The sequence below is a fragment of the Bos taurus genome, chromosome 6 (genome assembly GCF_002263795.3).
Source record: "Bos taurus isolate L1 Dominette 01449 registration number 42190680 breed Hereford chromosome 6, ARS-UCD2.0, whole genome shotgun sequence".
Lineage (NCBI taxonomy): Eukaryota > Metazoa > Chordata > Mammalia > Artiodactyla > Bovidae > Bos > Bos taurus.
The window spans coordinates 88116637-88404994 of NC_037333.1; the positions used below are offsets into that span (position 1 = coordinate 88116637).

The following is a 288358-nucleotide window of genomic DNA, read 5'->3' on the forward strand; positions in this document are numbered from 1 at the left end:
ACATTTTCTAAAAAAAAAAAATAAACTTTCCCTTATTCTTTCCTGTCCCTTAAGCTAATAACCTCTCTTTGTCATCCTCACAGCCAAACTTAGCAAAGGAGGGAGAGCTCTCATATTATACAAGCCCCCCTCCTCTCCCCAGCCCATCCCACTTACCCATACACATCAATTTCATCCTGACTCTGCTGCAATTAAGCTTCTTCTACCATCTTTTAGCACTCATTGAAACCTCTCCTGGCAAAATTACTAATGCCTTCCAGACCTCTAAAAACCAAAGGAGTGTTTCCATGAACGAGTCCTATTTGGATGCTCTAAGGCTCTGGACATCTTTGACTGACTTGTCTTTATTGACTTCAGGATTATCACTCTCTGGATTCTCCCTCTGACTTTTCAGATTATTCCCTGGACTACTTTTTGAACTGCACTACTATTCCTCTGCTCCCCTTCAAGTGGAGGAAAACCATGGGATATTTATTCCTGGTTCTCTTCTCATACCCATTGCCAAGTCTTCTGTTAGTACTTACAAAGTGAAGACTGCAATCTCTCTAACTCTTGCCTCTATCCTGAGTGCCAGACCTAATTTCCAGTAGCATACTTGACATTTTCAGCTGACTGCCCAACAGCATCTCAAATTCATGGTATCCAAAATACAAGTACTCTTCTTTTTCTTGCAAACTTTCTCTTTCTTTTATATTCCCTATATAAGTGCCATTGTCATTCACTGTTCAAATTTAAAACAGACTAATTCTCTACTCCAGTGTTGTCCAACAGAACTTTCTGTGATGATGGGAATGTCCTGTGTCTATTCTGTTCAAGATGGTAGTAATAACCACTTGTGGCTACAGAGCACATGAAACATGTCTAGTAGGACTGAGGAAATGGGTTTCTATTGCACTTAATGTTAATTTAAATTTAAATAGTCACATTGTTTTTCAGTCGCTAAGTCACGTCCAACTCTTTGTGACCCCACGAACTGCAGCATGCCAGGCTTCCCTGTCCTTCACTGTCTCCAGGAGTTTACTCAAACTCATGTCCATTGAGTCAGTGATGCCATCCAATCATCTCTTCCTCTGTTGCCCCCTTCTTTTCCTGCCCTCAATCTTTCCCAGCATCAGGGTCTTTTCCAGTGAGTCAGCTTTTCACACCAGGTGGCCAAAGAACTGGAGCTTCAGCTTCAGCATCAGTCCTTTAAATGAATATGCAGGGTTTATTTCCTTTAGGATTGACTAGTTTGGTCTCCTTGCAGTCCAAGGAGACTTCTTCTCCAGCACCATAATTCAGAAGCATCAGTTCTTCAATGCTCATTTTGTTCAACTCTCACATCCATACATGACTACTGGAAAAACCATAGCTTTGACTAGATGGACTTTTGTTGGCAAAGTAATGTCTCGCCTTTTTAATACTCTGTCTAGGTTGGTCATAGCTTTTCTTCCAAGGAGCAAGCATCATTTAATTTCATGGCTGCAGTCACCATCTACAGTGGTTTTGGAGTCATGTCACTGTTAAGCCACATGTGGTTGTCGAATGGGAAAGCACAACTTTAGTCCTTCATATCACCTAAATCACTTTTGCCATGAGGTCCCATAGATTCTATCCCCTAAATTTATCTTGAAAAGATGCTCCTCAAAGCAATTCCCCTTTCCTATCTTCAGCTCTACCATTTGAAAACACCAACACGATTATGTCTTTTTCCTGTCCCGAACATTTTAATTAACCTCACATTTTATTATTTCTTGTAAGATAATGTCTGAACTTCTAGTCGTAACCTATAAAGACTTCCACGGTCTGGCCGCCCACCCACTCTCACCACCACCACTTTCCCATCGCCTCTGTGACAAGAATGTTCAACTCTGTTCTTTACCTACATGCCCAGTAATACTTTCAAGCTCATTTACACTCTGAACGTCTACCTAGTGTCTACCTTCTCTCTTCTCTCAGTTTCATGAATTTTCACTCAGACTAAAGGGATGGGGTTGAGGGGCTTCCTGGGTGGCCCTAGTGGTGAAGAATCTGCCTGCCAATGCAGCAGACACAAGTGACACAAGTTCAATCCCTGGGTTGGGAGGATCCTCTGGAGGAGAGCATGGAAACCCACTCCGGTATTCTTGCCTGGAGAATGGACTGCAGAGCCTGGAGGGCTACAGTCCGTAGGGTCACAAAGAGTCAGACACAACTGAAGTGACTTAGCACACACACAAAGGGACCAGATCAAATGCCAGTTCCTTCCTGTGTTTGCTATAGCTCTTTCATTTTCCTCCAGAGTAAGGACAATGTTCTATGGAACATTCTCACTCTCATATGTGAAAGAGTAAATGAATGAATGAATGAATAGTAAAATTCTAAACAATTCCTTCTGTAATTAAAGGCCAAAAGTGTATCACCTAAAAAACTGGAGTGCTCCCTTTTTTTTAAAGATAACTGAAATTATAAACCTAGTTTTTCTTATCTCTATAAGTCATCTATTCTCATATGTATGAAAACAGAGCTTTCTTTATTTTTTCCTAGCTGAATTTAGGCAACTCACATTGCATCTCTAGATTTATCACCTATTATCTCTATAACACAATCCCTCTAAGTTCCAACTGTCTTACCTGAAAAATGGGGATAACTGTGTGGTAGCAGGAAATGGTGGAAAAGAGAAAGAAAGAAAGGTGAGAGGGAGGGAGGGAGGGAGGAAGCACGCAGTAAATTTTCAAGTGGAGATACTTTCCCAGGCCTCCCCAAGAATCAGGGGAATACACAGATGCCAATGATACTACTCATTTTAGTTCAGTTCAGTTCAGTTGCTCAGTCGTGTCCGACTCTTTGCAACCCCATGAATCGCAACACGCCAGGCCTCCCTGTCCAACACCAACTCCCGGAGTTCACCCAGACTCACGTCCATCGAGTCAGTGATGCCATCCAGCCATCTCATCCTCTGTCGTCCCCTTCTCCTCCTGCCCCCAATCCCTCCCAGCATCAGAATCTTTTCCAATGAGTCAACTCTTCGCATGAGGTTAGAGAGAGTCTAAAAAGCACCCAATTGTTTAATTCCCTCTGTGAAGAAAGGTGAGTTATAGGTCAATTCCCAGACAACCCTGGGTGTTCGATCTGAGCTATTCTGAGGCATATCTGAAAATCAGCTCCCCTATCTGTGCCTGACTACACTCCTATATGGATGGTTCTAATTCTGAATCTGGTCTGCAGACCCTAATTATAAATTCATTTCCTTGCAGTAGCTGATAGGATTTTCATGAGGATTCAATGAGATATTAATGTGCTAATCCTTCAGTGCCTTACCCACAAAAGGGCTCAAATGTGATAGTTAAGATTATCACTTATGGGATTCAATGATTCTACATGCTCAGAAACTGCACCAATTTTGGGGGGGGGGGGCGGGGAGGGAGCATGCAACATGCAGGATCTTAGATCCCTGACCAGGGTTCGAATCTGTACCTCCTGCAGTGGAAGCAGAGTCTTAACCACGGAACCCTGATGGAAGTCCTCTGAAACTCAAATTTTATAATTTTGCATGTCAAATTATAAATTTATTCTGCTCAAGTGCTGAAAAGTCAGACTGGAAAGGAACTAGTAGCTAATATACATGTGCAGCACTTACCAAAGTTGTATTTCTGATTGTGTGATTATTTGATTCATATCAGTCTCCTTCACTAGACTGTAATCTCCGATTGCAACTGAGCCTTGTCAATTTTGGGTTGCCCTTGGATTCCCAGCACTTAACCAGATGCCTGCCCCATGGGAAGCACTGGATAAATATTCGCTGAAATAAATTGTTCACTTATTTGGAAACATTCCAGATACTAAGTTAGGAATTAGGGAGAAAAAATGTCTCAGAGAATGTCTTCTGCCATCAATGAACTCTAATCTAGTTAGCAAGTCCCTAAATCAAACTAGTGATTGTAATGGAACAAAGTATGAGAATCATTCACATGGAGTGTTGTGGAAACATGAAACAGGGGCATCTAACCAGTCAGGAGACAGGGGGAGTTAGGAAAAGGTTTCCAAAGGAGGTGAGGTTGAGATATTTTCATAATAGTCCAGAAGCACAGAAATGAGAAGGCTAGAGGAAAGGCCAGTTTTTCTTTTTAATTGGAGAAGGATCTACAAGAAAACAGTGGCAAGAAAGAAGATGGAGAAGTAGGGAGAAATTGGAACATGGATTGTGAACCATGTTAAGAACTTTGAAGTGAATTACAAAGGCAATCTAGGGATGCTGGGGAATTTGAAACAGAAAGATATGGCAACTTGAAAAGTTTGAGTGGAGTGGACCAGATCTCTAAAGTGTCTTCCAGTTGTAGAAGTCTGTGATTCAAGCATTTTGATTGCTAAATTTAATACTAAAATACAATAACTGTATATATTGGGTTGATCAAAAGTTCGTTTGGGTTTTCCTGTAATATCTTATGGAGTGAATGAACTTTTGGGCCAACCCAACTAGATAGCATATTAAAAAGCAGAAACATTACTTTGCCAACAAAGGTCCGTCTAGTCAAGGCTATGGTTTTTCCAGTGGTCATGTATGAATGTGAGAGTTGGATGGTGAAGAAAGCTGAGCGCTGAAGAATTGATGCTTTTGAACTGTGGTATAGGAGAAGACTCTTGAGAGTCCCTTGGACTGCAAGGAGATCCAAACAGTCCATTCTAAAGGATACCAGTCCTGGGTGGTTCATTGGAAGGACTGATGCTGAAGCTGAAACTCCAATACTTTGGCCACCTCATGAGAAGAGTTGACTCATTGGAAAAGACCCTGATGCTGAGAGGGATTGGGAGCAGGAGGAGAAGGGGACGACAGAGGATGAGATGGCTGGATGGCATCACCGACTCGATGGACATGAGTTCGGGTGAACTCCAGGAGTTGGTGATGGACAGGGAGGCCTGGCATGCTGTGATTCATGTGGTCGCAAAGAGTTGGACAGGGCTAAGGGACTGAACTGAACTGAGCTGAATATTAGCATAAACCTCTATAACAAGCAGACCCAAAATGTACTAAGAGCAGAGGTTCGTTACATGCTCAGATAGCAGGCAAGGGCAGGTGCTCTTGATTACTTTGGGGAGGAAAGAAAGGATAAGTTTCTAACCATAATGCTAGGCTAACAAACCTCTGCCATGTTCAGTGTATGACTTCCAAGCTCACTCTGGTCTTCATGTCGTCATTTCATCCTTTATGAATGAGCTATGGCATGAGAAGCACCCTATGAAAGTCGCTCAGTCATTTCTCCAGGCCAGAATACTGGAGTGGGTAGCTGTTCCCTTCTCCAGGGGATCTTCCCAACCTGGGGATTGAACCAGGGTCTCCTGCATTGCGGGCGGATTCTTTACCAACTGAGTTAGTTGGTAAAGGGAAGCCCCTGTAGGAAGAAGCTTTATGAGTCAGGTCTGCAACTGGCACAGACCACATCCATCTGGTCAGACTCATTGGTTAGAACCAAGTCATATGGCTACTCTAACTGCAAAGAAGGCTGGGAACTGTAGTCTAGCTCTTTGCTAGGGCAATCTCCACCACACTATTCTAGGTTAGAATTTGGGGTATATTTGTGTTCTCTTTTCCATAAATAGTTCTGTTTTCTATTTTAATCATCTTAGAGTTTGTGAATTTCATTGTAAGTTGTCTAAGAATTCAGAGTAAAAATTAGAGATAAAGCAAAAATCATATAATTGCTGAATGTCAACAACAAGAGTGTATAATATTTTATAATTCATAAAGGCCTTTCACACTCTTTAGTTTGTTTTTTAAAGAAACCCTTTTAAATAATCAGGAAACTGTTGTTACCATCATTTTTAAAACGTAAGTATTATTCAGAGAGGTAAATGACTTACCTGAGGTTGTCCAACTTCACTCATTCTAACAGTTATTTACATGCAGGAAGTGTTTAGCCGTCCTTGAAATCCATCTAAAAATACAAAAGTTTTTTTTTCAAATATTTTTAAGAACTATCAAAAATAAAGGACGTATTCATCCAGAGCTCATATTGAGGTCTATTCTGAAATACTTCGATTCACATAACTCAACAATGCTCACCTCAACCACATAGGCAGAAATGGCAAAGAAACAAAACTACTGGTAATGATATTGCAAAGACTCCATCTGTGAGCTAGGTATTAATATCTTCCTGCCAGAGAGAAATGTTTGTGAAAGAGACAAAGAGGGGACTTCTTTGGTGGTCTGGTGGTTAAGAATCTGCCTTGCAGTGGAGGGGACATGGATTTGATCCCTGATTAGGGAACTGAGATCCCATATGCCGCAGAGCAACTAAGCCTGTGAACCGCAACTACTGAAGCTCTTGCGCTCTGGAGTCTGTGTGTCACAACTAGAGAGTCCACATGCCCCTGGGAAAGATCCCGTGTGCCACAAGTAAGACCCAATGCGGTCAAATAAATTCAATAAATAAATATTTTTTTAAAAGAGAGAAGGCCCGTGAAGCACAGACCCTGGTTCTCACTTTGCTAAAGGGTTTGGAGTGTGTATTAGCTTCCCAGGGATGTCACAACAAAGTACCACAAAATGAATGGCTTAAAAACAGATTTACTGCCCCACAGTTTGGAGGCTAGACGTTGTAGATCAAGGTGTCAGCAGGGCCACACTCCCTCCAAAGCTGCTAGAGAAGAATCTGTTCCAAGCCCCTCTCCCAGCTTCTGCTAGTTCCTTGGCTTATGGCAGCATAACCTCAATTTTCACAGAACTATGAGACCATAAATTCTCATTTGTTCACCTTTGGCTTGGATTTAGTCAATGAGACAAAGGCCTACATATTAGGAAATTAACAGCCTACGAGAAAATTGAAGAGAGCTTTCCTATGCCCAAGAAGGAGTTGGAAAATGAAGCAATAGAAAGAAACCAACCTAAAATTCCCAATGCTCAGGCCATGCAAGGTTTGCCCTTGAGAACATTTTACCAGCACTGGCCTGCTTCTGCCACCAGGCCTCCCCTGGAAAGTGAACAATGTGTCAATCTCCCACATCTGTGTAAGTTTCCCACTTGTCTCCACTGAGCAACATTCTTCCCATGAGGTCATGTACAGCTCGTATGGTTATTCCAAATGACTTTTCAATCCTTTTGGCACCTAACTGGTATGTATTTAAACTATGAGCCCATGAAAAGTAAACCAAACACAAGATATGGTCCAAAGACCTCAGCCATTCTACAGAAAAACACTTGCGCAGTTCTTCTTCCTTTTTTCCAGTCCAACCCAACTTTCCCACCCAACCCTCTTCTAACAACCCCCCTCCAAAAAAAGGAGGATTGGGAGTAAAACATTTTCACTGTTCACCAGGCACTGGGAAAGCACTGCCTCCTTTAAAGCTCACGCCCCAGTACCTGGCACACTGAATTCTCGGCTGCTGTTTCATTTTTCTGACTGCCTTAATCATACTTGCCAGGCAAACATCTGTGGATTGCAAGACACAATTAGAGGAGATGGAGAGTGCATGTTAAAGAAGGAGGGAGAGGATAAAAAAGGAGAAGGATGGGGAAAAGAAAAAGAAGCAATAATCTTTTTTCAGAGAAAAACACCATCTTCAGAGAAAATATCTGATAGGACTTGTATCCTTAAACTTCCACCCACTCATTCACCACTCCAGGATTCTTTCCCTTAAATTTAACCCAAGATGGAATCACCTCTAGTCCAGATTGAGGCAAGTTTGGCAGCTTTAGAGGTTGTGTGGTGAAAATTTAGTAACAATCTGCTTTTCTCTGCAAATTGCTAAGGCCAATAGTGTTCCTTGGCCAATTCAAAAATCAAGTGATGCCCAAATAAACTGCAGCACATTCTTGTCTAGGGCTTTCATCCAATAGCCAGAGCAAGGTGCTGCCAGAGCTGCTGATCCTGCCTGAGTCTCCTACTGAAAACAGCCCTACTGTGAGCCTGGCTTTCTGGGGCCATTTCTTCTATAAAGGCATGGGAGTTGGAGTGAAAAATGGTACGCTTATAGGATGAAAGGAAGAGGACAAAGACAAGGAGATAAGGTAATTGTACAGAATGGTGCTACCACGTACGTAGTTATGATAGAGGCCAAATTGGGCATCAGTTTTACAGGATTATCACACCTAGATGTGATCAGGCTGAATTCAGTGTTAATCTGCAAAGATCTTCCCTGTGATTTTTATTTCAATTCACTTTCTAGTCCCTCTCTTTTGTTGAACAATACCACAAATAAATTGTTTTAGCCCCCAAACCAGGGTGGGCTTCCCAGATGGTGCTAGTGGTAAAGAATCTGTCTGCCAATGCAGGAGACAAGACATGTGGATTTGATCCCTGGGTGGAGAAGATTCCCCTGGAGGAGGGCATGGCTATCCACTCCAGTATTCTTGGCTGGAGAATCCCATGGACAGAGGAACCTGGCTGGCTACAGTCCATAGGGTCACAAAAAGTTGGACACAACTGAGCACCTGAGCATGCACACCCCAAACCGGGGTATGGTTTCTCAGCTTCCATAGTCTATCACACCTCTTGTCAATGAGAACTCCGAGAAAGATATCTTTCAGACACATCTGTTTTTCTGCATAGACACTGCCATTAGTATAGCTCAAGTCCTCACCATCTTCTTTGCCTGGATTAATGGCAATGGACCCTTATCTCTCCCCCACATATACTCTTGTCTTTTCAGTCTATCCTAAAATCAGGATGATCTTTAAATGCAAACACAAACATGTCACCCCACTGCTTAAAACTCCTCATGGCTCCCTGCTGCTTTTATATTAAAGTTCAAACCTGCATCATGATTTTCAACACCCTGTTTTTATGGTTTCTGCCCAACTCTCTAGATTCTCCTTTTTCCCCCATAGTACTATGTTCCATCTCTACCAAACTCTCTGTGGTTCCTCTAATGCACCCTCTTTTCCCCACTGTGACCCTCCTTGCCTCCCACCCAATGTTTACACTCTCTTCTGGCAGCTTGAGATCTTCCCATGCTCCCCTCTTGCTCCTCCTCCCCCACTCCTCTTCCTTTTCTTCATCTGCTAATTTCTACTTACCCTACAATCTTCAACTGTGATTTCACTTCATCTGAGTTAGGTACTCTTCCCCTAAGCTTTCTCAGAACCATCACTTCTCCCTCAATAAAGTGTGACAACCTATATTATAACTGCTTGGTCACTCTTCTCTCTTCTGTTCTCTCCAACTGCTCATGAGAATGTTTTAATTTCTTTTAGAAGCAGAGAGAAAATAAACTTATAGATCAGAAAATATTTTAAAATGTAATATTTGTCTTTATTGTTGTTTAGTTGCTAAGTCATGTCAGACTCTTCTGCAACCCCATGGACTATAGCTCTTCAGGCTCCTCTGTCCATGGGATTTCCCAGGCAACAATACTGGAGTGGGGTTGCTATTTACCTCTCCAGGGGATCTTCCTGTCCCAGGGATCAAATCCACATCTCCTGTATTTGTAGATGGATTCTTTACCACTGAGCCACCAGGGAAGCCTTAATATTAATCTTTGTGTGCTAGATGTGTATGCATGCTAAGACACTTCATACCAACATAAAACATAATTCTCAATACTTTTTTGGAGGAAGGAGATAAATTAAATCAATTTTGCCAGATGCCCATGAAAATCATAATGTCTGTCCTGCTAAGTGGCTGGAAAAATATACACACATAGAGAACAAGGCTAAAGAACTGAAATCATCTCACTGTCTTGGAGCCTTGATGAAGCCCTTTGTTCTGGTGAGAAAGCTGAACACTATGGAAGATTTGAGGATTGCTTCTGTGCCTCTGACCTGTATGATCAGCAAACTGATGCTTCTCTCACCCTTTTTTAAAAATTTTTTACAGCTACTGTAGATAGTCCACCAAAGGAAACTAAAATATGTTGCCCCCATATATGCAATGCAAAAATTCTGTTTTCAAAATTTGGAAAGTACTTGGCAAGAATAAAATACACCTAAGGACAACATTGGAGAAGGCAATGGCAACCCACTCCAGTACTCTTGCCTGGAAAATCCCATGGACGGAGGAGCCTGGTAGGCTGAAGTCCACGGGATCACTAGGAGTCAGACACGACTGAGAGACTTCACTTTCACTTTTCACTTTCATGCATTGGAGAAGGAAATGGCAACCCACTCCAGTATTCTTGCCTGGAGAATCCCAGAGATGGGAAAGCCAGGTGGGCTGCCGTCTCTGGGGTTGCACAGAGTCGGACACGACTGAAGCAACTTAGCAGCAGCAGTAGCAGCAAGGACAACATTAAAAACAAAGCTAGCTAGGACTTTCCTGGTGGCACAGTGGATAAGAACCCACCTGCCAATGTAGTTTGATCCCTGGAGATTCCACTTGCCATGGGGCAATTAAGCCCATGTGCCACGAATACTGAACTCACATACCTAGGGTCTGTGCCTCGAAACAAGAGAAGCCATCACAATGAGAAGCCTGCACACTTCAACCAAGTAGTCCTAACTCACTGCAACTAGAGAAAACACATCCAAAGCAACAAAGACCCAGCACAGCCAAAATTGTGGCTCAGTTGGTAAAGAATCTTCCTGCAATGCAGGAGACCTGGGTTCAATCCCTGGATTAGGAAGATCCCCTGGAGAAGGATAAGGCAACCCACTCCAATGTTCTGGCCTGGAGAATTCCATGGACAGTCCATGGGATCGCAAAGAGTCAGACACTACTGAGTAACTTTCACTTCCACTTCCAAAAATTAAAAATAACAACAAAAACAAAATAAATTCACAGAAAATATGGGGAAAGTTGTTCTGACTCCTTCTTGACCCTTTCAGGCAAATGAGAATTTCCTAAGGAACATTAAGAGCAGGCAGAGCAATCCACACAACAGATGGCTCCAATACAAGCCAGTTTACACAGGTCACAGTTTTCCAATCCAGTGCTTTTTCTGGATTATGGTGGAAGAGAGAATGTAGATATGCAATCATATGATTTACTATCTACCTGCCTTCAGCAAAAGTCAGGAAAGAAATTTTGCTATATGGAGTGCTATGCCCAGGAGCTTTAAGGCTTAGGGCATACTTAATTTTTTTTTCTTTTTAGTTTTTAATTGAAATTATTTCAATTAAACTTTAGTTTAATTATTTCAATTAATTATTTCAATTAATTATTTCAAATAAACTTTAGTAAACTATTAAGCTTTAGTAAACAAAAAAGCTTTAGTAAACTATTCCCCTAACTTTCCCATAAGTAGAAGTTGACATGAACACATATTTCTCTATCCCCAATTCTTACTTCACTCACCCTATAATATTGCTAATATGGGAAGGGGGCCCTGTTGCCAGGGCAACCAGGAGGGCATAAGGTCAGCCTCAGTTGGATCTTCTAACTGATCAAATTCCAACTATGCTGTTGACTCATCTCAATTTTATAGACGTAAGATGGTAAAACATTTCATAGTTCTTCTGACTTACATGTTTTGTCTATATCTTCATAAGTTCCTGCTGACCTGTCTTTTCTCCTAAATTCACTAATTTAATTCACTTATTTCTACTAACTAGAGATGATACTCAAAGTATTTGGAACAGGCATGACATGAAAAATACATCAGAATGGATGTATTCGCCAAATCAGAATGTACACCAGCTGTAAACAGGAAGTAAATCAGAGCATACTGATCACCAACTAGTCTAGTCTGTAGCTACCTTGATACCTTTCCTTCCTACTATCAAATAGACTTCTCCCCTGACTAGTTATTACATACTTAATGTCCTAATTGCCCATCACCTTATACAACTGAATGATAATTAGATTTTGATATGAAATTTATCTGTGCCTTTCATGTCAGCTCACAGTTACTAAGATTTGTTTTTAATTATTTTCGATATCCCCTTCCTAGGAAGAAAGACACTGTGTTAGAAAGTGGAGAAAAATATTAAAGACTATATGTAGGAAGGGAAAATGGGATCTCAGAAAGTACAAAATTGTTTCCTAGTTGAGGTAGGAGTGGTCCCACATGATGGTCAGCAGTATTGTTCCTGAAATGCTTCTAGTCCTTCTCCTTCCTGGTATATGGAACGATTGTACTTCCCATTCTGCTTGGGCAGGGCCAAATAACTAGTTCTAATAGAAGAGCTGGGGGAAGAAGTGATGTATGTCACTTCCAGGAAGAATGTTGCATTATTGCTGAGACCCCCCAAGAGCAACTAGCAACCTTCCACATTCTAGCTGCTATTCCAGCTTTGATCCCAGAGTGAGGGTAACTTGAATCAGAGACCTCCAGCTGACACACAATGAAAATGAAGTATGAGTAAAAAATTAACTTTTTAGTCTTAGGCCAATGAAATTTTCAGCTTTGTTTCTTACTGAAACATCCTCTAACCTATCCTCACTGATATATATAGAGAGACAGAGACTTCTGTCTAGTGTCTCCTCATTATGAGACACCTACCTCAATAGTTTTTAAGATCCACAAACTCCCTCATGTTGTAAACAAAATTTAGGAAGCTGGAGAAGAAGGCCCAGAGTGCTTATTACATTCTCCAAAAGGTGTGTGTGTATATTGTTTAAAAAATATTTCCCTACATCAAGATCAGAAACGTATTAAAGGGAAAATGAGAAGAGTGTTAAATTCCAGCTGAGCTTGGTACTTAACTGGTTGGGAAGTTTCAGATAGGTAAACAATCTCAGTTCAGTTGCTCAGTCATGTCCGACTCTTTGCAACCCCATGGACTGCAGCATGCCAGGCTTCCCTGTCCATCACAAACTTCTGGAGCTTGCACAAACTCATGTCCATCGAGTCGGTGATGCCATCCAACCATCTCACCCTCTGGCATCCCCTTCTCCTCCTGTCTTAAATCTTTCCCAGCATCAAGGTCTTTTCCAATGACCTTGCATCATTGGAATTCCTTGTGTCATTGCATTCTTTGCATCAGGTAGCCGAAGTATTGGAGTTTCAGCTTCAGCATCAGTTCTTCCACTGAATATTCACAACCAATTTCCTTTAGGATTTACTGGTTTGATCTCCCCGCAGTCCAAGGAACTCTCGAGAGTCTTCTCCAACATCACAGTTCAAAAGCATCAATTCTTGAGTGCTCAGCTTTCTTTATAGTCCAACTCTCACATCCATACCTGACTACTGGAAAAACTATAGCTTTGACTAGATGGACCTTTCCATGAAGTTATGGGACCAGACGTCATGATCTTAGTTTTCTGAATGTTGAGTTTTAAGTCAACTTTTTCACTCTCCTCTTTCACTTTCATCAAGAGGCTCTTTAGTTCTTATTCACTTTCAATCTCAGTGGAATCTAAATTTCATAAACAAAGCAGTGAACTTTTATATGTGAGTCATAATGTGTATGAATTGGCACAGAAATTAAGAAGGCATTTAAATGATTCTTTCAATGTTTAAACTTTGAATGAAAATGAAGAATGATAATGAAATAACTAATTCTTCAGTATAGTATAAGACAGCATATATAAATAATAGCTAATTAAAGTAGTGTTAACGATTGTGGCTATCCTGCCTTTCATTTTCTAATGATATTTCACATTTCAAAAAAACTGTTTTGAATCTTAAAATATTTGTGTACTAAAGCAATCTTTTTCTTGAGCTGAAGGAAGCAATTTAATGGGGACAGAAATTGGTTCGAGAAGAGTACACAATTTAAATTACTGACTCCAAAAAGTAATTATTGGTTGTTTCCTAAGAGAGCTGACACAGAGGAGAAAAGCCTAAGTGTTGAAAATAAAAATGTATTTGGGACTCCTTAAACAAAAAAGGATCATAAATTTATTCTCCTATGTTATCTTCTAGGAGTTTATAGATTGTGAAAACTTTTTTATATGCAGTTATGATCAAACTCAGATAAATCTTATTCAGTTCTCAAGGTTTCTGTGTGAAATTGTATGCAGCTGGAAAATCTGTGGCTCTTCTAGAACCACAACTTTTCTCCTCAAAAGGATCCAGTACTTGAAGTCAGGAGCACGTAACTCCATGGGTTCACACACTTAACTACCTGGCCGTTACCCTGAAGAGAATAGGGGAACCTGGGCAACGACGTCTCCAGACCATGCCTGTGGGGCGATATCTAAAACACCCTCTGAAGCTAACTGGAAAACACAGAATACTCTGTCATAGCACATGACGGGTCCCACACCTCCATCACGGAAGGGCGGAGGATGTAAACTTTAAAACACATGCTTTCTCCTGTTATCAAACATACAAGGGAGTCATTGCATACATGGAGAAAGCTTTCATCTGGGAAAACTGATTAAAATGTAAAGGTTCAAAGATCCATCTAGAAGAAATAGAATCAGTAAGTTACAAAATGTGCAAATATGACTTCATTGGAAGATGAGATACTAAAATCGGCACTCTGTAAATGTACATCCAGGCTGATATTTGGACTGACTGGGTCACAAGCAGTCAGTCAATCAGAATGCAGAAATCTCCTGACCACTTGAAATCCTACAAAGAGAAAATTGTTTGTTTACTAAGTAAGCTGTAGCAGCCTCTATTTTGTATTCTGTAGGCAACAGATACCAGATAAAACTTTGAATTTATTCTTGATTGTGTGTGTGTAGTCGCTCAGTCGTGTCCAACTCTGCGACCCCGTAGACTGGAGCCCTCCAGGCTCCTCTGTCCATGGGGATTCTCCAGGCAAGAATACTGGACTGGGTTTGCCATGCCCTCCTCCAGGGGATCTTCCCAACCCAGGGATCAGACCCAGGTATACTGCTTTGCAGGAGGATTCTCTATGGACTGAGCCACTAGGGAAGCCCTATGTATGATTGGAGACTACTAATAACACCATTATAAATATTACAAAAATGTCTGACAGCAAAAGAGGGTTAGAACAGAAGAAAATAGATGGAGCGAAATTCCGAAATCCTTACTTCCTTCAGAATGAAAGCCAGGATCTTCACAATGGCCTACACCTCCACTGTCAACTGGCCCTGTTTATCCCTCTGAGCTCATCTCCCCTCCCTCTTTGCTCCAGGCGCTGACCTCCCCGCTCCTCAAATATGCCATGCATGATCCTGCCTCAGGGCCTTTGCAGCGAGCGCTCCTACTGTCTGGAAGCCTCTTCATCAAGATATACGCAGGGTTACTCCCTCATCTCCTTCCAGTCTTTGTTCTAAAGTCACCTTCTCAAGGAGAGCTACCCTAAAAACATAAGCCACATAATGTACTACTCTTAGTGTTTATTGTCTATCTCCCTCTGCTAGAGCCAAGGTCAAAGATAGGGACTTTTTCCAGTTGGTTCATAGATTATTCCTAGTACAGGGCCTGATACATAGAAACGCTAGATGATTATTTTTTGCATGATAGAAAAAGAAAATTTAATTTACCCATACAAAGAGAACAAAGTGAGTAATTCTGGAAACATTCAAGCAATATTGATGTGATTTAATAACATTTTCAAGTGACCAAAAAATTAAATACATCTGATTAACACTTCAACAGGAGAAAGCTGCTTTTCCAAACTGACATATCAGAGAACTTCAGAAAGAGATGGTATATATGGAGAAGGATTAGCTCATTGGCTACTGAATATAGTGAACTTAATCTGACTTAAAAATAATTGTGTTATAGATTAGCACCTCAATATGTGTTAAAATTATAATTAGAATCTTATTTTTAAAGAAATAATCATGGGTTTGTTTGTTTGTTTTGTAATGTTGTATTTTATGGTGTGGTTTTCATTCAGGGACTCTCCAGCTGCAGAGTTAGTGAAAAAGTCTGGCCCAGCACCTGACATTTCCTCTTCACATCCCCAGTCATAGAGATCTTTCTGCCACAGATCAATTTAGGAAATGAAAAATCACCACATTTAGTTAAGAAGGATGCAGGTATATAAGCTGATAGAGGCTAATTTTGCTGAGCTGAAAAGATGTAACCTCAACCTTTAAGAACCTATTTAACCACACTACTCCAAAGAAGCTTTTGGATATTACAGTTAAATGTTATGCTCTCCTTTGTGTCTGGGAGAAGCCATCCAACAACTTCTAGAAAAGCAGACTGGTGGTTGGAAGGCTTCAGTTATAAGAAACAATTTTCTTATTACTGCACTTCCTCAAATAAAATAATTCTCAAATCCCTGCTTTACAAGAAGGAATTCTTCCTCTGCCTGGAAAGGACAAAGCTCTCATTAGGTAGGTTCAACCACAGCAGGCAGAAAAATGAAAGGGCTGCCCAAATCCAACAAAAGCTGTACAAGAGCGGTTATTCATACGTCACGTGTGTGTAAAGTTGCTTCATGAGGGAAACAACTATGTCTTCTTTATCCCCACATGTTACATATACGTGGTTGAAGTGAAGTGAAAGTCGCTAAGTCATATCCAATTCTTTGTGACCCCGTGGACTGTAGCCGGCCAGGCTTCTCTGTCCATGGAATTCTCCAGGCAATAATTCTAGAGTAGCTATCCATTCCGTTCTCCAGGGGCTCTTCCTGACCCAGGGATCGAACCAGGGTCTCCTACACTGCAGGTGGATTCTTTACTAAATGAGCCACCAGAGTATCCTATATACATGGTTGGCTTTCATTAAATGGCTATTGAATGAATGAATGGTTTAAAAACAAAAGAACCAATCACTGCTTCCTAGGATTAGGATGCTAAGTGATGAGCATCTATTTCTTATCATTCTAAGCACACACATTTTACTTTTTCTTTTATTTTTTCTTCTTCTTTATTAAACCCCATAAATGTTTCTTATTTTCAGAACTGCTTACTTTTGTCTTTTTGTATAACTTAATTCTTTCACCTTTTCATTCATTCAACAAATATTTGTTCATCCTGAACAAAACTTCATACTTCAGAGATAATGAAAGAGCAAAAGCCTTGGAAACACCCATGTGGACCTATACTTATTCCATCAATATTCTCTAACTATCCTCAAGCAAGCTGCCTAATCTCTCCTAGCTTCAGCAACTGCATATATAATCTAGAATAATACCCATTGAAGTAGCTTGTTTGAGGGCTCATTGAGATCATAATGGGTTTCCCAGATGGTACTAGTGGTAAAGAACCCGCCTGCCAACGCAGGAGATTTAAGAGATGTGGGTTCGAACCCTGGATTGGGAAGATCCCCTGGAGGAGGGCATGGCAATCCACTCCAGTATTCTTGCCTGTAGAATCCCATGGACAGAGGAGCCTAGCAGGCAACAGTGCATAGGGTTGCAAAGAGTCAGACATGACTGAAGCAACCTGGCACATATGTGCTCAGGTATGCAGTAGGCAACTGATGTGTTCCTTGTCATCCATGCATTCATTTCCTACTAAATGGTGGGAAACTTAATGACTGATAATCAAACCCATTTGAAGCTCCCAGAAATTAGAAAATGTCATCCTGAGAGTTTCCTTCCAATGGCATGGACTATGATGTACATCACTGAGGCTCAACTTTGTTTTCCTCTGTGAACACAGAAAGACTGCAATAATCAGATCTCCTTTCAGTCAGTGGGTCATGTGACCATTAGAATGTAGAAGAAGTGACATTCATTACTTTCAAACCTACTGACTGAAAAACTCTTCCAGGCTTGGCCTCTAACTGAAGCCCAGATGCAGAGAATCCAAGGAAGGACTTCAAGACTTTGCATGATACAGAGGCATAGAACATATTGCATATTCCTTCCATAGAAGGAATCCAGGGCTCTAAATTACTGCATGGACTAGATCCTTCACTCACCACGCCCCCCTCCCCCCCAATGACCTGTAACAAACTGTGACATGTAAGTTGCTCAGTTTGGGAATTGTTTTGTTTTTACAGCAATTAGCCTATCTTGAATAATTCATTACACAAACCACCACTCAGTCCTAGGACTAAAAATCTGGAAACGGATTAATAGTTTATCAGTTCTCTCGATGAATTTCTTCAGAGCTGAGACTAGGTCTTAACATGTACCCTACTTGTCACTTAGCACAATACCCTAAATAAACAAGTTGCTTAATATCTATGTGTGAAGTAAGTAATGCCATAAGAGAGGATTAAATATTGTCGCTGCTGTTTAGTAGCTAAGTTGTGTCTGACTCTTTTGCAACCCCGTGGACTGTAGCCCACCTCTGTCCATGGTTTATACTTTCATACATACATGTTTTAAATGAAGTCCATCCTCTACACTCAAGCTATTTTAAAATGTAAACCTTATTTCCTGAACTCATTCCCATTTAAGAAACAATCAAGATATGATGACAATTAAAATAGCAATTAAAATATAACCCTGTTTCCCCAAGTCACTTATAAGGAGCAGGGTTAGGGTGGAGAGGAGGAAATTATAGGGACAATTAAATGTGTAGGTGTGAATCTTAGTTGTATTTGAATATTAAGCTCTGAGGTTCAAATCCTTAACACTTCCCTGTATCACTGAGTCCTGGAGAGGTCAGGGGTCATTTTCTCCTTGGATTAAAATCTCCAATCAGTTTTGTTATTGCTTTCGTTTCCATTCTTCTAGAAGTCTTGCTTGCATCACTGCTGGACCACTTCTTAACAAATTCTCATATCTCATCTTTGATAAATTTCTCTTTCTGATTCTCAAGCATCCATCTGCAACTGTACAAGTATATGTTTGACAACTAAAATACAGACTGCTAGTTCAATATTTGTGGCCCCCTCCCTGATAGAAGGTGGGACACACTCCCCTGGAGCTATGATGAAGAGTGTTTTTTTTTTTTAAGTGATAGTCTCAAAACATTTCTCCCCCAGAACAATCAAACAGTATCCCAAGTTCTAGGGCCAGTTGTTGGCTATCTCCAGGTGAATTGCCTACCTGGAGGTGATATTTTTCACTAGAAACCAGCATCAGTATTTCTCTCTTTACTGTTTAAATCCCAGTGTCCTGGGTAGCTGCCAATCCCCAAATACTCTTCCCACTATTTCTTTTTTGTTTTCTTGTGTTCTGTTCCCTTTTTTCAAATTTACTTATTTTTAATTGGAGGGTATTGGTTTACAATATTGTGTTGGTTTCTGCCGTACATCAACATGAATCAGCCATAGGTATATGTATATCCCCTCCTTCTTAAAACACCCTCCTATTCACTATTTCTTAATGTAAATTTTGTTAAGTGTATTGTATATTTAGAAGGCTACACACAGCACAAGCGTCCAGTTCAGTGAATCTCTCTTTGCTGTTGTTAGTAGGCCAGTTAGCTGAGAAGGCAGCGGCAACCCACTCCAGTACTCTTGCCTGGAAAATCCCATGGACGGAGGAGCCTGGTAGGCTGCAAGTCCATGGGGTCGTGAAGAGTCAGACACGACTGGGCGACATCACTTTCACTTTTCACTTTCATGCATTGGAGAAGGAAATGGCAACCCACTCCAGTGTTCTTGCCTGGAGAATCCCAGGGACGGGGGAGCCTGGTGGGCTGCCGTCTATGGGGTCGCACAGAGTCGGACACGACTGAAGCGACTTAGCAGCAGCAGCGGCAGGAGGCCAGTTAGAGAGCCAATTAGTTAGCTTTTCTCAGAAGTCTTAGAGAACCTCTTGCAAAAAAGGAATTTTGATAAGGGTTCCTGATATCCTAACATCTTTATGTGAGCAGAAACACCTTCCCACCCTCCTCTACTGCACTCACACTTTTTTTTAAATTAATTTATTTGAAGGCTAATTGCTTCTGCTACATAAATAATGAATTAGAGTTAGCACTGGTGATTATGTCAGGAAAAAAGTTTGAAGGTTTGATATTTAGTCTATACCCTGGCATCTATTGATTTTGATAAAGCAGCACTTATAATTTACACAGAAGCAGCTCAGAGATGGAACACACATTGACACTGTGAACAGGGCTCTGAAGAAGAGACATGTGCTTCACTAGAACTCTAGAAAACTCTAGAAAAGGTGAGGGCAGGGGAGGAGTGGAGAAACTGGCCTCAGAGCAGAGCAAGAAATCCTTTTGTCTCTATCCATATACTCGCCACATGCTGTGCTCTCTCTCACCACTGGCTTCAGAAATCAACAGATAAAGATAATGGATTTATAGCTGGATATAGACTTCCATATAACCAAATCTTTCATGTATTCTCAAGCATATCCAAAATATGTTCTTATTTAACATGGCATTTTAAAAAATGAAAAGTATTTCAGGGATTCAGGGACTTCCCTGGTGATCCAGTGGCTAAGACTCTGCGCTCCCAATGCAGGGGGCTTAGGTTCCATCTCTGGTCAGGGAACCAGATCCAACATGCTCCAACTAAGACCCAACACAGCAAAAAATATATATAAATAATGGAATGTATTTCAAAAGGTGGCATTCCAATGTTTTAAGAAGGCAACTGTTCAGTTCAGTTCAGTTCAGTCGCTCAGTTGTGTCTGACTCTTCACAACCCCATGGACCACAGCACGCCAGGCCTCCCAGTCCATCACCAACTCCCAGAGTCTACTCAAACTCATCTCCATTTAGTCAATGATGCCATCCAACCATCTCATCCTCTGTCATCCCTTTCTCCTCCTGCCTTCAATCTTTCCCAGCATCAGGGTCTTTTCCAATGAGTCAGTCCTTCGCATGAGGTGGCCAAAGTATTAGAGTTTCAGATTTAACATCAGTCCTTCCAGTGAACACCCAGGACTGATCTCCTTTAGGACGGACTGGTTTGATCTCCTTGCAGTCCAAGGGACTCTCAAGAGTCTTCTCCAACACCACAGTTCAAAGCATCAATTTTTCAGCACTCAGCTTTCTTTATAGTCCAACTCTCACATCCATACACGACTACTGGAAAAACCACAGCCTTGACGAGATGGATCTTTGTTGACAAAGTAATGTCTTTACTTTTGAATATGCTATCTAGGTTGGTCATAACTTTCCTTCCAAGGAGTAAGCATCTTTTAATTTCATGGCTGCAACCACCATCTGCAGTGATTTTGGAGCCCCAAAAAATGAATTCTGCCACTGTTATCACCATTTCCCCATCTATTTGCCATGAAGTGAGGGGACCAGATGCCATGATCTTAGTTTTCTGAATGTTGAGCTTTAAGCCAACTTTTTCACTCTCCACTTTCACTTTCATCAAGAGGCTCTTTAGTTCTTCACTTTCTGCCATGAGGGTGGTGTCATCTGCATATCTGAGGTTATTGATATCTCTCCTGGCAATCTTGATTCTGGCTTGTGCTTCATCCAGCCCAGCATTTCTCATGATGTACTATGCATATAAGTTAAATAAGTAGGGTGACAATATACAGCCTTGACGTACTCCTTTTCCTATTTGGAACCAGACTGTTGTTCCATGTCCAGTTCTAACTGTTGCTTCCTGACCTGCATACAGGTTTCTCAAGAGACAGGTCAGGTGGTCTGGTATTCCCATCTCTTTCAAAATTTTCCACAGTTTGTGGTGATCCACACAGTCAAAGGCTTTGGCATAGTCAATAAAGCAGAAATAGATGTTTTTCTGGAACTCTCTTGCTTTTTTGATGATCCAGCAGATGTTGGCAATTTGATCTCTGGTTCCTCTGCCTTTTCTAAAACCAGCTTGAACATCTGGAAGTTCACGGTTCACGTATTGCTGAAGCCTGGGTTGGAGAATTTTGAGCCTTACTTTACTAGCATGTGAGATGAGTGCAATTGTGCAGTAGTTTGAGCATTCTTTGGCATTGCCTTTCTTTGGGATTGGAATGAAAACTGACCTTTTCCAGTCCTGTGGCCACTGCTGAGTTTTCCAAATTTGCTGGCATATTGAGTGCAGCGCTTCCACAGCATCATCTTTTAGGATTTGAAAGAGCTCAACTGGAATTCCATCACCTCCACTAGCTTTGTTCATAGTGATGCTTTCTAAGGCCCACTTGACTTCACATTCCAGGATGTCTGGCTCTAGGTGAGTGAGCACACCATCATGATTATCTCAGTCATGAAGATCTTTTTGTATAGCTCTTCTGTGTATTCTTGCCACCTCTTAATAACTTCTGCTTCAGTTAGGTCCATATCATGTCTGGCCTTCATTGAGCCCATCTTTGCATGAAATGTTCCCTTGGTATCTGTAATTTTCTTGAAGAGATCTCTAGTCTTTCCCATTTTATTGTATTCCTCTATTTCTTTGCATTGATCACTGAGGAAGGCTTTCTTATCTCTCCTTGCTATTCTTTGGAACTCTACATTCAGATGCTTATATCTTTCCTTTTCTCCTTTGCTTTTCACTTCTCTTCTGTTCACAACTATTTGTAAGGCCTCCTTAGACAGCCATTTTGCTTTTTTCGCATTTCTTTTCTTGGGGATGGTCTTGATCCCTGTCTCCTGTACAATGTCACAAACCTCCCTCCATAGTTCATCAGGCACTATGTTTATCAGATCTAGTCCCTTAAATCTATTTCTCACTTCCACTGTATAATCATAAGGGATTTGATTTAGGTCATATCTGAATGGTTTCTTCAATTTAAATCTGAATTTGGCAATAAGGAGTTCATGATCTGAGCCACAGTGAGCTCCTGGTCTTGTTTTTGCTGACTGTATAGAGTTTCTCCATCTTTGGCTGCAAAGAATATAATCAATCTGATTTCGGTGTTGGCCATGTTGTGAAGTCCATGTGTAGAGTCTTTTCTTGTATTGTTGGAAGAGGGTGTTAGATATGACTAGTGCGTTCTCTTGGCAAAACTCTATTAGCCTTTGCCCTACTTCATTCTGTACTCCAAGGCCAAATCTGACTGTTATTCCAGGGGTTTTTTGACTTTTGCATTCCAGTCCCCTATATTGAAGAGGACATCTTTTTTGGGTGTTAGTCCTAAAAGGTCTTGTAGGTCTTCATAGGGCCATTCAACTTCAGCTTCTTCAGCGTTACTGGTTGGGGCATAGACTAGGATTACTGTGATATTGAATGGTTTGCCTTGGAAATGAACAGAGGCCATTCTGTCGTTTTTGAGATTGCATCCAAGTACTGCATTTCGGACTCTTTTGTTGACTATGATGGTTACTCCGTTTCTTCTAAGGGATTCTTGCCCACAGTAGTAGATATAATGCTCATTAAATTTGCCCATTCCAGTCCATTTTAGTTCGCTGATTCCTAGAATGTCAACGTTCATTCTTGCCATCTTCTGTTCTACCACTTCCAATTTGCCTTCATTCCTGGGTCCTATGCAATATTGCTCTTTACAGCATCGGACCTTGCTTCTATCACCACTCACATCCACAACTGGGTGTTGTTTTGCTTTGGCTCCATCTTTTCATTCTTTCGGGGGTTATTTCTCCACTGATCTCCGTTAGCATATTGGGCATCTACTGACCTGGGGAGTTCATCTTTCAGTGTCCTTTTTGCCTTTTCCCACTGTTAATGGGGTTCTCAAGAAAGAATACTGAAGTGGTTTACCATTGCCTTCTCCAGTGGACCACATTCTGTCAGACCTCTCCAACAAGACCCATCCGTCTTGGGTGGCCCTACATAGCATGGCCTAGTTTCATTGAGTTAGTCAAGGCTGTGGTCTATGTGATTAGATTGGTTAGTTTCTATGATTGTGGTTTCAGTCTGTCTGCCCTCTGATGCCCTCTCTCAGCACCTACCGTCTTACTGGGGTTTCTCTTACATGGGGTATCTCTTCACGGCTGCTCCAGCAAAGTGCAGCTGCTGCTCCTTACTTGGGCATGGGGTATTTCCTCATGGCTGCTGCTACTGACTTTGGACATAGGGTATCTCCTCTCCTCTGCTCACTGCTACAGCTGTGCACTGCTGGAGTGGTGAGCAGTGGCTCCGCAGCAAGGCAACTCTGCCCACATTTAATTCACAGGGAGTGAGGGTAATGGACAAAATAAAAAGCATTCTAAGGATTATTCTTTCATCCCATAAAACACCACCAGTTATTTCCTCTTTTTAAATATTCTAATTTTGGATTTTATTAAAATACCAGTCTTTCCTTTTCTAAGACTGTCCATGAACTTGGGCTTTCTCTCTTGTCTAAAATCCTGTAACTATCCACCGATCTTCAGACAGAACTAGAACTATTTAAAGAATGCTATGAAAATTCCTTTTGAACCCATTCCATTTGAACCCATAACTAAACCCATGCACCACCCGACTGCAGCCGCTTTGCAGCTGGATGTGCTGGGATTTCTTAGCTCGTTCACTCTGCCGTCATAGGGTCTGAAAGGACAGTGATATGAGCACTCGAGGCTCTAAATGACTCCCCTCTTTCACCAGCAAGACAGATATGCTGAAATTATTTAGAGGTCCCTAGCACGTTTATTTGGAGAAGGCAATGGCACCCCACTCCAGTACTCTTGCCTAGAAAATTCCATGGATGGAGGAGCCTGGTAGGCTGCAGTCCATGGGGTCGCTAAGAGTCGGACATGACTGAGCGACTTCCTTTCCCTTTTCACTTTCATGCATTGGAGAAGGAAATGGCAACCCACTCCAGTGTTCTTGCCTGGAGAATCCCTGGGACGGGGGAGCCTGGTGGGCTGCTGTCTATGGGGTCGCACAGAGTCGGACACAACTGAAGCGACTTAGCAGCAGCAGCATGTTTATTTCACTGCTCTTATATGGAGTTAAGTGGAGCCTCTTCCCCGCCCCCCCCATAATTTATTGCAAATTTTCATGAAAAAAAAGGAATTGTCTCCTGACACAAATCTCTCCATTGTTTAGGTCTGATGATGAAACATGCCCACTGGGTGTAGAGTAATCTAGTAAAAGGCCAGATGACAGGAAATGATGGTGGTATGCCCTGTGAGTAAGCAGGAAATCTGAATCTTTAAGCCAGAATCAGGACTCTTAAAACATACTGCTGGGGACTTCCCTGGCAGTCTAGTGGTTGACACTGCACTCTCACTGCAGGGGGCGCAAGTTTGATCCCTAGTTGGGAAACTAAGATTCTGCATGCCATTAAATGCAGCCAAAAAATAAAAAACTCAGAAAACAAAAAACAAGCTGCCTAATTTAATTCTAATTTTTACATACATGTATCATATGTATATCACATGTTTCTTTAAAAATGTAATTGATTATCAAAATTTTTTACAAAGTGCAGAGGATTTTTAGTGCTGTGAAACCATTCTGAAAGGCACAGTAATGGTGGATATATGACATCACACATTTGTCCAAACCCCTGGAAGATACAACACCAAGACTGAACCTTAATATGAAGCAGGGACTCTGGGTGAAGATAATGCCTTAATGTAGGTTGATCAGTTTAACAAATGTACCACTCTGGTGCAGGATGTTGGTAGCTGAGGAGTTTGCCTATTGAGGGTTAGGGGATATGTCTTTTTTTTTAAGTTTCTTACCTATATATTTTTCTTTTAATATTAAATCATGCAGAATAAATAAATAAATGCATAATATGAATATACCTTCTCTATGTTCTCTCATTCCTCTCTCTTGGCTAAAAGATAATATTGTAACTGCTTCTAATATATCTACAACATCAGACAAATCATTTTCTGAATTTCTTCTTTTAAAGAGTTTTTAGGACTTCCCAGTGGTCCAGCGGTTAAGAGTATGCCTGCCAAAGCAAGGCCACGGGCCCCTCCCAGGTTCAGAAAGATTCCACACACCGAGGAGCAGCTGAGCCAGTGCACCACAACTGCAGAGCCCACGCGGCCTACAGCCCGTGCTGCGCTCTGCAGCAAGAGAAGCCACAGCAACAGGAAGCCCACACGCTGCACTGGAGAGTGGCCCAGCACACCGCAACTAGAGAAAGCCCGAGCACAGCAAAGACTCAGCGCAGCCAATAATAAAAATAAAAAAATTAAAGAGCTTTTTATTCTTTCCTTATACAGTTCCTAGACCTGCCACTCTCTCATTACATGCAACTTTCTATCCCCAAGAGGTCAAGCTCGGCACTTTCCCACATTCACCCACTGGGGGTCCTTTGCACTCTTCCTTCCACAATGCCTTTTCCCTTTTTCTGCCTGGAAAAAAAGGTTTATACATCCTTGAATTTAAACTTATCTTTGTAGTGAAACCCTCCTTAATATCCCAAGATAAGATCAATGAACACAATCCCTCTTCTGGTTTACATCACTAGCATAAAATTTGTTAATTATATTATACTCTGGTTAATTATTCACAAAGTTGTCTTTTCACTGGATTGTAAGAAACTTGAGGCTCAAATGACCTTTGTCATCTTTGTATTCCCGACTTTCACCTGAGATGGATGAACGCATTCACTTAGTAAATACCCGTAAGTAGTTCATCTGACCAAAGAGAGGAACCAGAATTCTCCAGTTTGACCAATGAGAGGAAGCAGCAAAGTTCTTTTCTTATTTCTGTTTGATTGATTAGATTATGTACATTTTTCTTCTATTACAGTCTTTCAATGGACGCACGTTACCTATCTCTACTCTTCGATTAGGTTTAAAATAGCAAATCCCTCCACACCTTTCATGAAAATGGCAATTTAAATTTGAGTGATGATCATCCACAAAGATTTATCTATTCAGCCACTCAAATATATTTTCTATCTTCCATAGGGGACAAATTAAGTTCTTTTTCTCCATGGATTTCATCTGGGAGAGAAAGAACAAGACTGTTTATATCAAGCTCACAAGCAGAGTACAAAATGTCTCTGAAAATTCAAAATCCCATGAAAATTTTGACTTCAGCAAGATCTAACTCTCATGGGTTCCACAAGAATCAGCTCCTACAGCACCCACCAAATGATGTTTTCCTCCAGCAGCCTGAAGCCTGAACCGGACTAATGGGCTTCAGGAAAGAGTTGTGGTTTCAGAGAATGGGAAAATATGATGATCTACTGTTGGAAGCTACCCACCACTGCTGCCACTACTGCCTCTCACCCTTCATTTATCCACTCTCTCTCTCTCTCTCCCCCCCCACCCCCCCCCCCACAGACACATCCCCACTACTCCCCTTTGGAGATAGGCTGCTATGAGACACATATATAGCACATATATAGATGTACACTACTCTTACAGTGCTTTTCTAGGTTTACTTACTTTTACTTACAGGTTAAATGGGGTCAGTCAGGTTCCAGATTTTCCCGACTTCCAGAAACTCTAATTTCCAGGAACCCATGTGGAAAAGACATCAGGTAGAAACATCTGTCAGAGTTTGATGGGAAACCCACTGGGCTGGAAGGCACTAGTCCTCAGTTCTCTGCTGATTCTACCATGATCTTAAGCAAATCTCCTTACATTTCATGGTGTCAGTTCATTCATTTACTATAGGATACATTGTGTATATATATATATATATATAGTCTATATTTTAATATTGGACATGTGCTAAATGGTACATAAAGGGGAAGGGTAGGGACCATTATACTCATTGGTAAGTAATTTAAAATACTTCTTTTAATAGAAAATAAGTAAATATATAATTGGAGGATGGACCTAGAGATTTTCATACTCAGTGAAGTAAGTCAGACAGGTAATGAGAAATATTGTGTGACATCTCTTATGTGCGGAATCTAAAAAGAAATTATACAAAGGAACTTGCTTACAAAACAGAAAAAGACTCACAGACTTAGAGGACGAAATTATAGTTGCCTGTATACCCTACTGTATTTAAAATGAATAACCAACAAGGACCTATTATATAGCCATGGAACTCTGCTCAATGTTATGTGACAGCCTGGATGGGAGGGGAGTTTGAGGGACAATCATACATGTGTATGTATGACTGAGCCCCTTCGCTGTCCACCTGAAACCATCATAACATTGTTTGAATCAGCTGTACCACAAAACAAAACTTAAAAACAAAATTTTTGAAAAATACAACTTGGAGTCAATTTTGAAGTTGTAGGATTTTTAAAAGATAAAATAGGAAACTTCAAAGACATATGATGCTCGTTCTGAGTGGAACTATCTCTATTCCTCCAGACATCTGATGAATAGGCTCTTTTTCTTCTGTAATAGAAATCCCTTAGTGGAAAATGATTGCAAAATACTGACAAACACTCCCCAAAGTCCCTTCTATATTTTGCATCCTATGAATCTGTATATTAAACGGCAAACATGCTGTTTGCCAGTTTGATTAAAACCCCAGGTATAAATCACTATTGAAATCTAATGCTTTACGTAAGAGTCAAAATTCCAGATTAAAGTATGTCACAATCCTAAGTCAAATGTCCTTTCTTCATGGTAGGGGAAGGAGAAAATAGAGTTATAATGAGAGAAGATTTTGACAAATGGACACCTGATTCTCTATAGATGAGGGATAAAAGCAAGAGTGAGAAGTAAAGGGAATACATAGAAACTACCTGGAAATGGAGCTGAGACAAAACGGAACTGTCCCAAGGAGAAGGCGCAGAGAAAGTTTGCTTTTTCAAGGTGGAAAAAAGGAACTTCTCCCTGCAGGAATGTTGTAAAAACTAGACTCCAGTAAATACAGTCTAGGTAGCTTTACTACTTTGGTTCTGGACATCTCTGAGAAGTCATGAAGATTAAATTGTACCATTCCCATTCTCCATATTTTATGTACATAGATTAACTGTAAATCTTGCTGTAACACACATAGTCTTCATTTTATTACTTCCTGTTGAATATGGTGCATTTGAATACTGTAACTAACCACACACAGTATATCCAGCCACTCTACAATGGCCCTGAAACCAAGAACATCAATGCCCACAGATAAATACATAAATTCAGATATTTTATCTTGACAATATCTATCAACAAGGAAGAATATGCCCCATTGTTATTCAACAGAGCTTTTATAAAATAGGAACTTGTTAGAAGAAACATATCTATGTCAAGATCCACAAAATAAACACAAGATGTACTCTTGGGAAGACACATTCATGGGAAAATATTTTCTTGTACTTTAATTTCTGATAAGGTTGTGATAACAGAGTTTGAGTCATAAGTACTAAAGGAATCAGTTCAAAGACTACACTATATAAGGGATCACTACTGTAGATCAAATCTCTACAGACACAACTGCAATTCAGCTGTGTGTGCATCTGGCAATGTGGTCATTTGTATTTATTTTTTAAAGTGTGAAAAAAATGATATGCTGAATAAATTATCCATGATTTATGAAAGGGAGGAATCATTATCTGAGACCAAAAGTACAAGTTCAGCATATTCTGTGTGTCTTATGGCTTCACATATTTAATCAAGTAAAGATGAGAAAGGGAAAACGGAAGATGCTAATTTTCTTTATGGCAGAGATATATGTTGTAAAGTAGCTGGTAAAATAATTAGAAAAGGTAAATTTGCAAGCAAAGTTCAAAATTCTATCTCGTCTGCATGGCTCTAATGTACCTGGAGAATAAAACATTTCAAAGTCTAGGCTATAGTGGAGAACAATAAAGTTCTGTTTTCTGTGGAGAACAATAAAGTTCTGAAACCTTCACTGGGCTCTCCAAACAATTCAGGGTGTTGCCTTTGATCATCAAAGCCTCAGTATCATTTGAGTTCAGGTTTCCATAGAAACTACCTTTACGTAGTAGCATACTTGTTTCAGCTGGCCAAAGAACAGCTGCCAACAGGCCTTAGGTGTGAATACCAAGGGTTGGAAGCAACACATTTTCCATGGAGAGATTCCATCTTTGGAATTCATCTTTTTCAGTTGGTTTCACCAAGTTCAGAAATATTGGCCTGCAGACCATAGAATAAAACCCAATTACCTGATACTTCTGGGAATATTTAGCAGTAAAATAAACATCAAGTCACAACATTATTAAGATGGCATAAGTATCTTGGCTTACATTCTCAAAATTTTTTTACTTCCTTCTGAATTGTTCCAAGCATGCCAATGTGTGTTGAAACTATAATTAAGTCCTCCTACTTCTCCATGAAAAAAAAAAATCAAGTCTGCCTAAATAATAAAGGTTCCTGTGCAAATGCAAAGGATTTCAGAACTATCAGCAATGAATTATTTTAACAAATAAAGCCCTCAGAACTAGAACATTTATTTGTATTGCATATCTGGAGAGCTCAAGTAGAGACACAGAAATGTCCATCAAATGCATTCGTTTATGGAGATCACCAGGGAAGGATTGATCCCCTTCTCCAACCTATGGAATGAGAATCTACAATTCAGCCTGAGAACAGCCCACCATGTTTAGGAAGCATTTATTTAACCATTGTCAAGTCATAAGTCAAATGTCACCTCCTCAGAGGGCTTCCATATGTACCAGAGATAAAGTAACACCACCTTGAACATTACTCTCTGCTGCTCCTTCATAGCAGAACTGGAAGAAAAAGAATCAGAAAACAGGTCAATTGAGATTATCTAGGTTAAGTAATGGAGAAGGCAATGGCCACCAACTCCAGTACTCTTGCCTGGAAAATCCCATGGACAGAGGAGCCTGGTGGGCTGCAGTCCATGGGGTCGCAAAGAGTCGGACACGACTGAGCGACCTCACTTTGACTTTTCCCTTTCATGCATTGGAGAAGGAAATGGCAATCCACTCCAGTGTTCTTGCCTGGAGAATCCCAGGGATGGCAGAGCCTGGTGGGCTGCTGTCTATGGGGTCGCACAGAGTTGGACACAACTGAAGTGACTTAGCAGCAGGTTAAGTAAACGGAGAAGGCAATGGCAACCCCCTCCAGTACTCCTGCCTGGAAAATCCCATGGACGGAGGAGCCTGGTAGGCTGCAGTCCATGGGGTCGCTAAGAGTCAGGCACGACTGAGCGACTTCACTTTCACTTTTCACTTTCATGCATTGGAGAAGGAAATGGCAACCTGCTCCACTGTTCTTGCCTGGAGAATCCCAGGGACAGAGGAGCCTAGTGGGCTGCCGTCTATGGGGTGACACAGAGTCGGACACGACTGAAACGACAGCAGCAGCAGCAGGTTAAGTAAAAGAAAGAAAAACTAATGAAAATGAAAAGAGTTTCATATACCTATGAGAAACCATCAAGCTGTCAAAATATGCACAGTGAAAGTCATGGAAGTACAGAATAAAGAGAAAGTGGCAGGAAAAAATGTGAATAAACAGTTAACAACTTTTCAGACTTGGTATAAAAAATTAATCTAACAGTTAACTAATATTTGACAAGGGAGCCAAAGAATACTTATGTGGGGAAAGGATAATTTCTTCAATAAATGTTGTTAGAAAAACGAAATAATCACATACCAAAAAAAGAAAAAGAAGAAAAATTGGATCTTTATCTCTAACCACCCCACCCCCGTCAATTAACTTAAAATAGGTTAAAAACATAAATGGAGTGCCTGAAATTGTAGAATTCCTAGAAGAAAACATAGAAGAAAATCTCTGACACAAAAAACACAAGTAACAAGCAAAAATAAGCAAGTGGGACTGCTGCTGCTGCTGCTAACTCGATTCAGTCGTGTCAGACTCTTCGACCCCATAGACAGCAGCCCACCAGGCTCCTCTGTCCCTGGGATTCTCCAGGCAAGAACACTGGAGTGGGTTGCCATTTCCTTCTCCAACACATGAAAGTGAAGAGTGAAAGTGAAGTCACTCAGTCGTGTCCAACTTTTAGCGACCCCATGGACTGCAGCCTACCAGGCTCCTCGGTCCCTGGGATTTTCCAGGCAAGAGTACTGGAGTGGGGTGCCATTGCCTTACCCTAAAATAGTACCTAACAAATAGAAGTCTTTCAGCAAATATTTGTTGACTCATTCAGTAAATTAATCTTTATTTCAAAAACGAGAAGCCTGAAGCACATAGAAGCAGAATAATTTTCCCAAAGTCAAACAGCTAGTAAGGCATGGAGTTTGGTTTTAAATCCAGACTGACAACAGAACTCAATCTTAAGTTTGCTAGCGTACATTAAGTCCAGCCCCTGAGGTGCTGAAGTGTTCAAATCTATATCTTCTATCTGAAACCCATGTAACATAATTAGCCATCTTCTACTGCCTCCCTCTGCTTCCATCTGAAGGACTTGACATTTCTATAATATCACGGCTCAAATCTTTAAAGACGGTGAGGTATCGAGGAAAGAAAGTGAACTTTGGTGTCATACACACCTTGGTTTGGATCTCTAATTAGGCTCTACCAAAGCCCATGGACTGAGGAGGCTGGTGGGCTACAGTCCACAGGGTCACAAAGAGTCAGACACGACTGAGCGACCTCACTTTCACTTTCCAAAGCTTGTCACCTTAGCTAGGTAGTTTGATGTGCTTTCCAATTTTCATGCCTTGGTAGGCATAGAGAATTATAATATTTCTATAGAACACTGGGGAGAGGTAGCACTTAGTCAAAGGTAATTGGTCTGGAAATCCAAGTGTTTCATGCTCTTCCTACCCATCTCCTGGAGAAGGCAATGGCACCCCACTCCAACACTCTTGCCTGGAAAATCCCATGGATGGAGGAGCCTGGTAGGTTGTAGTCCATGGGGTCACTAAGAGTCGGACACAACTGAGCGACTTCACTTTCACTTTTCACTTTCATGCATTGGAGAAGGAAATGACAACCCACTCCAGTGTTCTTGCCTGGAGAATCCCAGGGACGGGGGAGCCTGGTGGGCTGCCGTCTATGGGGTTGCACAGAGTCGGACACGCCTGAAGTGACTTAGCAGCAGCAACCCATCTCCAGGGCTAAGAGGATCATGTGGGCATTCCTACAATCGATCTGCATACACAACCCTTGGTGGTGTTGTGCAATCACTCAGCCATGTCCGACTCTTTGCAACCCCATGGATTTCAGCTCGTCAGGCTCCCCTGTCCTTCACCATCTTCCAGAGTTTTCTCAAACTCATGTTCATTGAGCCAGTGATTCTATCCAACCAGTTCATCCTCTGTCGTCCCCTTCTCCTCATGCCTTCAGTCTTTCCCAGGATCAGAGTCTTTTCTTATGAGTCGGCCCTTTGCATCGGGTGGCCAAAGTATTGGAGCTTCAGCTTCAGCATCAGGCCTTCCAATGAATATTCAGGATTGATTTCCTTTAGGATTGACTGGTTTGATCTCCTGGCAGTCCAAGGGACTATCAAGAGTCCAGTTTCCTTATTTTAACTATAGGGTACCAGTTCATAAAATCGGGCAAATGATGTCTCATTCACAGAGCACTTGTGAACTATAAATAAAACATCATGGACAAAATGCTTGCTATAGACAGTCAATATGTAGGGGCTCAGTTGATGGTAGTTATCATCAGGGTTACTACGATTAGTATTGTTTAAAAAGAAATAACAAGCACCAAATGGAGTCACTTATGCTGAGTCCCATGTCAGCAAGCCAAGACTTAATTACAGTTTCAGTATTTCCCAAGAGTGTGACCTTTAACTAGTCAATCTGGGGAATTACCTGATTAGTACTGGTGAGGTAATCTGCAAGGCAGACCCCACTCTTCCCACAAAGGAAGGTGATTTTACTGGGGAAAAAAGAAATTATTTCGTTTATAACTTCCTTGTCCCACCTCCTTTCTGCCTTTAAAAAATTTCATTTTTGTACACCTGCTGGGAGCTCCTTTCTCTTTGTTAGGTGAAATGCTGCCCAACTCATGAATCACTGAATAAAGGCAATATGATCTTTAAATTACTCAGCTGAATTTTGTTTTTCTTTTTAACATTATTAACATCAGCATAGTATTTGTTTATAGTTTCCATGGTCTCTCCAAACCCAAGAAACAGCCTAAGCCAGATTCCATCATGCATGTTTCTCTGCTTCCTATAACTCTGAAGTATTATTGCAGATTACTTTTAGTTTATTAATTTTGACTTCCTGCTCACTCGATGATAAGGCACTTAACTGTGCACTGTGGGAGATTCCAAGAGCATAACCATAGACTCCCAGAACAGGATGAGACTACTACCCAGTTGAATTGCTTCCCTCAAAGGCTTGAGTCCCTTCTGAAACATTCACTGAATGAGTATTTGGTCAATTTTCAGATACCTCCAATGATGAGAATATAACCATCCAAAGAAGCCCATCCTAGCTTGGGACACGATGTATTAAAAATTCTTCTTTACACTGATTCCGAGTCCAACTTCGTATATCTTCTGTCTACTGATAATTTTTCAGTTTGGAGCCACATTGAAGAGCTCCAGTATACATCATATAGACGTCATCTTGAAAGATCACATCCTAGGACTCAGACATACCTGGGATTGTCTGAAAAAAAGGGAACCTGAATTCAGTCTAGAGTATTATTTGTAGGAGGAATTGGATAGCTTCCTGGAAAAGAAGTCATTCATTCTAATAAAAATCTGGCTGTGGAATGGTACATAGGAATCACAGTCTACAAATACAGGAGAACAAACAAATAGCTTCTTTTCTATAATAATTTAATTTTTGACAAATAGAATAACATACCTCAAATCATGTATGGCTCACAGATGATGAGAGAAGAGCAAATAAGTCAAGCTCAATCTCAGTTTCTGAGACATTCTCCCAGTCCTGCTCCTATGTACTCATGCTTAAGTCCCAGGGACAGGAAGGGAGGGCCTTACAGTGAAAAGAGAGATGGGATTTTTCTGAAATTAAATAATTACAATCTACAAGCCTGTGCTGATAAACTCCAAAATCTCCACAAAATAAAAGGTTGACAGGAAACATATATATATATATATAATAAAAACTAAGTCAAGAAAAATGTCAAACAAAAAAAATAGATAAAGTTGAAAGGAATTGAATGTTATCAACTAATTACCTCTAATGAAAGATTTTAGGACCAGACAACTTTATTGGCAGGTAATTCAGTTCATTTTATTAAGCTAGCACAACCAAAATAGCAGAGGTGACCAAGGAGGGTCTAAAATACAAAAATCTGTAAATCTCACTCATGTGGGTTTGAAAGGTCAAAATAAAGTAAGAGCAAATTTTGTAAATTGGAAACATTTAAAAGATGGCTTTTTATTAAGGATATGGGTATACAAAGAGTGAAAGTGAAAATGTCAGTTACTCAGTTTCCCAGGCCAGAATACTGGAGTGGGTTGCCATGCCCTCCTCCAAGGGATCTTTCCAGCCCAGGGATTGAACCCGGGTCTCCTGCATTGCAGGGGCCACCGGTACTAAGCACTAAAATACCTACTTTTCTAAGATTTCTGTGATGATGCAAGTTTATACTGTATTGAGTTATGCTTCATAACATAGCACAAGCGAGGGTTATAACTACCCGCCCCCTTCAGATCTCCTTTGTAGCACAGAGGCCTGGGCAGGGAGGCCAAAGGGACCTCATCTGCTGAAGAAGTCAGCAAGAAGGCCTGCTTGGTGGGCAGCCGGGGTAGTGTTGCAGAGCTGGCATGAACCACCCACGCAGCTGGGACTCCAGGTGTCACTGCAGGAGGGAAGAAAGAGCGTGCACCCCTGAAAGCCACTCCAACTGACTGAGAAACACACAGAAGAAAGTCTAGGCAGACTCTAAGCAGAACTAGTTTGGAAGAATCTGGGGGAGCTGGGATTCTCACAAAATGAGTAATTTATGGAGAGCACAGTTTCATCCTTATACCATTATGGCCTGGGGAGAAAGTTTTCAATTGTTTATTCTCCAGGAGTCCTCGACTTGGTGGAGGAAAGAAACACTTGAGAAGTTAATGATATTAGACAAGACAGGACTAAGTGGAGACTTTGACACCGAAATACTTCAGAAGGAAGTTCTCTGATAACCAAGGGGCCAGGAAAAAAATTCATCAAAGAGAAAGGAATTTAAGTTTTGACTGTACAGGACAGGCTGGCATGGAATGGGAAAACTGGAAACGGGAGCCTGAAGGCATTCGAGTGGCATGTTCATCCTGCAGAATCGTCTTGATGGAATGTTCTAGAAAGTTTGTCCTAGGACGCAATCTCAAGGTAAAGGTTAACACTTCATATATAGTATATAATCTAACCTCATAAAAGGACTATTTATTTTACATGAAATCTTATTAGAGCATCAGAAGTCAAGACACATTAAAGAATAAAGTGTCTGCCTAGTGAACTTTTTCTGAAAATGTAAGAATGGACAGAAAGAAAAGACATAATTACAGAAAAACTGTGGTGCTATAATTTTACTGGAGAGAGGACCACTGCAATCTGACAGTGTCAAACGCCCTCTGGTGGTCATGTAGGGAGACTGGTTGCCCTGGGGATTTTCATTCATTTTTCTTAAATTGGAAATGGTTCCAAAAGATGAAATGACATTGATGAATCTTCAACCCTTCCTCTTTCATTAATCTGCACACAAATTCAGCTCATCACAATTTATTTCCCTCCCCAAATTCTACTGTTTGGTGCTTCTAAAAAGCCTCTCCTTTGACGACAGCTATAGTAAAAGAACTAGAGAGAATTTGTATACATATATAGACGATAATACGGTTAATTCCATTGGCAAGAAGATATTGTTTTGCACTTCTAAAGAAAATATCAAACATCATGAAAATCAGTGGTGTGGAAAACTTAGGCTTTTAATGTCATTCATAAAGATTTCACTCTTTCCTGTGAGATAAGCAAAAATGACACAAGTATGCAAAACAACTCACAAAGTGCCTGCCATAAAGCATGTATTCAGTAAACATTATTTCTTTCCCCAGAATAACTAATGATCGATACCTAACTAGGGTTCAGAAACAAAATAGGCCTTTCACACACATACACTAATGGTGTCTATGGGAATAGATGGATATGTTAATTATCTTGATCATGGTAAGAATTTCACATTGTATTAGCCTATCAAATCATCAGGTTGTTCACCTTAAGAATATGCAATTTTATTTTTTAATTATAAACCTGGGGGGAAATAAAAACAAAACAGTAAAAAAGGAAAAAAAAAAGAAAGAAAATGGATTTGACAGAAAATCAAACTGCCATAATGACACAGGATTGAAATTTTCATTATGAGACCTACTATCTGCCTGCCATATACTGATTCTTCTTTGCTAACCCTTCGTTTAGCAACAGCTGAAAAGAGTGGGAAAAAACCATCCATATTCCTAACTACTGAAACGAAAAAGGAAAACTCAGTTCTCTGCTACTCATTGGATATACAACCTCAAACATATCACTTAATTTATTGGGGCCTCAGTTTCTCCATTTGAAGAAAGGGAGAGATTGTCATAGATCAGTGACTCTCTAATACAGCCCTTGGGACACCAACAAAGAAGAGTTCATTTGCTCTAGGTGAAATGAACAACGTAGAAATCATGTAAGAAATTTAATTTCTTACATGAAATTAAATTACTAAAGTAAAAGATTGCCATTTGTTCTGAGAACAAATCTTCTTACCCATTTGGTGTTAAAACAGTCCTCCTTCTACGAAGCAATAATGACCTGATCTTAGGGGTGGCTTGAATGTTCTTTTTAAGGAAAACATCGCCAACCCAAAACTGACCCCTAATCTGGGGCCTATGATATCATTGGAAATCTACTGAAAAAATTTTTTTTCTGAAAGAGTGTGTATGGCAAAAAGACAGTTCAATCCGGAGACTGGCTGACCCAGGCTTTAACCTGTGTGTGTGTGCATGCTCAGTTGCTAACTTTGCAACTGCATGGATGGTAGCCCACCAGGCTCCTCAGTGCATGGGATTCTCCAGACAAGAAGACTGAAATGGGTTGCCATTTCCTTCTCCAGGAAATCTTCCTGAGCCAGGGATTGAACCTGCCTCTCCTGCATTGCAGGCAAATTCTTTACAGCTGAGCCACCAGGAAAGCCCCAGAATATATTAATTACAGATTATGTGACCAAGATGTGATTAAACCCTCTCCACTTGAAAGGGTTGTTGATCTAATAAACCAAAGATCTGAAAACTTGGTTCCTTGCTGATTTCTAAAGGTCCTTCCAGTTCTGCTTTCTAAGCTAATTACATGGAAGTCAACTGGAAAAATACACTCTAGTGATAAAATTAACACCGATGAGCTGAAAACAATGGATATTCTATTGATTCGGACTGAAATGCAAAGGAAGAGGAAAAGACAGTCTGCACATGAACATCACTGAGAAAGATTAGAATTCAAACAGAATGCCTTCTGTATATGCTTGTCACACAAATATTATACGCTAATGTACACATGAAAGTATAATTTCCTCACTCCTAAAAACAGAAAATTTTAGTTATGAGATTTTAAAATTCCAAATTTTCTTCTTGAACTTCATAGTCTTCAGTTCAGTTCAGTTCAGTTGCTCAGTCGTGTCCGACTCCTTGAGACCCCATGAATCGCAGCACGCCAGGCCTCCCCGTCCATCACCAACTCCCGGAGTTCACCCAAACTCATGTCCATTGAGTCGGTGATGCCATCCAGCCATCTCATCCTCTGTTGTCCCCTTCTCCTCCTGCCTTCAATCTTTCCCAGCATCAGAGTCTTTTCCAATGAGTCAACTCTTTGCATGAGGTGGACAAAGTATTGGAGTTTCAGCTTCAACATCAGTCCCTCCAATGAACACCCAGGACTGATCTCCTTCAGAATGGACTGTTTGGGTCTCCTTGCAGTCCAAGGGACTCTCAAGAGTCTTCTCCAACACCACAGTTCAAAAGCATCAATTCTTTGGCGCGCAGCTTTCTTCACAGTCCAACTCTCACATTCATACATGACCACTGGAAAAACCATAGCCTTGACTAGACGGACCTTTGTTGGCAAAGTAACATCTCTACTTTTCAATATGCTATCTAGATTGGTCATAACTTTCCTTCCAAGGAGTAAGCGTCTTTTAATTTCATGGCTGCAATCATTATCTGAAGTGATTTTGGAGCCCCAAAAATATAAAGTCTGACATTGCTTCCACTGTTTCCCCATCTATTTCCCATGAAGTGATGGGACCGGATGCCATGATCTTAGTTTTCTGAATGTTGAGCTTTAAGCCAGCTTTTTCATTCTCCACTTTCATTTTCATCAAGAGGCTCTTTAGTTCTTCTTCACTTTCTGCCATAAGGGTGGTGTCATCTGCGTATCTGAGGTTATTGATATTTCTCCTGGCAATCTTGATTCCAGCTTGTGTTTCTTCCAGCCCAGCGTTTCTCATGATGTACTCTGCATAGAAGTTAAATAAGCAGGGTGACAATATACAGCCTTTATGTACTCCTTTTCCTATTTGGAACCAGTCTGTTGTTCCATGTCCAGTTCTAACTGTTGCTTCCTGACCTGCATATAGGTTTCTCAAGAGGCAGGTGAGGTGGTCTGATATCCCCATCTCTTTCAGAATTTTCCACAGTTTATTGTGATCCATACAGTCAAAGGCTTTGGCATAGTCAATAAAGCAGAAATAGATGTTTTTCTGGAACTCTTTCACTTTTTTGATGATCCAGGGGATGTTGGCAATTTGATCTCTGGTTCCTCTGCCTTTTCTAAAACCAGCTTGAACATCTGGAAGTTCACGGTTCACGTATTGCTTAAGCCTGGCTTGGAGAATTTTGAGCATTACTTTGCTAGTGTGTGAGATGAGTGCAATTGTATGGTAGTTTGAGCATAGTCTTATTTGCATCAATTTTGTGAACTCTGGTTCTAAAAAGGAAGAAAACAAAAGGAATTGGGAAAATGAGAACTCCAACTATATAGGGTCCCCAGGCTCCTTTGGGTCTTTCACACTGTCTCCCCACAGAGCTTGGAGAGGAGAAAATACACACAGAGGCATGCAGGCACCCGCAAAAGTCCCTTCCCCCTCCCCCACAGTGTTTTTCCTCGGCTTCTGACAAAGCTGCCAGATCCAAATGTAGGTCACAGGCACCACCTAGAGGCATTAATCCTCCATCTTCTTACTGCTGTGAACTGATTGAAGTCAGTTCAAAATCCAGATGAGTTCTTCCTCTAGTCACAGACTTGAAAATTAATCAAGTAAGGTGTTCCCATCTCTAAAGGCTGTCAGGAGAAGTGACTTAGACTAAATGAAGAGATGTGCAAACAGACCCACCCTGTCAAATGGTTGGCTTATCTGTCTCCATCTCATTCATTAATTAGCATGTTTGGTTTCCCCTGCTGCCTATTCCACAAGAAAGATGTACAACACAAAGCCCACAATTCCACCTTTGGGGGGGATCAGGAGATAATGAAACCATTAGCACAATAATTGCACACAAGCCTTAACTCAAGAAATAGCGTGCCCTTTTAAAACAATGAAAATGTGTCTGCAATAAATTATGTTATTAATAGATCCTCCAGTTACCATTGCTATGAGGGACAAGGATTCCATTTCCCTTAACACAAAAGTTAATCTTTCGTGTGCTGGCTTTATCTAATCAGCAATAACAAGATATCTGGGTATCATTTTAAATTGATCATCTGCACATCTTATCTAACTGGAATACATAAACAGAGTCCCCAGTATTCAAAGGCTAATCTACACCCAAGGTATTACAAATCACCAAAGTTAAGAGACAGTTTAAATAAGGGACTTTGGGCTTCCTGGGCCCAGGTTATACCAGTAGTAAAGAACCCACCTGTCAATGCAGGAGACATAAGAGACAAGGGTTCAAACCCTGGGTCGGGAAGATCCCCTGGAGCAGGGCATGGCAACCCACTCCAGCATTCTGGCCTCGTAAGTTCCATGGACAGAAGAGCCTGGCGGGCTACAGTCCATAGAGTCATAGAGTTGGACATGACTGAAGCCACTTAGCCTTCACAAGCATGGGCTTCCTATGATTTATTAACTGAGCCTACAACCCAGGACTGAGTTTTACAAATACCTCAAACTTTTTTTTTTAACTTTTAGGAGCTCAGCTTGGCAGAAATAATGTTGGCTATAGACACTGAAGTCCCAGGTTCTAGCCTCTATATCACTACCTAGTTTTGGAATCTATGGCTACTCATTTAACTTTTCAGTTTCTCATCTGTAAAATAAAGAGGCTGTTTCTTATGAATTATAAAGTTCTAAGGCATACAAATATTTCCTGATAATTTGAAAGTCCTCTGTGGAATAAAAGCCTATTAAAACATCTGGTCTTTATTAGAACTGATTCTTTCTAAAAACCACTAGTGGGCAGTGTTGGGCTATCTGGTTAAGATAAACTACCTGTAGGGTGGGCAAAGCGAATTCCTGCAGCTTCTCAGAACCGTCAGCAGCCCTCCTGCCCGTTGCTCTAACAGTACTATCTCACCTGTGCTATAATACCCACCAACCACGAAGATCAAGAAAAGTCTAAAGAATTAAGTCTCAGCATTAGATTTCATTTCATTTTCACCAGAAGTTAATCATTAGGCTCCACTCTGGTATTTTTAGCTCAAGCTTTAATTAATCACTTCAATTATCATATTAACTCATTAAAATTATAATATGCACCTGGATGACCCAGAGGGATGGTATGGGGAGGGAGGTGGGAGGAGGGTTCAGGATGGGGAACAGTGTATACCCGTGGCGGATTCATGTTGATGTATGGCAAAACCAACACAATATTGTAAAGCAATTAGCCTCCAATTAAAATAAATAAATTTAATTAAAAAAAAAAACAAAAAAAGACTTAAGATCTTAATGAAAACAATTATATAAATTTATATAATAATACAAATCTTTGCTTTATCCAAATGTTTCTGAAAAGACATGTATAACTACCTTTTTTATGATGGCAAATGTTTCACTATTTTTAACTTTAGAAATTGTTCAGAAAAATCACAGAAAAACAAGAAGCCCTTTAACAGTTTGAAAATATCACTTTATATTTTGTGGCTTTTCTTTGGTGTAACAACTTTTGCTTTTTTAAATTTATTTTTCATTGAGGTGTAATTGATATATAATACAAGTTTCAGGTGTACAACATAGTGATTCACAATTTTTAAAAATTATACCCCATTTATACATATAAAATATTGGTTATATTCCCTGTGCTGTACAATCTATCCTTCAAGCTTATTTGTTTCATATATAATAGTTTGTACTTCCTGATTCCCTGTACTTATATTGCCCCTCCCTTCTCACCTCTCCCTACTGGTAATCACTACTAATTTGTCCTCTATATGTGTGAGTCTGTTTTGTTATATTCACTACTTTTAGTTTTTAAATTCCACCTAAATGATAACAGTATTTTTTTTTTGACTTTTTTCCACTAAGTGTAATACCTGCCTCTTGAGAAATCCGTATGCAGGTCAGGAAGCAACAGTTAGAACTGGACATGGATCCAGCACCGTGCATCGAACCTGGACTGGCGACTCGCCTCATATATGATATTATGGATGCTTGGGGCTGGTGCACTGAGACGACCCGGAGGGATGGTACGGGGAGGGAGGAGCGTGGAGGGTTCACGGTGGGGAGCACGTGTATACCTGTGGCAGATTCATGTTGATGTATGGCAAAGCCAATACAATATTGTAAAGTTAAAAAATAAAATAAAATACATTTAAAAAAAAAGAAAACAAACAAACAAAAAAAAGAACTGGACATGGAACAACAGACTGGTTCCAAATAGGAAAAGGAGTACATCAAGGCTGTATATTGTCACTCTGCTTATTTAACTTATATGCAGAACACATCATGAGAAACGCTGGGCTGGAGGAAGCACAAGCTGGAATCAAGATTGCCGGGAGAGGTATCAATAACCTCAGATATGCAGATGACACCACCCTTATGGCAGAAAGTGAAGAGGAACTAAAAAGCCTCTTGATGAGAGTGAAAGAGGAGAGTGAAAAAGCTGGCTTAAAGCTCAACATTCAGAAAACTAAGATCATGGCATCTGGTCCCATCACTTCATGGCATATAGATGGGGAAACAGTGGAAACAGTGGCTGACTTTATTTTTCTGGGCTCCAAAGTCACTGCAGATGGTGATCGCAGCCAGGAAATTAAAAGACACTTACTCCTTAGAAGGAAAGTTATGACCAGCATATTAAATGAATATGGACAGCATGTTAAAAAGCAGAGACATTACTTTGTCAACAAAGGTCCATCTAGTCAAGGCTATGGTTCTTCCAGTAGTCATGTATGGATGTGAGAGTTGGACTATAAGGAAAGCTGAGGCCCGAAGAATATGCTTTTGAACTGTGGTGTTGGAGAAGACCCTTGCGAGTCCCTTGGACTGCAAGGAGATCCAACCAATCCATCCCAAAGCAGATCAGTCCTGGGTGTTCATTGGAAGGACTGATGCTGAAGCTGAAACTCCAATACTTTGGGCACCTGATGTGAAGTGCTGACTCATATGAAAAGACCCTGATACTGGGAAAGATTGAAGGCAGGAGGAGAAGGGGACGACAGAGGATGAGATGGTTGGATAGCATCACCAACTCAATGGACATCGGTTTGGGTAAACTCCAGGAGTTGGTGATGGACAGGGAGACCTGGTGTGCTGTGGTTCATGGGGTCGCAAAGAGTTGGACATGACTGAGCGACTGAACTGAACTGAAATGTCAAATGACCCTTCCCACAAGCTTCTGTACAATTTTACCTTCCTCCCCTAAGTCAGAATGTTCTTAGGTCAGTATTTTAGAGCAAAGTTTCATTCTAATGTTGCTCTGGGTGATTACTGTCTACAACAGAAGAGAAGGGGAACCAACCCCTTTCCCTTCAATATACTGCATGAGGTGAGAAACGTTGCACCCCACTCCAGTACTCTTGACTGGAAAATCCCATGGATGAAGGAGCCTGGTCGCTGCAGTCCATGGGGTCGCTAAGAGTCAGACACGACTGAGCAACTTCACTTTCACTTTTCACTTTCATGCATTGGAGAAGGAAATGGCAACCCACTCCAGTGTTCTTGCCTGGAGAATCCCAGGGACGGGGGAGCCTGGCGGGCTGCCGTCTATGGGGTCGCACAGAGTCGAACACAACTGAAGCGACTTAGCAGCAGCAGCAGGTCCACAATTTCTTTCCCAAAACAGCAGGAAAGAATCTTTCCCTTCAGAGCCAGGAAAGTCTTGGTTGATGGTGGCAGACTTGCAGTCTGACCCCTTAGACCAACTGAACAGATACCATTTTAAACCCATTTGAAGACCCCTGCCCCCAGACAGAGGCTAGTGGGTACATAATATCTGACTATACCTGGGAATAAAGGGAAGAAAAATCTTGTAGACAAGTCAATAGCCGTCTAATGGGGGAGAAAAAGGAAAATTAAGATAAAATAAAGGAAACGTCTAGCTTAGAGGGAAAAAATAATTAATTCCACATTTTAGAGAACAAAACACTAAGTCTTGGGGACCCCAACCACCTTTCAGCACCTGATCTGGAGAAAGTGCTTGGGAATGCATAGTCCTTGGACACAATGGTGCATCAAGACAATCTCATTGTGTTTGGAAGAACAAGATACTTCAAAGCAGTGGACAGCTTTAGAGAAACACATCTGAAACTTCCCTGTGGAGCTCGTCTAATGTACTGCAACCATGTTAAATATGTGTGTACTTGTTATTTCAGCCAAAGGCAAACACAACTGCTTGGAATACTTGCTCAAACACTGGCCCTGGCCCTCTCCCATCCACTGTAGAGAACTAGAAACATTATACCTGGGAGTTACAGGCGGGCTGTTGTTTGTAAGGATCTGGATTTCCAATTCTTCTCACCATTTTCACTTGAGGTTACACTTTTGCTAGGGAACCACCTTGTTTTCTCTCTCCTCTGATGACCCCCGGCAGCCTTGGGCACTGCAAGAGGGGTGGGGCCATTCTATCCTGGTACTGACGAAGAAGCATTCTGTATGTTGAGCATTCTGTATGTAACTCAGTGTCGCTGCACCAATACTGGACCTACACAGGACACCCTCACATCTGTGTGGAAGGCTTGGGTGCATGCGTGCTAAGTCACTTCAGTCATGTCCTACTCTTTGCCACCCCATGGATCGTAGCCTGCCAGATTCCTCTGTCCGTGGGATTCTCCAGGCAAGAACACTGGAGTGGGTTGCCATGCCCTCCTCCAGGGGATCTTCTAGACCCAGGGATTGAACCCACATATCTAATGTCTCTTGTATTGGCAGGTGGGTTCTTTACTTCTGCTGCCACAGAGGAAGTCCCAGAAGGCTTGGGGGTCTGTGTAATACAATTCCAGAGAAGAAAAGAATAGGAACAGTTTGTTGCTTTTGCTAGTTGAAGGTATATGGAATTACAGAGCTTTCTATCCCACTTATAAATCTGATTTTTTAGGGAATTCCCTGATGGTCCAGTGGTTGGGACTCTCTATTTCCATTGTTGTGGTCCTAGATTCAATCCCTGGTCAGGGAACTAAGATCCCACGAGCTGAGTAGTGTGGCCAAAAAAAAAAAAAAAAAGTAGAAACTTTAGAACTGGAGTGGGCTATTAGATATAAATTGATGGAATGATTTCAAGCATGGGCTCATCATTACTCCCTTATCTTTTTAGTTTGTATAAACTGGACATGTCCCAGGACTACTGTAAGATGGTATTCTCAAACTATAACTTCAGCATCTATTTTCCGTCTGGGGTAACCATGGAGATTTAGGTGTCCACCAGCAAGATCATCAGAACAGTATGGAATACTGGAGCAGAGAGAAAGTGGTGAGTAGATGGGTCCCCCACAATCCATGCCTCTCTACCTGGGCATGTGAAGGTGAAAGTGAAAGTCGCTCAGTCATGTCCGACTCTTTGTGACCCCATGGACTATACAGTCCATGGAATTCTCCAGGCCAGAACACTGGAGTGGATAGCCTGTTGCTTCTCCAGGGGATCTCCCCAACCCAGGGATCAAACCCAGGTCTTCTGAATTGCAGGCGGACTTTTTACCACCAGAGCCACAAGGGAAGTCCAAGAATACTGGAGTGGGTAGCCTTTCCCTTCTGCAGTGGATCTTCCTGACCCAGGAATCACACCCAAGTCTCCTGCATTGTGGGCAGATTCTTTACTGACTGAGCTATCAGGGAAGCCCTGGGCGCATATGAAGTCCTAAATTATTTAATCCTAACCCTACTGTCTGTATCTCAGATAGACCTTGAGAACTGGTAAAACTTTATCTAAAACATCTGAAGCTTCAGACATGGGTGAAGGGGAGAACTGGGCCCTTACTTGTGAGGATGAAATGGAAATAAAAGCTTTCTTAAAAAAAAAAAAAAAAATGGCTGTGGGTACAGTTGCCACCTCCTGAGAAATGCTGCCCATGGGAGGCTGAGGTTGTACATCTTACCTCTAGACACTTGGGGAGCACCTCGAGAGCTCTTGCAGAAATATTTCTTCAGGACAAAGAGAGCGGAGTGTCTTGTCTGATAATGTGACTCTGGTGGCCAGTGCATTCATTTGAGCATACATTACCCACCACAGCAGGCTTCCCTGGCTAATTTTAACAAACTCATAGAATTCACGTCCATGAAGCTTTTTCATAACATCAAAGAGTAAAACCTATATACACACTTCTGTTGATGGATCACTTTCCTCCCTACACTTATGAAGGCCAAATTCTAGCTTAAATATCATGGAGAAAAATATCTTTGCTTTACTTTGTGTGGCCAATAGGGAAAGACTGAGAGGTGGCTACTAAAGAAATGTATCATTTGGCAGGGTTTTCTTATTTAAAAAAGGTCTATTCCCCATGTATATGTATGACTGAATGCCTTTGTTGTCCACCTGAATCTATCACATTTTTAATTGGCTGTACTCCAATACAAAATTTAAAAGTTTAATAAAAAAAGATACTAGTGATGATATTTTTCCAATTAAAATTATTTTCAAAGGAAAAAAAGTCTATCCCCAATCTCAGAAAAATCCCAGTCTTGAGAATTTTAATAGAATCTCATTGACAATGTGAGCAACTTTGCACATAGAAGAAAAACAACAGCAGGGCCAGTGTGTGAGTTGCCATACCTACAAAGCCAGGAGGAATTACCAGCTGCATGACTGCCTCACCTTTTTTGATCTCTGTGTGCCCTGATTCCATTAAACAATTTTAGAGTAAGTGACAAGGTGTCAGGTTAAGCTGGGGCTGAGTTGGGAGAATGCACATCTTACTTTCTGGGGAGTTCAGCACATCACTGATATACAGAAAAGACAAAGTTACTCAGGGGCAGCAACAGGAATAGCAAACCAGGTATTGGGTCCAGAAATGTCACATGTGCATTTTGGACGTACAAACGACTGACTACTGGAAGCTTACCACATGTAGTGGTGGACAGGGTAGGACCCCTGAGATGGATGAGCCAGAGACCATGGTCAGGACCATCCTGGTAAGGTATTTTAATAAACTCCTGCCTCCAGGAAGATGGAAAGGAGAAAACGCACCCTGCCCAAGGCACTGGGCAGGACACAAATCGGAGAGGTTCCTCTAAAGAGCATCAGAAAACGACTCTGCTCTCCCTACCTCCATCTTCGCAGACTACAGATAGGAAGAAAAAGGGGGGAGATTATGGGAGATGGAGTGACTCCTTGGATCTAGACACAGTAATGGCAACACGGACATTGGAGGAGTGCATTCATCCCCACTGCTCTTAATCTACAAGCACTAGGGCTTGGACCTGAGAAACAAGGCCAAAGACATGCCTAAATTAAGGATCCTGAGATGGGAAGCTTATCCTGAATTATCAGAAAAGAAAGATGGTACTAAATCATGTCTGACTCTTGCCATCCCATGAACTGTAGCCTGCCAGGCTCCTCTGTCCACGGAGTTCTCCAGGCAAGAATAAGTGGAGTAGGTTGCCATTTCCTTCTCCAGGGTGAATTATCAGAGTGGCCCAATAAAAGCACCGGCGTCCTTAAAAGAGGCAGGCAGGAGGGTCACAGTGAAAGAAAGAGATGTGACAATAGAAAGAGACCTGGGGGGATGGGGCAGAGATCATAAGCCAAGGAACTTGAGCAGCCTCCAGAAGCTGAAAAAGACAAGAACTATTCTCTCCGAGAGCTTCCAGAAAGAATGCAGCCCTGGGGACCCATTGCAGACATCTGCCCTCCAGAGTTGTACGACAGCAAATGTAGGTTGTTTTAAGGACTTCCCCAATGGCTCAGCAGGTAAAGAATTCATCTGCACTGCTAGAGACACAGGAGATGTGGGTTTGATCCATGGGGCGGGAAGATCTCCTTGAGAAGGGAATGGCTAACCATTCCAGTATTCTTGCCTGGAGAATTCCATGGACAGAGGAGCCTGGCGGACTACAGGCCATGGGGTCGCAAAGAGTCGAACAGGACTGAGTGACTTAAGCACACACTAAGTCATTAAGTTTGTGGTAATTCACTATAGCAGCAATAGGAAAATAGTATGTGATGAGAACTTCAAAATTTGGAATTGTGTCTAACTGCTCCATCTCTTAAGCGGGTGGAAACTCTGAGATGGCTCAATCTCAGCTTCCTTTTGTAAGATGGTATAATTTTGCCTCCCCTCTTATCATATAGGCTTTCTTCTGCTACCCCTGCCTGCTTTGCAACATCCTAGCTTTATCATCATGTGGGCTTGGGCTGTGGATGGCTGGTCTAGCATTCACGTGCATGAATCTGTTCCCCAGCCGACTTGGTCTCCTTGCCATGCTAAGTCACTTCAATCATGTCCAACTCTTTCTGACCCTGTGGACTATAGTCAGGCTCCTCTGTCCATTGGATTCTCCAGGCAAGAATACTGGAGTTGATTGCTATGCTTTCCTCTAGGGGATCTTCCCAACCCAGGGATCGAACCCACATCTGTTGCATCTCCTGCATTGCACGTGGATTCTTTACCACTAGCACCACCTGGTAAGCCCTTGGTCTCCTTGAAAGTGTTAGTCACTCAATTATGTCCTATTCTTTGTGACATGGACTGTAGTCCATCAGGCTCCTCTGTCCATGGGATGCTCCAGGCAAGAATACAAGAGTGGGTTGCCATTTCCTTCTCCAGGGAATCTTCCTGACCCAGGGATCAAACCCAGGTCCCTAGCATTGCAGGTGGTTTCTTTACTGACTGAGCCACCAGGGAAGTCCTGATCTCCTTATCTGAATTCAAATTTCCAAGAGAGATTTAATCAGTCCAGCTTGGGCTACTTGAACAACCCTGACCCAGTCATCTATGGCCTGCAATGGAATGAATTGTCAATGGGTTATAAAACAAAAAATCTTACTCCTGAAGGGTGGAGGGGAAATTACAAACATATCAGACAGCTAGAACAACTGAGTGGCAAAGTTGTCTGATGGAACCTCTGTTTAGCTACCAAAGTCACCCAGTGCGATGACAGGAGTGAGGACATAGAGGAAGCCATTAAAAAGAGGGGTGACGAGGCAGTCAGTAGATGTCAGGAAAAATGGAGGGTAGGTAGTGCTATACCCAGTTGGCATGTGTATCAAGAAAAAGTTATTTTTCTTGGGGAAAAGTAAGGGAAATAGTAATCTATGAGTAAAAGTTAAGAGGTCCCTCACCATTCACCATCCTCATCACTAGGGAAATGAAAAAAGAGCTGAAAGGGATGTGAACACTCTGAGGAGTTCTGTTTATCATGGAAATAAGACAGATAAGCAGAGTGGAGATGTTTGGGAGAGTAGGAGTACAGTGGGAGGCTTAGTTAAGAGAAGGGAAACCTAGATCAGAATGACAGTTTCAGAGAGAACAGATAACAGAAAATGATCACGCACAATGGATTTAGCCAACCATGTGTTTTCCCAAATAATGAGCTTTAGCTGTGCAGGGGTTGGGGTCTGCTCAGAGGCACCTTCTGAGGCCTGGAAGGGCTGTGTTTCTGGGACATCCCTAGTGGTCAGGTGGCTAAGATTCTGTACTCCCAGCGCAGTGGGCCTGGGTTCAACTCTGGTCAGGGAACTAGATCCCATAGGCCACAACTAAAGGTCCTGAGTGCCACAGCTAAGACCCAGTGCAGCCAAATAAGTACGTCAACAAATTAAACAACAACAAAAAAGAGTTGTGTTTCTGAGCTTGTCCTAGCTCGTAAGAGCAGGCCAGTGCTGAAATCTGGTCCCAGGGACCAATCCCAGTAGGCCAGCCACTCTAGTTTTCTTTTACTACTATTGGAAAAGTTCTTAAAATATTTCTTAAAAACACCAATTCACAGAACATCTTGATGACAATGTCTTTTCAAAAGCTCTTTTTTTTTTTTTTCTCACCATAACAATAGTTTGGGGACAGTGGGTTTTAAAAGAAACAAATGAAACAGTTCATTGCAGCACTGTTTATAATAGCCAGGACATGGAAGCAACCTAGATGTCCATCAGCAGACGGATGGATAAGAAAACTGTGGTACATATACACAATGGAGTATTACTCAGCCATTAAAAAGAATACATTTGAATCAGTTCTAATGAGGTGGATGAAACTGGAGCCTATTATACAGAGTGAAGTAAGCCAGAAGGAAAAACATAAATACAGTATACTAACACATATATATGGAATTTAGAGAGATGGTAACAATAACCCAGTGTACGAGACAGCAAAAGAGACACTGATGTATAGAACAGTCTTATGGACTCTGTGGGAGAGGGAGAGGGTGGGAAGATTTGGGAGAATGACATTGAAACATGTAAAATATCATGTAAGAAATGAATTGCCAGTCCAGGTTCGATGCACGATACTGGATGCTTGGGGCTAGTGCACTGGGACGACCCAGAGGGATGGTATGGGGAGGGAGGAGGGAGGAGGGTTCAGGATGGGGAACACATGTATACCTGTGGGGGATTCATTTCGATATTTGGCAAAACTAATACAATTATGTAAAGTTTAAAAAAAAAAAACTTCTTTAATATAATTTGGACCATTTGAATCATGGCAGCACTGTCCTGGAGAGCTGATGGAGGCTCCTAGGGGAAGAGTGGGAAACAGAAGAATCTTTTTTTTTTTTTTTGCTTCAATAATTTTTTTTAATTGAACTATAGTTTATGTGTGAGGCTTCATTGGTGGCTCAGTGGTAAATAATCCACCTACCAATGCGGGAGATAGAGACTTGACCCCTGGGTTGGAAAAATCCCCTGGAGAAGGAAAGGTAACCCGCTCCAGTGTTCTTGCCTGGGAAATCCCATAGACAGAGGAGCCTGATGGTCTACAGTCCATGTGGTTGCAAAAGGGTCAGACATGATTAAGCAACTAAAAAATAACAGTTCATGTATGATATTATATGTTATGGGTATACGACATAGTGCTCCACAATTTTTAAAGGTTATATTCCATTTATAGTTACTATAAAATATTGACTATAAAAAAATAAATAAAAGAAACAAATGAGTCAATCTGGCTCTCTTTCACGAGTTTGATAGGGGTGACTATTAGTTATTCCTGCATCTTACTTTCCAATTTCCCTAGCAAATTAAAATGAAAGGAAGTCTCAGACTAACTTCTACCACATATACATTTATGAAACAAGAAAAAAATTAGCAAGTGATTAGCAAGTAGACATAAAAAGTGCAGCTCTGTGCTCTGAGCTCTATGAAATCCCAGTCTCTTTCAGGTGACCTCATCACATCTGACATGAAGACTCACTACAGGCAGGGTTCTGCTATTCTAGAAAGGAAATCAGAACTACTCACACAGATTAAGCCTTAGGACCGTCACTGAGGTTGTAGGTACAGATGGTTACATACCATCACAGACTCAAGGGATATGAATTTGAGAAAACTCTGGGGGACAGTGGAGGACAGAGGAGCCTGGAGTGCTGCAGTCCATGGGATCACAGAGTCAGACACAAAGAGTCAGATTGCAAAGAGTCAGTTGTTCAGCAAATGAACAACATTCATTCAAATGTACGATGGTCTCTAAACTATCTCAACCAATCCAAATGCCTTCATGCAACTAATGTGATCAATGAGAACCCATTTCAAATATCAATTGTGGTGATTAAAAAGCCACTAATTTCATCAACTAAAACTCTGTGATACTGTAATATATATGAAAAAGATGTATTTGGCCTTGATTCCTGGCACACAGCTCCTAAAACACTTGTAATTTCCTAGGTGAAAAGAACAACAGAAGGATCTTTACTTATACTATTTGGTCTTTTATGCTTCTGAAACTGTTCCTAAAGGAGCTGTGAGTTTGTTATTCATAACAAGGCCTTGCAAACACAGCTGAGTTTATGGTAACAAGGTAATTTTCAGAAATCCTCTCCTAGATAACCAAAGATGGAGGCTGAATATTACAAGAGAAACCAATCACAATATTACAGGGTTGAAATTTTCAGCCCCATCCCTTAACCTCCCATCTGAGGACAGGGGCTGGAGACTGAATTCAATCACCACTGACCAATGCTGTATTCACTCACATCTACATAATGAAGCCTCCAAAGCACGGGAGTTCTGTGTTCTCAGCCCTACACACACTGATCCATGCAGTCCTTCCAAATAGCTGTTCTTGAATTGCATCCTTTAATATAGACAGATATTAGACAGTAAAATGCTCTCCTGAGTTTTGTGAGCTGTCCTAGCAAATTATCACACCCAAGGAAGGGGTTATGGGAACCGCAGATTTGCAACCTAGTCAGGCAGAAGTTGTAGGTAGTACCTGAGATTGGTGCTCAAGTGAGGGAAGGGGCAATCTTGTGGGTCTGTGTCATCTGTACTGACTCTGCAAGCAGATATGGTAGGGGGTGACCCAGGCAAAGCTGTCCCAACATAAGAGAAGCCATTTTTGGCCTAAGCCGTTCTGTGATCTAAGCCTGCCTATAGTGCTTGCCCTTGAACAGGTCATCAACTATCATAAGGAAATGCAGGAACAAAGGAAAAGCAGTCAAGAATCAAACAGTTCAAAGATAAGAGAGAGTCCCAGTTCTTCCTCAAGGGACATACAATAACCATCTGATACATACCTTTGAAGTCCTGAAGGAACTAAGGCCCTCACCCAGCTGAAAGAGGTAACTACACATCAATTAGGTGAGAACTAGACCCCAGATCCTGTTCCCAAACTATGGTAGGGGTAATGACAGTAATGAAGCCAAAGGCAAAGGAGAAAAGGAAAGATATACCCATTTGAACAAAGCTAGTGGAGGTGATGGAATTCCAGTTGAGCTCTTTCAAATCCTGAAAGATGATGCTGTGAAAGTGCTGCACTCAATATGCCAGCAAATTTGGAAAACTCAGCAGAGGTCACAGGACTGGAAAAGGTCAGTTTTCATTCCAATCCCAAAGAAAGGCAATGCCAAAGAATGCTCAAACTACCACTCAATTGCACTCATCTCACAGGCTGGTAAAGTAATGCTCAAAATTCTCCAAGCCAGGCTTCAGCAATACGTGAACTGTGAACTTCCAGTTGTTGAAGCTGGTTTTAGAAAAGGCAGAGGAACCAGAGACCAAATTGCCAACATCTGCTGGATCATCGAGAAAGCAAGAGAATTCCAGAAAAATATCTATTTCCACTTTATTGACTATGCCAAAGCCTTTGACTGTGTGGATCACAATAAACTGTGGAAAATTCTGAAAGAGATGGGAATACCAGTCCACCTGACCTGCCTCTTGAGAAATCTGTATGTAGGTCAGGAAGCAACAGTTAGAACTGGACATGGAACAGACTGGTTCCAAATCGGGAAGGGAGTACGTCAAGACTGTATATTGTCACCCTGTTTATTTAACTTACATGCAGAGTACATCATGAGAAATGTTGGACTGGATGAAAGACAAGCCAGAATCAAGATGCTGGGAGAAATATCAATAACCTCAGACACACTTCCTTGGTGGCTCAGATATTAAAGCATCTTCCTGCAATGCAGGAGACCTGGGTTCGATCCCCGGGTTGGGAAGATACCCTGGAGAAGGAAATGGCAACCCACTCCAGTACTCTTGCATGGAAAATCCCATGGATGGAGGAGTCTCGTAGGCTACAGTCCATGGGGTCACAAACAGTCTGACAGGACTGTGCAACTTCACTTTCACACAGATAACACCACCCTTATGGCAGAAAGTGAAGAACTAAAGAGCCTCTTGATGAAAGTGAAAGAGGAGAGTGAAAAAGTAGGCTTAAAATGCAACATTCAGAAAACTAATATCATGGCATCTGGTTTCATCACTTCATGGCAAATAGATGGGGAAATACTGGAAACACTGAGAGACTTTATTTTTTGGGGCTCCAAAATCACTGCAGATGGTGACTGCAGCCATGAAATTAAAGATGCTTGCTCCTTGGAAGAAAAGCTATGACCAACCTAGACAGCATATTAAAAAGCATAGCCATCACTTGGCCGACAAAGGTCTTTCTAGTCAAAGCTATGGTTTTTCCAGTTGTCATTTTTGGATGTGAGAGTTGGACCATAAAGCTTAACACTGAAGAATTGATGCTTTTGAACTGTGATATTGGAGAAGACTCCTGAGAGTCCTAGGATTGCAAGGAGATCCAACCAGTCAATCCTAAAGGAAAACAGTCCTGAATATTGATTGGAAGGACTATTGCTGAAGGTGAAGCTCCAATACTTTGGCATTTGATGCAAAGAACTGACTCATTGGAAAAGACCCTTATACTGGGAAAGATTGAAGGCAGGAGAAGGGGATGACAGAGGATGAGATGGTTGGATGGCATCACCGATTCGAAGGACAGGAGTTTGAGCATGCTCCAGGAGCTGGTGAAGGACAGGGAAGCCTGGCATGCTGTAGTCCATGGGGTCGCGAAGAGTTGAGAAAACTGAGTGACTCAATAACAAACAACAAAGATAAGGGAGAACAATTTCAAAATCTCTACTTGGTTGTGACTTTTATCTTATTTTGGCCATCATGCAGCATATGGAATCTTAGTTCCCCAACCTGGGACTGAACCCACTCCCTCTGCATCCCCAGAATCTTAATCACTAGACTGCTAGGGAAGTCCTGTAATTTTTTTTTTACAAGCACTCATTACCTTTTACTAGGACTTGACATTTAAACCGTGACTGTAATTTTACATGGGAATTTCTAGTTTTTATCTGGATCCCCAAGTGAAACATCTGTATTTGAAGCTTCATACAAGCATAACTGAAGCTTCTACAATGGAACTTCACAGTTTTCCCAAGTGTAGCAACGCATGGGATACATTTTGAAGAGCATGAAATAAGAGGCTGTTAATTCTTACATAGATACAGAATTGGTATTTTAAATACTCTTTACCCTCAGAAAATCCAGGAAGTTTGAGGTTATAATTAGAAGAAATTCCTCAAGTTATTCATTATACCACTGTTGAAACATGCAGAAATGCAGCTGCAATGGAAGGGATATAGTTCAGTCTATTTTATACTCCAGTTTTAAGTTTTCCTGGAGAGCTACAACTTAGGCAGAAGACAAAAACCAAAGCTAAATATAATGCTGCCTTCTCAACTACGGAAAAACAAATATAATCGCCTTATCAGGGATACAAGAGGAGAAGTATGCCCACTGAAATTTCCTTAAAATGGTCCCTAGAGGCTTGTCATGTAGTGCTTGGCCCTCTGGGGTCCAGTAGGGATCTTCAAGGACAGAAACTTTGTTGTTGCCTTAGAACAACTCAATAAGACTGGGTGCTTTCCTGAAGCCTTTACTTTTATTTTAGGTCTTGCCATCAATGTTTTTGTTCTCAAACACCCCGGAGTCCTCATTTTACAGAACAAAATCAGCAGTATAGGCCTAATCAATTAGACGATCTTGCAAAAGTTATGTAAAAACTGGGTAGTCAAGAGGTAGTCAGTGGTAGAGTTCAAAGGAACAAGGATTTGTTATATATTCCTTTGGGACAGTTGTATATTTCTCTCATGTTCGAGTTACAGAAAAGCAAAAAGTTACTGTTTTAAGAACTAGGCAAGGCTTCTTTATAAAAGAGCTCCCTCTATTTAATCTTTTGCTGCCATTCCTCAACTGGTAATTTTTCTTTCTTGTGGTAACTGCTAGGTCTTGCAGTTCCTATGGACAGGAAATCAACCAGGATTAAAATGCTTTAATACAGCTTTGCCAACAGAAAAAATTAACAGTCTAAGAAAAAAGATGGAAAATTTTATTCAAGCCGATTTGAGGATTATAATCTGGGAGACAGTCAGAAAGCTCTAGGGGCTGTGCTGCCAATTAGAGGTCAAAGCACGAAAGTTTTGGAGACAAAGATGAGGATTGGTGGTGCGTAATCAGTCGCTCAGTTGAGTTTGATTCTGTGAGCTCATGGACTGTAGCCTGCCAGGCTTCTCTGTCCATGGGATTTCCAAGGCAAGGAATACTGGAGTGGGTTGTATCCCCTGTACCGTAGGGGATCTTTCCAAACCCAGGGATCAAACCTGTGTCTCCTGCGTTGGCAGGTGGATTCTTTACCACTGAACCACTGGGAAAGCCTTTTGGGTTTATGTCAAATGATAGTATGACACTGATCGTTTATGCTATTTAGAGTTTACACAATCCAGACCCACAGGAATAGTGGGTCACAGGTCATCACAGTTCCTTACGAGGAGGAGTATGGGAGGATCTGTTTGTGTGTGGGCTTTTTGATTGAGTACTAATAACCAAAACAAAAAAAAAAAAAAAGAAGGAAGTGTATCTCCTTGTGTCCACTGATGAGATTAAGATGGAATGTCATCTCCTAAGGAGCTCTGGTTTATGCAGATGAACTAAAGGGGAGGGAGGAAGCCCAAAGGGGTGAAGAAAAACTGTTAGCTTTTATTTTGCTATAAAACAATAATTTTATCAATTCTTAACTGAGTTATGGGAAGTCTTAGGTGAAACAGACATGAAGGCTAGGCTTTCTGAGTATAGCAGTGGTGAACTGTGGGGAGGACCCTCTTGTAGGACCTATATCTTTCTCAAGGGCAATCCCTAAATGTACCCCTTAAAAGAAAAATTTGATAGAGATATATAATATCCAATTTATTCAACAGCATCTTCCTCTTGGTGCATAAGCAGCATGAAGATTTTGTTAACAGCATCCACAGAAAACAAATATACCAGTAAATATCATTTTACTTTATCTGAGAATAAGAGTTCCAAAACAGAAACACAATACTCACAAGGGCCATACAATTACCAAATAAAGTTCAAAGATTTTTAATAGTCCTTTTTATTTTTAGACTGTATTCCACAAATGATGGCAGGCCAGTTATTATGTACAGGAATCATGGAATCATTTCCTCCCCATGGCTATGTAAGTTCTCAGTTAATGAAGTTTGATCCAGCTGTTTGTTGGGATTCCAGCTGCTGACAGTTTAAAGCTCTTAGTGGTTGTGGCTTTGGGACCACAAAAGAGAAGGGTCTACTGTACTCTGAGATTACAGAAAAGACTCAACTCCATCTCCAGAATTCTACAAAACAATCCTATTTCACAATCATGTGATCAACGATTACATCTCTAATGACTGAAGACATGCTGTTCATATGCATGCTTTCTGGCTGAATAAGCTGATTCTTCACGTACTGTTTAATTTCTAGTAACACTGAAACTAATGTATTTTCATGTATTCAGTAATTATTAAAACTTGATAAATACTATCCTGATCATTCAAGCTTTTAAAATTTGGCTCTTTTTTAAGCTATGTAATTATGAATTAGGTAATATATGATATTCTCAGACCAACTTAATGTTATGTATTATCACATCAAGACGAACAGGTATAAAGAAATCTCCGACTAGCATTATCTTGACCCTAATACAAAATTTTTACTTACTTAACAGGTTATCAGAGATACTGAGTTCCTTCATATTCTCTTATGATTAGCTTAAGATTTTCTACTTTGGGTTCCAGCAGTACTCAGTGCTATACCCTGTATTGCAGACTTCTTAAATTAGAAAGAAAGGAATGTACACTTTTTATATTCTTTCAGAGCACAGCTGAAAAGCAACACCACCTACCATGTTATGTACTTTCTTACATGTGTGGACTACTCCACAGCATGTATCTCAAGTCCCTTTCATTTTAAAATCATACATTAACTTGTTCCATTAGAATAATTTATTAACCAGGAATTACCAGAAGGCCTTCAGGAGTTGGGAGAGGGGCTCAAAAAAGGCCTCCATTTGTATTTCAAGGACTTTTCTGAAGAGAAAACCAGGGCTTTATTAAAAGATTAAACAGGTCTATGATCCTCCACATCCTACAAATTTTAGAAATCATCCCATTGGATTCTCTTATTTTATAAACTTTTCTAGTCCTGTTCTCCAAAGTTCTGGAATCTCTAGCAAGTTGTAATTTTATAAACAGGGCCTGACACTTTGATTCCACTTTTACAGTCTTAGCATACAATTAAATATACTACACGCTTAGCACTGAAAAGATTTTAAGTATTGTTATATATATCTGGATTATATCTTAATCCACAGTACTTCACAGAGTTCATGATTTTAAACAAAAGCAAATTAAATCATACCTGAAGTTCTAAATCTTCTAAATACATTAGCAGTGAAACCTGTAATTGTTTCAAAAATTACTAGAAAGTACGTGATTTTCTTGAAATGAACTTGGAGTGAAAGGCAGCCAAGAGGTCCTTATAAGGAGTGTCTGAATCTAACTTGGTCAACGGGATCCTGCAAAGTTGGCGAAACCCAGGAGAACGGAGCAGCAAGTTCTGTGAAAGGCCCATGAAGCTGGAGCACAACCAGTAGAGGACAATTGACTGCAACGAGAAGAAAGGACATGAACGTTAGCATCTCTCCATTCTCCAAGGTCTAGAGACAGGCAGGCAATAAAAAAGAAAATTCACAATCTCTGTAAACAGAGCACCAGGACTGAAAGAGACCTTCAGGAGCTAATAGATACCTGGGTCAGATCTAACAGATAGGTAAAAAAGTTGAAAAGACGACCCCCAAACAAAAAGAAACCAAATGGAGAGGTACTGGTGACAGAAAGTGGATGGCAGAGAACGGCTCCCAGGCAGGGGTCCAAGAGAGATCCCATTTCCTTCTTTGGCAATTAAGCATACTGCTTCCCCACCGAGAGTCTCGACAAACTGCTACACAGCAGGCAGGCTACTGGAGGCATGGCCATTCACGATGGCAAACTTAGCTTCCCTACACCTATACAGAGTCACCTATCTTCCAAATTTTCCCAGGAACTAGTTTCTAAGTGTAGTCAGGAATAGATTATCTTTGCCTTTTCCTGAGACAAAGCATCTCAGCCCAACCCTCTTTTTTTTTTTTTTTACCACCACTGAGATTCAGTTATTTAGGTCAAAGAGCTGTCTTTCTCATGTCTTCACAGAGCTTTTACATTAAGTTGCCTAATTCTGACTTTCCTATATATGAAAGAATCCACTTTGGATATTTAAGACGTTTTTTTGGTCTCTGTTACTCACTTGGAACCCAGCTTTTCATTAGAACTTTACTGTTACTTTACTTGATCTAGGGGTTTCCTCAGTTATAATTGGTAGTCTTTTAGTCTGCAGCCTCTTGAAACATCCCCATATATACATACAAACATACATCTTTTCTAAACTTTTCTTTGGCATCAGAAGGTAAGCAGGCCCTAGAGGCAAGACCATGTCCTGGCTGAGTCCAGTCCTGGGATCAAACTGCCTGAGTTTGAAATCTATTTATTAGCTTTTGGCAAGTTATTTTTTTTTCTTGTTTCAGTTTTCTCTTCTATAAAATGAGGGACAGACTGTACCCAGGGATGCTGTGAAGAATAAATGAGAAAATTCATGTAGTGTGGTAAGCACAGTAAGTGGCTCATATTAAGCATTTATTTGTTCCAGAACAAGTTTTTAAGGGAAGTAATGAAATCTTAAAGGCAGATTATTAGTACAGTAGCTAAAGAGTAAGAGCCAAAATACCTGGATGTGTGTGAAGACTCTGCCACTGAACAGATGAGTGACCATGAGTTACTTAACCTCTCTGTGCCTCAGGGTTAAATTGGAGATTATAATAGCACCTACTTCAGTGCACTGTTGGGAGAAATACATGTACTAATACATATGTGTGTGTGTGTATGTACACAAATGACTTAAAACAGGGCCTGGCACGAAGTTCATGTTGAATAAATATTAGCTAGCATCATCATCAAACTCATCTATGAAGCAAACAGTTCCCTGGGCCCAACTACTTCAGACTACAAACTGCCTACTAAGTATCACTCATCTTCGTTAGTAATAAAATCCTAATTTTCAGCAAAGTATATTGCTATCTGGAAAAAAAAAGACTATACTTTTCATCCTCTTTTGCAGTTCGGTATGACCACATATTTAAGATGTAAGCACAAGTGTTTGGTAGGGCATCTGGCAAGGGTCCTTAAGTGGTTGACTGTAGTTGAAGCATCTGACTGTAGCTGAAGCACCCTTTTACTATTCTTGCAAGATAACAAGCTTCAGTGGCCATCACGACTACCCTGCGGCTTTTAAGACAAGAATGACAAGTTGTGGACGATGCAGCATTGAGAGGGAACTAGGCAGTCTTTCTCATGTCTTCACAGAGCTGCCACATCAGCTCTACACTAAATGCCTAATTCTGACTTTCCTATATATAAAAAGGTCTCTGTTACTCACTTGGAACCCAACTTCTCATTAGAACTTTACTGCTATTTTACTTGATCTGTGGTTTTCCTCAGTTATAATTGGTATTATTTCTCCTTAGAAATGTAGTGAATTTGCATTATTCTGTTTTTATAGAGTATTTTATAACATTATTATTATATGAGAAGTACTATAACAGGCACTTATTATTTCATTAATTTTCATAGACATTATGGTGTCTCTTTTAGAAATGAGGAAACTTATTTTACACACGATTAATGACAGTATTATGACTAAGTGACACATGAATAGTATTTAACAGACATTTCTGATGCTGAAAACATACTATTTCAGATTTTTAAGACAAGTCCTATGAAGTACTTTTATACAAGGGACAGAACTTGAACTACCAGCAACAAATGACAACTACTTTATGGTCTCTGTGTTGATTCTGAGCAAAGACAGATACACTGACAGCTGTACTCAACTGAGCACTAAAGTATCCATGAAAAAATGCAAAAGGCTAAAAAAATGAAATAACTGCAAATATAACATTATTTTTCTATTTCTATAGAAGTTTAATTACATATAAATGGGGACAAGTATACCTATCTCATAAAATTTCTATGAGATCAAATAATATTACATATGAACCCATGTGGATCCTTGGTGGGGAAAATTTTTGTTTCTTTTTTAAATGCTAAATTCCTTGGATCCCTCTGTGAAGACAAAAAGAATTCAATACATCAACTAATCAAACAGAGCAAATGCTACATTCATAGTACTGTTCATAGTACTCTGCAATATTAAAAAAAAAAAAAAAAGGAAAATGGAGGGTTAAGACACATTCACGTAAAGGAAGATTAACCAATCCCAAGAAATATTCAGGTGTCACTTGGTGATAGAGTCAGTAGATTTGTTATTACAGAAATAAGAAACCAGTAAAGGATCAAGTAGTCAGAGGAAGCACGACAGAAGAGGCACAATGTCAGTCAGTCTAAGCTAAAAACAGAGAGGATTTACACTTAGCTCATGCTTCACACAATGCTGGTGCTTACTCACTGAAGGCACTGTTGCCGCTACTGGGATCATCAACACCGAGACTGCACGAACAAAGTGTGTAATGTACGTCTGAAAACGAGACTTTCCAAGTTTTTGCAGGGCAAAAATCTGAAAGGGTAAAATAAACACACACATGCTGATTATCTAAATACACATTAAATGAGACAAGCTTTAAAATGCAAAGTGATTTTTGATTGGCCTCTACCTATATTTTAACAAAAGCAATAAAAATTAAAAAACAAAACACTGATTTGTTGATTAACTATCACTGGTTGATCAACTCTTTAATTCTTAAATGGAACTAAGTAACAGCAATAAAGAGATTCATCTATATTAAATAGGATCAAAGCATAATTTTTATAGGTCAGTGTTTTTTAAAGATTGTAAAACTGAAGTCCCTTCAAGATAGGTATTATGTATGAATCATTACCTTTTTTTTTTTTTTGGCACCTAAATACAGGGCCTGGCACAGAGAAAGAACTTAACAGGTATCTGAAAGGTTTGTGATCTGGTTACATGGATGACAGAAAAGAACTAAGAAGGCTAGGAAGAGGAGTTATGGTTTATGAATTACTTACAAGGCAGCTTAGCTTAATGATTATGAGCACAGATTCTGCAATTGCACACTCAAATTACGAGATTCACATGGCAGCCCTGCATTTAGTGGTTATGTGACTTTGGGCAAGTTACTTCACCTTTCCGTGCCTCCCATTCTCCACCTTAAGACTGGGATAATAACAGCACCTACATCATAGGACTATTGTTAAGAATTAAATGAGTTAATTCATGTGAATTGCTTACAATAGTGCCTGGTACACAGTAAATGTTAAGCAAGAATAGGCTTTTATTAAATTGATGCATGCTGGGTTGTTAGATGGAATAAAGGAAAGATGAGAGGACTGACGTCAATTCACTGGGACCTTGTGTCATCACTTCCTTCTTCCTAAGAAATACTAATTACTAACCAAGGTCACAGAACTATGCTAGATGCTCTTAGGGTAAAACACTTAAGACTACACATAGCGTCTTTCCTCAGGAAACCTTCACCTAAGACCTGAGAATCTTTATATTTCTCATCTGAAAAAGTAAGTGATGTATTAGATTTCCCAAACAGCAATCAGCAGATATGAGGTCTGTGAAATCTCAACTGCATTAGATCTTTCCTCCAAAATCACTGCAGATGGTGACTGCAGCCATGAAATTAAAAGATGCTTACTCCTTGGAAGGAAAGTTATGACCAACCTAGATAGCATATTCAAAAGCAGAGACATTACTTTGCCAACAAAGGTTCGTCTAGTCAAGGCTATGGTTTTTCCTGTGGTCATATATGGATGTGAGAGTTGGACTGTGAAGAAGGCTGAGCGCCGAAGAATTGATGCTTTTGAACTGTGGTGTTGGAGAAGACTCTTGAGAGTCCCTTGGACTGCAAGGAGATCCAACCAGTCCATTCTGAAGGAGATCAGCCCTGGGATTTCTTTGGAAGGAATGATGCTAAAGCTGAAACTCCAGTACTTTGGCCACCTCATGCGAAGAGCTGACTCGTTGGAAAAGACTCTGATGCTGGGAGGGATTGGGGGCAGGAGGAGAAGGGGATGACAGAGGATGAGATGGCTGGATGGCATCACTGACTTGATGGACATGAGTCTGAGTGAACTCCGGGAGTTGGTGATGGACAGGGAGGCCTGGCGTGCTGCGATTCATGGGGTCGCAGAGTCGGACATGACTGAGCGACTGAACTGAACTGAAGATTTCTTCTAGTTAAAGGGTCTATGTTCTTTTCAAGAGTCTAAGAACAATTCTTTATGGAACTAAAGACAAGTTTCCCCTAAACTCAAGTTGAGTAAAGTAGCATGAGCTAATGGTAAGATATGGCTAAGAGATTGTATTTTATACATATGTTTCTCCATTTCATTTTATAAAGAAATTCTATAACTAAAAATGGCAGTCAGGTATGTTTAATTGACATATTAAACATATAAACAAAACATCAACATATTGTGGGAATAAGACCAGACTGACATCTTAATTGCTGCCTTTACCAAAAAGCAAATCAAAGAACTGTTATGTACTAGCATCGTACCATTTTACAGTTGAAGGAGATTTTGGAACTGTTCCAATTCAGCTCTCTTATTTTAAATTATGATCCCCAGAGAGGTTAAGGAACTGGCCCCAGAAAATTAATCAACAACTGATCTGCGACCAAAACCAAGGGGTCTCATGACTAGCTAAGACTCTGCACCCACAATGCAGGCAGCCCAGGTTCGATCCCTGGTCAGGGAAGTAGACCCAATATGCCACAACTCAAAGTTCCTACACGTCACAACTAAGACCCAGTACAGTCAAATAAATAACCAAATATATATTAAAAAAACAAAAAACAAGGAATCTCAATGTTAGCTCAGAGCTATCACCAGTAACTCAAATTCATTTCTATCTGATGTCAGGACAGCAACAGAATCTCAATGATTTAAACGGCAAACAAATCTTATTTAAAACCACTGACCTCCACTATTAATAAATTGATGACACCAACGGAGACAGGCAGAATCCAAGTGGAATCCAGAGCAGTGAGGTCATGAAACCACAGGACCCCACCAGCAGTTAACTGCTCCTGAACAGAAAAACCTGCTGAAACATTTTTATAAATGAAACAGAAGAATTTCTAAAAACAGCACAGGGAAGTGATTCCAATAAGGTGTTCCTCACACTGAAGACTTGCATTTTTTATTCAGGTTATTTTCACTCCACAACATAAGCTAGTTCTTATACTGAGAAAGAGGTAAGAAGTTTCTGGAGCAAACGGATGTGGAGACACTAAAGATGTGTAGCAGTAACCTTTACAGACTGAAATTTTAAAACTTGTCTATAGGCTGCTTTCTTTCAAGTCAATTTAGATTACTTTATGGTTAGAAATGCCTTTAAATGAAAGTAAAAACAAGCCCCTTAGTTTGTAACCTTTCATATTAATATTTATACTTATAACTGTGAAAGTTCTTCTGGCTTCTCCAATTCATAAATAGAAAAAATTCATGGCCCTGAAACCATATTATGGAATTATAACACTAATTTTATTAAACTTCCAAGAAGTAGTACTAGTGACATCCTTCCTAAACTGATTTATATTCTCAATACAGCTAGTTTGGTTACACTTAATATTTGAAATTCTATACTTGTGTAAGGGAGATGATTAAAGTGTATTCCAGTTACAGAAAGTATGGATGTTTTTTATTATTATTTTTTTTTTTTGCTTTTTCTTTAGAATACAAGACAGTGTTAGAGAACTTGCTTGGGGGAATTACTTTCAATAGTAACTACCTTCTGAATGTGCTGCCCCTGTGCTAAAGTTTCGGAGAGCGACAGACATGAAGATCCACATTGGAAGCTGAATCCAGACCAGCACAGTGGCTTTGAAGGGGTGGCAGTTATCCCGAACATAGAGCTCTGAAACAAGCCTCCGCATAGTCTTTAGGTAAGTGAGCCTAGTTTGAGGGAAGAGGGAAAAAGGGAAAGGAGAAAACATCATTTGGATACTAGCTGTGCTTCATCCCTACAGGATAAACACACCTATACTATGGTTACTGGCTAAAGGATTTATGCAGGATTTTTGACTGTCAGAAGCTATACCAAAGTGAAGTGAAAGTCGCTCAGTAGTGTCTGACTCTTTGCAACCCCATGGACTACATACTCCATGGAATTTTCCAGGCCAGAATACTGGAGTGGGTAGCCCTTCCCATCTCCAGGAGATCTTCCCAACCAAGGGACAGAACCCAGGTCTCCCGTATTGCAGATGGATTCTTTACCAGCTGAGCCACCAGGGAAGCCCAAGAATATTGGAATGAGTAGCCTAGCCCTTCTCCAGCAGATCTTCCTGACCCATGAATTGAACCGGCATCTCCTGCATTGCAGACTGATTCTTTATCAACTGAGCTAAAAGGGAAGCCCCTAAGCTACACCAAGTGGTTGCCGAAAAAAAAGGAAAATAAAACCTTTTACTCAAAGTTTGTTCACAATGTAAGCAAATTACATAACAATTTGAGAAATCCGCCACTGTCAAACTTCAGGCTTTATTTCTGGAGGTCTTAGGCAAACTAGGCTTTAACAAAGGAAATTTCACTACTAACATGGTATGACCAAAATTTGAATCAGAAATACTAGAGGTTAAAGCACATTTTACTCAAATTTCTCCACTCCAGCCAAATTCAATCACCTGATCCCTGAACATACCTTTCAGAGCAATGTGGTTTTGTACCATGTATGCTCCTGACCTGTCTAAACAATCTCCATTCTTCAATCAACTCTTTCATAAAGATTTTCTTACTGCTTCTCTGTTAACCATATTAGTTACTCCTCTGTTGTTTTTGTTGCTGTTTTCAACTCCTGTTCTTACGTCCCACTTGCTAGACTACAATATTGGATGGGTCTTCATCTTTAAATCTCTTGTGGCATGTTTTGTACAAGGTAGGTTTTCAATAGGTTTGCAGAATTTAATCAAATTATAATGCACTGAATTAAGACAGTACACAGAGACATTCCAGGCTCCTTGTAATTCAGTCTTCGCCCACTCTTTCAACATTATTTCCTGTTACTCTTTTTCTTGTCCCTTGAATGACCTGGGTCATCCAACAACTCAGACTTTCACATCAGCATGCCCTGGAAGTTATTACATCATCTTTGAAGACTGTCCACTTTCCTGGCTGTTTGTTCACCTGACAAACTCCTTTTCATTCTTCAAAACCCAGTTAAACTGACAATACAGGAAACCCGCAGATAATGTCTTCCTCTAGAAAGTCATTCATCTGTGTAAGGATGTGTCCGGACAATCATCCTGCCAGGGATGCATAAGTACGGTAGCACAGTCTTACCTAGGCTGTATTTATAACCATGTGAGCAGCTACTAATGTGTTCTTCTGGTCTAGAGCTGTAGCCCTTAGACTTCCTTGATCAGTAGAACTTCAAAACTATAGGTTTACCAACTTTTTATCAAGTAAAGACATTAAGCTATAAGAATGATTTTTTTAAAATGGCAGGTCTTTTTAACACTAAAGAGGGACTCAATTTCATATTGTAGATAGGTGGCAAATTTATACCTATATAGATAAAAATATATGGATAGGGCCTTCCCTGGTGGCTCAAATGGTAAAGAATCTGCCTGTAATGTGGGAGACTTGGGTGTGATCCCTGGGTGGGGAAGATACCCTGGAGAAGGAACTGGCAATCCACTCCAGTATTCTTACCTGGAGAATTCCAGAGACAGAGGAGCCTGGCAGGCTAGAGTCTCTGGGGTCATAAAGAGTTGGACATGACTGACTAATACACACATATACCCATATATATACACATTACATATTCATACTAAAACACCCTTATTTTTCTCATTGCTGTGAGATGCTGAACACTTTGTCAGCATCTCACAAAAATTCTTAGTGGATGGCTGCCCACATGGAACTACAACATGGTCAAGCACCCTTAGGCAAGGGCTCTCAAAGAGCTCAGGGAGACAGCAACACAGGATAACTACAGCAGAGTAACAACTCCTGGCCTACCCAGTTGCTTTTACCATGGCATTTATATTTTCTGTCTCCTCATTCTTTTGGGCAGCTACCTGCTCTATGCTGTCAAAAGGTTAAGTTTGTAAATAACTTGTATCTTTTGTTGACTAAAATCTCAACAAAGTGGCACAGTATCTGTATCCTGTGAAGCCTTCCCTAACTTTCCATGATGACCTAACTCCTTGTACATAATCTTTTTTAGTTACTTAATCCAGTCATTATTTGTTTACACATCTGTCTTTTTCAGTAGTCTGGAGTCCTTTAAGATCAAGGAACTCTGCTTTGTCTCTTTTTTTGCTTTCAGTCCAGTATATAAACCTATCACGCCACAAAAACTTTTTAAAATATTAAAAAGTAAAAAGAACAACTTTGCTGCTAAAGCTACAGAATACCACACCCTGTAAAAAAGACATGCTGCTGCTGCTGCTGCTGCTAAGTAGCTTCAGTCGTGTCCGACTCTTTGCGACCCCATAGATGGCCTCCTACCAGGCTCTTCTGTCTCTGGGATTCTCCAGGCAAGAACACTGGAGTGGATTGCCATTTCCTTCTCCAATGCATGAAAGTGAAAAGTGAAAGTGAAGTTGCTCAGTCGTGTCAGACTCTTAGCAACCTCATGGACTGCAGCCTACCAGGCTCCTCCGTCCATGGGATTTTCCAGGCAAGAGTACTGGAGTGGGGTGACATTGCCTTCTCCTGTAATAAAGACATACATACATACATATTTTTTTCATGGTCTTATATGCAGAGAATTAGCTTACCTGGCAACTCTCTTGGACCATCCCAACTGATGTGCACGAACTGCAACTTCTTGGTTAAGATGTCGTGCAATGTTTTTTATTTCTGGCTGCAAATTTTCCACCTAGCTAAAGAAAAAGTAGACTTTGTTATGAGCACATTAAAGATCTGTATTCATAACCATTCATAAGTTTACTCTCTATTCCCTAAACTCATTTAAAAACATGTGGTTTACTGGTTGTGTCAAGAAACTCGAAGATTTCTCACAAGATGTTAATTTATGATATCCTCAATTGCAATCAAATTAAAATTCCAACTTATACACTTAGCAGTGTGATGTTGGGCAAATTATTCAACCTCTAAAGTCTTGTTCCCTCTTATATAAAATGTATAACAGCACCTACTTCACAGGGTTATTTTAAGGATTAAATAAGCCCTACACTCCACACTTTTAATGTTTCAATCCGTGGGTTTTCCAGTAATATAAACTGAAGAAACGGTAGTCTATTAAGTGTCTTTAATATGCTCTTTGTAGCTACAGAGCCATAAGAGAATCTGCATTTACTTCTGCCTGTGTTAATTCCTTTTTGTAAGCTTACTGCCTTAGAGGTGCTGATGATTAACAGTAAGTACTCCGGAAGTATCTGGGGATCTTAAGCCCCAGGTGAGACTTTGACCCTCCTCACCACGGAAGTGGGTACACACGGTCCACGCGCGGCTCGGCACCCCTCACCTTGGCCAGGATGTAGTGCTGGTAGGCAGCCAGGGGTAGTGTGACGGCCCCGCGCAGGACCACGGTGGTGAGGAGAATGCTGCCCCACCAGGGCAGGCCCGAGGCGGTGTGGGCGAAGAGCAGCACGTCCTCTGCGCCCTGCACCGGCGCCGAGGTAGCCAAGGCCTCGTACCAGCCTCCCGCGCCGCTCAGGCCAACTGCGGAGACCGATGCCACCGCCCACACTGGCAGAGCAGAGCTCTTGGCGCCGCCTGCTGGGGCCCGTGCGAGCAATGGGTCCAGGACACGGACCTGCAGGGCAGGCCGGGGCCGCAGCCACCTAACGCTGAGCCGGCACAGCATCTCCGCGCCAGAGTTGGGTCCGAAACGCCGGCCTCACAGACCACGCGCGCTCGCACCGCTCCGCCTAGGCCGCTACGCGCATGCGCCGGCAACCCCGGCGTAAAGTGGGCGTGAGTTCGCGGGTGGCCACAATTGACCTTCCCGGTCAAGCCAGTGACGTATTGAGTCGCACTAGAGATGACGCACGAGGCAGAAATGTCCCACCTTTCTCACGCGGCCCCTAGCAAGCCTACTGCGCAGACACGAAACTTTCGCGCTGCTGTGGTGGAGCTCCTCGAGCCTAGACCGGAATTGTAGTGTTGCGGGTGGGACTTGGTGCCCGGAGCCCGGCGAGGCGTTCTCTAGGAAGCTCTCGTCCTGTAAATTCTGTCTTCGGCATATACCTTTCCGTTCTTTTTGACTTAATCATGTCATGGTTTAAACTTTGTGGGTGCTTTTTGTGATCAGAAGGTAGCCCCCCACGTTTTTATGTGCACCCCGATTGCTTCCGCTAGGGATTGAGATAGATTATACTCAATCTATCTTGAACGCGTTGCTGAAATGCCAGTTTGGAGAGGCGTGAGTTTCTGTGTTGTTAAAATCAAGTCTTTATGCTCTAAGCATACTTTAGTCTGTGGTATAAATTATTTAATTGCCTCATCTGTCCTAATAAGCATTTTCAGAACCAGTTTTAGTGTTTCATCTTTCATTATAAAGGGCAGTAAAGTTTATTAAGAATAAAGAACCATCTCCTGAGTTAAGGGGAGTTATCACTGGCAGCACGGTGACTTCTTTATTGGGGCTTAACATCGTGTATAAACTTTCAGGAGCCTGAACAGCAACATCAGCTGTCTTCTGTTTAAAAGGAGCAGGCTAAAATGTACATGGACTAGTTTTTAGCTTTGTGTTCCTGGGAACACAATGGGATGACATGGAGTTTCTTAACATAATGATCATCCCTAGACCTAAAGGCCAAATTGTGTTGAGGAACAAAATCATTGATTAAAACGAAGGTGCCAGCCAATATTGGGGTAATGTCAAACTGGAGCTACTGTTCTTGCTTCACTGTGCACCTACCCAGGGGTACCAGATGTTTTCTCTGGGTTCAGGAAGTGATCTTCCTTCAAATTACATGATTAAATCCATTCATGAAATTTTATATGTTAACACACACATCCCAACATATGTTATAGAATTTCTTTTCCTCAAGTAAAAGCCTGTATCACTGTCTCCCTATCTGTTTGTCAAGTTAAAACAAGCAACCTATTGGTACCGACTACTGGTTTAAAGTGGAAAAGAATTTTACATGGAATTATCTTGGCCTGAAGGTTGAGGGAGCAAAGGAACAACTTCTATGCTGCTGCACTCCTCTCGTTGCAGAGACCTGATAACATTAGGAGTTGGACTTTCCACAGCGTCATTTAAGCCTAAGGACTGTGACCTTTTGATATGTAGGAGAAAAGGAGTTGATGAAAGGAAAAAGATCCTAAAATGAAAACTCCACGTTTATGCATTCACTATTCAGATAATTTAAATCAAGAATTTTTAAGCTATTCATCAAATTCCTAAGACTTCCTTCTGTGGATTTGTATTCAGGAGTCAGGGCTGGAACTTCTTCAATGAGTGTAGGCTCACCTTTTGTGCTACATTTTGGGGTCACAGATTATAGTCTCATTTAAAAATGTTCCACTGCTTTAAGTTTGACTATTGTGATCTAAATACAATTTATGAATATTTAACCTAATTTCATATACTTAAAACATACTGATTACAATTTGGTTAATGGAGATGATCAGGACTGGCTATCTACTTGGTATAGAATGTAGGGAGAAGTATTTGTCAATTACAAAGCCCAATGCAAATACAAAGTGTATATGTATGTACTGGTAACAAACATTGTGATACTCTGAGTATTTTGAGTGGAAAAGTATACTACAGAGTGACTATACAAATATTGGGCAAACCAGCTGAAATGATGCCAACCCTAATACTTTGCAAATGGATATATTATGTTTAAAAAGTTCATTTAAAAAACATTTTTAACATTTCTAAAAAGTTCAACTACTTATTAGCTCATTCCTTTTTATTCATACTACATCACATAGCTAACTTTTTTCTTAATTTTATTTAAAGCTCCTGAAAAACAAAGACTATATATTTACTGTCAGAAGTTTCTGAAATTCTTATTCATCACTGTGCTGAACACAGGAATGGAGGTCAAATGTGAATATAGGCTATTATATATATATATATATAGACTGTCTATATGTACAGTCATTTAAATTTCTCTCTTCCCAAATACACCTTCTCAAGTGTTTACCAAAAGAAACTTTAAAGGATATTTTCATGAGCAACTTAAAGTGATCCCTTGGAATCACATTTCTTTTTCCTATTAATGCACTGCTTTTAAAATCAAAGTTACCTAATGTAGTATTAGCTTTTTTTCTCATTAAAAAAAAATTCTCTTGAATTATCATTGACTTTTAAGTACTAAGTATACGATATTGGCTTTTACTTTCAAAAGTGGGAACTGATTTCAAGGTAGAAGTCTAATATGAAACCTCTTATGACCCATGTATTAGTCCTATATTTTTACTGTCACATAAAGAAATTCTTATTTATGTCAAAGCCACAGTAACACATTTTTCTCTGTATTCACTTATCCAAAATATAAGTGATGGTGTTTTTGCAATCAAGGTGTATACCACGGTAGATTAAATATTAGAGCATTAATGATGCTCTCATCCTAAATCCCAATCATTTGCAATTAACAGTTAGTTAATTCAGTTAACTGAGTGTTGTGACTTGCTTAATCTGGGATATATTTCCAAAAAGATTCAGGAGCATCTAGAATTTACAAATTATAAATATCCCAAACATTAATATTAAAAGACATCTGAATAGATACATTTATCTAAAGTAAAAATACAGAGTATTGGTATACTCAATCTCCATGTTAGTAATGGAAAACAGTGAAATGGTTTTCCTTTGATATTTTGAATCATTCTGAAATAATCCTGAGTTAAAACTTTATTTGAAAGTTCTAGCATTCTTAAATGTCATGCCAGATTTATCTGTTTAATCTAACACTTTGTATTGTTTTTAAAAATAAAGTGTGCAAAAATATTTATGAAATGTATAATTAGGTCATTTTAATCAATAGAAAAATAGAATAATATTTTCATGATAAACAAGACAGGAACTATTAGTAAACTATTTACCTCCTTTTTCCTGAGAAGAAAAATGACTGTAAGATAAGTATAGTTATTACCCCAAAAAAAGTAATTTTCAATTACTAATAGATTGATTTAACTTTGTAGTAAGAGGAAACAGAAGGGAAAAATACCTTTCACATAGTAAAATCACTTTTTTGAATATACTGGTATATGCTGAAATATATGTTGAAAAGGCATACCATGGGAATTCTCTTGGCACCAGTACACAAAATCATTTCAAAAATGGAATGATTGGTATAAACAGATTACACAATAATTGGGATATTAATTCTTTTGGGATTTAAAGTGTGAACTAACCTAACTGTTAAATCTAAGAGTTAAGCTACTTCTTAAAAGGATAAGAGAAAAGAAATACCTTATGTAGTCTGCAATTATACATACCACATACTTTCCAAAAAGGGGGAAAAAAAAGACCTGCATGGTCTCAAAAGATGATTTTTTTATTATTCAAATAAAAGTGCACTGCATTACATCTGAAATATAAAAAATGTATCTGAAAAATGTTCCCAGTACAGACTTCTAAAACCATGGTATTATATTTAACAAGCCTGACCCCAAAAACTAAATTAGGAGCATTCCAATCAATAGTCCCCTGTCCCATAGCTTTGAAGTAAAAAAAAAAAAAAATAGTTTTTCTCTCTGTTTTTTAGCAAGACACCCTATCTTAAGAAACCCACTGTTGTGAGTCAACACAAGGTCATGTGTTGTGATAAATACTGGGTGGTATCTGTTATCTAGCAGGATTATTTTAATTAGAAAATAACCCTAGTAAACACAGAAAAGAAACTAAGCAAAAAGTTATAGGATAGTGGCAAAAGTCATACATAAAATACTCTGTTAAATAGCATTATACCCCTTTCTTAGTAAAGTGCAATAATTTTATGTCATAGCTACATTTATTTGTAGGATATCATTTAGCTTTTCCTTGAAATATGGTTGTATCAATCACAGACAGGGAGAAAAACAAATTTATGTATTTTAAGACCACCTTCTAAATTAAAAGATACAAATGTGTTTATAAATTTCTGGATATGTTTGAGAAATCTTTTTACTCTTTACTTAGGTAACCAGAGTAAAAGAAATCATTTCATTTTCTTGAGACAGTCAAGGAACCATATTAATATTGTTAACCTGGGTGATCTATCTGAATTTTAGTTAATGTTTATGTTTCACCAATGAGGAATTATGTCTATTATTTTTTAAAGACATTACTTCACTTTTATGTTTACTTTCTATTTCAACCATATAATTTATTATATCACATGAGACAGGGTAGGACACATATTCTTCTTGGAATATGTTACTGTTTATTTTTTCAAGTGAAATGAATAGATAAATCCCACTGAGTAGTTTAGTGTGGCCCTGTGTCTTACATAAACAGGTTAAACAGGAGGCTTTATTTTGTAACCTGTGTATTCATGTCTACCATAAGTTGTCTTAATGACAAACGCCAAATTTATTACTTGCCCCAAGTTAGCTGTTGATCCCTTTCACTGATAATATACAAACAAGTGTAGAAATTAAGAAGGCTTTAAAATATGGGGGGAAAAAACCTTTAAATTATTGAAAACTGGAATTTTTATGTTGATTCCTGATGACTCCAAACCCAATGTTAAGAATCAATATTATCCAATATAAAATGGTACACTGAATTGTTTAATAATAAACAGTATATAAGAGCTTGTATATGCTGACTGGGAACCAGTGGTGGCTTTTTAAATTCTCAGAAAGACTGAATGTTTTATGATTAGAAGAAACCACAGGTGATGATGCAGATTCTCCATCTCTCTGTAGCAGCCATTAGAGTAAAAATCTTTATAGAATTATTTCACGATCAGAAAGAAAATTTTACTGGTATTAGTGGCAAGGGTGAGGAGAGAAACAAAAGAGTGAAGAGAGAAGTGTGTATTAGTTTTTAAAAGTGTGACAAGGTAATAAAAAGACATGAAAAAGTGTTAAAATTTCTTACTCTATATGTGCCTTGCTGCAAACAAACTCAAAAGGAGAGCAGCACGGGTATTTTAAAAGCCAGCGTCGGGAAACATTCACTGATAATGCCCATTGTTTTACTTTATACTTAAATTACACAAGCAGAAAAGTTATACTTATTAATAGTTTAATGTATGAAGGAAACATCCAGATTTCTGAATATGAAGGTACATATCTCACATTAATTTAAGTCTACGTAAAGTAGAGCCTCTATACTGACATATTGAAATTTACTTTCTGCTTAGCCTTTTCTGTTATGTAAACAATTGTACATTTATTTGCCATTCTAAAACTTCAGGATCAAGTTTACATAATTTTGCTAAATTTCCGTGTTTGCTCAGAAGCAGTTTACAGTACTAAAACCAACCAGCCAAAGAACAGCTTCAACAGAAAGTTATGTCCAAAGGGGAAGAGGGAAAAGAAAAAAAGAAAAATGATAAGAAAAAGGCTAACTAAGGTAAAACGGATGATGATGGGGAATGGGCAGTCACAAATGTTCACAGAAAATAGGTCAGTTAGTAAGTTCTTCTGCAAAAAGCCTACACACTTCAGTCAAGCACATCAGTAGAATGATTTGGGAGCATAAATTTTTTTTTCGGCCACTTGTGATTTCCTCTGAATGAAAAGGAATCTGCAGGCTAACAAGCTGATCCTCATCAGCCAAGCTGGTTCATATGCACACTGTTCATGTGAGGTGCCCAGGGTCCAGTCCACACCTATGAATATAAAGCACACGTTTTATTAAATATGTATTTAACATATACTTGATTAAAATAAAACTCTTAAACACTAAGGAATATTTATGAGCTAAACCAGCTAAGTTTCTCAGTTAACTGGCAACATACTGGGAAACAATAAAGAAAAGCAGTGATAAACCACTATTATCTGTTGTTTTCCTGCCTCTACTCTTATCCCTCGAACAGGATCTGAATTACCATCATTTTTAAAAAACCATTATCTGAGTACATACAGGTTGATGATTGTGGAATGAAAATCAGGTATTAAATATATACCACAATAAGTTAAAATATACAACCATCTCTAAGCATTTTCACAGTCACATACTATTTTGACATTTATAATACTTTTAATAAATAACCTCTAGATGGACCTTTTTGCACAACTAAATTTTGATACATAAAATTACAAAACTTTACAACTTAAAATTTTTTACCTACCACCTGCTACTCAATGGAATATATTATGTCTTTCCTAATTTTGGCCCCAAACCACTACCTTTGGTACCCTTTTCCATATCCCTCTGCTATATTTCAGCTATAATAAATTTCCCTCAATTTCCCCAACTGCCCATATTCACCAAACTCTCTCACAACCATGATTTATCTCTATTACATTTGTCTTGGCAGCTAGGTGCTATGCTTAGTTGCTCAGTCGTGTCCGACGCTCTGCGACCCCATGGACTGTAGCTCATCAGGCTCCTCTGTCCATGGAATTCTCCAGGTCAGAATACTGGAGTGCGTTGCCATGCGCTCCTCCAGGGGATCTTCCCAACCCAGAGATCAAACTCAGGTCTCCCGCATTGCAGCTGGATTCTTTACTGTCTGAGCCACCAGGGAAGCCCCTTGGAAGCTCATAATCATTAAATAAATGTTCATGGAATGATCAGCCTTACCGTTTGAGGGCCATTATTTTCTGTGGAGCTTGAAACCATCTTTATCAGGGAATTCCAAGAGGGGTCCGCAGCATGAGGGCCGTTAAATATGGGTCCTCCAGCACCATCAGGAAGTGGTGCTACTGGAGGAATCATTGCATTCCCATACACAGAAAAAGGCATACCCTTAAAAAAGAAAACAAGGATTATGCACATTGAAGTCACTGGTTATTATTTTTCCCAGTATAATCAATACCCTAAAATTGTATTTGAAACTTCACCTCATTTTGGAACATGTAAGCTAGCTAAGTGATTTAAAAATTATTTTCCAATATGATTTCTTCCAGCATTAGACAGAAGACAGTGTAAGCCTAGTATATAAAATCTTTTGTCAAAAAACATTTCTCTAAACAACTCAGACAAAATCAGGATTTATAAATATTTATATTTTAGCTAGATTTTCACCTATAATTTTCACCTATAATTTCAAGCCAAAGCTCCAGCACCATTTCACAAATGCTTATACATGGGAAGTAAAATAAGGCTAATAATCAGAAAATCATTTAGAACTAATGAACATGCTTTTAAATCACCATTACCCCAACTTTAGGAAAGTCCATGTATCCTGCAGGAACATGCTGATGGAATGTACCAGAAGGAGTTACAATTCCTGTACTCTCTCGCTCCATTGCTTGATGCTGTGAAAACACTCCTGGATCAGACATTGGCCTATGAATCATAGGATTTCCCATCCCAGGGTTACACCAGTCTACTTTGTCTGAGGGAAGATGAAGAGGCAGAAAAAAATAATTGGGAGATATTTAAAATCAGAAAACAGCAAAAAAAAAACTTTATATATGTCTAATATTTTCTACATTGGATGTGAATTCCTTCAGAATAATGACCTACTTTTATATCTTTACCACAATATTTCCATGTTTGTAGGTAGTGAAACAATAGCCTCGTAATGTAACCTAAACACTTTGTGTTACAAAACAAAAAAAAAGCTAAGATAAAACTAAAGAGCCCCAAAGGAAATATTAATATTTCCTTAATATGATGAAATGAAGAAAATAATATGCTTGCATTAAACTATACTCAGCAATGATTAACTCAGTGAGAGATCACAGGTGAACAAAAAAAGTTTCAAACTCTTAAATAAATTGATTAGTCAAAATGAAGAGATATGAACACATATTTTCTTAAAAGAATGTTTATGATAATTAAATACTGCTTTTTAAATTAAAATTATTTAAATATTTTAATATTTTGGTTAAATATATAAACTTAACTTCCAATAAGCAGAATAGCATACCATACCTTGATTGCCAGCAATCCCTTCAAAGGACCAGATGCCACTGTGTCCTACTGATGTGGACAAATTACTCCCAATAACAGATGGAGCTGAAGTTCCAGTTTGCCTGATACGTGCAGAACGTTCCGTCCCAATAGGGACTGGAACTTTTCTATCCTGAGAGACGTTGCTGGGCTTTTCTGACCCTAAAGGTACTGATGATGGGGCAGGAGAAGGTGCACGAACTCCAGAGGATACTGACTGTGCAGGAGAATCTAGAGAAAAGATATTGGGAAATAATATACACTGTCTCTATAGAGCCTGTAATTTTGTAAACAAAATTTTAGAAATATGAGTATAATGCTTACATAATAAATTATGTATATTAAAATCTGGTTAAAGTTCTGTGACTTTGCAGTCATTTTTTAATTTGGCTCACAATTTTCCTATTTAGTTTTGGGATAGTAGAATGCGAAATGTGAATGCTGCCTGCACACTAATTAATATTTAAATTAATTTGCCCTTGACCATAAGTAAAATATAACACCAGAGCAATGAGAAGACAACATTTAAATTAAAAAGAAACAACAATGACAACAAAATGGAGGTGGGGAAAATCACTGATTGTATTGGCAATTTTCAAACTATTTTCCTTGGGAATATTTGTCCCTTGGTTGTATGTTAAAAAAAAATAAGTAAGTTTCTTTAAATCAGGACTTCACAGAACTTTAATATGCTGATAAAATACCAACAGAAGGCTATGTTTCATAACCCAACTGATTCACTGTACCTTGTGGATATTCCACAGAACACACTCTTAGAAGTGGCAATTTAAGTTTTACTTATCACAACAAGGCTAGTTCTTAATACACACAATTTGGGAATATTCTTTAGTGATTTAGTCTCTTTATACACTATAGTGAAGAAAGTGAAAGAAAGTGAAAGTCGATCAGTCGTGTCCAACTCTTTGTGACCCCATGGATTATACACACAGTTCATGGATTTCTCCAGGCCAGAATACTGGAGTGGGTTGCCTTTCCCTTCTCCAGGGGAATCTTCCCAACCCAGGGATCGAACCCAGGTCTCCTGCACTGCAGGCAGATTCCTTATCAGCTGAACCACAAGGGAAGCCCAAAACAATAACAACCTTCTTTGGAGTAGAACTTGGGATATATTTCAAGCTCTTTTACTTTTTTAATACATGCTCAGATGCTCAGTAGTGTCTGACTCTTTGTGACCCCATGGACTGTAGTCCACCAGGCTCCTCTGTCCACAGAATTTTCCAGGCAAGAATTCTGGAGTGGATTGCCATTTCCTTCTCCAGGGGATTTTCCCCACCCAGGGATCAAATCTGGATCTCCTGCATTGCAGAAGGATTCTTTACCAACTGAGTCACCAGGGAAGCCACCACAGTGAAGAAGGAAAACCAAAACCAATCATACTTTTCTTATTAAAGTCTAAATACAAAGCATATTTAAAATTAAATAGAGGCTAAACTGTAGAGGAACTTGAAGCTTAGGAAGTCAAAACAGTTACCTGCATAGTGCATAGCTACAATTTATTTGAAAACAGAAAAACTGGTTTAAATATGAACTGAATCTTTGAGGGCTACATACAAGATGAGATTATGAAGAAGCCTATATGTAAAGAGAGTCAGTAGTAAGAGGACTGACAAGAAACAGACTACGAGTGAGAGACCATAAATCCTCTAAAGAGAGACAGAGAGGTAATAGCTGTCTCAAATCTTAGATGGTTTCAAAGATCACCCTGCATAGCCTTGAGGTAAGCACCACTTTCCTTGAGATCCCCCGGTCTACAGTCCTTGCTACGAAAAGAGCCTAATTATAATTTTTGTTCTTATCCCTAATTATTATAATTTCTTTAATTAGAATAAACAAGAAAAATCTAATTCAGAGTCATGTTCTTAAATATGCTAACTTATAGAGAAAAAACAGATTTTATAGGTTTTGATGGAATACAATCTTGGGAATCTGTTTTAGGGAAAAAAAAAAAATACAAGTACAAAACTCGGTACAGGACCTTGGCAGGGCCCCTTGCAAATGAGATACCCTGAAACTTAAGTTTCAGTAAATCCACTTCAGTTCTGAATTCAAATTGGAAGAGCAATGTGACTTACAAATGGAAAAAGTGCTCCTGCAGGAAAACTGCACTGCATTGTCACGCCTCAGTTCAGTGTTAACTGAACTACAGTAGATCATGAGATGACTGTGGTTAGTTATGAGTAACAAAAATTTTTTTTCAAGGTTAAAGAAAACAGAAGAGAAAATAACAGCATGAAAAAAAAAAACAGCAGCATGAACATATACTGTAAGGATGTAAGTACTGTTTTATAGATATATTTCAGTCACACAGGTATATGCATACTGAGTCATGATGTAAAATTAATTTTTTCCTTAAAAAGAACTGTCATTATTATTATTTTTACTGCTTTTGGATACAAAAGAGCCTTATAAGATTGAAATGTCAAAGTGACCCATTGACTAGATTTGCCAAAGCCTGAAACTCACAGAGCACCAGTGATCAGTACTCAAAGCATGGACGGGTTGAGCACTGACAGGATAGACCTTAGCAGTCTGAGTGGGATACGGGCTCAGGGGATCTCTGCCTAGCCTGTATGCAGAAGGATCTTGGATATCACCAGCCTGTTGTTTTGCAGCCTCAGGAAGGTTTTCTGCTTTCTTTTTTTAACTTTTTTATTTGGAAGTAAGGGACCCATGTCCCACATATCCTAGTTTAATTTGCCAGAGTCCTAATATCATGTCCTGACATTCTATAGAGGAGAAGGGAAAAAAAAGAAGTGGAATGCACGGAGAAATGTTGATAAAAGCTGTTCAAATACCTAAAACCAGATAAATACATTGTGAAGAATAAGTAATGCTTCTTGGGTTAGTTTTCCAACAGCATGCAGAATGGCAATTTTTATGAAAAATATATAGATAAATATGAAAAACAAAATTTTGAAAGACTACCATAAATAAACAAAGCTATGAAATGACATTTATGTGAACAGATAACTTAAAGAATAATCAGAAGTCAGGTAAAACAAACTAAATGGTCATTAAAAAGTATTAAGATTTTTATTAGTAGTAGTAGTACTGTTAGTCGCTCAGTTGTGTCCAACCCTTGGTGACCCCATGTACTGTAGCCCACCAGGCTCCTCTGTCCATGGAATTCTCCAGGCAAGAATACTGGAGTGGGTTGCCATTCCCTTCTCCAGGAGATCTTCTCAACCCAGGGATCGAACCTGGGTAGGTAATGAAATGCAAACTAGTTAAAAGTTCAGTAATAAAGGGAAAAGTCTGAGAATCTTGGCTGATCAACCAGTCTAACAGTTGCAAAATGATGACTCAAATTGTAATTCCTTTTACATTTATGAGTTGTCATTATACTGTAATGACATTGTAAGTCCCCCGTCTGCATTGTAAAATTTTATTTATAACCATTACGTACTCCATGGATTCTTGTTTTATCCAGTGAGCTGACATTATTCATTTTGATGGTTAAATTGTCCTGAATTTGGCTAGTGGGAGCTCCTTCAAGCTATATGCTGCATTCCTCTGACATGCCCCAACCATCTAAACACTTAATTACTTTCTGACACTACAAGACTTTTTGCAGACTTCTCTTATACTCTCCCTGCCCCAGCTCTCAAATCAGCTATTTCCCCAACAAGCCCTAGTTTCTTTTAGTGGATTAAAACATTTAACAGACAGATCTGGATGCTGAATGTGCTTACTGCTACTGAAGATCCATGGCTTCTAGGCCCTTTTCAGTAGATAGTTCTGGGGGGAAAATGGCAACTTTATGTGATTCAATCCGAAACATAACATCATTTTAAAATCATGAGTTCATATTGATCCTCTAATTCCAATACAATTTCATAGCATTCTTCCTTGCCTCACTCTACATTCTTCTCTTCCTACAATCAGAGCCCTGGATTACATCATTTTCAATATTCTTATTTATTCATTTGCTCAGCCCTATAATATAACCCATGTAGGTTTAAAATCACTCATCCATAACATAAAATACAAATGTCCTAAGTAGAAGTGAAGATTTTGTCTGTAGTCTGTTTGTCTTTTGGGTTTACTAAATACCAATGTCTTCAAAAGTTTTTAGATTGTTTCTTTTTCATTTAGTAGGTTTATGTTAGTAATTTAAAATGCAGATAGGTTTACTTGTTTTTATTTATTTTCAATTTTAGTGTTTTTCCCTTCATCAAGGTTGGTTCTGTTTTAAATTTGTGAATATTAACATGGTTACAAAAACAAAACTATTATTTCTACTGAGAAAAGTTCTCCTTCTTCCCTATTTCCTTACATTCTACCTCAAAGTCTGATGAGGAATAAAAGCAGTTTCAAAGTAAGTGCCCACAGATTACTTTACAAATTACAAAGGGAAAAGTGATAATTTGATAGTGTAGAAACCTATGAAACCAAGTGATCAAAGTAAACAGCACAAACTGATATTTTATATTTTCTAATGTAATACCGTGAGAAGGCTGAAACACTAATAGGGATGCTCCTGTCAAAAATAAATAACTTAAACTTAAAAATGAAGAAATATCAGAAAAACAAATTGAACCATTTTACCAAACAACTGATCTGTAACCTTAAAAAAAAAAAAAGCTTTCTTTGAAAGATTCATAAAGTCTAAGCAAACACTTCCAGGTTATTTGAAACTAAAAAGACATGGGAATTACATGCAGTCTGTGACACTGATTTTAATCTTGAAAAAGAGGAGATATTAAAGGCATTATTGGGATAACTGGTGAAATATGAGTATGGACTATATATTAGATTATAATGTATCAAAGTAAAATTTGCAGAAGGTGATTAACTGCATTGCAGTTTTGAAAGAGAAAGTTCTTGTGATTCTAAAATATTATAATCTGGAGTATTTAGGGGAAATCAGTCTGTATCTGCAACTAACTGTAAAATGGTACAGTAAGAAACCCCTGCAGATGATGACTGCAGCCATGAAATTAAAAGACATTTACTCCTTGGAAGAAAAGTTATGACCAACCTGCATAGCATATTGAAAAGCAGAGACATTACTTTGCCAACAAAGGTCCATCTAGTCAAGGCTATGGTTTTTCCAGTGGTCATGTATGGATGTGAGAGTTGGACTGTGAAGAAAGCTGAGTGCCGAAGAATTGATGCTTTCGAACTGTGGTGTTGGAGAAGACTCTTGAGAGTCCCTTGGACTGCAAGGAAATCCAACCAGTCCATTCTGAAGGAGATCAGCCCTGGGATTTCTTTGGAAGGAATGATGCTAAAGCTGAAACTCCAGTACTTTGGCCACCTCATGGGAAGAGTTGACTCACTGGAAAAGACTCTGATGCTGGGAGGGATTGAGGGCAGGAGGAGAAGGGGACGACAGAGGATGAGATGGCTGGATGGCATCACTGACTCGATGGACGTGAGTCTGAGTGAACTCTGGGAATTGGTGATGGACAGGGAGGCCTGGCGTGCTGCGATTCATGGGGTTGCAAAAATTTGGACACGACTGAGCGACTGAACTGAACTGAACTGAAGAAAACCCTACAATCCCTACACACACATATTTCACACACACACACACACACACACACACACACACACACACACTTTCTTTCTCTCTCTCCTCTTACACACACACAGATACACAGCAGGGAAAGGGAGGAATGTGGTAACATGTTAACAAGTAGTGAATGGGCGTGGGGAAATATACAAGGGTTCTTTATGCTATCTTAAAGGACCCTAGAGATATAAACAAATACAACATGTTTACCTTAAAAAGAAAACACAACACATTTACCTTAAGTGGTTCATGGTTCAAAAGCAGAAAAGACCTATAAAAATGTTTTAGGACAACTGTGTGTGTGTGTTCTTAGTTGTGTCCGACTCTTTGTGACCCCATGGATTGTAGCCTGCCAGACTTCTCTGACCGTTGGATTCTCCAGGTAAGAATACTGGCGTGGGATGCCATCACCTCCTCCAGGGGATCTTCCTGACTCAGGGACCCAGCCTGCATGTCTTATGTTTTTTGCATTGGCAGGTGGGTTCTTCACCACTAGTGCCACCTGGGAAGCCCCATCGATCTTCCTTGTAATGAACTAAATAAATAAATACCCATATTCCTCCAGTACACAAATTTATGTTGTACTGAATACAGCTTTAAATAACTGAGGCTGTAACTTTTTATTATAAGCCAGATAGTTAAGACTAAAATGTCATAATCAGTTATTCCTTATAGTTATATTTACTTTCAATGTTCTATTAATAGTTTAAGTTTAGATAAACCAGGCTAAATAGCTATGTTATACTATATTCACTTTATCTCAATTATGATTCTTAAGAAACTTTCTTCAGCTTTTTCAAAGATAGGTAAAGTATCCTCAACAGGAATCGCTATGAACTTCTCTCCTTTTTTCTTGGTACCTTATTTGCATACTTATTACATTATTTCTGGCATGATTTTGTCATAGTCATCTTATTTATTTATTCTTTCTTAAACCATTTATTTTAACTTAGGGACACCGGTACAAGGATAGGAGAAGGCAATGGCAACCCACTCCAGTACTCTTGCTTGGAAAATCCCATGGACAGAGGAGCCTGGTGGGCTGCTGTCTATGGGGTCACATAGAGTCAGACACGACTGAGCGACTTCACTTTCACTTTTCATGCATTGGAGAAGGAAATGGCAACCCACTCCAGTGTTCTTGCCTGGAGAATCCCAGGGAGGGCGGAGCCTGGTGGGCTGCCATCTATGGGGTCGCACAGAGTCGGACACGACTGAAGCGCCTTAGCAGTACAAGGATATGTAATATTCCATGTGACAGTCTTTGTTATTTGATAAACACAAGAAAAACTATACAATATGTAAATTCACTATATATGTTCAAGCTTTCACTGGCAGACATGCAAATCTCTCAAATATGAATTTTTTTTTTAATTCTTTCACTCAGTTAACCAGTCTCTATTAACTGAGCTCTAATGTTGTTAGAAGAAATTGTTAAAACTTAAAAAAAAACAAAAAAGGATTCTTATTAAAATTTCCTCAAAGTGAAAGCAATTTGATGTCTTTATCCTCACTAAATAAATAAATAACCACAAATACAAAAAAACCCACTACCCTTATTACAGAATTCTCTTAATGTGCTGAATTCTCTGTTTACGTAGCAGATGAGATTTAAAGTAGACAAAAAAGTAGCCTTATACTATAAGGCTACAAATCCTTCTTCATGGAAGCTACATTCTCAAATCTAAAAGTAAATGTAAATCAACAGGCGATAAAACAAGACTTTTGATTCTCAAAAAATGATCCATCTTAGAAATAAACCTCAAAAACACAATATTCTAGATTTGATAGAACTGAAGTTGATTCTAATACTTTAAAAACCTGGAGACTCTATTTAAATTCCTCCTAATTTCAGATTGCCAAGAACATAAATTACACTTTTATAGTATTTATTTATTTATTGAGATATAGGATTTACAACTTTTTGTTAGTTTCTGGTGTATAATACACACTCTTCTTCTTTTGCCTTCAATCTTTCCCTATACACACACACACACACACACACACACACACACACACACAGGTACATGTATGTATATACTACTTTCCATATTCTTTTTAATTATGGTTTATTGTGTGCTAGTATGCCAGCAAATCTGGAAAACTCAGCAGTGCCACTGGACTGGAAAAGGTCAGTTTTCATTCCAATCCCTAAGAAAGGCAATACCAAAGAATGCTTAAACTACTGTACAATTGCACTCATCTCACACTCTAGTAATGCTTAAAATTCTCCAAGCCAGGCTTCAGCAATATGTGGACATGAACTTCCAGATGTTCAAGCGGGTTTTAGAAAAGGCAGAGGAACCAGAGGTCAAATTGCCAACATCCGCTGGATCAACAAAAAAGCAAGAGAGTTCCAGAAAAACATCTATTTCTGCTTTATTGACTATGCCAAAGCCTTTGACTGTGGGGATCACAATAGACTGGAAAATTCTGAAAGAGATGTGAATACCAGACCACCTCACCTGCCTCTTGAGCAATCTATATGCATGTCAGGAAGCAACAGTTAGAACTGGACATGGAACAACAGACTGGTTCCAAATAGGAAAAGGAGTATGTCAAGGCTGTATATTGTCACCCTGCTTATTTAACTTCTATGCAGAGTACATCATGAGAAACACTGGGCTGGAGGAAGCACAAGCTGGAATCAAGACTGCCGGGAGAAATTCAATAGCCTCAGATATGCAGATGACGCCACCCTTATGGCAGAAAGTGAAGAGGAACTAAAAAGCCTCTTGATGAAAGTGAAAGAGGAGAGTGAAAAAGTTGGCTTAAAGCTCAACATTTAGAAAACAAAGATCATGGCATTTGGTCCCATCACTTCATGGCAAATAGATGGGGAAGCAGTGGAAACAGTGTCAGACTTTATATTTTTGGGCTCCAAAATCAATGCAGATGGTGATTACAGCCATGAAATTAAAAGACGCTTACTCCTTGGAAGGAAAGTTATGACCAACCTACATAGCACATTGAAAAGAAGAGACACTACTTTGCCAACAAAGGTCCATCTAGTCAAGGCTATGGTTTTTCCAGTGGTCATGTATGGATATGAGAGTTGGACTGTGAAGAAAGCTGAGTGCCGAAGAATTGATGCTTTTGAACTATGGTATTGGAGAAGACTCTTGAGAGTCCCTTAGACTGCAAGGAGATTCAGTAGTCCACTCTAAAGGGGATCAGTCCTGGGTGTTCATTGGAAGGACTGATGTTAAAGCTGAAACTCCAATACTTTGGCCACCTCATGCCAAGAGCTGACTCATTGGAAAAGACTCTGATGCTGGGAGGGATTGAGGGCAGGAGGAGAAGGGGACCACAGAGGATGAGATGGCTAGATGGCATCACTGACTCAAAGGACATGAGTTTGAGTGAACTCCAGGAGTTGGTGATGGGCAGGGAGGCCCGGTGTGCTGCGATTCATGGTGTTGCAAAGAGTTGGACACAACTGAGCTACTGAATTGAACTGAACTGAAGGGACTTCAGTCCCATTCCACTCTTTGTGACCCCATGGACTATAGCCCACCAGGTTCCTCTGTCCATGGGATTCTCCAGGCAAGAATAATGGAGTGGGCTGCCATTCCCTTCTCCAGGTATAGTATTTAACTTATTAAGAGGTTTAAAACTTAAAAACTCCAAACTTTGAAAAACTTTAAAATTTTTAAGGGAACATAAAGGCAAACTCTTCCTCTAGAATTACTGTGTATTACTCACCATTTGATGCTGATGAACATGGAGTCAACAAACTAAGTGGGGAAAAATGTTGTCTGTTAAAGTTAGCAGCTGTGGGTGCTCCTCCAAGGGGTGCCCCAGGTCCATACATTTGACCTCCTGAAAGGTTTGAGGCAAAGTTTCCCAAATGTGTAGAGGAAGGTGTTACAGAACCATATGGCGAGTCCATATTGACAATACCTACAATGTAGAAGATAAATCATAATTTATAATAGTTATCCTTAAGATATATAACTAAACTAGAAAAACCTAAAATTCCAAGAGGTTCCTAATAAATGCAAATATATTTTGGATTATTAAAAAAATTTCTCCTTGTTTACTTCTTCCAGTTCACTGACTCATTACCTCCCCCTTTATTTTATAAAGATAGCTATAAAAAGGAAATTAACATGAAAAATATTTTATATTTAATGTTAATTTTGACAGATTATTATTTATTATAGAAACATGGAGATTTAATATAACACTAGAATTTACATAGGTTTGGTGGGCAAGGAGTTGGATCAAATTTTATCTTTAAAAAAACTTACAGAAATCAATCAATTAAAAATAAATAAACATTAAAAAAAAAAACACTTAAGGGGAGGGAGGGATGAGTAGGCAAATCACAGAGGATATTTAAGATACTGAAAATACTCTGGATGATAGAATGATGGTGAATACACATCACTAGACTTTTGTTCAAATTCACAGAATGTACAGCATTACAAGAGTGAACCCTCATGTAAACTATAGACTTTGATAAGGATGTGTGAATGTACATTCATCAATTGTAACAAAAGTACTACTCTAGAGTGGGATGTTGGTAATAAAAGAAGCTAGGCCTGTATGGAGGCAGATGGTATGGGAAATCGTTGTACTTTTCTCTCAATTTTGCTGTGAACTTAAGAGTGCTACTTAAAAAAAAAAAAAAAAAACTTCAAAAAATGAAATAAAAAAGCTACAGAAAAAAAGGACTGTAGATATACTCTTGTAATAAAGAGATCTGATGATCAGCACCTTAACTAAAGTGACCATGCTTTCCATAGCTAATTGAGACAGTCTGTTACTGAGTACCTCCTGATATGATGCAGTGTGAGATTCAAACATTACCTATCTGATGTTCCTGCTAGAAATGTTTAATCAAAATGTAACCATGGATTGAGAAAACAGGCAAATCTGAAATGTAGGACATTCTTCAAAGGATTCAATGTGGATAAGAACAAAAGAAGGTGGTGAGATGTTTTTGACTGGAGGAGATCAAAGAGACATAGTAGCCAAAAGCAATGTGTGAACCTTGATGGCTGCATCAAAAAGATAAAATAGAATGTATAGGCATAAAGGATATATCTGGCATGATGGTTCTACATATTGAGTGCTATTACTGCATTAATTTTCCCTTTCTAGGGTGTACAAATAGTGGTAGAAATAGCTGTGAAGGCAAACGTGCCTGTCTTGACCTGAATCTAATACTTCCCTCTGATGGACTCTCAAGTTGAACTTCATGGCTAATTTTGGCTCTAATCACTGTATACCCCTTAAAACTTCACCTCCCTATGACTGTGTCCTTCTCCTATACTTTTCAAAAAAAAACCGGTATTTCCTTTTTCTCTAAATCTTAATTTTAGTATGTTTTTAACATTTAGTAGTATTATTCATAGTTTTACAGTATTAGTAAAAATAATGGTCATTATACATAAATATAAAATGGAAGTTGATGGAAAATCCCAAGTCTTCCTGGTTAATTCCCACCCCTACCGCCCCCCAAAAAACTAGCTAGTATATGGCAAATATCCTTTCACATGTTATCTTTAGGCATATATTCATTTTGTGGTGGTGGGTGGTTTAGTTGCTAAGTCGTGTCTGACTCTTGCGACCCCATGGACTGCAGCTCACCAGGCTCCTCTGTCCAGGGATTTCACAGGCAAGAGTACTGGAGTGGATTGCCATTTTCTTCTCCAAATTTTAGTCTTTCTTAACATATTTCTAACAAAATGTGGTCTACTGGAGAAGGGAATGGCGAACCACTTCAGTATTCTACCTTGAAAACGCCCATGAATAGTATGAAAAGGCAAAAGATAGGACACTGAAAGAGGAACTCTCCAGATCAGTAGGTGCCCAATATGCTGCTGGAGATTAGTGGAAAAATAACTCCAGAAGGAATGAAGAGATGGAGCCAAAGCAAAAACAACACCCAGTTGTGGATGTGACTGGTGATAGAAGCAAGGTCTGATGCTGTAAAGAGCAATACTGCATAGGAACCTGGAATGTTAGGTCCATGAATCAAGGTAAATTGGAAGTGATCAAACAGGAGATGGCAAGAGTGAATGTCGACATTTTAGGAATCAGCAAACTAAAATGGACTGGAATGGGTGAATTTAAATCAGATGACCATTATATCTATGACTGTGGGCAAGAAGCCCTTAGAAGAAATGGAGTAGCCATCATAGTGTTAACAAATGAATCCAAAATGCAGTACTTGGATGCAATCTCAAAGATGACAGAATGATCTCTGTTCATTTCCAAGGCAAACCATTCAATACCACAGTAATTCAAGTCTATGCCCTGACTAGTAACACTGAAGAAGCTGAAGTTGAACGGTTCTATGAAGACCTACAAGACCTTTTAGAACTAACACCCAAAAGGGATGTCCTTTTCATTATAGGGGACTGGAATGCAAAAGTAGGAACTCAAGAGAAACCTGAAGTATCAGGCAGATTTGGCCTTGGAGTACAGGATGAAGCAGGGCAAAGGCTAATAGAGTTTTGCCAAGAGAATGCACTGGTCATAGCAAACACCCTCTTCCAACAACACAAGAGAAGATTCTACACATGGACATCACAAGATGGCCAACACTGAAATCAGATTGATTACATTCTTTGCAGCCAAATATGGAGAAGCTCTATACAGTCAGCAAAAACAAGACCGGGAGCTGATTATGGCTCAGATCATGAACTCCTTATTGCCAAATTCAGACTTAAATTGAATAAAGTAAGGAAAAGCACTAGACCATTCAGGTATGACCTAAATCAAATCCCTTACAATTATACAGTAGAAGTGAGAAATAGATTTAAGGGACTAGATCTGATGAACTATGGTCGGAGGTTCATGACATTGTACAGGAGACAGGGATCAAGACCATCCCTATGGAAAAGAAATGCAAAAAAGAAAATGGCCATCTGAGGAGGCCTTACAAATAGCTGTGAAAAGAAGTGAAAAGCAAAGGAGAAAAGGAACAATATATACATTTGAATGCAGGGTTCCAAAGAACAGCAAGGAGAGATAAAAAAGCCTTCCTCAGTGATCAGTGCAAGTAAATAGAGGAAACAATAGAATGGGAAAGACTAGAGATCTCTTCAAGAAAATGAGAGATACCGAGAGGACATTTCATGCAAAGATGGGCTCAGTACAGGACAGAAACGGTATGGACCTAACAGAAGCAGAAGATACTAAGAAGAGGTGGCCACACAGGAGAACTATACAAAAAAGATCTTCATGACCTAGATAATCGTAATGGTGTGATCACTCACCTAGAGCCAGACATCCTGGAATGTGAAGAGTCAAGTGGGCCTTAGGAAGCATCACTACGAACAAAGCTAGTGGAGGTGATGGAATTCCAGTCAAGCTATTTCACATCCTAAAAGATGATGCTGTGAAAGTGCTGCACTCAACATGCCAGCAAATTTGGAAAACTCAGCAGTGGCCCCAGGACTGGAAAAGGTCAGTTTGCATTCCAATCCCAAAGAAAGGCAATGCCAAAGAATGCTCAAACTACCGCACAATTGCACTCTTCTCACATGCTACCAAAGTAATGCTCAAAATTCTCCAAGCCAGGCCTCAGCAATATGTGAACCATGAACTTCCAGATATTCAAGCTGATTTTAGAAAAGGCAGAGGAACCAGAGGTCAAATTGCCAACTGCTGGATCATCGAAAAAAACAAGAGAGTTCCAGAAAAACATCTATTTGTGCTTTATTGAGTTTGCCAAAGCCTTTGTGTGTGTGGATCACAATAAACTGTGGGGAATTCTGAAAGAGATGGGAATACCAGACCACCTGACCTGCCTCTTGAGAAACCTGTGTATGCAGGTCAGGAAGCAACAGTTAGAACTGGACATGGAACAACAGACTGGTTCCAAATAGGAAAAGTAGTACATCAAAGCTGTATATTGTCCCCCTGCTTATTCAACTTATATGCAGAGTACATCATGAGAAATGCTGGACTGGATGAAGCCCAAGCTGGAGTCAAGACTGGCAGGAGAAATATCAGTAACCTCAGATATGCAGATGATACCACCCTTATGGCAGAAAGAAGAACTAAAGAGCCTCTTGATGAAAGTGAAAGAGGAGAGTGAAAAAGTATGCTTAAAGCTCAACATTCAGAAAACTAGGATCATGGCATCCAGTCCTATCACTTCATGGCAAATAGATGGGGAAACAGTGCAAACAGTAGCTGACTATTTTTTGGGGCTCCAAAATCACTGCAGATGGTGATTGCAGCCAGGAAATTAAAAGATGCTTTTCTTGGAAGGAAAGTTATGACCAACCTAGATAGCATATTAAAAAGCAGATACATTACTTTGTCAACAAAGATCTGTTTCTTCAAGGCTATGGTTTTTCCAGTGGTCATGTATGGATGTGAGAGTTGGATTATAAAGAAAGCTGAGTGCCAAAGATTTGATGCTTTTGAACTGTGGTGTTGGAGAAGACTCTTGAGAGTCCCTTGGACTGCAAGGAGATCCAACCAGTCCATACTAAAGGAAATCAGTCCTCAGTGTTCACTGGAAGGACTAATGTTGAAGCTGAAACTCCAATACTTTGGCCACCTGATGTGAAGAGCTGATTCATTTGAAAAGACCGTGATGCTGGGACAGGTTGAAGGCAGGAAAAGGGGATGACAGAGGATGAGATGGCTGGATGGCATCACCGACTCAATGGACACGAGTTTGGTTAAACTCTGGGAGTTGGTGATGGACAGGGAGGCCTGGCGTCCTGTGGTCATGGGGTCGCATAGTCGGATATGACTGAGCAACTTAACTGAACTGAACATGTTACCTAGATGTTACATTTTTTGAAAAGTGAAGTATTTTCACTAAATTCCAACTTTAAAAAATTAAATAACAGACATTTCTCTAAGCAGACATACAGATGGCTAAAAAGCATATGAAAAGATGCTCAACATCACTAATTATTAGAGAAACACAAATCAGAACTACACGAGGTATCACCTTATACTGGTCAGAATGGCCACCATCAAAAAGCCCATAAACAATAAATGCTGGAGGGAGTATGGAGAAAAGGGTACCCTCTTACACTATCGGTAAGCATGTAAATTCATATAGCCACTATGGAGAACAGTATGGAGGTTCCTTAGAAAACTAAAAACAGCTACTATGTGATCCCTGGTCTCTGACTCAGAGGTAAAAGAATCTGCCTGCAATGTGGGAGACCTGGGTTCGATCCCTAGGTCGGGAAGATCTCCTGGAGAAGGAAATGGCAAGCTACTCTAGTATTCTTGCCTGGAAAATGCCATGGACAGGGGAACCTGGCAGGCTACAGTCCATGGGGTTGCAAACAGTTGGACACGACTGAGCGATTAACATAGTATGTGACCCAGCAATCCCACTCCTGGGCATATACCATAATTTGAAAAGATATGTTCACCTCAATGTTCACTGCAGCACTATTTATAATAGCAAGGACATATAAGCAATCCAAATGTCCATTAACAGAGGAATGGATAAAGAAGATGCGGTACATTATGTACAATGAAATATTACTCGGCCGTAAAAAAGAATGAAATAATGCCATTTGTAGTAACATGGATGGCCCTAGAATTGTCATACTGAGTGAAGTCAGACAGAGAAAGACAGATATATGATATAGTTTGTATATGGAATCCAAGAAAAGAGTATAAATAAAAAAAACTTATCTACAAAACAAAAATAAAGTTACAGATGTAGCTCTGTACATATGTACATAACATACATAACAAAACTTATGGGTACCAGGGGGTAAGGGACCAACTGGGAGATTAGGATTGACATATATACACTGCTGTATATAAAATAAATCATAAGAACCTACTGTACAACACAGGGAACTCTACCTACTCCTCTGTAATGGCCTATATGGGGAGACAATCTTAAAAAGAGTGGATATATGTATGTATATAACTAATTCATTTTGTTGTACACTTGAAACTAACACAACATTGTAAATCAAATATACTCCAATAAAATTTAAAAAAAAAAGCATTACAATGTATTAGCATATGAAGCTTTACAATAAATTATATCGATTCTATTGTTTTAGGACTCAAGAGAAACTGCTTTTGAAAATTCATAAAAAATGTTTCAATCAACTCCCAGCAAAGAAATATTTACTGATCATGTTCATTACATTTATGTGCTAATAGGTAAACATAACAATCAGTTCCCATTAGTCCCAGAATGTCATCTCTTCAATAACACACATTAAGTTGGCAACCTTTCTGTAAAGGCATAAATAATATTTTTAGACATCAGTAAAGCATGGAAATAGAAAAAGAACATTATTGGAAAATTGTGGAGTATGAATAAAGTCTCTAGTCTAGTTAGTTATAGTGTTCCAATATTAATTTCTTTGTTTTAATAAATATATCATGTTTATGTAAGATGTTTACACTAGGGGAAGTTGGGATAATTATAGAAGTTATAGAAGAACACTTCTATAAAAAAAATTTCAAAGTAAAAAGTTAAAAAAGAAAAAGCAACCACTCAAAACCAGATCTTTAGATCTTCTTTAAATATCAGCACTGCCCAATAGAACTTTTTACGTTAACAGATGTGTTCAACATCTGCACTGTACAATATGGCAGCTACCAGCTACATCTGCTCATTAAGTAAGCACTTGAAATATGATCAGCCTACAGACACTATGGAAAACAGTGTCTTGGAAAACAGGAGGATCTTCTTAAGAACTGAAAATGGAACTACCACAACGATCCTGAAATTCCTCTTCTGGAAATATATTCAGAAGAAACAAAAATATTAACTTGAAAATATACCTACGCTCCCATGTTCATAATAGCATTATTTATAATTGCTAAGACATGGGAAAAAACCTAAGTATCCATTCATGGATGGGAAAAGCAGTTGTGGCCCACATACACTTTTTTTTTTTAATATGGATATTCCACTGTGTGTGTGTGTGGCATATAAACACACACAGTGGGATGTTATTCAGCCATATATATATTAAAAAAGAAGGAAATTCTGCCATTTCTGATAAATGGATGTGCCATGAGGGCATCAAACTAAGTAAAACAAGTCAGACAGAGAAAGACAAGTTTATATTTTCATTTATATGTAGAATTTAAAGCAAACAAACTCACTGAAAAAGATCAGATTTGTGGATATCAGAGGTGGGTGGGGGGTGCAGATTGAAGGTAGAGTTGACTGTAAAGCGGAAGTAAAATAAAATTTTAAAAATATGTGGTAGTTTTTATTTGAAAAAGCAAACTTTTGATGGCATTTCTTATTAATTTAAAATATGAGAGATTGTTTTTTTTACTTTGAGAGAGAAAAATGTATCTGATGAAGAAATTTACTTATGGTAAATTTAAGGTAAAATCTATTGCAGTTTCTAAAAAGATTAAAAAAAAATAATAATGCCATACTAAATACACTCAATACTCACAACAGCATTTGATTTAGTAAAACAGTTTGTCCATCTGGCCTAGTCAGAGTAAAAGTACTAGAAAATAACCAGAGCTTTTGCATCATCTGTGTAAATGAGCAGGTGAAGAATGTCAGAAAATACCACCTACCTGAGGGACTTGGAGCAGGTCTCTGTAATGGTGGTCTGAAACCTGGAGCTTTAGAAGTATCAGATTGATGTAAGGGATCTGAATTTGGCAAATATGAGGATTTTCCTGATAGCATAGATTCTGGTGTTGACTGAGATGAAACAACAGATCCTCCCCAGAAGGCATGAGCAGAAGTCGGGCTATTTTCAAACAATGTGCTAAAGGGCCCAAATGGTAAGGGGGCACTGAAATTGGGAGCAATAGGTTTATTTGCTGGATGTACTGAATTTTGACAAGCACTTTGTGTACTTAAGGTCGAAGGTAGCTGGACAGAGGAGGGAACACTGTGAGGTCTTTTAATGTGATTGACACTGAGGACTGCAACAGATGAATTTTGCACTGGAGCTGGATTCTTGTGAGGGGCAGTTGTGCCATGAGAGGGTGGTCTAATAGCAGGTGGTTCCATTTTAGGAGGAGGCTGGGAGCATCCCATTTGTGTCTGAGGCATAGGGTAAGTCACTGGGGCAGTAGAAGGCACCGCCACTGGAGCAGAACTTGTGGTTGCTAAAGGAGTAACAGTCATTCTGACTTCCGGGGGAGGAACCTGAGACTGCTGAAGAGGTGGTCTTGGCTCCTGAGAAGCAGATCCCGGAGGCTGTTGCTGAGTAGAATGAACTGATGAACTCCCAGAAGAACTGCTGCTGTTTGGAGGTCTACCGTTTGTTGTTTCTACTACTGGTGGACTACCTGCTTCCGGTTCAGAGGAAGATGCCCCTTTATTTGGAGATGCTGTTCCACAATCCAAAGGGCTGTTTCTAGAAACTCCTCCTGGCTGGGCTGGTGGTGACGGGGAAGATGGGGATGATACTGGGTAGTGTTCTTTGGCAGTAGGCATAGGATATGTGGCATTTGTGGGTGCAGTGCTGTTGTTGCTTGCTGTGGTTGTGACCGTTGTGGTGGTGGCATTGGATGTCTTCACAACTGTGACAAAAAGCTGCCTTCTAACAGAAGGTGAACTCGGACTGCCATTTGTAGATGTACCAGGCACCGTTGAAGCTGATGAACTGGTTGTAGTTGTTGGACTTGAAGTTAAAGAACCTGCTGAATTCACCTGAGAACCACTGCTATTCTGATTGCTATGGCGAGGCACCATGTGAGGCTTAGGCGAGTTAGTAGCTCTGGCAGGGCTCAAAGGCCTGACAGGAAAAGGACCCCAAGTGGATTGAGCTGGTGGAAAAGTACCTCCAAAGTGGGTCATGGGCAACCTTGGTGGACGGATCTGCTGGAAAGTCTGAGCAGCAAGCAAAGCATGTGCAAACTGTGGAGGAGGATATGCTAATGGAAGAGAAACTGGAAAACCAGGCCTCACATTATTCACTGGATTCTTAATGGTTTTGTGAGTAGATGCAGAAGAAATTGCAGGCACAGTAAGTGCTGTGGCAGTTTGAGATGTTGATGACAGAGCTACAGTCGTCATTTTAATTCCCATTAAGGAACTGTTAGCAGCAGTGGTGGTAGGTGCTGATGACCCTATTTTGGAATTTGCTGAGGAGCTTTTCAAACGATTCTTTGGAATGAGTTCATCAATTTCTTTGTCTGGATCCTTGATCAGAGCATTGATCAACTGAGTTGCCTGTCTTGTTGATTCAGTGCCACCCCTACAAGTTGATCAAAAAAAAAAAAAAATTAGGTCCAATTTCCCCTTTTTAAGATATATAAGGCCTAAATTCATTTGTGTGTGCACTGCATATGTATGCACATATATACAGAGAACAGATTAAAAGGTAAGCAGCAAGTTTTCTATTTTTGAGGTATTTTGCAAGCAAAGCGATAAACTGTCCAACACACCACTATATTTTTCAAGGGAGAAACATTACTTCTTTCCAAAAAATTTAATTTCACTATTGTTTCCTCAGGCTAAGCAATCATTTTCCTACTGTGAAATACATTCTAGATCGAAAAATCACTGCACTTAAAATCCTACATAATGCATACTGTTACCATTAAGTTAAACAATTGATCAACATTAAAAACAGTACAATTAAGCAAGAACAATAATATCACTGAGTAAGAAAACAGTCTTTTAAATTCAGGTATGTAAAATGACTCTATTTACAGCATGTTTACTACTGGTTTCTTTATAAGTAGAGTGATTATTTTAACTATTTTGGACAGATGTCTCAAAATGAGAGAAGAATCCTGATAATGCCAACAATGACCATAATAAGGTCAAAACCCAGTCTTCAATGTTTAGGAGTATATGTGATTGACAGGAAAACCTTATGGAAACCCCGAGGTGGAGGGTTTCTGCTTTCCCTCTTCTCTGGATAAGGCAAGTGTGACCACACCTACCCAAGAAGAGGCATAAAAAAGATAGGAGAGGAGAATAAGTATAAAGCAGAGTGAGTTAACTGCCTTCTTCCTGTTGAAGCAAGTTATTAAACTATCAGCCCCTCTATTACTATGAAGGGCACCAGTCTATCACAACCAAATTTATGATTTCTTACAATATCATCTTTATTTTAAGGATATTACAGCTTAGAAATACTCAAATATTAATTCAAAACAAATATCTACTTTAGATTTAAATCTATTACTGAGCTCATACTCTAAGTATACAATCTGAGAATAATAAATCTCAAATGCTAATTTAAGAGAAAGATGGAAAACTACTAAAATGTGTTAGAAATCCATTCCTTCTAAAAAATTCTCAGAATAAGTTTTAAGAATGCCTTATTAAATGTTTATATAAGGAAAAATTATTCAAATCTTTGTCATACACACAAAAAAGAAAAATTCTTTTAAAGTCCTTTGAAATACTTCATAAGAACATATAAATTAGAAAAACAAATTTTAAGAGTTATTTTCTCTAAAATGAATCAAATTCTCATTTAAAAGTAGGCTATTAAATACAAAGTTCCATTGAAAACTCAAATGCTTGTCTATAATTTTTAAGCTCTAATGCAATAAATATAAAGGGAAAAAAAAAAAGAGACAAAATTTTGCCTTATAGTTATTATCCGGTCTCCCGTCTTGTCCTTCTGCTTATCAATATCTATGTGTGCACCAGTGAACTCCCGAATCGCATTAATATTACAGCCTCCTCTTCCAATCACTCTGGATATCACAGTTGATGGAACAGATACTTTCTTTGACCTGTTTAATGGTTAGAAAAATAAATTAAGATAAATCATAAATATCAATGGTTGTAATTAAGACAGTTATACTAATTTTATAATAAAAAATGCAGAACATTGTTGAATAAGCCTCTTCTACCTAGTCTCATCCTAAATGATACAAGGCAACTAAGAGCCACAGAAAAAAAGAGAGTTAGTTTACCAAAAACTGTTTGCTTTTTTGACTTTTATCCTTCATTATGATCTACAAAGCACATCCATGTAGACATACACTGTGTAAACGCAACTACTAATGGCAAATAAGACAGACGGGTTCCCACCCACATATACTGACTATGCAGAAACCAAGTAAGAAACATAACACGATGTCGTAAGTGCTCTAACAGGGTATCATAGAGACACACTGATGGGGTGTCTAATCTAGCCCAAGGAGTTAACAAGGTTTCTTGTGAGTGCCTTTAGGTGTCTGACTTGCACCTTATATTCTTGTTTTTATTACCCAATATTTAACTGAAAGGATGATACTGAAAATTCATGTTTTCCTGCATTCTTCTAGAGGCCTTCAAATGATTATCCACAAATATGGACACTTGCTAAGGTATGTTTAGTTGTGTGAGGAAACAGAAAAGCCTGTTGGAATTCCAAAAAGCAAAACCCACCTAACACAAAATTACTCAGATTCAGCAAAGGTAGATATAAATTTCTTACAAGTCTAAACTAAAGAATACTTCTAAAAGAAAAACAGTTTAACTCCCAATAAAAAGAATGAGCCAATTAGGCTTCAATGAATAAGTAAATTATTTATTCACAATAGATTAAATATTAAATTAGAATTTTTTAAAAAACCTTGCCTCTCTGCCCTTTTATATATATAACTAAGTCACCTGATAATTCCTTTTCCCTTAAATAACATAACTCAGGGATCATTATTTTAAATTAGTTAAGAATTTGTTTGTATACTATAATGTAAGATGCATGCAGGGACTTCCCTTGGTGGTCTAATGTTTGGGAATCTGCCTTCCAAAGGAGGGGATGGAAATTTGTTCCCTGGTTGGGGAACTAAGATTCCCACATGCCCTGGGGCAACTAAGCCCAGGCACCCACAATTAGAGCGCCTGAGTGCTCCACAGTCTGTTTGCTATAACAAGTGAAGCCCACAAACCACAAGAGGAGCCTAAGTGCTGCAACAGGAGATGCCCGCAACAGCAATGAAGACCTGGTACCGCCAAAAATAAATAAAACTGCATGCAAAAACCAGAATTATCTTTTTATATGAGAGCATGGATAATGGAACCTGGTGAGTCCCAGTCCATGGGGCTGCAAAGAGTCGGACATGACTGAGTGACTAACAGTGAGAATGAACTCTGGTGTTACGATTTTAATTAGTTTAATAGCCATGACAGACAGAGATGAAGACAGAGATGGAGGTTGAGGGGAAGTCTTGGCCGAAAACAGGAAAAGAAACGAACATTATACTTTTTTTGGATCACATCCTTTCTGGGTAGGTGGTATCTTACCACCTTTCAGTTTCTGGGATACTGTTTTACTTTTTAACACACATTATTTTAAAAATCCCAAGCAAAATACAGTAAAATATTTTAGTTCTAAAACTCTTGAAGTAGAAATATTCTATGATTTGAAGACAAGAATAGTTTAAAACCAATATTTATTTATTCTCCATATATTTATAAGCATGTGATAGACACTACCTACTGGGCTTCAAGGTTACAAGGAAGAATAAGACAATCTATTACCTTAAAGAAATTAGTTCACTACCAAAAGCCAGTATCTATGCAGGTGAAGCAGACACACAATGACCTAACTTTTTATGTAAAATCTCCCAGCTTTGAAAGTATTAACATATATTTTTTTCCATATAAAATATAGTATAGGTTGTCTCCATTGGCAGCCCTGGACCACCAGTTTGTTTGCAGCATTTGGAACAGCTGGGGAATTTAATCGCAATGTAGACTATACTTCTTTTTGAAATAGAGCACGTATAAAAAGAATGAGAAAAACAAAGAAATAATCAGTTACCTCCTTACAACCTCTTTCCATCCTTCTTCCCTCTTCTGTCCACGCTTGGGACTTGCTACTGTTAATTTCCCATTTGGAGAGGAAAGGGGAGATGGACCAGATTTTGTGCAAGTGGAGAGAGAATTACTGGTCACTTCACTGATAGTCTCTGACAATCTTTAACAAAGAGGAACAACACACATTAAATATAGAACAACAACAACAACATCAAATATAGAACAGATGAAGAATTTTTTAATGATAACAGCAAACTAACACATGATTTTATTCTTTATTTTCTGAATATTATGAATAAATGAGAAATTTATTTTTCATTTTCCAATACTAGGCATAATATGAAGGGGCAATTTTAAAAAGATATTATCTAGAAGTCAAATATAGCGGAACTGAAATACAATAACAATCTCTGAAAAATCATAACTGATACTTCATGGGTTAACAACCCAAATGAAGAAATTACACAGTAATTCTTTAAAGAAGTGTGCCTTCTTTAGAACAAAGATTAACACTTACTTTGTCTTTTTCATTTGACTGCTTTACTAAAAAATTCAGCAACAAAGTGTTTCATAACGATACTGTAAATTGTGAAAATAAAAATTGGAACTCACTTTATTGAAGTTTTGCCAGAAACAGATTTTCTCTCCTCCTTTGGAAATGTAACCAGAACTGATGGCTGTTTCTTGCTGGTCACAGTGGTAGTGACCACAGCAGGTGAATGATTGTCACTCTTTCGGCTGCTGTTGCTGTTACTACTTTCATCACTGCAACTGGAAATTCTCATGTTATCACTATCTCCACTCTCGCTGGTACTGCTGCTCTTGGACTCTCCGTTCACCTTCTCTGGCTGACTGTATGAGATTGGTAGTGGATCATCAAATATAATTTGAACGTTTTCTGGAGGAATTTTATTTTTCCTGTTTTTCCTCTTTGAACTGGTTGTAGTTATGGTATTATTTCTTTTACCATGGGAACCTGCCAAAGTGGTCCAGGTTGCAGATATACCTATGGTAGTAGTGGTTGTGGCACTTGGAGGCTCTGTCAAGACTTCAGGTTCATCTGTAGAAGCAGTAATACCGAATTAGCAAGTTCTAGTGTTCTGGCCATACATTTAGCTTTAAGCACTTGACAAAAATAAACCGAGAGGCTACTTTACTACTACTACTTTTAGATATAAAGTCATCAGTCATTCCATCATTCACTAGTAATGAGATGGATATGATTTATCTATTCTCCTCTCTGTTCCTAAGTTCTAAATAACATATACTAGGAAGTTATAAAAAAATATTTCAGGGGACCTTCTTGATAGTCCAGTGGCTAAGACACTATACTCTCAATGCAGGGGACCCACGTTTGATTACTGGTCAGGGAACTAGATCCATCATGCCACAGATAAAATCTTACATACTGCAAGTAAAGACTCTATATGCCGCAACTAAAAAAGAATCCTGTGTCCTGCAACTAAGACCTGGTGCAGACAAATATATAAACATTTTTTAAAAATTTGGAATTATTTTAGGAATGAATACGTTACTATATATTACATATTATTCATTATTATTAAATTTCTCAATTGTAATAATGTTATTGTTGTGTACAGTATATATAAGACTATTCAAAAAAAAAAAAGAGGAAAAATATAAACGTGCCACAATGTTATATGAATCTAGGTGACTTGCAGGTATTCATCATACTAACTCTTAAAATTTTCTGTAGCTTGAAATTTTTCAAAATAAAAGACTGGAAGAGAGGGAAATACACACATACACACCATACATATATGGTGGTTTAATGACAATGGTTCTTTCTAACGTTATCCTTACCTCAAATGATTTTTAGTTAGAAAGTAATTAAAAGTGATTTCCTCATTTAAGAAAAAATCTGAACATGGTCTTGACTGTAGATGAAATTATGGAAGTACTGATAATTTTTTTTTTTATGATTTTATGTATTTATTCCAGGTGCAATGTCAGAAATCAGCAATTTATTTTCAGATAGCTTAAGGAAAAAAATATGTATATACACTTAGAGAAAAAGATAAAGCAAATATAGTAAAATGTTTGTTTTTAAATTAGGTGAAGGGTATTCAAGTGTTTGTTTTGTCATTCTTTCAACTTGTGTATAGGTTTGGAATTGTTTACAATGGAAAGTTGGGATGAATTCAATAAATAAAAAGGGCACAGAAATACTTTTGGGTTTAATAATATAAAAGATCTACTGTTATCTTGACTCATTGATATTTAATGTTATCTTAAGTTATTTATATTTAATGAAATATAATTTTGAATAGAAAGCATTATATGAAAGAAATTAGACGATTTAGAGAAAATACCTTCAACTTTATGTTTTTCTTTTTCTTGAGCAGCTTGGAGTTCAAAGTTTTCTTTATTTTTGGCTTCAATTTCTTCTAGTTTTCTTCTTTGTTCTTCCTTTTTCTTTCGTCTCTTCTCCTTTCTCTTTTCTCGTTTGGCAGCCAAAGCCAGCCTTCGACTTTCTTCCCTTAACTGTTAAAGAATCAATAAAACAGAATTATAACACTGGAATTTTCATTGGAAAAATGTTGTCACATAATGTCATTCATCATAAAGGTACTGGGATACCATAAAATTCAAAGTTATCTTCGTTCAACTCACTGATCAAAATCATACTCAAGTCACTGTAAAGAGAAGATACTATTTTTAAATGTCAAGATCAAATTAATGATAAAAGACAACCTAATTTCAAAATGGATGATTGATAAAGATATATATAACTCCATAGTCACTAAGGAAATGTAGATTATAAGAGGTATCAGATAGCAAAAGTTTGGGAAAATGAATTCTTTCCTACACTGCCATTGGTATAAATATCAGAGTTTTTGGAAAGGTAATTTGAAAGCCTTCTATGAAAATTACAAACTGCTTATCCTAAGAATATATTCTATAAAATGTCTACCTCTGGTAGAAAAATACAGGTTTAATACTTTCCATTGCAAAAGTTGATTACTATGGTAGTAAAAGGAAACAGGCAAATTCATGTGGTGAGATCCAGGGTGGGGATAAATTAACAACAGTATACATTTACAGAACGCTGAGCTGTGCTCACATGCCCAGTTATGTTGGACTCTTTGCAACCCCAGGGACTGAGCCCACCAGGCTCCTCTGTCCATGGGATTCTCCAGGCAAGATATACTGGAGTGGATTGCCATTTTCACCTCCAGAGAATCTTCTTGACCCAGAGATCGAACCCACCTCTCCTGCATCTCCTGCACTGGCAGGCAAATTCTTTACTACTGGTGTCACCTGGGAAGCTATCTATATATTTTATGTGCATTTTAAATATATGTCAAAACAGTGATACTCAGTTTACGGAAAATGTCACAATAGCCTAACTAATGAAACCAGTGCTTAGAGACAAGCTGATAAGCCAAATCAGACTTAAGTTTCTTGAGAAACAGTCTGATTTCATTTTTTTAGTCTCCAGCCTTTGTTAGTCACTCCTCCTCCCTTTTGAAATAATCCCTGTTCAGGGTGACTGAAAGGTTTTGCCACGTTGAAAGTTTTCACATCCAGAGGCAATGCACCATAATTACATTCTCTTGGATAAGAGATAAGATTTTTGTTTTTGGAAAGATAAATAATTAAGGAGAATCTATAGAAAATCAGAGATACTTTCTCAAGCCGATGGATTTCAGGAAAAAACACAAATGGAAACTGGAGATATAGAATTTGTTTGCATAGTATCTGCCCCCTAGAAACTTTTGCTGATCTTTCAAAAGTACCTAAGTTTCCTCTCAGTTCAGATCAGTTCAGTCGCTCTGTTGGGTCTGACTCTTTGCGACTCCATGGACTGCAGCATGCCAGGCTTCCCTGTCCATCACGAACTCCCAGAGCCTGCTCAAACTTATGTCCATCGAGTCAGTGATGCCATCCAACCATCTCATCTTCTGATGTCCTCTTCTCCTCTTGCCTTCTATCTTTCCCAGCATCAGGGTCACTTCTTTGCATCAGGTGGCCAAAGGATTGGAGCTACAGCTTCAGCATCAGTTCTTCCAATGAATATTCAGGACTGATTTCCTTTCCTTTAGGATTGACTAGTTGGATCTCCTTGCAGTCCAAGACACTCTCAAGAATCTTCTCCAACACCACAGTTCAAAAGCATCAATTCTTTGGCACCTGGCTTCCTTCACAGTCCAACTCTCACATCCATACATGACCACTGGAAAAACCATAGCCTTACTAGACGAACCTTTGTTGGCAAAGTAATGTCTCTGCTTTTCAATATGCTATCTAGGTTGGTCATAACTTTCCTTCCAAGGAGTAAGTGTCTTTTAATTTCATGGATGCAGTCACCATCTGCAGTGATTTTGAAGCCCCCCAAAAATAAAGTCTGACACTGTTTCCACTGTTTCCCCATCTATTTGCCATGAAGTGATGGGACTGGATGCCATGATCTTAGTTTTTTGAATCTTGAGTTTTAAGCCAGCTTTTTCACTCTCCTCTTTCACTTTCATCAAGAGGCTCTTTAGTTCTTCTTCCATTTCTGCCATAAGGGTGGTGTCATCTGCATATCCGAGGTTATTGATATTTCTCCTGGCAATCTTGATTCCATCTTGTGCTTCATCCACTCCAGCATTTCACATGATGTACTTTGCATGTAAGTTAAATATGCAGGGTGACAATATACAGTCTTAACATGCTCCTTTCCCATTCTGGAACCAGTCTGTTGTTCCATGTCCAGTACTAACTGTTGCTTCTTGAACTGCACAAAGATTTCTCAGGAGGCAGGTAAGGTGGTCTGATATTCCCATCTCTTTCAGAATTTTCCACAGTTTGTTGTGATCTACACAGTCAAAGGCTTTGGCGTAATCAATATTGCAGAAATAGATGTTTTTCTGGAATTCTCTTGCTTTTTCTGATCCAACGGATGTTAGCAATTTGATCTCTGGTTCCTCTGCCTTTTCTAAATCCAGCTTGAACATCTTGAAGTTCACGGTTCACGTACTGTTGAAGCCTGGCTTGGAGAATTTGAGCATTACTTTACTAGCATGTGAGATGAGTGCAATTGTGTGGTAGTTTTGAACATTCTTTGGCATGTTTATGTAGGCCAGTTTGATTGAGAATAGTAGAAAATCACTTTCAGATAGCATATCAGTGGTCTTGATTACCTAAGGTCCAACAGGGCATTTAAAGACTTTTATCTTTTACTCTGCTGGAAATGACACTGTAGTTGTTCTTGTTGTTCAGTTGCTCAGTCATGTCTAACTCTTTGTGACCAGATGGACTGAAGCATACCAGGCTTCCCTGTCCTTCACTGTCACTGGGAATGTCGCAAACTTATGTCCATTGAGTTGATAATGCTATCCAACCATCTCATCCTCTGTGGCCTCCTACTCTTCTGCCCTCAATCTTTCTCAGCTTCAGGCTCTTTTCCAAACAGTTGGTTCTCTGAATCAGGTGGTCAAAGCGTTGGACCTTCAGCTTTAGTACCAGTCCTTCCAATGAATATTCAGGACTGATTTCCTATAGGATTGAGTGGTTTGATCTCCTTGCTGTCCAAAGGATTCTCAAGAATCTTCTCAAGCACCACAGTCCAAAAGCATCAATTCTTTGGTGCTCAGCCTTCTTAATGTCCAATTCTCACATGTGTACATAACAACTGGAAAAACCATAGTTTTGACTATATGGACCTCTGTCAGAAAAGTGATGTCCCTGATTTTTAGTATGCTGTCTAGGCTGTCACAGCTTTTGTTTCAAGGAGCAAGCATTTTTTAATTTCATGGCTGCAGTCACCATCTGCAGGTGATTTTGGAGCCCAAGAAAAGAAAGTCTGTCACTGTTTCTATTGTTCCCCATCTTATCTTCCATGAAGTGATGGGACCAGATGCCATGATCTTAAGGTTTTTGCACGTTGAGTTTTAAGCCAGCTTTTTCTCTCTCCTCTTTCACCTTCACTAAGAGGCTCTTTGGTTCCTCTTGGCTTTCTGCCATTAGGGTGGTATCATCTGCATATCTGAGGTTATTGATACTGCTTCTAGCAATCTTGATTCCAGTTTGTGATTCATCCAACCTGGCAATTTGCATGACGTACTCTGCATATAAGTTAAATAAGGAGGGTAACAATATGCAGCCTTGAGGTACTCCTTTATCAGTTTTGAACCATTCCATAACAGTCCATTGTTCCATGTCCGGTTCTAACCTGCTTCTTGACATGCGTACATATTTCTCAGGAGACAGGTAAGGTGGTCTGGTATTCCCATCTCTTTAAGAATTTTCCACAGTTTTTTGTGATTCACACAGTCAAAGGTGTTAGTGTATTAATGAAGCAGAAGTAGATGTTTTTCTGGAACTTTCTTGCTTTTTCTATGATCCAACAGATGTTGGCAATCTGATCTCTAGTTCCTTGGCTTTTCTAAATCCAGCTTGTATACCTGGAATTTATCGGTTCACATATTGTTGAAGCCTAGGCTGAAGGATTTTGAGCATTACCTTGCTAGCATGTGAGATGAGCACAATTGTGTGGTAGTTTCAACATTCTTTGGCATTGCCCTTCTTTAGGATAGAAAGAGAAAACCTGTTCCAGTCCTGTGGCTACTGGTGAGTTTTCCAAATTTGCTGGCATGAGTGCAGAACTTTAATAGCATCATTGTTTAGGATTTGAAACAGCTCAGCTGAAATTCCATCACCTCCACTAGCTTTGTTTGTAGTAATGCTTCCTAAGGCCAACTTGAGTTGACACTATAGGATGTCTGCCGTTAGATGAGTGACCACACCACTGTGGTAATCTGGGTCATTAAGATCTTTTTTGTACAGTTCGTCTGTATATCTTGCTACCTCTGTTTCTCTGCATTATTCACTTAAGAAGGCTTTCTTTCTTGTCTCTCCTTGCTGTTCTTCAGAACTCTGCATTCAGTTGGATATAACTTTCACTTTTGCCTTTCGCTTCTCTTAAAAATATAAATATATATATACACACTGGGTCTTAGCTGTGGCATGTGGGATCTAGTTCCCTAACCAGGAATCAAACCCAGGCCCCCTGCATTGAGAGTTCAGAGTCTTAGACACTGGGCCACCAGGGAAGTCTCTCATTTCTCTTTTCTCAGTTATTTGTAAGGCCTCCTCAGACAACAATTCTGCCTGTTGCATTTTTTTTTTCCCTTGGGCATGGTTTTTGTCACCATCTCCTGTACAATGTTAACCTACATCCATAGTTCTTCAGGCCCTCTAACAGATCTAATCACTCGAATCTATTTGTCACGTCCACTGTATAATCATAAGGGACATGATTTAGGTTATACCTGAATGGCCTAGTGGTTTTCCCTACTTTCTTCAATTTAAGTATGAATTTGGCAATAAGGAGTTCATGATCTGAGCCACACTCAGCTCCAAATCTTGTTTTCACTGACTGTATATAGTTTTTCTAACTTTGGCTGCAAAGAATATAACCAGTCTGATTTTGGTATTGACCATCTGGTGATCTCCACATGTACAGTCGTCTCTTGTGTTTCTGGAAAAGGATGTTTGCTATGGCCAGTATGTTCTCTTGGCAAAACTCCATTAGTCTTTGCCCTGCTTCATTTTGTACTCCACGGCCAAACTTGCCTATTACTCCAGGTATCTCTTGACTTCCTACTTTTACCTTCCAGTTTCCCATGATGAAAAGGAAATCTTTTTTGTGGTGTTAGTTCTGGAAGGTCTTGTAGGTCTTCAAAGAACCGGTCAACTTCAGCTTCTTCAGCATTAGTGGTTAGGGCATAGACTTAGATTACTGTGATGCTGAATGGTTTGCCTTGGAAACGAACAGAGATCATTCTGTCATCTTTGAGATTGCATCCAAGTACTGCATTTTGGACTCTTTTGTTGACCATGATGGCTACTCCATTTCTTCTGAGGGATTCCTGCCCGCAGTAGTAGATATAATGGTCATCTGAGTTAAATTCACCCATTCCAGTCCATTTTTAGTTCACTGATTCACTCTTGCCATCTCCTGTCAGACCACATCCTATTTACCTTGATTAATGAACCTAACATTCTATGTTCCCATACAATACTGCTCTTTACAGCATCAGACTTTACTTTCACCACCAGACACATCCCAAAAGGGATTTTTAAAACTTTTATCTTTTACTCTGAGTGAAATGGTACTGTGGGGTTTTGGGCAAAAGAGTGATCTGGTCTAAGTGATACAAGATGATCACTTTAAGTGTTAAACAGAGAACAGATTGCAGAGCAGTGATGGAATCAGGGAGATTAGTTAAATGACTACTGTGGAAATAAAGGTAAGAGATGATATTAGTGACTTGAACCAGAGTGAGAAGAGATGAATAGAGACTAGGATTTCAGATAGAGATCCAAGGCAAAGGTCACTCAATTTTGCAACACAGTGGAGAAAAAATCAAAGATCATATCAAGATTTTTAGCCTGGGCAATTATAGAGTTGTGGGTTTGGAGTAGGCAAAGATCAGGAGTTCATATTTGGACATTAAGTATGAGATGATTAATTAGGTTTCCAGAAGGACATGTTGAGTAGCTAGCTGGATATAAGAGACTAGAGTGTAGGGAAGAGGTCTGGGCTAAAGATATAGATTTTGGATCAGCTATTATATAAAGGTAAGAAGCAGGATGAGATGATCAATGGATAAAGAAGATCCTGTAAAAAGCTAAATGGCTTACCAATTAAGAGAAGAGATGAGGAGGAACTAGAGACACAAGAAGGAATACTCAGAAAGATTAAGAGAAAAACCAAGAGTGTGCAATGTAATGGAGGCTAAGTAAAGACAGTATGTCACGTGTTACTAGGTTTAGTAAGATAAGGATAGAGAAGTAATCATTGGATTTAGCTACATGAGAGTCCCTGGAGACCATAAAAACATAGTTTGGTAGAGCTGAGGGAGTGACAACCTAGCAGGAGTAGACTCAAGAAAAAAGGAATTGGAAATTACCAAAGTAGACAAGGAGTTCTGCTGCAAATGGGAGCACAGAAATGGGCTTGCAGCCAAAGAAACAGGGGCAGGAGAGAGGTACTGGAGAAATCAAAAGCTTTCTTAAGACTGGATAAAGAAATGTGCATGTTGATGAGGATGATTCAGGAAAGAGAGCAAAATGATATAGAAGAAAAGACAATTGCTACAACAATGTTTTTGAGTAAGCCATAGCAGACAGAAAATATGATCTAGCTCACAATTGGAGGGATTGGTTACAATAAGTTTATCCAGTAAATAGTAGGAGGTATATGGGTACAGGGGGGATGTCTCTGGCAGTTTTCTTCTGGTGCTTCGGTTTTCTCACTGATTGGAGTAGGATGCAAGATCATCAACTGAGGTTGAAAAAAGAGGATATACTAGATGTCACAGGATAAAGGAGAAAGAAACAGTGGTCTAGATGAGAGGCAGAATAAACTAGGGAAATATATAGTATGACTACTGGGCAGCATTAAAGGGTTCACTGTCACACATTTAAAGTAAAATTAGTCATCAAGATTGATGCTTTTTTTCCCCCCTCTTAGAAACTTAGTTACTAGGCTTGAGGTAAGAATAAGGAAAAAGAAGAGTCAGGCCAGTGAAGGGTGGCATTATAAATGGATCTGACTATTTACTGGTAGACAGAATGTTTTCAGGATTGTTGGAGGCAGCTTTACTCTAGAGGGAGTAAAGCTGAAAAGAGGTGATAATCAGAGAATGAAATGTATAGAACTGTGATTGTGAGGTGGGCATATGAATCAGTTCAAAAACGGACAAAAAAGAAAACATCCATTAGAAATATTTTAAAAATATACCCTACATAATTCCCTAAAAGATTAATGAAAGTTTACAAAGGGGAGAAATAAGAAGTGATAAAGTACAGGGGTAAAAACATTAAAAATGCAGACCAATAACATCCACCATGGATTCTAACAGCCCAAAGCATAACCTAGTTGTTAATGTCCTAAGAGATCAAGCAACTAACTGCGAGTATTCCAAAGTTAGACCAGAGGAACTGCTCCAGAGCATGAACTCTTGCACATAGTAAATAGTCAGTGAATCAAATGTTTGCTGCATAAGCATAAGGTAATCTGATAAATATAACAAGCCGTATTGAGCAGCAATTTTCACAAACCTATTAACCAACATTTTCAAATTAGAAAGGTTGATCAAAGTAATAAGTTATCCATGTAGAACATCCAAGTTAAACTAAATAAGACCAACTTCAGTGATGTTTCTAAATCAGAAATGGTGGAGCCAGAATGTACCAAGTCTCAAATGGCAAAAAGGTGTATTTTTCTAGATGTAAATCATAAGCAAAAAATTGTGAACCAAATCGTAACACATCTCAATCTGATAATTTACCAAATACACTAGAAAGAAGCTGCAGTTCAGGCAGAATAGTCTCCTCCATAATCTAAAATTCTATCTATATACCACCCTCATTCAAAACTGCTTATAAAGTATCAATGCATATGGAATAATTTACATCTAATTAATTTATGATTAAGAATTAATATTATGGGGAAATATGCAATGACACTGAAGGAAGTTCCTATCGAATTGCTTTAAATCTGAGGCTCTGAAAACATTAACATCAAGGTTAAGAAAGGCTGGCAAGAATTCAAGGAAACAACACTTATGTACTGCTGATGGTATTAGGGAAATATTCTGGAAGTATCAAATCTAAAATATACTGACTCATGTGAAGAAAGAAACTTATTCCATAAAAATAAAAGTGCCAAAATATAGCAAAATATGTATAATAATGTTTATTGCAACATTATGTGTAGTGACAATACTGGAAACTTACTATGTAGTATATTACGCAGTTATAAATCACTATCAACTGAAAATATTTTTCAGTTATTGAGAGTGGGAAAAGCAAGTATTAGAGTATTATGTTCACATCATTCTTTTATTTTTCAAGTATACTATCTTAACATACATGAATATTTATGTGTTCAACAAATGTTTACTAACATGCCAGGCATCATTTTGTGGTTCATACACTCTAGTGGTAGAGAGACAAACAAGTAAACTGTAGTATTTAGAATATCAGAACATGAAAATAAAGAAGGGAAGAAGAGTAGAAAGATGTGAAAGGGAGACTAAAATATGAGTCAACTTTGCAGAGTTCACAGTTTACATTGCACATATTGTAACAAAGAAAAACCCATTCACGTTAAGAATAGACATGCGCAACTGGACATATGCCTAAATGCTGTTTGACTTTGTAATCCACAGGCTTGCAGTATATTCCTAAATGTATTTCATGTAACGTATAAACAACAAAGGGATGAAACAAAAATTTTATTTAAAAACAGACATCTATGTCTCAGCTAAAAAAAAGGATGCTTTCTACAACTGTGTTTTTGTTTAGTTGCTAAGTCGTGCCCCACTCCTTTGTGACCCCAAGGACTGTAGCCTTCTAGGCTCCTCTATCCATTGGATTTCCCAGGCAAGAATACTGGAGTGGCTTGCCATTTCCTTCTCCAGGGGATCTTCCTGACCCATGGATCAAATTTGTGTCCTTTGCATTGGCAGGAGGGTTCTTTACCACTGAGCCACCAAGGAAGCCCTTCTGAGATTTATAACAATGCAAAAAGAAACAGTATCATTAAATAATACTTAGAGAATCTAACATTTAAAAATGAGAGAGTAATACAAAAACAGGACATTATAATACTGTAAGGAGGAAGCACTAAAACGCAGGTGGACTTCAATTAAGGGGAGCAAGGAAACCAGGGAACTTAGAATAAAAAAGTAGATTTAAATCCTATCCTAGATTAGGTAAATTACTTATTATCCCATAGATTTAGTTTCTCCATCTGTAATATGAGGGTAATAACACTTTTATAGAGAAGACTCAAATAATTTACATTCTCTCCTATAATTTGGCCCTATATATCGCCTGGTATTTTAGTAAACATTAAATAAATACTAGATGGAACTGGTCATATTTCACTAGCTGGTTATGCCTTGGTCGTGTATGTCTTCCTAGTGCATTTGGTACTTCTGATAAATCTGTTGGCAACAAATTACAAGGTTCAGGATCAATGTAGTACAGATTTGGATGAGGATTAAGAAAACATTATTTGAGACAACTGAGCATTATAGAGGCTAGGCTCTCTAACTTCCAGACAAGTAAAGTAATCGTTACGGTGATTATAACAAATTGTTCTCAGGATATTATAATACTATAATACTGTATTATAATAGCCTGTAACAATCACTATAACAATCGTTACAGTGATTATAACAATATGTTCATATTCAATTAAAACCTCAAAGTGGCCAAGAAAAAGCTAATATTTATTTGATCAAAATATAAACTAGAAAAAATTTTTAAATGAAAAACCTTAATATTAAATATATTTTTCAGAAAATAGAGTATTTTTACATTGACTTTAGAAAAAAATGTTTAAAATAATTTTATTTTCTTCATGCAAGATGAAATGTGTAGCTTAATATAGTAAGTCTAAACAAAAAGAATGTACCTGACTCTAATGAAAAATATTCTAATATACAAATAACTTGTGAACAACATGGGCTTCAACAGGCCCATTGCATGCGAACTCCTTAAAATAAGTAAGTACTACAATACTACACAAATTGCAGTTGGTTGAAATCCATGGACTTGAAACGGCAGATACGTAGAGCCCAATTCTAAAGTTACATGTGGATTTTCAGCTGCGTGGGGGAGGGGCCAGTGCTCCAGCCCCACTATCACTGCATATTTAAAACTTCATGTTAAACTTTAGAGCATTTTTAACCTTTTTAAAAAAGAAAAAACATGGAAGAATATATATTCTATAATATTCAATACCAACCAATTCTTTTCCTTCTATGATTACTATTTCTATAATATTACATTCTAGAGGACAGTTAGTGATAGAACAGAGAGTAAAGAAGCAGCTATGGGTCTGTCCAAACTATACAATGTTTGGAGTATTTTACTCCCTGCAGGAATAATGGGGATGATGCTGTAGTATGCCTGAAAGAGATTTGGATGGGGATTAACAGAACATTTGTTAAGATAACTGAGCACTAGAGGCCAGGCTCTTTCACTTCCAGATCAATGCAATTCCTACAATAACATTTTGTTAATTTAACCATAAAGAAAACTACTTTAATGATATAACAATATTTAAAATACTCAATTCTACCAGTTGAGCCAAACTTGGAGAGAAAACCATGAACATAATTTAAAGCAAAAGCAAAACAAAGCAAAAAACCACAGATTACAAATAAGGAGGAAGAAAAGCAGAAAGGAAAAAAGTAGATAATATTTTTCATATGTAAAGGTTATCATATGGAAAGGTTACCTTTTCCAAGTCTAACTCCTCTAATAAAATGCTGGCATTTTTGTTTGCTTCAGCAGCCTGTCTATCTTTGGCTTGTACTATTGATTCCATACAAAGGTGACACTTCTTCAGCATCTCCTAAAACAAAAAAATTAAGATGTTTCTAACCTCAAAATAATTAACATTTAGAGAGATTCCTGAAAACATGAAAATATTAAATAAGGTACTCGAATGAACATAAGCAGTAAAGATCAATAGTAGGGCAAAAAGGGTACACATAAAAACATAATTTAAATGGCATGTTTTTTAAAACACATAAGCAAAGAGCCTCTACTGTTCTTCAAAATAATATCCATTTGATTGGTACTAAAATTATTTAGTCCTATAATTTTAAAAATGAGAAATCATACTGCAAATAGACCTGCAGTAATCTGTTAGGTCGTTAACAGGCTAAAGGAAAGGCAATGTCAACAAAAGAGAACGGGTTTAAAAACTTTTTAAATACTTATTTGGCAAGAACTGTTCTCAAATACTTTGTTTATGTAACTTCTTATGCTGAATCATTCATAAAAAACAATATTTATAGACTTTTCTCTTATTTCATTTTCAGAACACACTTTTTGACAGGAAAGGGATATTTCCATACTAAGACAAAGCCTTATTTTCAATTTCTGTCCCCCTACATAGATATCTAGGAATACTAATTCTCATGAAAAAATCTAGAGGCAGGCAAGACAGTGGATTAGCTATGTTAAATCAAAAATTAATGAGAAAAGTTGCTGTCACATAATAACTGAGAAAATGAAAGACATTTTCACATTTTTCAGAGGCATGTCTTAGGATTTCATTCCAATATTTTGATTTCAATTAGAATTCTAAGGGGATTTATTTTATGTTCTCTTCCTTTCCTGCAAAAATATCCTAGCAAATTCATTCTTAAGCTGACAGTCTGATTTTTATATTATGTTGAACATGTTAAGAGTTTTCTTGACCATAAGTAAAAGTACTATGCTAATTTTTGCTTAAGTATAAAAAAAATTCACTGACTTGTTCCTCTCAGAAGAGTTATCAGTCTGGTTAGATTATATCACTAATGAATAGTAACAATAACTTGCTTTAGGTTGTTTATCATCAACATTAAAATTAAATTAGCTTAAGTACTATCTAAAAAGCTAAAGTAATTCTATCATAGAAAATATTTTATTACTTCATTCAGTTCATTTCAGTCGTGTCTGACTCTTTGCAACCCCATGAATCGCAGCACGCCAGGCCTCCCTGTCCATCACCAACTCCCGGAGTTCACTCAGATTCACGTCCATCAAGTCAGTGATGCCATCCAGCCATCTCATGTTCTGTCGTCCCCTTTTTCTCCTGCCCCCAATCCGTCCCAGCATCAGAGTCTTTTCCAATGAGTCAACTCTTCGCATCAGGTGGCCAAAGTACTGGAGTTTCAGCTTTAGCATCATTCCTTCCAAAGAACACCTAGGGCTGATCTCCTTTAGAATGGACTGGTTGGATCTCCTTGCAGTCCAAGGGAGTCTCCTCCAACACCACAGTTCAAAAGCATCAATTCTTTGGCACTCAGCTTTCTTCACAGTCCAACTCTCACATCTATCCATATGGAAAAACCATAGCCTTGACTAGACGGACCTTTGTTGGCAAAGTATTATCTCTGCTTTTCAATATGGTATCTAGGTTGGTCATAACTTTTCTTCCAAGGAGGAAGCGTCTTTTAATTTCATGGCTGCAGTCACCATCTGCAGTGATTTTGGAGAACAAAAATATAAAGTCTGACACTGTTTCCACTGTTTCCCCATCTATTTCCCATGAAGTGATGGGACCAGATGCCATGATCTTCGTTTTCTGAATATTGAGCTTGAAGCCAACTTTTTCACTCTCCTCTTTCACTTTCATCAGGAGGCTTTTTAGTTCCTCTTCACTTTCTGCCATAAGGGTGGCATCATCTGCATATCTGAGGTTATTGATATTTCTCCCGGCAATCTTGATTCCAGCTTGTGCTTCTTCCAGTCCAGCGTTTCTCATGATGTACTCTGCATAGAAGTTAAATAAGCAGGGTGAGGATATACAGCCTTGACGTACTCCTTTTCCTATTTGGAACCAGTGTGCTGTTCCATGTCCAGTTCTAACTGTTGCTTCCTGACCTGCTTATAGGTTTCTCAAGAGGCAGGTCAGGTGGTCTGGTATTCCCGTCTCTTTCAGAATTTTCCACAGTTTATTGTGATCCACACAGTCAAAGGCTTTGGCATGGTCAATAAAGCAGAAATAGATGTTTTTCTGGAACTCTCTTGCTTTTTTGATGATCCAGCGGATGTTGGCAATTTGATCTCTGGTTCTTCTGCCTTTTCTAAAACGAGCTTGAACATCTGGAAGTTCACGGTTCACGTATTGCTGAAGCCTGGCTTGGAGAATTTTGAGCATTACTTTACTAGCGTGTGAGATGAGTGCAATTGTGCGGTAGTTTGAGCGTTCTTTGGCACTGCCTTTCTTTGGGATTGGAATGAAAACACCTTTTCCAGTCCTGTGGCCATTGCTGAGTTTTCCAAATCTGCTGGCATATTGAGTGCAGCACTTTCACAGCATCATCTTTCAGGATCTGAAATAGCTCAAGTGGAATTCCATCACCTCCACTAGCTTTGTTCGTAGTGATGCTTTCTAAGGCCCATTTGACTTCATATTCTTCATTAGGTAAGTAAATACTCTGAAGAGTTTCTTAAACAGCATACTTCATTCCCAAATACTACATAAATGAAAATAGTTATATGCCACACATTATTGCTCAAACTAAGGCTTCTTTTCTTAATGTGGAATATACAAATATAAAAAAGCCAAATGGGATCCCAAGTTCATACAGTGGGGATGAATTTAATCAGTGTATTACCTTATCAGTGATCGTTGCTATGTATCTCATACATTCAGAGTCTGATGGAAACTGATTGACTTCTTTGACTAAGTAGCGCACCACTTTCACATGACCCTAAAAAACAGATACCAGTGTCAGACTGAAAACAAACTCTATCAGAATTCAGTAAATCTAGTCTGTCTGAACAACGATTTCATTGGCATTCGTGCCACAAAATAAAGAGTTAAGTTGGGTATTATTGGCATTTCAAATAAAAAAGTGAAATAGGAAATGGCAACCCACTCCCTTATTCTTGCCTAGAAAATTCCATGGACAGAAGAGCCAGGCAGGCTACAGTCCATGGGGTCGCAAAGGGTCAGACATGACTGAGCGACTGAGCACACAAACAAAAAAAGAGACAGGCTTTGGTTTTAATGAATTAGATAAATCTACACCGTTCACTTTCATTCCAACTCCTGAAAAGATATAGAATAATTTGAGCTAAAATTCTAGTCAGTCAGTCAGTGTTAGTCTAAACCATTCTGAATTTTTAAAAAGATAACCAAAAGTCAGTATGAAGAAATACATGATATGTGTGAAAGAAAAACCTCACCTTCCCCTCCAGCCCCAGCTAACTCATTAGATCTTAGCATCCTATTTCCATTTTAAGCATCAAAAGAGTAGAAATAACAATTTTGTTCTTTTTTTCAGGTGAAAACTGAACAGATAGTACTGTTATTAGATATTAAAAGAAAATAAGATACACTTGCCTAAAGCTTGAACAATGGTTATATTATTTACTATTAACAAAATTCTCTATGTTAAAAATCTTTAGACCCTATTCAAGAGACTCTCTACTTTCTCTAATCTATACTATTATTGACACAACACCTCTAAACAGATGGATAAACATGTTTATAGTCAGTACATTTCCTCTGTTGCCTTTATTTTTTACCTTCTCATCTACATCTTTTAAAATTACCTGTACCTTTTAACTAAACAGACATTTCTCCGAAGACATACAGATGGCTAATAGACACATGAAAAGATGCTCAGCATTATTCACTATTTCAGAAATGTAAATCAAAACCACAAAGAGGTAACATCTCACGTGGGTCAGAATGGCCACCATCAAAGTCTACAAACAATAAATGCTGGAGAGGGTGTGGAGAAAAAGGAACCCTCTTACACTGTTGGTGGGAATGCAAACTGGTACAGCCACTATGGAGAACAGTGTGGAGATTCCTTAAAAAACTGGAAATAGAACTGCCATATGACCCAGCAATTCCACTGCTGAGTATACACCCCAGGGAAACCAGAAGTGAAAGAGACACATGTACCCCAATGTTCACTGCAGCACTGTTTACAATAGCTAAGGCATGGAAGCAACATAGATGTCCATTGGCAGGCAAAGGATAAGGAAGTTGTGGTAATATACGGAATGGAATATTACTCAGCTATAAAAAAGAATGTATTTGAGTCAGGTCTAATGAGGTGGATGAAACTGGAGCCTATTATACAGAGTGAAGCAAGTTAGAAAGAGAAACACCAATACAGTATATTAATGCAAATAATGGAATTTAGAAAGATAGTAACGACTACCTTATATGCAAGACAGCAAAAGAGACACAGATGTAAAGAACAAACTTTTAGACTATGTGGGAGAAGGCGAGGGTGGGATGATTTGAGAGAATAGCACTGAAACATGTATATTACCATATGTAAAACAGATGACTAGTTCAAGTTCAATGCATGATGCTGGGCACTCAAAGCCGGTGCTCTAAGACAACACAGAAGGATGGGGTGGGGAGGGAGGTGGGAGAGGGATTCAGGATGAAGGGATACGTGCACCCATGGCTGATTCATGTTGATGTATGGCAAAAACCACCACAATACTGTAAAGTAATTATCCTCCAATTAAAATAAATTAATTAATTTTTAAAAACTACCTGTATCTTTTAATGAATACCTTAAATGGCATTTGCACCTTTGCTTGATGCCTCATTAACACTTCTACAGTATTTAAAAATATTTATATGGGACAATTCAGTTACCTAATTTGGCCTGTGGATCTATGATTATTACATTTTGTACAAAATGCAACACTTGGAATCTGTACAATTGTACACAGTAGGTAATAAGAAAATAAGTAATGAAATGAATAACGAAAGAGTATAAAAGGTAAGTGCCCTGCTTAAGGAGCTAAGTCTATTTGGAAACATGAGGTATATGTATGTTATAAGAGATAAGGTATTTCAATGTGAGCTCAAATGGAATGGGAAGAGTTTCTGTAGAAGGGGAGATTTACACTGCACCCAAGAAATGAGTAGTTTTAGAAAACTGAGGAAGGACATGGGCATTCCTGAGATGAGAACAAAGGTGATATGAGAGACAGTGACACAAAAAAGCCCAAGCAAGTAGAAAAATCACATGAGGGACTCAATGCGAGATGAGTTCAAAGGGCACTAGACTAGTCTCTGAATAACAACTAAGATTCGGTTTCAGAGGATTACAGAGACTGGCGAGACAGGAAAAGTTTCCTGAAGAGGATACTAACAGAGTGAAATGGTTAGGAAGATAAACTTGATATGCTAGCTTGCTTGAAGAGGGAGCTAGTCACTGAGAATAAGTATGATTAGAGAGGAAAGAAAATTCAGAGTCAGTGGGAAGGTAGCCTGGAACACCCAGGGAAGAGATGGTATAAAGAATAAGAGAAATTAATAAGAGAAAAAAGGAAAAGATGATTTTTTTAAAAATCAATTTTTCAATACAACAAAATAAGTTAGAATCTGTATGAGATTTTACCTACTGAATGAGAAAGCTCAAAACTATAATCCCTGGAATAATAAACTGGCTTTCCAAATAACAAATCAGACCTGCATTTAGGAGATCAAATCATTAAATCAAGTAACTTAGATATAGTTCTATGTTATGCACTACAGAAAGTTTCAATTTCACAAAATTTATTTCTACTTCTGAAGGTTTCAAATATTGGCAGCTCAATTTTCATTTTTCTTTTTTTTCTCTAGAAATTAATGTGAATAATTAAAAATAAAATCAATTTAAGTTAAATTTTTCTGTGTGCTAATACAAGAAAACACTCATTCATAAATAAGTAATTAATTACTCTTAGGTGGATTCATATTTTGCAAAAGAGTAAGACTGCAACTAGAATTTGAAAATTCTACACAGTACAATTTTTAAAAGTTTACTTAGCTTTGACATCCAATACTGATACTATTGATAGCTTTTCTGGGATACCTATTATCTAACTTTCAATGTTGCCATCAGAGTGATTATTCGCTTATTATCTTACTGTTTTTACCTTTGCTGTTAGCTCCTAAAATGAGGGTCTTTAGTGATAATTAAATGATGAACTTCCTAGTCTAAGTGAAAAACACCCAAGTGGATGAGAATGAAAGAATTCTACCTTTCTAAATGCTGCCATAAGAGGAGTTATCTTGCGGTTGTCGGCTGCATCCACATCTGCACCTGCTTGCACCAGTAACTGAACCACATCCAGGTGTCCGCCATTTGCTGCCAGCCACAACGGAGTGTTCCCCTTCTTGTTACGTACATCGATATGGGCTCCCCTAAATGAATGACACAATATCACTTTCAAATATATGACACAAATGATAATAAAAGTCAACTATTAACTTGTGAAAATATTCTTTAAAGAAAAAAAATTATTTAAAAATACATAGGACTAAAATGTATTTCTCTCAAAATTACATTATAAAGAATTTCCATTCATCAAATTAAAAGCCACTAAATCAAAATTAACCATACATCAATAACTGCTTTTCTTATTTTAAATTAAAAATAATTCATTCTTTGTGCATAATTTTGATTTTAAATCCTGAGAAAATGTAAAAATTTTTTAGAGAAATAAGATACATCCTGTTAATATCATAATATACTAAACAGTATCCTAGAGCACAAACAGTATCCTATGAGGTGATTATATCTTTCAGATTATTTGTATTCATGTGTTTATATTATGTGGTTTTGGAAAAGAATGAATCCTAAAATAACATGAAGGTTTAGCACTCAGTGGGCACCACGGTGAGTAAGACTCATGGCAAATAACAGTAGTTGATAGTAGCTACTACTAAATACTACTATTAGGGCACCATGCCAATCAAATTTAGCAGACAAGCAACTCTGAAAGACTGGCAGGCAACCTCTAAGTGACTTAAAATAAAAAACATTCTGGACTCTATCTTATATCTTGAACAGTTTCATAACTCACTTAAAAGCCCTAATTACCAAAAAGAACATGAAAAATCAATGGTGAAGCCTAGATTATTGCCAGACTTACATGAATTAGGGTGACATCTCTGCAAAACTATGAGGGTGATGGGACTATGGCTGACAACAGCTTATTATAGCACTTAAAAAGTGTATACCCAGACAAAAAAGGAAGTGAAGTATTTCTGGGCTGCACTGAAAATAACAATGCAGCATAACTCTGTATGGGTGGAAAATAACATAGGTAGGTTTAAAACATTAAAAAAAAAAAATACACTGTTAATAGAAGTAATCACATCTGATTTTTAAATAGTACAATCTGCACAGAGAATAGTCATCACTAGTAACCCCGTATCACATGTGGAGTATGGTAACATCATACCTGCCAATAAGAAGCTCACAGAATTTATAATGCCCTTTATCTGCTGCTATGGTTAAAGCTGTATCTCTCGAGGAGGGCACTGGAGGGGCATTAACATCAGCACCTTTATCCAAAAGGACTCGGCCCACCTCTGCATAACCACCAGAGGCAGCTTCCATTAGTGGTGTGAGGCCAGTCTAGGTTTAGTGAAAAATAAAAAACAACACATAAGAGACTAGAAAGTACCAAAATGTTAAAGAATAATAATTTGGGGGGATTATATTATATAGCTGTTACCAAAATTCATATCTCAATTCCAACACTGACACTACTAACCTCTCTCAGTTACAGTGACATCTACTGAAAGCAGATGATTCTGCCTAATGTTACTTTGTGGGGGAAAAAACCGATGAAAGTACTTGGCATATGAAAGTGAAAAGTGTTAGTCACTTAGTCGTGTCCAACTCTTTGTGACCCTATGGACTGTAACCTGCCAGGCTCCTCTGTCCATGGGATTCTCCAGGCAAGAATACTGGAAGGGGTTGACGTTTCCTCCTCCAGAGGATCTTCACGACCCAGGAACTGAACCTGGTCTCCTGCATTGCAGGTAGATTCTTTAACACTGAGCCACCAGGGAAGCTCTGTTCCTCTCTTCTCTTTAATGATAGTATATAGTTTTTAGCTGACAACCCTAATGTCATTATTACCTACAAAAATCTATTGCTGGGACTTCCCTGGTGGCCCAGTGCTTAAGAATCCACTTTCTAATGCAGGGGACATGGGTTCAATCCTTGATCAGGGAACTAAGATTCCATATGCTGCAGGACAACTAAGCCCATGGACCACAACTAGAGAGAAGCCCATGTGTAGCAGTGAAGAGCCCACATGTGTAATGGAGATCCCTGCATGCCCGCAAAGAGTATTCCATGTGCCACAGATACACCTTTCACAGCCATAAACAAATAAATTTTAAAAAATAAAGAAAAAGAAAGCAATGTCTCTCTCAAAGAATAAAAAAAAAGAAGTTGCTAAGGTATTTTAAAGAGGTGATGCTTAACCGAGTCATATAGAATGGCTTCTGTTTAAATGTATAAATATATATGTAAGAGATGACTACAAAGAGATTACTACAAAGTACTAGAATTATAATAAGCATATTGCCAATGTATACCTTAAATGTCAAAGAAATAAATCCATAGGCTAATCTCAGACCTCTTCTTACCTTAGCTCTGTGTTCCACATTTGCTTTTCTATCAAGCAGAAGACTAACCACTTCAGTTCTTCCTTGGAAGCAGGCTAAGGTAAGGGCAGTATTCCGATTGGTTTCTATTTGAGCATTAATGTCAGAGCCCATGTCTAACAGGAGCTTAACGGCAGCTGTGTGCCCATTCATAGCTGCTAACATCAGAGGAGAAATGCCCAATTTGCTACCAGTTCTGGGGGTGGAAGTATGGGAAGAACAGAAGGAAAAATATACATTTTTAAATGTCCTGGAAAAATTGGATGATAATACAGAATTCTATCTCATGATTGAAGATTAAGATTCTTTATTCTGTAGACTTATTTAAGAACACACTTCAAATCTTTTACTACCCAGAACCAGAATACTTTCTGTACAATAACTTGGACTAAAATCAAATTAACTCATTATTAAAGTGAAGTTACTGAATTCCGTAAGAAATACAGCAATTGATAATTTTTTCAAGTTGTATGTCAATAATTTTAAATTTGAATTCTAAATCTGTAATGTAGGCATTTCCTAAGTATGGCATTAAAGATGTGTTGTTCTACAAATATCTTTAACATTACGCTCTTAAGGGACTTAGAGAGAGAGACTAAAACTTACCTAGAATTAATCTCAGCTCCTGCATTTAGTAATATTTTGATAATATTCACATAGCCACCAGAAGCAGCCAGGCTTAGAGGTGTGTAATCAGAAACATTCCTGTGCTCTTTATTTGCCCCTCGAGCTAACAACAACTCCACCACCTGGAAAAAGAAAAGGGAAAAAATGGCTTTCTTCTTATGGCGAGACAATTTGCAAGGTGTATATTTATGATTTCTCTTTTTTTCTGGTATATTGTCTATAATAAAAGAAAGGGAGAGTCCTTTCATCCTTTGCACAAAATCAGTCTCAAATGAAAAGCAAAAGGTCTTAGAAGTCAACAAAGGGATAAGTAAAATCCATTTTGCAATCTGTTGAAATGACAGTATTTTCATTGAAAGATTTATACTTCATGTGTTATATAGATTTTTTTCATTTGTACATGTAAATGTCCTTAAAAACTAAATGTAAAAAACAATTTTGGAGTAAAGCTAATACTTATTTTTCCCCAAAATTTTACTAAAAAATTTTCAAGCACATGGAAAAATTGAAAAAAATTACATACATTCATCACGTAGATTCTACTATTAATATTCTATTATGCTTACTTTTCTATCACAGTTACTTGTCTGTTCATCATTGATGCATTTTGTTTCTAAGTAAGGTGTAGACACCTACAATTTCCCTTAAATACATCAGCAAGTGTACAATTAACTAACCTCTTTTTTTTTTCAGGTTTTTTTTTTTTTAGGTGAAATCTGTAACTTTAAATAAATGCACGAAACTTAAACTGTATATTCACCGAGTATTGACAAATGGATAAAACTAATTTAAATCTGCTTTTTCCACTTTATTATTTTTTTAATTGAGGGATAACTGCTATACAGAATTTTGTATATGTTTTCTGTCAAACATCAGTAAGAATCAGCCATAGGTATATCCATGTCCCTTCCCTCCTGAATCTCTCTCCCATTTGTTATTTACTCATGTTCCTTCCCAGTCAATTCTACCCACAGGCTAGTTTCATTTACCATAGATCTTCATATAAATGAATCACACAGTGTTTGAGAGTAATTTGTATGTATTGTGCAGCATTCCATTAAATGAATACACTAGTTTATCTATTCTATTGATGAACATCACTACTGTTTCTAGTTTTGGCAATTTGGCAAAATTTAGTACTGTCAATCTTTAATTTAGCCATTCTAGTAGATGTGATATCTCACTGGGTCTTAATTTACATTCCCCGATAGCTGAGAATATTAGCATTTACTTAAGTGTCATTCAGGGGTCTTTTAGTCTATTATACCATTTTTTTGTCTTTTTAAGTTCACATTCTTAACCACTTTCTTTTTTAAATTTTATTTTTTTATTGAAGCATATTTGATTTACTGTGTGTTAGTTTCAGGTGTATAGCAAAATAATTCAGTTGTATATACATATATATACTGAACACATATGTATTCAGTTATATACATATATAATTTTTTCCTTTTCAAATTCTTTTCCCTTATAGGTTATTCTAAAATTTTGAGTATAGTTCCCTGTGCTATATAGTAGGTCCTTGTTGGTCATCTATTCCATATATAGTAGTGAGGATATGTTAATCCCTAACTCCTGTTTTATTCATCAGCTACTCCTTTCCCCTTTGGTAGCTGTAAGCTTGTTTTCCGTGTTTGTGAGTCTATTTCTGCTTTGTATATAAGTTCATTAGTATCATTTTTTTTTAATTTCACATGTAAGCAATATCATACAATTTTTGTCTTTTTCTGAAGCTGTGACTTTCTATCAGATTTTTCCTTTAGTCAGTAAGCCTAAGTGGCTTATGTAATAAGATTATAAATCAAGTTCCCAAATTGGCATTAGGTTATTTTATCTTACAAGGAGTCCCTTAAGCAATAAAGTGTGTGTGTGTGTTTGTGTGCGTGCGCTTAGTCTCTCAGTCCATAAGGTTGCAAAGAGTCATTCATGACTGAGTGACTGAGCACACACACACACAGATCAAGTATTTCCAATGAAGTTTAAATTGAGATATATAGATTTGCTGGGAAGCTCTTCAAATCACACAGTGATCAAAAATTTCAGTTAAGTCAAAATTTTATTCATTATATTCCAAAAACAGAACATTTACAATTCTGACTGGTAGAATCACCTCCACTGTGGAATACATAAAATAATGAGAATGGTGAAATAGAAAAAGAGAATGACCTAGAGTGCTTCCTAAATATAAGACTCAACAACTCCCTATTGAGAAGTTATCAATCCAAAGAGACAGCACAACTGGTGAATATAACTGGATTTAAAAAATGGATTTAAAATGGGGTTATCCAACTGATTATTAAATGTCCAAAGAAGACACACAAGTGAGTAAAGTTATAAGTTCTTGAGTCCACACCTAAGTACACCAGCTGTTCTAGCTAAAAAAAGCTAAAAGATTATATAATATTACCCAAGAACCAACCTTTAGAGTTAAGAAGGGTTGGGGAACAATTAAAAGATAAAATTACTCAAAACAACTAAAAATTGAACACTCTTAATTCCCTACTAATCTTATATGTAGACAGCAACAGAGGCTGAGCTTAAGTACTTTTCATACTAAATACTCTGGGAGAGGAAAAGATGAATGAATACAGGCCCTGCTTATGGGAAGCTTGCTGACTTGATTTGGGATGTCTTAATCATTCTATTAGTCTGAATGCAGGATAGAGGGATTTCCACGGCAGTCAGTACTTTTAGATGAATAGGATAATAAACAATGTATGCTTTTTTTGGCAAGACAGCTTATGCTAACATTAATTCTTATCCTTTTGCTAAAAAGCTAATAGCTTCGTTACTGTGATAAATCTTAATGTCTGTCCACTGTTCCTACAAAATCATATAAATTAAACCATATATTTGTTAAATGGAGGGAGGAAAAGAAATTATACTTGGGAACAACAATACCTCCTGTCTTCCCCCAGAACAAGCCAAAGATAGTGGTGTATCCTTGGTTCTTTCTGACTGGGCTTCAATGTCTGCACCGTTGTCCAACAATATTTCAACAACACCAACATGACCAGCTGTAGCAGCCAATATGAGTGGAGTAAAACCTGAAGTAAAATAAAGATCTTAGCTAAGCAAAGGAACAGTGCTATTTTCTATTCTATCTAAGCATCAATATAGGACTACAAGTAGTAGATACAAATTTAGAAAAAAGTTAATGAACTTTTCTTATCTACCTTTCTTGTCTCGGTGCTCAATACTAGCTCCTCTTTCTAGCAGAGTTTGTACCAGTTCCTCGTGACCACCAGCACAGGCAAGCGTTAGCGCTGTGTCATGATTACTCTCAGTCTGTAAAAAATTAATTGTTGATTAGTTCATTAGACAGTTAAAAATGTTAACATCAATTGCATAATACGTACATATACCAAATACACACCCACACATATACCACTCTACTGTATCAAATAATTGGATATTAAATCTTTTTCTCCCCATTAGCAGTTAACTTGTGAATTTTTTTTAATAAAGACTAATATTTGAACTTTATGGGCAATTCTTAAAGCAAGCAAGAAAAAAAGTATGATTTTACAACCACATGCTATTTTCAGCTACATGTTTTAAGAAATACTACTGTGGACTCACTTTCTCTTCTACACATAAATGGAGTAGCACAGACAAGATTTATTTTCCCATTCCAAACAAAAAAGGAAGGTTATGTGAAATGACAGGCAATACATAACACTGATCACTGCAGACAGAAATGATACTGTATTGCCCAGAGAGTTTCCAGGCTAAAGTGAAGGGAAAGGATACCCAAAAAGAGTCCAGCAGTCTCCCTGGAATTGAAGAAGAGTTTGGAGAAGTGAAGGGGGCTAGAATTCATGGGGCAGACTACTGGGGAGGAAGGTGCTACATTCAGACGGTTCTCCAGAGATCCACAGAGGGCTCCCCTTGAGTCTTCAGCTGAGCTCTGATCAGCACATGTGCATAAGGAAAATTATTGGAGGCCAGGGAAAGACCACTAGAAGGGGCTGAACAACACCAAGAGGTTAAACAGGACTGGGAATGGTTTGATTCCCACAGCAGAGCAGAAAGGCCCTCAAAACACACAGAATATTGAGAAGAATCCTCATCTATTGGGCCAAATTAGCTACTGTGGACTCAACTAAGAAAGCTGAAAAACAAGTCTTGAAATGAAAACACTATTTTCAAGTAACTGGATTCAAGGAACAAAGCCCATAAAAAGTCAAAGGAACAAAAAATATACATAAGATATAGAGTACTTTGAAACACAAAGACCTATAAATTGAGACATGATGACACTGTTAATATATAGTTTACTTCTGACTTCTACCAATGATAGGGACAAACACTGGATTTACCAGTGGTCATACTCTATCATGGTTTAAATACTTATTTAGTGAATTAAGTCCTCACGTTTTTATTACTCTAAGCCGGTGCTATACAAAAAAGTTAACTACTAGCCATATGTGGCTATTAGTATTTGAAATATGGCTACAGTGACTGAGGAACTGAATTCTAAATTTTATTTAATTTTAACTTAAAAACTGATAATTCGGTTATTAGAAACCTTTTCTGTATGTCTGGGGGAAATTAAATAATGATACCTACTTTTTCAGTCATTTAATCAAATCTAAATGCAAATCAAGTATTTCCAATGAAGTTATATTGAGATATATATTTAGAAATAGAGTGGCAAGCCATCTGGATTTGCCCAGTATGGAGGCGGTTTCTGGGATGAGAGGCTTTTGGTGCTAAAGTCAGGAAAGTTTATGACTTATGATTTGACCATTCTAACCTGTAAGTATAACATGCACACTAAATTTTAAAGACTTTAGTATGAAGTAAAAATGTAAAATACCTCAGTAACTTTTTAGTATTGATTGTATGTTTAAATAATATTATGGATATATTATGTGAAATATAGCCTTATAATTAATTCCTATTTCTTTTTGCTTTTTTAAAATGTGGCTACCAGAAAATGTACAATTATGTATCTATCACCCTCATGGGACTATCTTTTCCTGGAAGGTAATGAATATGTCTTATTTATGCTTGCATTCTCTACCTTAGTGATGTATTGCCTAGGAAACAATAGATGAGAATTAAGTTGAACAAATGACAGTAGCTATAAGGGTAATAGAATCAAAGACTATCGCTAATTAAAATAAGACTACATATATGATATATATATATAATGTCATATAATAAATGCAAAAAGGACAGGCATAATCTCCCACAAGTTCAGTAACTCTAAAAACCAAGCTCCATTATAAAAAACTGAGTAACAAGACACAGAAGGAAAAAATAGAATCAAGAAATAAGAAAAAGCCTACTAGTCAGGGATGAAGAGGGTGACTGCAAAAGCTGCTCTGCAGAAAAGGCTGCAGAGAGCAGAGCTACTGACTGCAGAGATCAGGGATAGACTGGCCCCAAGGGAGAGATGCACCAACTACAACAATGGAGGACATGAATACTTAAATGAGTGACAGCTCTGATTGTGTTATAGTATTTGATCTTCATTTCAGGTCTATAAGGAAGGAATTATTGTGTCTGACTTTAGAGAAATGGAGACAAATGTCAGAGAAATAACCTAATGGTCACACATGCTAATGAGTGATAAAGATTGGTGTAAGAAAACCAAGAGGATCTTGGGTAACAAAATGCTGCTTACCCTATAACATCACAGCGCAGCCCTAAGGCACAGCCAACTGAGGGAAGCGTAATATTAAGTCTAACTGTATTATGCACTCTCTATGTCAGTGTACAGACTATCAGTAGAAGAGCCATCTTTATGACGAAGAGTCAACTTTACCAAGTTTATAAGTTTTCTAAAAGTTTTCTGAGGGTTAAAGAGTAATTTAGGAAACCGGTGTCACTCTTAATAGAGAATGAAGAGACAAAGTTTCGAAAAAGTAAGCATGAAAAATTTTAGAAAATCAGTAAAATTGGGTTTTTTTCCACATTATAAAATATCAATTCAGTTGACATTTATTAAGCATCTTTTAGTCAAAGTACTCTGCAAGGAACTCCAGGGCTGACAAAGGTAAAAGAGTCTCTGCTTACTAGAAGTTTACAGGTACTGTACAAAGGAAATTTAGGTTCAAACTAAGAGAGAAATGTGAATAATTTAAGAGTTGGAGGAAAAAATATTTAAAGTTGAGGAGGGTGGTTGGTTAGTCAAATTCCTTGGGGAACTTAAAAGTAGGTCACTTCACTGTATTTCTGCATTAAGGGGAAATTAAAGCAGCTAATACTTTACAACAACCTATTAGAACAATAAAGAACAAACTTAAAGGTCCTGAAATGAAACTTTCACCCTCTCAAATACATACCTATGCATTCCCAAAACAGTAAGAAATATCCTGATTTGCAATACATCAAGAAACAATTTAACTAAAGTAGGAATTTGGGTTAAAATTAACTACTGACAAGATATATATATTTTTTAAAAAAGCGCTTTTGAATATTTTTAATCTAGGAAATGAAACACAGATGATGATTTTCTAGAAGGTAAAGTAACACTGAATTTACATTATACTGGTTATTAAGTCACATTCTTGGTCATATATTGAGAGAAATCTGGAAAAAAGAGCTTTGTTAAGAGCTTTCCAGGTTTATATTCTAAAGAAAATTTTCATTTAGCTCACAATATCATGAAATATACCATTCTGTATCATACTATGTTGTTATCATGATTCAGGTTTATAAGTTACCAGGAATGATTACTCAATTTTATAAGAGGAAAAAAAAACCAAGGAAGAATCATAAGACAAATGCAATATTAAAGGAAAAAGCAACTTTTAATGAGTTGGAATATAATTGAAAAAATATATCTGAACTATAAAAAAAGAAATTTATTAAAGTACTTTGAAAACTGTTAGAATTTAAAGAGATGAACACTCGTAGACCTCCACAATCCCAAACATCTCATTCTCTAACCATATCAGGGGTCATATATAAGATCAAAAAGGATAGCACTTTAGGGCATTCAATAAATGAGACAAATCAGTAAGATAGTAACAACCCACTTAAAACATTTCATATAAACAAGTAGAAAATCAGTGCATTTTAAGGTAGAATGCTTTAATGGCAGAGTATTACATATTACTATCAATTCATTTTATTCTGGTCTCCTTAATTTATCTCATTAAATCATGATGAAACTATTTTCCAAGTTGCAAAGACAGGAAAAAGAGAGAAGTACCAAATGATATTTATACCACTAAAGGTAAAACATAGTTTTACAATTTCAGTCTTGATGTGTATTTACCTTCTTTAAAAGATAACAGATATATGCTAATTATTAAAAACAGAAGAGAAGTCAAAATTACTTAGAAAGCTTTTACTTTTTCTGTTTTTGAGATGTACTGCAATAAGATACTCCAAGTTTAAGGAAAGCCTTTAGAAATTTGAGGAAAAAAGCGTCAAGTAGTTTAGAACTGGAACACAAGTTCAGTTCATGCCAGAACATAGGTTTTAGAACTCATGAACAGAACAACTAATTCTTTCTCACTTTTAGTGTCTATCGGACAGAGGAGCCTGGTAGGCTGCAGTCCATGGGGTCGCTAAGAGTCCTACACGACTAAGCGACTTCACTTTCACTTTTCACTTTCATGCACTGGAGAGGGAAATGGCAACCCACTTCAGTGTTCTTGCCTGGAGAATCCCAGGGACAGGGGAGCCTGATGGGCTGCCGTCTATGGGGTCGCACGGAATCGGACACGACTGAAGCGACTTAGCAGCAGCAGCGGCAGCACAGTTAATTAAAACTTAATACAATAATATATAGAAAATATTTAATTAATTCAAGGGATTCAACTCTGACAACCAGATTTACTGTTTCGTATAAAACCATAGCTCTTAAAAATCTCTACATGATTCCTATCTACATGTTTCTATATCTAGAGTATCCAGGTATAAGTTTTATTATATCACTTAAGCAAAATAAAAATAGAGAGCAGAGCTATGTTATCAGAATATATAGTAAAACAGTCCCAAATAATCACTTCAAACTATCATTTATTGATGTTTGCTAAAATAAATTCTGGTACCAGCATAGCGTGCGGTATTAGTAATCTTAAAAGTCTGGAAAATATCCAAACAATTCAATACAAACAACACCAAGGGTGATTTCTAGTTATAGAACATAAGATTTGAGGACTCTTATAAAGAATGCAAACTTGTTATCTTTAGCACTCTTTAAGGGTCAGAAATTAAGCGGAACAACTAAGCCTGTGTGCCTATAGAAAATGCTCTGCAACAAGCGAAGCTACCACAATGAGAAGCCCACACACTGCAAGGAAGAGTAGTCCCCAATCACTCCAACTAGAGAAAGACTGAGTACAGCAATGAAGACCAAGCATAACAAAATAAATAAATGAATAAATGAAATCAAATATTAGTTCCCAACTATAATGATCAACTAAACAACCATTTTCCAAGAATCATTAGCATTTCGAAAGGAGGTGTGTGTGTGTGTGTGTGTGTTAGTCACTCAGTCATGTACAACTCTTTGTGACAGGCTCCTCTGTCCATGGAATTCTCCAGGCAAGAATACTGGAGTGGGCTGCGATTCCTTTCTCCAGGGCATCTTCCTGACCCATGGATGGAACCCAGGTTTCCTACATTGCAGGCAGAATCTTTAATGTCTGAGCCATCAGGGAAGCCCCAAAACGAGACGTACTGAAGCATTAAAAATTAAACTTCTGTTCTTCCTTAAAATTTGTGATAAATATGTGGTACATCTAGGAAATATGCTAAAACAATGCAAAGATTAAACACACATGACATCTTGTTATCTAGCCAGATTCATTTTTTAGATTCTAGACCCAAAGTGTTCAGTCATTTGAAAGCTGGCTGCACTAAAAATTGGCTTTTAGGTAAGACCTCTCTCCTCACCTATAAAATGGGAATAGTAACAGTACCTACTTCATGGTACTGTTATAAAGATTAAGTTAAAGAAAAAGAAGTAAGTATCTGTAAAGTGTTAAGAACAAAAAGTTTAAGTTTTATTAAATAAACACATGAAGGGTTCAATTAGAGAACTTTTAATCTTTCATAATAGAAGAATCTTGGTACTAACTTTTTCATCATATCACCTGTCTATAATAGCACAGTACTGTCACATATAAATCAAAATATGCATTATGTAAAATCTCATGGCATTTGTATTTGAGAATCTAATAAAAACTTCAGATGGATTAAGCACCAAAGAATCTTACATATACCACTTTAAGTAACTTCTTGGTATCATAAAAACTAGTAAATTTAAAAAAGCAACACTGAAAGTTAAAGAAAAAGTGGTAAGCAATTATTTCTGAATATTAATTCTGTACTATGTATTCTAAAACATGTAATGCAAGAAATTTCTAATTCCTAACTATTCAATTATGGTAAACTTCAAGAAAAGTATTGTGACTCAAATTAGTCTAACCCATCTGAAAAACCTCATGTAAAGAAGCAGATTTTTAAGGAGCCATAGTCAAATTTTTTTTAATAAAAATGTGTACTACATTTAAAATGTATGTTGTATTTTAAATTTTAATATTTTAAAAGTATTTTTATGCAGCTTCTTAGAAATTAATTTATGCTGGCTAAGTGGTAAAGTTAGATATTTCATTGTAATAATCTCAAATTCAATAAATTCATGATCATACTTAATGGAACCTTTTCTGGGGCTGTTTTATTTTAAAGCATTAAAAAAGAAATCCTTTTATATTTTGGTGAAGTTTCATTTTTACTTATGGACCAATTTTTGATCCCATAAAAACTATAAAAAATACTTCTGGTTAAAGCATTAATAGATTCAGAGCAAAACAGATTGGAGAAAATAATGCAAATTCAATAAAAAGTTCAATCCAATTCTATAATGCAATCCTTAAGAAATGTAAACCACTGTGGTTCATCAAATCAATGTCTTTCTTTTTTTAATGAAAAATGAGGCTTATAGTCTGGTATCTGGAAGAGTACCTTTGAAGTTAAACAAACCTAAGTTTGACTACCAGCCCCACCACTTCTTAGTTAAATGAAGTGATTGTAAGCCCAATTCTTAATGTCTCTTTTAGCCTTGATTTTTTCATCTGGAAAATGGGGTTTTAGGAGTAGCTACTCATATGTGTAGTCTGAAGATTAAATAAGGTTATTTCTTAAAAATAGCCCCTGACAATTTTAAGTGCTCAAAACAAAACAAAGTTAGCTCTTATAATAAGAAAAGCAAGTAAGAACAAATTAAATTCCTTTTCCACAGTATTACCAAGAAACATTTTAATGAAAAGGAGGCTTTATTTTCAATAGCTTAATAGTACAGCCCCTTAATGGTGCAATGTTACACACACACACTTTCTCTCTCCCTGTCTCCTTCCCTAAAACTGATAATTATAAAGAACTGATCATTTATAAAACAAGTTTTATAATGTACACCACCACTCTCATACTAGTCTCTCTATCAGGTATTAATCAAAACACAAAACTAAATAAACTGCAAACATTTCTCAGTCCTGAAGAAAGCCACATACCCTTACCTCCTTCAGCAGTCTTGTAAGCTAGGCCTCTTGGCATTACTTCAGGAAGAAATACAAGCTATCCTTTCTTCCCAACCTCACTTTGCTCTGAGGTTTCATGGTAAGTGAATGTTTTAAAATAACTTTTTTTTTTTTTAAAGAACTTAACAGGTGTTATATACAGACACACAGACGTATTACATACTTCTGTCAGTAAGATCAGAATTTTCAAAGACAATATAAATGAGTATATACATGATGTTAGATGGAATCCAGTACGAATTCTCAAATACAGCTTCTAATTAAAGTTTAGATAAAATACACAAATCTTAAGTTTTGTCTCTTGACATCCTGTTCTAAAGTTTAAGAAAAAAAGATTACTTGATGACTGTGGAAACCAAATATTCACAGTAATTATCAGTAATAATCTGTGCTTGGAATTTTATTGCTTTAAATGTGGATTTTGTAATTTACATTTGTGGCTCAAGTCTTTGCCCAGAGACAAAGCAAAGGATGATTTAAATCACTGATGAAAGTTTCACAATGATACAATGCAGTTAGAGCTGTCACTCCTGAGTGTGGACTTACCTGCGCGTCAATGTCAATGGCAGGGTAGATAGGAAGCATGGCTGAAGGAGAGATGATAGGGCTTGGAGTTGGAGTCTGAGGTTGGGAAATGGAAGCAGCGATACTGTGGGTAGGAGTGTTTGACATTGCAGATGCTCTTCCACTGACTGCTGTTGGACAAAATAACTGCACTTAATAAGGATGAAACACTGTTAGGTAACAGCAAGAAATAATTATCAGAAAATAGTTAAGGATATTTAAAAACAAAATATCTACAGAGAGACTGCCAGAGCACTAATAACTCATTTTCCTGGTTATTTCTGACATTGGACACAGAGCAAAATTTAAATATATATTGAAAGTAACCCATTTGCTAAACAATAATCCATGTGGAAAACAAATTCCCCTCTTATGGTATGTAATCATAAAATTTTAGTTCAAAATAACCCTGAAAACAAAAATATTTTTATGAATTAAAAGTAATACATGCAAACGGTTATCCATATGTCTTCTTAATCAGAAAAGGAATAAAAGTTAAAATAGTCAAGTTCAGAAGGAGAAAATATGACTTTTACCTGCCAATTTCACACCTCACAGTCTAGAACTAATGAAAGTAATATCACTGGGGATATTCACTATGGACTATTTAAAATATTTCCTATTCATTTATTAGCTATAGACAGGGGGTGGCCCTCAGTATGACAGTATGTATATATATAAATTTGATCCTCACACAGAAACAGTTTCTCATGTACAGAAATTATTCTGAAGGAGGTAAAATGCCCAATCAATCAAGCAATCACACTGGACTTAGAAGGATGAAATTAAAAGATTAGGGTAGAAATAAATGCATGCACGCAACCATCCTTCAAATGTAGATTATTGTTAGTTCTTATAAGTGTAATTTTGCCATGATATTATTTTCACCAAAATAAGCAAATTAAGAAGGGGCTAATTAGGTCAGTACTTGAGCTGGGAGAATTTCAAGGTGGTAGCAGTTGAGGGTACTTTACTCCCTCATCAACTGACTTTTGGAGTTGACATGTGAATATCAATCCTTTCCCCCCTTATTGAAAATGCTAATCTTGAATGATCAACAGTAGTATGGATGTAAGTTACCAACGTAGTTATCAACTACATCAGACAGAAAATACTCATGATTCACAACTGGATCTGAAACCAGCAAGAGGTTATTTATGATACTACCAAGAACAAAACTGAAATTGACCTTATTATAACAATTATAAACATGATTGTCAATTTAAAAAATCTATTTTACATGAAATCCTCAGTTCAGGCACAAACATACACTATACATTATAGCAACACACATTCTATAATTATACATTTTTAAGTCCACTTAAAAGCCAAAACAAAAACAAAGGAGGAAACAAAACAAACAAAACACACTCTTCAAATCCTTAGGGATCCAGATCAATAGAAAAGGGTACGTACTATTTTATTAATCACCTAATGGCCTTGATATTGTTACTCCATGCTGGTAGTTTTGTATGTTAAGAAAAAGATCAAGACAATTCACACATTTTAGATAAAAATTTCAAAACCATATAAAATCTATGGCTCTTAAAATAGATTCCATATTCTCCTTTGATTAGATATTCACAAATAAAAATGCTAACCTAAACACAAAATTAGCTTAAACAGAATGAACATCAGTCTGTCCAAAAAACTGATTTTTACTTCATGATACTAAACAACAAAAAAATCTAGTTTACCATTAAATGGCTAAATTATAATTTATATTTCCATTAGAGTAAGTTCTTCTAAAGAACATATTAAATTGGTTTTCTTATTTTTGGTCAAGGAAATAGGAAAAATCAATTTCCTCATATCGCTTCCTTTCAGGTACCTATGAAATTGTTTTACTAAAACTAAATAACTGCCTGTCACTCATCCATTCTCTACAATTAAAATTAATAACTGTAAATATGTAGGTACCTGAAGGAACTATGGTACAGACCAGATCTTTACATGTGGAACTTCCTTAGTGTTAAGAGTTCAGAGGTTTTAACAACAGGTAAGGAAAGAGGAGATCTTGAGAGCACAGCAAAGCAAGGTGTTAAGACTGGTTAAACAAGGAACTGATCTTGCTTTGGCTAGTATAGAAACCAGGGAAGATAGAAGATCTTGGCCAGCCAAGTGCTAAAGAAAAAGCGACTGAACCTTATAAGAGCATCTAATAAACTGGGACTAATGAATAAAGGACAGAGATTATGTTTAAGGAAAAAAGAAAGACAAGACTAAGCCTAATGAAGTTGTAAGATATTTAAAAATCCAAAGAAATGGAAATGGTTATTAGTTAACTGAAATAACAAGTACTACCACAGAAAAGTTTAAAGAAATGCTGTGGAAGTGAGTGTATATGTGTATGTTTATGCATGTGTACATGCATGATGCAGGGATGGGTTGCAGGGAGGTAGCTGGTGGTTTTTAATTCTGTTTATTCTGGCCATCTCTCCTCTCCCCATATAAATGAGAATAAACAAGCAAAGTATTTTTATAATATGACAAGTATTTGTCATATTTCCTGAAAAGCTTTTTACTTAAAAAAAATTGTATATGAAGATACTGTAACACAGGGAGAATTTAATTATTTTGTTTGGTAAACAAATCACAGAAAAACTACTTTACAAGCCTCCAATGATTCTGACTGGCATAAAAATCATACAATTGGCAAATCATTATCGATAACTATGCCCAAGAACATCAGGTAAATTCTGATAGCATATCAAAATTTTAAAAATATTCATTGGTATGCAATGTCCATTCTTCACTTAACTGAATGAGTAACTCAATTCTATACATTCTTTGGTAGTTCAATTTACATAATAGAAAGAATACCATTACGATCTAAATGAATGGTCATGAAAGAAATATCAAATTTGGGATTTGGAGCTAATAATGTATGCTTCAATTTTCATAATATATCTACTGTTTTTAAAATTACATTCCCAATTATTATAAATAGCTAATGGTGATTGGTAGTAATTTTCAAATCTATAAAAAATTTATACTTCTTAACACAAGAATCTTTATTGTTCTTACTAATGATTAACAGCATTTTTTTCTGATGTAGTTACTGGACCCTCTAAGATCAGAAATTTTCATTCCACATATTACTGTTGAGGTGATACTAGAAGAGAACTAGGAAACTTTCGATTTTAATTTCTAAGTACAAAATCTGTCTCATTAGTTGGTTTCTTAGTTTCTTAATGTTACCTACTAAATATCTCATATATACCTGCTCTTCACATCAGTCATATCCAACTCTTTAAGATCCTACAGGCTGTAGCCCACCAGGCTCTGTCCATGGGATTCTCCAGGCAAGAACACTGGAGTGGTTGCCATGCCCTCCTCCAGGGGATCTTCCCTACCCAGGGATCGAACCCACATCTCCTACACTGCAGGTGGATTCTTTACCACTGAATAGCCAGGAGGCCCAACTAAATATCTCAACACTATACAATTTAGTTTTCTCTTATTCTTTTAAAAAATTAAAAGTTAAACTATATATAATCTATCATACATAATGCTATGTAAACATAGTTTCAAAACTTCAAGCATCCTTTAAATATAAACCAAAGAATTAAAAAGGGAGAAGAGAGCAGATAAAAATTATCAAAATTCACCTATTTAATCCCTTTGTTTTCCCCTGTTCCTTCCTTTTCTGGTTCGTTTTTTTAAATGGAAAAAAATGTCCTTTTCAGTATAGTATTCTTACGGTTCATAACCCTGTGAAATCTCATTCTACTAGTTTGTTATAAAACTCACGAAAAATATTCAGTAAGTAAATAGAACTAGAACCACTGAAACAACTTCCTAAAATATTTTTTTTTGCCAATGAGACTAATTAAAATGTTAAAAAAATTCTCTGGTTACCCAGTTAAAGATATATCATTTATGATACTGTCAGGGGACTACTCCTTTCCATAATACAATTACAATTAGAAAGAAACTACACATTAACATTCATAAAGGATAAATCACTGACATACTATATAATCAAATCTTATTTGGTGGTACTTTTTTAGTGTTGTAAAAGTATTTACATTTTTTTAAAAATATTCATCAGATTTGAAGTCTGATCCATCAGGATATAAAGTATTTCTGTTCACAAATAAGATTTCTGATGTATCCTACTAGTTTTGCAGTTCAACTTCTATCAACTTCCCCTGGTGTGAATACAGAAGCAAAAAAGCCAAAATTCTATCAGTATTCTTAACTTAGAAAAAACAAGAAACAAACAAACAAAAAATTAAACATCAACCCGACTACCAAAAAACTTAAGATTCCCAGCCTACCCACCTAAGCCAGAAAGTTTCAGTCACTTGCACTGAATGAACTAATTTTTAATTTGACCTGTATCCATCTGAGAACTTCTGAGATTGAAATAATATTTCTAAAGATATACATGGGTCAAGAGTCCAGAAATAGTTCTTAAGTTGGGTAACGGCAAAAAATTCTGGCACACTCTTACTCGCCTTAAGCAAATCATATTTGATACCTGCTCGTAACAATATAAACCCACCTGCCATGATGTCATCCAGCGTGTCATTGAGGGTCTGAGCAGGGCTGGCTACCATTAACCCTTGTTGTGTTTCTGTCAGAATTCCTTGCCCCAGCCCTGCCAACTGTGCTTGGCCCAGTACTGGCTGTCCAACTATCACTCCTTGCAGTTCTGTAAGATTTGCGATGGACCCTGGAGGCAAGGGACCTGCCGCCAGAGGCAAAGCTTGAGGCATGGCCAGAGGCTGGATTGGTGCAAAACCCATCTGAGCAGCAGTTTGCTGGGGTTCATCTTTAAGCAAAACGGGATCCACTTGCTGTAACCGTGCATAGTCTCCCTCAGAAAGCTGTTCTCCAACCCCAACCGGAGTCAGCAGTCCCAGATGTTGGCAAGACTGTTGCTGCTGCTGCTGAAGTTGAATTCTTTGAGCTTTAACCTCTAGATACTGCTTTTTTAGCTGCTGCTGAGTTTTCAGTTGTAACTCTCGTTCTACTTTCTGTAGTTCCTCCAAAATCTTTTGTTTCTTCTGGATTTGTTCCTCCCTTGTTTTGTTCAGCTCCTCGATCTTCTCCTTGGTAAGTTGGTCAGCATGAGCCAGTTCCAACGACTGCAGCTGTGCATTCTTTTCTATGGCTTCTTTTATCCTCTGTTCCAGTTCTGTTAACTTTCCCTGAGCCTCTTCTACAATGCTCTCTGGAGACTGATTGGTGATGTAACCCTGTACATCCTGGCTGTTTGCTGGCAAATGGCTGCTGGACTTTTGTTTAGAAGCAGCTGTGTGAAAAAGAAACCCCCTCAGAAGTGCACATGAATGGCATCCTCATTACAGAGTTACTGTTGGGAGGTTTAGTGCCAACAGTTCTGCACCAAGTTATTATATCCACAGAAGGTGAAAATGCATTAAAGAGTTAAAAACAAATCCACCTTCTTCATCATAAATATAAAATGTATGTATTTTATGTGCATAGAATAATCTTTGGGAAATCAATTTCAGAATTTTAAAAATACCACATGGCTAAAATTAGACAATAGAGGGATGCAGATTTGTGATATCAAAGTGGTACAATTAAAACAAAATCTAAGACTATGTGTAGATAGATACTTCACCTGATCATAAAGATGTAAAAACTTATCATAAGAACAGAAAAATAATGCTAAATTATTATGATGTAGAGAAAACTTAAACCTCTAAGTCAAGGTTTTTCTACATTTAATAATCTGTGCCTTTTAAACACACACACATACACACAGAGTACTCAAACCACTAAGAAGTACCAAGAAATTAAAATTCAACTAAAATAAATATTTGTTGGGGCCTACCATCTTCAAGACTGATAAAGGTAAGATAGAAATTCACATATTCATAAAGCTACTTGGCCAGTAGACAACTGGAATTCAGTTTCCCTGGAAGAAAAGATGCTGAACTATGACATTCATCGTATCTTCCGACAGCCAGGTGAATAAACGTATCTGGCTATCGGTATAGCAATCATTTGCTTGGTATACCAAGTGAAAAAGGTGCCAAGGCTCTAGATTGGTAGCAGTGATTGAAAAGAACTGGTGGAAATACTTAGTATTACTGTTGGTAAAATAATACAGGTAGCCAAAAACCAAAAAGTTAAAGCCACACTGGTGCTTCAGGTAAAACTCTCTAAAAAGAAAAACTGATTCAAACTAGTCGCTGTTTCGGGACATGACTTATGAATCATACATGATGTAACATCCACAAGTAAAATATGGACCTGAGAGTTCTAAAGAAACACACAACCATATCTGAAGTAACTTTGAATTCTTGGTTGAGAAAAGGCATTTCAGATATAAAATCTATATTAAACCAGTTATTCTAAAATAAAATTTAATTTTGATCTAGCTATTAATATTATGCCTTATATCACTACAGAAATTTCAGTAATTTACAAAAATGTCACCCAATTATACCCAGTCTAATATTTTAACATGAATAGAAATTACTAGTTATTAGAGAAAATCACAGATAATCAGAATTGCATCAAAGATGAGCATCTGAATTTCTATTAATACTTCTCATTCCAGCACAAATCCATGCTCTCAACTATGTTCTTTCCCAATAACATGCTTTTTTCATTGTTTAAAAAAAAAATTTTTATGCCAACTTAGTAAAATTCATTTCTTTGTGGAAAAATAATTTTAAATGGCTATTTTTTTTTTGAATCTTATTTTTACTTGGACAACCTGAAGGCTTTAGAAGTATAACTGACCTTTATTCCTGATGGGAAGAGTGGTGGCAACATTGGCAGGTGGTTTGTCAGGCTCCTGAGGTGGGACAACCATGGGCAGTGCTTGAACTGGTACTCGCGGAGCCTAAGACAAATAAAACTGATTATATTTCTGCCTTTCCTATACCTTCTACTAAATAATATGCTTTAAATGATTCAGTTGGTAAAGAACCTGCCTGCAATGTGGCAGACCGGGGTTCGATCCCTGGGTTGGGAAAATTCCCTGGAGGAGGGCATGGCAACCCACTCCAGTATTTTTGCCTGGAGAATCCCCATGGACAGAGGAGCCTGGTGGGCTGCAATGCATGGGGTCGCAAAGAGTTGGATATGACTGTGCGATTGGATGCCACAGAATGAAGAATAAGTTATGAAGATCCATTCAAAGTATTTTTTAACATAATCTCAGGAAACAATATATTTACTTAAAATATGCTGATATCAAATTATTTCCATGACCTTTCTTTTTCTGGCCACACCACAAAAGTCCCATCCACTGGGACAAGGAAATCCCTCCAAGATATTTTTTTAAAACAGAAAGCAAAGCAAAATGATATCAATCTAGAATGTGAGTATTATACTAAATGGTCATTAACTGTATCAAATACATTATCTTTAATGAGAATTGCATATTATAACAAAAAACAATCATTCTAGTTTAATCTGGAACTATGACTAAAAAAGGGATAAAGATAATATAATATAAAAATGCTTTAGTTTAGAATCTTACCCTATTTAAATCGTGGGATGGGGGTGTTAATTGAGTGACATCTGGTGGAGGGGCTGAAAGCAAATTATTAGGATAGTCCAAAAGATAGCAAACAACGCTTGTATGACCACCTTTTGCTGCTTCTATCAACATAGTTGAGCCATCCTAAAAGAGTGAATATGGAAAGGGAAGAAACAGTTTTTCAAATTAATTTACAGAACCATTAAGGAAGATAAAGCCAACAGGTCCCAGACACATTACAGTTTCCAATTTTAGGAAAGAACACTTTCCTCTAAAAACAGAAAATGAACACATTCAGAATGTCAATACAAGTTGAACTTGTAGATAACGTGTTATGCTCGAGTGAAGATTAATTCACAATACTACCTGAAACATTTGAGTTACATACTTTTAAACGGTGAGTTGGATCTGCCCCATGAGCCAAAAGTAGTTCCACTACTGCCAGATGACCCCCTGCACAAGCCAGGGACAGTACAGTATGGTCATTATTAGCTGTGGTTCTATTCACATTTGCTCCTAAAACAGACAATCCATGAAAAATAATGTTAATAAAACGTTTCTTAAATTATGGTAGACTTCAAAATCAAAGAGTAGAGAGAACAGGATAATGAAGCCCCACATATTCATTACCCAGCTTCAATGATTATAAACATGGCCAATCTCATTTCACATATACCCACATCCATTCTCCTCTCCCATCTTGAACTATTCTAAAATAAATTCCAAACATATAATCTCATCCATAAATGTTTAAGTATGCAACATTAAAAATTTAGGATAAAAGTATATATCACTCAATATAATCACTGTTTTATAAAAGTAAAATATAAAATTTTATCTAAATTTTTGTATCTTCAGTGGGCAAGACGACTAAAAACCAATAAATAAATAAATAAATCACACTGCCCTCTATGGGCCAAATAATGGAAGGAATTAACAAAATATATGAAGTAATAGTAGTAAAATTCTCATCCCTGATTTGCAGCACTTTGCAGCATGTGGGAAATGGAAAAAATAGCAGGAAGAAACTGGAATCAGATTCACTAAAATTAAACAAAGGAAGAGAAGAGATAATAACTGAAAATAATTTCATTCTTGAATATCATGTGTTATTCATAAACATGTAACACATGTTTAAATTGCCTAAAATAATTTGACCAATAAATTATTTCTTATTTATTAACAAACTTCAGTATTTTTGGTAAAAAAGAAATGGCATATCGCTTTTTTAATTGTATATCATCTACATAGTCTCTCTTTATCAATGTTGAATCAAAAGCAAAATCTTTAATCTCCTATACTGAAGTTCATGAAAAAGTTTCAACTTGAACTCATATAGTAAATACCAAAGAGATAATTTAAAGAAAGTAATAATATGCTACTTTTGTTAATAAGGATGTTGGTTTTCAAACAGAATAAACGACCACGAATGAAAATGCATTTTTGGCATATTTTTTCCATTTCAATTTTTAGCTTTTTTTGGGTGGGCTGTGCTATTTTTATGATTACTTCTTTATAGTTTACAAAGAAGGAAACCTAGGCCCAGGGAAATATAAAGGAGAAAAGTGTCTTGCCTTCAAGTTAATCAGTGGCAGAAACTTGGCACAAAAATCCAGGTTTCAAGATAAATTATTACATGAACAGAACAGACTTCAGGCAATCTAAGCCCTCACTTACATAGAGAAATTTTTCTTTATTGAAATGTTACTCAACAAGTGTGTACCCAGTATGACAACTCTTCATGGAATGGTTCTATGTGTTGCAGGGTATTTATCGACTACCCACTCACAAAAATCTCAGTAGCATTCCTCCATCACATGATACCCACAAAATGTCCTTTACCTCTAAATCTCTTAATACCCAAGGGCAGGGAATAGACATCTCTGGGAAATAATCACTGCCTTACACAAACCTACCTTTACTAATTAGGAACTGAACAGTACAAACATGGCCAGCTCGTGCAGCTTTCATTAAAGGAGTTCTTCCACCTTCAGATTCATGCTCCTGTTTAAAAAGTACAGACTTATTTGATATTTAATTTCCAGTGAACAATCATTCTTTTTCATGAAAATCAAAAGGAAAAGAATTGAACTAATTTTGGAATCTAAATATATTAAATAACCTGCTCTGAAGTAAATCAAGGAATACATTCTTTAAACTATCTCAAATTAGAAGCATGCTCTTTAGAAATATATTAAGAACTGAAATTATATTCAGTGATTGCTATGCCATTATCTGAATCCATCTAGCTAATTTTTCCTTCTATCTCTACAAAAGGGATTGTAGAACTCGAGCAATGAATGGCACTCTAGCACAGCCCTCTCCAAACAATCAACATTATCTCCAACCACTACAAGTAATTTTCTTTTCATAAGTTTTTATCTTATCTGTATGAATTTCTAAAGTATACCACTCTCTCTTATATACTTCTCATTACTTCTATTTTACCTTACATAGACAGTGATAATTTGAATATCTTTTTAATACTACCAATGACAAGATATTACTACAGATTTCTAGGTTTCAAAAGGATGGAGAACCAACTGCATTCTTGTGATTCAGAATATCAGCACAGGAAAAACTTACAGGTCTTACAGTATAAAGGTTTGAGAAAACTACCTTTTATAAAGCATTTTATATGTCAATCTTTTCACACTTACATCTGATGATTTTTCTCTTAAGTCATACACTAAGTTGTTTTAACTGCAATTAACTAAGCAAGATTACACTGCTGCCACGTTTCACAGTCACTGTGGTAAACACTGGAAATACAGCCCCTGAGCTGAAGTAGGTCAAAACCTAAGAGAGATAGGCACATAACTACAGCTAGAATATAACATGAGTCGTAAGCTCTTCAAGAGTTGTGCTAACACAGAGCCAAAAGAGACCACAACAGTAATCTAATTTAATCTTTTCCTTTCACAAAATGAGAAGTTAAATAAATTTTAAGAAACCAGTTAATTGAGGAGCCTGTTTCTGCCTGTGTGAGTTTCTGTTATAAACCATGAACTGCTACATGAAAACACACAGGTGCTCATGGTTTAACTAAAACCTACTTTTCTTACTCCCACACAGGTTAAACTGGAAGAATGCCTTTATTCCCCCACACAGAATTGCTTTATTTTTCCCTATCTCTCAGTCTGTACTCCTACTAATTTTTCCAACTGGAGGAACCTCTTTTGTTACAACATCACGGTATCTATCTTTCTAAACCTTATCCAGCCCCAAACATAACATCTCAGATGACGTCTTCACCTCTTCTGAGCTTTCTGCTTATCCTTTCCCTATGACACCTCTTTATAATCTAAGAATGACCTCAGTATTTCACCCTTCTCACTAAAAGTTATCTGAGGGCACTGCCCTGGTGGATCAGTGGCAAAAAAAATCCACCTGCCTATACAGGAGACAGGAATTCAATCCCTGATCTGGGAAGATCCCACATGCCGCAGAACAATGAAACCCCTATACCATAACTACTCAGTTCGCGCTCTAGAGCCCAGGGAGCCACAATTACTGAGGCCTGTGCTCCACAACGAGAGAAGCCACTGCATTGAGAAGCCCACGTACTGCATCTAAGAGCACCGCCCCACTTGCCATAACTAGAAAAAGCCCAAGAAGCATAACTAGAAAAAGACCCAGCACAGACAAAAAATTAAATAAATAAGTCTTTTAAAACAAAAAAAAGGTAATTGAAAGAAAATATTACTTATCTTTTTAACTCCTTTATTTAATAATGCTTTGAATGGTACAGGTACAATTTATTTCCTAAACTACAATGAAATGCCCCTAAGCAATAGGTGCCTTTTTATGACAAATCAAAGAAACTTCTAAAAATAGTTAAGTACCTAAAAGAAAACTTATACTAATTATTACCATTAATTATTAACATATCAAACACAAAATTTTCCCCTTTTTGTAGTGAGAAAGGGGTATTTGACTGGATACTGCTGCTAACGAGGAAATAAGAATGGACACAAAACAGCTTAGGGAAAAAACATGACTAAATGAATAAACAATGGTGAAAAGGTGAACATAAAATTAGAAGTAAAGAAATACCTTTTGTCTACAGTCTCCACAGGATTTTAAGTTAATTTCTTGTCTTAGCTTTAATTACTAAGGTTTAGAAAGTGCCATGGCTTACCAGATCTGCTCCTGCCTGAAGTAAGACATCGGCTACATCAGTATGACCATTTTCACAGGCATATGTTAGTGCTGTATCCCCTGTTGCTGTTGTTGCATGAACATTAGCTCCTGCAGTGGTGTTAGACACACAGCCTTAACAAAAGAATCATAAAACACAAATGTAGATACTGAAATTCCTTTTAGAGAAGCCATATCGCCTTAGATTACACAAAATAGCCTTATTCATGTACAGAAATAGAGAATATTGTCTGCATGTTTAAAAGCAAAAAAGAAAAAAAACTAGAAACAGACTACTGCTTAAAATTAAAACTGCAGATACTCTGAACAGCAATAAGGTAAATTATTTATTCAGAATACACACAAAAACATATCTTTTTTTCTACACACATTCAGTGCATCATACATCAGAAAAAAGTTATTTGCATTGTAACACTTTTACTTATATAAATCATGCAAAAAAACAAAAACACCTCCCAAATGCAAAAATGCCTACCTGCAGCTAATAAGTATTTAACTAACTCCAAATGACCCTCTTGAGCAGCTTCCATTAAAGGGGTAGAACACCCCAGTTCTATATCAGCTCCTGCCTTAATTAAAAAGTCTGCCACTTCCAGAAACCCTCCACAGCAAGCCAAAGTCAAGGCAGTTTCTTGAGTTTCTTCTGTCTGTGCATTGATATTTGCTCCTAAAATATATTTAAAGAAAGTCATTAACTTATTCCAGAGATAAGCAAAGAATGGTTATTTCCTAATAAACTATATTTCAAAAATGAACATTTATATTACTTCACTAAATGATAAAGTGCTTCTCCCCCAACTTCAAGAGGCAGTTAAAAATTAAGAAAACTATCAAAACCACATCCATGAGGCCATATTTGATATACACTGCTGGAATAAGATTCAGCCAGAAGGAGTTGATCCAAGTCAATGTGGTTTAAGGACTTAGAAAAAATAAAATGTAGCCCCTTGTTATAAAGATCCAAAATAATGATGGTAAAGATGCTGATGAAAATAATATATATTTAACATGCTATTATTTGTCAGGCAATATTTAATGCATTTTACATATTTTTATTAGCTCCATTTTTGCAGCTAAGGAAATGAGATTAATTAACTTGTCCAAGGTCAGAAGAACATTATCATCACTACTACCACCATCACTACAGCTAAATCTTAACTGGCTGCTGCTGCTGCTGCTGCTAAGTCGCTTCAGTCCGACTCTGTTCCACCCCTGGGATTTTCCAGGCAAGAACACTGGAGTAGGTTGCCATTTCCTTCTCCAATACATGAAAGTGAAAAGTCAAAGTGAAGTTTCTCAGTCGTGCCCGACTCTTAGTGACCCCATGGACTGCAGCCTACCAGGCTCCTCCGTCCATGGGATTTTCCAGGCAAGAGTACTGGAGTGGGGTGCCATTGCCTGCTCCGTCTTAACTGGCACTATATGACAAAAATGTCCTAAAAGCTTTATACATATCTATAAACTCACAATACTACTAGAGATGATAATTTTTAAGGCACAGAAAGAAATATATAACCTATAACCCTACCCCACCCCCAGTTTTCTGTTTTTATTCACACAGCACACAAAGGCTCTGAAAGCTCTTAAATATTAAAATAGCACAGTATGGGAGTTATTTTCAGAGCAAATACTTTAGCACCCCATTATGAATCTACTGAAAGAAAAAATAAGGAAAGATAAAATAATTAAATTCAACTTTATAAATTATCATCTTACATGTTACACATTTATGCCTTAGTATCTTGATTGGTATTGGTTACCTTGGCCTAAAAGTAAAGCCACCATTTCTTCATGTCCTTCACGAGCGGCTTCCATCAGTGGTGTATAGCCTTCATCATTGACTTCTTCCAGGCTAGCTCCCCTTTCAATAAGTAAAGCTGCAAGTTCCACGTGCCCACCACATGCAGCCAAGGTCAACGGCGATTCAAATGAATCAGCAGGCATGTTCACTTGGGCACCACTGTCAAGAAGCAACCTAGCTACTTCAACATGGCCATCCTGATTACAATGTAATTAAAAAAGTGAATCAGCAACATTTTAAAAAATCGTTAAAAATACTTCTCAACTGCTATACAATGAAGTTCACTGATATCAATTCAAATAAGAATTAATAAATCTACATTTAAGAGTTGAATAAGCAAGCTGACCTATTTCTATTCCTTCAGTATTTATTGTAGTGGTAAACAGAGACTGAGGATATAAAATATGTAGAAAAATGCTTCCAATCAAAAAACTTATTTACCAACAGGAAAAAAACACAGTTAAGTACACAAAACAAGAGATTACTGTGAGATAACATTAATACTGAATAGTATAAGCTTAAATGCTAAAAGGATAAAGTTTAGAAAGGGGAAAGTAGGATTTTCATAGGAATCTTAAGGACAAGCAAATTTCTGATTAGGTAGAAAAAGAAAAATGCAATACTTTTTAGAGTGGGGGAATTCAGCATGATGTATTAGTGAAAGGGGAACACAGTATGTACATGGTACTTCCTTTGTTGTTCACAATCAAATGCCAGTGAAAATTAAGAAAAAGAAGTTCTCACTTAATATCTCTGTTTCCTTTATCGGTATCCCTTTCCCACAGCTTTCCTCCCTTTCCCACACTGTTGGCAACTCCACGGCTCACTTTTCCATTCTTTCTTTTTTTGATATACTTTTTCCTTCTTCATCACCTCACAGATATTTCACCTTCTTTCGAACATGTCATAACCATTGTTACCTTGGTACTTGCCATACTACACAACTTTAATGGTTTTATGACTATTTTACTTATTGGCTGTTACCATGCTGTTCCTTTAAGCTCAGACTTTTCTTCCTCCATAAGCAGTCAACTCTTACATTTCCTTCAAAGTCCAGTTTAAAATCTCAGTCTCATAGCAAGTCTCTAAACCTATGGCCTCTACTAATATCTTTCATTTGCTTATAACATTTAATTCCATTGCATGAAGAGTAGGTCCACAGACTATTTCATTTTAATTATTTAATCTACACATAAGTTGTTTCTCTAGTGGGGGTGGCAAAACTGTTTTAAGTTCCTTATCATGGGGATATTACTGAGCATTTTACACACATTTTGTCATTTAATCCTCAAAACAACCCTAGAGAAGGATATTATCCTCATTTTAACAGGTGGGGAACTCTAAACCCTCCAAGAAAACCTGTTTGTTCAAAAGAATGATTTAACACTGGTATGGCAATAAGAAAAACAAAAATGGCTTAAATGGCTACTTAATATTTTTTAAATTACTAATTAAAATTTAACATCATTTCAATAATCATTCTCTGAAGGGAATTTGAGACAAGAAACCAAATTAACTTGGGGTCATTCTATCTTTGGTATGTTTTCTCATAAATCTCTCTATAAAGTTATTATGATACATTTCTGTGCCACAAGTCATAGACTGAAATACACAAGTTTAAGAGTACTATTCTTACACATTCTCAAGAACAAACTAAAGTTCTTCAAAAAGGGAATTCGGGGTTGAGAAAAGACTATGACAGAGGAAGAATTATGTAATACAAACAATATTCTAATCTCAAATTTTTCATAGATTTTAAATTGTGGGTTTGATGAACATGTTTACTTTGTATTATGTACATACTCTTGTGGATTATGATCTCATCTTTAACATTCTTGATCAATCTGTCAGAAAGTCATTTTTGCACCAATTATATAAAACCAGTATAGTTATGTGAGACCAAGAAAATGAAGGTTGTGCTACAAAGCTTCAGAAAGCACTCTGATAAAAGCTAATGTTGTTCAACTGGCTCTGAAAACGACTGATAACTCAGATAGCTAAGGTTCTGATCATGGTAAGTCATGATAAATAGAATCTTTGAACCCAGGGAAATGGCACCCATTATCCACTGGCTCTGTCTCTATCTAATATATAAATTTTAAGTATGTATTTCACCAATCTTACCATGCAAGCCTCCATTAAAGCAGTGTGCATTTCATCTGTTTTATGCTCTTGATCTGCGCCTGCTTCCAAAAGAAATCGCACCATCTCTAGATGTCCTAAACCAAAAGTTTATAAGATTACTTAAAAATATTTTATTAGTCCAAAAAAGTAAAGTTATATTTTGAAAACTTGTATTTAACTTACAGTAATAAATATATCAGCAGAATACTAAAATCAGCTACAAGCCATCCTTGACGGCCCAACACAAATTATACAAGTAATCTGTGCTGTTCTACTCCTTACCCTTTTGCCCCAGAAAATGCTGTTACTAGAATCCTCGCTGCAGGTGAACAAGGTTGGCACTAAAATGCAGCACCTGGAATATCCCCTCCACAACCTTGTTAAGCCCAGGCATGTCACAGTTATTTATACTATAGACTAAATTAGCTTTTGCGAACTGCAGCCTGGGATGAAAAATCACCAATGAAGTTATTTTTATGAGGCAATGAGCTTTAAGTTTCAATAACAAACTCACAGATGTTTTAGGAACAAGCTGTATGTAAGTTGGAAACTGCATATATAAAAATACCCTTTAAACAACACCATTTATATTTATCCATTTAGATATTAACATATATAGACACATACATATATATTCACATAGTTTCAAATAAACCATAAACTTCAATTCACATAATGATTACCTTATGAGTAGTTACAAGGATTACCGATTATATTTTTAAAAGGACTTCAGATACCATGTAAGAAACAATAGAAAAGTTACTAATTTTTTCCCCAACTGTATCTGGAATGAGCTTCAGTCAATTCTCAATCAACTGGGAATGGAGGGAAGGACTGGATAGCGGAATCATAGTTAAAACTATATTAACTTTGGTGAGTAAGTGTTGTATATGCCATACCTTGTTTTTGCTAACAAATTTTATTTCCTTCTTCTCTGTCATTCTCCCTTCCCAAAGTCCACACCAATGTTTAGTCCTGGCCTGAATTCTATCCCTTCCCCATCTCCTCCATGTCAATGGAGGTATCCTAGGAGACCTCACGAGAAATAGAGCAAAGTTAAGAGTGTGCACAGATCCCTGGAAGTAGTAGAAATGTTCTCCCGGAGCTCCGTTCTTTATCCAGTTTCTTTAATAAAAGCCTGCAAGCCCTAACCTCAGCAGGATGGGGCTATAAGCAAAGCAGAGAGGGAAGAGTAGTTATATATAACCCCATCTCAGTGCTCACTGGCCAGGTGGCTTTCAGTGATAAAATGGAGCCAGTTTTGCTTTCAAACTATTTGTGAAAAGGTGAGAGAAAGCCACCCAATCAGCCTGCCCTAGAGGCTGTCCCAAGGCTTAATTCCTCTCCTCACAATGAAGATCAACCTCTGCTTAATTACCAAACAGAAGTAGAGAACTAAGAGACCTCAGCTGGGCTTCCTAAGCACCCTTAATCTGAATTATCTGTAACACCAGATAATCAAAAGTCCTTGGGAGCCTATTTTAACATTTAACTTAAATTTTAGTCATTTATTTGTATAAGGATTATTTTAGCCATGTTTTTAACTGAAATTATTCCTAAAGACCTAACAAAACTTTGGCTGCTCTGAAATAGAAAAACAACATTGGGGCCAACACCAGAGTGAGGGAATCAAAGTCCTGGGTGCAAAATTTAAGGAGACATTCACTCAAAAGCTCGGAGAAGGCGATGGCACCCCACTCCAGTACTCTTGCCTGGAAAATCCCACAGACGGAGGAGCCTGGTAGGCTGCAGTCCATGGGGTCACGAAGAGTCGGACACAACCGAGTGACTTCCCTTTCACTCAAAAGCTAGTGGATATGAAGCTTCAGCCACTCAGAGTGAGTGCTTCCTTAAATTTTGTATTTTGCCTTTCAAGAGCTTTTTCTTGATGCTTCTGGGTCAAAAATGTATCACTTATTTTATGATAGAAACAAGACACAGCTGCAGATGGTAGAAAACATTGAATTGAATGGCTAGGCACATATAATATTTCATGAGATTTTCTTTTTGAAAAGTTTCTTCATTTATAGACAGTTATCTGTCATAAAGGTTGATTCTGAAAAATATATGGCTCTGTGGCTATCATTTTAGAATCCAGAATCTAAATCATAAGCTAGCTGAAAATTAAATATTTATTCAGACAATTATCTTCACCCCCAAAATAAGATACTTTACTGTTATCGACATTTTCAGGTTGACTGATGTCACTTAGAAGACTATGTTACTAACCTCTTTGTACAACTATATCTGGGCAGGTAGATTCAATTTCAACCAGCTCTTCCTTTATTACACGTGTTGATGATACTCTAAAAAATTGTTCTTTTGAATACAAACTGCCTCCACATCACTTTTAATTTTTTTGCATATATCCTCCCTTTCTTCTCCATTTTTCTCCTTCTTCATGAGAAACAGCTTACATACCTTCTTGTTAATAAATCGTTTTGATTTCCACTGTGTTTACTTTAAATTTACAGCCTAAATACGTCTGAATTCAATAGGATACTTTTGTGTAAACCAGTGAAAACACAAGCATAAACATTAAAAAGTACAATGCATATTAAAATTATGTTTCTGATAAAAACTGGGTCAATTACTATTTTTCATTGACAATATTTATAATATTGAATATTTTTAAAATTATATAAACTCCACATACTAAAAACTTTTAACCTCTGAAATACTTTAAACACTTTTATTTATAACATACTACATACTATTACCATCTTTTATTTTTTAAGTGAATAACCATACTACATGAACTGTCATTTCATGAGTTTAAAAACTTCATTTAAAAAAAAAAACAAAACAGTTTTTTTTACTGTACCTTTGTAACAAGCTAATGTAAGGGCACTCTCTTTAAATTCATTGGAATGCGTATTAATGCCAGCCCCATTTTCTAGCAGCAATCTGGCTACTTCCACATGTCCAGCACTTCCAGCTTCCATAAGAGGAGTATGACCATTTTCATTATGGTCCTCAATACTAGCACCGGATTCCAAGAGCACCTTTACAACATCTACATACCCTCCAGCACAAGCATATGTAAGTGCTGTATTGCCTATTTTAAGGAAGAAAAATAGACATTCAGATAAAATAGCAAAATAAAACAGGTTTATTTAGTATCAAAGAGAAAACTGACATAGGAGACTATAAAACTTTAATAAATTTAGCCATTACACTTATACATATAATTCTTTTCTTTATTACATTTTATCTTACTGAAACCAACTCCCTATTTTTTCCATTTCAAAATCAGGGTTAAACACATGAGGAAAATCATATACACTTATCACAACTGTAGGGTTATAAAAGAACTGAGCAATTCTGAAACAAACTTTTCTCATGAGAAAAAAGTCACATTCATTCTAACTTTAAATCTGAGAAATGTTTCCCAAAGTGTATTTGTTCTTTAGATTGCAATTATTCATCGTATATAGATATACCTCATACTGGTCCTTTTAATCACACATTGCTTTTACTACAACTTTAAACATCAATTAACTGGTAGTCAAAGTTAAAATAATTTCAAAAACATTCCCTCTTAATGATAAAAATTTCCCATGTTAAGAGGGGGTAAAAAACTTAACTTCTGGGTAAAATAAGGATTCCTAAAACCTCCTCAAATCAGAACCTATACAGACCTTTAAAATTATTTAAAATATTTAATAAATTTGAAAATCTTGCATGAAGGAAATGCACAAAATATATTTTCATATATTTTAGAGCTTGTATACAAATTCATCTATGCCCAAGTTTGAAAGAAAAAAAAAATTGATTTAGATTAACATTCTGTCTCTTGTGGAGCATAATGCCTTTGTTTTCCTCTAGGCCACAATTTAATAGCACTAGACAATGACAGACCTACCTTCTGCTCCATATCCTTCTTGTTCTTCTCCCTATCTTCCCTTCCCTTCTTCCCTGATAAATAGAAAACCTGTGTTTGGGAGGTGTAGCCTATACTTCTTTACTTCTAAGAAAATGGTCCGTCTAACCCAGTCAGTGTTTAATATAAAAGAACCAAGGCCAAGATAGCTCTCATACATAAAACAGGAGATATTTCATTCAAAACACATTGTATATACTTTAAGCCTAATGCACAGATGTACACAAATCTACAGTATTGATAACTGCAAAAGCATCACTAATGAGCACTTTCATCTGAATTAATTACTAATAGAGGGTGTTAAGATTTAAATACTGAAAAAGAGGTATGCAAAACCTGTTGAAGACTGTGCATTGACATCAGCTTTATGAGCTAGCAGCAACTTCACAATTTTGACATGTCCTCCATTAGCAGCAGCCATTAAGGGTGTAATGTCACCTTTGATCCCCCTATCTTCCACATTCGCATGCATTGCCAACAAAACCTTACAAAAGAAAAAGTTGAAAGGATATTAGAAAATTATGTATTCATCAAAATTTCTTGAACATACATTTACATTAACACCTACCTGGTCATATTACAGAAAAAAGCCAATAAACAAAAATTATATCTAACAAAACTATTTCTTGAAATGAGCCTGATGGTTGATTTCATTTTATTTCCTTAATACACAGGCCAAATTTTGACAAAACAAGCAAAACAAAACAAAAAAAACCTGTGAGCTTTATTTTGATGATACAAACCTGTGCAAGCTCATAATATCCAGCAGAACAAGCTAAACAAAGAAGGCTCTCCCCTTCCTCGGTATGTTCATTTACACTTCGCCCTTCAATGAGTAACTTTCGCACAGCATTTACATCTCCTTCTGAACAGGCTTCTGCCAAACTGCGGCTATTAGGAGAAGAATAGTACGATATCAGGATGTAAGAAAATAAAAAATTGCCTGGCATTAAGTATTGATTTTTGAAGTTAATGTGGACAGTAGCACTAAATAAGAATGATTATTTCAATATGACTCATAACAAAAAGAAAATAAAATGATTCAGTTCACTGAGTGGAGTGGGTAGCCATTCCCTTCTCCATGGGATCTTCCCAACCCAGGGAGTGAACCCAGGTCTCCCTCATTGCAGGCAGATTCTTTAACGTCTGAGCCACCAGGGAAGCCTGAGTTTTTAAAATCTACATATAAAAGTCACTCAATTAAAATTATTAACATTATAAACTGTTTTTCGTCATGTAGCTGAAAGACAGTCTTATTTACTATTTGTAGGAAAAAAAAAAACAACCCAAAGTTTAAAACATAAAATTGTATAGAAGATCACATGAAGAAAAATTTGAGTTACAAGTATAGTTCTGTTTGCAAAGCTCAGCCCCTAGAAAAATTTTATAAAATTTAATGAAATGGATAAAACTTTCACTAATTATAAAGGCCTATCTGGGTTCTACAATTAAGTAAAAGGAAATGAGACAAGAAAGTTTTGAGCATATACTTTGGACTAATCTAGAAATAACTATGGTGCTGGAGAAGACTCTTGAGAGTCCCTTGAACTGCAAGATCAAACCAGTCAAATCTAAAAAAAACCAGTCCCAAATATTCATTGGAAGGACTGATGCTGAAGCTGAAGTTCCAATACTTTGGCTACCTGATGCGAAGAGCCGACTTACTGGAAAAGACCCTGATGCAGGGAAAATTTGAAGGCAGGAGGAGAAGGGGATGACAGAGGATGAGATGGTTGGCTGGCATCACCGACTTAATGGACACGAGTTTGAGCGAGCTCTGGGAGTTGGTGATAGACAGGGAAGCCTGGATGCTGCAGTCCATGGGGACGCAAAGAGTCAGACATGAATGAGTGACTGAACTGAACTGATAAATAACTGATAAGCAGATTCTTTTTTTTTCGAAGTATTTACTTATACCACCACATTTTGGGGAAGTATGAAAAACACGCAGGTAAGGCAAAGGCTTAATTCAAGCAAAAAGAAGAGTCAAAGAAGTGGTAGAACAACAGAAAATTAGACTGAAAGTGTAAGTTTTTGCCCTGTAAATCGCCCATAAGAATTTCAATTATGGACATTTCTAAAGATTCTTTCACTTATAGATAAAATTCATTCTTAGCAAAACACTAAATCCAAGTCTCAATTAATATTCTTTTTATTTAAAATAAACCTCAATTCTTACAGCTTCTTATTAAAACATGGCCCTGACACTTTAGGTACTAAAGGCATCCAAGGATAACCTCTTTTCCATTCCCCTACTACCACTAAAACTCAGTTTCAACATCATCCTTGGTCATGATTATGGTAAAGTCTCCTAAGCAGTCTCCCTGCTTTTACCCCTGCTCTCCTCCAGGCTTTTCAATGATGGTACCAGAGAGATCTTGTTTAAAAAGGGAAGTCGATCATGTGACTCCTCTGCTCAGAATCCTCCACCAGCCTCTAACCTTACTCAGAGTAAAAGTTAAATTCTTATCCTGTCCAGTGGGAGGATCTCATACTCCTTTTACTTCTCTGGTTTCATCACCTACTATCCTCACTCTTACTCTTTCTACTTTAGCCAAGTTGGATTTCATGTTTTTCATTAAACATGCTAGTTCGGCTGCAAGGCCAAGATTTATGTATCTGCTATCCCCCTGACAAGAGAACTTCCTTCAGGCACAGATCATTGCCTTTTCTCCAGGAGATCTTCCCAACGCAGGGACTGAACCCGGGTCCCCCGCGTTGTAGGCAGATGCTTTACCATCTGAGCCACCAGGAAAGTCCCAAATAACTCAATGTTATCTATTTCAAGTCTTTGCTAAAAAACCACCTTCTATGTGAGAATATCCCTGATTACTCTATTAAAAATGCAACATGACCTCCAACCCCAAACACTACCTTAGCACTTTTCCATTCGATGTTTTCTGCCCAAAGTCCCTTGTTAACTGTACTGACCCTTGCCAAAGTGAAAGTCTTAAACAGCACTTAATAAGTTTCTCTTAATCTTGCATTTTACAGGCACTGACAGTCTCTAGACTCAGTGTTCTCTATCACCTTTAAGTAAGTTCAGGACAAATCCCTCCCACATGACATTTCCTGTAAAAAAACACACTCGTTCTTTCTTTGCCCCTCAGGCACACATTCTCCTCTATTTTCCCATTTGAACTTTCACTCCATTTCCTTAGGTGTGTTAGCTTTAAAACAGCCTTTCAGGAACTACTCTAGCAACAGCTGAAGTTCAAAACTTCCAAGCAAAATGTATGTTAAATTTGGCACATGGCTCCACACTTAACTAATGTAAAATCTGGCACATAGCATCACTGCACTCCCCTTGGTTCTCAAACTTTGCTGAACAAATATGACTGTCATAAACATGCTCTACTGTTTTGCTGATCACGTCTAGTACTTTCAATGCCAAAGAATCAATGACTCTTTATTGTTCCTGTTTCCCGTTTGAACTATACTCTCCAAGGTGTTTAAAATCTCTTCTCTTGCCAGTCTCAGAAGGCACTACATTGAAAAACATCTAAAGAATATCAATAATATTGTAGGCTACTAAAACTGAATGGTAACTGAGGAACAGAACCTGAGGTTAACTAGAGTCAATCAATGAGAAGGATGGTAAAATAAATTAATAAAATGAATGAAGAATTAGATGAATGAAGACAGAGTTAAGAGAAACAGCAAATTCACACTCTTGCTAATATTATATAACCTCTCCTTCAGTCTTAAAAATATTATTATACAAAAGACAATTCTTGAATGTTATTTTTTATTCTCTAAATTCATACACAAAAGAATATTCCTATTTCCTCAACTGTTTAAAGGCAATGGCTAAAATGCAGTTGACCCCTGAACAACATGGGGGTGAGGGGTAACCACACTCCACTCAGTTGAAAATCTGCAAATAACTTAACAGTCAGCCATCCATATATGTAGTTCCTCTGTATCTATAGTTCCTCTATATCTATGTTTCTATATCTATATATTCAACCAACCACAGACTGTGCAGCAATACAGTATTTATTATCAAAAAAATCCTGTGCTAGGAGTTCCCTGGTAGTCTATAGGTTAGGATTTGGTAGCCACTGCCGTGGCCCAGGTTTAATTTCTAGTCAGGAAACTGAGATCCCACAAGCTCTGCAGTGCAGCCAAAAAAAGAAAGAAAAAAATAAACCTGTGTACAAATGGACCTGTGCAGTCAGACCTGTGTTGTTCAAGGGTCGACTGTAAACAAAATGGCTTAATGGCTTGTTTTTAATTAAAGGGAAAAAAAGAAGCCTTTGAGGAATCAAGACAGTAACATGTTATTAATGGTTCTTTTCCAGCTGCTTCCCTGGCATTATATTTTTAACTATACTATCCATAATTGTTTTATATACAAGATGACGTGATTTTTTTTTTTATTGCACAACATCATTAGAAAAACTTAATAGGCCAAGTCACAAAATATTTACTGAGTTCTTACTAAATGTGAAGTATTATACAAAAGGAACTACAGGACACAGAAAGGTAACATCCTTGGAACATAATCATATTCAAGTTATGGAAACTACATCTACAAAATTTTTGAACATTCAAAAACAAATAAAAACCATCCCTTCAAAATGGTCAGAACTATGACATGACTTTCACGCATTGGAGAAGGAAATGGCAACCCACTCCAATGTTCTTGCCTGGAGAATCCCAGGGACAGGGGAGCCTGGTGGGCTGCCGTCTATGGGGTCACACACAGTCGGACACGACTGAATGACTTAGCAATAGCAATGACATAAATGGAGAAGGAAATGGCAACCCACTCCAGTATTCTTGCCTGGAGAACCCTATGGACAGAGGAGCCTGGCAGGCTATAGTCCATGGGGTCGCAAGAGTCGGACGTGACTTAGCGACTAAACCACCACCACTACCATACACATGAAGTGGGCTTCCCTGGTGGCTCAGACCATAAAGAAACTGGCTTCAACGTAGATCAGGGTTCGATCCCTGGGTTGGAAAGATCCCCTGGAGAAGGTAATGACAACCCACTCCAGTATTCCTGCCTGGAGAATTTCATGGATAGAAGATCCTGGCGGGCTACAGTTCATGGGATAACAAAGACTGGGACATGACTGAGCAACTTTCACTTTTTTTTTCTCATGCACATGAAGTAGAAAATGGTATGACTAATTAGAAATCATTGACTTCTTTATCAGGAAAACATTAAAAAAAAAAAAGAAAATAAAATCTAAATCAGCAACAGGTCTTTTATAACATATTAGCTATGAAGTCAGTTTTGTAGTCAGACAGATAGGGGTGTTCTGGCTCTGCTGCCTGTTATTTATTTGATCTTGATTAAGTTACTTCTTTTCAGTTTTTCATAAATAAAATGGAAATAAAAATAAAATCTATACCTAGGTTTTTTTTTAGTATAAACAAGGTATCAAATGTAAAGTGGTTATTTAGTACAGTGTCAGGCACAAAAAATATGCTCAGTAAATGTTAGCTTTTTTATTATCTTTAAGAAAATATTTTTATACTGGTCACAGTAGAAATATACTTACTTGTCCGACTGCCCTGCATTTGCTGTGCTTTCAGCTCTCATGCGAGTAAGTGCAGCAGCAGCTTCATCCAACGCACAACTAACAGATGACGTCAACCTCCGAAGCACTTCAGGATCTGCAAAGGCTTTACCATCAGCCGTAGATAATTTGCCTATTCCTATTATATTATTTTCACACCAATTTGGATATACCCAAAAGGAGAAACAAAGCAAAATTCAAGTTACTTAACTATTTATGTTAACTTCCAAATGATATAGTGGACAGATATATATTGCCTGGCTAGAATCTTGGGAAAGCACTGTTCTCCAACTGTCTAATAATCTTACTCCTTTTATGTAGTCCATACATGCTCAACTCTGTGACTCTCTGGTTCTAGAAATGGGTCGCTGGTATATGCTGGAACAACTGGGTATCCATAGAGGTTTGCTATACATTAGAAGAAGAACCTATGTTTAAAGGTTGCCAAATTGCCAAGTGCTATTTAGCCACTTTTATCACCACAAGGAGAAAAAGACTACCCAAAATAAGTTAATATAGAGGAGAGCAGAGAAATACAAAGGAGATATTACTGATAAAGTTTTATTTGATTCACTGATTCTAGCAGTGCCAGAAGCTAGCACCAACCCCATACTTTTGGTATATGGCCACTTTAGCTTAAGAACACTTAGTTGGGCTACTACCACTTGTGACCAAAAAATGGACTGAAAAGACACCACAGGCTACATAAAAGATAACCTACCTGTGAGTATCTATTTGCTTCAAATTACAACTACAACTTAATACACATACCCAAAATCATGTCTAAAAGCATCATGTCTAAAAAAGACATTTAGAATAGCAAATTTTTTTTTTAAGTTTCAAAAACAGAAATGGTTAGTTACCATGTGCATGAGACATAACTTGTTGCTATTCTAGATATTACTATAAAGCAAGCTGATCTCTCTTAGTTACTATTCTAACTCAGCAGTGCTTAATACAGGCCACCCATCAGTGAAGCCTTTCAAGAATTCAGATGTTGAGCTCTCCTATATCTAAAGATATAATTCAGGTAAAAGTGAGGCCTAGGGATCTACATATTTTAAAAACTCTTAAGGAGATGTTGATGTACAGCCAGGATTTAAGAATCTCTGCTCTAACTTGAAGATAAAATATCTAATGTTATAAGGGATATTAAGGAACCCCACTACATAACACATGGTTCATAAACAAAAAGCATTACTGTCATTTGGCAATTTGTTAGAAATGCAGAATCTCAGAACCCAAAATTACCAAATGATAACCTACAATTTTAAAGAAGACCCCTAAATGATTCAAATATAAGTTTTTAAAGAAACTATTTAACTAAGACACAGACCAAAAAGATCTCCCAAATGATGATAATAAACATATTTGAGCAGATTTCTTTTAATAGTGGAAAGACTCAAAAATATCATATAAGTTTGTGTTTGAAGTTTATAAAAGTTTACATGCATTTGCTTTCCTTTCTGAAAAATTCAAGATATGAAATATAACATCTATGGAATAAATCTGGCAAGAAGTCTTTCTGATTTTAGATGTAACAAATGTAAGGAGCAATCAAATTAGTGTCTGTTACAATCAAGATGTACAGAGAATAAAAGCAGTCTTGGTTTGATAAGACAGATACCTACTGTATAATTCCTATTACTAATACCAAAAGCCAGCTATAGTCTAAACCTGCTATAGTAGTATTTAGTCAATAAGACATCTGTGGTTAGTTAAATATCCTAACATTATTAAGATCAAGCTTACAGATGCATTCTCACAGGAGAGAATTAGCCCCAACATTTTAGCCAGCCCTCGCTGGCTATTTAACAACCGTTTGTCAATGACAGCAAAAAAACCGTTAAACAAGAGAATACATCTGGATCAGTAGAAAGTAATTTCCGTTTTAAAAAGAAATAACATTGAGAACAAAATATTCTATATTAAATTTTTATGGATTTCTTGTATCTTCATAAGATATCTATTTTATAAAAATAACTAGGAAGTAATCTAAGAAATATATAGCAACCTTTCAAATAAAATGATTGAAAATTAATCTCACCATTTTGGATTACTGTGATCTTTTTTACTAGTCTTATTCAATTATTAGATATTAATCAGTTGAGATCAAATAAAACATACATGACCAGATTATTTTTTCCAAGTTATGACATTTAATCAACAGAACCATATAACTTCAGAGAAAAGGTGAATTAAAAGATTAGATTTCTTATTTCAAGATTATTTTAAGATAATTATTTCTGCCCTTTTTCTTCTTAGAACTTACTCAGAGGAAAACTAAAATATAACAGGAACTTCATCTTTGATAAAACTAGAAGAAGTTTATAAATCAAAGCTAATATTAATGAATACAAAGTAAAGACGAGATGTAACTGACTTGGCAAAACAAAGTAAGCAGAACAATAGATAATCAAGAGAAATAAGGTGATCGGCCCTGTAGCTATATACAGGTTCCAGGTACAAGGGTAAGGTTTGGGTTGGAAAACAGAGAGACTGGCTGAACTCCTATGAGGAGCATTTAGACATTTAAGACTCCATCCACAAACTGCACAGCAGATGACTGTTCTCTAAATAAACTAAACCAGAAAGACCCTGGGCTAGGACACATCAAGTATAGATGAAGAAAAGATAATACTAAACTGAAAATGAGGATCAGATGAGTATATGCATGATAAACAGTGAGATCCTTGGCCCCCTTTCTACTCTCAGCTCTCAAAACGCTGGCAGCCAGCATTTCTATTTCACTAGACAAAAATGTGTGTGTCACTCAGTCATGTCTGACTCTTGGACTGTAGCCCACCAGACTCCTCCATCCATGGGATTCTCCAGGCAAGAATACAAGAATGGGTTGCCATTCCCTTCTCCAGGGGATCTTCCCGACCCAGGGATCAAACTCAGGTCTCCTGCATTGCAGGCAGATTCTTTACCATCTAAGATACCAGGGAAGCCTAGACAAAAACAGGCAAGAAATTAAACAGCCACAGAGAAAAGACTTAAAGATATTGACATTTGGGGTTTCAAAGAAATGGAGTGGCTTCTGTACAATCATTGGTATACTAGGAATTCTAAAATGTTCCCAAGAATACCCAGCTCTGGTGTACACACTATATATAATCTTTGGGACTGTGAATTTGACAGATTTTTATCCTCATGATTAGCTTCACTGATAGCTCAGCTGGCAAAAAATTCACCTGTAATGCAGGAGACCCCAGTTTGGTTCCTGAATCGGGAAGATCCACTGGAGAAGGGATAGGCTACCCACTCCAGTATTCTTGGATTTCTTTGTGGCTCAGCTGGTAAAGAATCCACCTCCAATGCGGGAGACCTGGGTTCAATCCCTGATTGCGAAGATCCCCTGGAGAAGGGAAAGGCTACCCACTCCGGTATTCTGGCCTGGAGAATTTCATGAACTGTATAGTCCATGGGGTTGCAAAGAGTCAACATGACTGAGCGACTTTCACTTTCACTTTTCCCATGGAATAGCTGACCTGAAGATAACAAGGTTATCTGGGTGGGCCTGACCCTATCAAACATGACCCCAGGAAGAGCAAAGAAATTTCTATAGCTGGTTGGAAAAAGAAGTCAGAGATTCAAAGCACAAGGATTCTACATGCCATGTTGATATGAAGATGAAGGAAATGTGGACAGTCTCAAACAGGTTTGCTATACAAGAGAGCAGTTCCAGTTGACAGTCTGTACAAATATCAAGATTTCAGTCCCACATTTCCAAGGAACTGAATTCCACTACCAACATAAACTTAGAAGTGAATTTTCTTCTATAGCCTACAGATGAGAACTCAGCTTAGCTGATATCTTGATTGTTAGCTACTGTAAAGAAAACGGGAAAAAATGGGAATAAACACAAAGATGAGAAAAACAAAGCAACTATTAGCATTCTATAAAAAGGAATTCTATCTCCAAAGATAGCTCCTTTCAGCTGAAATATACCTTCATGTAGCATCTTTAAACCTGGTTTTGCCTCTTCGGACAAGAGAAAACAAACAGCTCTCTTATATTCAATTCAAGTCTCTTCATCTTCAGGAGAATCATTCCCTGTTACTCTTATGACATATTTTTAAATAATTTCACAATTTTCATTTCCCTCACTTTACAAGGTTTTAAAAACAGTGTATGACGCAAAAAGTGGAAGGAATTATACACAGTCAATTCTTATTATTCATGGTAATTATGTTCTGTAAAATCACTGGGAACACTCAATTAATGAATACTCCTCCAAAGGAAATACAGGGCTAGGTGCCTGAAAGACTCTGGCCTGAGCATCTGCATTAACCAGTCAATAATAAGCTCGTTTCATGTGTGTTTTTAATATATTATACTTGATTCTTTAACACTGAACTCACAGGCAACAGCACTGTAACTTGAGCTGAAAAGGCTTACCTAATACACCTATTTTCTCCACAAGGCACATCACAACCTGCTCACATTTAGAACACTAGAGAGCACTTCAGCATTATACTTGGGAGCCATTTTAAACAGTGAAATTACCAACAAAAGGCACAAAAATGTGGAAAATGTAACCCAAAGTAGATTGTGGAAAGGACACTTGATTATGAGAGCTAACACAAGAAGGCACAGAGCATCATCTCAGCAGAAAACATGCACAAAGAATAAATCAAAAGTTTCACTGTTCTATGCATTTCTATAAAAGACAGAAAGTGCTGTGAGTATTAATATGGGGATATAAATACATTTTATATAGTGGATGAATGTGCAAAAATAGAATTCAAGATGAATATAAACTGACCGTATATGAAGTTTCTGTTTATAAGGTTTACAGTAACCTGTCAATTGGATTCTGGCAATGAAAACGTGCTTTCATGAAATGTTCCATGTAATTCTCCAGAAAGTAATCCTTAACTTTTATCAATAGTCTTATACTAAATATCTAAGATCATACATTTATAATAACTAGAATTTTTAAGAGTCATATGAACTTTGGAAAATTAGGTAGGCTTATTATATATGTAGAGTTTGCAGACTTACCTGCAGCTTCTAGTAAAGCTTCCAGTCTAGCTTGTGTTTCTGGATCTACTGTCCTGAGGTCTGCACCATCAGCAGTACCTGACAAAAGTAACTTGGAAGCCGTTTCCAGCATTGGATTTTCCAAATCATCTTGATCCAAAATGAAAGACTCCACCTAGAAAACAAATACCAAAAATGGAAGGAAGGGAGAAATGAAAGGAGAAAAGGGAAGTGGGAAGAGAAACAAACAGAAGAAAAAGGAAGAAGAGAGAAAAATATTTTAACGTCAGTATCAATGATAAATACAAGGCAATCCTAAATAATTTCAATGGAATATATAAGCCCACAGTTCAAAGTAGAAAATTAAATTTGTAGAATATTTTAAGAAAGTATTATTCATATCATATGTAATCTATTTGTTTTCCTTACTGAAATCATAGGTGTTCGTCTATTTTCATGGGGGAAGGGTAGCGCATGAGGGAGGTTATGATGTTAATACTTAGTTAGACAAGTTTGACTGCAGTAGAAGACTTAAATCAGCTATTCTCAAATCTTTTGTTCTCAGGACACCCTTATACACCTATAAAGTACTGTACTGCTCCCAAAGACTTCCCTTAGGGGTTATATTTACTAATATTTACCAAATTCAAAATCAAACTACAATATCAAAGTGTTAGTTGCTTCAGTCATGTCCAACTTTGTGACTCCATGGACTGTATAGCCTGCCAGGCTACTCTGTCCATGGGATTCTCCAGGCAAGAATACTGGAGTGGGTTGCCATTTCCTTCTCCAGCAATATCAAAATCACATCATTAATATCACTACTGGTTTCATTACAAAAGTTTTTAAGTACTGCAAAGCTGTGAAGCTCAGGCAAATAAAACTTCCGAAATTCTAATTTGTGCCTGTAAGCTTAATTTTATCACTAATAACAAGTACTGACTGTTTTCCTTAAAGTGATAGGCTCACTTCGATCAGTTTTGAGAACATCTGCCAAATGTCTTAAGTTTGATAGACACAGTGTGTCTGTCAGCAGTAGTGCTTTATGTGTACGTCCCATTTTATCACATAATAACATTAATAGGGTATGTAGTCACATATGGAGATTTCAAAAAATCAGTATTTACTGCTTTATCAAGATTATTCTTCAGGTGAAAGTGGCTTTTTAATTTTATAACTCTGAGTATATGGTAATGATAAATACAATGATACTAGTATAATTTGATGCCATGGCCTTAAGAGGCCAGCAATTTTACCTACTATTGCTTTTGTATCATCAGTGCAAATAAATCAACCCAGTAAAAAGGCAAGTAACATATTAGTATAGTGATGAAAACAATTTTGACCTTTTGAACACTCTAATTGATTTCTGAGAACTTGAGAGGGCTGCAGATCATACAATGAGAACCACTGATACAGTAACATATACCAGACTCAATGAAAAGAAATGTAAAGAATTAGAAATAGCAGCTCTTAAGACTTTTAAGGGAAAAGTTTTATTTTGACATCCCTTGTCATAGTGCAACTTAAGAATATGTAGAAAGATGTATTTTTTTTTATTTTGCTGATAAAAAGGTGATAGTTATTATATAAAATATCACTAACATATTTGGGTAAAATTTATTTCACAAGTTTAAAGTACTTTTAACATTGTAATAACTAAAATGAAATAAATTCTTAACCAATATAACATCAGAAACTCTGTATCATTCCATCTTTGAAAGTCACCTGTTTAGCAATCAGACATAAATCCTATTTTTAATCTATACATATTTAATACTGAATGTTAAATTTGGGGGAGATAATGTTTCTTTCAAAATTTCCCTTAAGCCAATACAGTTTAATATGAAATAATATTTCATATTTCTAATATTTCAAATATAAATACACAGAGAATAGTCTGAAAATAATCTCTAAATCTTTGAAAACTTTCCAAAACTTTGCTGTATATTAACTTTAAAAATCTATAACAATTGCTATGATGGGTAGGAGATTAAAATAAACTTCTTAAATAAACTTTAAATTATTTATAAAGGAAGCAGTGAAAGCTTAAGTGTTATATATTAGAAAGTGGACTTTTCACCATGGTTTGGTCATAGAAATATGTGATTCAAAATTTAAGCATGGTAAAAACTATGTCTTTTTATCTTTAACCATGGTTCAGAATATGAGTCTTTCTAGAGAAAACACTGCATCCCAATGATATTTTCTCTGTTAAAGTATCTACAGGTTTTCAATACAATAGAAGACAAAAAAAAAAAAAAAGGAGTAAATAACCATGAAAAAAATGTACATAGGTAAAATGAACAGATGAAAAATTAAATATTTCAAATTAATGTTTTAGAAAACAAAATGTATCAAAAAGCAGTGAAAGTGTGTTAGTCACTCAGTTGTGTCTGACTCGGCGACGCCATAAACTGTAGCCTGCCAGGCTCCTCTGTCCATGGAATTCTCTAGGCAAGAATACTGAAGTGGGTAGCCATTCCCTCTTCCAGGGGATCTTTGTGACCCAGGGATCAAACCTGGGTCTCCTGCATTGCAGGCAGATTCTTTACCATCTGAGCCAAAGAGCAGTGCAGACTGCCAAACCAAAAGTACAGAGAAAAGGTACTAAAACTGTTCAAAGGAGACAATGCATGCAAAAAAAAAAATATATATATAAAGGGATTTTGACCAAAATAACTAATTGGTATAAGACAAAAGGAAAAGGAATACAGTACTGGTAGACAAACATAAACTTTCTACATGCTAGAATATAGGATTTACTATAGGAAAAGTCAGAAAGTTACAAATTAGATCATAGAAGGTATTAAATCTCAATCAAAAGCAATTTCCTGATAATAAGGTCCCCTTATGCCACACCTCATCTTAACTAAGTTTGGTGAAAATTTACTAAGAAAAATACACCTCAATCTTTTCATGAGGCATACTAAATGCAGAAATATGTTTTATTAAATCAATTCCATGACAGTTCTTTTTTTGGCTATGCAACTTGAAGGATCTTAATTCCCCGGCCTAGGAATTCAATCTGCGCACTCAGCAGTGAAAGCCAGGAGTACTAACCACTGGATCCCAAGAAAATTTCCATCCATAAAAGTTCTTACAGGGATTTCCCTGGTGGTCCAGTGGTTAAAAATCCCACCTTCCAACACAGGGGATTCAATCCCTCGTTGGGGAACTAAGATCCTACATACTTAAGAAGGGGGAGTACCTAAGCCCTAGCCACCAGAACTACCGGGTCCATACGCCGCAACTAGAGAAAAGCCCGTGTGCCAAAATGAAGAGCCCACATGCTGCAACTAAGACCCCACACAGCCAAATAGCTAAATCAATGTTTTTGAAAGCTCTTACACTGATTTTTAAATTTTAAAGCCCACTATTTTTTGTTGTTGTTGTTGTTGTATAGTCTCTAAGTTATGTCTGACTCTTTTGTGACCCATGGACTTGTAGTCCTTCAGGCTTCTCTGTCCATGGGATTTTCCCAGGCAAGAATACTGGAGAGGGTTCCCATTTGAGACTCCAAGGGATCTTCCCAACCCAGGGATCCAGCCTTGACTCTTGCTTGGCAGGCGGATTCTTAACCACTGACCCACCTGGTAAACCCCTACTATTTTTACTATGTGAAGAACCTGATATTTTAAAAAACAGTAGATTCAAATGCCTATGAAATGCTCTATAAATTTTAAAAGGCATACGATAAAGAAAACAGGAGTGGATGTCTATTATATCCTGCCCTACCTCCCAATTTATGAAAAAGAAACTAATTTCAAGGATACCATCAGGATCTAAAGACCTAGGTACCATTACTGCTTCATTTGCTACCTATGAGAGCTAAGCAAGTTATCTCATCCATCTCTAAACACTTTTTCTGCATAATTTTGTTATAAATTTTGACTAAGATATATACATATATTTTGTCTATCTAAACTCCACAGAAATAGGGAATTTGTTTGCAGCGCTGGTATGGAGCCACTAGAATGATGCCTATCTCATTGTGAGGACTCAAATCATTCTTTAATAAATAAGAGATGGTTTGAGGCTCCTTTCTTTTCAGATTCTAAAAGGTTGTAGTGTATTTGGGGAAGGGAGAGGTAGTTATATAAAGGTATATTTTCTAGACACAGAAAAGTCAAGTATTAGGTAGCAGGTACGACAAAATGCTATATTCATTGATATATTAAATACACTTTTATTACCAATTTTGAGTAAGAGATACTGCTGTTTACTACTATCACATGTGTAAAATTAGGCCTTGTATCTAGGAACTTACTTCTTTAATGTGAGAATGAAACAATAACAATAATACAGAGCAGAAGTGCATAAAGTAAAAAGAGAGAGAAAGAGAAAAAAAGCGTCATAGGAGTTCTGAAGAGGAAGTAGAAGACAGCTCCTTCCTTTAACACCAATTCTCTTCCTACCTGAAAAGATTGTTGAACAACATTATAGAACATGTAGATATAAGGAGATGTAGTCACAAAAATACAAAAATAAGTAACTCTATTCAAATGTCAACTAATTTATGGGCATACACCTCCTTAACATGTCCTTAGCTAAGGAAACTCAGATTAAAAACCAAAATACAATTAGGCTAGATTCAAACCTAACTCATTTTTATCATATTATTTCTATAGAAAAAATTCATTTTCAGTCACAGCTAAGTTCTGGAACATTAAAAATGGTTTGAATAATAAATTCACATAAATATTCTGAAACTCCTTAGATGAAATGTATAAATAACTTTCATGAAGAGGGGAGAGACAGAAGGAAATGAATGTCCTTATTAAATTCATTCTTCCCTAAAGAAAATAATCTGTCAAAGTTATCGATATTCAAAGCATGACAATTTAAATTATATCTAAACTACTTTGGATGTGTGGTTTTGTCTAGCTGGATATTTTATAAAATGGTGTATGTGCATCAAATTCTTATCTAATGCAAAGAACAAAACGCACAAGTCTTAGAAATCACCATCAAAATGCAATAGTCTTAGAAATCGCCAGGTTCAGTTTATTGCTACAGATGAGGAAACAGAAGCACAGGATCTGTATGTAAACAGCAAGTTTCTAAACATCTAACAAAAAGAGATCAGTTATACAATTAACAAGTTCCAATATTCTTTCTACCAGTAAAAGAGGCTGTTGTTTCACTTTGCTCTAGAAAAGCTAACTTTAAATTCCGTATTTAAGGGATAAAGCTGCCATCACCTGAACCCAATGTTCAATTAAAAGAAGTGAGACAACTAAACATTATATGCCCCTGATTTTTGCAACATAAAATATACAGTACCTCCTATGAAGTACTGTTGCCTCCTTGAATTAACTTCTAGTTTATAAAAATTATTAAGGCAAGTATCTGGAACAAATTAAATTGGGGCTTCTCAATCTTGGCATCACTGACATTATGAGCCAGATAATTCTTTGTTGTTGGGAGCTGTCCTACACGCTTCAGGATGTTTAGCAGCATCCCTGGCCTCTACCCACTAGGTGCCAATAGCAATCCTATCACAGGTTGCAACACCAAAAGTATCTCCAGACAGTGCCAAATCTCCCCTTGGAGGAAATAACAAAAACCAAAAATTCTAGGGATGGGAAGTTGAGAACCACTGAGTTAAACAGAAGCAAACAAAAACAACTAAAATATAGAATATGTTGTAAAAGAGAGAGAAAGACAGTAAAAGGGAAGAACTGTTCTAAATTAGAGACATTCCAGAGACATACCAGCAAAATAATATAGACCTTATTTGAAATTTTCAAGGCAAATGAAGAAATCTGAATATGAGTTGGTATAGTATAGTATAAAGGAATCACTCTGGTTAGGTAAGAAACTGCTTTTATCTTTTAGAGATGCATGTTGGGAGTATACACAAATACTGTCAGGAATTTGCCATAAAGTATTTCAGGAAAACGAAAGTTGAGTAGCAAATTCTTGATAATGCTAAATCTCTGAAAAGGAGATTTACAGAGGTTTTATTTCACTAGTCTTTATACTTTCGTGTACATTAAATCCTTTTAGTTTTTAAAGTTTCAGGGTGATGTTTTACTACAGATGTTGCTTGTGTTTAAAAAAAATTACTTAAAAGTAATACTATCCAATTAACAAAGTATTTTTTTACTTTCTTCTCAAAATAAACTGAACACAAATGCTTAACAATAAAAGCCAAAGTCTTTTTAACAATGGTCAGCGGTGAATGAATTTGTTAATGCTATTAATGGAAGTCCTAGTCCTTGAATACTCAAAACACAAAGTCACATGAAAACATGGAAATAAAGGGTCATCTGGACCAATTGTGAACATTAGCATAACATTTCAAACTAACTCCTCTTCAGAACAAATATATTATCACTGCTATATTAGAGAAAAGCAGTCCATTTTATAGTGTAATAAACTAGTATTCACGCCAAAGAACACAGTGAAAGTGAAAGTGTTAGTCCCTCAGTGGTGCCTGACTCTCTGTGATCCCATGGACTGTATAGCCCACCAGGCCGCTCTGTCCATGAAATTCTCCAGGCAAGAATATTGGAGTGGGTTGCCATTCCCTTCTCCAGGCGAACTTCCCAACCCAGGAATCGATTCCAGGTCTCCAGCATTGTAGGCAGATTCTTTACCATCTGAGTCACCAGGGAAGCCAAAGAATAAGAATATAGTATATTCTGATTAACTAGGTATCATATTTACCAATTCCATTCAATTTAACAAATATTCACTGCCAATTACATACTATGCGCAAAGTAGTAGGACAGCCAAGGGAGAATGGTAATACAAAATGATTTTTTAACAATCAATGCCTCCCACAAATATTATATAAAAAAGGCAACTCTAAAGGCAACTTTATGTACAAATAGCTAACTGTATCAAACAAGATTGGAAAGTAGTACTAAACAGATGCTAATACAGAGACTGTAAAGACGAAGGAAAAAATATTTCCAAGTGAAAATAGTAAAAAAGAATAATGCTTAAAAAAGATGGAGCCTTTCAGTATTATGCAGAGAAGTCCACAGTTTATATGGTAGCTTCTGAAGGGTTTAAGCATTAAAACAGTGTTTTAGAAAGAGGCCATGTGAAAGATGGTTTTAAACATACAGGACAACAGACATAAAGAAACTAATTAGGAATTATCAATCATTTGATCAATATATCAAATGAAAGATTATGCAAAGTGGGGATAAGAAAAAGAGTCAGTCTTAAAGAGTAAACATAATTTAAAAAATGAGAATGCTATCAACTACAGAATTTGGATATCTTGAACTTTAACACTCCCATCCTCCTATGCCATCACTATCTCAATTTATTACTGTTTTTGCTGTTCTGAAAACTACCCTCCACTTATCATTGAATGTCAAGCTGGTAACCTGAATTTCAAGATAATAATAATATCAAAAGGTCACACATAAACAGGTGAATATAAAAAAAAAGACTAATTTGAAATTTTGTAACACTGATTGAGTAATTCTTAATAGTTTACACTATATCTTTGAAACAAGCCCAGAGAAACATAGTACGTGTTCTTCTTAGTTCTTTGAATATAGATTTATTATACATAAAATAAGAAATATATAGTCATCATAATTATTCTCTTCCATACATGATCCTGAAGCCTAATAAAAATTTCTTTGCTCTGTATTTTTTATGGTCTTAAATAGGGTAAAATCCAGCTAAAATAGTACAATTCTTAATAAAGACTAAACTATTCCAAAATTAGTATATTTGGGATACACTTTTCCAGTAGTAGTAGAGTCACTGAACACTGATTTACATATACATTAAAATAAAATAAGAAAATAAATAAGAGCCCACTTAAAAGTCCCTGGAAAAAGAATATCAACAAAGAGCCTGACATTATGGTACTGGTATCTTAAGATTAAAATAAATAAAACTGAAGAAAATTTGACTAAAATAAATTTAGCTTTCAAAAGTCTATTCATTGATTTATGATTGATTAATATCTACATTCTTTCATTCATACTTATCTATCCTTCTAATAAATTTCAGTCAAGACCTGGGAATATGCTAAGAATCAGTGGTATAAAGAAACACAAAGCCCAATAGTACAACATGATTTCTTTTCTTATGCTTCAAAGTACTTATCTGCCTCCAATAGCTCACTATGAAATTACAACAGTTTAGTGTGAAAATTTGGAAACTATAAACTTTATAAAGTGGACAAATTATTAATGGTTAAAATAAGTAAAAATTCTATGGAATCCTCATATCTAGAGTTTGTAAGTAGATTTCTTGCTAACAGAATTAAAGATACATATTATTTCAAGGATTTCCTTAAATCCAATAACAACAGTACAAAATAATTTAGTTATAAATTTAGCCTACTTCTGGTATATATCATTATTCATCAATTATCATAAAAAGAGCCTCAAAATAAAACAATTTCTTGTAAAATGGCATTAAAATGTACATGCAAATATACACACACATACAGATTACACACACACACACACACACACACACACACACAGATTACACACACACCCCGCCTAGAGTCATAACCTGGTAAAATTTACTTCTCAAATACAAAACTAAATGCTAGAAGACAATCTGAAAAGAAGTGAAGCACAATTAACTTTTAAAAAATTGTAGAACTAAACTGTAGAACAAACTAAACTAAACTAAACTGTAGAACAAAATAATTTTTAGACATGCAAGTACTTTTAAAATTTAAAAACCACAAACAGTTCTGAATTTAGAGAATTTATGCCTTCAACAACTAAAATGAATCCAAGAAAAGGACAGCCAAGAAATCATAAGACCAAGCAGTTAAAAAAGAAATTAGTAGAATATAATTTATTGTTAACATTTCAGATACTTTTTAATAAAAAAGGAAGCAACTAGTTACAAATACTGTTTAAATTCAATCAAATGCCTTCTGAAGAACAGGAAGAAAACATTTTTCAAATTGGGGGGGAAACAATTTTAAAAACTCAAATTCAGTTAAACACAAGGGGGACAGGTTGTGGGATAATAAGAAAACGCATCTTTGTCATTAATTGTCGATGTTAGGAAAAAAACCAAAAACCCAAAGACTTAACTATTTAATATAAAAGAGAGTGGAAAATCTTATAGATTAGGATTTAAATAAGAAAAAAGGAAAAAACTCAACTACATGGTACTACAAGAGAAAAAAATCTAAAATATTTTGTCATAAAAGTTGAAAACAGAGGTGTAAAAAAGCAATCTTAATCAAAGGTGCCATTATTAACATGAATAAAGGAAGAATTCAAGGCAAAACATATTACATAGAAAAAAAAATCTATAATAATAATAGATACAATATACTGGGAGTGTGTGACAGCTCAACTTCTACGTACTCTGACAATGCAACACAGAAACATATAAAGTAAAAATATTAGAAACTTAAGCAACTTGAAAATTCACACAACTTAGCGGGAAACTTTCCAAATACCTATCAGAAAATGAGGAAATCAAGTAGACAATACAGGTATGGGCACTTCAAAAATAGAATTAACAAACTATACTTATATTTCATAGTGAAACAGAACTTAGTATATCATATGAACAAAGAACATAGTCTTTGAAAGCAAATAAAAACCTGATTATATCTTAAGCAAAGGAAAATCTCAACAGGTTTTTTTTAAAAATAACACAGGCTACATCCGAGGTCCATAAAGCTAAAGGAAACTAAAAATTATCAATAAAAGGATAACACTACACTTGAGAATTTTAAAAGAAAAGAAAATAACCTACTAATGAACTCTTAGAATATAGAGAAAGTGAAAACTAACATTGTGAGCATATCATTTGAAATGGAATTGGTCCCAGCAATTCTTAAAGAAAAATTTAAAGCCTTAAATATATTCAGTATAACACAAAAAAGGTTTAAACACATAAAAAGTTTCAAAAATAAAATACAAATAAAAATATATCAATATAACTTACAGTGATAAACATAGAAATGAAGAAATTCAGAGATACAAAAGTAATAAATAAAACCAAACACTACTTCTTGGGTAAGTCTGACAAGAGAAACAGCCTTTAACAAGTCTGATTATGGAAAACCAGAGAATAAAAAATACAAGGAATCATTAAAATTAGAGAACTAAGCACAACTGATACATCAGTAAATGGGAAAGTCTAAAAAAAAAATGGATGATTTTCTAAGAAAAGAAATCATCAAAATTACCTCAAGGAAAGGTAGAAATGTAATAGAATATATCCACAGAAGAAACCTTAACAATAGTTATACATCTACCTTTCAGAAGGAACATAACATTATTATATTATTTACAAAGTTAATTTGGCAGTTGTATAAAAAGTACAGTGCACAACACATACATGAAAGGGGATCGAGAAAACATGAGACACAGTCATATGTGATCTTCCCCTACCTGGAATGCTTTTGCCAATGCTTTCACCATTCTTCAGGTCTTAGTTTATATTTTACCTTCTCAGATGATAATATCAGAGGTACTCTCCTCATTTCTCTACCACACCATTCTCTTTATTTCCTCCACAGTACTACCATAGTCTAAAATTATCTTGTTCTTGAGTACTTGCTTATTATCTCTCTTCTCCATTTAAAAAAGAGAGGAACCAATCAGACTTACTCAGCGCTATCACCAGTTTGTGGCAAAGTTCCTGGCACAATGCAATACAATATTACAAGCATCCAAACACTTGCTGAATAAATACTAAAAATGACAAACACCATTACCAATATTAGGCAAATATATTAATGTAATATACTACATTAAACTGCTAGGTGAAAAGAATATGTATCATCTTAACAAAAACACATGATAAAACATATTATCTATTACCACAGAAATACTTTTAAGCCAAGAAGGTTACTTTTGTTTCTGACAAGGTATTCTATCAGAAATCTAAGGCATATATAAATGTAGAAGTTTAAAAATTAGAAGCATTCCATTTAAATCAGAAAAGATGTCCAAATCAGAACTAGTAGGGAACAGGTCTGGAAACCTAAGCAATGCAATAAGACCAGAAAACAAAACAAAAAATAGAGGAGTATAAATACTGAAAAGGGAAACAACAAAATGCCATCATTTGCAGAAAACATAATCATCCTTCTAGAAATTTCAAGAGAATCAATCAACAATTAAGTAAATGGTAAGATCAACATACAAAAATCAGCAGATTTCCTATATACTAGCAATAACCAATTGAAAAATAAAGTGCAAAATGGAAGAAAAGATGTAATTCACGGTAACAACAAAAACTACGAAATACCCAGGAATAAACCTAACAAGAAAAATGTAAGACCTACATGAAAAAAAAAAAAACCGATAAAATTTACTAAAGGACATAAAAGAACACCTGAAGAAATGGAGAGGCATACCATGTTCCTGGATGGGAAGATTCAATAGTGTAAAGATGTCAATTCTCCCCAAATTAATCTGTAAATTCAATGCACTTCCAATCAAAATCCCAAAGGGATTTTTAATGGAACTTGACATGTTGATTCTAAAGTTCATCTGGAAGAGAAAATACACAGAAATTGCCAAAATTTTTTTGAAAAAGACAATGGGGAGGGGTGCCCTACCAGATGTCAAATATAAAATGATAATCATCAAAACAATGGAGTATTAAATCCAGAACAAACATATTTTGGACTTTTAAATTATGATACAGATGATACTTCAAGTCAGTGGGAAAAAAAGACATTGTTCAATAAATTATTTTGGGAGAATGGTTACAAAACTGAAAAAATTAGTTAGGTCTCAGCCATAAAACATATATTTTAAAAATTCCAGATGAATTAAAATCTACTAGAAACATAAATAAAACTGAAGACATAGTAGAAGAAAACATAAAAGGCTAAATTACTATAAGAAGGCTTTTCAGGAAAGACACAAAACCTAGAAGCTAGGAAGGAAAAGACTGATAGATTTCGACAGTATAAAAATGAAAAATCCAAAGATTCCATAAAGTAAGACAATTGACAGGTTAGCAGAAAATGTCATAAAATATGATGGTTATATTATAAACAGAATTTTAATGAAATCCTAAAATTTCAGTAAGAAAAAGGCAAACCCCACAATAGGCAAAATGATATGAGTAGGCAATTTATACAAGACATAACAAATGACCAACAAATATGCTCAACCTCACTGGCAATCAGGCAAATACAAATTAAAATGAGGTATTATTTTTTATCCATTGACAGATATTGTCTGTTTTGGGGAATAATATGGTAGACTCTATAATCAACATTTAAAATGCAATTTTCATTCTAGGAATTTAGACTGCAGAAATACTTGTATATGTCAGCAAAAAAAAAAAAAAATGTACAAGTATGTTTACTATAGAACTGATAACAGAAAAAATTATGTAATCCATATACCCATCAACAGAATAATAGTTTTGGGTTATGAAGCAATGAACAACCATCTGAAGAATAAAGCAGATCTACATATAAAGACTTATACCATGACTATTTAAATGTACTCACTCTATTCTTTCTGTCCCTTTAATTTTCATCTCTTTAGACTTATTTATCTTTATGAAACTTAACACTGCAGTGACATTTTCCAACTTGTTTATTATCTTATTTGAATATAAATTCACTTAGGCAAGGACCATACTTTGTTCCTTGCTTTGCAAACAGAACAGGGCCTTAAAAACATTAAGCTTAAACTCAAACATATTTCCTGAATGAATACACAAACACTGATGTCGAAAAGTATCAATATTACATTTCATTAGGTGAAAAATTTAAGTCTCAGAAAAGCAGGCATGGTATATGTCTGCTTAAGTTGATTAAAAACAAAATATATGTATATTCAAGAAAACAAAAATTTCAAAATATATAACTCAAGTGGTGATCAAGGAGTGAAATCATCAAGAGAATTTTACTTATCTGTACTCTTCTATACTGCTTACCTTATAAAAATACCAATAAAAGGACAACATAGTTTTCTACTGTGTAATCCTAGCAAATAATTTAATAATTTAGATCTTCAAAGAAAATTTAATACTTTAAATTCTAGATCCTCAAAAATATCAAGAATAACTTATTTCCATATTTCTAACAAAAATTACAAAAGAAGTATCAAAACAATTTGTATTATTTTGAGGTATATAGGATTAACTTGCTAGTATATGTAATTCAGTCTGAAATGCACATGCAACAGAAATACTTTTTAAGTAAACAGAAAAAAAAAGTCTTGGCATCGGGCTTCCTGGTGCCTCAAATGGTAAAGAATCAGCCTGCAATGTGGGAGACCTGGGTTTGATCCCTGGGTTGGGAATATCACCTGGAGTAGGGCATGACAACCCACTCCAGTAGTCTTGCCTGGAGAATTCCATGGACAGAGGAGCCTGGCAGGCTACACATTTCATGAGGTCACAGAGAGAGGACTGAGCAACTAAGCACAGCACAGCCTGACATCAATATTAAGTCACTGTAAGATTCAGTTACAGCAACAGCTTGTTTTCCCAAGAGAAGTAACATCAAGAGAACACTGTATTTCCCTCCATTCTTTTTCTTCCTATAGCCAATTAAATTTCTTTGAAAATCAGGTTTATCAAAGTATAAGTTAGAATAAAGTTCACCCATTTTTAGTTGTATAAATCTATTGGAGGGAAGACTGCAAGTGAAGGGTTAGTCGCTCAGTTGTGTCAGACTCTGTGACATCATGGACTGTAACTGGCCAGACTTTTCTGTCCATGGAATTCTCCAGGCAAGAATACTGGAGTGGGTAGCCAGTCCCTTCTCCAGGGGATCTTCCTGACCCAGGGATCGAATCTGCATCTCCTGCATTGCAGGCAGATTCTTTACCATCTTGAGCCACCAGGGAAGTCCCATACAAATCTATGGATATTGGCAAATATATAGTTATATAATTTTCACCACAATCAAGATAGACAGTATTTCTTATACACAAACATTTCTCCTGCTCCTTTATAGGCAATCTCTTATCACCACCCTAGTAATCATGCTTTCTGTTACTTTCATTTTTCTCTTTTCCAGAAGGAAATGGAATTATTCAAAGTTTTGAGTGCAGCCTCTTTTACAAATGCACAATGCCTTTAAAATTCATCTACTCTACAGCACGCATCGCATCAGTAGTTCATTCCCTTTTATTTCTGAATACCTTTCCATCATATGGATATATCTCTTTGCTTAGCTATTCAGTAATTAATGAATATTTGAGTACTAGGCTTTATGTGGGCATGTTTTCATTTCCTATGGATAAACACACGAGAAAAAGAATGTGTTTTTAAATTTTTAAGAAAACAGCAGACTTTTATAAATGACAATACCATTTTGCATTCCCACCTGCAATGTATGAGAGTTCTGGATGCTTTGGATTCTCACTAGCATTTGATATTGTCAGTTTTTTATTTCTTTAATTCCTCCACTCTAGATATTAATGTAGGGCTTCCCAGGTGGCATTCGTGGTAAAGAACCTGCCTGCCAATGCAGGAGACATAAGAGATGCAGGTTCAATCCCTGGGTTGGAAAGATCCCCTGGAGACGCGCATGACAATCCACTCCAGCATTCTGAGTCTATGCTCTAGAGCCCTAGAGATGCAACTACCGAGCCCATGTGCCACAACTACTGAAGCACTCATGCCCTAGAGCTAGCACTCCGCAACAAGAGATGCTAGCGCACTGCAACTAGAGATAGCTTCCACTCACAATTAGAAAAATCCTGCATGCAGCAATGAAGATCCAGTGCAGCCAAGAAAATAAATAAATCAATATGGGTCTGGAAGATCCCCAGGAGTAAGGAATGGCAACCCACTCCAGTATTCTTCCTCAGAAAATTTAAGGACAGAGGAGCCTGGCAGGCTACAGTCCATGGGGCTCCGAAGAGTCAGATACCACTGAGCAACTGAGCACACAATGAAAAAGATATACAAGAATTTGAAGAGTTTGATATCAAAGATCTTAACAACTCTTACTTCCTGTGAGCCCATCCAAGAGAAAGTAGCTATAGCACATTCTAAAAATTAGCCTTTCTTTCCCCAACACATCTTTTTCTATTTGTGGCTCCAACTGCCTCAAATTATGGCAATAAAGGTGGGTGGAAAGAGACAAGGAAAGTGGGAGGGAAAAGAAAGGGGAAAAAAAATCCAGCAGGACAAAGAAATAGGATATCAGGCACCTTCCAGCCTGAAGTCATCTATTTTTCTGAAGAAAACATTTTCTCAATTTTCCATTACCTTATATAAAATACAAGGTTGAATCATTAATTCAACCTCTTCCAATCCCCTTCGTAACATTATGTAGGACTTCCCTGGTGGTCCAGTGGTTAAGAATCTGCCTGCAAATGATGGTGACAAGGGTTCAATCCTGGGTCCAGGAAGATCCCACATGCTGCAGGGCAACTAAGTCCCTTGCGCCACAAGGGACTAGAGCCCACATGCTGCAACTACTGAAGCCTGTGCGCCCTAGAGCCTGTGCTCCACGAGAGAAGCCGCCACAGTTAGAAGCCCATGTGCCACTCTCCACACTTAAAGAAGGCCCACAAACAGCAATCAAGACTCAATGTGGCCAAAATTAAAAATGAAGATAAAGGTTTTAAAAAAGTTAAATGTAGAGGTATACCCTAGAAATTTACAATTACAGTTCCCTCTCTGCTGCCATTTACTAAGATTTTCAAATGGCTAGTTTCTTCTGATCACTCAGGTTTCACTTAAATTTGTCATTCCTTAGAGTATGATTTTGCGGAGAAGGCAATGGCACCCCACTCCAGTACTCTTGCCTGGAAAATCCCATGGACGGAGGAGCCTGGTGGGCTTCCATCTATGGGTTCGCTAAGAGTCGGACACGACTGAGCGACTTCACTTTCACTTTTCACTTTTCCTGCATTGGAGAAGGAAATGGCAACCCACTCCAGTGTTCTTGCCTAGAGAATCCCAGGGACAGAGGAGCCTGGTGGGCTTCCATCTATGGGGTCGCATAGAGTCGGACACGACTGAAGTGACTTAGCAGCAGCAGCAGAGTATGATTTTGTGACCCTATGAACCCTCCTTCTCTCTGTCATGGTTCATCCCCATCACCTTGACTTCATTTTCCAATAGTAATAATGATAATATTAACTTCTATTATTTATTTTCTAGTCAAATTACATACTGTCAGTCTTTTCAACTAAAATAAAAGTCCCAAGAAAGTAGGAACTTCATCTATCTTTTCATTGCTGTTGTCTAAGCCAAGAGCAGTACACCAAGGAAGCAGTCAATAAATATTTCTTGAATTATGTCATTAAGTTATATCATTAAAGATATTTAACTTTGACAAGTCCTTTATGTTGAAACCCTGAAATACACCTCCATTCTTTCCATTTTTTATCATCTTAAAAATATTTCTGACAGCAGAGTATATCCATGAATTATATCTTTTTCACCTAGAGGAGTATAATTGCAATGAAAATTCATACAGTTTAGTATATATCCTTTTTTGAGGCCAGAAAGACATTAAACACTAAAAATGTTCTTGTCCTAACAGAGATTGACTTGTATTTTTAACCCATCATGAATTTCAGAATCCTAAAAAAGAAACACAGGAGAGCTTTTGTCTCTGTCTGCACTGATTACAGAACAAAATAGGTTTATATTATAAAATACAGAAAGAACATTTTTGTCCAGATTATTTAAACACTGAAAAAGTCTATCATAATAGACTGGAGAATCTCCTCTTCTGAATTTTTTTACGAAATGTCAGCCAACTCAAAGGTCTGCTTCTATTCAGCATTTAATAAAGATGCAACTTTACTTCCTTGGTAGTATGGACTACAATGTTTGTGTCCCCCACAAAATCGTATGCTGAAATCTACCTCACAATGTAATGATACTGCAGTGAGGCCTTTGGGAAGTAATAGGATTAGAAGTCATGAGGAAGACACCGTCAATGGGATCAGTGCCCTTATAAGAGAACATGCTTCCTCTTTTTGCACTCCAACACATGAAAATACAAGATGGCTCTCTGCAACATGAAAGAAAGAGGGTCCTCAGTAGAACCTAACACCACGCCAGCACCCTGAGATCTCAGACTTCCAGCCTCCAGAACTATGAAATGTAAATTTCTGTTTACAAACCACTTAATCTATGGTACTTTGTTATAGCAGCCCAAATAGAGTAAGACATCTGGAGAATTAGGGGGTATATTGCTTTATATTCTGTTTAACCAGTCTTAGAGCAGTGGTTCTGAAATTTAGCTATACAACAGAATTAACAGAAAAAGTACTAATGCCTGGGAGATAACCTTAGATATTTAATCTTGTAGGGGTATGGCTTGGGCATTAAGAATTTTTAAAAGCTCCTAGGTAATGCAAATGCAAGACCAAGGTTAAACCACTGCTCAAAAGGTGAAGATTAATTAACTCCATCATGAAAGTAGCTTATGTATGAAGACAAAAACAGCTTCTCTTAATTGAAAGGCATTTAACAATTCTAAATGCCATTAGCCTTTGTTTATGTTCAAAAACAATCAAATATTTTCTAAATCACATAAAGGGCGTCAGAATCTTTCTCACACTTTCTCTCAGTTATTAAACACATCAAAATACTTCTAATGTACTCAGCACTATGCTAGGCACTGATGAATAAAGCTGGATCACTGTATTCTTGTGATCAAGCATTCACTCCTACCTTTAAGATGTCCTTACCTCAACTACCACCATGATCACACTCTACTTTCCATCAGGGGTTGGACTGTATCAGTCCATCAAAGAACAACTATAATGCCAAATGTACACCTTTGGAGGACTAGTGTTCAAGTTTAACTCTGTTCTTACTCAAGGATTATTCATAGAATTTAGTCAATCCTAGTCAAAGAGATGTTGATACTGTAAAGAACAGGTGCCCTGAAATACAAAATGACCTCACTAATTAATCATCTCATTAAATAGTGCTAGGGGAAAAAGTTAAGATTCTCAACTTTTTTTCACATCATGTATCACAATATAAAATAAACTCCAGTAGAACTGGATCAAAAAATATATAGATAAATATTAGCTGATCTCCAGAAGAGGAAAAGATGTTTTTAAATATAAAAGAAGACAATCTTCACAAAGATACACAGGAGGGAGATGGTGAGATATATGGAGAGAGTAACTTGGAAATTTACAATATGTAAAAAAGACAGTTAATGGGAATTTGTTGTATGACTCAGGGGAAGTCAAACAGGGGCTCTGTAACAATCTAGAGGGGTGGGATGGGGGGAGATGGGAGGGATGTTCAAGAGAGAGGGGACATATATATACTTAATGGCTGATTCTCACTGATGTTTGACAGAAAACAACAAATTTCTATAAAGAAGTTATCCTTCAATTAAAAAGTAAATTAAAAATCATATACATATAAAATACCCTTATATAAAATGTAAATTTCCCAGAAAAAATCTATCATATTTGACAAAGATTCACATCAGTACATAGAGATTTCTTCAAAAAATAAAGCCGTATTTCCTTAGAAAATGACCAACTGACATTTTAAAAATGTTTTTCCAGTAGAAAACCTAAAAATAACCCAAGTATCCAACAATATAAAAGCAGTCAGTTATATTCTTCAGCTAGAATATTATGCAATCACCAAAACAGAAAAACGCTCAAGGTATATATATATTAAAAATTAGGATATAATATTCTGAAGTCTAGTAAAAATATATCAGATGTGAGCAAAAGACCAAGACACAAGTATTAAGATATGCTTTTTCCTTATGCTTCAAAATCTTTACACAAAATATATATTAATGTAATTAAGGTTTCAAAATCCATATCCTTTGATCTAGAAATCTACTAGAAGTTTTCTGAAATACAGAAAACACAGGAAAATACTCATTGCTAAATTATTTATAATAGCAAAAGAAACAAATTGACATATTTAAATTGATACTTCCAGAAAATATTTAAGGATACAGCAAAATATAAATAATGTGTGAGGAGACTTTTGCATCTATTTTCATCAGTGATTGTTGTTCAGTTGCCAAGCAGTGTCCAACTCTTCACGACTCCATGGACTGCAGCATGACAGGGTTCCCTGTCCTTCACCATTTCCTAGAGTTTGCCCAAGTTCATGTCCACTGAATCAGTGATGCTATCCAACCATCTCATCCTCTGTTGCCCTCTTCTTCTTTTGCCTTCAATTTTCCCCAGCATCAGGGTCTTTTCCAATGAGTCAGCTCTTCCCATTTCAGCTGGCCAAAGGATCGGAGCTTAAACTCCAGCACCAGCCCTTCCAATGAGTATTCAGGGTTGATTTCAAGATTGACTGGTTTGATCTCCATGCTGTTCAAGGGACTCTCAAGAGTCTTCCTCAGCACCACAGTTCGAAAGGATCAATTCTTTGGTATTCTGCCTTCCTTACGGTCCAGCTCTCCCATCCATACATGATTACTGGAAAGACCACAGCCTTAACTATTTCGACATTTGTCAGCAAAGGTGATATCTAATCTTAAAGCACTGTGGTCAGAAAAAAATACTTGAAATGATTGCAATTTTTAAAAATTTACCAAAGCTTGATTTGTGACCCAAGATGTGGAAAATGTTCCACATGCATTCTGGAGAATGTTCCATGTGCACTTGAATAACAAGTCCAATCTACTGTTTTGGATGAATTCTAGCAAACAGAATCCAACAACACATTAAAAGGAACATACATTATGATCAAGTGGGCTTTATCCCAGGGCTGCAAGAAGTCTTTAATATATGCAAAGCAATCAATGTGATATTAACAAATTAAAAGATAAAAACCATATAATCATCTCAACAGATGCAGGGAAAGCTTTTGACAAACTTCAACATTCCTTTACAGTAAAACTCTCCAGAAAATAGGTATAGAAGGAACATACCTCAACATAATAATGGTGATATATGACAAACCCACAGCAAACATTATTCTCAATGGTGAAAAACTGAAAGCAATTCCTCTAGGATTAAGAATAAGACAAGGGTGCCCACTCTGGCCACTATTATTCAATACAGCTTTGGAAGTCCTAGCCACGACAATCAGAGAAGGGAAGGAAATAAAAAGAAACCAGATTGGAAAAGAAAAAGTAAAACTCTCACTGTTTACAGATGACATATTTACTAATACATAGAAAACCCTAAAGATGCCACCAGAAAATTAACTAGAGCTAATCAACGAATATAGCAAAGTCACAAGATACAAAATTAATACACAGAAATACCTCACATTCCTAAACACTCTAACAAGGAAAAGTCCACAACAGAAATTAAGAAAACAATGCCATTCACCGTTGCAACTAAAACAATAAAAGACCTAGGAATAAACTCACCTAAAGAGACGAAAGACTTGTATGCAGAAAACCTGAAGACACTGATGAAAGAAATCAAAGATGAGGGCTTTCCCAGTGGCTCAGTGATAAAGAATCCTCTTGCCAAAGCAGGAGACACAAGTTCGATCCTTGGTCTGGGAACATTCCACATGCTACGGAGCAACTAAGCTCGTGCACCACAACTATTGAGCCTGTGCTCTAAAGACCAGGAGCCAAAACTACTGAAGCCTGCACACCCTAGAGCCCGTGCTCCACAACAAGATAAGTCACTGCAATGAGAAGCCCACATACTGCGCCTAGACAGCAGCCCCAGCTCTCCGCAACTAGAGAAAAGTCCGTGCAGCAACAAAGGCACAGCACAGCCAAAAATAAATTAGTTCATTTAAAAAAAATACATGGGTTGTCACCTCACAACAGTCAGAATGGCCATCATCAAAAAAACCTACAAACAATAAACGCTGGAGAGGATGTGGAGAAAAGGGAACCCTCCTGCACTGTTGGTGGGAGTGTAAACTAGTACAGCCATTATGGAGAACAGTATAGAGATTTCATAAAAAAAAAAAAAACAAACACTAGAACTAAATCTACTATATGACCGAGCAATCCCACTCTGTGGGGACCGAGGATCCCACTACTGAGCATATACCATGAGAAAGCCACAATTCTAAAAGATACACGTACCCTAATTTTCACTGCAGCATTATTTACAATAGCCAGGATGTGGAAGCAACCTAGATGTCCATCTATCCATGGATGGATAAAGATGGTATCATACATGTATACAATGGAATATTACTCAGCCATAAAAAAGAACGAATTTGAGTCAGTTCTAGTGAGGTAGATGAACCTAGAGCCTGTTATAGAGTGAAGTAAGTCAGAAAGAGAAAAATATCATATATCAAGATATTAATATACAGAATAAAGAAAAATGGTATTGATGAATTTTTTCAGGGAAGTGATGGAGATGCAGATGTAGAGAACTGACTTATAGACACAGTGGGGAAGGAGAGTGGGATGAATAGAGAAAGTAGCATTTACAATATACACTATGCTATGCTATGCTATGCTAAGTCACTTCAGTCGTGTCCGACTCTGTGCGACCCCAGAGACGGCAGCCCACCAGGCTCCCCTGTCCCTGGGATTCTCCAGGCAACAACACTGGAGTGGGCTGCCATTTCCTTCTCCAATGCATGAAAGTGTAAAGTGAAAGTGAAGTCGCTCAGTTGTGTCTGACTCTTAGCGACCCCATGGATTGCAGCCTACCAGGCTCCTCCATCCATGGGATTTTCCAAGCAAGAGTACTGGAGTGGGGTGCCATTGCCTTCTCCGTACAATATACACTATCATGTATAAAATAGATAGCTGGTGAGAAATTACTATATAACATAAGGAGCACAACCTGGAGCTCTATGGGGTGGGAAGCTCAAAAGGGAGAGGAATATATATATAATTATGGCTAATTTGCATTGTTGTACAGCACAAACCAACACAACATTGTAAAGTGATTTTCTTCCAATTAAAAAATAAATTAAAAATACAATGTGTGGTGGGAAAAATCAAGATATATAATATTTTTAAATAACAGAGTCCCGATTTGTTAAAAAAGTGCATGTAACTATCTGCATAACATATGACTAAAAGGAAACAGCAAAATTTAGCATTGCTCATTTTATCTTTCTTTGAACCATTTAAAAATTTTCAAGTTTTCTATGAAATTTTATAATTAATGAAGCTTTCCATCTCATTCCTAAAGACCTGACAATACAGTGTTTGCCATTAGTAATAACATTAAACAGTTTTTTTTTTTTTTTAACTGCTTCAAAACGTATTTACTTTCCAGAACATAGGCAGCTGAGAGCAATTTTTAGAATTTCTCATTAAACATGATTAGGCTTCTTTAACGGAGAAGGCAATTGGCACCCACTCCAGTACTCTTGCCTGGAAAATCCCAGGGATGGAGGAGCCTGGTGGGCTACAGTCCATGGGGTCACTAAGAGTCGGACACGACTGAGCGACTTCACTTTCACTTTCACTTTTCACTTTCATGCATTGGAGAAGGAAATGACAACCCACTCCAGTGTTCTTGCCTGGAGAATTCCAGGGACGGGGAAGCCTGGTGGGCTGCCGTCTATGGGGTTGCACAGAGTCAGACATGACTGAAGCAACTTAGCAGCAGCAGCAGGCTTCTTTAAAATGTACTATGAAAAGTATATTAAATGCTGCTGCAAAAACACAGTATGCTATAAACAGTTAATACTGGCAATTGATTGTGTCAGAAGCATTTACAATGGACTTGTTTGACACTGTACCTGTTGAGTAAATACTGCATGTATAAGTTATGAAATAACTTTACAACTAAACAGTAAGAGTTAGAAAGACTGTAAGATGTGACATTCTATTGGCCACCATAGTACTCTTGCCTGGAAAATCCCATGGATGGAAGAGCCTGGTAGGCTGCAGTCCATGGCGTCATGAAGAGTCGGGCACAACTGAGAGACTTCACTTTCACTTTTCACTTTCATGCATTGGAGAAGGAAATGACAACCCACTCCAGTGTTCTTGCCTGGAGAATTCCAGGGACGGGGAAGCCTGATAGGCTGCCGTCTATGGGGTTGCAGAGAGTCAGACACGACTGAAGTGACTTAGCAGCAGCAGCAGCATTGGCCACCATAGATATTTCACTGCAAATTTGCCACAACTTGGTCTATTTGAGTATAACTCTCTCCACAACCCAGCAGTTTACATACAGTGACTATACGGTTTAGAGTTACAACAAAGTAACTGGTAGCTTCCCATTTCTTTAGACAAAACAGGGGTATGATAACTGCAAAGAAAGAAGTGAATCCTACTACCTCTTCATCTTTCTACTACATCCAGCATTATTTGAGGAAAACAAAGCAGAGAACTAAGCCCTCTTTCGTTCAGGAGACAAAGACCAGAAATTGGAGAAGCTGAGAATGCTAAAATTTATGAGGCAGAAAATTGGAGAGAAGAACCAGGAACAGAATCATTACAGAGCTATAACCTAACAACTATAAGGGCTCCTATAGGGTTGGATTCAACCCTGTAGGAAGAGATTCAACCAGCCAGAGGAAAAGGATTTCACTGACCACTTCAGGTATTTGGTAGAGAATCCAGAAAGGTCACATATATGAATGAGAGGGGCTTCTCTAACTTTGGTGTATAAATACTAGAAAGATGCCATAAGAACGCTTCAAAACAAGCCTCAGAAGAATGAATCTTATTTGCAAGTAACTTGCTAGTCAAAATTAAATTCAATACTTCTTAAAGAAGTACAATAATATTTAGATAATTGACAATGTAATAATCACACTAAGTTAAGTGTATGTGTACTCAGTCATATCCAACTCTTCACAACCCCATCAACTGTAGCCTTCCAGGCTCCTCTGTCCACGAGATTTTTTAGGCAAGTGTACTGGAGCAGGTTGTCATTTCCTTCTCCAAATCTTCCTGACCCAGGGACTGAACCGACATCTCTTGCATCTCCTGCATTAGCAAGTGCACTCTTTAAGAAGCCCAATAATCACATTATTCAGCATCAAACAAAAATTACTAGACTTGCAAAAAAGAAAGTACGTCCAGTAACTAGGGAAAAAACATAATAGAAACAGATCTTGAAATGACAGGAATGGAATGAGCAAACAAAACTTTAAAGCTCTTTAAAATAATGTTCACGGATACAAAGACAATGTGAACAAATTGCTGCAAGAAATAAAAATCTACAAAACTGAAAGATCAAAGAGAATTTCCACTGCTGAATAAAGTATCTATTATTAAAAATGAACTGGATGACACTGCAGAAGGACCAATGAACTTGAGACAGAGCAATAAATACTATTTGAACTAAACTTTGAAGGAAAAAAAAAAAAAACAAAAAAAAAATACAGAGGCAATGTCACTTTTAGCAGGATGTTGTGCTTACATGCTCAGTCACTAAGCTGTGTCTGACTCTTTACAGCCCCACAGTACAGCCCCATGGTCTGCCAGGCTCCTCTGTCCATGGAATTTCCAGGCAAGAATACTGGAGTGGGTTGCCATTTCCTACTCCAGGGGATCTTCCCAACCCAGTGACTGAACCTGCCTCTCCTGCACTGGCAGGTAGATTCTTTACCGCTGCACCATCTGGGAAGCCCCAATAGAGGTAATAAAATGAAATATTAAAAATACTCAATCTATTGAAATATATGAACAATGGAAAAAGGGGCAACAAAGTGGGACAAACAAAACAATTAGCAAAATAGTAGACTTAAACACAAAACACTGATAACTACATTAAGTAAAAATGGATCAAATACACTGATTAAAAGGCAGAGACTGACAGTCTGGATAAAAAAGCAAGAGCTAAATATATGATGCCTAAAAGAAACGTACTTTAAGTATAAAGACAGAGAGAGGTTAAAAGAATAGAAAAAGACATATCATGAAAATATCAGCTGTGGCAAAGCTGGTAGAGCTATTATTAATATCAGACAAAGCAGAATTGAGATAAAACAAGGAATACTAACAAAGATAAAAAGGGACATTTAATTACATAAAAGGATCAATTTAGCAAGAACATATAATAAACCTAAATCTTTAATACCTTGTAACAGAGCTCCAAAATATAATGGAGCAAAAACTGACAGATCAGAAAGAAAAAAACAAGACTCTTCATAATTATAGTTTAAATTTTGAAACTCATCTTAGTCCTTGCTAGGCAAGTAGACAGAAAATCAGTCAGAACATAAAAGACTTGAACATTATTAATTAACATAATTGATATTTATGGAATACTCACCCCACAACTGCAGAAAATATATTCTTTCTAGATATGCATGAACTTTTGTCAAAAATGAAACATATTTTCGACCATAAAACAAGCTTCAATATACCTAAAAGAACTGAAATTGCAGTACAGTATATTCTCTGACCACATATAATACTTTTAAATAATCCTTTCTGAAAAATAGTTCCTTTCTGAAAAATAGTTCCTCATCTGGGTGACAAGATGACCATAAATGACTTGAGAGACTATCTTCTCCATTCTCCCAAGGATGTTATATAAACAACATGATTATATATGCACAAGAGAAAACAGATGTCTTAAGCATTAAAGTGTAATTTTCCCATGAAACCGCAGTTGAGAAAGGCAGAATGAATCAAAGAGGGAATCACAAGGAAAATTATAAAGCATTTAGAACTAAATATTATAATGAAAACACAACACATAAAAATGTGTGGTATATACCTAAAGCAGTGCACAGAAAGGGTATTTACAGCCTTTAATACAGTAAAAAAGATGAAACATTAAAAACAATAATCTAAGCTTCCATTTAAAATAACCAAATAAGAACAAATTAAATCTACATAGGAAATATAAGAGCATAGGTCAATGACACAGAAAATGAAAATAACATAGAAAAGTCAATGACATGAAATAAAAATTAAAGTTTATAGAAAAAAAACTGATAAAGGTTTTACAAGAACAAAAGAGAAAATACAAATTATCACTATCAGAACTGAAAGAATTACTAAAGAATAATTACAGATTCAGATCAGATCAGATCAGATCAGTCGCTCAGTCGTGTCCAACTCTTTGCTACCCCATGAATCACAGCATGCCAGGCCTCCCTGTCCATCACCAACTCCTGGAGTTCACTCAGACTCACATCCATCAAGTCAGTGATGCCGTCCAGCCATCTCATCCTCTGTCGTCCCCTTCTCCTCTTGCCCCCAATCCCTCCCAGCATCCGAGTCTTTTCCAATGAGTCAACTCTTCGCATGAGGTGGCCAAAGTACTGGAGTTTCAGCTTTAGCATCAGTCCTTCCAAAGAAATCCCAGGGCTGATCTCCTTCAGAACGGACTGGTTGGATCTTCTTGCAGTCCAAGGGACTCTCAAGAGTCTTCTCCAACACCACAGTTCAAAAGCATCAGTTCTTCGGCACTCAGCCTTCTTCACAGTCCAACTTTCACATCCATACATGACCAGTGGAAAAACCATAGCCTTGACTAGACGGACCTTTGTTGGCAAAGTAATGTCTCTGCTTTTCAATATGCTATCTAGGTTGGTCATAACTTTCCTTCCAAGGAGTAAGCGTCTTTTAATTTCATGGCTGATTACCATCATTTAAAATAATAAAGACCACTATGAACAACCTTATGTCAATTAATTCAACAACTTAGACTGAAATACACAAATTACGCAAAAAGAATTAAAATTTTCAAAACTGACAAAGAAAAGCTAAATAGCCATGTATCTATCAAAGGAAATGGATTTTTCATTAAAAATGTTCCCACAAATAAAACACAAGGTACAGATGGCTTCATTGCTCAACTCAATCACTCAAACAAATTTTCAGAAAATAGTAAAGAAAGATGTACTTCCAAACACGTTATAAGGCTAACATTTCTCTGATACACAATAGCCAGATGTTTTTTTTTAAGAAAACTAAAGATCAATATGCCTTGTGAAGAACAAGAATCCTTAATAATATACTAGTAAACCAAATCCAGCCATATCCAAAAGGGGTCATATATCATGACCAAATGCAGTTTATTCTAAGAATACAAAGTTGGCTTAAAAATCCAAGAGTCAATTAATATAATTCACATAATGACAGAACAAAGAAGGAAAATCAAGGATCATCTCAACAGAATCAGATAAAAGACCTGACAGTTCAGTATCTTCTGATAATAAAATTTTTTAGCAAACTAGGGGTAGATATCTTAACCAGATAAGGGAATCTAGAAAAAAGTATAAAGAACATCATACTTAATTAGGAAAAATTGAACACTTCCCCCGCTAAGATCAGGAACAAGGCAACTTGGTCCAATAAGTCACCAATTCTATTCAGTATTTTACTGGAGGTCCTACGTAGGCCAACAAGGCAAGAAATTAAAAATAGGGGAGAAGGAGAGATAAACTGACTTAATTTGCAGAGATGACCATGCATGTAGAAAATTCTACCATCAAACAAACAAAAAACAACCCTGGTTAACCAAGTGAATTTAGCAAGCCAATAGGATATAAGATCAATATACAAATGTCTATTTGTATATTGGACAAACAACTGCCAAATAAAATATAAAGAATTATCATTTACAATAATCTAAGTATTTCATCTTGGCCTCTCCTAAACCAGGAAGAGGAGAAAGACTCTTAATCACTGTCATTGGAGATGACTCTTATCACTGGTGATGGCTCAAACTTAACTCCGCATAAGAAACTTCAATAGATAACCCAGTTACTTGGACAGTAAGGAGATCAAACCAGTCAATCTTAAGGGAAATCAACCTGAATACTTGCTGGAAAGACTGATACTGAAGCTAAAAGTCCAGTATTTTGGTAATCTGATGCGAATAGCTGATTCACTGGAAAAGTTGCTGATGCTGGGAAAGACTGAGCGCAGGAGAAGACGGTATCAGAGGACGAGATGACTGGATGGCTTTGCCAATGTAATGGACATGAACTTGGGCAAATTCTGGGAGATGGTGAGGAACAGACAGGCCTGGCATGCTGCAGTCCATGGGGTCACAAAGTGTCAGACACAACTGGACGACTGAACAACAACATTTACCAATCAGTTTTCCTATATCGTTGCCCTCCTACATCCGAGAAGTCCAAATTCTTTTTCCTTTGGCTGCTGCTACTGCTGCTAAGTCGCTGGCAGCCCACCAGGCTCTCCTGTCCCTGGGATTCTCCAGGCAAGAACACTGGAGTGGGTTGCCATTTCCTTCTCCAATGCATGAAAGTGAGAAGTGAAAGTGAAGTAGCTCAGTCGTATCCAACTCTTCGCGACCCCATGGACTGCAGCCTACCAGGATCCTCTGTCCATGGGATTTTCCAGGCAAGAGTACTGGAGTGGGGTGCCATTGCCTTCTCCATTCCTTTGGCTAGTTAGGACACCATTTATCATCCGTTGTTAAGATGGCATATAAGCAGGACTTCCCAGGTGGTTCAGTGGTAAAGAATCTGCCTTCCACTGCAGGGGACACTGGTTCAATCCCTGGTCAGGGAACTACGACCCGAAGATCCCACCTGCCATGGGGCAACTAAGCCCGTGTGCCACAACTAAGACCTTATGGAACCAAAAAAAAAAAAAATGGCATATAAGCTCCCAGGCCTAATTGCTTCTTTCGGTTTTGACTTCTTTTCAATTTGCACATCTCAACCACTGAATCTAAGAGGGTAGAGAAGTCTTCCATCCCTTACAGGGAAAAATTTAATAGAACATTTGTAAGGCCCAAACAGTGAAAACTACACAAAACTTCTGAGATGAATTTTTTTTTTAAATCTAAATAAATGACCATCACGTGGGCCAACATTATGTCAGCTATACAAAATACATTCCTAAGTCTGATACAGCCAAGAAGCCATGAGTTTGCAATCTCTGCTCTGAGTGTTCTAAATTTTATCCTTGAAACAAACCAGACTACCAGAAAACTGAGTACTCAGGCTACAGTACTAGTTTTTTAAACCCAACCGAATTTTATCAGTAAATCCTTGGCTTACATTTTGTAGAAACTAATATCAAGTTTGTTTAGTTTTAGAAGATGGAGTTATTTAATACAATAAGCAGTAGGTCCAATACAGGGGCACAAAGAGAAATTATTTTCTAAGATCTAAATTGCACAAAATTTATCAATTCTCCAGAACATCCACCATGCTTACAGAGTTTATGAACAACACAAATCTCAAAACTTATCAAGTTTCTAATTTGGCTCTTGTTGCTAGTTAATTCAATCTACATCAACATTTAGAAAACTAAGATCATGGCATCTGGTCCCATCACTTCATGGGAAACAGATGGGCAAATAGTGGAAACAGTGTCAGACTTTATTTTGGGGGGCTCCAAAATCACTACAGGTGATTGCAGCCATGAAATTAAAAGACGCTTACTCCTTGGAAGGAAAGTTATGACCAACCTAGATAGCATATTCAAAAGCAGAGACATTACTTTGCCAACAAAGGTCCGTCTAGTCAAGGCTATGGTTTTTCCACTGGTCATGTATGGATGTGAGAATTGGACTGTGAAGAAAGCTGAGTGCCAAAGAACTGATGCTTTTGAACTGTGGTGTTGGAGAAGACTCTTGAGAGTCCCTTGGACTGCAAGGAGATCAACCAATCCATTCTGAAGGAGATCAGCCCTGGGATTTCTTTGGAAGGACTGATGATAAAGCTGAAACTCCAGTACTTTGGCCACCTCATGCGAAGAGTTGACTTATTGGAAAAGACCTGGATGCTGGGAGGGATTGAGGGCAGGAGGAGAAGGGGACGACAGAGGATGAGATGGCTGGATGGCATCACCGACTCTATGGACATGAGTTTTCGTGAACTCCGGGAGTTGGTGATGGACAGGGAGGCCTGGTGTGCTACAATTCATGGGGTTGCAAAGAGTCGGACACAACTGAGTGACTGAACTGAAGTCAATTTTACCACTGGTATTAATTTACTACTTCTGATTTTTGTATTTTTATTTTTCAGAATATATATACTCATCAGTTCAGTTCAGTATACTCTTATAAGACACTTCAAATTCTCTTGTGGAATGAAATATCTTTTACATAAATGCAGAAAGCATTTTTTTTTAAAGAGAGTCAAGGTATCCATATTAAAGAATTCAACATTTATCAAGCACATTACAGAGACATTAAAATATTTCTAATGTACACACTCTAACGTTACTTTTTAAGAATAGGACAGGATAAGAGATAATGAACTTGAAAGAAAGGCTAGAGAGGGAAAAAACCCTAGGGAAGGAGAATTTTGAATAATGAATAGATGTTGAAGAGGGCAGCAGGTAAACACTGTAAGTAGTAACAGAATATTATAATACAATGTAAAAATAAACAATTCAGATTAAATGTAAAAATAAAGTTGGGTGGATAGAAGGATGTCAAATAATAGTTCAGGTGCAACACTGCACTTGTATTTGCTTCTTAAATGTGAAATAACAAAGCAAAAGAAGTTTTAAAACTTGTAAAACACACCATCATGTCAAACTTTTTGTTTAGAAGTTACTGAAGCTACTATCTTTAGAGTTCTAGTCAAGACTTTAATATATATAGAAGGGATCTTAGAAAAACTATACAGTACAATTTAACTTTAGAGACCAAAAAGTGCAAGAATAAAAAGAAAAATATTATTTCAAATAACATACAAAGACTATGTTAGAACTCCAACCTACAGATCACCTGGGTTGATCTGAATAACGTGATTAACTGTTACTCTTCTGCCTCATTCCATGTATATACCTAACCAAAACTAAGAGTTCAGAGAACTTTCCAAGATAAAAACACAGTACAGTAATTCCTTCATTGTACATGTGTAACTCCAAATGAAAAACAAGCATTTACTGTGTTCAAGATACAATGCTACGTCACTGAGGACATCAAGAAGAATAAAACTATTCACAGAAAATCATACAATCTCACTATAAGCTCAAGACAATTAAAAAGGAAGCCTATTAAATATAAAAATACTTAAAAGTCAATGTTGATGTAATTTAGCATTCTCACTTATCATACTTTATAAAAGATATATTCTTTGTAATTCATAAAATATTTACAAAATGATCTACCTAAGAAGACTTTTTTCATATGGCATATATAAAGCCTAATCTTAATATTTTGGTTTCTTAAATAAATACATTTAGAAGAAAGCAACTTTCTATCCAGTCCTATCTCCATTTATTTCATAAATAAAACTTAAAAAAAATAGGAAAAATAAACTGAGAAAGATTCTTGAGAAGATAATATTGTACAAATGTGACAAAATAATAGAAAGGAAAATTTTCCAATATTTGTGAACACTTCAACACCAGCACAAATTTTTGGAAAATCTTAACCAGTACTTCCTTATGGAACATAAGAATTTAGAAACTATTTCTCATACTTGCTTAAATAGTTCATACAAATATATGTTGATCTTTGTATGATGACAGGGCATAAATTACAAGTGTAGAATGTGACAAAGACTGAAGAAATGGCAACAGAACAAATTCAAGGTTAGAACCAGTTAAGGATAAACACTAGTTAGAAAAATAAGAAGCTCAACAAATGAGGAGTTAGGCTGTTCATAATATCCAAACATCAAGAGGAGGAGCAGAATCTAAATAATCTGTAGCAGGAGTAAGAAAACAAAGTGGACAGCAAGTATCAAAAGTCAGAAGCAGGATAAATGATAAAAGGCTTGAGACTAAAGAAGGAATCCAGACTATAGAGATCACCAACAAGCTGTGTTAACACTGGCTCAACATTGCTTCTCATCTCAATGAATGTGTGCATGCTAAGTCACTTCCAACTCTTTGCAACCCCACCAGGCTCCTCTGTCCATGGGATTCTCAAGGCAAGAATACTGGAGTGGATTGCCATGCCCTTCTCCAAGGGAATCTTCCAACAGTCACTTGGAATTTGGTAGGTGGGGAGAACAGTTGTATTCAGCATTTAAGAAGCATAAAGACAAGAGATGTGCAGATGTTATAGATCCTTTTTTCCTATGAGACCACATGATTTCAGTGCCAATTTCAAAATTAATTTGTGGCAAAAACATAGTACATACAAATACAAGAGGAAAGTATAAAGTAGATTTTAAACAACTTAATTTGCTACTTTGCAGAGGAAGGTGAAATGGCTTAGTCTTTGGATAACCAACATCAGGGCACATGGGTTCAGTTCCTGGTCAGGGAACTAAGATAAGATCCTTAGTTGCAGGGCAACTAAGCCTGTGCACAACTACTGAGCTCCAAAACTACTGAACCCACACACTTCAGAGCCTGTGCACCACAATGAAAAAGAACCTGCGCACCATAACTAACCCCCAAAGCATCTAAATAAATACATGAAAAAAGCCTAAAATCTTTAAAGAGAAAAATATTTGAATTTGACACATACTTCATCTATTTGTTTCCACTCGCTAACATATGAGTAATTCAAACAGTTATAATATATAAACTCCTTTCCTAATCATTCTGAACTATAACAAGACATTTGACGAAATTCATAACCCATTTAAGTTTTTAATCTTTATTCATCTTTATCAAAATTAAAAGTATTACATAATGTTATTCTGCAAGCAAAACCACTTCTTATATCTGTCCTCCTTCACTCAGGAATCTTCAAAATCCTTTTGTATAAATTCTGAATGACGAATTGCAAAACATATTTAAATTTTTTTCCACAAAATTTTTCCCTCGTTTTATTTTATATCTGCTGTATTGTAGTTGAAGGATAGAGAAACCTAGAGTGACAAAAGAAGTTAGAGAAGTTGGGACTATGTAATAAATTTTAAAATTTGATAATATGGTAAAAGAAAACATTTTAATCGAGTAGACTTAAATCTAAATCTTAGTTTTATGCCATTACTGACTGTAAACTTGGGCAATATACTAAACTAGCAGTTACTCAACTATGATCCGCGAGATCCATAGAGATCCTCAAAACTCTTTCAGAGGCTCTGTGAAGTCAAAACTATTTTTATAATACAGTACTAAAATGTTATTTGCCTGTTTCACTGTTGACATTAAATTGATGATACAAAAATAATGGTGGGTAAAAACTGCTATTCCCTTAACACAAATCATGGCCATATCACCAATCATCATATCTTGTCTGCCATGCACTCATAATTAAGTGAAAAAAATTAAGGGTGAATTTCCATTATGAAGCAATAAAAAGTACTAATTTTTAAATTTTCCACCTTGAGTATATTACCTTTTAATATTCAGTGTAACAAAATGGAAAACATTTCTGCTGCATACCTAGATACTGCAGTTATCTCAAGAAAAACACCTGTGTAAATGTGATCTAAACCAATACCTTTTTTTCATGGAACACTGATATCATTTCAACAAAAACAACTCTCTTTCTCATCAGTGATAAATTCAAACTTTCAAGTATACATTATAATTTTGGAAAATTTATATCTGTCACTGAATGTGACAGCTTTCCAGTTCTTTATTTTTCTAAGGAGAAGAGTGATGTATTAGTAAATGTTATTTTTTTATATCGTGGAATAAAAGGCAGCAATATTTGGAACTCAGTAAATCAGTATTTTCCAATTGACCAGAGTACGATGCTACAAAATCATGCACCAAATGATCTACTCAAGATACACAAAAAACCAGTGGGTTTTAATTGAACAAAGTTCAAAAAATTCGCTGATAATGTTTCAGATTCTACACTACAACTAACCTCCAGGAAACCATCATAGTTTTAGGACTGGTATCAAAGAAAAATATTCACAATTATCAAAATGGCTATTAAAATATTCTAAATGTTAAGACGGTACTTTTTCTTAGACTTCCTCTAAAATAATGTATTGCAACAGACTAAATATAAAAGCAGACATATCTTCTATTAAGCCAGACTTCAAAGGTATTTGTAAAAATCTAAAATAATGCCATTCTTCTCAGTTGTTTTCTTTCGGAAAAGTTATTTTTATAAAATTAAGTAAAACTGTAATAGCACAATCCTTCTGTATAATAACTTAAATTTTCAACAAATTGTTAACTAATGTGGTCAATTTCCATTGCCACTATAAAATTATGTGGGTATCCTACATGTAACATATATCTATCTGTCCATATATAGCCAGTTAGTTAGAAGCATGGTTCCATCCAAGACCAATATTAATGGCCAACAATCTAGCCACTCATTAAACCAAAACCAAAAGTTACCTCAAGATATTTGTAAACACCTCCTGAAAGACCTTTGTTTTGGCAAATCTGGAAGCTATGTACTAAAACCAAACCAGTGATTAAGCAAGACTTTGATATTCAGCAAGTCTGTGGTGATCAAGTCACTTCAACACCAGAATGAGTTATTCAGTCAAGCATCAGAACAAGGACCCAAATACTTCAGAAAGTGCCAATGCTGCTACATGTATATGCAGGTAACACATGACGTAGACGTTTCCTAACGCATGTTTCACAATATGTTCCACCTTAAGCACCAGACTGTGTTGAATTAACGTGGGACTAGTAGCATTTGGACAATCCTGACATTACTTTCTTGTGAGAGTAACATTAATTTACATATCTGTAGTTACACTATCTTTTGCAAGCTGTTTGAAACCTTCACTTGAAAGGTTTGAAACTACTCCACTAAAATATTAGTCTTCTTTAGAGGGATTACTAACGTTAAGTCTATCTTTTAGTCATCTTCTACTACTCTCGTATGCATTCTCTCAAAGTTGGTGTGTGAAAGCAATGTTGCAACTTCTGCCCCTCCATTCAAGACAGACTCAACTTTCAAATAAGAGTATTCATAAAGCATAATATAGCAGAGACGTGAATGTTTGTACACAGAGTATATAGAAGCAAGCATATGTGAGCGTGTTATATAAACATATGTATAACAACATACTGATATAACTGGCAACAGCAAAATCTTTACAAATAAATAGATGACAATGACATCTAGGGGACTTTCTAGACAGCCTGACATTCATAAATACGCATAACAATTAGATAAGCACACACACACACACACAAAACTTAAAAAGTACTTAAAGAAAAATATTTGCTTACTAAAAAAATCAGAATGCTAAAACTATCCAGAAAAACAAATGAAGTAAGATACAAGCATTCAAACATACATCTGTACACATCCTGAATTTAAGAATGTTTAAATACCAATGACAGACATTCTGTCTACTGAATTTTTACTTTGATGAAGCAAAGCTAGCTGGACTAATCTCACTGAATTTCAACTGCTTAGCATATTGAAGATGCTCAATAAATTCTGGAGTGAAATTATAAGACTCAATATAGCCAACATGTCTAATGTCTCCAAAACCTCTTAATGAATGGAAAATGTTACATTTATTAATTCAAATAACTTATATATTTAGCTAAACTTTCCTGTCTCTAGATCAAATTATATTTGTCCCAAGAATAACTCCCAGGGGCTTCCCAGGTGGCACAATTGTAAAGAATCTGCCTGCCAATATCAATCATTTTATATCAATCATCCTGGCGAAGACTAGACAAAGAGACAAGTGGAACGCTTTCCTGTTTTGCCTGGGTCCATTGGGGCACTGTTTTCTTGTATACAGCTGAGACTCTCTCTGGCTGTTTTTTGCTAATGATTAGAATACCAGGTGCCTCATGAAATGATGGAAAAGGCGATGACAACCCACTCCAGTATTCATGCCTGGAAAATCCCACGGACAGAGGAGCCTGGTAGGCTACAGTCCGTGGGGTCGCAAACAGTCGGACACGACTGAGCAACTTCACTTTCTTTCTTTCAAGATACTGCGGGTTCTATTCCTGGGTAAGGGAGATTCCCCTCAAGTAGAGAATGAGAACCCACTCCAGTATTCTTGCCTGGAAAATTCCATGAACAGAGAAGCCTGACGGGCTACAGTCTACGGGGTCGCACAATCGGACATGACTGAGTGGGTGCATGTGAACACACACACATACGAGTAACTCCAAATCTTCCTAGTGAAAAATGTCAAAAGCATTATACTAACTACATAGATATAGAATTTAGAAATTCATGGAAGACTTACTGATATAACATATGAAGAATATGTATTACATAAGCCAATGTATTTCATAGAATAAAAAGAAATATAGCAGGACACTGTCAAAAGAGTTTACTCTGAAGAGCTTTTATATCATTACTAAAAATAATTTTTAAATAAATAGCAAGTGGAATTCCCCTGTTTAGATGAAAATGCACTATTTACCACTAGCCCATAATGGTGACAAATCAAAAAGAAACAACAATGTCCCTGCGACTCTTTCAAGATTAAAACCCCTCCAATCTCAAGATAAATACAAATGCAAGAAATAGTTCCATAATAAACCTACTTAATATGTTTAATCGAATCCTTAATTTAATTAAACCCTAAAACGTTCAGCCAAATCCTCAACCCACTGAATATCTAAGGAACAACCACAGAGATATAAGGGCTTTTAGCTTACATATTACAACCTGTAAAATAAAGTACAGATGAAGCTAGACACTCTGGATCTAGCTGACAAAGGAACAAGACTGGGCAAGTTACTACTCTTAAAAATGTAAATATTTTTATTTTCAAAACACTGGTATTTTTAAGGCAAAAATGTATCAAATGCTATACCCTGAAGAAAGTATTTTGAACTTGATTAAAATTAAAAGAAATACTTATAAAAATTTTTCATTTCTAAAGCAATTCTTATAGAAAACTACTAAACATAGTTCAAAGAGAATAAAACTAGAATATATAGTAATCGAGTATCTGACCTCTCATATGTTTTGTTTTCATATTTAAAAAGCTTATATAATATCTCAGGTTTATATGCATAGCACCTGGACACACAAACTTGGAAACACCCCTCCCCCCCTCAAAAATAAAAGTTTGGAGAACTTTTTTTTCTTCTTGATCTTTCTAAGTACTAAGATCCATTATTATATACGACTCAGAGGAAGAACATCAAAGTTCTAAAATTATAATCATGTCTCAGCAAAAATAATATAAGCAAAAAAAAAAAGAGAAAGAGGTATTTATGTAGGCTCCCTATCATCTGTAGGTGGCCATTTTCCTGAATATTAGTTAAGGTGGGCAAAAGGAACAGAAACACTTTGACTACTTCGGTTTGGAGGGAAAAAATCACTGACCAGATTATCTAGATAATTTAAATAACTAAATTATTCTATTAAATCCATTACTATAGAGAGCTGAGAAGCAATGATATAAGTTGAAATCAATCTTTTTCTGTTGTACTATAAGTTTTAGAAACACAGTATTTTACTCAAGACTGATGATCACTTAAAAATGTACATTAAATAAATGTGGGTATATACAATAAACAATCACAATTTAAAAGGTAAACCACTGCATTACAAGAATTAATCTGCACTAAATCACTAACGATGTTGATTTTAAGCTTTCTTTTTATTAAGACTTAAATAAAAGTACCTTGTAAAATGTATGATTCAAAACACCAAGTTATATTCAAAGACAGAAAAAAAAAGGAATTCAGTGTTTAATGTAAATAATCAGAAATCTACATAAAATTCCAGATGCTCAATAAATAAGTCATAATGATAAAAATTATGGAAAAAAATATGGTGATAAACTTCAAATGGCTTAATATTAGATACAATAATAAAATTATCACTGTGGTATATAGATGAACTTCATTATTCATTATTAGACATTTACACAATGAGTTAACTCATTAAAATTTTTTTCTAGGAAGCTCATTGTATAAAATATGCCATATGAGGTACTTTAGAAAATGGTACATTTAGCTTCAGAGTTAGGAAGTTTATTCTTTTTTAACTTTTACTATTAGCATTAGGTCATCAAGAGTACTTTTTAAAAAAATACTTATTTGGCTGTGCCAGGTCTTGGTTGCAGCATGCAGGATCTTTAGCTATGATATGCAAACTCTTAGTTGTGCCATGTGGGATCTAGTTCCCTGACCAGGTATCGAACCTGGGGCTCCCTGCATTAACAGTCTTAGCCACTGGACCATCAGGGACATCCCCATTATGAGTACTTCTAATTTTTGAAAAGAAGAATATTTCATTACTAGTTGGATATTTTTCACTTCTAGTCTGCCAATCCTTGACAAATACTCATTTAAATAAAATAACATGAAACAAAGACAAAACTACTCACTTAGTATGGTTTAATGTGACAGGTATATAGGAATCAAATTAAGAGAGAGAGAATTAGGACAAATAATTAAAATTACAGACAGTAAATAACCTCTGCAACTAACTAGTAACTATGAACAAGTTAGGTAACGTAAAATCTTACCATGACATTGAACACTTTTAGTGCTTTTGGGAATAATGAAAAGTCAACTCTTAAGGAAGTATTAGAAAAATTTATACTTAAGACACAAAACTATGCCCAAGTAGGCTTTTCCCAGAAAATAAATAGACTTCTAAAATCTATTATATGCTGAAATTTAAAACGACCAAAGAAAATGTCAGATGAATTTACTGAAATCTATAAGGTACGCTTCTTTTAAAATTCAAAGCAAAAGTTTTAAAAAGCAAATAAAAATGTCCTCCTAGAACTTTATAAACAGACTTCTTTAATCTGAACTACTAATAGCCATGTGACCACTGCTAATTACAGAAGTTCCTCAATGAAAATATATATCACTATTTCTAAGTGGATAATTTACCATACCATTTCTAAGGAAACTCACTAACAGTATCAAAATTAAAAAAAGAAAAGAGGAAAAGAATGGAAATTAACCAGAGAATTCAACTCAGACAATAAAACTCTAAGGAGAGGGGGAAAGAGTACATTGGCAGGTGTCTGCAAGGAGCTAGATAACACAATAGAATCAGTTTTCATTCTGCAGAACAACCATGAGACTTGCTGCAATGTCAGCTCCAAGCACACACTGAGGGACTCCAGAAAATGCTCATTGATCATGCAGCACTTTATAATGCGCATAGGCTTTTTTCTCCTGTTAACCTCGCCTGGCTTCCCTTTGCAGTTTATTCTCCTAAGCCCTCTCCCCATAACAAATTCTTTTCCTGAGGACAGTAAAATATTTAATAAATTATCTTAAGAGTCTAAGTATTAGGAATATCACTCATCATCATTAAATCATCATAAAAATTAGCCAGTTTTTTTTTTTTAATGAGGAGGGAAAAACCCTACACCCCCCAAAATAAGAAAATTATTCAAATATTTATATCTATAAATAAAAATATGATGGTATACTACATCCAAGGCCAAAACCAATTATAGTTTCACTTTGACATGTATTTCCTTGCACTGATTTATACGCAAATAGGTTCTATAACACTGACACAAGGAGGAAAAAAGAGAAAATACAATTCAAATTTTCATGACTGAAAATACAGATTTTTGTGAGCTCTCAAGCACTGGTGCCTTAAATTTTACAGTCTTTTAATTTTTAATTGAATAATTTATTTTATAATAATTAAAGTCACATGAAAAACCTAGAACCAGATGTACCAGCTAAATTAGGCAAATAGATTGATATATATGCTTAATTTTACCCTAGAAACTAAAATAAGCAGCTGTTTTTAATAGTTAACTGCAAGCAAGAGTTGTGGGCTTAGATATGTAAATGAATTCTAAGACATATGATACTAAACCTACTCAAAGCTGCTTTGCAGACCCCACCTTCTAATGAGTTAATCTAAAGGTCACCACCAGCACAAGGCTTTTTATTAAGTCCAAAGCCCTTTCCTTCTTTCTTTTTTCCCCCTATCAAACATATATCTACAATTTACAAAACATTAAGTTTAAACAAATTAATTCTAGACTTATTTAGTAATCATGTGAACTAGACTGCCACATTCTCACACGGAATAAGGTCTGACCGTATCTTGCTTTTATGCTCTGCCTCTCTTTGCTCTCTCCTCTAATCTATTCATCTGTAAAATAATTCCGGCAGATAAGATTTCTTTGTTCAGATTTCAACTTTCATTTCATTTACAAACCTAGCCCTACCTCAAGAATGTCTTCTAGAACATATGCTTCCATTTCAGCCGCTGTCTCCACCATGTTTTATCAAACTGCCATGTTTCTTACTGCACTATGATTAGATCATTGCCAGCAGGAACACTCCTCTGTGTCAGCAAGGGAACAGGAAATGGAATGTTCTATTACATGCCTAAAGCAGCTTAGCTGTTCACTAGCCAGGCATCTACCAAAAGAGCAGGGGGTGACTCACTGTGTATTTTTTAAAGATACAGAAGCTCTATTCCAAAGCAAACTTCAGCCAAGTAATTTCAACAGACAAAATAGATACAGTCTCTTATATTTTACCATTTCAAATTTTAAAACTCCAAAATTTCAAAAAAGAAATAATAATGTATTTTTTAAAAAGCTTAAACATGTCTGGCTTCCTGGTTGAACAAAAGAGGTTGAAGTGGGTTACGTAGCAATTTATCCTTAGTAAAGCCTTGTAGTGAGATTAATGGCTGTATTAAATACACAAAGAGGGAGGCAAGGTGCTATCAAACTAGGAATTTGTTACATCAGGCATATGCATTATATAATACATATAGGAGTTGACTTGCAGGTGTTAAAATAATAATTTAATGTAGCTTTTTAATGGTAATCTGGTATTCTATAAACTAATCGTTTGGAAATATCTAAGAGAAATGAGATTAATATTCAACAGATTCACAGTCATTGAAGCAAGCCATAACACATCAAGATTATATGCATTTTCTAGAAATGCCTTTAACTTTATTTACTAACCAAAGAAATGACCTCTCCCTCCCTTATAATAATACTACAAAAGATTAAAATATTTCAGATGCATGAAATTTAGAAACACTGGTTCTGGATCATTAAATAGCAAATATGGGTGACTCATGGTAGAGCTAATTTTTTATTATATTTACTACTGTAATAGAACCTCAGTTGAGTGAAACTATTGAGTTGACCAGAAAGTTTGCTTGGGGCTTTCCATAATATCTTACAGAAAAATTCAAAACTTTTTGGTCAACCCAATACCCTGTCAAATTTCTTCCTTATATAATCTAGAATATAGAAAACACAATGGGAAAAGAAAAATGTTTTATGCTCTATTCTGTAGTATTAACAAAACAACCCTGCACTTTAAGAGTGCCATACGAACTGAATTTGTAGTAATCACTCAATTAGATTAACAACTTTAATTGTAACTCTAAGGTGAACAGTTCCTCTAGTCTAAATTTTTCTAACCTAACTAAAGAAAGTGAATTTTTTTAAAGAGAAGGAAAAAGGAAAAAATTAGAGGGAGTTATTATTAACACATATGGTCAACTCTAAGTGATGATATGAATGGCCTTTCCAGTAATGTCTCCTCAAAGTGATGTTATTTTTTAGTATAAACACCTTGTAATTTTCTTGGGCCTTAGTTTATTTATTTGTAAAATGTGATAACATTAACTCAACAATGGATTGTTGGGCATCCCTGATGACTCAGTGGTAAAAAGTCCACCTGTCCACACGCATTCGATCCCTGGTCCAGGAGGGCCCCACATGCCGCAGAGCAACTAAGCCTGTGTACCACAACTACTGAGCCTGTGCTCTTAGAGCCCAGGACCCAGAACCACTGAAGCCAAAGCACCCTAGAGCCCGTACTCTGCAACAAGAGAAACCAGTGGACCGAGAAGCCTGTGCAGGCAACTAGAGAGTAGCCCCCACTCGCAGCAACTAGAGAAAAGCCAACACAGCCAAAAATAAACAAATCTTTAAAACAAACAAAAAACAAAAAGGTACTGTCTACTGTATATCAGAAACTATCCTAGGTACAATAAACACGACAGATAAAATTTCTTCTAAACAGGTATATATGAAGACTCAATGAGATGAAGTATCTACTCCTCAGTTTCTGATTATTTAGGAGATATTTTTATTGTGTCAGGCAATATACAAATCATTATTTTTTAAATAAACAAGTTATTTAACCTTCACAATACCCTAGGTGGTAATAATTGAAACTAATAACATTAATAACTACCATGTGCTTACTTATGTGATAAACTATTTTAAGCATTTTGTATATATTAACTCATTAAATCTCAATAAAAGGCAGGAACTATTATTATCTCCATTCTGGAAACTGAGGTACAGAGAAGTTAAGCACCTCTCCCAACTTACTCTCAACTAAATTAACAAGCTAAGATTTGAACCCAGGTAATTGGCTCCAGAGTTTGTCCTCTGAACTATCTACTATACTTCCACCAGATGATATGATCCTCGTTTTACAGATAAGAAAATCAAGTTGCACACAGTACACAGTTATAAAGTGGAGGTAGAATTCAAACCCAGAATAGTCTGACTCCAAAGGATGTGTGAAATTAATGGAAAACAAATGATAGTAAAAACATTTTTCCAAGATCATATATAGTGCTTACATTTCTGTTTGGAAGCTTCTCAAACAAAATAATGTCCAGTGTAAAGACATAGCTTATGAAGAACTAGAAAACTGGTTCTCACTATTTCCCTCCTTCCAGTTCAGTCCGTTCCTTACCTGAAATAAACTGCCTCATCCTTAGATTAAGAGACAGAGAAGGCAACAGCACCCCACTCCAGTACTCTTGCCTGGAAAATCCCATGGGCGGAGGAGCCTGGAAGGCTGCAGTCCATGGGGTCGCTAAGAGGACACGACTGAGAGACTTCACTTTCACTTTTCCCTTTCATTCATTGAAGGAAATGGCAACCCACTCCAGTGTTCTTGCCTGGAGAATCCCCGGGACGGCGGAGCCTGGTGGGCTGCCATCTATGGGGTCGCACAGAATCAGACATGACTGAAGTGACTTAGCAGTAGATTAAGAGAAGTCAACAACAAAGTTTCTTTCTCAAACCTTTTTCCAACAGAAGCAAGAAATGACAGATTTGAATTCAAGGAACTCAACATTCAAACACTCTTATTTCTCATAAGATAAGAATAGGCTTTCTAACTTTGACAAATCATCCAGCCCCTAAGGTTCAAGTCAATCAAACCATTCACTGTCTCTTTCTCCTCTGTACTAGGATAATACGGTGCTGCTCTTAAGCTTTTCTGACATTTACTGTTAAATTTTCACTAATAAATATGTCATTATAGCTTTCTTACAGAATTATAGATGTTTATATATCATGTATCATGTCTCTCCCTTACAGATCACAAGCTTGATGAAAGCAGGCAATGCTTTGTTTGGCAATGTATACCCAGAGCCAGCAGTCTCTGGCAGAGAGCAAGGACTTAAGTATTTGTTGATTAAATTAACAAATGCATGAATAAAGGAATCATCTGATATCCAGTTATGCATCCTAATCCCTTTATCTTATTTATTTTTGGCTGTGGTGGGTTTTCGTTGCTATGTGTGGGCTTTCTCTAGTTGTAGTCAGCGGAGGCTACTCTCTGTTGCGGTGCACAGGCTTCTCTTGTTGCAGAGCATGGGCCCTAGGGCAAGTGGGTTTAGTAGCTGTGGCATATCCGTGGCAGGTAGAATCATCCCAGACTAGGGATTGAACTTGTATCCTCTGCATTGGCAGGTGAATTCTTAACCACTGGACCATCAGGGAAGCTCTCCTAATCCCTTTTAAATTATTGCTACCATTAAGACTTACTTGTTCTGTGATTATTATCTTTAGGCCATTGAAATAAGATATTAGAAATACTGAATTTAAACATAATCTACTTTTGAGACTTTCTGTAATTCTTTGTTATACAGCAAAATAATAATTTCTTCTTAATTTTATTTTCTGGTTCTTTTGTTAATATGAGGACCTATGCCACAGCACAGGTTACTCTGGGGGAAAGGGTATGTGAAAGGAGATTCATATACATCTGCTATAAGATTCTACATCCTAATAGTAAGCTAACATCCTTCTAGTTCAATCAGTTTGAAGGCAAAAAAACCTGTTTCCCCATTTGCCTAAAATGGATTTTAAAATCTTTAATTTTCATCTAGGGCAAAAGCATTAAAGTATAATTAATAGTTAACCTACTAACAGTTATGCAAACAAACACAAACGAACAAAAGTTACTTAAATCATAAAGGAGAATACTTAACACAATAAGCTCCAAATGTCCAAAGTGAAGAGAAAAGCTTCTCATAAAAAGTAGAGGAAAATGACAGAAAGCTCAATAAATAGCAAGACTAAATAAAGGAATCTTCTAAAATGCACCGTTTCATTTAGGCCCAGCACTTATTTCTTTGAACAAGGAAAAAGAAAACCAAACACACACACGCACGCGCGCACACACACACACACACACACACAGATTTGTTGACAAGCAAGCAACTCTATTTTGTATGGTTTTGTTCCTCCACATAAAACATTGTGTTTTTTTCCAATCAAATCTTCCTTGTAAAGTTCTGCTCCCATCAATTTTTTTTTTTTTTTCTACTTAGGAAATGGCAAGACTTTTTCAAAATCCACATTTTTAAACAAAACAAAGACACTTAATTGGTTGCAGCAGAAATATAATTATTTCACCCATCTACATAAAAACAAACTATTAGAAAAAGAAAATCTGAACCAATCTCACCTCTTAAAATGTATGAAATGTAGTCATTACATCTCTATTTTTCTTTTCTACTCTATTTCAGTAGAAGTGTAAAATAGCCTGGACCAAGCATAACTGACATACATACCTTAAAAAGTTAAATAGAATTTAAATTAAAAGGCTAACAAAATCTGGTCAAATTTCTGATAGTCTATATACATTACTAAAATAACTATATATAACTATCTCTATAAATTTACCTTATATTTCTCCTAAACCAATCATGCTATTATATGACTGGAGCTTTTTGATATATCTAATACACCATAGTAAATGCTTTTCGTTACCTTCATAGGTTACTTTCTTTTTCTTTAAACTACGGTTTTTATCTACAAAAGCAATGCACAAACATAGAAAACATTCCTGTGTAAAAGACAATATAGGGAGAAGTAAACCTATCTCTCACCAACCCCTAAAAGGCACAAATTGTATATTCTTCCAGAAATAACCTACATATATGAAGCATATCTTAGTGCAAGATTTTCTTTTATAAAAACAGAAGGATATTGTACATACTTTCCTACATCTCCATTTTAAAATGTAATATTCCATAATCGTTTCAGATTAGTATTTGTATATCTCTCTCTGATTTTGATTGTTATTTAAATTTCACTAATAAAATCCTGTACTATAATCAGTTCCCCTTTGATGGACATTTGTATTGCTCCAACATTTTGTAATATTGCAATGAATATGCCCAACAAAAGGGCCCACATACTCTGCATATACTTGAATATAACTGTACAGTAAATTTCTTGATGGAAACATGGATTTAAAACTATGTCACTGCTGAACTCTCAAACCACTGGGGTGGTACATTCCTCTGTTAGTCAATCAGTCATGTCTGACTCTTTGCTACCCCATGGATTGCAGCCCACCAGGTTCCTCTGTCCATGGAATTCTCCATGCAAGAATACTGGAGTGGGTAGCCATTCCCTTCTCCAGGGGATCTTTCTGACCCACAGATCAAATTGGGATCTCCTGCATTGCTGGCAGATTCTTTACCATTTGAGCCACATTCCTTTAGGACCTATTAAAACATAATTTTGGGGTCAGTAGTATATTTGGCTGACTCTGGTTCAGTATTCTCTCAGTCATCATATTCTCTTATGTACAGTTAAGGGAAATTAAAATGTTAAAGTAACCTAAAATGAGTTCAGACTAGTAAAATCAAGGGAAACACAAGCTGAATTCCATTATTTCTGTAAGTTGCTTGGTATTAAAACAGTAAATGGCAGGTTGCCCACTATTTTATGCACTGTTCTGACACTCTCCCCTGGAAGAAAACATGTACAAAGATTAAGACAGAGGCATGACTAAGAGGAAGTTGTTAAGGATGATATTCATGTGTCTCTGCTCTCTCTGCCCTATGCCTCAGTATGGTTTAAAAGCTTTTGTACTAGCAAATGGTGGTATACAGTGTGGGGTAGTGTCATAACCAACTTGACAATTTATTAATTACAAAATAACAATAAATCTCTAGCTTAAAAAAAAAAAACCTGATGTTTGACTCTTTGACATAAATCATAGCAAGATACTCAATGACCCACATCCCAGAGTAATGGAACTAAAAACAAAAATAAATAAATGGGATCTTATTAAAAGCTTTTGCACAGCAAAGGAAACCATAAACAGGATGAAAAGGCAATCCTCAGACTGGGAGAAAATAATTGCAAGTGAAGCAATTGACAAAAGATTAACCTATAAAATATACAAGCAGCTCAGGCAGATCAACATCAGAAAAACAAACAACCCAATCAAAAAACAGGCAGAAGATCTAAACAGACATTTCTCCAAAGAAGACATACAGATGGCTAATAAACACGTGAAAAGATGCTCAGCATCACTCATTATTAGAGAAATGCAAATCAAAATTGCAATGAGGTATCACCTCACATTGGTCAGAATGGCCATCATCAAAAAATCTACAAACAATAAATGCTGGAGAGGATGTGAAGAAAAGGGAACTCTGTACTGTTGGTGGGAATGTAAATTGATATAGCCACTCTGGAGAACAGTATGGAGATTTCTTAAAGAAAAAGAACTAAGAATAAAAGTACCATATGACCCAGCAATCCCACTATTTGGCAAATACCCTGAGAAAGCCACAATTCTAAAAGACACATGTTCAGTGCAGCACTATCTACAAGACCCAGGACATGGAAGCAACCAAGATGTCCACTGACAGATGAATGCATAAGGAAGTTGTGGTGCATATGTACCATGGAATACTACTCAGCCATAAAAATGGACATATCTGAATCAGTTCTAGTGAGATGAATACACCTAGAGGCTGTTACACAGTGTGAAATCAGAAAAAGAAATATTGTACATTAATGCATATATGTGTAATTTAGAAAAATGGTACTGATGAACCTATTTGTAGGGCAACAATAGAGTTCCAGACATAAAGGAGAGACTTTCAACACAGAGCAGGAAGGAGAGAGTGGGACAAATTCAAAGAGTAGCATTGAAACATATACATTACCATGTGTAAAATAGATAGCTAGTGGGCATTTGCTGTATGATGGAGGAAGCTCAATTTGCTGCTCTGTGATCACCTAGAGGGGTGGGACAGGGAGGGAGGTTCATGAAGGAGGGGATATATGTAAACCCATGGCTGATTCATGTTTATGTATGGCAAAAAACCAACACACATTGTAAAGCAGTTATCCTTCAGTTTAAAAAAAAAAAAAAAACAACTTTATGTTGGGACTTGCTTGGCACCCAGTGGTTAAGAATTCACCTGCCAATGCAGGGTACACAGGTTTGATCCATGGTCTGGGAACTATGATCCTACATACCTCAGAGCAGCTGAGCCTGTGCTCTAGAGCCCATGCTCTGCAACGAGAGAGTCACCTCAATGAGAAGCCTGCACACCGCAGCTAGAGAGTAGCCGCGACTACTGTCACAACCAGAGAAAGCCCGAGCACGGCAACAAAGAGCCTGGGCTCTGCAGCAAAGACCCAATGCAGCCAAAAATAAAATAAAATTATAAAAAAATAAAACTGACAAATTATCTAATTTTCTAAAAATTCTGTTCCTCTTAAATACAAATCCCATCTAGGTTTAATGGATTCTTTAACTTAGTAAGTTGTGAAGTTTCTGTCAGAATTTAGTATTACAAGGATTCTGCATATAATAATTCTGTATGATTTTTTTGGTTATGTTCTTACTAAACTAATAAAATAGTGTTAGTCTGCCTTCCACATTTACTTCAAACTATTCCTTTTGAAAATATAAAATTCTAAAGTAATCCTTCCATCATTATTGGGAAAAAAAATTGAATGCAAACTAAGAAAAAGATGGGGTTTTATTAACACAAACAGCATTAAACAGCTTCTCTCATAGTCTCCTCACATATATTCCAGGTCTAATTTTGATGATAATATTTTAAAATAAGGATGACTGAAACTTCACCAGAACCTCCAAAATAAATGTTAACAGTTGGACAGGTTTTTAGATATGTGAGGAACAGCTAAAAGGCTTAGGTAACAAAGAATTAAGTAAGGATATATAAAATTATACTCGCATACATAAAATCATGCAAAGACCATGTAGTAGTATATTCTAAACATGACAAAGAGTAATTATTTCTTAAATAAAATTTTTCTCAAGTCTAACATGATAAAAAGGCTTCAGTAAACTTTTTCAGAAAGACCATTATAACTATCATTCATTTATACAACTATTTACTGAGTGTTTACTAGGTGACAGGCTTTATACTACACAGTGGATATAGAATGACAGAGTTACTGTACCTTCAAGAGTCTATTATTTAGAAAAACTTGATCCTGATTCTTCATAAAGTTTAAAATCAAAATCTTCAATGATTTTTTCCATCTTCTCTGATAAATAGTTCCTTTCCATTTTTCTTTAATCTAATAAATAAAACTCAAAACTCCACCAAGAACAGTATAAAAAGTATTATTATATTTAAACAAATATTTCATCCAAACATAGATTCCATCCAGAACAGAACTGAATACAAGCACAATCTTGTCCAAATATAAGTAATATACTAAGCAAAGTAGAAAACAAAGCAGCTTTCCCTCCTTTCACATCTGCAATTACAGTTGTGCCTGCTGGACACTTGCATTTCTTGTCTCCACCCATGATGGGTCACACCATGAATTCATTCTTTCCTAGTATTTCACAATAGGGTCTAGTGATTAACATTTTCACTTTCATACAAAATTGATACGATATTTATTGTTTTTAGTGAATGTTCACCTCCCAAATTTGTCTGTACAACATTTCAAAAAGAAAAACCAGTACATATATAATGGGAATAAGTTCAATGTTTTCGGGTTTTGTTTCAAATAGGCTAAATCTATTGACAGTAAAGCACTCTCAATTTGGTGAGCAATACATTAAATGTCCTATATTTAAAAGGAGTAAGTATCTACTTGCAAAATAAATACACCGCCCCCCCAACACACACACACAGAGCCTACCTCCCTACCATCACTCCACAGACACAGTGGTGGGGAGAGTAGAGAGGATGAGGACAAAACACAAATAACAACGAATGACAAGCCCAAACCCAATCTACTACCTTTCTAAAGGACAACTACTCTACTCCACGGGACCAACAAACAGTTCCAGGTCACTTACAATAGTACCAAAGGCATGGAAGATAATCAGGATGTAAAACTATCCAGGCAACCTTGCAATCTCATCTCTCTGGTTGTTTGACGGTCTGGAGTTGCTGGCAACAAGCTCCATCAGTCTGCTTTGTCACGATGCCTGTTACCACTCTGCTGTTCCTGGCCTATCTGTTCACCACAAATCTTGAAAGTTCCGCCTGCACGCCAACTGCTGCAAGTACTCTTTCAGATTCATAATCCATCTCCTAAGAAATGTATTACATTTCAATTGTCTATGTTCTCAAAAAACTAGGCCAAAAATTGCAAAGTGAGGTCCCTTTTCCACTAATCTGATCCTGACTAGAGATAGAGAATCTTCAGGGGTCTTCACAAAAGGAAAATCTCAGAGCATAATTCTGACATTCTAAAGTTTCCAAGGTGGATCTACAGACAGAATCCGAATACAAGCACCCTCATACATACAAGTGTGTGTGTATAAATACTGATTTCATTCACTGTAACTGTGACTCTTTGGTCATCAGGAGGATATCCCACAACATAGCTATATTAGAAGCAATGTTACCATTACTTTCAACTTCTCTCACAAATTTCAAATATTTAGTTTTACTACCAAATTGCCAAGAAAAACTAACACAATATAAGTAAATGGAAGTTAATATTTACAATTTTTATGTGTGTAACAGATAAACATTAGCATATTTTATGAAATTACTACCATGTTTTATGAAAGCAAACTTAACCCACATTCATATCTTTCCAAAGGTCCCTCACCAATCGACAATTTCCATCCTCTTCAAGAACATGTATCATAACATCTCTCTGTGAAAGTAATTAATAGTTTAAATGGTAGCCACTGAAAAACTAATAGCTTACAAAGTGTTTAAAAGTGTAACAGAACTGCCAAATATATTATGTTCAGGTAAACTCTCTTACACAAATTCCCCGATTTCCAGTATAACGCTTCTTTTTAAAAGTACTTCTCATAAAATATTTTAAGAGTATATATTTGCATAAGTTGATTTTTTTTTTTTTTTTTAGAACTTCAGCTTGCTTAGAAAACTACATGTAATTTAAGTAGAATCATTATAATGTACATAGGTCTTAGGGTCTTTTGTATTTTACACTTTCAATACTTAAAGACATATAATAGCATAGGATTTTATAATTTTTAAAATCAAATACGAAAAACATATAATTAGAAATACGCTTCCCAAAATATATTTCTGATGCAACACTCCTAAAATTAGGCTTTCAAAAAACATTTTACCTATGTACAGTATAAACAGGAATGCCAACCTATCTTTAAGTTGAAGTGGTATAAAAATAAAATTAATTCCTTCACTCAATAAGCATTGTCCAGTCAGGGACATAAGACCCATCTTTAGAAGGATAACAAAGGCCATTTCTATTCCCATCTTTCAACTCTTCCAGTTCTTCCAGAAGATAATCATGTCTCCAGTAGCTGTAGCTCTCCCTGGTCACATGACTTCCTTCTTATGAACAAACCATGCTTCTAATCCCAGTCTTCAGTATGCCAGAGAAAATGTCATTTTATTTAGGGCCATTGGTGGGAAGGACTCAAATTTTTCTAATACATCTAAATTTTTAACAAACTTTTTTTAAAAAAAAGAATCATGGAAATGAGTCCAGAATTGACATACAAAATCAAGAGGGAAAGTCAGTGAAGAAATACTTATGCATCTTACGTAAAAATATTCATATATTCTATGCAACTCCCCAAATTCCTGGAATTAATTTCATGTGTCCAGTATTTCCACCTCACATAGTTTCTAATAACTATGTGGTCCTGGACTGTTACTTTATAAATAAAAGTATCATTATCTAACTAGGTAAATACAACACATCTGCAATGTTTTCAATATTATAAATATGATGCACGGAAGGTGGGATTTTTAAAGATACAAAGGCTGCAAAGGCACCAGATGAACAGTAAATCTTTTTGTTACTTGCCTGCAATAAAATAGCAATACATTGTTACATTGTTAACTGATTTGTAGTGTGATTACAAGCTTAATTTCAATATCTGTTAAGTTTGTTACTTGACTTCTGTTTCTTGATTTATTAATTTTTATGTGTTATCTATTTACCGCCCACTGAAGAAATGAACACTGACTCTTTCTTTGTTGCCCTCTATCTCCCAATTTTAAGGGTTATAACATTTTTTTATTATGAAAGTTTATAACTATACTCCTTAACTATTTCACAACTATAATTAAATCTATTTTATATATTTTCTAGGTTGATTCTAATGGCACCCCACTCCAGTACTCTTCTTGCCTGGAGAATCCCATGGACAGAGGAGCCCAGTGGGCTGCAGTCCATGGGGTTGCCAAGAGTCAGAAACGACTGAAGCGACTTAGCAGCAGCAGCAGCAGCAGGTTGATTCTAAAAACTAAAAATTAACTGCATTTATAACATGACTAGGTAAATACTAATCCCTGAAGGAAATGCAATTTTATATCATTTAGACATTACTGGTTGAACAAGAAGTGTCCATGTAGTCTAAGAATTTTCTTCTAGTTTTCTTTAGTTCTTTTTGAAGGTCCAAGATTGCCACTGTAGCTACCAATTTCTTCCCCTGACACTTCCCTACTACCGTATCATCTATCTCAGATTATATTTTCCATTGTATAATAATATCTCAAATATAGTTATATAAGATACATAGTTTTTTCTCAGGGTAAAAATTTACTTGTCTTCACATGATAAATAGTACAGTATAAAAAATTTAGGTGCAAATCTGCTGCTGCTGCTGCTGCTGCTAAATCGCTTCAGTCGTGTCCGACTCTGTGCGACCCCATAGACAGCAGCCCACCAGGCTCCCCCATCCCTGGGATTCTCCAGGCAAGAACACTGGAGTGGGTTGCCATTTCCTTCTCCAATGCATGAAAGTGAAATGAAAAGTGAAAGTGAAGTTGCTCAGTCGTGTCTGACTCTATTTTTCCCTAAATGGTGAAAATACTGCTTGTCTTCAAGCATTCAGTATGGCTCCTAAGATTTCAGTTATTGGATTTTCCATTTTTTATTCCCGCTCTCTAGCTGTAACTGAGAATTTTCTTTTTATGTTAGAGTTCTGAAATTTTACCAGATGTGTCTAGATGTAGGTCTTTTTTCATTCCTCCTGCGTGGTACTAGATGGGCTCCTTTAATCTGAAATTTTTTATCTTTCTTCGGCTCATGAAATTTCAATTATTTCTTTCAGTATTTGTCTCCTTCCCACTTTCTGTACTTTTTCTAGAATTAATGTTTACAGATGTGAAAACTTTGTGATATATTTTCCATACCTCTCCATTTTTCCAGATCTTTTTTTCTTTTGCTTCATATCTAGAGTTCTTCGTCTTTAGTGCAAAATCAATAACCCAGTCTTGATTAATGCTAAATTGTTATTTAACCCAATCATTAACATTTATCATTGTAATTTTCAAAATCTTTTCTGCTTCTCTGCCACTTTTTCAGTGAAACTCTGATTAATCATTGCAACATGTTCTTAAATCTTAGTAAAATATGTATTACATTTTTTTTTCTTTGAAGTTTTCTTCGGAATTTTATCTGAGGTCAGTTGTTCTTTCATTCCTCTTAATCGTCTTCCATCTTGATTCTCCTCAATTGTTTATTTATACTGGCTTATAAAAGATTACTTTTGGCTTTCTCTGATGTTGTTCGGACTTGTTTTTGCAAATGGTGTCTCACTTAAATGGGAGTGTGATACCATTTAAGTAGTCAGGGCATACAGATAAGCAGGCACCCCAGAAAGGTACCTAAACAAGAAGTCAAGCCTGCCGGGATCCACCAAAAGTGTTTTTCTCTGAAGAAGCAAGCTTCAGTGCCTCTGCTACTCTCTCAGATTCCAAGATCTCAGATGTCCTACTGAACTGTTAGTCTACTTTCTTAAAAGAGAACAGTTCTTAGACTTCAGGCCTGAGGGCAGGCACCACTGCCACCAGAGCTGTTTAGACTGGAGGAAGGGGAGGATGGAGGTCCAACTAACCCAGCACTCTGGCAAGTAACTCTTTAAAAAATTCCTGATTATTACTCAATTACTACTGTTCTCTGTCCTTGTTGACTCCAAACCTGGAGCCTTTCCAAGGTTCCCCTAGGAAAACCTGAGCTTACCTCTGGTATCTTGAGTTCCAGTTTCCTTTGAGATTTTGCTGTCAATGCGATCCCGTGAGCTTTCTATCTTCTTCAAAATTTCTGGTCCTCTGATGGTACCTGTAGTGGACTGTGAACTGTAATTTTACTATTCAACATGCTTTATCCCCGGCCCACCTTTCTAGTAATATAATCCCTCATGTCTGTGGGGAAAATATTTCATGTGATTTGGGTAGAGGTGAGTCTTCCCAGCCACCACTGGCTAGAATATCCCAGCCCCCTCTCCTTTGGCAGCCATCTTTGCCTAGCTGAAAATAAAACTAATTCAAGAAGAAAAGGGAGAGTAAAAATGTTGTGAGAAAACCAGTACTGATAATATTATTCAAATCTGGACTTATCTATGCCTAAAGTTGGATCTTCTTCCCTTCTTCCCCACACACATCTGAGTACACACAAAGTTAAAGAGCTAATGAGGTTCTTTTGCTTCTCTTTAAGGTAGTTTGACCAATGTAATAATATCTGTTTCTTGCTTTTCAAAACTGTGGTTTAGTTCAATCTTTAAATAACCTAAGTGGGATGCTGGGAACAAAGAAAGTTAAAGGAATGCAATCAATGCACCATATTTAAAAGAAAAGACAAAAATTGTAAAATAAGCCGGAAGAAGTCAAATTAAAATTTACAGTTTGGTGTTGAACATAGAATGAGGAAATAGCTATAAATATTAAGTATATCTTATCATTCCCTAAGACATCTGTCATACCTATAGGGGGAAGAAAGGCAGATACAAAAACCAGTTATCTCTCAACAAGTTTTTCCCCTGAGTTAAGATTCCAATGATTTCAAAAAGAACAAGGAAGGAAATCACTAAAGAAAATCCTTTGAAAGGTTATATAGTGTCAATTTCTAGAAGAAAAATTCTTTATCTTTGACACGATTCTTTGGGGAGAGGTATGGAAGGAGTTGTTTACTGTTTAATTTTAGAGATGATAAAAAGCACAGAAGGTCATTGATCTCAATGGATGAAAGATGAAATCTGGTACTCTTCAACTAATACAAATAATCCAAGGTTCAAAGACCTATGTCTCAAAAGTTTATCCTACTGAAAAATCTGCAAAATATTGTATGAATATATTTAAGTACATGTGAGGGAGCACAGGTCCACAGTTTTCATCAGAATCTAACTAAAATCCAGGAGCTATAAAAGGTAAAGAAAACCGCTCCTGATTGTAAAAGAACAACGAGGACTTAATTCAAATATTACATTTACAGTTAAATACAAAATTTCCAAGTAATCAATACCTTCAATACATAAAATAGTGTACTAGATGTTTACATTATCTCCATTCTTTAGAAAAAATTATTAGTTCCAATATGGATGAACAAAAGGAAGTTAAGTAGTAACTTTCCCAAAGTCACATAGTATTAAAGCAGGATACAAAAGCAAGTATCCCACCTTCAATTAAATCTTTCTATACAATGCCCCCACCCCCTGCACCCCCTCCGCTCCAGGAGAAATATTAGAAAATAAAAGGCAATGGGTTATTTCATAATGGAATGTAATATTATGTTGGGCACAGAAATTGTCAGGTATTCACATGTCTAGGATTTAATGAAACTGGAATACCCTTCAATTAATATTTTTATGGAAACTTCTGCTTCTAGAAGTGAGGTCAAGAGACCTTAGTATTTGATTGAGATTCATGAATCTTAACATTCAAGACTCAATGAATGGGTCCTCTTGCTATTCTGTTCTTCTGAGCTCTGTGGGAAACAAAACGAAGTTTCTCATGCATGGAAGACAAAAAGCTGCAATACCAAGCCCATGTTTTTTATGTCTTGGATACAAGATAATAAGAGAATCTGGTGATAGGGCTAAAGTAGGTAAGAACTTCTACATATGGAACAACCTCCCACATACCTAAGACACATTAACAACTTAAAATATATTCCAGAACTAGGTTCTGACTAAGAGAATTCAGTATCAGAGTTTGGGTTGTAGCCAGAAAGCTGGGTCAAACAGTGGAGAGGATCTCAAACTGGGAGATGGTAATACTGGGCAGAGTAAGAAAAGCAAAGCAGGAAAGGTACAAATGAAAGACCAATCCACAAAGCAAGTTAGGGCTATGTTTTAAAGAGTCTGAGATTTAAGAAAACAGTATAGTCAGATTTTTGCTTTATACTTTGCCATTTTATCTAGAACCACTGAATCACCTGCTAAGCTTACAGCAGAGAAGTCATCAAAATATGGTTTGCTTCATCATTCCCAGAAGAGCCGATAAGAATAAGAAAAGGATGCTGCATTTCCCATTACTCTCATCTCTCCCTCTTTATTAACAGTATGGTTAAGCAGTAAAAAATATTAAATTCTAGAGGAACTGAAGAATATATTCTATTTAAGTACTAAAGATCTAACGAATTCTGAATATAATCCTAAAAGATCATCTAACCCATACAACTATCATTTGTAAAATCTTCACTACAGAATTGGAGAAGGGAATGGCAACCAACTCCAGTATTCTTGCCTGGAGAATTCTATGGACAGAGGAGCCTGGCAGGCTACAGCCCATGGAGTCACAAAGAATAGGACATGACTGAGTGACTAACACTTCACTACAGAATCCCACTTCCTATGCTAACACTGACTCCACCTAAAATAAATTAATCCACATGCACAATTACAGCCAAAGAGTTTTACTGGCAATCTATGAATTAATAAAATAATCAAATTAAATGGAGTTAGGAAAGAAAATAAGAGAGTCAAAATTTTTTTAATTACAGATTTTAAATTGTACTTTTTAAAAATAGCCAAACATACTACTAAACAGTAACCCAATTCACAATGCTCTCCATTATTCCTCAAACCTCCGTTTTAAAAACTAGTATTTATGGAGACTGTTATAGTTCACAAATGTTTTGACACAATCATCTCATCTGACCCCCCACCCAAAAGAAGGTATTATGATGTCCCTTTTATGTTAGGCTCTGAGATTCAGCTTGCCTATCACACTTACTTGACAGCATGAATTAAGACATGTGGTAAGTCTAAGACAGCATACTTCTCACTTCACATCTTAACAACTTATCTACAAGTTATGTATTTTGATTTGATGTTCCACAAAAGGTACAGAATAGTATACTATTCACTCACAATCTATGAAATCCATCTCAGGATCACATGAATTTTGCTAAAGATGGACTCAGGGAAATAACAAAATGTAACAGAACAGAGCAACGTTAACTATACTCCAATAAAGTCTTTTTTTTAAGGAGGTGGGGTGCAGTTCTATAATATGGTGTTCTAAACAACTCTTAAACGTACCAGGACTATTACTGTTGCTGCTGCTGCTGCTGCTAAGTCGCCTCAGTCATGTCCGACTGTATGTGACCCCATAGACTGCAGCCCACCAGGCTCCTCCGTCCCTGGGATTCTCCAACAAAGAACACTGGAGTGGGTTGCCATTTCCTTCTCCAATGCATGAAAGTGAAAGTGAAGTCGCTCAGTCGTGTCCTACTCCCAGGGACCCCATGGACTGCAGCCTACCAGGCTCCTCCGTCCATGGGATTTTCCAGGCAAGAGTACTGGAGTGGGTTGCCATTGCCTTATGTATAATGACCCAGAGGTATGTCATAAATTAGAAAAAGACGTCATTCACACAGATCTGTAAATAAGACCTAAATACAAGATTAAATGAGCTAGTGAGTTCTATAATTTATACCAAATATCTCTTGAGCCAATTATTAGGGAGATCAGGGAACAGAAGGGAACCAGTGACCTATACCAGTTAAAAAAAAGCAGACTTTGATGTGAGACTGCTCATGTTTATATTCTATTTCCATCATTTACTGTGACCTTGAGCAAGTTATTCTTTTCCTTGATTTTTTTTTCAACTACAAACTGTGGATAATAGTATTATCTACCTCTTAGAGTTGTGAGGATTAAATAAGACACTACACATAATTATAGTATATAGTAAGCACTCATTAAAATATTAGTTATTGGGGTTATAATTACCCAATGTTCTAAGTGTTATGAATACTTTCAGGAAAGAGGTGATATTTTATCTGTCTCTTAATGGATAAAACATTTAACAGAGAATGACATCCACAGAGACTAGATATCAATGGGGCTTGTAACCCAACATATGACATAGCACATTCTAAAACATACTAAACCACTAAAAACCCACTGTAGTTTAAAAAATACAGAGCTCATTCACATAATAAAATGTCAGTTACAGAAACAGACCCATGTACCTTTGGTCCGGCACTTTCACCACTGAAATATATCCTAAAATACAAACATACACAGACACAGATACATATCAAAAAGAATCCACTGCAGTATTATTTGTAATGGAAGAACACTGGACAAAACCAAAACACTGGGTATAAACACTCAACAAAATCAGGGAAGTCATGATACATGACAAGGGAACATTTCACAGCCATTACGAGGAATAAGATAATCAATATGTGCATTTACACTGGAAGAGTCTATGATAAGATTATTAATTTTAAAAAGAAAATTTCAGAATATCTATATAATGACCCCCTTTATATAAAACAAAAATTTGCTTACACAGATACATGTGAAGATATATATGTGCAAATACATATAAAGCCATGAAATGTACACACTTAAAATTTATACCTTGGGGGCTTCCCTGGTGTCTCAATGGTAAAGAATTCACCCATCAGGAAGATCCCCTGGTGAAGGAAATGGCAACTGACTCCAGTATTCTTGCCTGGGAAATCTCATGGACGGAGGAGCCTGGTGGGCTACAGGTCATGGGGTTGCAAAAGAGTCAGACGTGACTTGGTGACTAAAATCTATACCTTGGGCTACAGAAGAAGGGAGCTTTGACTCATACTTTATCTTCCTCTACTGTTTAAATGTTTACAATTTATACTTACTACATGACTTAATAAAAACAGAAAGAAGATAATGCATACTCAGGGCTCTGTAGTGACCTAAAAGGGAAGGAAATCCAAAAAAAGGGGGATGGGGGAAGAGGGAAGAAAAAAAAAGTGATGTATGCATACATATAGCTGATTCACTTTGCTGTACAGTAGAAACTGACATAGCAGTATTAGGCAATTATACTTCAATAAAAAAAAATAGAAAAAGATGAAAAAAAGATAATGCAATCTCCCCTTTAAGATTCCACCAACATTAAACAAACAAAATAAACATCAGTCACAGTTTGGCTGCATACTTGGCTGCATACTTCAGCCAAGGTTTAATTTGAAGGATTCAGTACAATTAAGACTTGTCTGTCTCAGGTCATATAGCAGTTCTTCTATTTTGGCATTTCCTAAATAGCAACTGCATAAGTATTACATTATTCCTGGCTTATGTGAAATGTATTTTTAAAATATTGAAACAAAACTAAAGAACACTAGAATGATAATGCAAGAGAACTAAAACACATCCATAGTTTCTTGATCCTGCCCTAAAAGTGTATGGAGGTGTTCAAGTTCAAAGGCAGCATATTAAGACTAGCAACATCACAAATCAATAAGAACATGGTATAGATCCGGTGAGCTTCCCTGGTAGCTCAGCTGGTAAGGAATACAGCTGCAATGCAGGAGACCCCTGTTCGATTACTGGGTCAGGAAGATCCCCTGGAGAAGGGATACACTACACGCCAGTATTCTTGGGCTTCCCTGGTGTCTCAGATGGTAAAGAATCCGCTTGCAATGCAGGGGACCTGGGTTCAATCCCTGGGTTGGGAAGATCCCCTGGAGGAAGGCATGGCAACTCACTCCAGTATTCTTGCCTGGAGAATCCCCATGGACAGAGGAACCTGGTGGGCAAAAGGTCCTGGGGTCGCAAAAAGTCAAACACGACTGAGTGACTAAGCACAGCACACTGGATGCTGGTAGCTTCCCCGGCAGCTCAGTAGTCCATGCAGTCATAAAGAGTCGGACACGACTTAGCAACTAAACAACAACATAGATGCTGGTGCTGAAAGGACCTTTACTTCTTCAGCAGAAATTTGGAAGAGAGGGAGGGAAGAAAGGAAAGAAAGAAGCCAAGCCGGCTTACAGGAAGAAAAATATACATACATACATATATATATATACACACACATGGATTTAAAAAGACCACTAAGTAAAGTGCAAAATATGGAAAATTACTTTGTTAACCATAAAATCCTACAGATGTTAGCTACTTATTAAAAAGTACAGGAAACTGCTTAGTGTTAACAACTAATTTTAAGGACCTTAAGCTTATACAAATGTAATACATATAAAGATGCACGTACTGAGCAGGTATAATCCAGTCTATTGTTCTATTATTTAAATATATGAAATGACAGATGATGAAATAGCTAAATTAATTGATTAACTATTTGGAAACATAAGACTAAGTTCCTATCTTCCTCCAAAGTCAATATAAATTCGAATCACATGAATTAAATGTAAAATTAAGAGGCTCAATAGCCAAGAGGTAGAAGCAACTCAAATGTCCATCAATGGATGAATGGATAAAACAAAATGTAGTATATACATACAATAGAATATTTAGTCCTAGAACAACATGGATGAATCTTAAGCTAAATGAAATAAGCCAGTCACAAAAAGACAAGTACCATATGATTCTACATATATGAAGTATCTAGTCAAAAATCATAGAAACAGGAAGTAAACATTGGCTGCCAGGTACTGGAGAAAAGGGAAATGGAAAACTGTTGTCCAAGGAGTATAGAACTTCACTTTTACAAGATGAAAAAGTTCGGCAGATCTACTACACAACAATGTGAACGTATATAACATTACTTAGCTGTACACGTAAATGGCTAAAATAATAAATTTTATGTTGTATTGGTAGCCACAATTATTTTAATTATAAAAAATTAAGTACACACTAAATTACTTAAACCACTAAACAATTACTTAACTATAAAGAGATCAAATAAAGCACTTGATCAAACTTCTAGCAGCTCAATGGCAAAACAGTTAAAAATAAAACATGTAAGGTTAAAAGTAAAAGGCTACATATAAATTAAATCTGTAAAGCACAATTTTTTTAAGACTGATGTAAGACTGAAATTATAGTTTCTCCCAATAAGTTTAAAACTCTAATATGAAATGAATAATCTCCATAGAAAATACAAATTAAAATGTTAATAAAATAAAACCCAACAGAATGTTAAAACTACATCATAATATTTCAAACACAGTTTAATATTAGTAAATTTATTATTGCAATTCACTATATGAATAGCTTGGGAGGGGGAAGAAAGAAATAATTATCTTTTCAATAGATGTCAAAAAAGCATTTGATAAAATTCAGTATACCTTTTCTGATACTATTTAGTAGGGTAAGAGAAAGAGATATATTAAATTGATAAAGTGAAAGTGTTAGTTGCTCTGTTGTGTCTGACTCTTTGCAACACCATGGACTGTAGCCCACCAGGCTTCTCAGCTTCTCTGTGCATGGAATTCTCCAGGCAAGAATACTTCAGTGTTTAGCCTTTCTTCTCCAGGGGATCATTCTGACTCAGGGATCGAACCCAGGTCTCCTGAATTGAACCACCAGGGAAGCTCATAAAGAATGGAGTATGTGTATGCGTGCATGCATGCTCAGTCACTCAGTTGTGCCCAACTCTTTGCGGCTCATGGACTGTAGCCTACTTTGTCCAGTAGGCTCCTTTGTCCATGGAATTTTCCAGGCAAGAATACTGGAGTGTGTTGCCATTTCCTACTTCAGGGGATCTTCCTGACTCAGGGATCGAACCCATGTCTCCTGCGTCTCCTGCTTTGGCAGGAGGATTCTTTACCACTAGCGCCACCTAGGAAGCCAAAATTAATATAGGATTATACTTGAAGACCAAACAGCACTTCCATTACAAGGGAAAGATAAAGATAGCCTATATTACTTTTATTCAGCATTTTGGGAGTATTCGAAACTGATGCAATAAGAAAAGAAAAACCACAGATGTACATACTAAAAAAGAGAAGACAATCATTATTGGACTCAATATAGCATTTGAGTCAAAAAAAAAAACTGACTTAGACGAATTAAGTTCAGTGGCCATATACACAAAGATGAAAATATTAAAATCAATATGTTCCTAGACTCCAAAAATAACTAAATTAGAAAGGGTAACAGAAGAAAAAATACCATTCAAGATAGCAATAAGAACTATAAATAATTTGGAATAAACTCCACAACAAATGTGTAAAACTTACATGAAAACTGTAAACTTTTATTAAACATAGACAAAGGACCTGAAAAATACAGGCATGCTATATTTTCAAGATAGGAATGTTTCATACTATACATCTATCTCTCCTCAAATTAATCCAAATTTCAATGTATTTCAATCAAAATCTCAATAGGCATATTCAATGACAATTTACAAAAGCCATCTGACAAGTTAAACACACAATATCCCAAATTCTTGAAGATCAATATGGAAGAATTGCCTCTAAGACATGTTAACACATTAGGCTGAACCACAGAAATCATATTTTTGATGACTTGTGATGTACAAAAAACAATTTCAAAAGGTGCAACCTAACAGCTAAAATTGATATGGACATATGAATAAAACAAATAGCTGTTAGGAATTTGGGGATGTTAAAACACTTCAACTCCCCCCACTCTTACTACCCACAAATTCCTTTTAAAGTGGTAAGAAACAGATATGAGTCCACTGAAGTATTTAATACTAATAAAGCTTTGTCAAAGAGCAACAGAGCTGTCTATTTCTCACCCCAGTTAAATCTACCCAGGTACATACCAAAAGCTGAAAGGGAAGGTGGAAAAAAGTAGGGGAGAAAAGTTCCTGCAAACAATCCTGTACAGAGAAGGATATATAAGGTGAAACCTAAAAGATGAGAAGCAATGAAGGGCCAAGTGAAGACCATCCTGGAAAGAAAGTAAATAGACCCCAAGTGAGAAAGTCCACATGTTCTAAGAAAAAGGTCAGTGTGATTAGAATGCACTGAAAGTGATACAAAATGAGGCTAGAACAACAAGGAGTAGGCATATAAAACCTTACAGCCAAGTTAGAAGTTTGGGCTTTAAGAGCAATGAGAAGTCAAATGATAATTTACATTTCAGAAAGACTAGCCTAAATGTTGCATGAATAATAAGTGAAATATGGTAGACAAGAGAAGAGAGCAAGATCAAACTAGGAAGCCGCTATATGAAGTCTAAGTAAGAAAACAGCAAGTGCCAAGGTAATGGCAACAAAGGTGGAGTGTGGTAGGAAGTTTCAAGGTATAATTTGGAGGTCTTATGTCCAATACCCTTTCCCTTCCCATTCTCCTACATCACCTTTTTGGCAACAGAAACAGTCACTTTGGGAAACCATTTCATGAGGTTCAAGTGGGAACAACCTCTCCTTGTCCACATCTTAGATGGAGTGGAAAAGACATGATGGAGGTCTGAACAAAACTCTTCTTCCATAGTTGAAGTTGCTGGTTCAGGAATGGACATGTGACCCAAGCAAGGCCAAAAAGATTATTTCAGGAACCAGGAGTGACTTTTTTTCTTATATTGCTAGCCATAAGAACAATGTAATCCTAAAATTATATAAGACGTTAATTATCTTCAATATCCACATTCCCTTTTTTCTTTTAGTAAAACACTTCTCCCACAAGTTATATCTGGGTATAATGGACACAGAGCAAGAGCTAGGTCTTAGGTATAGATGCATAACTAAGCTCTGGCCACTAGGATATAACATGAAGTTATGTTTGCAATTTCTTGGTCAATTCCTCAAAAGGAAGTTATCTGTGCTCATTTTTCTATTTCTTATTTCTCACAGGCTATGTATTAGTTTGCTAGGGCTGCCTTACAAAATATATAGACTGGGTGGCTTGAACAACAGCAGTTTATTTTCTCACAGTTATTAAAACTAGAAGTCCAAGATCAAGGTGCCAGTAGGCCTCTGAGGCCTCTCTCCTTAGCTTAGAGATGGCCATCTCACTGTGTCCTCACATGGCCTTTCTCTGCATGCACACATCCCTGGGGTCTCTTTTTATGTCCACACTTCTTCTTATAAGGATGCCTGTCAGACTGGATTAGAGAACATCCACATGACCTGACTTAACTTTAATTACCTTTTTAAAGTTATATTCTTACATATAACCATATCCTGAGATACTGGGGGTTAGGGTTTCAGCATGAATTTTGAGGAAATACAATTCAGATAATAACAGGATGAAACATGAACATAATGCTGGTAAGCCAATGATCAGACCTTGTAGATGAAGTTAACACTCTAAGGCAGAGCTGTTCAATAAAACTTTCTGTGATGACAGAAACGTTCTAGACCTTCATTCTCCAATATGGTAGCCACAAATGCTCATTTAATTAAATAAGATTAAAAATCCAGACTGTCAGTCGTAGTAGCTACATTTCAAGCACGCACTAGCCATATGTGGCTAGTCATTACCATACTAGACAGCACAGGTTAAGTGATGGTATAACAAAAGATCAGAAACTTAAGCTACACAAAATGACCTGAAGATAGTGACTACCCCCAGGTTATCACATAATCTTCCTTGCTTGAACTTCATGTGTTTTGGAGTCTTTTTGTTCCAATAAGCTACCCTATACTGTAACTAATCAAAAAACTCTGATAAGGTTTAGAAGAACAGGTGGCAAGGAAGCATATTTCAGGCTGGGAACCTAGCAACCTCTGTTATGCAAAAGCAAAACCATTTTGTAAAACTCTTGCCTGCAATAATGAGTAAGGCAAATCACCTAACTACCAGGTATGAGGCTATAAGAAAAGCAGTTAGAAAAACTAAAAACACTGATGTGTTAGCTGTTTAATGAATGACTAGAAACAGCAACTCACCTATGAGTTTAAGCAGTTTGTAAGCAGAGATAGGGGAGAAGGCAATGGCACTCCACTCCAGTACTCTTGCCTGGAAAATCCCATGGGTGGCGGAGCCTGGTAGGCTGCAGTCCATGGAGTTGCTAAGAGTCGGACACGACTGAGCAACTTCACTTTCACTTTTCACTTTCATGCATTGGAGAAGGAAATGGCAGCCCACTCCAGTACTATTGCCTGGAGAATCCCAGGGATGGGGGAGCCTGGTTGGCTTCCATCTATGGGATCGCACAGAGTCAGACACGACTGAAGCGACTTAGCAGCAGCAGCAAGCAGAAATAGATATAAAAATAGTGCCACTGAGAGAAGATCTCTCTATAGCAAACTCTACCTGTAAGAGCCCAGTAATCTGGAGGTCTCTTGGGTTTGGGAAAGGCAAGTGTCTTGCAATTCCAAATACCACGAGTTAACTTTGTGACCTCAAAGATTCTTCGTCAGATATAGCAAAGATCAGGTAAAGAGTGCTGCTTTCCCACCTATGATGATTTTTGATGTGTCAAGTTGGTTAGGGAAAACTAAGAGGAAAGAAGGGCAACAGTCATTTTGTAAATACTTTCTCTCAGTTATTCAAACACTAGTCTAGGTGCTGCTCTTTGGGATTGCATGGGGGGATTTGCAGATATAGTTAAAGTCTCTAATAAGTTGATTGTTTTAAGCCAGAGTGATCACCTTTACTGAGCCTAAATTAGTCAGATGAGCTTGTAAAAGATTGGGTTCTTCCTGATGAGTGTGACTCCAAATACTAAGTCTATAACTGGTAACCCTTCGCTGGATATTTCTTTTCTAATTGCCTATGAACAACAGCTTCAGCATATATCTGTGGGTTCCAGCTTGGGTGAGCTCTTAACAAACTCCTTACCTTACAAATTTCATATTTGTTAGCCAGCCCTCAGAATTGTATAAGCCAATTCCTTGTATGCTCTTAATACCTACCTACCTACCTATCTACATACCTAACATATATAAATCTACTCATTCTGCCTCTCTGGTTAAACTGTGACTGATATGTCACCTGAGCTAAACATTTCAGATGCTCTCAAGGAAGCCAGGTAACACAGGGAGAAAGGAAAAAGTCTAGTAGAGAGAGGAGAATGAGCTGATTTCAAAAAATATAACAAAAAGAGATCTTCTGCTGTAGTTAGTATCACATGGTGCTAACTTAGAAATCAATTAAATAAATGTTTGAGTTTTACCATCAAACCACATTACTGGCCTATAAAACTCTATAACTGAAGTTTAAGTAACCCTGCAGCCTCTAAATGTATGCCAACTGGTATGGTGCTATAAAACTTTGCAATCTTAGGAATGTCACACTCTCAAATACCTACTACTTCAGATGCAGCAAAGGAGGATAACAAGAAAGAATCACCTAAGAACAAAGCCAAGGATACACACAATAGTCAAAAAGGCATTTCTCCTATAGAGCAAAACCAAGAATTTTATCAAGGATTTTACATAGCTGCCAGGGCAGTCTTCTGTCCAGAAGGATTTCATTATTACTATGGACCAATGACTGTGGTCTACCTATTCTTTTCTTCTCCGAAGAAGCTGTTATTATGATTATCCTGTTCCTACTCACCACTGTACAATGGGTTGAGCAAAAGAAGGATAGATAATGTTGTTTATTTTACAGACAACTGGACTGAATTAAGGAGAAAAGCATTATGCAGACATCCTACACTGACCTATATGTAGTTTCCAGCTAGGGCTCTGGATAGATTCTCTTGAGAAAGAAAACTACGCATTGGAAGAAAGGCTTGTACAACTGTTAAGTGGCCAGAAGTTTCAGTCTGGTACTCAAGAAGGTTTAAATCGGAGACATAAACTTGAGTCATTAGCAACTGCATATATAAAGACACAAAATGAGATAAAAACACCTAAAAAGTGAGCAGATACAAGACGAAAAGGTCCAGGAAGAGCAATGTGGTACCAAATAACCAAAGGATATACAATGAAGGAGGTAGGAGCAAGCAATAAGACCAAAAAAACCAGTTAGTAATGTAAAAACAGGAGAGGCTGGTATTACACCAGCAAAGAGAACAGTACTTTTTAAGAGACAAGGATTGGTCAACAGGGTCAAATGCTAATGAAACAATTAAATACTATATCCAAAACAAAATCCATGTATCTTTGGGGGAAAAATCAGAAATATCAAAAGAAACTATCTAAGAAATTTTGTTTAAATACTGGGGTAAAGAAGGTCTCTAGAAGTCATATTTCTAGAACAACTTATTACAAAAAAATAAAAAATTTTCTACATTGTAGAAATACAGTAAACTGATAGAGAATATGTGTAACAAATGACACCATGAAGGATTAATAGCCATAAATATAGATACAACCACATACCACTAAAAGAAAAAAAAACGCTAGAATAATAAGGATAAAAGAGGAAAATTTCAAAATAAATCCAAATAAAATATAACCATGAAAATTTGCTCAATGTCAACAGTAATAAGGAGAATGAAGACAAAACCAAAACACTAATTTTTATTTAACAGATTTTAAAAACTAAGATGATCAAATCCAGTATCATTCTTAAACATTTTTGAAAGAAGTAAAACGAGAGAATTTATCAAATGTAGTACGTGAATAACTTCTCACCCTCAAATTCCATTTCCAGGAATCCATTCCAAAGAAATACATTTGTAGTCAAAAATAATGTAAAAGGATGTTTGCTTCAACAATGTATAATATGTATAGCAATGTACTGAAACAGTCTAAATGTCTACCAACATAAAAGATCAAATAAACTACAAACAGCACACTATGAAACATTCATAAGTAAATGAGACCAAGTCAAATCTTAATATACTCTCAGACACACCCCTCAACACACACACCCACACTCACCCCTTCTCTCTCATTCACTTACTATCACCAAGAAAGAAACTAAAACATTTGACATACACCAAACTAGCAGTGTTTACTCTAAGCGCTGGATAAAACCTTTATGTGTTAGAAGACTCTATTTTTTTTAAAGTATGCAAGTATCACTAGTTCTTACAGCTAAATAAGTATGTAATCATTACATGAAAACATCTCCTTAACTGATATGTTCTAAGAATGATCACAAATGAAACACAGAAGACCAAATGTGTAACTGACAGCTCTGCTTTGTATAATAATTTGATTAATATACATGAAGAAAAAAGAATGCAAAGATGATTTCAAATAATAATGATTAATTCTGGAAAGAGGATTATAAGTGATTTTTGTATTTCTCAGATTTCTTTGATTTTGCCAAACTTTCAACAAATATCTGTAAGTTTCTACAAATATGTACACTTAATTATAGGAACTCAAAGCATCACTGACTCAATGGACATGAATTTGAGTAAACTCCAGGAGACAGTGGGGAACAGAGGAGTCTGGCGTGCTACAGTCAATAGGGCTGAAGAATTGGACACAACTTAGGAAATGAATTAAAACAATTATATAAACACTGTATTTAAAATCCAACTTAAAAGATATTTAACGTTACATTCTGCACTGTCCTGTAATTCAATTTTTCATATTTTTACACATCTCTACCTGTAGCAACCATAAGCATATTAGTATAGCTACCTCTTTTCTTACAAAATCTTCAAGGTCAAATTAGAATGGATGATTCTTTGGTGTAATTTAGTAGTCTTGGACACACTAAAAAAAGTCACATACAGATCTCATTGTTAAAAGAAAAAAAGAGCATAATACCAAGAATTAGTGAGTATTCTAAGAGACACACATAAAAGATATGGAGTCCACCCCACTGGTATGCAAAAACAGAACAATCTCTATAATGAAACCAATTCTAAAAGCAAACAGATACACTGAAAAATGTTAGACTTCCAGGTAATTACACAGGATTAAAAACATCCTCACAGTTTTTAATTATTATTAATTTTGTCTCAATGAGATTTAAATTTCATGAAGCTGGGAATAATGTCTCAGTGTTTCCAAAATCCTCATAATTCCTAAGTAGTTATGCTAGGTCTCAATAATGCATCTTAAAAAAAACTTAGAAAAATATACTAATAGCGATACCTATCTTCTAAAAACCATAAAAAACACAATTCCAACACTGTGCTAAGTTTTCATGTATGCAAGTTTAAAAGTTTTCCTAACTATAATGCATACAGCTATGATTTTAAATATGGCTAACTCATATTCACTGAGAAGGAAATGACTGAGACTATTACAACATAGACTAAAAACAGCCACACATAGCAGATACACAATAAATGTTCAGCAAGTAAAAGAATTAACTCCTATACTGAATCTCACACCAGAAAGAACTACACTAGAGGCTTTGCAACAGGACTAGTTTTGTTATTAACTTCATATAAAAAACAAGAGGGAAACGTGGCACAGAGAAGGAAAAAGACAATATTGGGGGTCAAAGACAGAATTGGAAATAGACCTGGTATAACACAAACATAAGATTTCCTTTTCTTCTCAGGTTTCAGGTTTAGGGCAATAGGAAAGAAAAGGAATAGAACTTCATGTTAATATTTTTTTATTCCAAATTCAAAACTGACAACACCAATTTTTCTACAGATCTCTCTGAAATATTTTTCACTCAAAGGTTCTTTAATTGAAAAACAATTCACAAGGAAAAACCAGACCAAGAATTAATTTTAGGACAGGTCTTTATTTCTTCACTTTTCTTTTTTTCTTTTCTGTTCTGTTCTTTTATTGGGGGCAGGGAGGATTAAAAAAATGGAAGATTAAATGAGAGTAAATGATAGCTTGAGAGGAGATTATGCCCTGCTAGAGATGCGTAGCTACAAACTAGTTTCATATACTTGCCATGTTTAGTCTATACTTTCAAATAATCTCAAGAAATGAGTTTACTTATTTTCAAAATTGAACTAACACTATCTAATACACCTCACATTTTCTTCACTTTGTGACTCTATGTGAGTTACTGGAGTAATGAGAATATAACTGTATAATCTGCAGTCCTCCTTGATCATGGACTCCATCCCCATCCAATCAGTTTTCAGCTCTCGCTCTAGAACTTGCCTAGTTTTGGTCATCATTTCATTTTCATGGTACAGCAGACAGAAATACATATAACCTATTTTGTGCAGTTGTACCTTATCATTATTTAAAATAAGAATTATGGCTTTGGTTATCTCCAAAACCTTATTCAATCTTGTTCAACATTATACTGCACTTTTACTGAAAAAGCAGGCTTTCTTTCAGACCATTTAATCAAAAAAGCTCATTTTTTACCTGACTCATATAACCCTATTTAACCTTTTTAATCTATTCTCAATAATCTTGTTGTCCATTTCCATCAGCACAATTCAACAATACCTGCATACTTTGAGACTTTATTATGTCAAAATTATTTATAAAAACAATAATATCGGCTCTATAAAGAATTCGTAAAGTACCGTGATCTTTACATTTTTTTCTACTTGACCCACTTTTATCTCTAGCTTCACCCTGAAAGAAACTTAAAAAGCCAACTCTAAAAAGATCAGGTAATGTTTATGAGTTTCACAGGATGACAGAAGTCAACCGAAGTTATGCTTTCAATAATTAGGTCTATATCGATTTTTTCACAGCATTATTGGGGAAGATAAAATTTCCAGCATGTCCCTTTTCAATAATTAAAACCCTAAATTACAAATCATGATAAAATAATACCTATAATGCTCCACAATTCCACTTGCACTTTGACTGGATAAAAATAGTTTCTAAAGACAAAAGAAAAAAAAAGTTAAGTAAAAACACTAAGTCAGAAAGGGTATTTTGCTTCTGTGTGGCAAGTGGATAGGTACAACTCTACCATAAAGGTAAGGTTCCAGGGACTAGAAGGAGTATTCATATTTATCTACCACCTTCTATTTCCTAATGACTTGTTTTTTCAAAAGGTGAAAGCTGAAAGAAGTCAGATTTGGCATAGGCTACCATGGATGTTGGTGCCCCCTATCGGTCCTAACAAAAATATAAGTAGTATCAGTAGGCAGTAATTCACATATCATTATGAAGTGAAAATTCCTTCTCATCTATAATAAAGTATGGAAAAATTACAAGGAAGCTCATTACATCCACATTTCCTAACCCACTAAATTATCCTTACAAAAATGCAGAAAAAACTACAGAGTGCAAACACACTGTTTCAAGGACCTGAAAATCGACCTCCTAGTCAACAGCTGGTTGACTTTGGATGTCAGTAGAAGCAAACTAGCGAATAGTCCAGTCAATTTCTGGGAGTCAAAACATACTGCTTTGATGATTATTCCACATTGAAAATTTTAAAATACTAACTCCAATTAAGTTGGTGAAGTTAATGACGAGACTAAACTGAATAATTATAATCTAATAAAAGCATCTGACAGGGGTCCACCATAAATAGTTGCAACCAAGTTCTATAACCTTAAGACTTAAGATTTGAGGTCCCAAATATTTCCAGAGTAAGCGACTAAAGAAGATATATTTACAAACTATTTTTACTTCAGAGATCCGACTTCACCAAAACCTGACACAGGTATAACACACATGGTATAGTACGGTAGAATACAGTAGAGGTATAGAGATGCAGAAGACAAGGGTTTCTGTCTTCAGATCTGACAGAACACAGCAGACTAGATACAAGCGTTTCATCAATTAAAAGGCAAAATATAAGGATTTAAGAGGAGAGTAGGCATAGTGTTAATTAACCAGGAAAACAAATAAATTTTGGATCTCCTACTTCACAACACAATTATGCCTTCTTCATTACCACATTACCTTAGAAACAAGTTTCCCAATTCTAAACAATCCATATAAATGCTTGCCTAATTTCCTACAACCACTGAAGTAAGAATGTTTCAGGAGGGAGGGAAGTCAAATGCTTCTCTGAATATGGTATCTAATGGAAGTTTTACACACATACTATAGGTGAAGGGAAGAAAAGAAAAAAAAAAAAAATATATATATATATATATAAGCACCTTCAACAAAATCTTGAGTTTATTTAACTCCAAGGTATTCTTAGCTTATCCAGACCCCAACTTAACATCTCCTATTTAAAAGGAATTTTTTTTCTTAGCTTAATAAAGATAACCTTGAAATGTTTAAGTCTTAAAAGGCAGGGAGAAGCAAAAGATTGCCAGTAGAGGAGGTGGTTTTCACTATAAAGCTTCATTATGTTAACTGCTAATTCTAAATGGTGAAAATGTGAATATACTTATCTGTGCTCTCTGTATTTCTCCTCCCAACCCACCAACTTTATAGAACAAGAAAAGCAATGTTCAGGGTAGGTAATTTGTCTTCAGTGACTACCTTACTACCAAAAAGTATCCTCCCCTATGTCATCTGAATTTATTTTAACTTTAGCTGATATGTCAACATCAGATAAAGTTGTACTCAACATCATACAGCATAACAGAGCATGTCAATATATGAATGAATAGGCAGGCTTTGAATCAAAGGTTAAGTTCCACTTTGCCACTTAGCAGCTATGTGGCCCTGATGAAGTTACCTAAAACCCTTCTAACCCTGTATCTTTGCATTTTAAATGAATATGATGAATATCCCCTCCCAACATTTGTATATCTCTCATACTTTATTCGGGATATACATTTAACCATTTGCTTTCACTCTCATACTTCCTCAAACTTTTATTTAATCATTGGTGCATTTTAAATCAGTGTGTCTTAAAATAGTTTTGCTCACTGTTACTTACTTAATACAGCAAAATTCCTCCTATATAATAGAAACTACAAACATTTATGAATAATGAAACAAATATGATGACATCATAGCACTATGGTGAAAATGGGAATATATGAAAACTAAATTCACTCATTTAATTCTCAAAACAATGCTGTAAGGTAGAATCTACTATTATCATCATTTAAATATGAGGAAACCGGAGTGACATTAGGTAACTTGCCCAAGATTACAAATGTGTGTGATGGATCAAGGGTATGAATTCAAGCTCCATTCCTGCCCTTAACCATTACATTAGACTGGTACTGAATAATAGTTTGTATTATGCTTTCAAAATGTAAATCTCCCTAAGGTACTCGATTTGATAAATATAAATCTATCTTTAGGTACTTATCAGGCAATCAACAATCAATGTCTTGGTTTAAATGGCTTTCCCTTAATACCTATGAGCTCACTATTACTAAGAGAAGTAATTAAGTAATTGAACGATGTTAAAATCCAAATTTCAGTTATTGGACAGCCATGGATCCAAGAAGGAAGGAACTCTATACCTACTCTTGGTTTCCTAAATGAATTCTGGATCTTCCTTAGTTATTAGTTACTCACTGAAAAAAATTTTTATTAAGTACTATGCTCAAGCAGAATAGGATACAAGATTAATTATAACAGAACCACTGTCTCAAAGATCTTACCATCTTATTTATAAATACTGCTTTGTCAATTAAGAGGTGAAACAGGGCAACAGATAAGCTTCTATGGGCTAATCTGGGATTCTACCATAACAACAGAGGAACCTGGCATTTTTCTATGAAAAAACTAACAACAAAAAAAAAGATTTGGAATTGAACTTGAGGAAACGTAATCTACTTCTGAAACAACCCTAGGTCTTTGATGTCTGTCTATAAACAGATGCTCCCTGGCCTTGCAAATCCTTTCAAAAGTGAATGAATAAGTTAAGTCCTAACTTATTTACTGGGCTCCCTTTGTATGAAATAGCTTCACTAGGTTTGTTACTTAAATTTAAAACCTCAAATTACCTACCAAATATAGATGGAATTCTGATCAACTCCTACTGTATTAAATTTTATGCATCTTTAACAAAAATGTTAACTTTTGAACATGAGTTCTACCTTTAATAGCAAGCTATTAAAGGCATCAGTGTCTGCTTTAGCAAACACTGATGCCATTCAATTACATTTAAAAATAGGTTCAACAGAATGTAATGTTGTTTATGAAATGGAGTATCAACTCCTGCAATTTCCGTATTTTTTTCTTACACTATTCAAATTAAACTATTTAATTCATTTAATCCACTAGTCAGTAAAGAAGTGCATCAGAGTTTTTATGTTAGGAAATACATTTCCATCTATTTTCCATATTGGTCAGTCACTCATTGAAAGCTGAGAGAATTATTATAATTTTCAATTTTTGATCTAAGGTTTTGCATCAGATTGGGGAGGTGGGTAAAGGAATATCTGAAGTTGCACAAATTATCTGCAACATGGTTATCCTATTCTGAAATACTGAAGAGAAAATCCAATTCTCAATAACCTACACTAACATTTAGAAAAAGTTAGATTCTTTTTCTTAAACATTCAAATAAAGCTTTTATTTAAATTGAATCTCCTTTCCTTCCAATGTTCCCTCTTTCAGAAAATATACAAAATATCCTGCTAGCATTTCATCAAAGTACACATAGATATTTTTTGTTATATTACCCTCCACTTTTTCAAGTTAAATAACTGCAAAACCATAACCTTTTGATGATTTTTATCTGAAGGAGAATCTCAAAGATGCAATCCATATTTTTCATCGTGTAGCAATAACAGGATGACTTAGAGAAAGGACTTAAGTACAACTATCAGCCATTAAGATTTCCTAGCTTTGTAAAGTTAAAGTTCTGCTGACATGTCGATAAAATGGTAGTAAAACGAAAAACACTGCGCAACTCATCCATTTAGCTTATAGAGTACAGATAAATAAATAAAGCTAATCAAGGATGGAGGCAGGTGCAGAGACATACCGTACTTCTCTTTGCTTATCCTTCATCATGTACCTATATAGACTTATTTTTAATAGTTGTGCTTTCTTCCACTTATTTTTCCTGACTCATCTCCATAACAAATGACAAACCCATTGTTTATACTGCTGGACAGAAGACAGAATAAAGCATATTAAAAATAAAGAAAACACTTCTCTAACTGATCAGTCAACATATATCACTATCTTCCAAGGAAAACCAAACCCAACTTACAAAACTAACACCACTATAAGCTTGAGCCTATTCTACATGATTTAATGAATTACTAAGTTTTGCTTATTAAGCCAAATTCCAATGGACAGAACTATCTAGATATGTAAAGTTTAGAGACAAATAATATTTCAGTAAGTACTGCACTCAACTTGATATTAAGTTCCAAACCAGAGCTTGACATTTTGTTAGAGAATTTAAAATTTTAATAAAATATGGGTATTTTGCACAAGCTGTTTGACTGTGTTGGCTTGCAACGGACTGCCTATTTTTTGAAAGAGGTCAGGAGGGGGATACAGGGACTAAACTGTCATGAAAAGTATACTGGTCTGAATCATCACAAAACTTTGATTTCCACTTTTGTTGCTACCATCACTGTCAGTTGCCTCTAAAAAAAAAAAAAAAAATGTTATCCTCATTTTTAAAATAAGAAGGTTGGATGAGATTATTTCTAAAATGTTTTCTCGTCTCTGTAAAAATAATGCAATTGAAGAGTTCTAACTACCATAACAGATTTTACTGGAAATAAGGATCCTGTTCCATCCTTTTTTCACTGTTTCATATGCAAGTTGAGCTATACACTATTCTGAAACATTCAACTAGGTCAATACAAAATCTATCAATACAAACCTACCCTTAGAATTCAGTAGGCTAAACAGGAATAGTAGCAAGTGCCCATTTTTTTGGTATACATACTTCCAACGATTACATCTCTTCAGATATAACTTCATTCAGTTTGAGGTAAAAGAGAATCTATTCTTCTACTAATAGACAAGTCTCAAATTCTTCAAAAGGTTATTTCTTTATTTGAAATTAGGGAACCCAACTTCCAATAATGCAATTTTCAAAAAATTGTATCAAAATAAGCCTTGTATCAAAATAAGCTATTTGTGGAAGAGAATAAATGGCAAGTGGTACTTTTATATAATTTAGTTGTTCTCTCTTATAACTAAATTTATAATCAGCCTTTAAAAAGCGGTTTTCCTTCTGTTGCCTTAAGTTACAACTTCTTTCTTCAGATCGAGATTTTCTAGCTTCCATTTCAGGAAGCAGACAAGAGAGTTACAAAAGACCTGCTAACTAGTAAGGCCAACTCTTAGCTTGTTCTCAGTATGATATGTTTTACTGAGCTTTTGGTTAAATGCCTTCTTTGAAGAATGAGGGCCTGCAACGCCGCCTGTCTGTGAACCCAGGAAAAATTATAAACAGTTATGAAACCAGATCACTAGGACAGACCAAGAGGCCTTCTTCCTATTCCAACTCACCACAACCAAGCCTGGCTCCCAAGCAGCCTCTTAGGCTGCTCCACATTCTGTGAAAAGCAACAGGGCCTAGCTTAATTCTTCCTCACCAAGGAAGCATTTGAAAATGTATGAGTATGTACATGTAAGGATCAAATACATTTTTCATCCACTGAGTCATATATCAATGTAAATGGATATAAGATCCGTTCATCCAAAATCTTTGAGAGATCGAGGAAGTGAAGGTGACTTCAGCAGCCACAATTATGGGGGGGGGGGTGGGGGGTGGAGGGGCGGTGGGAACCTGCAGCAGAACAGTATGGAAAAGTACAGCTTCTCACGTGTCTCTCACATACACAAACACTGAGCTCTCAGTCCATTACAAGCTTGCCTCCCCCTCAAACTGCTCCCCTCCACCTCACTAGTGGGAGAAATCTACCAACCTCCTAATCGTTCCCCAAGAGACTCTCCTACCTATTATCTTACCCCTCCCGCTTTGGTCCCGCCCCCGCCCCAGGAGTAACAGGGCCCTACTGGCCTGAGGCCGACCCCGCCGAGTGTGCACACAGTGAATCTAACCAATTCCTTCCACCCCTAACCGTGTGAACCATGCCAGGGTAACGTGCTGTGCAGCAACTCTGTGGACTCTGCGGTCCTCCCACCCCCACGTGTCAGCTACCCTCCCCCACATGTCCACACCTCACGATTTCGGCCCGGGAAAGAAAGCGAGCGGTGTAAAGCCTAGCCCCGAAGACAGATCAAGCCCACAGGAATCTGTCCCCTCGCAAGTCCCCTCCCACCTTTGGCCCCGACCCTTTACACTCCCTTCCTCCCTTCTTCCTTTGAAAGCAGGCCCTTGCCTCAGAAACCTCTTCTTCCTCGTCGTCGTCGTCCTCTTCTTCCTCGCTGTTGTTGCTGCTGGTGCCGCCGCCACCTCCTCCTCCGCCGCCGCCGCCGCCTCCACCGCCGCCGCTGTTGTCGCTGTCGCTGCTGCTTTCGCTGCTGCTGGGGGGTCGGCAAGTCCGGTTACGCTTGGCCTTGTGGTGCTGCTGCTGCGGCGGCTTCTTCTTCAAGAGCAGGTCGCAGACTCGCACCATCCCACGAGGAGACGAGGCCGAGCGAGCCCCGCTGCCGCCGCCAATGCTGCTGCCGACCTCCGCGGCTGCCGCCGCCGCCGCCGCCGCCGCCGCCGCGGGGGGGCCCGCCACCGCCGCCACCGCCGGGGGGCTCCCTTCTCCCTCAGCCGCCGCCGCTGCCGCCGCCACCGGAACCGTCGCCTTCTCCATCTCCGGGGAAAGAGGGAGGGCGCGGACGGGGGAGGGGCGTGGGGGCTACGCTCTACCGCGACTTCGGCCGCACCGGGGCCGACACAGCGTTCGGTGCCGCCTTCGCCGCCACCGCCTCGGTCACCTCTACTGCCGCCGCCGCCGCCGCCGCTCCGCCAGCTCTCACCTCGTCTCGCGATACTAAGGGCGGGGAGCCTGACGATGGGAGGGAGGGAGAGGGAGGGAGCGTGAGGGAGCAAGCTGGGGGTGGGGGAAGCGAAGAGGGAGACCCGGGTGCCCGGAGATCTAGCAGAGGGGAGACTACCGAGAATCGGGGGAAGTGTGCCTAGGGCGACTTCCGATGGGGGGTACGGCGGGGACAGAGGAGGGCCGCGGTGACTGCCGTAGCGCCCGCTAGCACCCGGATCGCTTCTCTTTCCTCGCTATTTCCCCCACACACAGCCCTTCAGACCTCCCTTCTTCCTTCCTCGCTGGTGTCTAGAACGCAGCTGCAGGCGGAAGTACAAGTGACGCCATCAGCCGTCGCCTGAGTGGTGGCGCGCGGGTGGCCGAAAGACGAAAGTGAGACTTAGAGGGCCGGGTCTCCGGCCTTCGCGAGCGGGCGGTGCTGCGGTGCATGGGGCGGGCGGCTGAGCGGGAGGGCTGGAGCGGAGCAGCCCGGGCCGGGTGGGAGCGGGTACGGAAGCTCGGGCCAGACGCTTTGTTAGCAGGAGGCCCGGACAGCCTGATCCGGAAGGTGGGGCCTGGTTCTGGACTGCCGTACGTAGTTTCGTTCCTGGCCATTTTTTCCACCGCCAAATGGTGAGTTAGGGCTTTGGATCTTGAGAGCTGGCGTAGTATAAAGGAAAGAGCCCCTTTTGCCTCAGTTTGAGTCTTGGATCATAGACTTCCTGAAACTGAGTTTACACTTGTGTTAACCAACATAAGGAGTTCGATTAGGTGATGTCTGAGATCACTGCAACTCTATAAAGTTTCCTCTAAAGGGCTGAAGACAGGAGAAGGAAGCAGGATCTGTGTCTGACTTTGCAGACGTTTTAGTGAATGACCCCGATTTAGTCCTTCCGCTCCATCACCTCGGCTTTTCACTTCTCTGTGAAGTAAGCATCATAAGTAATCATCCTTGTCTGTGGATCTCTTGGAAGGAATATTGTGATAGGGGTTGTGAGTTCATTTGTGGATGTCTGAAGAACTTGGAGGACTTTTGAAATAATAGCGTAGCTTATTGAACTCAATTATCCCTTTCAGGTTCAATAAGGGCACAGCAGCATAAGGAAAATGAAGGAAATATCAAAGACAGATGTACTGGCACAAGATAAAAAGTATGCCTCAGCTGACATAGTTGCCATTTTAAGACTGCTAAGTTTAGCTGAATGTGCCTGAATTTTTTTAGCATTTTTTTTTTCTTTTTAGCATTGGCATACCATATGAAATGTGGGCAGTTGCCAGTAGTCTGCAGAGTACTATGGCAGAATTGGCAATGACTGAATCGATTCATTCAAGAAAAAATTCATCATGTGCCTACTATGTGCATAGTTTCTAAAATCTAAGTCTCTGCTTCCAGGGGCTTTGCAGTGAAATAAGTGTTATAGTAAATACACAGAGAGTGCTAGCCATCTGCCTGTTCCTCTTGTACAGTGGTTGCTAAGTGCAGAACAGTATTGTGCAGCTAAGGTGCTCAGTCGTGTCTGACTCTTTGCGACCCCATGGACTGTAGCTCACCAGGCTCCTCTGTCCATGAGGATTCTCCATGCAAGAACACTGGGGTGGGTTGCCATGCCCTCCTCCAGGGGATCTTCCCAACCCAGGGATCGAGGTCTCCCGCATTACAGCTGTATTCTTTACCTTCTGAGCACCAGGGAAGCCCAGAACATTGTATATCTTAACACTACAGATTTAAGTCATAACCTCAGGTGGATTCCTCCCTCCTACTTGTATATTCTGAAGCACCTTTTTCATCCTACCCACTAGAATACTTTTGCAGTCTTTAAATCCCAGCCACATAGAATTATGTAACTTGAGCAAGCTTCACAAGAAGGCTGATGCTATTCGACAAAAATGCCTTCAATTTGCCAAATGCTAGAAACTTAGGTACTTAACAAATCTTTCCTTTCCTCCAATATCAGTGGAATGACACACTCCCTGCTCTTACATAAGATGAATTGTCCATCTGTTCTCTAGTTCCAATCCCGTATTTCTCTTTTATCTTTTCTGTCTTCAGGCTTCTACAATTGTCCTTCCACTCTATCTCCTTTCCTCCACAACCAAGCTTTAAAAAGTACTCTACGTTCAGTGTCTCTTTTTATTATCTGAATCTCATTTATTAACTCTCTGCAGTCTAATTTCTGCATCTATCACACTATCAAAAATACTCTAATCCCATTATTTAGAAGAAAATGAATTCTTATCTTTTATATAATAAGGAAATAATTTATTGGAACTTGTAGAATAAGATTGAACCTACTGAAATGGACAAAGCCTCTGGAGTGACTTTCTATTATTTTTATCTAGCATTTTTTTTTTCCTTTTAGAACCTTGTAGCAGAGTCATTCATGAAACTTATTTATTCTTGGAGATACAGCTAGACTAATTATCCCAACTTCCCTTTAGTTAGTTGTGGTCTTGTAATTGACTTTTAGCCTGTGAAATGTAAGTGGAAGTGATGTGCTCATTTCCAGGCTTAATGAAGTCCTTGCATCCTCACTCTTTCTCCATCAACTTGAAGCTAGTGAGTATGTTGAAGATGCCAGAGCCAGAGAAAGATCATGAGTGGCTAAATTACTACTTGGAATATAGATATTTCCAAATTAGAAACACTCCTTTTTGGACTTCTTGTATGAGAGAAAATTGAGATTTGAGAATTCAGATGTTCCAGAGCTTGAATGACCATGACTAACCCAGAAATTGGTACTGGAAGTGGAGTACTGCTAAAACAGTAACCTAAAATATGTTACATTGCCTTGGTGATGTAGCAGATGTTAGAGATACTGGCATCAGAGAACGGAAGGACACCCATGTTTTGCAGTGGCAAAAGAGGTGTTTAAACAGTTACCCATGATAATTTAAAAGCATATTATCCACCTATTGAGATTGTGACCCAGTAGAGTCTCAATAGGAGGAAATAGTTGAAAAGAGTCAAAGTAATACTGTATTTTGAGTTTTACTTTTAGTAAGATATTACTAAACAGATAAGCTCAGAAAACAGTTGCAGAAATGAACATGCATAAAAGTATTTGGAAAGATTGGAAAAGCAGAGTTTTTCTAGACCTTGAAGAGTAAAATATAAAGCTAGAAGAGGCCTTGAGTACAGTCCTGTCAAGATTTAGTCCTGGAACAAAGATCAGATCAAGACTTTGGCCTTTCCATCCAAGACCATTATTTTAGATGGTCTCAAGATAGCTGGGATGATGTTCTTGCAAAACTGACATGGGGGCAAGGAAATGAAGTAAATCATTTTTGAGAATTACATAAGCAAGAACTTTGGGTGTAGTTACTGGAAGCAAATAGATGATAGGACTAAACTTTTGAAGGAATTTTACCACTAATCAAATCATGAACCCAATTCAAGTTTGCTCACTTGAGGGAACTGTTCAACCCCAAATTTGCATAAGTAGAAAATAGGACATAAATGCTTTATAGCTCCCCAGTATTCACATAGGATGTGGCCATGGAGAATAATGGACAAAGAACATTTCAGAGGCCCATATGAGGCCATATAGAAGACAGAGGGCACATGTTTCTCTCCGAAACTAAGTTGAGATCTCATCAAAATTTCCTCCACTCTCAGGGGAGATGGATCAGAAAATTCCTGCTCAATATTTCATCCTTTTTATATATCTATATTGCCTGGTGTCTCACAGTTTTCTCTTTTTCCAGTGAGAGCATATTCTAGTTACCTGTTTCTGCTCTACCACTGTATATTTTGGTCCTGTTTGTTGTGATCAGACAACTGTGTAGATCACAACAAACTGTGGAAAACTTAGAGGTGGAAATACCAGACCATCTTACTTGCCTCCTGAGAAACTTTCATGCAAGTCAAGAAGCAACAGTTACAATGGGACACAGAACAATGGACTGTTTGAAAACTGGGAAAGAAGTATGTCAAGGCTGTATATCATCATCCTGTTTATTTAACTTATATGCAGAGTACATGATGTGAATCACAAGTTAGAATCAAAATTGCCAGGAGAAATATCAACAACCCCATATATGCAGATAATACCACTCTAATGGCAGAAAGCAAGGAGGAACTAAAGAGCCTCTTGATGAGGGTGAAGGAGGAGAGTGAAAAAGCTGGCTTAAAATTCAACATTCAAAAAACTACAATCATGGCATCTGGTCCCATCACTTCATGGCAAATAGAAGGAGGAAAAATGGAAACAGTGGCAGATTTTATTTTCTTGGGCTCCAAAATCACTGCAGATGGTGACTGCAGTCATGAAATTAAAAGATGCGTGCTCCTTGGAAGAAAAGCTATGACAAACCTTGACAGTGTATTAAAAAACAGGGACATCACTTTACCATCAAAATTGTGTATAAGAGCAAAGCTATGGTTTTTCCAGTAATCTTGTACAGATGTAAGAGTTGGACCATCAAGAAGGCTTTGATGCTTCTTGATGCTTGAAGCATTGATGCTTTGAATTGTGGTGCTGGAGAAGACTCTTGAGAGTCCCGTGGACTGCAAGGAGATCAAACCAGTTGATCCTAAAGTAAATCAACCCTGAATATTCATGGAAAGGACTGATGCTAAAGTTGAAGTTCCAGTACTTTGACCACCTGATGCAAAGAGCTGATTCACTGGAAAAGACCTTGATGCTGCGAAAGATTGAGGGCAGGAGGACAAGGGTGTAACAGAGGATGAGATGGTTGGATGGCATCACTGACTGAAAGACATGAGTCTGAACAAACTCCAGGAGTTAGTGAAGGACATGGAAGCCTGGCATGCTGCAATCCACGGGGTTGTAAAGAGTTGGACACGGCCTTGCGACCAAACAACAACAAAACCGTACATCGTTTCCTGGAACTTGGGGTGATATTAGAGATAACTTCTGCATTTAATTCATAGGTTGCATCTAGACCTTAAGAAAAGGACTGCACATTACCTAAAAACTAGACTTTAAGCCTGACCTAGTAACTAGATAGAACTTTTAGATTGTCTTTATTAGGATAGGATGTGTTCTTTGTGTGGGAAGAGAGATAAAATATAGTAGATATTTAGTTATTAGAATAGTGAGCTCTTACAGGCTCTAGATTCTTTTTCTGGGCACACAGTTAAATTATATTTTCCAGCCTCCTTTGCAATTAGGCTTATCATTAGATGTGCCAGTTAGGTTCTAACCAGTGGAATGTAAGTGAAAATGATGTGCTCCTGTTGCATCTTTGGTACATAAAACATGTCACATGAAAAGTCCTTGAGCATCTCCATATTCCCCAGCAACTTAAAGCATTTGTATTGGAAACCATGTGTTAAAGATGGTGAAGTCACAAGGAGGAAGGACTCTAGTTTCCTGAATCTTCACTTGGAAGGTAGCTGCCTGCCTATTGTGTTAGAGTTCAATGCATTCTTTTGTGTGACTCACTGAGATTTGAGAGTTTGTCCTTACTAGGATAGACCTATCCTTCTTACCCCATGTGCAGCCATCCATTTCCTGGTCTTAACTCTTATTTCAGAGGGGTGAGCCCATGAATCAATCTAACGGGAGTGGGGGGGGGGGTACCCTAATCCCTCAGTCATGGTGATTGGTTTAGGAATGGGAAGATTAACAAAAGGAAGCCAGTCAGAGACAACTTAACATTTTGGCTAGCTTTATTGAGCAAGGCATCTCACTCTGGCTGAACTTAAGCAAAAATTTAAAATTCTGTTGCCTTTGGTTGCTAAGTGGCATGAACCTGTCTGAGAAATCATTTCAAGAAAGTAGAAACAGCCTCAGTGGTATTGCAAGAGGGGGAAAATGCTCATGAATTGAGACACATGTTGGCTCTCTCCTCAGAGTTGAAACCTTAATTGGTAAGGGATAGATACTGCCAGGAAGACTTCAGAATTCAAAAGCAGGGAGCTTGTGGCTTAAGCCCCGCTTCCCACCTGGAACTTTGCCCAACACAGGCAACCTCAGTCATGTAGAAATGGCAGCATAATATGTTAAGCAGAGGGCCAGGCAGCATTGATAACCACTCCCACTTCTGCATGTTCCTTGACTGCAGTGAACTGTAAAGGAGACAGAATTCCATAAGAGGTATATAAATTGGATTCGCCAGCCCAGTTGCTGTACATAGGCTTACTGCAGTACTGCTGCTGCTGCTCTAAGTCGCTTCAGTCGTGTCCGACTCTGTGCCACCCCATAGACGGCAGCCCACCAGGCTCCTCTGTCCCTGGGATTCTCCAGGCAAGAGTACTAGAGTGAGTTGCCATTGCCTTCTCCTTGCTGTAGTACAGGGTGATTGAAACTCATGGCACAGGCTCTGGGTTCATGATTTGGATAGAAGATCCCTACCCATAAATTCTAAAGTAAGGGCAGACAAAAAACAATCACTTTTTGAGAGACTAGATTGCAAATTATATCAATGGTAGACCTTAGAGCAACAAATTTATATAGCAGGGAGACCAAATACCCATCTGACAATGCCATGATAATGAAGGACCTACCTCCAGCAACAGGATAAAATCTTAGAGAAAAGCCTAATAATATGTTAGTTTGAATTCTCTAAACTTGCATCCAAAATTGACATGAAATTCAAAACAGACTGTTAAACTAGAAAAGGGTAAGAAATCTCAACATGGCAAGGTTTAGGCTTTTAATCTTGTCTAGTGCATAAAGTAGTACCAGTGTCAACAACTGACATACCCTGAAATGTAAAACTAGTGAGTCTGGGTGGGTGGCATTCTGATAACAATTCCTTGGCCCTGGCTAGGAGGTTTGTTGATATTTGTTTAACGTGTTGCAGCCAGCAAGCAATTGTTAAATTTTAGATGTTAGATAATGTCTACATCAAAGTTAACATTTTAGGGGAATCAGGTTTTGGAGTGTATCCATTAGCACACTCCATTGGAGTGTGTACAAGAAAGGGATACATTTCAGCTCAAGCGAGCATTAGGAATGCAGAAGAAAGAATACAGTTGACCCTTATAAATAAATACAGTTGGCCCTCAGTATTGGCAAGTTCCACATATGTGATTAAATCTACAAATTTAGAATCTGCGGATCTAGAGGGCTGACAACTAGACCCAAGCATCTGCACATTTTGGTGTCTGTGGCAGGTCCTAGAACCAGTCCCTTTTGAGGACAGAGAAACAATTGTGTATTTCTTAGACATCCCCTTTTTGATTGTACTCAGAAACCTATGCGACTGAGAGTCAAATAAACCTGCATCTTGCAGGTTTGGAAAACCTATATTCTCTATCCTGAGCTAAAGTAGGGCAACAGAGGTAAAGAGTTGAAAACTCAGTGAAAAATATAACTGGAATCCTGAAAAAAGCCCTGATTCTTGATCATCTCATGCATTTTGCTGTATATATCCTGTCTGACAATTGTTGACAAATTAGTCCCACTGTGAGTAGCCATTCCCTGAGATGCAACGTGGGGGCAAGTAAACAGAGATAAATTCTAGCAGTGTTATCCCTAAACTCATTCCTCGGCTTATAATATTGGATGCAAAGGCCAAAATGGTAACACACAGTTAATTTAGTTGACTAGAGGATAAACTGCTTTCCAGCCTTGCAACACATTGCTAAGGGACAGAAAACAGATTAACACACCATCTGTTTTTGGTTTCTAAACCATGGAATTACCAAAAAACAAGGTAACCAGGAACCAACTAAGATTTTAAGTGACTTGTTCAGACAAAACTTACAAAGCCTTGCAAACAAAGACCTATGTTTGCTTAATTCTGATACCCTCTGATGTATGGGCAAGGGATCAGGGAGCATCTTTGAGAGAGCAAACTCAAGATGTATTAACTGACCAAGGACCTCACCTACTACTAATTAGAGTGCCCTTTCCTTGACCAGGGCTTCCTGGTGGCTCAGATGGTAAAGCTTCTGTCTACAATGCAGGAGACCTGGGTTCGATCCCTGGGTCGGGAAGCTTCCCTGGAGAAGGAAATGGCAACCCACTCCAGTACTCTTGTCTAGAAAATCCCATGGATGGAGGAGCCTGGTGCAGGCTACTTTCCATGGGGTCGCAAACAGTCGGACACAACTGAGCGACTTCACTTCATTTACTTTCCTTAAGTATGTACTAATAAAATTATCTTTGTCATGCTATACTGTGATGAGCAACATCCAAATCTATCTAAAAGAAGTGCATATCACCTAGAACTCTTGGTCTCCAAGCAAGATGAAAAAATTGGATGAGATTTTGGCATATCTCCTCCTTGAGTAGAGAGTATTTCAATTGTCCCTGGGATAATTACATAGTCCTAGACCAGGATATTTAAAAAATTCTACATACTAAGTAAAGCACAAGTATAAATAGGTGCCAGGTAGTCAAGGGGTAGAATGTAGTGGACAACACTTAGTATGTCTATCTTTTCAGGAGATTCCTATCTTTTATGGAATGAAGCTCTCAGTTATATGACTTTTACTCTGCCATAAAGATAGGTGCATGCATGAATCGAGCCAATCTCCAGAGTGATGTATGACAGTCTTAGGCTAGAGCTGCCACTCACCATCTTTGACACAACAGGGAGCAAAACTATCTTACCATAAACAGGTTTGCTGCTACTGCTGCTAAGTCGCTTCAGTCGTGTCCGACTCTGTGTGACCCCATAGACGGCAGCCTACAATGCTCCGCCATCCCTGGGATTCTCCAGGCAAGAACACTGGAGTGGGCTGCCATTTTATTCTCCGGTGCATGAAAGTGAAAAGTGAAAGTGAAGTCGCTGAGTCATGTCTGACTCAGCGACCCCATGGACTGCAGCCTACCAGGCTCCTCTGTCCATGGGATTTTCCAGGCAAGAGTACTGGTGTGGGTTGCCATTGCCTTCTCCGATAAACAAGTTTACCTCAGAGGTATTGCAGGTTTGGTTCCAGACTACCACAATAAAGCAAATATTGATAAAGTGAGTCACATGAATTTATTGGTTTCCCAGTGTTTATAAGTTATTTTTGCACTATATTGTAGTCTATTAAGTGTACCATACTGTTATGTCTTTAAAAAATGTACATACCATAAATCAAAAAATACTTCATTGGTATTAAACTCTATCCATCATCTGAGTCTTCAGCGAGTTGTAGTAGCATCACAACTACTTTCGCAGATCACCAAATCAAATATAGTAATAAAAATGTTTGAAATGCTGTGAGAATTACCAAAATATGACAGAGATACAAAGTGAGCAAATGATGTAGGAAAAATGGTGCTGATAGGTTTGCTTAGTGCAGAGTTGCCACAAACCTTTTATTTAAAAAATGCAGTATCTGCAAAATGCAATAATATTTAAAAAATGCAGTATCTGCAAAATGCAATAAATGAAACTTAACAAAGCAAGTTACACCTATAGAAGAAAAGAAGGCAATATTGGCAATAGAAAGTAGAGTCTAGATGCATTTGAAATCTGGGATCATAGACTAACCCATTATCCATTAATTAAGTGGCCACCAAGTTCTTTTTTCCTTCCCATGCCTGCCATTCTCATTTAAGCTACTTTAAGGTAGGTTTTATACATTTGCAAATAAAATGCTATAGTCCTCTGGGTGACATAGTTCCATTCTTAGAGAATCTTACAAAACAAGGATTGGAGCAGTAGTTAATATTATCCCACTGAAACCCCATGGAGATACTTCCTCAGTTGCCTTCCTTGGAGAAACTGTGATCGACTTTATTAAGGAAGAGAGTGATTAATGATTACTTCCTAACTGCCAAAGTCATTAGCCATTAGTCTCTTCAACCCTGACTTCCCTGATGTGGAATGTGACATCAGTTGTAGTTTCCAAGTGGTCCCAGTAAACCAATTCCCCTTTTCTTGCCTAGGTTCTGAACAAGTTAAAAATAAAGGATAGAAATGGGGACCAAAATATCACTTTATTACTGATAAAGTTACGTTGGTTGATGTTGCTTAGTGGGTAAATAGGCCTGCCAACTGATCCCCAGAATTAGACAGATTTATACCTCCAATTGGAGAAGGCAAATGCACCCCACTCCAGTACTCTTGCATGGAAAATCTCATGGACGGAAGAGCCTGGTAGGCTGCAGTCCCTAGGGTCGCTAAGAGTCAGATATGACTGAGCAACTTCACTTTCACTTTTCACTTTCATGCATTGGAGAAGGTAATGACAACCCACTCCAGTGTTCTTGCCTGGAGAATCCCAGGGTCGGGGGAGCCTGGTGGGCTGCCATCTATGGGGTCACACAGAGTCGGACACGACTGAAGCAACTTAGCAGCAGCAGCATACCTCCAATTCCTAGCAACACTTGACAGGGACAGCATGGAGGATCAAATGAAAATTCGGTCTCTGGACAACTTTGTTCTTGGAGGTTGGAGGACAAAACCAAATCAGACATTCTTCAGAAATTTACTATTTGTAAGTCACTCAAATCTCCCTAAGTATAGAGGAAGACCCAGAACTGATTGAAGTCCTTTCACAGGGAGTAAACATTAGAAGCAGGATGCTTTCGTTACTAGCACCATTGACCAATTCCTATTTGAAATTTCCTTCCTTTAGCTTCCATGACAACCTAGTTGCTTTATCTTTTAAATCAATCCTACTTATTCTTTATAAGCCTTTCTTCCTCTATCTGGCTCTTAAATATTGAGTTCCCCATGATTCAGGCCATTGCCCTATTTCTATTTTAACTGTCCCTAAGTAATCGCATGTTAAGTTCACAATTTTATTTACTATAGTTAAGACTAGTGAATTCATAACCCTTACCTCCACCCCAACCCATATAGATCCAGGGCTACCAGTGGATTTACAGTGTTTAATATTTCCTTAGCCTTTATCTACAACCTAAATGTATCTAGGATTATCAAATCCTATTTATTCAGTCTATGTTCTCATTATCTACTTTCTTTGTCCCCACAGCCACTGCCTTAATTTGGCTTCTACCATCTTTCATCCATTCTATTGCAATAGTCTATTAATCTCTCTGTCTCTGATCCTATCCTACTCCATCTTATGCTTGACATTGCCACCTGAGTTAATTCTCTACTTTGTGAAAAGTCAATTGTGAAAACAATTGACATCTGGATTTAAAGAAAACAATACATATTGATTATAGAACATTAACAAAATAGAAAAACACACACAGGAACATATCGTTCCATCAGCTAGAGATAGCCAATGATGATATTCCTAAATAAATCCTAAAGGAAATCATACCTGAATATTCATTTGAAGGACTAATGCTGAAGCTGAAGCTCCAGTACTTTGGCCACCTGATGCGAAAAACTGACACATTGGAAAAGACCCCGATGCTGGGAATGATTGAAGGCAGGAGAAGGGGATGACAGGAGGAGATGGTTGGATGGCATCACTGACTCAAGGATTATGAATTTGAGCAAGCTCTGGGAGTTGGTGATGGACAGGGAGGCCTGGCGTGCTGCAGTCCATGGGGTCGCAAAGAGTCGGACACAGCTGAGCGACTGAACTGGCGTGTATTTTTAAATAAAATGAAAATGTTTCTTCTGCTTTTTTAGCATGCTTTTTGTTTTACTTAATATATGTGAACATATTCTCATGCCATTAGATGTGATTTGTATTGAATATACAATGGATATATCAATTTATTTAAGGCAGGCATTGTAGGGAAGCCTGGTGTACTGCAGTCCATGGGGTGCAAAGAGTCGGACATGACTTAGAAACTGAGCAACAAGAAGACATATCATATTAAAACTTAAGAAAATCAAAAATAAAGATAAAGTCTTGAAAGAAGCCAGAAGCAAAAAATACCTTACCCATAGAGGAGCAAAGATAAGAATTAGCATTTAACTTCTTGGTGGTGGTTGTTGTTCAGATGATAAGTCATGTCCCGACTCTCCCCTGGTGGCTCAGGTGGTAAAGAATCTGCCTGCAATGCAGAAGACCCTGGTTCCATCCCTGGGTCAAGAAGATCCCCTGGAGAAAGGAACGGCTACCCGCTCCAGTGTTCTTGCCTGGAGAATCCCATGGACAGAGGAGCTCTACATCCATGGTGTCGTAAAGAGTCAGATACAACTGAGTGACTAACACTCTCCAGAAACCATGCAATCAAAAAGAGAGTGAAGTGAAATATTTAAACCGTAGAGAGGTAAAAACCCCAGTGTAGAATTCTGTACCCTACAAAATTTTCTCCACTGAAGTGGGTTGCATTTTCCCTTCCAGATAGCTCCTTTAGTGCCCTTATTTTGAGGTGTGGCTGTAGGTCTTAATTCTGGACGTTCACCTAAAATCCATTTCTTCTATCCATCAAAAAAATTCTATAAGCCATTCAGTGTCCTATAATATATTGTTTTCTGCTTAACCACAGTATATTTATCCCTTTCAACTTAACTCTGACCAATAAAATAGTACCAACAGTGACTTTCTCAAGACAATGTGAACTTGTGATTGATTATCTGACCTGAGTGGGTTTTAAACAGGCAAGAGTTCTTTTAGCATCAGTGAGTGGGACTCAGGAAATCTGTAGCTTAAATAATCACTTGAGATTTCCTAGAATGAAGTGTTTACTAATGTCAAAACTTTGGCAAGCCATATGAATATAATGTGAATGAGAAATACGGGTTTGTGGGGTGGGTTGTCTGCTTTTAATTATACCAAACAAAGCTTAAATAAAGACCGTGACAAATCCAAGATTTTAAATTCCAGGCTCTAGGCATGATTAGAGTTTTGGGGAGCTTCTATAATTGCCCTAAGCAAAACTTGCATTGTTAGGTCCAGAGAAATCATACCTGAAAATAAGACATAGAATCTGATCTTCCAAATTGCAGGGTTAAAATGAAGGCTGAGAATTCACAGGATTTCAAGGACGTATATGTAAAAATCAGGGACTATTTGGGACATAATAGGATCCTGAGAACATTTGGGTGAATTCATATAACTCTGAAGTTCACAAAACATCAAACCTCACTGTGTCTTCCTTGCCAGCAAGCCCTCTTCTTGTTAAGACTTTTCTTTCCCTCCCTGAAATCCTTGTAGCAACCCACTTGAGGGAGCTATCACATGTCATATCTCTCCCACTTCTTGTATCCAGTCCAGATCTGTAACTAGAGTCATAATCAATTAAGAGGTCTATGAATAAAAGTGGCAAGATTTTGATAAGCTTCAGCAAACTGGAAATACGTATGAAGATGGAAAAAGGAAGGAATACAAATTTAGAGTCAAATATTGATATAGGAGTCTCATCCATGTAGTTATATTAATAATTAATTTAGATGTAATCATTTTGGAATAGTTACAATCATTCGTTGGCTTGAGGAACTGAAATGTATTTTGCTGGTGAACAAAATTAAGTGGATTTGAGATATCATACGTTCCTTAACAAAATGTAGAGGAATGAATAGATTTAAGGAGAAAAGAAAAACTTGAGTGATTTATCATGTTCACTCTTTCTCCTACTTTCCATTGTCTCCCAAAAGAGCCCAAAGGATACTCTCCTCATCGAGATACTGACAAAGTAGTGACAGAAATGTCAGCAGTCTTGAAAAGCTCAACACTCTTGTTTCCATCATCAAAAGCCTGGAGATAAAGTCAGGGGTTACAGAGGCCCTCTTATTTTAATAGAAATAGGATAATCCTACAGTAATACAGATCAATTTATTGCATTTAAGCAACAGAAACACAGTAGATGTGATTGGCATAACTGTAAGACTACAGTGGAATTCAGAATGAAAGATCTTTGGTAATGGCAAAGTGATCATGAAGCTTCTTAGGACTAAATAGATAGGCAGCTTACAAGAACAGTCAGGGTTGCCACATTACACATAACTCTTAGCAACCATTTACTTTGTAGTCTATATAGATGGTATCTCTTGGAGCACAAGACCTACTACAAGTGAGAATTGTGCACACATGAACTATACAAAAAAGATCCTCATGACCCAGACAGTCATGATGGTGTGATCACTCACCTAGAGCCAGACATCCTCGAATGTGAAGTCAAGCTGGCTTTAGGAATTATCGCTGTGAACAAAGCTAGTGGAGGTGATGGAATTCCAGTTGAGCTATTCCAAGTCCTGAAAGATGATGCTGTGAAAGTGCTGCAGTCAATATGCCAGCAAATTTGGAAAACTCAGCAGTGGCCACAGGACTGGAAAAGGTCAGTTTTCATTCCAATCCCAAAGAAAGGCAATGCCAAAGAATGCCAAACTACCCCCACGATTGCACTCATCTCACACACTAGCAAAGTAATGCTCAAAATTCTCCAAGCCAGGCTTCAACAGCATATGCACCATGAACTTCCAGATGTTCAAGCCGGTTTTAGAAAAGGCAGAGGAACCAGAGATCAAATTGCCAACATCTGCTGGATCATCGAAAAAGCAAGAGAGTTCCAGAAAAACATCTATTTCTGCTTTATTGACTATGCCCAAACCTTTGACTGTGTGGATCACAACAAACTGTGGAACGTTCTTCAAGAGATGGGAATACCAGACCATCTGACCTGCTTCCTGAGAAACCTGTGTGCAGGTCAGGAAGCAACAGTTAGAACTGGACATGGAACAACAGACTGGTTTCAAATAGGAAAAGGAGTATGAAGGCTGTATTTTGTCACTGTGCTTATTTAACTTATATGCAGAGTACATCATGAGAAATGCTGGGTTGCCAGGAGAAATATCAATAACCTCAGATTATGCAGATGACACCACCCTTATGGCAGAAAGTGAAGAAGAACTAAAGAACCTCTTGATGAAAGTAAAAGAGGAGAGTGAAAAAGTTGGCTTAAAGCTCAACATTCAGAAGACTAAGATCATGGCATCTGGTCCTATCACTTCATGGCAAATAGATGGGGAAACAATGGAAACAGTGACAGACTGTATTTTGGGAGACTCCAAAATCACTGCAGATGGTGACTGCAGCCATGAAATTAAAAGACACTTGCTCTTTGTAAGAAAAGTTATGACCAACCTAGACAGCATATTAAAAAGCAGAGACATTACTTTACCAACGAAGGTCTGTCTAGTCAAAGCTATGGTTTTTCCAGTAGTCATGTATGGATGTGAGAGTTGGACTATAAAGAAAGCTAAGCACTGAAGAATTGATGCTTTTGAACTGTGGTGTTGGAGAAGACTCTTGAGAGTCCCTTGGACACCAAGGAGATCCAACCAGTCCATCCTAAAGGAAATCAGTCCTGAATATTCACTGGAAGGATTGATGCTGAAGCTGAACTCCAATATTTTGGCCACCTGATATGAAGAACTGACTCATTGGAAAAGACCCTGATGCTGAGAAAGATTGAAGGCAGGAGAGGAAGGGAACGACAGAGGATTAGATGGTTGGATGGCATCACCGACTTAATGGACATGAGTTTTAGTAAGCTCCAGGAGTTGGTGATGGACAGGGAAGCCTGTCATGCTGCAGTCCATGGGGTCACAAAGAGTCTGACTGGACACGACTGAGCGACTGAACTGACTGACTGAATTGTGCAAAATAGTGACCTGGATATAACTTAAAACATACTAAAAATCACAGTTTCTTACGTAATCTCTCAACCTGAGTCATTTTACAGTCTCTAAGAACCCCAAGAAGTGGTCACATGAGGAAGATACATGCATCACAGGTACATGCTGTGAATCTTTCTCCTTACTTTTTTTTGAATTTTTATTTATTTGGCTGTGTCAAATCTTAGTTTGGCACACGGCATCTTCGATCTTCATTGCAGTTTGTGGGATCTTTAGTTGTGGCACGTGGAATATAGTTCCCTGACCAGGAATTGAACCTGGGCCCCCTGCATTGGAAATGTGGAGTTTTAGTCACTGGACTACTAGGCAAGTCCCTTTCTCCTTACTTTCTATAAGGGACCCATGGATATTTACTAATGCTTGGCCCCTTTCCTTACCCCTATCTCTAGCCACATCCTTGCTATATCCTTACCATTGCCACAGAGTATTTTCCTGCTTCCTTACTTTGGGCCCAGCATTATAATTTGTTTTGGCCAGATCATGTAGATGGAAGTAACATTTTGCCAGTTCTGAGCTGTGGCAGGTATTTGAACATGTCTGTTTGACTTCTTGCCTCTCTATCACTGTTATGAGAACACATCCTAGCTAATATTTCACATAGTCAAGGAAAAAGAGTGAAACAGACCCACACTAGCAAACTTGTACCTCAGCTCAACTAAAGATTTGTGTCAAAGCCCAGCTGAGATCAGCAAAGCTGCCAATAAAAAAGAAAAGAAACACCCAGTGAGCCTCTTTGGGTTTTCTGAGATAATACATGTGGGTGTTTGTGTGGGCGTTCCAGGTGGCCCACACCTGGAAAAGTGGTAAAGAACCTTCCTGCCAATGTAGGAGACAGAAGAGATGCGAGTGCAGTCTCTGGGTGGGGAAGACTCCCTGGAGGAGGAAATGGCAAGCCACTCCAGTATTCTTGCCTGGAGAATCCCATGGACAGGGGAGCTGGGCAGGCTACAGTCCATAGAGTTGCAAAGAGTCAAACACGACTAAAGCAACTTAGCACACATGCGTGCGTGGCATTTGTGTATGCTTCTTAAACCTTTCTAATGCAATCTAGGGAAGCTGACCCATGGTGTGAACAAGAATAAATAATTGTGTAAACCACTTAATTTGGGGAAAGTCTGTTATGTAGTGATAGCTGATCGATTGGGAAAAGGGAATACCCTGGAATTACTAGGTGCTGACTCAGCAAACTTGAATCCTCAGGCCTTGGAGCGCCACTGTGATCCACCGATTAGAATTGTTGTTTATGTAATAAGTAAAGTAAAGCTGCATTCCTGGAAAAATTGCATGATTAGTGCTACCATAAAAAGACTTGACAGATGTAGTGGCAATGATTCTTTCTATTCACGTTTATCTATCTTCTTTTGCCTAAATAGAACAGTCTTAGAGTGTTGGAGAATAACTGTGAACTACTGTAAATATAATCAGGTGGTGACTCTAGTTACAGCTGCTGCTCCAGACATGGTGTCTTTAATAAAGTAAATCAACATAACCTCTAGCAGTTAGAATATGGCTATTAATCTGGCAATTGTTTTTTTCACTGTATCTTGGTAAGAAAGTGCAAGTGCAAGTGTAGTCACTCAGTTGGGTCCAGCTCTTCAACCCCATGGACTGTAGCCTGCCAGGCTCCTCTGCCTGTGGCATTCTCTAGGCAAGAGTGTTAGAGTGGATTTCCATTCCCTTCTCCAGGGGATCTTCCTGACTCAGGGATCGAAGCAGGGTGTCCCACATTGCAGGCAGATTCTTTACCATCTGACCCACAAGGGAAGCCCCATCTCAGTAAGAATCAGTTCAGTTCAGTTCACTTCAGTCACTCAGTCATGACTTTGCAACCCCATGAATCGCAACATGCCAGGCCTCCCTGTCCATCACCAACTCCCAGAGTTCACTCAACTCATGTCCATTGAGTCAGTGATGCCATCCAGCCATCTCCTCCTGCCCCTAATCCCTCCCAGCATCAGAGTCTTTTCCAATGAGTCAACTCTTCGCATGAGGTGGCCAAAGTATTGGAGTTTCAGCTTTAGCACAGGACTCAAAAAAAAGTGTTTTTATGTTGAAGGAACACAAATACACTTTCATTGATCTGTGTCAATTCTTTAGCTCTCAGTTACAATGTAGCCTGCAGAGACCTTTAACATCTCACCATCTTATAATTTTACATGATATTACACTAGTTTAATGATATAGTAAGGGGTGACTGGATTTCAGGGAGCAGGAGATAAACTCCAATGAAAATCCAGGTAACTGTGACCTGAGTGAAATTTCTGAGGATCAGCTGGTCTCAGCATCTCAAGGTATTCCTATCAACACAATAGGAAAAGTGGTGCACCTTTCCCCCATATCACTAAGAAAGCACTTGATAAGCCTCTTCCTGATTTTTAAAATAACATATACTACCATTTAGTACTTCCCAGGTATCTTAGATGGTAAAGAATCTGCCTGCAATGCATGAAACCCAGGTTTGATCTCTGAAGATCAGGAAGATCCCCTGGAGAAGGGAATGGCTACTCACTCCACTACTCTTGCCTGGAGAATCCCACAGACAGTAGAGTCTGGCAGACTACAGTCCTTGGGGTCGCAAGAGAGTCAGACACAACTGAGGTGACCTAGCACATACACACTACATTTGGATGTACTACTCCAATCTATTTAATGTTACCAACTTTGAAATGTCCTCAAGGTAAGAGAACTTTTTAGCTGGTCTAGGTTTTAGATTAAGGTTCTATAACAGATTTATTTCATCCTAATTCCAAAGAAGGGCAGTGCTAAAGAATGTTCAGACTACTGGACAATTGCGTTCACTTCCCATGCTAGTAAAGTTATGCTCAAAATCCTTCAAGCTAGGTTTCAGCAGTATTTGAATCAAAAACTTTCAGATGTACAAGCTGGTTTTAGATAAGGCACGGTAACCAAGATCAAATTGCCATCATTCATTGGATTATAGAGAAAGTAAGGGAATTCCAGAAAAAACATCTACTTCTTTGACTACATGAAAGCCTTTGACTGTGTGGATCACAATAAACTGTGGAAAATTCTTAAAGAGATGGGAATACCAAACCATATTACCCATCTCCTGAGAAACCTGTAAGTGTGTCAAGAAGCAGCAGTTAGAACCTTACATGGAACAACTGACTGGTTCAAAATTGGGAAAGGTGTATGACAAGATTGTATATTGTCACCCTGTTTATTTAACTTATATGCAGAGTACATTACATGGAAAATGAGCTGGCTCCTGCCAGAAGCATATTGCTGTAGCATTACACTCTTATTCAGAGTTAACTCCAAGGGGAAGAACTTTAGTCAGTGTATCTCATTTTTAATTTGGAAAAGTAATGTCCTTTGCCAATTTATGGGTAGTGGTTAGTAGTCTGGCTGGGCATACAGGGACATGGGCAAAATAAGGGACAGGTATATTTGGGACCTCCTGTAATGTTAGCTCATTTTCCAGAACCATCTGTAAACCAGAATTGAATTTTTTCTTCCTGAGTCAACTGGTCATAGAGAATTCCCTGTTGGGTTGGTCACCACAGGGAAGTGTGGATTGATAGAATGGTGGCATTATACACAGAGTAGGTGGTGATGTGAGCCACCTACATGGTCATATCATTTACTAGTGGCTTCAGTGACTCTTAGGCGCGGGCGGCTGCGACCGGCCCACCTGAGTGCAGCCGAGAGGAGCTAATCCACGTCCGAGGTCTGGGCAGAGGCCAGGAGGTCCCCATGCCCGGAGGGCGGCAGCCAAGAGGAGTTACCCCATGTCTGAGGTCAGGGGCAGCGGCCGAGAGTGCCAGGCTGCGACAGTGCCGGAACGGCAGAGAAGAGCTACCCAAGTCTGAGGTCAGGGGCGGCAGCCGAGAGGAGCTACCCCGCGTCTGAGGTTAAGGGTGGCGGCTGAGGAGGACCAACCCCATGTCCAAGGAGCGGTGGCTGCGCAGGCGCAGGAGGGCCTAGAGGAGCTTTCCCACATTGAAGGTCAGAAGGGGCGGCAATGAGGAGATACCCCTCATCCAAGGTAAGGAGCAGCGACTGCGCTTTGTTGGAGCAGCCGTGAAGAGATATCCCACGCACAAGGTAAGAGAAACCCAAGTAAGACAGTAGGTGTTGCAAGAGGGCATCAGAGGGCCGACAAACTGAAACCATACTCACATAAAACTAGTCAATCTAATCACACTAGGACCACAGCCTTGTCTAACTCAATGAAACTAGGCCATGCCCATGGGGCAACCCAAGATGGGCAGGTCATGGTGGAGAGATCTGACAGAATGTGGTCCACTGGAGAAGGGAATGGCAAACCACTTCAGTATTCTTGCCTTGAGAACCCCATGAACAGTATGAAAAGGCAAAATGATAGGATACTGAAGAGGAACTCCTCAGGTCAGTAGGTGCCCAATATGCTACTGGATATCAGTAGAGAAATAACTCCAGGAAGAATGAAGGGATGGAGCCAAAGCAAAAACAATACTCAGCTGTGGATGTGACTGGTGATAGAAGCAAGGTCTGATGCTGTAAAGAGCAATATTGCATAGGAACCTGGAATGTCAGGTCCATGAATCAAGGCAAATTGGAAGTGGTCAAACAAGAGATGGCAAGAGTGAATGTCGACATTCTAGGAATCAGCAAACTAAAATGGACTGGAATGGGTGAATTTAACTCAGATGACCATTATATCTACTACTGCGGGCAGGAATCCCTCAGAAGAAATGGAGTAGCCATCATGGTCAACAAAAGAGTCCAAAATGCAGTACTTGGATGCAATCTCAAAGATGACAGAATGATCTCTGTTCGTTTCCAAGGCAAACCATTCAGTATCACAGTAATCCAAGTCTATGCCCCAACCAGTAACGCTGAAGAAGCTGAAGTTGAACGGTTCTATGAAGACCTACAAGACCTTTTAGAACTAACACCCAAAAAAGATGTCCTTTTCATTATAGGGGACTGGAATGCAAAAGTAGGAAGTCAAGAAACACCTGGAGTAACAGGCAAATTTGACCTTGGAATACAGAATGAAGCAGGGCAAAGACTAATAGAGCTTTGCCAAGAAAATGCACTGGTCATAAAAAATACCCTCTTCCAACAACATAAGAGAAGACTCTACACATGGACATCAGCAGATGGTCAACACAAAAATCAGATTGAGGATATTCTTTGCAGCCAAAGATGGAGAAGCTCTATACAGTCAACAAAAACAAGACCAGGAGCTGATTGTGGCTCAGATCATGAACTCCTTATTGCCAATTCAGACTGAAATTGAAGAAAGCAGGGAAAACCACTAGACCATTCAGGTATGACCTAAATCAAATCCCTGATGATTATACAGTGGAAGTGAGAAATAGATTTAAGGGCCTAGATCTGATAGACAGAGTGCCTGATGAACTAAGGATTGAGGTTCGTGACATTGTACAGGAGACAGGGATCAAGACCATCCCCATGGAACAGAAATGCAAAAAAGCAAAATGGCTCTCTGAGGAGGCCTTACAAATAGCTGTAAAAAGAAGAGAAGCAAAAAGCAAAGGAGAAAAGGAAAGATATAAACATCTGAATGCAGAGTTCCAAAGAATAGCAAGAAGAGATAAGAAAGCCTTCTTCAGCGATCAATGCAAAGAAATAGAGGAAAACAACAGAATGGGAAAGTAGGGATCTCTTCAAGAAAATCAGAGATACCAAAGGAACATTTCATGCAAAGATGAGCTCGATAAAGGACAGAAATGGTATGAACTAACAGAAGCAGAAGATATTAAGAAGAGATGGCAAGAATACACAGAAGAACTGTACAAAAAAGACCTTCATGACCCAGATAATCATGATAGTGTGATCACTGACCTAGAGCCAGACATCCTGGAATGTGAAGTCAAGTGGGCCTTAGAAAGCATCACTATGAACAAAGCTAGTGGAGGTGATGGAATTCCAGTTGAGCTGTTCGAAGTCCTGAAAGATAATGCTGGGAAAGTGCTGCACTCAATATGCCAGCAAATTTGGAAAACTCAGCAGTGGCCACAGGACTGGAAAAGGTCAGTTTTCATTCCAATCCCAAAGAAAGGCAATGCCAAAGAATGCTCAAACTACCGCACAATTGCACTCATCTCACACGCTAGTAATGTAATGCTCAAAATTCTCCAAGCCAGGCTTCAGCAATATGCGAACCGTGAACTTCCTGATATTCAAGCTGGTTTTAGAAAAGGCAGAGGAACCAGAGATCAAATTGCCAACATCCACTGGATCATGGAAAAAGCAAGAGAGTTCCAGAAAAACATCTATTTCTGCTTTATTGACTATGCCAAAGCCTTTGACTGTGTGGATCACAATAAACCGTGGAAAATTCTGAAAGAGATGGGAATACCAGACCGCTTGATCTGCCTCTTGAGAAATTTGTATGCAGGTCAGGAAGCAACAGTTAGAACTGGACATGGAACAACAGACTGGTTCCAAGTAGGAAAAGGAGTACGTCAAGGCTGTATATTGTCACCCTGTTTATTTAACTTATATGCAGAGTACATCATGAGAAACACTGGACTGGAATCAAGAAAAGCTGGAATCAAGATTGCCGGGAGAAATATGAATAATCTCAGATATGCAGATGACACCACCCTTATGGCAGAAATTGAAGAGGAACTAAAAAGCCTCTTGATGAAAGTGAAAGTGGAGAGTGAAAAAGTTGGCTTAAAGCTCAACATTCAGAAAACTAAGATCATGGCATCTGGTCCCATCACTTCATGGGAAATAGATGGGGAAGCAGTGGAAACAGTGTCAGACTTTATTTTTGTGGGCTCCAAAATCACTACAGATGGTGACTGCAGCCATGAAATTAAAAGACGCTTACTCCTTGGAAGGAAAGTTATGACCAACCTAGATAGCATATTGAAAAGCAGAGACATTACTTTGCCAACAAAGGTCCGTCTAGTCAAGGCTATGGTTTTTCCTGTGGTCATGTATGATGTGAGAGTTGGACTGTGAAGAAGGCTGAGCGCCGAAGAATTGATGCTTTTGAACTGTGGTGTTGGAGAAGACTCTTGAGAGTCCCTTGGACTGCAAGGAGATCAACCAATCCATTCTGAAGGAGATCAGCCCTGGGATTTCTTTGGAAGGAATGATGCTAAAGCTGAAACTCCAGTACTTTGGCCACCTCATGGGAAGAGTTGACTCATTGGAAAAGACTCTGATGCTGGGAGGGATTGGGGGCAGGAGGAGAAGGGGACGACAGAGGATGAGATGGCTGGATGGCATCACTGACTCGATGGACGTGAGTCTGAGTGAACTCCGGGAGTTGGTGATGGACAGGGCGGCCTGGTGTGCTGTGATTGATGGGATCGCAAAGAGTCGGACACGACTGAGTGACTGATCTGATCTGATCTGGTCTTAAAGAAATCAGATGCTTATTCTAATAACAGAGAACATTGGTCTGAGAACATAGTGGTGGCTGTGGAATGGCACAAGTCACTATTAACACCTAATGACAACAATTATGTTGTCCAGTCTGAGACACTTAAGAATTTAAATGGAGCAGTAAACAATTAAACTTACATAATTTTTTAAACTACGTATTAACCAACAAATTGCTTTTATTATATTAGTGTCCCTATAAAACAGTCTGTTTGAAAACTTTCAAAAAGAAGTCTGAATACACTAGAAAATATTAAAACTGCTTAATACTGATTATTAGTACATTCAAAATAACAGCCAGTAATTACTCTATACATATTTATGTATTTTAATCAGTTTCACAAGTATATTTGTCTCATATCATGTATATTTTCATTTTGGAAAAATGCATTTTTTCCAGATTCATTGAGATATAATTGACATCTAACATTGTGTAAATGTAAGGTGTACCATGTGATTTGATACACATATATACTATGAAATAATTGCCACAATATAGTTAACACTTCTATCACCTCACATAATTACCTTCTCTTTTGTATTGATAGCATTTAATATCTGCTCTCTTTAGTGACTTTCCAGTATGTAATATACTATTGTTAATTATAATCACCATACAGTACCTTAGATCCCATGAAATTTTTCATCTTATAATTGCAAGTTTGTATCCTTCACCCAATATCTGCCCATTTTCCCTGGCACCCAGCTACACTGAAGAATGTATTTTACATGGTAATATGTTTGTAATTTTTCATAAGAATATCTCTAAACTCTTTAACATATTTTACACTTCAGTTCAGTCACTCAGTCGTGTCCGACTCTTTGTGACCCCATCGACCATAGCATGCCAAGCCTCCATGTTCATCACCAACTGCCGGAGTTTACCTAAACTCAGGTCCATTGAGTTGGTGATGCCATCCAACCATCTCATCCTGTGTCATCCCCTTCTCCTGCCTTTAGTCTTTCCCAGCATCAGGGTCTTTTCAAGTGAGTCAGCTCTTTGCATCAGGTGGCCAAAATATTGGAGTTTCAGCATCAGTCCTTCCAGTGAATATTCAGGTTATTGATATTTCTCCCGGCAATTTTACACTTAGTAAATTTTAAATTGTTAATGCCCTCAGTTGACTTTTCTCTTGACCTCAATGTTTTTATTTGGAAACATGATCTTTATATTGGTTAATATAAGTATCTGATAAACTCAGAGCAAACTATGTCAAATGGAGTATCTTCTCAGGTTGGATTTTATTTTATTAAATAAGTAAATATTTCAGTCCAAATGTTGTCAATTACTGTCTTTCCTGCTTCCAGTCATTGTATCTTTTTAAGACAAATCTCATCAAATAAATGATCTCTATTTGTAATTCTTTGAAAGTTATACTAAATTCAGATGTTGCACAGTAATAGGTTAATTCTCGATGCATTCTACTCTTGTACAGAATATCAGATCAGATCAGTCACTCAGTCGTGTCCAACTCTTTGCGACCCCATCAATCACAGCACACCAGGCCGCCCTGTCCATCACCAACTCCCGGAGTTCACTCAGACTCACGTCCATCGAGTCAGTGATGCCATCCAGCCATCTCATCTTCTGTCGTCCCCTTCTCCTCCTGCCCCCAATCCCTCCCAGCATCAGAGTCTTTTCCAATGAGTCAACTCTTCCCATGAGGTGGCCAAAGTACTGGAGTTTCAGCTTTAGCATCATTCCTTCCAAAGAAATCCCAGGGCTGATCTCCTTCTGAATGGATTGGTTGGATCTCCTTGCAGTCCAAGGGACTCTCAAGAGTCTTCTCCAACACCACAGTTCAAAAGCATCAATTCTTCGGCGCTCAGCCTTCTTCACAGTCCAACTCTCACATCATACATGACCACAGGAAAAACCATAGCCTTGACTAGACGGACCTTTGTTGGCAAAGTAATGTCTCTGCTTTTCAATATGCTATCTAGGTTGGTCATAACTTTCCTTCCAAGGAGTAAGCGTCTTTTAATTTCATGGCTGCAGTCACCATCTGTAGTGATTTTGGAGCCCACAAAAATAAAGTCTGACACTGTTTCCACTGTTTCCCCATCTATTTCCCATGAAGTGATGGGACCAGATGCCATGATCTTAGTTTTCTGAATGTTGAGCTTTAAGCCAACTTTTTCACTCTCCACTTTCACTTTCATCAAGAGGCTTTTTAGTTCCTCTTCAATTTCTGCCATAAGGGTGGTGTCATCTGCATATCTGAGATTACTGATATTTCTCCCGGCAATCTTGATTCCAGCTTTTCTTGATTCCAGTCCCAGTGTTTCTCATGATGTACTCTGCATATAAGTTAAATAAACAGGGTGACAATATACAGCCTTGACGTACTCCTTTTCCTACTTGGAACCAGTCTGTTGTTCCATGTCCAGTTCTAACTGTTGCTTCCTGACCTGCATACAAATTTCTCAAGAGGCAGATCAAGCGGTCTGGTATTCCCATCTCTTTCAGAATTTTCCACGGTTTATTGTGATCCACACAGTCAAAGGCTTTGGCATAGTCAATAAAGCAGAAATAGATGTTTTTCTGGAACTCTCTTGCTTTTTCCATGATCCAGTGGATGTTGGCAATTTGATCTCTGGTTCCTCTGCCTTTTCTAAAACCAGCTTGAATATCAGGAAGTTCACGGTTCGCATATTGCTGAAGCCTGGCTTGGAGAATTTTGAGCATTACTTTACTAGCGTGTGAGATGAGTGCAATTGTGCGGTAGTTTGAGCATTCTTTGGCATTGCCTTTCTTTGGGATTAATCACACTAGGACCACAGCCTTGTCTAACTCCATGAAACCAAGCCATGCCCGTGGGGCAACCCAAGATGGGCAGGTCATGGTGGAGAGATCTGACAGAATATGGTCCACTGGAGAAGGGAATGGCAAATCACTTCAGTATTCTTGCCTTGAGAACCTCGTGAACAGTATGAAAAGGCAAAATGATAGGATACTGAAAGAGAAACTCCCCAGGTCAGTAGGTGCCCAATATGCTACTGGAGATCAGTGGAGAAATAACTCCAGAAAGAATGAAGGGATGGAGCCAAAGCAAAAAGAATACCCAGCTGTGGATATGACTGGTGATAGAAGCAAGGTCCAATGCTGTAAAGAGCAATATTGTACAGAATATAAGTTTATTCAAGCAAAAATAGAAGCTCTAAAAATAATCTTCTCGTAAGTCAAGGGTATTTGTTTCCTACTGTTGTTGTATTAAACTACTACAGACATAGTTGTTTAAAACAACACAAATTTATCATCTTACAATTGGGATCCGAAGTCTGAAATAGATTTCTCTGGGCTAAATTGGGAAAGTGTTGTCAGGCTTGCATTCTCTTTGCCTGCTCTAGGGGAAATTCTGTTTGAGTTTTCTAGCTTCTAGAGTTGCTTGCATTCCTTGGTGTGTGACCTCTTCTTCCATCTTAGAGCACAATCCTCCAACTTCTGTTTCCATCATCACATCTTCCTTAACCCTCTTTCTCTTTCATCTTTTCAGAACTCTTAGATTACATTGGCTCACCTGGATAATACAGGATAGTCTTTACATCACAAGAGCCTTAATAGTACCTGTCAAGTCCCCTTTGCCATTTAAGGTTACATGTCCTTACATGTATAAGCATGAGATATATTGGTCTGTAGTTTTCTTAAAATGTAATTTTATGAAATGGGTATTGAGTAATGTAATCCTCACAGAATGATTTGGGAAGTATCCCCTCCTCATCAATTTTCTGAAAGAGTTTGTATAGAATTGGTATTATTCTTTGTTTAAATATTTGGTAGAATTTGCCAGTGAAGCTATATGAGCCTAGAGTTTTCTCATAGGAAGGTTTTTTTTTTTTTTTTTTTTTTTTTTTTTATTTTATTTTTTTTTCATTTTTAAGTTATTCATTCTTTTTTCTTATTTTTTTTTTTTAATTTTAATTTCAAATTTCAGGTATACACATGCTCCCTTTCCTGAACCCTCCTCCCTCCCCCCTCCCCATACCATCCCCCTGGGCTGTCCCAGCGCACCAGCCCCAAGCATCCAGCATCGTGCACTGAACCTGGCCTGGCATCTCGTTTCATACATGACATTTCACATGTTTCAATGTCATTCTCCCAAATCTTCCCACCCTCTCCCTCTCCCACAGAGTCCATAAGACTGTTCTATACATCAGTGTCTCTTTTGCTGTCTCGTATACAGGGTTATCGTTACCATCTTTCTAAAGTCCATATATATGCGTTAGTATACTGTATTTATGTTTTTCCTTCTGGCTTACTTCACTCTGTATAATAGGCTCCAGTTTCATCCACCTCATTAGAACTGATTCAAATGTATTCTTTTTAATGGCTGAGTAATACTCCATTGTGTATATGTACCACAGCTTTCTTATCCATTCATCTGCTGATGGACATCTAGGTTGCTTCCATGTCCTGGCTATTATAAACAGTGCTGCGATGAACATTGGGGTACACGTGTCTCTTTCCCTTCTGGTTTCCTCAGTGTGTATGCCCAGCAGTGGGATTGCTGGATCATAAGGCAGTTCTATTTCCAGTTTTTTAAGGAATCTCCACACTGTTCTCCATAGTGGCTGTACTAGTTTGCATTCCCACCAACAGTGTAAGAGGGTTCCCTTTTCTCCACACCCTCTCCAGCATTTATTATTTGTAGACTTTTGGATCACAGCCATTCTGACTGGTGTGAAATGGTACCTCATAGTGGTTTTGATTTGCATTTCTCTGATAATGAGTGATGTTGAGCATCTTTTCATGTGTTTGTTGGCCATCTGTATGTCTTCTTTGGAGAAATGTCTATTTAGATCTTTGGCCCATTTTTTGATTGGGTCATTTATTTTTCTGGAGTTGAGCTGTAGGAGTTGCTTGTATATTTTTGAGATTAGTTGTTTGTCGGTTGCTTCATTTGCTATTATTTTCTCCCATTCTGAAGGCTGTCTTTTCACCTTGCTAATAGTTTCCTTTGATGTGCAGAAGCTTTTAAGTTTAATTAGGTCCCATTTGTTTATTTTTGCTTTTATTTCCAATATTCTGGGAGGTGGGTCATAGAGGATCCTGCTGTGATGTATGTCAGAGAGTGTTTTGCCTATGTTCTCCTCTAGGAGTTTTATAGTTTCTGGTCTTATGTTGAGATCTTTAATCCATTTTGAGTTTATTTTTGTATATGGTGTTAGAAAGTGTTCTAGTTTCATTCTTTTACAAGTGGTTGACCAGATTTCCCAGCACCACTTGTTAAAGAGATTGTCTTTAATCCACTGTATATTCTTGCCTCCTTTGTCAAAGATAAGGTGTCCATATGTGCGTGGATTTATCTCTGGGCTTTCTATTTTGTTCCATTGATCTATATTTCTGTCTTTGTGCCAGTACCATACTGTCTTGATAACTGTGGCTTTGTAGTAGAGCCTGAAGTCAGGTAGGTTGATTCCTCCAGTTCCATTTTTCTTTCTCAAGATCGCTTTGGCTATTCGAGGTTTTTTGTATTTCCATACAAATTGTGAAATATAAAAGCTATATATGACAAACCCACAGCAAACATTATCCTCAATGGTGAAAAATTGAAAGCATTTCCTCTAAAGTCAGGAACAAGACAAGGGTGCCCACTTTCACCATTACTATTCAACATAGTTTTGGAAGTTTTGGCTACAGCAATCAGAGCAGAAAAAGAAATAAAAGGAATCCAAATTGGAAAAGAAGAAGTAAAACTCTCACTATTTGCAGATGACATGATCCTCTACATAGAAAACCCTAAGGACTCCACCAGAAAATTACTAGAACTAATCAATGATTATAGTAAAGTTGCAGGATATAAAATCAACACACAGAAATCCCTTGCATTCCTATACACTAATAATGAGAAAACAGAAAGAGAAATTAAGGAAACAATTCCATTCACCATTGTGACGAAAAGAATAAAATACTTAGGAATATATCTACCTAAAGAAACTAAAGACCTATATATAGAAAACTATAAAACACTGGTGAAAGAAATCAAAGAGGACACTAATAGATGGAGAAATAGACCATGTTCATGGATTGGAAGAATCAATATAGTGAAAATGAGTATACTACCCAAAGCAATTTATAGATTCAATGCAATCCCTATCAAGCTACCAACAGTATTCTTCACAGAGCTAGAACAAATAATTTCACAATTTGTAAGGAAGGTTTTTAACTGAAAATTCAGTTTATTTAATAGCTATAAAGTTATTTAGATTATCTGTTTCTTTTTCAATGAGCTTTGGTAGTTTGTATATTTCAAGCAACCTATCTGTTTTATGTCCTCTTCAACTCAGGTAATATTTGCTCTGAAATCTATTTTGTTAGATATTTATATAATCATCCCAGCTTTCTATTGATTAATCTTAACATGGGGTGGTTTTTTTCATCCTTTTTTTTTTAAGACCTATATGTTAATATAGTTGGATCTTGCTTTTTACCCAATCGTGCAGTCTCCAGTTTTAAAATGAGACTATTTAGACCACTTACAATTAATGTGATCCATATCTTGGCTATAGTGAATAATCCTTCAACAAATATGGAAATGTAAATATCTCTTCAAGATAGATTTCATTTGTTTTTTAATATATATCCAGAAGTGGGGTTGCTGGATCATATGGTAGTTCTATTTTTAATTTCTTGAGAAGCCTCCATACTGTTTTTAATAATGATCATACCAAGTTACATTTCAACCGGTAGTGCACAAAGGATCCTTTTTTCCATATCCTCTCAACTTTAGATATCTTTTGATATTAGCTATCCTAATAGGCATGAGGTGATACATCATTGTGATTTTGATTTGCATTTCACTGATAATGACTAATATGAGTATCTTTTTATACATTTGTTTACCATTTGTACGTTTTCTTTGGAAAATAGTCTATTCAAATCCTTTTCCCATTTTTTAATTGGGTTGTTTGGTTTTGCTATTGAACTATATGAGTTCCATATGTATTTTGGATATTAAGCCCTTATTGGATATATGGTTTATAGATATTTTCTCCCAATCCATAGGTTGCCTTTTAATGTTGTTGATTGTTTCCTTTACTATGCAGAAACTCTTTACTTTGATATATTGTTAGTTTTGTTTTTGTTGCCCTGACTTTTGGTGTCAAATCCAAAAAGTCATAGCTAACACACATGTCAAGGAGCTTTTCCCGTCTTTTCTTCTATAAGTTTTACAGTTTCAGATCTTACATTTAAATCTTTAATCCATTTTGAGTTGATTTTTTTGTATCGTGTAATATAAGGGTCCAGTTTCACTCTTAGCATGTATATATTAAGTTTTCCCAACACTTGAAGAATCTATTCTTGCCTTATTTTCTTGGTGCCTTTGTAGAAGATTAGCTGACTATATATTAGGTTTTTTTTGTTTTGTTTTTTTTTTGGAGTTCTTGATCTTATAGGAAAGGATTTCAGCTTTTTACCTTTGAATATGATGTGGGCTTGACATATATGACATTTATTATTGTTGAGGAGCATTCCTTCTATACCTAATTTGTGAGTTTTCTTTTTTTTTTTTTATCATGAAAGGATGTTCAATTGTGTCAAATGCTTTCCCTGCATTTAGAAACTAATATTATGGCATGCAGTTCCATCACTTCATGGCAAATCGATGGGGAAACAATGGAAACAGTGACAGATTTTATTTTGGGGGGCTCCAAAATCACTGCAGATGGTGATTTGCAGCCATGAAATTAAAAGACGCTTGCTCCTTGGAAGTAAAGCTATGACCAACCTAGACAGCATATTAAAAAGCAGAGACATTACTTTGCTGACAAAGGTCTGTCTAGTCAAGGCTATGGTTTTTCCAGTAGTCATTTATGCATGTGAGAGCTGTACTATAAAGAAAGTTGATCACCGAAGAATTGATGCTTTTGAACTGTGGCATTGGAGAAGACTCTTGAGAGTCCCTTGGACTGCAAGGAGATCCAACCTGTCCATCCTAAGGGAGATCAGTCCTGAGTGTTCATTGGAAGGACTGATGTTGAAGCTGGAACTCCAATATTTTGGCCACCTGATACAAAGAGCTGACTCATTTGAAAAGACCCTGATGCTGGGAAAGATTGAGGGCAGGAGGAGAAGGGGACAACAGAGGACGAGATGGTTGGATGGCATCACCGACTCAATGGACATGAGTTTGGGTAAACTCAGGGTGTTGGTGATGGACAGGGAGGCCTGGCATTCAGGGGCGTTCAGTTCATGGGGTCGCAAAGAGTCACTGAACGACTGAACTGAACTGAAGTCAAAAACCTGTAGAATAAGTCAATGAAACTGAATCTGTTGTCAGCTGCAAGGAATGACTGGCTGAATACTGGAAGACAAATCAGAGGTCATGATTTGGCGTGACACAAGAAGACAGTAGGAGAAAGGAGTAAGATGGTAATGAGGCTAACGGATTTACCATTCTCAGTGTGAAATGAGCTGGGTCACTTGAAGCTCCCTATTAATTACCAGAGAAGCTTGCCTATTACTGAAGCTTGATTGTTATTGGATGTGGGGTCATGTGCTAAATATGTGGAGGGTGGGGCTGAATGAAAGGAAATTAATTATGGGTTGATTTTCCTTCTGACTACTATACAAACACCCCGGCTTGCCCTTTCAAGGAAGGGAAGACTTTCCCAGGGATTGCCTTTGAAGGAATCAATTTTCTTTAGTAGGAGGTTTATTCCACCTTTGTACCTTATGGCCCCAGGCATTTGCCTGCTCTGATCTGTTCACTGTAATTATTGTGTAGACATCTCCCAGATTTCTGATCTGCACTCATTCATTCCATAGTTCATCTGGCCTTTGACTGTGGCTCCATTCCCAATTTATAATTCTCCTGTCCTTTGAACTAGACTTTGTTGTTTGGTCTCTTCTTTTTGATTCTTGGCCTGTTCTCAAAAGAGTGTTCTAATAATCACACCCACTTCAAACTGCTTCACTTTCATTATTCTGTAAGTACTCAGTCCCTACTTCTGTAGGGACCATAACCCATATTTCTGATCATGGAGTCATACCTCAATCCAAACCACTGGAACCTACATGAGAAATTCACAATACTTGTTTATAGGTGTTTTCCTCTGCTAGGTACCAGATGAAGTACCAGAATTAGCTATAATAATGGCAAAGTCCAGATCATTCTCTAGTGTGTATTTTGGCTCCTTGTCTCTGGCAGCTGGGGTAAATTGCAAAGGATTTGAGTTCACTAGAGTGAAATTCTAGGGACATGTGCACAAGGATTAGTGAAAATGAATTTGGGATGCAAGGATGGAAAACCTGGAAGTGAAAGGGCCCCTACTTTATGGGTCAGAAGCCATGTTCTTGTGTAGGTTAGAAAGTAGTAATAGGAATAATAGGTGGTATGCATCTGTTATGAGAAGAGCCACAAAGTCTTTTCTCTGTATTATCTCACTTAGTGTTTGAGACTGTCAACTTATGCTTTCATTTATTTAACGGATACTCATTGAGCACCTACCATATATGTATTAGGCATTGGGCTAGAATAAAGATACAATAGTAAATAAAAACAGACATGGCCCCTATTGTTATTAAGCTTACCAACTAAGTGGGAGAAAGCTCTGAAGCAGAATGTGATCTAATGGAAAAGATACCTTGTGCCCCATCTTGGTGGGAGTACTAAGAATTATACAAAATCTATGTGGAGGGGAAGGGTTATGACAAACCATTGTAACAAGTTTTTAATGAGCTCTGAGGATCATGATATAATTTTTCTTAGGGTATCTTGAGCTTGCTTTGATGCAAGTCTTATAAACAATGGTATCATCAAAAAAGTTTCATTATTGGAGAAGGGCACGGCAACCCACTCCAGGATTCTTGCCTGGAGAATCCCATGGACAGAGGAACCTGGCAGGCTACAGTCCTTAGGGTCTCAGAGTTGGACATGACTAAAGCTACTTAGCATGCATGCATATATCCTTATGTATCATGTTTCATGTTTGGGGTCTTGAATGGCTCCCAGGATCCAGTCAGGTCAACATTTGTCTTTGATTCACTTTGGTGAAAATTACTTCTTGATTCTTCAGGGCTGCTTCCAGTAATTCTGGAGATTCCTTGGATTCTGTTTGGCCTAAATGTTTGCTGCTTAATACCCTCTGATAAAGTCTTTCTTCTTTGACTGTGGTTGTAGGACCATGACAGCCTTCAAGAAAAGACTCTCCAGACATGATTAACCTTGTCCATCAATAAACTCATAGATTTCTTTTGCTTTATATATACCTGATATAAGCAGTCTAGTACCTGGTGGAGAGCCTGGGGTCACTGTTGACCAGTAGCTGAGGATGAGCCATATGTGGGGGAGGATAGGATGGTACTTGCTAATACTCTGTGTCACTCTGTCACCATGTCTGACCACGATGACTTTCTAAGAGTGATCGTCTCTGCTTCACTTTTCCTTTTTAAACTTCATGCAGCTCTTTTGGTCAACTCTAACCTAGTAACATAGAGGGAAAAGAATTTTGAGAAATGTGGTTTTCAGCATTAGCTAAATTCACATAATCCAGCCTAGACATTCAGACTAAGAGGTCTCAGAGATACATTTGCTGGAGTTTCTTCAGAGGTGAAGATAGTACAGTGGCCCTAGGGCCATGAAAACCAGGCAATCATATAAGGCCATATTTTTTGACACATCTAGATCATGAAGAATCAAAATAAAACACCTAAGTGTTCTAATGGCTCAAGAGTATCACCAAATACTTCAATTCCTCCAAGTGTGTGCAGAAGACCATTCCCTAACAATGCTTCCTTGAATGTGGAATAAGATTACATGCTCTCTCTGAGTCAATCTAAAGCCTTGGAGGTAGACAATTCATACCAGCACAGCTTTGAGGTTGTGAATAAATCCTGGAAGAATTGGGGTTTCTCATTCTTCTCTTAAAGAGTACCAGGGCCCCAACAAAGGAGTAAAGAGGGTTGAGAGATTGCCATAGATATTTCATTTATGGAATTCTAAAGGACAGAAATTTTTTTAAGAGTGAACCTTTTCTCTTTTGAATTTGAGCCACAGGTGCAAAATAGATCATGCCATCAACTGTAAATTCACTGTTATTATCTGCTCCCTGTTTCAAGAACACCATTTAACAGGCCAAATATTTTACATATATATATATATATATATATATATATATATATATACATTCTTGGATATATATATATCCAATAATGAGAGCAGCAGTAATCAATGGCCTGAGGGAATGCTATACTCAAGTGAAGTTCAATGTCTAAGTGCTCTAGGAGTCCACAGCATTGTGTATCTCTGGTTAGTTGATGACGATAACCTTCTAATCAGCAGATTCCTAGTTAACATATATGCCTCGACATGTTCCCCCTAACATTCTTGCTCAATTTGGAACTCAGCTTCTTCCTTGTGTTTTTCTTTTCTTCCACAGTCCTCCTCTCCACTTGTCCACACTGAAACCTCATCCTTCTTCTAGGAAAGAAGTCATAGCTTCTAGGAGGTATATGGAATATATAGAAATAAGATGAATATTTTTGGTCAAGTTTCTTGGATAAGCAGTCCCAGCTATCTTAACCTAGTGTGATGGCACTACGATATGCCACCTGGATCCCTTCAATGAAGGTCTGATGCCTCAGCCACTGAAGGGGCTATCCATAGATAGCCATTAGCTTTCAGCGCCTTCGAAGATTGCCTCGGTTCCAGAGAACCACGTAGGAAGTCCTATATCCAACAGTGGACCAAGTATAAAGGCCTTGCCATGTAAAGGCCATTCTGACTCCAAAGCTTCCAAAGGGGTTGGTTGGAGCTCTACCCACTTCTCCCTCTTCCCACTCCTGCTTTCTTTTTTTCCCTTCCACAGGTGTCAATCCCATGGGTATACCTTAGTTCCACAAGTACTCCCTGCACACTAAACTCAGTCTTAGAATCTTTCTAGAAATCCAACCTGCAAGACATGAATAGCTTGTGAGTCTTTCTTGGAGCCATGCTTGAAAAGACAGATGACTAATTCTCTCCTCTGCCTTCCTCCTCTCAGATAATAGCCTTGTGGTGAGATTATGAATTAAAGGTACATTGTCAGAGTAAAAAAATATGGAGGAAGGAAGTTTAGAAGGAAGAAAGTGATCAATGAGAGTTCAAGAAGTGAAGAAAGGCTTTCCAAAGACTATGGTGTTTATATGATCTCTGAAAGATGGTAGAGCCTGTCATAACTGTAAGACACAAGAGATAACCCTGTTCTTTTTTTTCTCTCCAGTTTATTCTCCACTCTGCAGCTACCTATTTTCAACCTGAAATAGAGTCAGATTGCCTTTCTTTCTAAAATCCAAAAATTCCTTATTATTCTTGTTATGGAGTTGAAACTCAAAGAATCTGTGACCTGGATCCTGCCTCACTTCTCTAGACTCATCTCTCATTCCTCAGCTCTCCTGAATTTCATTTAGTTTCACAAAAGTACCATGTTAATGCATTTTCACATATAGTTCTTCTTGCTTGGACTACTCCCTTTTTTCTACTACCAAGTTGACTCCAATTTATCAGGACTCAGCTTCAATGTCACTTTCCTGGGAAACCTTTCCTGTCAATGTAATTGCCTTTTTTGGCCCTGCCAAAACACCCTGTACTTTCCCTGGATTAGCATTTACCAAATTTTGGTTTGGTTTTTAAATTTTCTTATACAGTATACACTACCATAATGTTTGCTGAGGGCTTTCTATGTGTCAGGAACTGTTCTATGCACTTGATATGTATTATTTCCTTTAATCTTTACAACAAAATTATGATACTATATTACCCTTTTTTGAAAGATAAGGAAACAGGCAAATGGAGGTTAAGGAAACTCACACCCTAAGGAACCTCACAGGAAGTGGTATTTTACCCTGTGTTTTAACTTGGTCTGTCTGGTTCTGGAACCTGTGCCACCACCACGTTGTGGTTTGGTATCTGCTACAAGGTGCATGTGTGTGTGCTAAGTAGCTTCAGTGGCGTCTGACTCTTTGCCACCCTGTGGACTGTAGCCCGCCAGGCTTCTCGGTCCATGAGGTTCTCCAGGCAAGAGTTACCTTGCCCTCCTCCAGACAATCTTCCCAACCCAAGGATTAAACCCGCATTTCCTGCAACTCCTGCATTACAGGCAGATACTGCTGAACCACTAGGGGGAAGCCCCTGCTACATGGTAAACACTAAATAAATATTTATTGAATGAATTAGTTTAATAGGCCCAACCAGAAAAGAAGATAAATACTCAGAGTTATTGAGAATAAAGTAGGAAAGTTAGGTACAGATTATGGAAACTCTAGGACCCTGAGAAATAGTTTCGAGGTTAGATGGTTGGGAATAAGGATATACTGTTGAAATCATTTTAAAAAGGAGACTAGGTTGGCAACATTTTGTGAAACTTCTACTCTATGCCTTCTGCCTCAACCTTCAACTTGAAATTAGAACATGTAGAAAGGGGTATAATGAAACATTAATGGAAAAATTCAATAGTGCATAAGATCTAAAGGAAGAGTTTTTTGTTTTCTCTAACATCTACAGAAGCAGAAAGTATCTTTTATAGATAATTTTTTTGGCATGACTATTAGGATTTTTAAAAACATGAATAGATTTTTGAAAAAGAGTTTACTTTCTATAGGATGGTTGGGGGAAAATCATCTCTTTTTGAGAATTTAAGTTATGTATCTTTTTTAAAAAATTTAATCCCTTGCCCCCTCTCAGCTGCTCTTCTGCTGTGGCCCTAAGTTATGTATCTTTACCAAAGCTCACTTTGTATATATGAGATATCTGTCAAAAAGTATATATGTATATATACTTTTATATATAAACATTTTTTTAATCTTATTTTTTCAATTAGGATTTTAGGGTTCATGTTAAACCCAAAATATTAAAAATCAACTGTGACAATCTATAACTTTTAGTACTTTCTATTGGTTCCATGTTCACAAGGCAAATAATACTTTTTGTTGCAAACAAAGCCGTCTGTTTGGCCAAGTGTCTTGACTAGAAAACTTTGCTGTTAATCTCTAAGTGTGAAATTCCACCCTCAAGTATGTTTGCTGAGAATGGTAAAGACTTAAAAATCATTGTCCTCCAAAGTGATTTGACTACATTGGATGAATACCAGGGGTCATTTAAACATGCTCATGGGGCTTACCCAGGAATAGGGTAAGCATCGTACCATTCTATTTCTTTCTCCACCCCATCCCCTGCACCTCACCGTCATTTTTACTCATATTACAGAGTGAGGAATTATAATGATGTTTCCCTCTTATAATTCTATTTGTTTTCACTCTAAAATGCCTTAATTATTTCAAAGCTGTTAATATAGTCTTCTGTTCTAAATGGTTTTTTTTTCTCATCTTTTATTTCCTCCCATTTGTACTGTGTTACTGATGTACATTGTGACAATCTAGAGATACACATAAGAGTTTTAGGGAAACAGACAGGACTAGACTAACAGGAAAAGACTTGTCTTTGCATAGTTGAAAGGCTCTCTTTGTTGCCTTTGGCTATGTATATCTAAATCTATACATTCCTATATTTAGAATTTGGGAATACAAAAGTTGGAAGATGTATAGTGTGATCAGAACTTCTCATTGTTTTTCTTATCAAAATTGGTAGAGAGCCTTGCATCATGAAGTGAAAACTGCAGTCATTTACAAATAATAAAAGAAATGTTTCCATTTATATGCTGAAGAAAGTTGTATTACTATAAATTCTATTCTCATTCTATCCTGTACCCTCTCTTCCCTACTTCCCTCCATTTTTCTCTCTGTAGAGTCTGATAACTGATACAAGTAACAGAGAGAATTTACTGTACTTTGTAGAATACTGTCTTTAACATATTTCAACATGTGTAATTATTAGTTTCAGGATACCCTTAGGCTGGGCTTCCCCAGTGGCTCAGCGGGTAAAGAATCTGCCTGTAATGCAGAAGACACAGGTGACGCGGGTTCAATCCCTGGGTCAAGAAGATTCCCTAGAGGAGGAAGTGGCAATCCACTCCAGTACTCTTGCTGGGAAGATCACATGAACAGAGGAGCCTGGCAGGCTACATATTCATAGGATTGCAAGGAGTCAGACATGACTGAAACGACTGAACAAGAGCACACTTAGGCTACTGAGTTACACATCAAAATGCAAATGAATTTAAGTGACTGAAATGTGATTTAATATATACTATAATGTGATACAATAAATATATTATGATAGGATATGTACTCAGGAAACCCAGGAAGACCCAATCTAAATAAATCACTACGGAGATCTTGTGGAGAGCACTTCAAAAAGATAGGCAGTAATTCTCCAGAACAACTGAAACTGAGGCCTGTGTTACTTAAATTGTGAGATACAAGTCATAAAATATTAAAACACAGTGAATGAAGAAAGTGGACAGGAGTTTTAAATATGAACCTCAATCAAAATTTGTGAAGGAAGAAGTTTTGATTTTTGGCATAGATTTGTGATTGAGCAAGGCTTCCCTGGTGTCTCAGACGGTAAAGCGTCTGCCCACAATGCTGGAGACCCGGGTTCGATTCCTGGGTCAGGAAGATCCCCTGGCAAAGGAAATGGCAACCCACTCCAGCACTCTTGCCTGGAAAATCTCATGGACGGAGGAGCCTGATAGGCTACCGTCCATGGGGTGGCAAAGAGTCGGACACGACTTAGCGACTTCACTTTCACTGTGATTGAGCTGTTTCTTTCAGGGGCAACTCTTACATGGTATTGGTGAACTGTGAGGTTGCAGGGATTTATTCATTATTCAAGATGGTTGATAAATCTTGTAAGCAATGTTGAAAAGAAAAACTAGCTATATGTAATCATTTATTTTAACATATGATAAATGAACTATTTTGGAACAATAGGGAAATAAATGAATGGAAGATATTATTTTTTAAAAAGTAAATATTGAAATACGTTAAATGGCCTGAACATGATGTGAAGAGATTTCTAAAACACAGAAGAGCCTATATGAACATTTTAAGTCAAAATAATAATTGGGAAAATATTAGGCTCTGTATTGACAGAAACAATATCTTTGTCATATAAACAGTTTATACAAAGTGATAAGCTAAATGCCAAATTCTGAAAAAAAAATTGAACAAAGAATATAATTTGACTCAGTTAACAAGAAAAATTAATAATGAGACATGAAAAATGATCAGTTCCAAAAGTAATAGAGATGTAATTTGAAATAGCAACATATTATAATTTTATTTTTATTAACATACTAAAAATTTCAAAGAAGTTAAAATGGTGAGATTGTTTTGAAATTGCTGTATTTTGCTAGTATCAGTATAAATTACTCAAATAATTTGTGAAGTTATTAGGCAATAAATATATAAATGTATGCAATGTATTCTCCCTTTGAGTCTCTGATTCTCAAAGGAATTGATCCCTGTGAGAAATGCCAAAAAAAAAAAAGGACACTCATTATGATTTCATAGCATGGGAAAGGGAAAAATACAAATGGCCATTGACAGAGAACTGCTTAAATAAATTATGGTGAAGGAACTCAGTGTAATACTATGATGCCATTTGTAAGGAATATTTGGGGTATATGGGGATAATGGGTATTTTTAAATAACTAATATTTAAGAAAAAAATATTTTTTTGCAAGAGGGAGGCAGTAAAATCAAAGCCCAAAGGATGAGGACAGAAGAAGGAGATGGGCTTTCAAGTCCAAAGTATTAATATATAATTGTAACCCAAATGAATTCATTGATACATTTAATGAAAGAATGCACCAGCTGAGGATTGGGTTGTTTGGTGATGGAAATGACAACAACCAAGAGGAGAGGTCTTGAAAACAAAACTGATATGTGCCCATTCAGCACTGATTAGGACACTGTGATCTTTCTAAGAACTATTTAGGGTGGTTATGTAAACAGGCATTCAAATTACTTAGAGATCCTTTTTCTTTTTAATCTTTTATTTATCTGTTTAGGCCATGCTGTGTCTTAGTTGTGGCTCAAGGGATCTTCACTGTGGCGTGCAAACTTCTTAGTTGCAGCATGCATGTGGGATCTAGTTCCCCCACCAGGAATTGAACCTGGGCCCTCTGCTTTGGGAGTTTGGAGTCTTACCAACAGGGAAATTCCAAGGATTCTTTTTTTGTTTATCATCCATGCTAGTCAGACACAACTGAGCAACTAAGCACAGCACACAGTCAGGCTACCTCCCTTACCATTAGACATTTCATGGAGTTTGCCTAGAGGGATAGAATGTGATAGGCAGGTCAAAGCAAACACAGGAAGGAATGCTTGCACCTTTACTGCTTTATTTCTCATTATAAATTAATAACTTGCTATTCTAGTTTCATCATACATCAATCTCTTTAAGGTTTCTTAGAATAAACAAGATCCTATACTCAATCAGTTCTAGGACAGGAAACAAATTGGGTGTCCCAGTCTGTAAAAGGAGAAGAGAGTGAAGAATTTACCAAGGTAAGTGGCACCTTGTGGACATGACTAATCACCTGGCCTTCCACAAGGGACACCCTATTTCATTTTACAAAGTCTTTGAGCGTTAGCACATTAAGATGATCGTTATGAATCCATGAAGCAACCAGAATATGTTTTGCTGTAATTTTAAATAAAAAGTTTTAAATAAATATTTAAATAAAAGTTTTAAATAAAAAGACATAACATTTTGTCTATTACAAAAACAATAATTTAAAATAAAGATGAATATGGACTTCCCTGGTGGCTCAGATGGAAAAGCGTCTGTCTACAATGCGGGAGACCAGGGTTCTATCCCTGGGTCAGGAAGATTCGCTGGAGAAGGAAATGGCAATTCACTCCAGTATTATTGCCTGGAAAACCCCATGGACAGAGGAGCCTGGTAGGCTACAGTCCATGGGGTTGCAAAGAGTCAGACACGACTGAGAGACTTCAATCAATCAATCAATGGGCACTCTAATGAGGGAACAAGGAAAAAGAAACAGACTGTGTTAGTGGGACATGCCAATAATATATATATATATATTTTTTTTTTCTACTGCCATTTTGTTTGTTTACTTTAGAAAAATCAGGAGAAAAATGAAGTTCCGTATTATATATGAGTGAGTGAGCGAGTGATGGTTGCTCAGTCATGTCCGACTCTTTGCAACCCCATGGACCATAGCCTGCCAGGCCCTTTGCTCATGGAATTCTCCAAGCAAGAATACAGGAGTGGGTTGCCATTTCTGTCTCCAGATATATAAGTATAAAATATAATAATTGTATTAGTAATATAAATACTAGCATATTTAATATTAATTAAATGATAAAATGTATATTAAGAAACACTAATTTTAGAGGCATTTTCATTTCTAATTGCCCTGTGAGTCTGTTAAGACTAATACATGGTAACAGAGAAAAACTACAATTCAAAATAAAGGTACAATAGGCATATAACTATATATATCTCATATCAAAATGAGTATTTTCTGGACATGTGACTTTGCTCTTCTCAGACAAGCAAAAACATATTAGCAATAAAACTCACCTTCTATTAAAGCCTTCATATTAAAGACTTTGAATAATCTCGGTAAATTACTTGATAACTAATCTACAAATATAAAATCTGGTTATATATGCTTGTAATTTCCTTTTTAACAAGCAAGTCAGTTTGCTGGTTTACTTCATTCTTGGTTTCCCTTTCTTTTCCCCAAGTTATTAAAACAAATTAAAAGAATTTTTTTCATCTCCTAGTTTCTCATAGTCAAAGTTTATAAGAAATACATTTTTTATGGAGACACTCATTATTAAGATGCTTAATATAATAATTTCCATCTACATCCTTAGCAGTTAAAGATTTTTATAGACTATCATAATCTATGACTTAAATATTAAGAGAATATTGTTAAAACACCCTGATGCTGGGAAAGATTGAAGGCAGGAGGAGAAGAGGAAAACAGGATGAGATGGTTGGATGGCATCACTGACTCAATGGACATGAGTTTGAGCAAGCTCCAGGAGTTGGTGATGGACAGGGAAGCCTGGCATGCTGCAGTCCATGGGGTTGCAAAGAGTTGGAAATGACTGAGCGACTGAACTGACTGAAGTTAAATATTAAGTTTATTGTGGAGAGTTACCAGTAATGGGCTGGTAGAACAAAATAGAGTCCAACGTGACCATTACCCAAATATAGGTTTGAGATTTAAATTTTAACCTTATATATTTAAGTAATTTAATTCAAATATATTCAGTATAGGCAGAAGTACTATTACTCCAATTCTCTCCTCTGTATTTTCTTTCTTTTATTCTTTTCATCATTGAGTCAGCTTAGTGTAAGTCTGTACCCCCTTCTAGAATATGAAAATAGCAGCCACTTTTCACTCATCCTCAGGGAGAAATATTTTTGAGAGGAACTCTGTTAATTCCTCCATATTCTGCTTTTCAGAATTCAGCATCAAAGTTTCTTTTTATCCCCAGTCTTCCCTGATTGTCTACCACTGGCTGGTGTGAAAGCTGAAGAAGCCACTGGGTCTGAGTCAGTGACTTCTTACTATGTTCAGAGCAATTTCTCAGGAATAAAAGGAAACAAGGAACTGTAGGCTGTAATGTTAAAATAAGCTACCTCAGTAAAAAAAAAAAAATAGCCAGGAGAGAGTAGATTTTACTGTAAAAAAGGAATCTTCCCTTTGCTTAGTCGTGTCCGACTCTTTGCGACCCCATGGACAGTAGCCTACCAGGCTCTGCCGTCCATGGGATTTTCCAGGCAAGAATACTGGAGTGGGCTGCCAAGTGGAGCTAATTATGTCTCTGGGTGCATCATATCTTTAGACAGTCTTCAAAACTCATTGAATTCAAATAAATTGAAGCATTTTTGGTTAGTCTCTATGTTTCTTATTCATGGCAAGTATAAATGTGAATTTAAAGTTTTTAAAATGAATGATCTTGCATTTCATTCTGCAGTAACTCTTAACTCAAAGCTCCAGGATACATTTCTGGGCACAGATGTATATAGGATATGAAAGGATGATAAAGAGAGATAGGCCAATTTAAAGAGGTTATAGAAGATAGATAGGACATAATACTCTTAAATACAACAATTATCTCCCAACTCCATAGTCAAACACAGGTATGTTGCTCTTGGTATAGAAGGTGAGAAATGGAGTATTTTATGCCATATCAGTAAACAAAGATGTCACAGTTATCAGGGATTTTATTCCAGCCCTCCAAATGTGAATTCCTGAGCCCTAAGAGCACTCAGGAAGGAGAAGAATACTTGCATCTCGCAGCTATTAGGCTGCAGTCACTCCTTATGGTGAGCACTGAAAAACTCACCAAAATATTAGCCCCAGACAGCTGAGATACCTATGAAAGGAATGATTTCAGTGAGCCTAGACTCTTGCATCTTCTCATACAGAAGTGGTAGTTTAGTCACTAAGTTGTATCCAACTTTTGTTGGACTATAGCCAGCCAGGCTCCTCTGTCCATGGGATTTCCCAGGCAAGAATACTGGAATGGGTTGCCATTTCCTTCTCCAGGGGATCTTCTCAATCCAGGGATTGAACCCAAGTCTCCTGCTTGGCAGGTAGATGCTTTACCACTGAGCCACCTAGGAAGCCCTCCCAAAGAGAAAAGTGCTAAATCCCTTAACTTGAGATAACCTGGTTTTCTTTAATTCACAGAAATATTTTTGACATTCAGACTACTTACTCTTCATTGCAAATGTCTATATAACCTTATCCTTCCCACCTTTGCTCCTTCCTCAGAGCTGTTCTCTCTAGGTTACCTGAGATGCTGTCTCTTGGGTTTGAAGTCCTAAAAATTCCCACTTAATAAAACATAACTCTCAACTTTTAGGTTGTGTGTATTTTTCCAGTTGACTAGGGGAAGGGAAAGACACCCATGAAAAATATAAATATTATAAAATACAAATAAGCATCAAAGGAAGATTCAAGTAAAAAATATGGAGAAAGATTAATATAGATAAAACATGTAAATTTGGATGCTAGTATTTCCACTTATCATGTTGATTTTTTTCAAAAAGTATCTTGCAGTTAGTTAAGAAAGTAAATTTAAAAGCCTTTCCCACTAAAACAAATGCAAATGCCTCCTCCATTGTTTCTAAACAATTTTAAAATGATCCATGTTAAAATAGACCACATGTGTTGAGTTGGGTAGTCTTGAGGTTATATTTCTCTGTGAAGTAGATTTATATTTATGTTAATGCAATCTTGGATTATATTAACTTAACGCATCCATTCTATATTTTAGCTTTTTGTGAGACTGGGATCCACTGAAATATCCTAATTCTAGTCACATGATCACAATCCTATATTTCTTTCTATTTTTTTAATCCTATATTTCTGAGATTGAGTTTTGAAATTCAGGGCAGAACTTTTTATTAATGACTGCTAAATTTTATCTCATTTCCTTCATTTCTTTATTTTAGGGAGTGAAGGTAATTATTTTGAATCTTGATTCTGCTATTGATTGTATTATTTACTGTTGGCAAGCTTTTTCTGAAAAAGCTAGTGAAATATTTCAGTCTTTGTGAGCCTTGGGTCTTTTTTACATATAAGTCTTCTTTCATTAACAAACAAACTCTTTTAAATGTAAAGACTGTTCTTAGCTTAAGGGCCATACAATGGCAGACCTTAGACCAGATTTGGCCCCCAGGCTGTGGTTTGCTGAACCCTAATCAGCTGAATTAATTATCCATTGCTTTATAATATATTATCCCCACAAATTAGTGGCTTACAATATGGGAAAATACTATCTCAAAGTTTCTGTGGGTCAAGAATCCAGGGCATGGTTTATCTGGTTGCCTCTGCCTGAAAGTCCCTTATCAAGTTATAATGAAGGTGTCTGGAGTGCAGTCTCTTGTAAAGCCTCAGCTAAGAGAGGATGTATTTCTGAGCTCACTTGTGTGATTGTTGGTGGAATTTAGTTCCCTGGGGCTGTTGGCCAGAAGTCTCCCTCAGTTTCTAGTCAGGGAAGCCTCTCCATAGGGCAGCGGGGATGCATCACAGTGAGTTAGCAAGAGAGAGGAAGAAAAAAGCATGCAAAACGGAGGCCAGAGTCCCTTTATAACCTGATTTCAGAGGTGTCTCTGGTCACTTCTGCTATATTACATTCATTAGAAGTGCGTCATTAGAACCAGTTCACACACAAGGGGAGAGGATCACACAAAGGTGTGAATACCAGGAGTCAGGAATAATCAGGGTCATCTTAGAGGCTGCCTGACATATCTATTCATCCAGAATTTTCTGCAACTTAAAGAAAGCGTGCTTTATTCATGAAGTTTCTGATGAAAATAAAGAAGTGTTCATGACAGAGTCTTGTGGCATGATTTTTTCCTTTCAGGTTGACTCTAGTCCACTAATACTATGAATATTGCTGGTGGCATACCTTTAAATTCTCAATAGTGATGTGATCTAACATTTTGTCATCATATTCTTGGAGATCTCAGGCAACATTTTAGTCAAATATATTTTAAAAGTCACACTGTTTATGCATCATTGGATAGGTGAAATCAAGTTAAAATAAACTGCAGAAACTGCTTTGAACAATAAAGTAAGTCATTGCAGTATTACAGCTCAAGAATATCATAAAGAAAGGACCAATCCCATCAGCCTTGCCTTCATGACAGGCAGTTTTAGAGATGATTGCATCTTATATGAGCCTCAGTTTTTTTTAACCAACTAATGAAGCTGCCTTTCCCCCACTTCCATTTGTGCTCTCATAGAAAGATGTACATTTTTAAAATAAAATAGCCAACAGACTAAATCAGGGATGAATTATATTTTATAAATATTTTTACAGTAAATCACAGTTATAATTTGATTCAGTGACCTTTTACAATTAGAGAATACCAGTCACTAATACCTGCTATGGAGATAGCAACCATATACCAATGTTTCTATTTTAAGAAAGAAGTATAACACTCTAACCAGAATTGACAATATAAAGTACCATAGTTTTAAGTGCTATATCACTCAAACTTCATTTTCACTGACAGCCCAATAGTTTGCAACTCTTTCCCCATCAAGTAACATACTCATTACTACTTGTTGGGTGTATACTGTGAACTAAATGCAGTGCTAAACAAGTTAATGTGGATTTTCTTATTAATTTTTCTTAACAACTCTGGGAGGTAGGTAGTACAATTATATGCATTTTCCAGAGATGTTAAGCATCTTACCTGTGGCATTTACCATTCAGTTAGTAAATGATGAAGCCACATTTTAAAGTCCAATAGCTTAAGTCCAGAGTACTTCCTCTGAAGGGAGAGGCACACGTGTAACATTTGTTTATTTGAAAACTGCTAAGGAAATTTTTCTGAGGAAACATGGTTGAACGATTTACTAGTTATTAATTATTTCTTTTAAGTTTGAAACCACTAGATGGCAACATTTGCAAAAGCTTTTCTTGCTTAAGGTGGAAAAGTAAATCAACTTCATTATCACTGAAAAAAATCAGCTTTATTGAAGTATAATTGACAAATAAAATTGTAAGATACCTAAATTGTATGCCAGGATGATTTTTTATACAAATACATTGTGTAAGGATTCTTCCCTTTTAATTAACCTAGCCTTCACCACACATAATTATTTTTAAGTTTTTTGAGAATATTTCAGCTCTATTCCCTTCAGTTCAGTTCAGTTCAGTGGCTCAGTCATGTCCGACTCTTTGAGACCCCATGAACTGCAGCACGCCAGGCCTCCCTGTCCGTCACCAACTCCCGGAGTTCGTCCAAACTCATGTGCATCAAGTCAGTGATGCCACCCAGCCATCTCATCCTCTGTCATCCCCTTCTCCTCCTGCCCCCAATCCCTCCCAGCATCAGTCTTTTCCGGTGAGTCAACTCTTCGCATGAGGTGGCCAAAGTATTGGAGTTTCAGCTTTAGCATCGGTCCTTCCAATGAACACTCAGGACTGATTTCCTTTAGAGTGGACTCGTTGGATCTCCTTGCAGTGCAAGGGACTCTCAAGAGTCTTCTCCAACATCACAGTTCAAAAGCATCAGTTCTTCAGTGCTCAGCTTTCTTCACAGCCCAACTCTCATATCCATACGTGACCACTGGAAAAACCATAGCCTTGACTAGACGGACCTTTGTTGGCAAAGTAATGTCTCTACTTTTGAATATGCTATCTAGGTTGGTCATAACTTTCCTTCTAAGGAGTAAGCGTCTTTTAATTTCATGGCAAATTTCAATTATATAATCCAGTGTTATCAACTATATAATCACCATTTTTATATTAGATACTCAGGCTTTACTCATCTTATAACTGAAACTCTGCACAAGCATGCTATGTCACTTTAGTTGTGTCCTATAGACTGTGGCCTGCCAGGCTCCCCTGTCTATGGGATTCTCCAGGCAAGAATACTTGCCATGACCTCCTCTAAGGGATCTTCCTGACCCAGGGATCAAACCCACATTTCTTATGTCTCCTGCATTGGTAGCTGTGTTCTTTACCACTAGGGCCACCTGGGAATCCCCAGCTGAAACTCTGTACCCTTTACCAACTTCTCTCCATTTGCCCTACCCCACACAGCTCCTGGCAATCAATTTTCTACTTTTTGTTTCTACGAATTTGATTTTTTTTTCAAAGATTCCACATGCGAGTGATGTTATGCAGTTATTTATCTGTCTTTGTGTATCTAACTTTTTTTGGTAATTTTTAATTTTTATTTTAATTAGAGGTTAATTTCTTTACAATACTGTAGTGGTTTTGCCATACATTGACATGAATCAGCCATGGATGTACATGTGTTCCCCATCCTGAACCCCCCTCCTACCTCTCTCCCCTACCCGTCTCTGGGTCATCCCAGTGCACCAGCCCTGAGCACTCTGTCTCATGCATCAAACCTGGACTGGTGATCTGTTTCACATATAATAATATACATGTTCCAATGCTACTCTCTCAAATCATCCCACCCTCGCCTTCTCCCACAGAGTCCAAAAGACTGTTCTATACATCTGTGTCTCTTTTGCTGTCTCGCATACAGGGTTATCATTACCATCTTTCTAAATTCCATATATATGCATTAGTACACTGTATTGGTGTTTTTCTTTCTGGTTTACTTCACTCTGTAAGGCTCCAGTTTCATCTACCTCATTAGAATTGATTCAAATGTATTCTTTTTAATGGCTGAGTAATACTCCATTGTGTATACGTACCACAGCTTTCTTATCCATTCGTCTGCTGATGGACATCTAGGTTGCTTCCATGTCCTGGCTATTATAAACAGTGTTGCGGTGAACATTGGGGTACACGTGTCTCTTTCAATTCTGATTTCCTCGGTGTGTATGCCCAGCAGTGGGATTGCTGGGTCATATGGCAGTTCTATTTCCAGTTTTTTAAGGAATCTCCACACTGTTCTCCATAGTGGCTGTACTAGTTTGCATTCCCACCAAAAGTGTAAGAGGGTTCCCTTTTCTCCACACCCTCTCCAGCATTTATTGTTTGTAGACTTTTGGATCACAGCCATTCTGACTGGCATGAGATGGTACCTCATTGTGGTTTTGATTTGCATTTCTCTGATAGTGAGTGATGTTGAGCATCTTTTCATGTGTCTGTTAGCCATCTATATGTCTTCTTTGGAGAAATATCTGTTTAGTTCTTTGGCCCATTTTTTGATTGGGTCATTTATTTTTCTGGAATTGAGCTGCAGGAGTTGCTTGTATATTTTTGAGATTAATTCTTTGTCAGTTGCTTCGTTTGCTATTATTTTCTCCCATTCTGAAGGCTGTCTTTTCACCTTGCTTATAGTTTCCTTCGTTGTGCAAAAGCTTTTAAGTTTAATTATGTCCCATTTGTTTATTTCTGCTTTTATTTCCAATATTCTGGGAGGTGGGTCATAGAGGATCCTCCTGTGATTTATGTCGGAGAGTGTTTTGCCTATGTTTTCCTCTAGGGGTTTTATAGTTTCTGGTCTTATGTTTAGATCTTTAATCCATTTTGAATTTATTTTTGTGTATGGTGTTAGAAAGTGTTCCAGTTTCATTCTTTTACAAGTGGTTGACCAGTTTTCCCAGCACCATATCTAACTTATCTTACTTAGCATAAGGCCTTTAAATCCTATGTTATCACAAGTGGCAGGATTTCCTTTCTCATGGATGACTAATATTTCATTGTTACATACACACATATGCATATATTCTATATGTCTTACATTTTCTTTATCCATTTATTCATTGACAGACACAAGTTGTTTCTATATTTTGGCTAATTGCAAATAATGCTAAAGTGAATGTGTAAGTACAGGCATTACTTCAATATTCTGTTTTCATTTCTTTTAGATGTATACCCCAAAGTGGAATTGCTGGGTTATATGATACTTATTTTTAATCTTTTAAGGAGCTTCTATATCGTTTTCTGCAGTGGCTGCACCAATTTACATTCCCACAGTGTACAAGGTTCTCTTTTCTCCATACCATCACCAGCGCTTTTTATCTCTTGATTTTTTGATGATAGCCATTTTAACAGCTGTGAGATGGTATTTCATTGTGACTTTGATTTATATTTTTCTGATAATTAGTGATATTGAGCACCTTTTCCTGTACCTGTTGGCCATTTGTATGTCTTCTCTGGAATAATGTCTACTCAGTTCCTCTGCTTGTTTTTAAATTGGATTGTTTAAAGTTATTAAGTTGTATGGCTTTATATATATTTTGGACATTAATGCTTTATCAGATATATGCTTTGCAATTATTTTTCTTTCACTCCATAGGTTGTCTTTTTATATTGTTTGCTTCTTTTGCTGTGCAGAAGTTTTTTAGTTTAATGTATCTTATTATTTTTGCTATCATTATCTTTCCTTTTGATGTCAAATCTAAAAAAAATTATTACCTTAAAGTCTCCACCAAAAAGCTATTAGAACTAATAATTGAATTCAGTAAACTTGCAGGATACCAGATTACCATACAGAAATCTGTTGCTTTTCTGCACACTAATAAATGACTTGTCAGAAAGAGAAAGCAAGAAAACAATTCCATGTACATGTACACACTGATATATTTTAAATGGATAACCAACAAGGACCTCCTGTATAGCACCAGTAACTCTACGCAATGTTATGTGGCACCCTGAATGGGAGGAGAGTCTGGGGGAGAATGGATACATGTATATGTATGGCTCAGCCCCTTTGTTCTCC

The 288358-nt window shown here is 37.5% G+C and overlaps 2 protein-coding genes across 14 annotated transcripts; both read right to left on the reverse strand.

Moving 5' to 3' along the window:
* Positions 1-64046: 64046 nt before the first annotated feature.
* COX18 (cytochrome c oxidase assembly factor COX18) lies at positions 64047-68209 on the reverse strand. The gene is made up of 3 exons (NM_001082437.2): positions 67807-68209; positions 67097-67197; positions 64047-64268 (listed from the first exon to the last, which is right to left on the reverse strand). Exons 1-3 carry the CDS (start codon positions 68146-68148, stop codon positions 64091-64093), a joined length of 621 nt encoding a protein of 206 aa, NP_001075906.1. The 5' UTR covers positions 68149-68209; the 3' UTR covers positions 64047-64090.
* Positions 68210-71257: 3048 nt separating this feature from the next.
* Positions 71258-238537, reverse strand: ANKRD17 (ankyrin repeat domain 17). 13 transcript variants are annotated; one of them, XM_059887431.1, is made up of 35 exons: positions 201803-201889; positions 173451-173586; positions 162143-162296; positions 157115-157271; positions 152342-152489; positions 151935-152082; positions 150540-150773; positions 147716-147810; positions 145551-145788; positions 144266-144457; positions 143771-143904; positions 141546-141633; positions 140018-140145; positions 139630-139773; positions 138885-138987; positions 136669-137421; positions 132141-132289; positions 124266-124377; positions 123991-124136; positions 121069-121211; positions 120445-120658; positions 119244-119419; positions 118038-118200; positions 114647-114742; positions 111769-111885; positions 100835-101006; positions 99114-99561; positions 98506-98661; positions 96338-96487; positions 93353-94989; positions 85547-85744; positions 76285-76533; positions 75564-75742; positions 74986-75150; positions 72999-74068 (listed from the first exon to the last, which is right to left on the reverse strand). In XM_059887431.1, the coding sequence occupies exons 2-35, from the start codon at positions 173451-173453 to the stop codon at positions 74009-74011; spliced, it is 7449 nt and encodes a 2482-aa protein (XP_059743414.1). In that variant the 5' UTR covers positions 173454-173586; positions 201803-201889; the 3' UTR covers positions 72999-74008.
* Positions 238538-288358: the final 49821 nt, after the last annotated feature.

Coding starts and splice junctions, on each gene's coding strand:
- COX18 (NM_001082437.2), bottom strand. CDS start 68,148: ATGCTGTGCCGGCTCAGCGTTAGGTGGCTGCGGCCCCGGCCTGCCCTG. Junction 67,198..67,806: donor AGCACTACATCCTGGCCAAG/GTGAGGGGTGCC, acceptor TTCTTTAGCTAG/GTGGAAAATTTGCAGCCAGA. Junction 64,269..67,096: donor TGGTCCAAGAGAGTTGCCAG/GTAAGCTAATTC, acceptor CCCTCAAACTAG/GCTCACTTACCTAAAGACTA.
- ANKRD17 (XM_024993124.2), bottom strand. CDS start 238,355: ATGGAGAAGGCGACGGTTCCGGTGGCGGCGGCAGCGGCGGCGGCTGAG. Junction 140,146..141,545: donor TCAGTTCCTAATTAGTAAAG/GTAGGTTTGTGT, acceptor TGTCTGTTTTAG/GAGCAAATGTGAATAGAACC. Junction 121,212..123,990: donor GTTCTGGGGGAAGACAGGAG/GTATTGTTGTTC, acceptor TTCTTTTTCCAG/GTGGTGGAGTTGTTGTTAGC.